Genomic DNA, 288358 nt, shown 5'->3' with positions numbered 1-288358 from the left:
GCATGCTGATCATTCTCATCACAAAGCTCCCTCTTGGAATCATTCTACTAGGTTCCTTGGAAACATTTTGTTTTTTCTTTTTGAGATAGTCTTGCTCTGTCGCCAGGCTGGAGTGCAGTGGCTCAATCTCGGCTCACTGCAACCTCTGCTTTCTGGGTTCACGCGATTCTACTGCCTCAGCCTGCTGAGTAGCTGGAACTACAGGCATGCGCCACCACACCAGCTAATTTTTGTATTTTTAGTAGAGACGGGCTTTACCATGTTGGCCAGGATGGTCTCAATCTCTTGACCTCATGATCCGCCCACCTTGGCCTCCCAAAATGCTGGGATTGTAGGCGTGAGCCACCGTGCTTGGCCTGGTAGCATTTTTAATAGAGAACCAGCTGTTAGGTTGAAGAAACTACTTCCCGGCCGCTTTCTGGCAATGTGTTAGGGACATTTCCAATGAGATGATTCAAATAATGTAGATATTTGAAGAATTTTGGAAACAGGAAAAATGGACATGCTTGCTATTTTGTTTAGTGTCTTGACTGTTAGAAAAATCAATATAACAATTATTATCTTCCTAATATGTTTAAAGTAATATCTATCTTGTATATATACAGTATATGTCTCTGCGTGTGTGTGTGTGTGTGTGTGATGTATGCGAGTGAATATATATATATAGTTTTTTTAGAGGTCAGTCAGCGGTTATATTTAAATGAGATATTTTCCTTATCATGCAGGAGAAAACAACATGGTACCTGTCTTGTTTATTTAATGTTTTGTTCAGTGTGTTTGGAAATAATCAAATTCTTGATTTGAATATTTGATTTCTAATCAGCATTTCTTCATAATTCTCCTAGTTACCTTTTGATCACAGTTGGAGTTGTATATGTCAAGTCATTTCCTCAGTCCAGGAAGGACATTTTGAAAGATTTGGTAGAAATGAGCCCTGGTGTGCAGCATCCCTTGAGGGGTCTGTTTCTTCGAAATTACCTTCTTCAGTGTACCAGAAATATCTTACCTGATGAAGGAGAGCCAACAGAGTAAGTGATTTCTTTCTTGATTTTGTTGCAATATTTCTTTCATTGTAGAATGTATAAAAGTGTGGAAACATGTACAGAAATATAGTAAGTATGAATAATTCTTCCACCCAGTCAGCCATTTAGGTAGCATTTGTATATAGATTTCCTTTGTCATATAGAACTCCTCAGTATATGTGGTATGATCTAAAATGTACTCTTATGCAAAGTTTATCTTTGGATTATTAGGACCTGCTTTTTTATTTCATGTAATTGAGCATTTTTCCACTACATTAAATGTTCTTTGAAAATACAACTTTTTAAAGGGGGTTATATTTGGAAATTGAATTTGTAATGAAGTAGTAAAGTGTGAGCCAGCTGGATTTCATAATTGTTCCTTTAATGTCTATCAGATTTTATAATTTATAGACTGCTAGTTACCTTGGAATATAAGTGATTTGAACTATCTGTTACAAGTTAGCTATTACTCCAAAAAAGAAAAAATAAAAGCTATTCAGAGACACTCCTGTCTCTTGTGTAATCAGTATTCTAGAATCGAAGTCTACTATACTTTTATCCCACAGCAGGGGCAGGTGGGCAGCCAACTGTGGTCTTCAGTGGGGTGAGCTGTTCACATGACAGGTCCCCAGATTAAAGAACTTCATTCCTTTTTTTAAAAGTTTATTCATTTATTTTCTTTCTTTAATTTTTAATCTTTTTTCAGTTTGCCCCAACAGATTTTGGTTTTTTCTTTTTAATATTTTCATTTATTTCTAAGGTGTACAATTCAATTTTTTTTAATATATCTGCATCAATTTCTTTTTTAAACAGTACAGAAAAGATAAAAAAATTTAACAATGTAGAGAAACTGATAAAGTTATTTGCTTTATTACATTTTGACTGTCCATTTTGAGCATTTAATTAGGCAATCAATAAAAATTTTTGAAAGCTACTGAGGTCTCCATCCTAGGAGATGTAGAAAATAAAGCAGGAAATCCATGGTCTCTTCCCTCACAAAGCTTACATTCCAATTAAAAACAAAATATTCAACAGTAAAATGATGTAGTTAGCAGTACACCCTAAGTGTTAATTTTTTAGCCTTTTGTTTTTGTTTTTGGTTTGTAGGGATGGGGTCTCATTATGTTGCCCAGGCCAGTTTTAAACTCCCGGCCTAAAGCGATCTTCCTGCCTTGGCCTCCCAAAGCATTGGGATTACAGACATGAGCCACCATGCCCACCCTTCTAGCCTTTTTGAATTAAGGAAGTTGCCATAAGAGCAAGTCCACTTGGCCCAGGATAGGGAGTTGGGGAAAGTAATTTGCCCTTTAAATTTATACTGTCCTCTCCAGGTACTTTTTTCCCTAGATTCTGTTCCCTTTGAAATTTAACACTAAGCCAATGAAATTGAAAGTGATTTTTTGTAAAGCACTGGTGTACTACAGAGATAAGTAGGCAATGCACAAAGGAGAGGGATAGCAGTAAGTTGGTCCTGTAAATACTGTGTAAAGGCTTTTCTGTTTCTTTGCAGTGAAGAAACAACTGGAGATATCAGTGATTCCATGGATTTTGTACTGCTCAACTTTGCAGAAATGAACAAGCTCTGGGTGCGAATGCAGCATCAGGGACATAGCCGAGATAGAGAAAAAAGAGAATGAGAAAGACAAGAACTGAGAATTTTAGTGGGAACAAATTTGGTGCGCCTCAGTCACCTGGAAGGTGTAAATGTGGAACGTTACAAACAGGTTTATATATTTTTGTTACCTCTTCTTATGTTCTGAGATAAACTGAAATCTGATTTTTAAAATCAGAATATTTTTGTTATATAATATTACATTGAAAAAATCTTAAAATGGCTTTTACTGAAGAAGACTTAAATAAACAGAAAGATACATATGCAATGTTTGTGGATTGGAAGATTTAATATTGTCAAGATAGCATTTTAAAAAAAAAATGATCTATAGCTCCAATGTAATCTCAGTCAAAATCCCAGCAGACTTTTGTAGAAATTAAGAAGCTGATTCTAAAGTTTATATGAAGAAACAAAGAACTTGGAACAGCTGCAACAAATTTGAAAAGGAAGAACAAATTTGAGACCCAAACAACCCGAATTCATGATTTACTCTAAAGCCACAGTGAGATCCTGTGTGGTATTGGTGAAAAGGACAGACACACAAATCAATGGAGGGGAATAAAACAGGGAATGGCAAACTTTACCTGTGAGGGACCAGATAATAAATGTTTTTTGGCTTTGCAAGACATATGCTGTACAACAAGCTTGTCCAACCTGTGGCTCAGGACAGCTTTGAACATGGCCCAACATAAGTTTGTAAACTTTAAAACATGAGATTTTTTGCTTTTTTTTTTTTAAAGCTCAGCAGCTATTATTAGTGTATTTTATGTGTGGCCCAAGACAATTCTTCTTCTAATTATTCTTCAAGCCAAAAGGTTGAACACCCCAGTCTACAACTACTAACACTGCAGATAATGGTGCAAAAGCAGCCACAGACAATATGGAAGTGAATGGGCATAGCTGTGTTCCAGAAAAACTTTATTTGTAAAAACAAGCAGCAGCTCAGTTTACCGATCTCTGACTAGACAATCCATAATAGACCCAGATATTTATGATTAGTTATTTTTGATAAAAGTACAAAGGCAACCTTTTCAGCAAGTGATTCTGGAACAATTGGATGTTTATACGCAAACAAACAAAAAACCTGAACCTTGACCCATTCCTCATACCTTATAGAAAAAACACAAAAATCTATCAGAGACCTAAATACAGAACCTAACACTATTAGAAGAAAACACAGAGGAAATCTTTTTGACCTAGGATTAGACAAAGATTTCTGAGGATATACAAGCACAAGCCATGAAGAAAAAAGCTCACTTTTGAGAGGCCAAGGCAGATGGATCACTTGAGTCCAAGAGTTTGAGACAGGCCTGGGCAACATAGGGAGACCCCATCTCTACAAAAATTACCAAAATTAGCTGTGCGTGGTGGAACGTACCTGTAGTCCCAGCACTCAGGAGGCTTGAGGTGGGAGGATGGCTTGAGACTAGGAGGTGGACGTTGCATTGAGTGGAGATTGTGCCACTGCACTCCAGCCTGGGCAACAGAACAAGACCTTGTCTCAAAAAGAAAAAAGCTTTTAAAGTTTAGAAGTGGTGAAGTCTTGTTGAGAAAAATCTCAAATACGGTTTTCAAGTTAGTAGTTCAAATGTGTTACTAGAGGAATAGCTTAAGATTTCAAAAACAGATTTTAACCCTTATGTGTGTTTTTTTCTCTTTTAGATTGTTTTGACTGGCATATTGGAGCAAGTTGTAAACTGTAGAGATGCTTTGGCTCAAGAATATCTCATGGAGTGTATTATTCAGGTAGGTGGGAACATTTATTTCATTTTTTTAAATGACCTATTTTATCTTTCATTAAATTTAATTGTTTTGAAAAAATTTTGATGGAATAAGAAATAAGCTTTCCTGAATAAAGAATTTTCCTTGTGGGGTGTGGTGACTCACACCTGTAATCTCAGCACTTCGGGAGTTCAAGGTGGGAGGATCTCTTGAAGCCAGGAGTTCAAAACCAGCCTGGGCAACACAGCAAGATGCCATTTCTATAAAAAATTAAAAAATTTTTTTAGTGTTTCCTTTTTTTTCATGTAATCTTGCTTCTTCTAAAAATAATTTAAAAATAGGAATTTTCTGTTTCTAACATATACCTTGGTCTTTGTATCGATGTGGTTGATTTTCCTCCAAAATGTAGGAATGAGTAATCTGAGTTTTCTAGGTCTCTATAGCTTTAGTTTAATTGTAGGTGCACTTCGTTTATTGGAATATTTCTGTCTGAGCTTATGTTTAGTAGAGAGGTTCAAAAGTAATGTGTTTGAATTTAGTTGTGTAAGAATACAGTGTTTTTTTCCCACAAATGTGAACTTTACCATATGTGAGTCTAGAATATTATGTGAAATACTTTTATTTGTATTGATCATTTGATTTTCAGGTTTTCCCTGATGAATTTCACCTCCAGACTTTGAATCCTTTTCTTCGGGCCTGTGCTGAGTTACACCAGAATGTAAACATGAAAAGCATAATCATTGCTTTAATTGATAGGTAAGACCTTCCAACACTAGAGGATAAATGCTCTGACTTGGGAATAATGAATTTTAAACATTTTTTTGAATTATTTGTTTCTGTTACATCTTTATCATACCAATGATCTTAATTTAATTATACTATAAATAATTTAGCTTTGTGAGTATGAGTACTAGGTACTTGCCTAGGTTAGACATGAAAGAGGCTTAACTTAAATATGCAGGAGACATGAAGATAATGAATATCTTTATTCTGTGTGTTTAATTGACATTTAAAGACATTTTACAGACTTATTTTTTTAAATTGTACAAATCCAAAGATCATATTGAGGAACAAAATTTGTTTTTTACCATGATGTAAGTATCTTGCAGTGGGAACTCATTTGATTTAGAGTAGCCGTAAGATACAGATGATTGAAAATGTTTAATCACTCTATCATCACATTTTCTTAAAGAAAAAATTTTAAGTATCACATATGTTTAGTACATCCACTTTTTTATTTTGTTAGATTTTTTTTTTTTTTCTTTTTGAGACAGAGCCTCACTCTTGTCACCCAAGCTAGAGTGCAGTGGCACCATCTCGGCTCACTGCAACCTCTGACTCCTAGGTTCAAGTGATTCTAGTGTCTCAGCCTCCGGAGTAGCTGGGATTACAGACATGCACGACGATGCCCAGCTAATTTTTGTATTTTTAGTAGAGACAGTGTTTTTCCAGGTTGGCTAGGCTGGTCTCAAACTCCTGAGCTCAAATGATCCGCCTGCCTCGGCTTCCCAAAGTGCTGGGATTACAGACATGAGCCACTGCGCTTGGCCAATTGGTGACTTTTGCAGCCATGTTGTGTAGTAGTACATAATATCTGTCTTACACTTGTAAGCATTGTCATGAAACCAGAAACCTAAGAGAAGATTTATTTCTGCAGATACCTTTTGTATGTTTTTTAAAAAACTAAGTTATTAGTTTTAAAGTCTTGAGAATTTAGATAACAAATTTTTCCAAATTATCGGCTCAATCCTGGGCAGCAAAAATTCCATACTTATCAGGCCCACTCTTAAAGGAAGCTACTAACTGGATTTTCCTGAGTTGCCTGTAATGTCACTTACACATCTCTGGCAGTAGTGATGCTTCTGGGCATAGTAAAATGTGGATGTAGTTGTGACTCTGACAAACAGATAATGATAATGAAACATATTATTTTGAGTAATATAAGATGTGGGAAATAAAAGTTAATTTTATGAATTTTAAACTTAGTTGTATTTCAAGCTTTAGTTAAAATGCAGTATCTTAAAATAGTCTATGTACTTCTATTGTTTAAAGGTTATTTATTTAAATCATGGTTGTTGAATACATTTGTCACTTTAATGCCTTTCTGTCCATATGTACTTAATTATGCTTCAAAGAGTTTGAGAGAATTATCTTGTTGAAAATCTACTTACTATGGTATGAAATAAGAATGCTGATGAAAAAGGTTTCATTGGCCAAACTGTTTAGTTAAAAATGAATTGAGGAGGCCGGGTTCAGTGGCTCACATCTGTAATCCCAGCACTTTCGGAGGCCAAGGAGGGAGGCTTGCTTGAGTCCAGGTCAGTACCACCCTGGGCAACATGGTGAAACCCCATCACTACAGAAAACACAAAAATTAGCTGGGTATGGTGGCACATGCTGTTAGCCCCAGCTACTCAGGAGGCTGAGGTGGAAGGAGGATGGCCTGAGCCCAGCAGGTGGAGGTTTCATTGAGTGGAGAGTGTGTGACTGCACTCCAGCCCTGGCGACAGAGCGAGACTCTGTCTCAAAAAAAAAAAAAAAAACCTTTTGGGCTCATATAAAATATAGAAAAGCAATAAAGAATAAGATGTCATCCATGATCTCACTACCCAAACCCTATATCTTTTAAAATAAAGGGTTTTTTGTTTTTGTTTTTTTTTTTTTTTAGATTAGCTTTATTTGCTCACCGTGAAGATGGACCTGGAATCCCAGCGGATATTAAACTGTTTGATATGTTTTCACAGCAGGTGGCTACAGTGATACAGGTTTGTGTAGCATTTCTCCTAAGTTCTGAAAATTTTGAAACTTCTCTGCCTTCCTTTTACAATTGTTTAAAATAAGTTGTGTGGTTTTCTAAACATTCCAGTCTAGACAAGACATGCCTTCAGAGGATGTTGTATCTTTACAAGTCTCTCTCATTAATCTTGCCATGAAATGTTACCCTGATCGTGTGGACTATGTTGATAAAGTTCTAGAAACAACAGTGGAGATATTCAATAAGCTCAACCTTGAACAGTAAGTCAGTTACATTTTTGTAAAAATCCTCATAAAGATATTTTTGTCCTAGATTTCCTTTTCTTTCTCAATTGTTTTTTGAACTGCTGGCATTTGTCTTGTTTTAATCATGCATTAAGATTGTCATCCTTAGCACTATTAGGGGCAGAAAGTAGTGACCAATTACTTGGTTTTTTTTATATTAATGAAAGTGTGGTACCTATGGACCGTAGGCAGTTTTCAGGGACCAGTGTCTCCAGTTTGGATCCCTTTCTGTGTATCAGGGGCATCCAATCTTTTGGCTTCCCTGGGCCACATTGGAAGAAGCATTTCCTTGGGCCACACATAAAATACACTAACACTAACGATAGCTGATGAGCTTAAAAAAGAAAAAATCCCAAAACACTCATAATGTTTTAAGAAAGTTTACGAATTTGTGTTGGGCCGCATTCAAAGCCATCCTGGGCTGCATGCGGCCTGTGGGCTTCTGGTTGGACAAGCTTGCATGTGAATGAGTTTGTTCTTAAACTGGTAAGGAAACTTTGTCAGGCAGTATTTATTTCCATAAGTAGTGTTTTCCTGCGAATGAGCACATGGCGAAAAATGAGGGGCTATGTATATTTAAGGTGCAGAATTAAATTGGTTTAAATATCTTTTCTATTTTGAGCTTTGATTTTGATACCTTAAAGGAAATATCAACAGTACTATTTCCAACTTGAATCCTCCTCAGCTGTTCTGTCCTAGACCTATGGCGTCCTCTAGTGGCCACTATGGGCAGCTCTGATCCTGTTACCTTCCCCAGCAGTTCCCTTCCTGCCCCATTCCCCACTGCTCTCAACTTGGGTCAAGCCAGGCCTGCCTCCCCCCGACATATTCTTCAGAATTTTACCTCATGTAATCTTCCTCCTTTCTGTCTCTCTTCCAGTGGTTTACCTGCATCAAGAAAATTTCTTCTTTTTTTCCTCCCTTTGTGTTACCCTTTTTCTTTTGGTCATTTTTGGTTTTGTGTGTGTGCGAACTGAAAACAAGTCCAGATATGGAATGATAAGTGTGAGAGAAAATTAAATGATGTACCAGGTGTGGTGGCTTGCACCTGTAATCCCAGCTATTCAGGAGGCTGAGTTGGGAGAATCACTAGAGTCCAGGAGTTTGAGAACAGCCTGGGCAACATAGCGAGACCTCGTCTCTAGTAAAAAATAAAATTAAAAATAAAAAAAATTTAAATTAAAAAAATTAAATGATGTATCTATGTCTTTCTCCTCAAGTAAATTTTAAAGTAAAAATAGACAAAATAATTGGAAATAACAACCTCTAAAGAGGTTGTAATAAATGCCCCAATATGCCTCAATATCTACAGAATTATTTTACTAATGACTACCTAAAAGTCAGTCAGCCTGCTTTTCCTTAATCACCAACATCCGATGCAGAAGAAACAGTTTATGTATTTTTCTATTGTGTCGAATTCCTGGTTTTGCATGGAGTTTTTTTCCTACTTATTTTCATCATGAATATATAATACTTGTTGGCTGCCCCCTGGGAACCAAACTACCACTTAAAATACTTCCCTTAGAAATGTCATTGAATTCTAGACAGTCATCTTAACTCTAGCTATACCATCTGTTCATGAGTTGGAAACTGTATCTAGTTTTGTATCAACAGAAAAATAATAGATGAATATATATTTGCGTTTAGATAAGCATTTTTATCCTCTTGAAAGGAGGTTGTTATAGTCTTCTGTGGTGGTGTGATTCAATTGACCCATTTCCTTTAATGTGTAATGAAAAATTTCAAATTCTTATGGAACAAGTGCTATTTGTGTATAGAAAGTTAATTTTATTCATTAGGACTTCTGTTTTTCTTTTTGTAGTATTGCTACCAGTAGTGCAGTTTCAAAGGAACTCACCAGACTTCTGAATATACCAGTTGACACAACAATATTTTAACAGTCTTGAAATTAAAACATTTTCACCCACTCTTTGAATACTTTGACTACGAGTCCAGAAAGGGCATGAGTTGTTATGTGCTTAGGAATGTTCTGGATTATAACACAGAAATTGTCTCTCAAGACCAGGTAAGAGAATACCTACGTGCTATTTTAGGGAAACAGTGTTACACTTTTAGACTTTGGACCTAGATACCTGAGATGGGAGGGGAGGGTAATTCAATACTAAATAAAATTTACAAGTAACTTATTCGTTATATAAATTAAAAATTGAAGATGTATAAAGAATTATAAAACATTTATAATTCCACCAGATAGAGAATAACTACTATTAATTAACATTTTGTGCATATCTTTCCAGACCTTTGTCTGTATATGTGTGTATGACATACATGTGTATCGACTTTCTCACCAAAAAAAGGAATGTCTTGTTGATACTGTATTTTAATTTTATGACTGGAAACACTTTTGACAGTGCCTTTATATGCCAGTGGTTTCACGTCAGTGGGTTTCTTGTGCCTTGCATGTTACAGGTGGATTCCATAATGAATTTGGTATCCACGTTGATTCAAGATCAGCCAGATCAACCTGTAGAAGACCCTGATCCAGAAGATTTTGCTGATGAGCAGAGCCTTGTGGGCCGCTTCATTCATCTGCTGCGCTCTGAGGACCCTGACCAGCAGTTCTTGGTATGAGTTTACCCTTAGTATATCCCCGTATCAGCTCCTAGTGAAATCACATGTTCAAGTGCTTAAAATGGTTTAATTCACTTTCTGGTCTTAGATGGTTTTGAAGGAATTGCAACTGAATTAAAGATTCACTTAAACCTGGGAGGCGGAGGTTGCAGTGAGCCGAGATTGTGCCACTGCACTCCAGCCTGGACAACAGAGCGAGACTCCATCTCAAAAAAAAAAAAAAAAGATTCATGGCATCCATGGGCTTTTACTTTATGTATAAACACATAATTGTTTGTAAACTTCTGGAGCATGTGAGTAACAATTCAGTTGCTCTATTTCTTTTGAAGACTATCTGAGAATTACAAAAAAGTCTGTCTTCTTTTACTTGAGTGCCCATAATTATTGCATGTTCATTTTTTTCTGAACTATGTATTGCTTATAATAAACTTTATAAGAAATACAATTCTTATATTTAATTTTACTTTTCCAAATTCGCAAGTATAAATTATATTTGTCATATTGAAAATGTTTTTGTTTTTTGATGAAAGATTTAAAAATTCATTTTGCCTTTTTCTTAACTTTTTTTTCTGATAAAGAACAATCACATGAGGTTCTCTCTTTATTATTAGTCCACAGGGAATCTTTGTGAAATGGATAAAACATGTTGCCTGAGTAGGGGTATCAGTGACTGATAATAGATAGGTAGTTTATTTTAGTGAAGGGTTAGCATGGTTGACTGCTTAATTTATTGTTTGGGCAAAGTAGTTTAACCATTCTTGGATGCATAAGGCTGTTAGGCTGCTATGATGAAAAAGACATTTGCTTGAGGACGTCCTGACTGTCTCATCTCTTTCTGTTGACTTTCTTCATTGTAGTTGACACTCCTGTACTTCTTCATAATCAGTGTGAAATAAGAGGCTGACTTCTGTTGATAATGTGATGGTCTTTGTCTTGGTTGAGTGACAAACATTCCAGGACTGTGGTATTGTGCTCTGTGAGCTATATGATCTGTACAGAGTGACTGAGTATTTTAACTGATTCCCTTATGTTTCTATGTGAGATTGTGTGTATCTGTGTGTTTTCATTTTCTATTACATACCAAATGTAGTAGTTAGAAACTATGCCTTCCGGCTGGGCATGGTGGCTCGCATCTATAATCCTAGCAATTTGGGAGGCTGAGGTGGATGGATCACCTGAGGTCAGGAGTTCAAGACCAGCATGGCCAACACAGTGAAACCCCATCTCTATTAAAAATACAAAAAATTAGCTGGGCATGGTGGTGGGCACCTGTAATCCCAGCTGCTTGGGAGGCAGGAGATGATTCACTTGAACCCGGGAGGTGGAGATTGCAGTAAGTGGGTATCACGCTGTTGCACTCCAGCCTGGGCAACAAGAGTGAAACTCCGTCTCAAAAAAAAGTATGCCTTCTGCATGTGGCTAATTGGTTATTCCCATGTATGGAGATCTTTAATGATAGGGTCATTAGCTCTGACTGCCCCTAGGGGAAATGCATTCTCTTATTCATCTACCGTATCAGGAATTTCACAAAACCTGAATGCCATTGTGTCACATATACTAAAAATATTTTATAAACTCTGTGTTTTTCTTGTAATTTTTCTGAATTGGCTCTATGTTGTGCCATTTCAGAAAAAAAAACCCAAGAAAAACACAGAATTCATGGAATATTTCACAAGTAGCTCTTTTAAAGTATGTTAGCATTTTCCTTGACTTAAATGGCCTTAATATTTTTTTGAATGAGGAGATATGATGTACCAGTGATATGCATATAGTTGTTCTGTATCATAATAATAGTTAATATTACTGAGCATATACCTTGTGCTAAGTAGTGGTGAGACTTCACATGTGTCACTTGATCTTCCCAACAACCCTAGGAGTTTATAGAAACTTGTGGCTAAGAGAAGGTAAATAATTTGCCCAAGGCCACACATTTAATAAGTATTAGCATCTGCTTTTAAATGTGAGTCTCTTGAGTATCTTCACAGCCTTTTTTTTTTCTCTTTTCTTCTTTTTTTTTTTCTGTGATGGAATCTTGTTCTGTCACCCAGGCTGGAGTGCAGTGGCGTGATCCCAGCTTACTGCAACCTCCATCTCCTGGATTCAAGCAATTCTCCTGCCTCAGCCTCCTCTGTAGCTGAGATTACAGGTGTGCGCCACCACGCCCAGCTAATTTTTGTATTTTTAGTAGAGACAGGGTTTCCCTATGTTGGCCAGGCTGGTCTTGAACTCCCGACCTCAACTGATCTGTCCACCTTCGGCCTCCCAAAGTGCTGGGATTACAGACATGAGTCACCACACCTGGCCAGAGCCTACATTCTTTATCAGTGCAGCATACTTTGCACATGTGTGTATGAAAATATATTTCAATATATCTTTGCTTCTAACTCACTAGCTTGGGCAGGTTATACAACCTCTCTGAAACTCAGTCTTCCCCATTTGTGAAATGGAATTGTATCTGTCTCTGGGTTGTTGTGACAACTTGAGGAGATAAGAAATATGTAAATTGCCTACCATAAGCTATGGTACATTGTATATATTCACAAAATGTTAGCAATGATTATTAGAGCCCACATTTATTTCACAAATGATTAATCATAGTTTGGAAATTTTTTTTTCTTTAATGCTTTTGGGTCAGATTTTGAACACAGCACGAAAACATTTTGGAGCTGGTGGAAATCAGCGGATTCGCTTCACCTGCCACCTTTGGTATTTGCAGCTTACCAGCTGGCTTTTCATATAAAGAGAATTCTAAAGTGGTGAGTTTACTCTAAGAATTTAGGTACTTTTTTCCTTTTTCATCACTCTGAGTGTGTGTGTGTTTGTTTTATATTATAAAAAATTTCAAACATACAAAAATAGACAGTGGTATAATAAAATCCCATTTTCGCCAACTCTCTATTTGTTACTTATCCTGTGTTAAGTGTTCCTGACGGTGATGTTGGTGGATCACATACTAACTGAGGGATCACATAAAAAGCACTTAGAAATGCAAGATTAAAGCAGTGTGAATTTATGCGGAAACTCTTTCCTAAGTTCTAATTCAGGTTAGCTTTAAAACCTAAGGAGAGGGCCTAGCATTGCAGTCATTTCTCTCTAAAGGCATATCATTGAATAATATCATGAGTTGTGGGCAGCTTTTTATGAGCTTTTTTCTTCCTCAAAATGGAACCATGGCTTGAGTCTTCATGGTGTAGTTTTGAAGAAAATACCTCAAGCTCATGTACCTGAAAGTTGGACAGTCAGGTTAATGTTAAGGAACAACCTCAGTAACTTAATTTTGTTTGTTTGTTTGTTTTGCGATAGGGTCTCATTCTGTTGCCCAGGCTGGAGTACAGTGGCTCAGTCTTGGCTCACTGCAACCTCCACCTCCTGGGTTCAAGCGATTCTTGTGTGTCAGCCTCCTAAGTAGCCGGGATTACAGGTGTGCACCACCATGTCCAGCTAATTTTTGTATTTTTAGTAGAGACAGTGTCTTGCCACATTGACCAGCTGGTCTTGAACTTGTGGCCTCAAGTGATCCTCCTGCCTCAGTCTCTCAAAGTGCTAGGATTGTAGGTGTGAACCACTGCACCCGGCCTCAGTACGGACTTGATTTTCTCATAATAGAGAAAAAAGATGTATGCAGTAGACCTACTAGCATGAAACAGCAGCTTTTGGCCAATTTTTATTAGGCCAGCTTATCATTCACTCTTTACCAGCATTTATGGATAGGAATTTGTGAATATAACAATAAAAATTGCAACCAGCCTACATTACAAAGCCATAGTAATTAAAACAGTATGGTAATATGGTACTGGCATAAAAACAGACACATAGACCAATGGAACAGAATAGAGAGTCTAGAAATAAACCCACACATATGCAATAAACTAATCTTTCATAAGTACACCAAGAATACACAAAGGGGAAAAAAATGGTCTCTTCAAGAAATAGTATTGGGAAAGTTGGATATCCACGTGCAGAAAAATGGAATTGGACTCTTATACCATATATAATAATGAACTCAAAATGGATTAAAGACCTGAAACCATAAAGCTCCTAGAAGAAAACATAGGGAAAAACCTCCTTGTCATTGGTCAATGATTTTTTGGATATGAAACCAAAAACCTACACAACCAAAGGAAAAATAAGTTTAAAAATAAGCAAAAAATAAGTTTAAAATAAGCAAAAAGTAAGTTTAAAATAAGTTTAAAGTAAGCAAAAATAAGTTTAAAATAAGCAAAAAATAAGCAAAAATAAGTTTAATAAACTAAAAAGGAAACAAGCAGCAGAGTGAAGGGACAGGCAATGGAATGGGGGAGAATATTTGCAAACTATACATCTGAAAAGTGGCCAATACCTAAAATATATATGGAACGCAACTCAATAGCAAGCAAATGAATAACTGGATTTAAAAATGAGCAAAGGATCTGAATAGACATTTTTCCAAAGAAGACATACAGGTTGCCAACTGGTATATGAACAGATGTTCAACATCATTTATCAGGAAAATGTAAATCAAAAGCACTATGAGATGTCTCCTCACATCTGTCAGAATAACTGTTACCAAAAAAACAGAAAATCAAGTGTTGGCAGGGATGTAGAGAAATGGGAACGCTGTTTATTGTTGGTGGGAATATAAATTAGTATAGCTATTATGGAAAACAGTATGGAGGTTCCTCAGAAAACTGAAACTAGAACTACCATGTGACCCTGCAGTCCCACATCTAGTTATGTATTCAAAGGAAAGGAAATCAGTATCTCAGAGAGATACCTTCACTCCCATGTTTATCGCAGCATTATTCACAATGGCTGAGATATGGAAACAATCTTAGTGTCCATCGATAGATGAGTAAAGAAATTGTGTATATATGTGTGTGTATATACATATATATGTGTGTATATATAAGTATGTACACACATATTCTCTACATAGTAGAATAATACTCAGCTATAGAAATGAAGAAAATCTTGCCATTTATGACAACAAGGGTTAATCTGGAGGACATTATTCTAAGTGAAATAAGCCAAACACAGAAAGGCAAATACTGTATCACTTCATTTATATGTAGAATTGTTTTTTAAGTTGAATTCATCCAGCCTGGGTAACATAGCAAGACCCAATCTCTATTAAAAAATAAAAAGGCCGGGTGTGGTGGCTCACGCCTGTAATCCCAGCACTTTGGGAGGCCGAGGCAGGCGATTCACCTGAGGTCGGGAGTTCGAGAACAGCCTGACCAACATGGAGAATCCCGTCTCTACTGAAAATACAAAATTAGCTGGGCATGGTGGCACATGCCTGTAGTCCCAGCTACTCGGGAGGTTGAGGCAGGAGAATCACTTGAACCCGGGATGCAGAGGTTGCAGTGAGCTGAGATCGTGCCATTGGGCATCAGCCTGGGCAACAAGAGTGAAACCCGTCTAAAAAAAAATTAAAAAATTAGCCAGGTGTGGTGGTACATGCCTGTAGTCCTACCTACTCAAGAGGCTAGGGCAGGGTCGGGTGTGGTGGCTCACACCTGTGATCCTAGCACTTTGGGAGGCCGAGGTGGGCAGATCATCTGAGATCAGGAGTTTGAGACCAGCATGGCCAACACGGTGAAACCCTGTCTCTACTAAAAATACAAAAATTAGCCAGGCGTGAGGGCACATGCCTGTAATCCCAGCTACTCAGGAAGCCAAGGCAGGAGAATCACTTGAACCCGGGAGGCAGAGGTTGCAGTAAGCCGAGATCGGGCCACTGCACTCCAGCTTGGGTGACAAAGTGAGACTCCGTCCCCAAAAAAAGAGGCTAGGGCAGGAGGACAGCTTGAGCCCAGGAGTTGGAGGCTGCAGTGAGTTATGACTGTGCTTTTGCGCTCCGGCCTGGGTAACAAAGGGAGACCCAGTCACTAAAAAATGGTTGAACTTGTGTAAGCAAAGACTAGAACAGTAGTTGCCAAAGAATACAAACTTTCAGTTATAAGATAAAAAAATTCTGGGGATCAAAACGATTTAGGGCAAATAAATAAAAGTAACTAGCCTTTACTTATTTACTAGCATTTCTTCCTGTGTTGTCATGCACTGTGCCAAGGTCTATGACTGCCACTGTCACTTTTTTTTTTTTTTTGAGTCAAGGTCTTTGTCGCCCAGACTGGGATACAGTGGTATGATTACGGCTCACTGCAGCTTCGAACTCTTAGGCTCAAGCGATCCTTCCATTTCAGCCTCCTGAGTAGCTGGGACTACAAGCATGTGCCACCACGCTGGCTAATTCTTTATTTTTTGTAGAGACAGAGTCTCACCATGTTGCCCATGGTGGTCTGAAACTCTTGGACTCAAGCGATCCTCCTGCCTCCTTGGCCTCCCTAAGTGTTGGGATTACAGGCATGAGCCACCATGCCCAGCCTCTCGCCATCTTTTAAAAATGAAGAGAACTGATTGCTTTAACAAGAAGAAATTTGGATAGTCAATCATGATAAAATACTTAACCTCGCTTGTAATTACAACAACTAACCTTTTAAGAAATCAAATTGGCAAAGAGAGATGAAAAATAAGGTTCAGCAATGGTGATGGTGTGATGAAAATTCATTCCCATCTAATGTTGGCAGTGTGAATTACTATAATAGTTCTAGGAAGTTGGCAATATGTAAGTAGGGTGTTAAAATATCCAATAATTTTACTTCCAAGTAGAATTCCAAGAATTTAAACTAAGGGAATAATTAGGGTCTCAATAAAGCTTAGTGTATATAGAACATTCATTGTAATATTAGAGATTATTTCTAAAAGGGAATAGTTAAATAAATTATGCCATAGCCAGTCTCCATAATATTTTCTAGTCATTAAAATGATTTCGAATTAGTATCGGGAAAATTGTTAGGACAACATAAGTGAAAGAAAAATTAGAGCTGGGCGCAGTGGCTCATGCCTGTAATCCTAGCACTTTGGGAGGCTGAGGCAGGCGGATCACCTGAGGTCTGGAGTTTGAGAACAGCCTGACCAATATGGAGAAACCCCGTCTCTACCAAAAATAGAAAATTAGCTGGGTGTGGTGGCGCATGCCTGTAATCCCAGCTATTCGGTAGGCTGAGGCAGGAGAATCACTTGAACCTGGGAGGCGGAGTTTGTGGCGAGCTGAGATCATGCCATTGCACTCCAGCCTGGGCAGCAAGAGGGAAACTTCTTCTCAAAAAAAAAAAAGAAAAATTAGATACAAATTACTTGAAGTGTGAATCAATTTTGTTTTAACTCTCAAGAAAATAAGGGCTAGATGCAGTGGCTCATGCCAGTAATCCTAGCACTTTGGGAGGCTGAGATGGGTGGATCACTTGAGGTCAGCAGTTCAAGACTAGCCTGGCCAATAAGGTGAAACCCCTTCTCTACTAAAAATACACAAATTAGCAGGGCGTGGTGGCACACTTGTAATCCCAGCTACTGAGGAGGCTGAGGCAGAAGAATGGCTTGAACCCAGGAGGCAGAGGTGGCAGTGAGCCGAGATCGCCCCAAAGAGAAAAAAGAAAACCACACACAAAAATGCCAGTTACATTATATTTACATACAAAAAAAGAAACATTTAGCATCCGAATGTTACCAGTGATTATCCCTGGGCGGTAGATTTAGGGATGATGTGTGGATGATTTTGTGTATTTTTCTAATTTTATCCAATTTGGGAATGTAACTTACAAATCAGAAAAAACAATTTTATCAGCCAGGTGTGATGGCTCATGCCTGTAATCCCAACACTTTGGGAGGCTGAGGGGGGAGGTTTGCTCGGGGCCAGTAGTTCAAGATCAGCCTGGGCAACAGAATGAGACCCTGTCTCTCCAAAAATAAAAAATAAAAATTAGCCAGGTGTGGTGATGCGAGCCTGTAGTCCTAGCTATTCAGGAGTCTGAGGTGGGAGCATCACTTGAACCCAGGAGTTCAAGGCTGCAATGAGCAGTGATCACACCACTGCACTCCAGCTGGATAACAGAGCTTATTAAAAAAAAAAAAGGAAAGAAAAAACAGGTTGGGTGCGGTGGCTCACGCCTGTGATCCTAGCACTTTGGGAGGCTGAGGTGGGCGGATCGCTTAGAGGTCAGGAGTTACCAGCCTGGCCAATTGGTGAAACCCCACCCCTACTAAAAATACAAAATTAGCTGGGTGTGGTGGCAGGCACCTGTAATCCCAGCTACTGGGGAGGCTGAGGCAGGAGAATCACTTGAATCCAGGAGACGGAGGTTGCAATGAGCCAAGATTGCACCACTGCACTCCAGCCTGGGCAACAAGAGCAAAACTCCGTCTCAAAAAGAAAAAACAAATAACAAATACATTAACATTGCAAAGGCAATTTAACCTCAAATGATGTTTTGAGAAGACATCCTGCTTGATTTACTTGTTTGCCCTATAACTGAAACAAAGAAGGAAAATGACAGGAAAACTGTGCACTCAACTTACTGCATTCACTATTTTGTTCTATTAAAAGTTTTAAATAAAATGGATATCCTGGTACAAGTTAATTTTGAACTTAAGGTAACTTAAAATGTTTTTTCTTGTTTTAGGATGACAAATGGGAAAAGAAATGCCAGAAGATTTTTTCATTTGCCCACCAGACTATCAGTGCTTTGATCAAAGCAGAGCTGGCAGAATTGCCCTTAAGACTTTTTCTTCAAGGAGCACTAGCTGCTGGGGAAATTGGTTTTGAAAATCATGAAACAGTCACATATGAATTCATGTCCCAGGTGATGATCTGTTCTTTCTGTGTTGTCACGTCAGTTCTGCTGGGTTCAGTTGCTTGTTTGCAGGCATGGTGGTAATGCACATGAATTTGCTCTTCTTTTACTGAATATGTAACTACCACCTTCCCACCATTATGGAACCTGTTAATATTATTGTCGTAATTGACTGGTGTTGATCATTTGCTGATGAAATCTAAGATTTCCAAGTGGGTCATGGTAAAAGTGTTTCATGGAACATGAAATTTGGGAAATGCACTCAATTCCCAAAATTCAGTTTGGGAACCCTGGGTTAAACAAAGTTGAAAGAAGTTTCTTTATTGCAACTTTTTAGCGTTTTTTCCATCTCAGCTGTGTCCCGTGGCTCTCAGGAGAGGGTGCAGCAGTTCTGATATGAAGGCTGCAGAAGTCTCACAGGATGGAGGTTTGGTGACAAGTACTTTGGAAAATGCTCAACTAGAGGATGGTTGGTCCTTGAAAGTCCTTTCTGCTTTGTGTTCACTAGGCATTTTCTCTGTATGAAGATGAAATCAGTGATTCCAAAGCACAGCTAGCTGCCATCACCTTGATCATTGGCACTTTTGAAAGGATGAAGTGCTTCAGTGAAGAGAATCACGAACCTCTGAGGACTCAGTGTGCCCTTGCTGCATCCAAACTTCTAAAGAAACCTGATCAGGGCCGAGCTGTGAGCACCTGTGCACATCTCTTCTGGTCTGGCAGAAACACGGACAAAAATGGGGAGGAGGTAAGGTCATTCCTGACTGCATGATAGCAGACAGGATCGATAACAGGGATCAGTTGTCATGGCCTTGTGTTCTGGAGGTGAAACATTTGGGGTGCTTGGAAATCTGATGAACAAAATTGCTTTGTTTTGTTAAAAAAGAGAGTCTCATCTTGTAGTGAAGCCTCTGCTTTGAGGATATTGTAACATAGCAAGTTCAAACCGCTACCTGTTTTTAAAAAAATACAGCTGTATACTTCAAAACAAGGAGGAGGAGAATGAAAAGAATTTAAATTTGTTGTGTCGCTTTAAAACATGAAAGAGCACGGTAGTGTTGTGTTTCTTTGTATGAAAACGGGATGTTTCATTAATCTCTTCACTGTCCCCCTGCCCTTTTATTTTAGCTTCACGGAGGCAAGAGGGTAATGGAGTGCCTAAAGAAAGCTCTAAAAATAGCAAATCAGTGCATGGACCCCTCTCTACAAGTGCAGCTTTTTATAGAAATTCTGAACAGATATATCTATTTTTATGAAAAGGAAAATGATGCGATAAGTGAATTAGTAAAGTGTTGTTAATAAACTAATATTTTCCCTTCCTACTCTTAGGAGATTTGATATGTACAAAAGTTTATCATTCTGATACTTTAATCACTGTTCATTTTAAAAATATAAAATAATTTACAGATGTCAAATAATAGGCTAATTTGTCATAATGTTCTAGTTTAAGATAATTCGTAGGCTGGGCATGGTGGCTCATGCCTGTAATCCCAGCACTTTGGGAGGCCAAGGCAGGCAGATCACCTGAGGTCAGGAGTTTGAAACCAGCCTGGCCAACATTGTGAAACCCCGTCTCTACTAAAAATACAAAAATTAGCCAGGCGTGGTGGCAGGCGCCTGTAATCCCAGCTACTTGGAAGCCTAAGGCAGGAGAATCGCTTGAACCTGGGAGGTGGAGGCTGCAGTGAGCCAAGACTGTGCCATTGCACTCCTGCCTGGGCAACAAGAGTGAAACTCCGTCTCAAAAATAATAATAATAATAATAATTCCTAAACGCAGTATCCTTTTAGCAATACAGTTTTGGTCAAGATTTGTAAGTTAAATAAAATTTTGGTTTTCTTTTTTTTGACAGAGTCTGGCTCTGTCACCCAGGCTGGAGTGCAGTGGCGCAATCTCAGCTCATTGCAACTTCTGCCTCCCAGGTTCAAGCAATTCTCATGCCTCAGCCTCCTGAATAGCTGGTATTATAGGCACCCGGCACCACGCCCAGCTAATTTTTGTATTTTTAGTAGAGATGGGGTTCTACCATGTTGGCCAGGCTGGTCTCAAAACTCCTGACTTCAAGTGATCTGCCCACCTCAGCCTCCTAAAGTGCTGGGAGTACAGGCATGAGCCACTGCGCCGGGCCAATTTTGCTTGTATGAAAGGGTTGTTTTTTTTTTTTGATAGTCAGTAATTGTTCAAACTAGGAATTGTATCCCCATCTTTCTTTTTTCATAATTACTCAGGGAATTGGTGAGCGTAACAGAAACTCCTCAAAACAGTTTTATTAAATTGCCTTTCATTTTTTGTGCTACATGCTTGATCATGAATTTGTACATATTATTTTGTAGGTAACAATTCAGGTTTTAAACCAGCTTATCCAAAAGATTCGAGAAGACCTCCCGAATCTTGAATCCAGTGAAGAAACAGAGCAGATTAACAAACATTTTCATAACACACTGGAGCATTTGCGCTTGCGGCGGGAATCACCAGAATCTGAGGGGCCAATTTATGAAGGTCTCATCCTTTAAAAAGGAAACGGCTCACCATACTCCTTTCCATGTACACCCAGTGAGGGTTTTATTACGCTAGGTTTCCCTTCCATAGATTGTGCCTTTCAGAAATGCTGAGGTAGGTTTCCCGTTTCTTACCTGTGATGTGTTTTACCCAGCACCTCCGGACACTCACCTTCAGGACCTTAATAAAATTATTCACTTGGTAAGTGTTCAAGTCTTTCTGATCACCCCAAGTAGCATGACTGATCTGCTATTTAAAATTCCTGTGATCTTTAAAAAAAAAAAAAGCAAAACCCACAAAAAAACCCACAAGCACTTATCTTGGCTACTAATGAAACTCTCCTTCTTTTTTTTTTTTTTTTTGCTTCATTGTTGATTGTGTATTTTCTTCATTCCTGGGGAGTACTAACCCAAAAGTGTCTGTCTCTCTTGTTTTCTAGTCCAATTTGAGATTAATTTAGAAGAAAGGAATAGTGTATGTGAAATTCATCTTGGGCTTTTCCCTAAATTGCAAGATAAGGCCATGTGTAAGATTTTCCCTAAAACTAGAATATATTAATGCATGTTTGAGAATTTTAAAGCACCATGGTCAAAACCAGAAGATATATTTTGCATATTTGGACTCAGCCATCCATTAAGAACCTACATTGTCCTCTGGACATATTTATCAATATAATTGGGTTTTAAATAGTATAAAAGAAAATTTGTGATCTATATAATTTATGTATCACCTTCATTGTAAATTTAGCAGGAAATGCATCACAATTATGATTTTTTTTTGCACCAGTGAAACAATAAAGATGCTATTAACAATTTTGGAGCTTTTTCCCCCTTTCATACTATCTTTAATTGATAAAAAGAACTAGTAGAATGGCTATAGAGTTTAATAGTCATTCTCATATATTCACAGAGCTCACTTAACTCTAGTTTTAAGCACTTGTTGAGCAAGGCAGCATCTACTCTTTTTAGTCATTTATACCCCTTTTCTTTCCTCAACTTTACCCTGCTTTTCCCAAGGCATGTTGAATTCACATAAACCCCCCAAAGGCTCACCACCGATACTAGTTACCTACTATGTAATAAACCATCCCAAAACTTAGTGTCTTAAAACAGCAAACATTTATCTCACAGGTCTCTGGATCAGGAATTTGGGAGCAGCTTAGCTGGTGGTTCTGGCGAAGAGTGTGGTATAAGGTTGCAAGCAAGATACTGGTTGGGGCTGCAGTCATCTGATGCTTTGACTGGGGCTGACTTTTCTGCTCACTGACTTGGCTGTTAGGCAGAGGCCTCAGTTCCTCTCCTTGACGGCCCTTCTATAGAGTTCCTCACAGCATGGTGGCTGGCTTTCCCCTGAGTATGAAAGCAAGAAGGAAACCACAGTGCCTTTCAGTGGCCTCCCCGTGGAAGTGACGTGCTCATTTTTGCCTTATTCTGTAAGTGGGGAGTCACTAAGTCTAGCCTATATTCAAGGGTAAGGAGAATTAAGCTCCACCTCTTGAAGGGAGAATTTATAGACATTTTCAAATGACTACATCACTTAACCCCTCACCATCTGCCTTCCCATTGCTAGCACTTGATGACTAGCCCTTGCTGGGCTTTACATGAACAGATGTTTCCCAAAGTTATAAAATTAGTACCACTAAAATGTATCAAATGTTAAGCCATTCTGTGGTATGTCATAGTCCAGCAAACCCTTTCTGTTCTTTGCAGGTGTTAGTTTACCCAGTATAAACCTGATTATGGCTTGACATGTCCATATTATTTATATGTTTTGTGAAATACAACTGGAATAGTAGAAAAGACATGAGTCGAGAATACTTGAATCAAAGAGGTTGGTTTGCAAGTAAAATAATGTCAGTACAGTGTATAAATTATCTCTCATTTTCTGGTTTGAGGTAAACCCAATTTTAAAAATAATAAACCAACAAAAGTAAATAAAAAGTGAAACAAGCACTGCTAGTATCCTTAACTTACAGATTTTTTTTGTTGAACAAAAACTGGGTACCAGATATAGTTAGGCACTGAATCTAAAGGTGAAGAAGATCGTAGTCCCTAGCTTCAAGAACGTTAGTCTGCTGTGAAGACAGACCCGTAGTTACAGAAGATGGTAAGGGTATGCCCCGGAGAGCAGTGAAGAAGAGCTTTGAGGGATTGGAGATGGGGAAGTTCTGCAGAGGGTTGTATGAATTCTCATGGAACGTCAAGTCCAATAGTTGATTTAGTCTTCTGAGGCCAGTGCTTTGGCCTACAGTCCCAGGCTACTCAGATAGAACCATGGGCTGAAGCAAGTTATACTCTTGGCTGTCTGTAGTGAAATAGATACTTAGAAATTGACTTAGCATTTAAAACCTTTTATAGCAATTTGACAGAGTAATTTTATGTCTATTGGATATAATAAACATTTGGCTTTGTGTTTTGTGTGTCTGCTATTCCCTGTTCTCCTTTTTTAGTAATTTTTATTGTATCTTACAAAAAAGTACCTGTCCTTAATTGGGGTGTGGTGGGGAATCCTTCACAGGTGGATGGAAATGCTGAACCAGGGCAGGCTTGGTGCTGAATGGCATTAAATTCCAAGACTAGGGGATAGCTCAGAAGGACACATCTAGGAAGATGCTGTGACTGGTTGAGAGATGCCTGCCGTGTAGACTTTCCTACCCTCCCTTTCCTGTCTCCATCCAGGAAACCAGTGATTCTTAGAGTCCAGATGATCCCTTCTTTGCCTAGAAATTCATGTTTCTGACTCATCCTCAAGGCTGAAATTGGTGGTCATCAGGTTAATGAACTGTGAAAACACCCTGTCCATTAACAGCCCTTGCTGATACACACAGCTCAAAGAGAGAGGCGTTTGAGTTGATCAGGCATCAGAGCACCTAGAAGGAGAATGATGAGCACTTGTAGTGTACAGTTCATGTGCAACTCTCAGAGCCACTGAGAAATGTGACAGACCTCAAGGAATAAATGCACCACCACAGGCACTGAGGGGATTTAAACACATAGTCTAGGTTCCAGAGGGGTCTTCTGTTACATTTGCTCTCTCATTCAGAGACCTCAAGGTAATAAGCTCAAGCAGAAAGGATTTCCCAACAGAATTGTCTTTGACAATGGGAATTCCAGACTGCATATTGTAAATGAAAGGTAGGGAAATCTGTGCAGGAGATCTTCCTGTTTGCTGGGGTTGGTCCTATGGGGATGCTGTGGGCATGGACAACAGACACTGATTCAGGTGCCAGTATCTACACATTTGCTGTACACTTGAATTCCCAAGAGTAGTGACTTGCCTTGGGTTTGATTAAAGACAAATGTTTCCTGGCTTGTGGTCTTGTATTGCTGACTACTCTAGTAGGGCACCCTGCATTGTCCAACAAAATGGTCCATGCTTCCAAAATCTCTGTAGATGGACTGTATATTTTTTTTTTTTGAGACAGAGTCTTGCTCTGTCACCCAAGCAGGAGTGCAGTGGTATGATCTTGGCTCACTGCAACCTCTGCCTCCCTGGTTCAAGCAATTCTCCTGCCTCAGCCTCCCGAGTAGCTGGGATTACAGGCGTGCACCACCATGCTTGGCTAATTTTTGTATTTTTAGTAGAGACGGGGGTTTCACCATGTTGGCCAGGCTGGTCATGAACTTCTGACCTTGTGATCCACCTGGCTCAGCCTCCCAAAGTGCTGGAATTACAGGCATGAGCCATCTTGCCCAGCCAGATTGTATATTGTGCCACTCATTGCTGTGTTCAGCCTTGTGTCAGTAGTGTCTTCAACTAAGTAAAATAGGCTGTGACTTAAATCCATTTTCACTTAGCGAAATAGAAACACAAGGAAACCTTCGGACGCTTCATAACTGTTGGGAAAGGGCTATTATCAATTGTGTTTCAGAGTCAAACTATAAATTACTTCCCAAGGTTAGTTCAACCTATGCCCAGGAATGAACAAGGACAGCTTAAAGGTTAGAAGCAAGATGGAGTCAGTTGGGTCTGATCTCTTTCACTGTCCTAATTTCCTCAGTTACAGTTTTTCTCAAGGTGGTTTCAAATGCTTTGCTGACCTCCCATAAACAAGGATGTGCCAATTGTAACTTCAGTTCTGCAATTCAACTCTAGCTCCCTAAAGTCCATTGAATTGCATACTGATTGATAATGTTCATTACGAGTTTATCTTCCCATGTGCAGAGCAAAGACGAGGAGATCAGCCATTCCTCCACCTACCCAGAGACGTTGCACTGGAAAGGAGCCGTATCTTCTGGTATGGTTTTGCAAATGTAAAATGTAAAATCTATGCACGCTGACAGGAAGGGAGAAAGAAAAAAAATAAAAGATGGAGGGTAACAAAGTAAAATGTAAAATCCGGCTGATATATTTTTAGAAATCAGGTTCTGTCATTGTTTTTTCAAGACTTGTCTTTAACTATATACACAAACGTGATGGAATACTTTCATATACTAGTACCATCAATTAAAAATAAAACCTTAAGCCCCCCAGCTGACTGAATGGACTCCCTTTTGGCCAAGGAGACCCCAGTGAAACCTGAAAAACCAAGTTCTAGGCCATGATGAGAAGGGAGATTGGACTCACCCTATTGTACCGCCTTGCTTTTGGAGTTTAGGCACAACTGACCAGTATTAAGGTTAAAATACAGATCATTGGCCAGGCGTGGTGGCTCATGCCTGTAATCCCAGCACTTTGGGAGGCCGAGGCAAGTGGATCACTTGAGCCAGGAGTTCAAGACCAGGCTGGCCAACATGGTGAAACCCTGTCTCTACTAAAAATACAAAAATTAGACAGGCATGGTGGTGCATGCCTGTAATCCCAGCTACTCATGAGGCTGAGACAGGACAATTGTTTGAACTCGGGAGGCTGAGGCAGGACAATCATTTCAGCTGAGATTGCGCCACTGCACTCCAGCCTGGGTAAATGTGAGACTCCATCTAAAAAAAAAAATCATTACTGACACTTGTTTGAATTTGGGGGGAAAAGAAAGAAAAAAATATAAGACTGACAAAACACTGTGGCAGTAAGATACTAAATTATAAACAAGGCCTAAGTCCATTGCAAGGTAGGGGTTAAGTCACACTTTACAAACCATGAAATCTTCATTTAAATGGGTTTTTTATTAACTCGGGATAATGTGGCTTACTTTCCAACCTGACTCTCATAAGGCATCGCATGACTGACAACAGACCACCTCCCACCTTATCAGAACTTAAGCATTCCTTTCTACTGACTTCAAGTCTTTAGACGAAGCTTAACTCTTTCAACCAACTACCAACTAAAGCATCCCTAAAACCCACCTATGACTTGTAAGCCGCAGCTCTGAAATGTCCCGCCTTTTCAGGCCAAACCAATGTATACCTTCCATGTATTGATGTGATTTTATCTGCAATTCCTGCCTCCCTAAAACATATAAAAAGCAAACTGTGGGCCAGGCATGGTGGCTCATCCCAGCACTTTGGGAGGCCAAGGTGGGTGGATCGCTTGAGTCCAGGAGTTCAAGACCAGCCTGGGCAACATGGTGAAATTGCATCTCTACAAAAATACAAAAGCTAGCCGGGCATGGTGGTGCACACCTACAGTCCCAGCTACTTGAGAGGCTGAGATGGGAGGATCACCTGAGCCTGGGAAGTCGAGGCTGCAGTGAGCCGTGGTCGTGTCACTGCACTCCAGCCTGAGCTACAGAGTGAGACCCTGTCTCAAAACAAAAAACAAGAAAAATTGTAAACTGCCCCAGGCGCACTTTCTCAGGGCCTCTTGAGACTGTGTTTCCCAGGCCATGGTCACTCATATTGGCTCAGAATAAACCTTTAACAAATATTTTACAGTTTTTTTTCCATTAACAGTACAAACAGGCCAGGTGTGGTGGCTCACACCTGTAATCCCAGCACTTTGGGAGGCCGAGGCGGGTGGATCAACTTGAAACCAGGAGTTTGAGACTAGCCTGGTCAACATGGTGAAACCCCATCTCTACTAAAAATACAAAAAATCAGCTGAGTGTGGTGGCACATGCCTGAATCCCAGCTACTCCAGAGGCTGAGGTACAAGAATTGCTTGAGTCTAGGAGGCTGAGGTTGCAGTGAGCTGAGATCTCCCCACTGCATTACAGCCTGGGCAATAGAGCAAGACTCTGTCTCAAAAACAAACAAACAAAAACAAAAACCCCAGAACAGCACAAACAAAAGGGTTGAATATATTTAAACAGCGAGCCTTATCAAGGAATAAAATGGATTGATTAGGATATTGTGTGGAAATTTGGTAAAATAACATAAACTTGAGCTGCAGTGATTTTAAGCCTTCAATAGGATGTCTCCACAGGAGATGGGGTAGTACAAAATGATTTTTCTCAGCCATTTTATCTTCCTACGGATCCCTGGGACCAATGCTTCTTTTTCTTTTTCTTTTTCTTTTTAGGGGTGTGGGAAGGCGGGGGGGTTGCTATATTGCCCAGGCTGGTCTCAAACATCTGGACAGGCCCACATTCCTCACACTTCTGTGACTGCTGCCCCAAATTATAACCAACAACCTAGGTGGAGAGGACACTTTTTGCGATGTCTGTTCAGTCCCCAAGCCAGCCACCCCATTCTCCAGCCACCTAAATCCAATCCATAGAGCATGATCCCTGAAGGTTTCCCATGGCTAGTCTTAGTCCTTTCCTGAGGCCTCCCTCTATTCCTGCCCTACGGTCGCATGACAGCCCCTTCCTCATACCCTATAGATAAATTCTCCTTTTTTACCTAAGGTATGTTGAGTTGGTCTCTGCCACTTGCAAACAAAGGCCTTATTGTTATATAAACAGGGGTCACATTCCCATGAGTTCTTTCTGGAAGTTTTCATAGCTAGAAGCAGTAAATAAACCAACTCCCATCAAGTTGTTCGTGGCTGATGAAACCATGGCATGGCAGAGCTGGAAGTGTCCTCAGATGCAATCTTTTACACATTTCTCATTATACAGAAGAGGAAACAGAGGCCCAGAGAGAGGAAGGACTTACTCAAGACTATGTAGAGAATGAGTAGCATCTATCTCATCTGGGGCACTCTGGATACAGGAAACTGATGTTCCCTCCCTCCTCCAATAACGCTACAATAACCCTTGCTTATATTATATAACAAGAGGCACTCCTCTGGAATAATATACGTATTTTTTACAACAGAATTTGAAAATCATAATGTCTTCATATCAAAAAGATAAATCCCCCAACGTGGAAACTGAAGACTCGTAGTCAGATGGAGAAGCCCACATGTTTTAGAGCTAGTAGTTGCTGAAAAGCTCTTTAATCATTGTTAATGAATTTAAAGTTTTTGTTGTTGTTGTGGTTGTTGTTGTTGAGACGGAGTCTCACTCTGTGGCCCAGGTCGGGGTGCAGTGGTGTGATCTTGGCTAACTGCAACCTCTGCCTCCCGGGTTCAAGCGATTCTCCAGCCTCAGCCTCCTGAGTAGCCGGGACTAGAGGTGCACGCCACTGCATCTGGCTAATTTTTGTATTTTTAGTAGAGACAGGGTTTTACCATATTGGCCAGGTTGATCTCGAACTCCTGACCTCAGGTGATCCACCTGTCTCAGCTTCCCAAAGTGCTGGGATTACAGGCATGAGTCACCAAAAAAAAAAAAAAAAAAAAAAAAGAGAGACAGGATCTCACTCTGTTGCCCAGGCTGGAGTGCAGTGGCACGATCTCAGCTCATCATAACCTCTGCCTCCTGGGCTCAAGTGATCCTCCCTCCTCAGCTTCCCAAGTAGCGGGGACTACAGGCGTGCACCACCATGCCCAGCTAATTTTTGTATTTCTAGTAGAGACGAGGTCTTGCCATGTTGCCCAGGCTCATCTCAAACTCCTGGGCTCAAGCAATCTGCCTGCTTCAGCCTCCCAAAGTGCTTGGATTACAGGCATGAGCCACTGTGCCCAGCTGCAGTTAATGAATATTAATGACATGAATATCATAGACCCAGCTGTAGATTCCTAATTCAATGAGAATATTAGCAGCTACCAGAGACTCCCTAAAAGTCTGGCCAAACTGCATACTCTACTCTCCACTCTCTATTTGTACCATTGAATACTGCACTCCAGCCATGTGGAATATCTTACTACTCCCTGGACAAACTGTTTATTCCTCCTGCTTTTTAGTTTTTGTATTTACTACTGCCACAACCTGGAACCATCTAGTATCCCTTTCTTCACTTGACCAATTTCTGCTCAGCCTTCAAGGCTCAGTTCAAACATTTCCTTTTCTAAGAAAACTTTCCTACATTTTTATTTCCCCAGACAAACTGTGGGCTTCATGTTTGTCTTGTTCACAGCTGTATTTCCAATACCTGGCACAGTCGCTGGTATGTAGTAGATGTTTAATACATATTTGTTGAATGAATGAATAATAGTAAATATGAGAAACAACTAAGATGCAAATCCTTTCCCCAGAAAGTGAAAAATAAGCACACAATAACACACAGTAAAATATAAATTATTTTGAAATTTAGTATGGGATGATATAAAAATAACAAAGTATAAATTATAACATTGTGTTAGCCCTAGAAAAAATACTTTTTGAAAAGGGTTAAAGCTAAGAAGTCAGTCAAGGAAATAAAATGAAACACTAAATAGTAGATTAACCAAAAAAAAAAAAAAAGGTAGGCAAGGAGGGACAGAAGAATAAAAAAAAAGGAATAAATAGAAGACAAATATTAATAGCAAGCCAATAGACTTAAACATAACCATATCAACAATTACATTAAATATAAATGGAGTAAACGTTTCAATTAAAAAACAAAGATTGTCAGACTGAATACAAAAAGAAGATCCAATGATATGCTTCCTATGGCAAGTTTATTTTAAATATAAACACACAAATAAGCTAAAAGTAACAGGGTGAAAAAGGAATACCATGTTAACTGTACAAAGTACATACAGAGATATGTATTTATGATCTTATGATAGGGAATAGTTTCTTAAAGCAATTTTCTTTAAAAAGTCCTGAAGCAAAATCTTGATAAATTCTAGTACACTGAAATTATAGATGTCCATTAATCAGAAGACATAATTTGTAAGAGAAGCAACATACTGGTATAGATGTGACCCATTTAACTGTAAAGAATTAGTATGCAGAATTTATAAAGAATTCTCATTACATTAATAACAGAAGGACAAACACTTAATTAGAGGAGCCAGCAAAAGACAATTGACAGATGATCCAAATAAATACAAAAATATGCTCAATCTCTGAGTATCAGGAAAATATGAGTTAAAACCACAATCACAATAACAGCCATTTCTCATTCTTTAAGTCTAAAAATTGCAAGTCTTGGCATATGTATGGAGCACTGCAGCTCTTAAGCCCCCCTGGTGGGAATACAAATTGTATAACTAATTTGTAAAGCAATTTGGCATTATCTGGTCAAGTTAAAGATTGTCTTACTAACACAGGCAGCAATTATCCTTCTTAATTATATATATGCCCTGGAGAAAGCCTGCCTGATCAAGCAGTCAGATACAGAGTAGCCACTAATTTTGCAGACTGTCTTCCATTCTCCGAATTTCCTCCCTGCCCCTGCTAGCCTCTCTTCTCTCATACTGGTGTCAACACTGAAGTTCAGTCTAGGAAAACACAAGGAAACAATCCACAGAGGATGGAATCTCATGCAAAAAATATTTTTGTGGCCCCTTTACAGGAATATTTATAGTGGCTCTGTTCATAATATCTTAAACATCCATGAATAGGAAAATAGATGAATAAATTGTGTAATACAAGTTTGGCATATTACTATTCAACAGTAAAAATGAATAAACTAAGTCCACATATCAAACTATGTGTACAGCTCGTATGATAAATTGAGAGGGGGGAAAAAGCTGCAGAAAAATACATACACTCTGATACCATTTATATAAAGTTCACAAACTTGCAAAATATACAATATACGAATTCATGTACTTGCAATATATAATAATATATTTTATTTAATAATGACTATATTTGTAGTAAAATTTCATTTCTCCAAGTACTTGAAACTCCTTATATTGGAGAATCGCATTGGAACTAAGAACTGGGCACTACGTAAATTCTTTGTTATTAGGATGTTGTTGCTTCTAGGCCCTCTCAGCTGACAAAGCAAGGAAATATATGTATGCATATTAGCTAGTGCATAAACACATATTGATAAATATTTCTATATGTAACCATCCATATCTATTTTAAGCTAACAGTGAGTTCATACTGACTCTCCAACTTGAATCCATTACCATAATTATCACAATTCTAGCCTCCTCCCCTTGCTTATTTGTAAGCTCCAATTCTAAAACTGAGAAGCCTGGCTCTCACCATCTATCATGTGTTTACTTAACTGTTCAATTAAGTGTACATGTATAGCAGTATCAGAATTGTCAACCCATAGCCCCGTGAGAAATAACTTAATCAACTAGAATCTGATGCTTCCAAGAGTATAGTACCATATGGAGAAGGAAAAAAAAATAGCAGCTTTACAGTGGAGAAGCCTGGCACACATCACCTCAAGGTCAACATCAGCAGTGATAAGTCCTGTTGATAACGTTTACCCTTAATATGATGTGGCAAGAAGGGCACTTTACCTCTGAGGTCCTCTGCCCAAAACCTCATAACGCCGGTCTAATCATGAGAAAAGCATCAGACGAATCCCAGTTGAGGGACAGTCTACAAAATACCTGGCTGGTACTCCTCAAAACAGAGATTTTTGGCTGAGCCTCGGTTTGTGTGTGGTGCCTGTGTCATGAGGCTCTATGCACCAGACTTAGGGAAGAGTCGAGACAAGGCTGGGCATGACTGTGAAAGGCTTCAGATTCAAAACCTTCCTTGGATTCTTTTCCACAAGACTTCCATTTGTTTGTTTACCAGAAAGTCCTTCAGAATTTTCTGTACCCAAGGCACCCTCCACTCAGAAAAGCCTCCTGCTGACCTCTCTGCATTTACTTCAGGAGACAGAGGGAGGCTATCCACTGCAGAGATGCTGGGGCTGAAAAGTTCTTGCATAGGTCCTTGGCTCCCTGCATGAACAGAATCCAGCCCCGGTCTGGATCGGAAGCAAGAAAAGAAGCCTGAACCCAAGTACAGCCTTTGGGCACGGTCTTTCTACCGAATGCCCACCCGCTCTGCAACTGCCGCGCACAGCGGACAGTCAAGCTGTGGTCCATGATCAACCACCTATGACCTCCCCGTGGCCACTGGGCCACTGCCCTGCCCTTGATAACCTGAGCAAAGCAGAGGTAGGAAAGCAGGTTAGCTGATGAAGAAGAAAGAGCTCACGGCAAGTTCTGAAACCCAGCTGAAATTATTTGGGGGAGAACCACAGAATCCAAGACATGGCAAACCAACCTCTCATGGAGAATTTCCCTCTGGCCCACCAGATCGGGCCTCAACATGCTTTGGTGACAGACCCCAGTCACTTCTTCTCAAGACGGCCCGCATGCAGTATTCCTGCAGGAAATGCATACCCTGCATCTAGTCTTGAGAAAATACCACACGAACCCAAAGGAGCTTTCTACAGAACAAGCGGCCTGTGCTCTTCAAAAACATCAATTGCACGAAAGACAAAGAAAGGTGAGGAAACATCCCAGATTAAAGGATACAGAAGAGATGTGACAGCTAAAAGCAACACACAAGGCTAGATTGGATGCTTGACCAGAAGAAAATAAATTTGCTATAAAGAGCATTATTGGCACAAGTCAAATGTTAAACTGTGCACTTGACTCTCAAGTCACCCGCCTGACCCTCTTCCAAGTGTACTTTACTTTCTTTCATTCCTGCTCTAAAACTTTTTAATAAATTTTCACTCCTGCTCTAAAGAAATAAGAATAAGTAAATGAAATGTTTAAAAGAACAGTATTGGAACATTGGAGAAATTTAAATATGGACTATAGATTCTGCAATAATATTTTATCAAAGATAAATTTCCTGATTTTGAAATTAATGCTAAAGTAAATGTGGCAAAAATGTCACTGCAAATCTCAGTGAAGGGTAGTTGGGATCTCTTAGCATTATTTCTGTTACTTTTCTGTAAGTTTGAAATCATTGCAAAATAAAAAGTTAAGCATTTTCTAAAGAAATAGCCCTAAAGGGGATGATTTTTTTTCCTTCTGTGGAACTAAATGCAATTTTTCTGCACACTTCTCTGCTCTCCAGAGCCATGCAGCCTCCGCTGATGTCCTCTTCATGTGCCCTGTGATATTTGAGGACCATTGTCATTTCCTACAACTCACTCCCAGCCACCCAGTGGCTAGTCTTCTCTCATCCAGGCTAATCTTTCCCAGCCCCTTTGAGAGGATGGAACTCATTGTCAGTGGAGAACCCTTACCTATAACTTCTATTTTTGGTTCCTTTTTCTAATGGTAAGGGACCCTGGCAGCAAGATGTCATCAGCTTGTCTTAGGGGCTCCTGAGTCCCAGATGCCGAACACTGGAGGCAAGGCCTCCCTGGCCAGGTTTGAGTAATCAGCGCGCATAGGAAGTCGGTGCTAGAAGGTAATTTCCTTGAGTGCTCCCCAGGGCATGTGAAGTTATGATGATCTGAGGCGGCTTGGAAGCATTGCAGCTGGAATGGCACTTTGCTAAATTTGGCAGCCCTGGGGGGAAAAAAATGAGACTTTTTTTTTAAAATCAGGAAGCCTGCTTTGGCTAACGTCTCTATCCCCGTCTGTCACGCCATCCTCTGCCAGGAGTGAGGAGCTGCCTGGGGTGAGAAATCTGCTAGCTGGCAATCACAGGATGGGGTCTGAGGGGCACACAGCTGATGAGAGCTGGGAGGAGGCAGTGCCAACCGGGCCAGGGTCCCTGCAGCCATCGTGGCTCTGTTCTTGGCATTGTGTTTTCCATGCAGAGCATCTGAGGGTTGGCAGGAGATGCCAAAAAGTCACTGGTGCACCCCTCTGCTAGCAGGCAGGGGGTTCCTAACCTAACCTCAACAGACTGGACAGGCAGAAGCAGGAAGGGCTCTGTTTAGAGCACAGGACACAAAGACTATGTACAACTTGCAGTTCCATTTTATATGGCCTGCATAGTTTAAACATTTTTTTCCAATTTGTGGAAAACATTTAAAAATGAGGAGATACCACATTTAAAAAAATGACTGGCTTCTGGCTTTCGTCAAATATCAAGAGCTCTGTATGCTCACGTGGTGACAATCCACTCACGTTGAGCACAGCAGCCCCTCCTGGGCAGGGCATATATGCTTTAGTTTGCCACAATCCCCACCACTCCTTACTGTCTCTGTGACTCTGAGATTCGGGGTCACGTAACATTTATTATTGCATTGGCACTGCTGTCTTCCTTATAGTGTTTCCTGAGGCCTTTTTCTCTATCCTTGTCTCTGCCCCAAGAGAGAACAAAAAACGTCTAGAAGTCTTCTCAAGAAGAACCATTTTCCACACCTGCCCACTTTGCTCTGTTATGTTTCATTTCTGCCCCTGTCTAGCCCAGAAAATTAACAACTTCATGCTTGAGAACTGGACTCTGGGTCTTCCTTGGTGCTCATGATGGGAGTCCCTCCATCAACCAAAAGCAGGCACACCTTTAGTCATAAAATTTTTCCCAGGTACGAGACTACAGCCCTACTTCTTTCTTAATAAATCCATTCTTAATTTAAAGCCACCAAAGTTATTAATATCTGATGGTCTCCCCCAACTCCCACAGCCCCTTCCTCCAGGGCCTGACTGGCCTCCAGCACAGAGGAGACACTGGGGAGCTCTCCCAGGCCCTGCCTGCACCGCACCTCTCCTGTCTGTCCCCAGGTCCCAGGCACCTGCGGCAGCCAGACCAGAAAGCCCTGTGAGTGATGAGGGACTGGGGTTGGGAGGGAGGAGGAGGCAGAGAGGTGGCAGAGGGAAGTGCATGCAGGGGACAGCACCAAGCTGGGGGTGCAGGAAGGGAAGTGGGAGTGCTTTTGCTCAAGTCCCCTCATCTCCCAGAAGGCCTAAAACAGTGGCCAGTGATGGCGTCTCCAAACAAGGTCATCCATCCAGTTACAGACACATTCCGATACGATCAAAGAAGGATGCAAGAGCTTGGATTCAGGGCAACTCAAATCTACACTCCCAGGAAAATAATATATTTAAAAGTTAAAAAAAAGAAAGAAAGAAAGATGAAAACCTCATATGAGAACTGCAGTAATGCTTCGTGAATTCCAGGTCTTTTTTTCGGCGGGGGGTGGGGAGTATAAATCTCATAATTAAATTGTGAACACTACCCTGTATATGTGTTTGTGCATGTGTGGGAAAAGACTTAATGTAGGCTTTTGTATTTCAGAGATTTTGAAATCATGTCTTGGTATTTCTGCCTTTTCTTTTATGATAGCAGGGGCTCCAAAAGTGGAAGAGGGGCTGCCTTTCTTCTGGGAGCCTCGTCCCTGCTGCCTCCCACTTGGGCAGCCCCATTCAGTGGTGTCACCCCCCCCCCCGGCCCCAACACACACACACACACACACACACACACACACACACACACACACGCACAGCCTGTCCTGGGGATGAGAGACAAAGGCCCTTGGGACTAAATGGTGGCCGCTAATTGCTACAGGGAGAAGCTTTACCTGGGCTGGAAATGAAGCTTTACCTGGGCTGAGGATGAGAGGGAGGGGAGGAGGGTCAGCAGTCATGGGACTCAGAGCCTGGCACCTGCTGCCCAGGACTCCTGGGCCTCCTTCTCCCCAAGGACCTCAGATTCAGCTTCTCTTGTCCCACCCGCCAGAAGTCCTCCTCTCCAGCTGCCCCACTCAACTGCCACTCCCACCACACCTGAGAGGGAATTCTGGCGGGCCAACATTCCCTCTGCCCACATTAAAGGGCTCTCCCCTCTCCCAGGATGGCCTGTGGCCCGGTCTGGCTCTTTGGTGACAGTCAGAGCCCATACATGAAAGCACTGTGCATGGCCAGCCCTTCCCTGGCGGTCACAGCACATCCTTGTAGAAGAGAAGGAGAAAAATCCTCTCTACAACCCTCATTCTACAGACGAGAAGCCCAAGGAACAGAAGCCTGTCAGCGACTGGCGTGGGGCTGAGACCAGCACCCAGGTCCCCTGAGTCCCACTCCAGGCTCCTTCCTGGGAGAATGAATCGAATTTCCTATGCTGTGTTCCTGCAAGGGGGAATCAACTTTGGGATCAGGGGAAGGGAAGAGAGGGGAGGGGAGGGCAGGGGTAGGGGAGGGCAGCGGAGGCGAGGGGAGGGGAGAGGAGGCTAATCTTCAAAACAGAAAATCTCATTCATTCATTCCCCATTAATTTAACGAAAAAGAAAAGGGTAATTTGAGCTCAATTTGTCTTGAAATGAGTGGAAGGTAAGTCTGAGACCTGCGCTAGCAGCTAGCCCTTGCATAGAAAAGTTCCCCGTGTGTCAACCTTGGAACCCTGCACATCCCGAGCGCACGTATGATTCCTGGGGTCCCTTCTGCGCCTGTCCCAGAACAAGCGCCCGGTTTCAGGTGAGCCGAGCCAAAGGGATCCACAGCGCTCAGCGAGCCGGCTGGGAGGGAGCAAACTCTCTAAGTGCAGAAAAAAACAAATCTTGATTCCGCTTTAAGAGTTACTTAAACACCTTAGAGGACCCTCCCAGCCTCACGCACGTGGATTATTATGAGGAACTTGGCCGCTGCCTTCTTCTGTCCTGCACAATGCCGCCCCCTGCTGGCTGCTTTCCGGCCCCGCCGCTTCCTAGCGATGCGAATTCATCGCCTTTGCCCGACCTGAGTTCCCTTCCTACCCAGAAGAAGGTGGAAATGGAGAGGGGCTGTGGGCAGCTGTGTAGGAAAATGGGTCCTCCCAGGAAGGCTCCCCGGCCTGGGGAGTGAGCTACACCGACAGCAGTTTCCTTACACGTGTCCAAAGTGTTCCATTTAATTTCCCTCCATTCTTCCCTTCATGAATGCAAATCACTGCTAATAATATCACTTGACATTTCTGGAGCCCTTTGTGTACGCAAAATTCTTTATCCTCTTTATCACCTGATCTTCGCAACAACCCCGGGGGTCTCATAAACACAGCAAAGACTCGCTTCCACAATCTTCCAAACGGAGTCAAGTGCTATCAAGTTTATGGAGGAAGAATGCTGATCAGTTTTCCTCTATCTCCATGAAAGGCCGGGCGGAGACGGATTTCCACCCAGGCAAACGGTATTGGGCGCTGCGCAAGAAGATTGGTGGGCCTAGCAGGAAACAGAGTGGAGAATGATGGAGAGGGACTGTCCAGTCTGTATCCAAGGAAGTCCTTAGGAAAAGACCAGCCAAGCTCCTGTTGCACGCAGAGCGTGGACTCACCCACAGTCAGGGAACTGAGGCCCAGCCTGGGTGTACACACGGCTCAGGGTGGGGCAAGATAATCCACTGGAATACAAAAAAGAAAAAAAATAGAAATCCTTTTCATATTTTTCCTCTTCCTTTAAAAATTCTATTTTGGCTGAGTGCAGAGGCTCAGGCCTATAATCCCAATACTGGGGGGCCGAGGCAGGCGGATCACTTGAGCCAGGGCATTCAAGACAAGCCTAGGCAGTATGGCGAAACCCCATCTCTACTGAAAATACAAAAATTATCTGGGTGTGGTGGCATGTGTCTGTAGTCCTAGCTACTTGGGAGGCTGAGGTGGGAGTATGAATTGAGCCAGGGAAGTCAAGGCTGCAATGAGCTGTGATCATGCCACTGCATTCAGGCCTGGATGGTGAGCGTGAGACTCTGTCTTAAAAAAAAAAATTGTGTACAATGATATACATGTGTAGGGGAGAAAAAGTGTGATACTTTTCCTCACCAGTCATATGGGTCATGGCTGACACTCTTGTAACAAAAGGCAGACTAACAAAAGGAAAGCACAACAATTTTATTTCATCAAAGTTTAACGTGACATGTGAGACTTCAGAAATGAATACCAAAAGGCTCCGGGAGAACTGTCCATTTTTATGCTTAGACTCAATGAGGAATGGACAGTGGTATAGAAATGTGATTGCACAGAAAGTTCTGATCAACTGTAATGGACCGAGGTGGTGGGATGGGGACCCAGCAGGGCCTGTCTGTTCAGATTCTTCTTGGCCTCTCTGCAGCATTCCTTCTTTCTAGGTATGGGGCACGACCCCTCTGGAATGAGGGTCTTAGGACCTACTACTCTCAGACAAAGTTGGTCAGAGAATTTCTTTACGGCCAGCTCCTGTGCAGAAGGGTGGGGGAAGGTTTGAGTCATAGTTTTAGGTGTTATCGGTGGCTTTGGGGGAAGAATTTCTATGACTCACCTTGGGGAAGGGGAACTCTGGTTTCTATGACTCACCTCATAGGAGAAAGAGGTGCACAAGGGATGCAGGAGGGCAAGAGAAGGTCAGAGAGAACTTGCTTCCGAGGTCATCCAAACTCCATCAGTTCAAAGTACTCAGCCTGCCAAAGTGCCATACTTTGGGGTATTGTTGTCCGAGCCCCAACACATGACCACCCTGCACATTCTTGTAAATAACTATACATGCATAAATCAGGGGTCTGTGTGCACACATACCCGTGGTGGTGCTCCCTGGCAAGGGAAAATTGGTGCTCGATGGGAAGGGAATTTTCCCAGCTCTGAGGCTCTGCGGGGTCTCTGTTCCAAAGTGAGGTTCTGGCCAGGCGCGGTGCCTCACACCTGTAATCCCTACACTTTGGGAGGCTTGGGCGGGCAGATCACCTGAGGCTAGGAGTTCAAGAACAGCCTGGCCAACATGGTTGAAACTCCATCTCTACTAAAAATACAAAAATTAGCTGGGCATGGTGATGCACATCTGTAGTCTCAGCTACTCGGGAGGCTGAGGCAGGAGAATCGCTTGAACCCTGGAGGCAGAAGTTGCAGTGAGCCGAGATTGCGTCATTGCATTCCAGCCTGGGTGACAGAGCAGGACTCCGTCTTAACAACAACAACAAAAGTGAGGTTCTGTCTGAAAAAAAAAAAAGAGAGAGAGAGAGGAGTGGGGAGACAAAGACAGAAAGAGACAGATAAGAGAGACAGAAAGAGCAGAAGGACTTGGCCCAAAGGCCCCAAGAAGTGCTCAGAAATCAGTGTGTGCAGTTACATAGAATCAAGAGCTTACAGTGGCTAAGAGTAGAAACTCTGGAATCAGATCTGTCCTCAAAATCTCTAAATTTCAATGTCGTCAACTACAAAATGAAAACACTATCCTGAAAGCATTATAAATTAACTGAGGATTAAAGTGGATCATGGAAGTGAAGCACTTAAACACAGTGCCTTAAACAAACACTCAATAAATGGTAGCTATTGTTTGTGAATAATAATTTTAAAATTAGCAGGATCTCAGCTGGGCGCGGTGGCTCACGCCTGTAATCCCAGCACTTTGGGAGGCCGAGGCGGGCAGATCACGAGGTCAGGAGATCGAGACCATCCTGGCTAACATGGTGAAATCCCGTCTCTACTAAAAATACAAAAAAATTAGTCAGGGGTGGTGGTGGGTGCCTGTAGTCCCAGCTACTCGGGAGGGTGAGGCAGGAGAATGGCATGAACCCGGGAGGCGGAGCTTGCAGTGAGCCGAGATCGTGCCACTGCACTCCAGGCTGGGTGACAGAGCCAGACTCCATCTAAAAAAAAAAAAAAAAAAAAAAAAAAATTAGCAGGATCTCGCTAGAAGTAAGAATTCTACCTCCTGGGTTGCTATTAGAATCTGTCTAGTAGAAATACACTGGAGTCTCTGCTAAAAGAAGGGGTTTGGGTTTTTCACTTTATTTGCCTAATGAACTAAGGCAAGAGATATAAAAGGACTATCAAACAAAGCTGATGTCAAGTGATTTTGGAAAGTAATTTGGAATTTGCATGGACTTTTAAAACAGTAAGTGGAAGAAATAAATGTAAGTAAAGCAATAATAGCATTCGTGAGCCAGAAATACATGCATGCAGCAGTCAGAGAACAAGCCCTCTAATGAAGAACAAAAACATTTCACAGCCAGAAAATGTGGGTGCTGGTCTCAGCTCCACCACTTACAGCTTAAAGACCTGAGCAAGCCCCTTGGCTCAGACAGCTGAGCCTAGGAATTAAAACCTTCCCCCAACATGAGAAAGAATTCTCAAAGAATCCATTCTCAGAATCAGGAAAACTATGCTAATTGCAAACAAATAAATTTTCCATTTAAATGGTTGGGTCATAACAATCTTGTAATAAACCTATTTCTTTCTTTGCATGGGCTGTTAAGGAGCTTAGAGCAAAAACTCAGCCATCTCTAGTAACTGTACACAATCTTCTGGCATGCACTTATATACAATTATATGTGAGGAAGTGCTCTGTTAAGTCTAAATCATGAACACACCCCAGATCAGTGAAGGATATTGATATGCGAGGGGAGAAGGAGGTGGGGAGCATTTCAGTGAATGCCACCGAGAGGGACTGAGACCCTCATATTAGAACAGAAGTTTCCAAATCGGTACTGTTCTCTCTAGAGTACAATGCTACCCATTAAGTATCTGGGAACCAAGGATTTGGCAAGGAACACGCTTATCAAGTCAGCAAAATGTACTCCTCTTTGCTCTGATGAATCATAGTTTTGCACTAATGCTCCTCAGAGATGCCGCACTGGATGGCAAGCTCTGCATAAGGGGCTGTCAGGCACTGGAAATAGAACTTCCATGAAGGGGCAGCCTGTCTGTCCCCCTACTCTGAGCTGGCCATGCTGGCTGGTTTGGGGGTGAGGCCTTTATCCCCAGCCCTTACTGCTTGCTTCATCCTTCTCGTTTTCTTCCCTCTCCTGTTTTGTTTTATTATTTTATTTGATTTTGGGGATGGAGTTTTTCTCTTGTTGCCCAGGCTGGAGTGCAGTGGCTCGAACTCGGCTCACTGCAACCTCCGCCTCCCAGGTTCAAGCAGTTCTCCTGCCTCAGCTTCCCTAGTAGCTGTGATTACAGGCGCATGCCACCATGCCCTGCTAATTTTTGTATTTTTAGTAGAGATGGGGTTTCACCATGTTGGCCAGGCTGGTCTCGACCTCCTGACCTCAGGTGATCCGCCCACCTTGGCCTCCCAAAGTGCTGGGATTACAGGCATGAGCCACCTCGCCCAGCCCCCTCTCCTGTTTTAGATTCGAGTTCTAAACCAGCCTATTAAAAGCCAGTGGTGTGGTTGTGGGCCACGTATCTCCTCCGCCTGGGACACGAGTTCCCTCTAGAAAATCAAAGAGCTGAGTTAAATGCAGGTTCTTAAATTATTTGTGTGCCATGGACCTCTTTGGCATTCTAGTATATTCTCAGAAAAAGTATTTCTATGCATGAGATAAAGTACATAGGATTGCAAAGATAACCAATTATACAGAATGTGCTTATCATAATATGTATAAAACACAGCTGAATATTGTAAGGTATATGCTTCTATATTGATGCACTAAGTAATGTGATCTAGCAGAAGGTCTAATGACTATTATAATTTCAAAGCATTGATGCATATAAGTGATATTTTGAGACATCTGAAACAATTGAAATGAGATTTGAGAATACTGCTGATTTCTATTGGCAACAAAGTCACAGATATTGCTAATACTATCTATCTGTTGCCCCATCAAAGAAAATACCAAATTTCAGTTCGTAAAAATAAAGATGTTATTTTTTTCCCATCCAAATTCATAGGTGCCCTGAATCTAGCTAAGAGGTCCATGGACCACAGGCTAAGAACAGCTGGACTGACGACTTCTAAAATTGCTTCTGACTCTGAAGCGGTTGGATTCCACAGAATTTTCTAAATGATGCTGGGGGACAGATTAGGGGACATTTAGGATAATGGGGTGAAATTTTACAATCTTAACAGCTGGCACCAGAATGAATCAGAGGGTGGGAACCGTTTTTGTTTAGCAACTGCCTTGATCTGTCTCTTGGGGCAGTCAGAGACACCCTAATGACTTGCTTGGCAGGAAAGGGCACCAGAAGGGAGAACTAACTGCTCTGCATAAAATGTGTCCAAGAACTGGGAGGTGGGGGCAGGGAGAACACAGACAGTAATTAGAGAACCAGAGAGGAAACCAGAGCCGGAGTGGGTTAGAATGGTGAGGGACTCCTTAAGAAAGCAGATGGTTGATATTCAACTGGAAGTTGTTGACTTGCTGTCAACAACTCTTTTGACCCCACACTTCTTTAAAGTGGTCTACACATACAAAGGAAATAAGGAAAAGTGCTGAATTCTCCTGCTAGATGAATGCAGAGGAGCAAAGGAGAGGATGGATGGCCTAGCGGGATGCTCGGGAAGGCAGAGTTAAAAGAGGTCATGCAAATCAAAGTGCCCGGAAGCACAGAAACTTTGGGAAGCACGTTCGCATGAGGGCCTGGACCCTTCCTGTCTAGATCATACGGGACACGTGCTCTCAGCTAACCTCTGTGTTCTCAGAACACGGGCCAGAGACCAGCAGTATCAGCAACATCTGAGCCTTGTTAGAAGGGCAAATTCTTAAGCCCGACCCCAGACCTACTGGATGGAACCACATGAGGTTGGGGTCCAGCAATCTGTTTCTTGCCCTCCAGGCAATTTGGATACTCAAGTTCAAGTTTGAGAACTTCTGCTGTCAGGCGTTATTATTTCCATTATTGCATTCCAGTGTCCCAGTCCGCAGAGAGGTGTATGCAGAATTTCTCCCAGGACTCAGCCTTGGGGGACCTGCTCCCAGCCTGGGGATAAGAACACTGCCCCTCAGCTTGCACTGGAGAGAGCTTTCCAGAGCCAGAAAACGCTCCCAGCCACAGTGAGCTCCCTGCCCCTCCAGGCAGCCACTCCCTCCTGGGACCTTTCCAGTGACCCTCCTGGGACCTTTCCAGTGACCCAAAGGTCCATGCCTTCTAAGCTGGGGCTGCCCTCTGGAGCCACTTTTCTGAAAGAAGCCCTTCCGGACCGGAAAGACTGAAGTCTGAGTCTTCCGCTGTTTCTGCTGGTGCCTTGCACAGCATGGTGCTCTGGCCACCATAGAGGATGGTCTCTGAAGACTGCTCATTTACCAGTTTCTCTTAGGATATTGTCCAGGGCTGCAGACAGAGGGCAGGGCAGGCAGGGCCAGCGTGACTGTGGCCTCCTTTGCTCTGCACATCAGTTGCTGTCACTGTGGACCACACTGTTACAGGAAAGGAGCCCCAGTCCAGACCCCAAGAGAGGGCTCTCAGATCTCGCGCAAGAATGAATTCAGGGCGAATCCACAGAGTAAAGTGAAAGGAAGTTTATTAAGCAAGTAAAGGGGCCAGGCACGGTGGCTCACGCCTGTAATCCCAGCACTTTGGGAGGTCGAAGTGGGAGGATCACGAGGTCAGGAGAGCAAGACCATCCTGGCCAACATGGTGAAACCCCATCTCTACTATAATACAAAAAATTAGCTGGGCGTGGTGGCGGGTGCCTGTAGTCCCAGCTAGTCGGGAGGCTGAGGCAGGGGAATCGCTTAAACCAGGAGGCGCGGAGGTTGCAGTGAGCCAAGATCATGCCACTGCACTCCAGCCTGGTGACAGAGCAAGACTCCGTCTCAAAACAAAAAAACAAGTAAAGAAATAAAAGAATGGCTACTCCATAGAGCAGCCCCGGGGGCGGCTGGTTGTCCACTTTTATGGTTATTTCTTGATGATATGCTAAACAAGGGATGGATTATTCATGCCTCCCCTTTTTAGACCATATAGGATAACTTTCTGACGTTGCCATGGCACTTGTAAACTGTCATGGCGCTGGTGGGAGTGGTGCAGCGAGGACAACCAGAGGTCCCTCTCATCGCATCTTGGTTTTGGTGGGTTTTGGCCAGCTTCTTTACTGCATCCTGTTTTATCAGCAAGGTCTTTATGACCTGTATCTTGTGCCAACCTCCTATCTCATCCTGTGGCTTAGAATGCCTTAACCATCTGGGAATGCAGCCCAGTAGGTTTCAGCCTTAGTTTACCCAGCCCCTACTCAAGAAGGAGTTGATCTGGTTCAAATGCCTCTGACACCATCACCCCAACTCATGCACAGATTAAGGCCTCCAGAACCTCTAAGTACAAAAAATTCCATGACCTCCTCTCCACCAGTATGGAATTGAAAATAAAAATAATAACAAACCATCAAATAAATATAACAAAGCACAACAAAGCCCTGTATTCTCTCATTATAATTATTTTAGTATTATTTTTGAAAGACCAAATACCAATTTTTAAATGTTTATCATAAAACATTTCTGAAACCTGAAAAGGCGAAAAGAATTATTAAAAATCAAAGCCTCATACATTCACCACTCAGCTTGAGGAATAAAATATTACAATATTGGCTGGGTGTGGTGGCTCACACCTATAATCCCAACACTTTGGGAGGCGGAGGCCGGCAGATCACCTGAGGTCAGGAGTTCAAGACCAGCCTGGCCAGCTTGGCAAAACCCCATCTCTACTAAAAATACAAAAATTAGCCAGGTGTGGTGGCAGGCGCCTATAATTCCAGCTACTCAGGAGGCTGAGGTAGGAGAATCGCTGGAACCAGGTGGCAGTGAGCAGAGATTGCGCCACCGCACTCCAGCCTTCGCAACAAGGTGAAACTCCGTTTCCCTCTCTCTCTCTCTCTCTCTCTACATATATATGTGTGTGTGTGTGTGTGTGTGTGTGTGTAAAACCAATGTTGTTTAAAAAAAAATGGTATTTTTCAAAAAATTCTGCTTTATTGCTGCTCGGAGCCAGTGGTTCTCACATTTTGCTGCTGGAGGTGGGGACGGGGGCAGATGGGATGGGGCTGTGCACACTGAGTGGAAATGGGCTCTATTTCCTGTCCTCTGACTCCAGGGGTCAACACTTTTCTGGCGAATTATCTCCGTGGATCCGGCCAGCTCTGAAGCCCAGTGGGGCCTTCACCGCATTTTTGGGACGAGGCTGCCATCTGCTGGCCGCTCAAGGAAAAGACGGCAGCTGCATCGGGCCAGCGTGTAGAGAGCTCCCTCACCCGTGATGTGGGCAGTGCCCCACAGCAGCTCTGGGAATGGGGAAGCAGAGGAAGGAGAGTCACCCTCAATGGGCAGATGAGCAGCTGAACTGTGACGGGATGGTAGCACATGGGGTTCCCAGGGACACTTCAGGGCCCAAAAAAGAAAAAAGCCAGGACTGAGGGGAAGGGAATAACAGAGCAAAGGTTTTTTAAGAAAGATAAACCCCCTAGAAGGAGAAGCAGGTGCCACTAGAGAGTCCCAGATGGGGAACAGAAGGTTCGCGCTCCAGGGCACCGGACTTCTCCTGTTCCGTGCAGGGATCGCATCAGCCCCTGTAGTAGCTCATTCCCGCAGGGATTTGTTTGCTGTTCTCTCTGCCTTGAACATTCTTTCCTGCCCCAGGCCCCTTCCTTGGAGTAAATGTTTGTTCAGTGCTCAGGTCTCAGTAAACTGTGCCCACACTGCCTCCAGGAAGTCCCCGGGGGCTGCCTTTTCCTCTGCACCCTGTTCCTGCCTCTAGCCTCAGGTAAGCCTGTTCTGGATCGGCCTGCTTACTTGTTTACAGTTTTACTGTTTGCTTACCCTCACGAGATTCCAAATTCCCTGAGGGCAGGGACAACATTTCATCCCCAGCACCAGTGCAGGCAAGACAGTGAGAAATATTGGTTTACTAAATTGATTTTTTATGGCATTTTTTTGAAAATCAGACATCATAATCTGGAATAAAAAGGAAAGTACTTTGAAACATATTTCCCCCAACAACAAGGTCTCCCCAGAAGTAAGTTGAAAATGATTGCCTTTTCTATTTATCTATAACCACATGTGGAGGGTCGGGGAGTGAGAACAAGAAAGAGAGAAAACAAATTATTTTATTTTCAGTTGTCATACGTTGTAAGTTATGCTGCTCTTCAGTGAACAATCATAGTAGACAGCTGCTATCTGGGGCCTGGCCAGCATCCATATCCATTCTTCCTTCAGGTAGTAAGAGCATCTCAATTTTACTTCGGTGAAACAACCTCTTCTATTCTCAGTCTATATGATCCAGGGCTGCAAATCCCATCCCCAGACCCAAGTATGGGCATGTGGCTCAGGCCTGGTAAATCACAGTATGCCAACAGCCTAGCACATGATTGATCAGGAACAAGCACATGACCCAAGCTGGCCCAGTGAGATTTCACCCTGGAATCATTGAGGCAAGAAGACCTGGGGGGTGCCGAGTGTGTAGGACGTGAACCTGGAGCTGCAGGCAACCATATTGCCACCATGAGGCAAGAGGAAGTTAGAAAGTGAAGCCAAACAAAGGAAAGCAGAGCTAGGAGAAGAGAAACAGAGACCTCAAAACAGGCATCCTTTCATTCCAGCACCCAACCTCGAACTTTTTCTGTATCTTTCTGTTACAAGCCAACAAACTCTTTTTTTTTCCCAAAGTTAGTTTGAGGGAGTCTGTGTTCCTTGCAACTGAGCAAGTACTAGCTAATGTAAAAAGCAGAATGAAGACGGCTGGGTGCAGTGGTTCATGCCCATAACCTCAGCACTTTGGGAGGCCAAGGCAGGTGGATCACTTGAGATCAGGAGTTCAAGACCAGCCTGGCCAACATGGTGAAACCCCACCTCTACTAAACATACAAAAATTAGCCAGTCATGGTGACACATGCCTGTAATCCTAGCTATTCAGGAGGCTGAGGCAGGAGAATTGCTTGAACCTGGGAGGCAGAGGCTGCAGTGAGCTGAGATTATGCCACTGCACTCCAGCCTGGGCAACAGAGCAAGACCCTGTCTAAAAAAAAAAAGAAAAGAAAAGAAAGGAAGCAGAACAAAGAAAGTGAGTTTTCCTTAGTTTTATATTTTACAAAGTCAGTACAGCATTTGCAACACTTCTAACACAGATCAGAAAACTATAAGCTTTTACCTTATTATAAAATTATTCAGCATATAAGTTAAAAGGAGAACCACATGATCACTGAATCCCATGTCTCAGATGGTTCTGGGGTTCTAAGGTTTTGAGAGCCATCAAGTAGCCTGTTCCAGGGTTTCCATCCAGCAATCCCCACCCCCCGCCTACATTTACCCCTGCTTCCAGGAGAAGTTCTTGTCTCCAAACAAGAAGGTCGCAGACTGTGGGCCTCGAAGCTGCACCTGTGTGAACCTCTGAGCTCAGCCGCCAGCCTCCATGAAGTCTCCACATCTCCTTATCTCAGTGAAGAAGTGGCTGTGGCCACGAGGGCTGCGAACAATGACCCAGGCTTCTTCCGCAGGACCTCCGGCCGATCAAACTCTACCACCTGGAGGGTAGAGAAAGGTGAGGGGAGGATCAGGGCACAGCTGAGCTTGTGTCCTTGGAGGACTCAAAGGCATCTGGGGTAGCAGCCTGAGCCCTCATCCTCCCACCAGCCCAAGGACGCAGCCTTCACCTTCCCATTGCCCATAACCAGGATGCGGTCACAGTTCAGCACAGTGGTGACACGGTGGGCAATGACGAGCACGGTGCAGTCCTGGAAGGCTTCATGGATTGTGCGCTGGATCAGGGTGTCTGTCTCAGTGTCAATGGAGGCTGTGGCTTCATCGATAAGGATGATCTGATGAGTACAAAACAGGGGTGAAGGCGTCTACTTCAGGCCCTGGACACCTGGGTTTACCACTAATTCACTAGGGCCCTTCCTCTCCAGGTCTCCATTTCTTTAGCTGGGAAATGGGAGAATTGTGCTGAGTGCAAAGCCCGCTCTGATTGCTGATTATCCATTACCTTATGAAGAGAACATTAGGTCTCAACCAGGAGCTAACTGCATTTTAGTGGCCAGAGAATTAAGTTCTTGGAAATGAAAATGGCCTAGTGGCAACTTCGTGTTTTATTAACTACTTTCCCATTTACCTAAAGTAGAGCAGTGATCTCCAGAAGGGGCAGGCACACACCCCAGGAGGCACATGAGATGATTTCTCCAGCATATGGATAAACACTCATTTTAGTTTAACATTTTTGTATTTATTTCATTAACGATATGCATGAGGAAACTGTAACTCGCACTGAAAGTGTGATTTCACAGATGGCACTGCTTGGGTTGAGGCTGTTTTTGAAAAGGGAGTATCATTAGTAAATCACAGGGTAGGTGGTACCCAGAGATGACAAAAATCATTAAGTAATGACTCAAATTTGGGAAGTAATACAGAGGAAGCCATTGCAGCACCAAATGGCTATGTAATTGAAATAAGGAAGTGTGAAGTGAAGAAAGTACTATGTGCACATTGCAAATTTGTTGTTCATCTCTCCAAAGAAGAGGGGGAAAGTCCTACCTCCTCTGAAATTTTCCCAGGCTTTGGGCCCCACTGAGCTCTTTTCCCATAGCTCTGACAGTTTGCACCAACAGTTTTTGCATTTATCATTAATTAACCATGATATGTGTGTGTGAGCAGGCATATATGTGTATGGAGGAGGTGTGTACATATTCATGCATAACTATGTGTGTACACGTGTGTCTTGCCTCGCCTACGTAGGAGAAGGTTTGCCCCAGGCTATCTCACATACTCAAACACCTGAAATTATGGACAAAATATCTAGAAAGCTTCTGGAAGCCGTCTTCCACCAAATTTGTAAAAATATGCAATTTTGCAGCCATAAAAAAGAATGAGTTGATGTCCTTTGCAGGGACATGGATGAAGCTGGAAGTCATCATTCTTAGCAAACTAACACAGGAACAGAAAACCAAACACCGCATGTTCTCATTCACAAGTGGGAGTTGAACAATGAGAACACATGGACCCAGGGAGGGGAACATCACACACCAGGGCATGTCAGGTGGTGGGGGGCAAGGAAAGGGAGAGCATTAGGACAAATACCTAATGCATGTGGGTCTTAAAACCTAGATGATGGGTTGATAGGTGCAGCAAACCACCATGGCACATGTGTACCTATGTAACAAACCTGCACATTCTGCACATGTATCCCAGAACTTAAAGTAAATTAAAAAAAAAATATGCAATTTTGCCCTGGATCAGCATCTGTCATCCAATTCCCAATTCTAATAAAGATAAAAGGGATGTCCTGCATCCAAGTTTTTAAAACAGTATATAGTAGGCAATTTAAAAATCAACGAGGGTCTAATGTGTTGTGTTTTTCTGAGAAAAGAGAATCATCATTTGGTCTAGTCGGAGACATTTCAGCTCAGGTGTAAGGAATCCGCTATCAGGCAGCCTAGGCTATGAATCTCATCTCCCATGCCTCACCCACACCACAAATGCATGTGGAATGGCACTCAGTGAAATGAATAAGCCCATCTTGAATTAATTGCTGTAGAAGGTGTAGGGAAGGGATCCAGTTTCAGCTTTCTACATATGGCTAGCCAGTTTACCCAGCACCATTTATTAAATAGGGAATCCTTTCCCCATTTCTTGTTTTTGTCAGGTTTGTCAAAGATCAGATGGTTGTAGGTGTGTGGAAATAATTAAGAAAATGTGGCATATATACACCATGGAATACTATGCAGCCATAAAAAAGGATGAGTTCATATCCTTTGTAGGGACATGGATGAAGCTGGAAACCATCATTCTCAGCAAACTATTGCAAGGACAAAAAAAACCAAACACCGCATGTTCTCACTCATAGGTGGGAACTGAACAATGAGAACACTTGGACACAGGGTGGGGAACATCACACACCGGGGCCTGTGGTGGGGTGGGGGGAGGGGGAAGGGGAAGCATTAGGAAATATACCTAATGTAAATGACGAGTTAACGGGTGCAGCAAACCAACATGGCACATGTATACATATGTAACAAACCTGCACGTTGTGCACATGTACCCTAGTACTTAAAGTATAATAATACAAAAAAAGAAATGAATAAGCCCTTTGGATTCTGCTGTTGTTGTTGTTGTTGTTGAGAAGACGTACAGCACAGAGCCCAGTGTCCCACAGTAGTGAAGGGAGAAGGAGCCGGTGTGGCTTCCCTCATCATGCGTAGTCTGTGGCTCCCCTGGCCACACAGCAGTGGTGGCCTCACCTTGGAGTTGCGAAGCACAGCCCGAGCAATGCAGAGCAGCTGCCTCTCCCCCACAGAGAAGTTTCCACCATTTTCCACCACATCCGTATGCAGCTTTTTGGGGAACTTTGAGATCTGTGATATGGGAAGAAGAGAACATAACCTGCAAGCCACTGTGGGGTGAGACCCAACCTGACCTCGTCGGTCTCCCGCTGTGTTGGCAACACTGCCCTCCTCTCTCTACGCTCCAGCCTCTGTCTTCTTGCTCCTTAACTGCGCCTTGCTCACTCTCATCTCTGGGCCTTTACATACGCTAGCTCCTGTGCCCAGAATGTCCTCTCAAAAGATCTTTCACCGGCTGCCCCTCAGTTCTTGGTCTCAGCTCAGCTATCACCTGGTTAAAGAGACCTTGCCTGGCCACCCAATGGAAAAGAGCTGCTCCTGCCCTGAAGTTTCTATGGGTCTCATGACTACCTATACAGCCCTTACCAGTATCTGAAAGTATCTCCTGCATTTACTTGTTGCCTTTATCTCCCATTGAATGTACCAGGAGGACAAAGACCTCATCTGCCTTGTCTTTGCTGTGCCCCTGAGCCTAGAACAGTGTCTGGCACACGGTTGGTGTCTGAGTGCCATCAGCCTTGACTTAGGAATGCTAAGTCATCTCATCTCCATGAGATGATGCATCCATGACCTGAAGCAGCAGCAGCTGGAACACCACGTGAGGGGAGCCCCAAAGGAGCAGCCCCCCATGGGCGATGCAGACTTAGACCAAGACTTGGGCCTTGGAGCTACTTACGGCCTTGGTCAGGAATGTCCTCTCCAAGGCATCCCAGATCTGCTGGTCAGTGTGACGGTCAAAGGGATCTAGGTTGAATCTGCCATATGAGAGAAAGAGAAGTGTTCAACAACATCACCCGGCCTTTGAACACTCATTTATATGCCCAGTGAATGACCAAGAATGTTTAGAACTGGATTATGGGGTTTAGGGAAATGCATGGAACCACCACGAATGGAGATTTCCTGCACCTCCCAGCACCTGTTCCTTCTGCAGGCAGCAGCCCCAGGTTTTGTTTAGGGGCCACCTCCTCCCCAGTCCCCCAGCCCATGTGTTCCAGGCTGGGCTCCACCATCCACTCCAGATGGAGCAAAGGGCTCAAGGATAAGCCAACCAACATACAGCGATCCCTGGCCATGGTGCTTAGCTCGGGGTGGGAAAGTAACCAATCAGAGTGTATCTCAGGACTTTCCAGGCTACCATGGGAGAAGAGACGTGCGGAGAGATTGCAACCATCCTCCCACAGGAGTGGGACACGTGGAGCCCCCCAGGGCCCTCATGTGGAGTTCAGAATGAAGCAAGGCAATGCTAGGGGAAAACCGGGCCCTGGAACTCAGCCTTGGCCTCCCCATTATCATGCATGAGTCATTAGAGGCCACTTTTCCTTAAGCCATTTGGGTTTTGTTTTATTGTGTGATAGAAAGTACATAATATTTATCATTTTAACCACTTAAAAGTGTATAATTCAGCAGCATTAAATACATTAATAATGTCATGTAACCATTACCACTATTTATATCAAAAATATAATTATATCCATTACCACAAATATATAATTATATCCATTACCACTATTTATATCAAAAATATGATGTAATTTATATCAAAACCTTTTCCATCATCCTGCTGGGCACGGTGCTCCACGTGTAATCCCAGCACTTTGGGAGGCTGAGGTGGGTGGAACACTTGAGGTCAGGAGTTTGAGACCAGCCTGGCCAATATGGTGAAACCCCACTCCACTAAAAATACAAAAATTAGCCAGGCACAGTGATGCAAGCCTGTAGTCCCAGTTACTCAGGAAGCTGAGACAGAAGAATCACTTAAACCCAGGAGGTGGAGGTTGCAGTGAGCTGAGATGGTGTCACTGCACTCTAGCCTGGGTGACAGAGTGAGACTCGGTCTCAGAACAAAACAAAACAAAACAAAACAAAACTTTTTCATTATCCCCAGCAAAAACTCTATACCCATTAAACAGTCTCTTCTTTCCCCTCCCCACCAGCCCTTGGTAACTTCTATTCTACTTTCCATCGATATGGATTTGCCTATTCCAGCTACCTCATATAAGTGGAATCATGTAGTATGTGTCCTTCTGTCTGGCATCTTTCACTTCGTGTCCATCCATATTGTGGCATGTATCGTTTCCCTCCTTTTTAGAGCTGCATAATATTCCATTGTATGTATATACCACATTTTGTTTCTCCATTCATCTGTTTATAGACATATGACTTGTTTCCACCTTTTGGTTACTGTGAGTAGGGCTGCTCTAAACACTCGTGTACACATATGGGTTGAAGTCTCTGCTTTCAACACTTTGGGATATATAACTAGAAGTGAAATTCCTGGATTACATGGTAATTCTATGTTCAACTTTTTTTTTTTTTTTTTGAGACAGGGTCTCACTCTGTCGACGAGGCTGGAGTGCAGTGGTGCAAACACAGCTCACTACAGCGTTGGCCTCTTGGGCTCAAGCAAGCTTCCCACCTCAGTCTCCCGAGTAGCTGGAATTGCAAGCACAGACCACCATGCCCAGCTAACTTTTGTTTACCTTTTTGAGGAACTGCCAAATTGTTTTCCATGGTCTCTGCACATTTTTACATCCCCACTGGCAATGCATGAGAGTTTCAATTTTTTCACATCCTTGTTAATAATACTTGCTATTTACCTTTTATTATTGTTATAGCCATTCTAGTAGGTGTGAAGTGGTAGCTCATTGTGGGGGGGCTGGACTTTCTGTTTCTTGCAGTGAAAAGAATCCTAACATCCAGGTAACTGATATGAGAGAGGGAATCTATCTGGACTTTACACCCAGCAAGCTTTACACTTGCATCTGGAACAGGCAGCACTACAGACACTTCCCTGCTATGCAGCCACGTAGCCCTGAGTGAAACCTGTCCACCTCTGCTTTATCCTTCCCCAGTTGTGCCAGCCACGCATATCTTGTGTGTAGGGCTAATGTGTACTAAAGAAGATGCAGGTCTTATTTGCATGACATTTGATATCTCCAAAGCACTTTCATAGATGGGTTATTTGACATTTTCTCCTCCATGAGATGGGTATACTCCTTTCTTATCAGTTTTAAATGGCTTGTTCAAGGTCACACCACAAGCCAGTATGAGAGCCAGGCTGGCATCAAAGACATTCAGAGAGACGCTTAAGGTAGAGCCTTAAGTTCTAAGGTAGGATTTCAAGTCTACATTTCTTTCTGCAGCAAGAGGTGGGGGAAATATCACAAATTATGGGTTTAGAATGCCTAGGGTTATATCTCATCTTCACCATTTCTTTGTGTGTCCTTAAACAAGTCCCCTTCCTCTCTAAGCTCTGTGCCTTCATCTGTAAAATGGGGATAATGAAAGGGCCTCACAGGGTTGCTGGGAGAGTTAAATTAGACAGTATACTAAGGCATTCAGTTGGCACATATAAATGCTCAATAAATGTTAAGTTCATATTTTTACTACTCTTCATACCAACGCACAGGAGATTTGAACACATTCTACTGTAACATAGAAATCTATCACGAAATGTCTTATAATTCCCCTAACAACCATTTTTTTGGTTTTTTTGGAGGATCGGGGAAGGTTTTGAGACAGAGTTTCCTTCAGTCGCCGAGGCTGGAGTGCAGTAGTGCGATCTCAGCTCACTGCAACCTCCACCTCCCCGGCTCATGCGATTCTCGTGCCTCAGCCTCCCGAGTAGCTGGGATTACAGACATGCACCACCACATCTGGCTAATTTTTGTATTTTTATTAGAGACAGGGTTTTGTCATGTTGGCCAGGCTGGTCTCAAACTCCTGGCCTCAAGTTATCTCCCTGCCTTGGCCTCCCAAAGTGCTGGGATTACAGGCATGAACTACCACGCCCCGCCTCATGACCCAGTCATTTTGAAGCCCTGTGTCTGTGCACATATTGTTCCCTCTCCTTGAAAAGAGTTTCTCTCCTCTTTCTGCCTGGCAAGCTCCTACTCAGCTTTCAAGACCCTGATCAAATGTCCCCTCCTCTGGGAAGCCTTTCTGGATTCACTCAGGCAGTGACTCATCCCAGTCGTAGCTCCCTTAGCATTTTGTACATATCTCTGATCTAGCAATTACCCCTTCATACTGTGATTTATTGGGTCTTACCCCTGTACAAAACCACCTTCCCCACCCACACTGTGAGCTCCTGCTGGAGGAGCAGGGGAAATGTACATTCATTAAACTGGCTCCAGTCCCTAGCACAGTGTCTGGACCAGGCAGAAGCTCAGAAAAGGCAAGTTAAATGAGTGGGAGAATGAATGAAGGGATGAATGAATGAAGCTCTGGGGCTCAGTTTATCCTCCTGGCTCTAAGAATTCTCCTTAAATATCACAAAACATGGGGGACCTAGCCTGCTTTTTAGTGCATCCATTTTCCTCAGTCCCCATGCCTTTATGTTTCCTCCCAGATGAAGTGCATTGTCAGTAGGAGCCTAATCTGGATAAAGCTTTGTCCCTGAGTTGACTTCTGAGGACACAGAAAGTGTAGTGAAGAGGCTGGAAGATCTGGTTCTGTCTGCTTCGCTGACTGGGCTGCCTGGATTTTTCTCACGTCACCCCTGTCCAGAATGTGTACCACTGAAGAAGCACTTCCTAAAAACATCCCCAGGGGCTTTGCCCAGTGCACAGAGAGAATAAGCCACATCTGGACAAGAAAGAATATGGTAGCCTGAGTGCACATGCTTAATGGTGTAGTGAAATCTGACCAATCTCATCAGTGTTTTGTTTCTGTTTTTTGTTTGTTTGCTTGTTTGCTTGTTTTTTAATAGAGTCAGGGTCTTGCTGTGTTGCCCAGGTTGGAGCACAGTGGCTATTCACAGGCACAGTCATAGTGTACTACAGCCCTGAGCTCCTGGGCTCAAGTGATCCTCCTGCCTCAGCCTCCCGAATAGCTGGGACTACAGCTGTGCACCACCATGCCATCCAGTTTCTAAAAAATAAAAACATGTTTCGTTTTTGTGTATAACATGATGGTTTACAAAGTGCTCTTATATATATTGAGGCCTCATTTAACCCTCAACAGTACTTCAGTGAGGTAAGCCAGGTAGGCATGAGTGGCCCAGCAGGCCAAGGAGGCCTGGAAATCGGGGCACTGGTTACCAGCTCACTACAGGCAGCCCGGTGCTGGAATCCTGGTCCTGTGACCCACCTCCTGCAGGCTGCCTGCTGGCCCAGCACTCACCTGACGGTTCCTGAGAGCAGCACTGGATCTTGAGGGATCACTGAGAGCTTGGACCGCAAGTCCTCCAGGCCGATGCTGCAAATGTCCACGCCGTCAATGAGAATCCGGCCTGCCACGGGCTCCACCAGGCGGAAGAGAGCCATGCCCAAGGAGGACTTCCCTGTGGGGCAAGAAACGAGCGGGGCCTCAGTTTCCTGCATCTGCACTAGCGGAAGCACAGGTCACACCTGGCGATCGCACCTGACCCGCTGCCCTCCGTGGCCCATTCTTCATCATTGTGAGCCCTGAAGGGGTAGGAGAGAGCTGGCGTCTCTGCTCCAGGTGGTACCTAATGCCATGAGCAGCTTGTTACAGCCTAGATCAGAGGGCACACGTGGGGCCCCTGGATCAAAGTCAGCCCACAGACATGTTTTGTTTCATACACACAATTTTAGAGTTATTTTTTAATTCCTTGCCAGCATTTTTAAAAATCACAGATATAAAAGTTCAAATTGCATGTTTCTCTTGAAACTTAGTAGAATTGGCAACACTGGACCCATATCCCCCCAGGCAACAGCTGGGCTGGAGCTGAGTGCAGCCACTTGGTTGAGACACAGTGGCATTCTCCAGTCACCGCCCGCCCTCCCCAGTCCCCGTATATCACACCCACCTATGGCACTCAGCTATGTCACCTGCCAGGCTCCAAAGCATTGGAGGTTTCAACCCTGTTCTCAAAGTTAAGCTCTGTGAGGGTAGAAGCTGTGTGTCTTCCTTACCTTTTGGTTCCCAGGCACATAGTAGGTGCTCAGTAAAAACCTACTGAAAGAATATAGGCAGTAGAGTCAGAATCTACCGAGAGCTTCTCTCTGCCAGACCCCGGCCCTCTCAGGGTTTCCACCAATCGGCAGGTGGAAAATAGCAAGAGAAGAACACCCAGAAGAACATATGTGTAAACTCTTCACCCTGCAGTGCGGGAGTGCTGAGGAGACAGAGACCAGGAAGGTGCTCATCATCCATGGGGCTGCCTGGAGGAGGCAGCTCTGGGGTGTCCTGAAGTGGGGGACTGGGGACAAGAACCAAGTCTTACAGTAGTTTTTGAACAATGCAAAGAGGCAGAGGGAGGGGGACTTGGGCCAGATCTCCCAGAAGTGACAGGAGAGGAAGACAGGGAGAGAAACTGAGGAGGAGAAAGGAAACTGGGAGAGGAAAGAGGAGGAGACAGAGGCTGGTGAGAGCAGTCCAGGAAGCGGGTGGGGAGGGAGGAAAAGGGGAGTCTGGATGTGACTGCTATCCTGCTCTTCATCCTGGCAGTGCCCTGCACTGCCCCTCCAAAAGTGCTCCTGCCCGGACCCTACACGCCTCAGCTTAAGCACTGGGCTCAGAACCCAGGTATCCACAGCCCGGTACCACTAGCCCCATTATTCTGCATAACACCGCCCTGTTTATTTCCTCCCTGGCAGCCACGACAGCCTGCAGCTGTCATATTTCCGTCTTTATTTGCTGGTCTATTTAATATCTCTCTCCTCCACTGGAATCCCATGATCACAGGGACCTTGGGTTTTGCTCACCAGTGTTTGTCTAGCACAGGGCCCAGCACAGCGTGAGGACCTAATACATATTTGGGGGATGACTGAGCAAACACATGCCCCCAAATAGGTCTAGTGCCCAAAGGGCAAAGGAGGAGCCGGGGATGCTCCCCCAGGAAGCTCAGCTCACCGGAGCCCGTCCTTCCCACGATGCCCACCACTTCGTGGCTGCGGATGGTCAGGTTGATGCCGTGAAGCACGGTGGGTGTGTTGTCTCTGTATTTCATGTGATAATCCTGAAATATGATTTCCCCATGCTGTGGCCACCCCTGGGGACAACTTGTGCCTTCCATGTGTAAAGGAGCTTCCGAGACACACATCTTGTTTTTGAAGAAAGAAAAAGAAATCAATAGTTATCATCCATCTCGGCCCACCCACTGTGGGCCTGCCAGCCTCCCACTGTAGGGGGTGTGACCCACCCCAGCCTGCCCTGTGCCAAGGTCAAGCCCCCTGCTGTGTAATCAGAGGAACATCCCCCGCGCCCCCATCACCTAAAACACACAAAATTTTCCCCAGAAGATTGAGAAACCTGCATAGCTAATTCCCTTGTTATTAACATAGAGCAATGTTCCTGATTTACTGTGTGACTTTAAAGAAATAGAATCCAAGATAATGACAGTAAAGGCAGCAGAGACTCACCCCTTCGGGGGGTTTCATAGCTCAGAGCCCTTGTGCAGACTGAATCTCTCTCTATCCACATCCTGTGAGACAGGCCTTTTTGGAGGCATTTCCCAGGTGAGGAGATAGAGGATCCAACAACTTAAGATCAACAACTTACTTAAGATAAGTTCCATAACTTACTTAAGATCACACAGTTTCAGGTTGGAACTCAAACCCAGATCTGCCTAACGCCGAGCCCACTCTGCATCAAGTGCAGTTGTGTGTGTTGAGAGCAAAGAACACTGGAGAAGAAGTTGGATCTGACCACCTGGCTCCAAGCCACAACTCCCCATGCTGGTGCTGTGTCACGGCAGCGTCCCTGGGCAGGAAATCAGGGCCCTACAATTCATAAATTCCACTCATGCAAGGGGGCAGGAGACCTGGTTTGCAGAGCGCTCTGCCAGCCCCAGCCTGTGTGATCTTAAGCAAAAATTCTGCCTGGCCCAACCTCGGTTTCCTTGTCTGAAAAATGTGGATAATCATTCAATCAACATAATAAAATTGTTCCCTGATCCCATGAGATAGTCTAAATAAAGAGCTTAGCACCATGCCTGGCCCATAGAAACATCTCAATCACAATAATAAAGAACATGATGGAACCTCACTATGGGTCAGGCAGTATGCTATGTGCTTTACGTGTTATATCATTTCAACTTTGTGATAATCTGGCAAAGCGATGCTATCGTCTTTCTCATTTCAGAGATGGGGAAAAGAGAGTTTGAATAAGTTGTCCAGGTTATTCCAGTTATTCAAATGGTAAAGCTTGGACTTGAACCCAGGAAATCTGGCTACAGAATCTGTGCTCTTAGCCACCATGACATAAATGGAAGCAATAATAGGAACAAAGATTATTGTCATCATTATTATTGCACCGGGCAAACCTCTCATTTCCAAGAGGAGCAGATGATCTCCTCTTCCGCCTAGGAATGCTGTGAGGGATGTGGTCAAAGTGAGCAGACAGGTGTGGAAGAGCTTCAGCGAGAGGGTCAACAAAAGTCTGGGGAAGATGGGGAGGAAAGGCCAGGAGCCTGGTGTTTCCTGGGATGGTCTCAAGGCTCTGAGGCCGGTGGGGCTTGTAGAGGTCACAGAAGTCATGCCCCAACTTGCATAGCTCCCCACACCAGACCCAGACCTGGACCCCACCTTCATGTACTGCAGTATCCTCTCTGCAGCCGTGAAGTGTGCCTCTGTCTCCAAGCCAGTCCGGGCAGTGGCCTGGAAGCTGGATGCCAGCTGGAAGGAAGGAGAAGTGTCGGGGGTCAAGAGGCTGCTGGGGTGTGCTCAGGCTCTTCAACGCTCCTGATAACCACTGATTGCCATTGCCCCTGAGTGACCCCTGAAACTAAGATAATTTTCCTAGCAAGAACGGAGCAGAGGCCCCTGGTGCCCCCTCAGCCCACTTCTGAGTTTAGCTGCAGCTGCGATGGGCAATTCTGGGGGAGAACCTCCCCAGACACTGTTCCACCTCGAGTGCCCTCTGTATGTCTTTCTGCTCAAGACCTTTGCCCACATCACAGCAACCACCTAGCCTGTGCATGAGGACATCCCAGAAACCCAGGAGACTTAAGGTTACTGAGAATGAACTTTGACTGATGGGGAATAAGAGCTAGCAGAGATAAATGCTCCCATCTCCCAGCCTTCGAGGGCATGGTCCTGGAAATACCCCATATGCTTCTCAGGAGATCCCAGGACAGTTGAGCCCTAGTGACATAGAACAGGGACCCCAATGTCACACTCCCGTGATGACTTCCTCCTTCCCCGTCTCACTTTTCTGCTCCCTCAATCCTGGTTCCTGGGAGCACCTCCCAAATAAGCTGCCTGCACCCAAGTTCCTGTCTCAGGTCCTGCCCTCAGGGAAACCCAGGCGAGAGGAGTTAGGGACGCTTGGGAATTGGGGGCACCAAAGATAAGGAAACTGAGGCTCCAAAACAAGAAATTACATCCACAGAAACATCTGGAAGCTGGAGGCAGAGCTGGGGTTGGGGCCCCAGTCTATAACCTCCATTACCCTGGCCCAAGAAACGGGCAAACAGGACGTGCAGGGGGTGCTGGGTAACACATTAATCATACATTCATTCAACAAACGCTGGTGGATGGCTCTGTGCCAGGTGCTGGACCAGGCTCCATGTCCCAAAGTGCAGCAGATGTAGGCCTTCCCACGAGGAGCTCCCAGCTGGATGGAAAGACAGACAAGGCAACAAAGAATAAAGTGCAGAGGGGCGCACTCCACAACAGAGAAGCCCTGGAGTGCCACTGGGATGCACAGGAGGGGCCCTGGATGAGGGCACAGGGAAGGATTCCAGGAAGAGTCAGTCCTAGAGGGACATTTTTAAGGTGAAGTAAGATGCAGTGGACTAAAGATGGGTGGAGAAGTGTGTTCCAAACAGAACAGCCTATGTAAGCTCTGAAAGCAGCAAATTCGCAGAATACATCCAGGCACCCACAAGCCATTTGGCTATGGCTCAAACAAAAGGCTGTAGGAAGGAGGGGAAGCCCTCTGTAAGTCAGAGAAGGTGGGCACCATGATGAAATGGTGCTTAGTCTGGAAAGGAGGCCAGGGGTGGGTTGGAAGACCACTTTTCCTCCCATCCCTCAGTGTATCACACCCTGCAGGCTGCCTTGCCAGCATCATGTTCAGGTGTCTGGTGGTCTTATGCTTCAGGGAAGCTTGGTTAATCCAAACCAACCACATTAATTCTACTCCTCTTGCCAGAGATTGGTTTAGGTGTGGGCTCATGATGCCATTCTGGCCGTTGAAGGATGAGAAGGCATCAGATGGGTGTATTCTTGAAAACTTCTCTTTGCTTTTAAAAAGGAACACATGGAAAAAGTTATCTCCTCTCCAGCCTTTGACTGTTATTGTGGGAGGATGTGTCACTTGGGGCTGCAGCAGCCGTTTTGCGACCATGAATACAGACAGACTTGCAGACAAAGCCAGGCTGTGGATGCCAGCACAGAAAGGTAGAATGATCAAGGGTTCATGCTAGGCCACTAAATGAGCCAACTGAGCATAGGCCTACCCCAGCCTTCTGGCTACATGAGAGAATAAGTTCCCAGATGGTCGAGGCCATTTTGAGTTGGTTCTTTGCCTCGCAGCCAGACGCATCTCTGGCATTTACTGAGAAGCCTCTTGGGGCTGCAAAGCAATATGATGTGTGATTCCTGCCTCCCAACGCTCGAATGCAATTTTCTCAAAAGCGCATGCAGAAGTCAGTGAGGTTCTGGCCTGACTGGAGCAGAGGCAGCACATTGAGGTCAGGACCCCATAGCTGAGGTTTGGTAGACAGGAGACAGAGTTTTGAAGGCTTCTGAACAAGGCAGTGACATGATGAAAACTATAATGAAAGATTACTCTGGTGAGAGTGTGGAAGGTGACTTGGAAAGTACTGAAGGACTGGGAACTGAGAAGTTATTACCAGGATGAAGATAAGATGCTTAAATAGTACAGCAGACCTTGAAAAGAAGAAAAGACCCTCAAGGGCCTTTTGAAGCAGTCAGTCCCCCAGGCAGGGTTTCCCATTAGAGTCTCCTGTGGTGCAACAACCTTCGAGCAACCACCTGCTGTGAACGGTGCACCCTGGGAGAGACGAGCCTCTGCCTCGCTCCCTACAAGGGCTGTGCTTAGGGCAGCACCAGCACTGGGCAACCTTCGCCCTGAGCACTGCCCTCCTGATCTATGTCCTGAAGCAGCAGCAGGAGGGATTTCTGGGCCTTAGTGATTCTGAATCCCCTAAGACACCGGTGTGGCGCCTCTCCCTGAGAGTGCCGGAGGTTTGGGGGTCACTCTGCACTGGTGCATGTGTGTGTATCAGAGAGAGATAGAGAGAGAGAATGTGAGCCTGTGCACACACCCATCTCTTATTGGCTGTGGGAACACAGCCAAGTTACTTAAACGCTCTAAGCCCTAAGTTGTCTATTTGTAAGACAGGAACAATAATAGCTAATATTCATTGAGCATTTATTCCAAGCCAGGCACTACTCTAGGTTTTTACAAACATGAAGTCTCACATTTACACATAATCCTTACAAGTCTATGATTTTGAAACTTTTATCTCCCTTTTACAGATGAGGAATCCCAGAGGTTAACCGATTTACCCAAAGCTACACAGCTAATAATGGGCAGAGCCTCTTTGAACCTGGGTATTCCAAACCACATGTTCTTTTATTTTTTATTTTTTTGAGATGGAGTCTCGCTCTGTCACCCAGGCTGGAGTGCAGTGGTGCGCTCTTGCCTCACTGCAAGTTCCGCCTCCCAAGTTCACGCCATTCTCCTGCCTCAGCCTCCTGAGTAGCTGGGACTATAGGCGCCTGCCACCACGCCAGGCTAACTTTTTTGTATTTTTTTAGTAGAGATGGGATTTCACCATGTTAGCCAGGATAGTCTCGATCTCCTGACCTCGTGATCCACCCACCTTGGCCTCTCAAAGTGCTGGGATTACAGGCGTGAGCCACCGTGCCCTGCCCCAAACCACATGTTCTTAACCACTTTGCTCATCTCATGCAGTGTGGTGAGCACTGAATGCCTGGAAGAGAGCACGGCCAGTGCCTGGCATTGCACCAGCTCAGTGGAAGCTCCCAGTCAGCCCAGCTGTTATTGCACTCCCAGTGCATGTACGTGCCTGCTTCAGGGGGCTCAACGAGGAATGAGATGGAGCCTCTTTGCATGCCCAAAATAACAGCTCAGCATGGAGGACTGATACATGTGCTCATGGACATACATGCACCCAGCACATACATGCACTCCAGCACACATACATACATGCACTCCAGTACATACATGTGCTCCTGCACATACATGCACTCCTACACATACATGCATTCCTGGACATACACGCACACACCTGTGTGTGCAGAGCCTTCTGCAGACACATGGGACATTCAGACAGCTATGCGGTCCTCACCCTCAGACGCCTGGGAGTGTAATAACAGCTGGGCTGACCGGGAGCTTCCACTGAGCTGGTGCAATGCCAGGCACTGGCCATGCTCTCTTCCAGGCATTCAGCGCTCACCACACTGCATGAGATTAGCAAAGTGGTTAAGAATATGTGGTTTGGGGCAGGGCACGGTGGCTCACGCCTGTAATCCCAGCACTTTGAGAGGCCAAGGTGGGCGGATCACGAGGTCTGGAGATCGAGACCATCCTGGCTAACACAGTGAAATCCCATCTCTACTAAAAAAATACAAAAAAATTAGCTGGGCGTGGTGGCGGGCGCCTATAGTCCCAGTTACTCGGGAGGCTGAGGCAGGAGAATGGCGTGAAGCCAGAAGGTGGAGCTTGCAGTGAGCCGAGATCGCGTCACTGCACTCCAGCCTGGGTGGCAGAGCGAGACTCCATCTCAAAAAAAAAAAAAAAAAAAAAAAAAAAGGAACATGTGATTTGGAATATCCAGGTTCAAAGATGCTCTGCCCATTATTAGCTGTGTGGCTTTGGGTAAATTGGTTAACCTCTCTGTGCCTGGGATTCCTCATCTGTAAAAGGGAGATAATAAAAGTTTCAAAATCATAGACTTGTGAGGATTATGTGCAAATGTGAGACGTAATGCTTGTAAAAACCTAGAGTAGTGCCTGGCCTGGAATAAACGCTCAGTGAATATTAGCTATTATTGTTCCTGTCTTACAAACAGAAAACTTAGGGCTTAGAGAGTTTAAGTTACTTGGCCATGTTCCCATAGCCAATAAGAGACAGGTGTGTGCAGAGGCTCACATTCTCTCAGGGGACATACACAAGATCCCAAGCCAATTGGAGAGAAAGCCACATAACCACAGGGGGGACAATTAATGAATAAGCCCTGGGGGAAGAAGCCCTGGACTGGTACAGCCCAGGTTCCCTTAGGCACTGCTAAGCCAGCCTCGGGCCTTGGGGCCTTCATGGATGCCCCTTCTGTGGGACTCTGTGGACAGTGAACCTTGGCCAGTCGCTCTCTCTCCCCATCTCCCAGCCCCCAGTGTGCTGGGCACAGAGGGATTCCGGCCTTGAGGTACACAGCTCACTATATCAGAATCTCCTACAGAATCCGTTTTAAAAATTAGATTCCAGGCTGGACACGGTCGTTCACACCTGTAGTTCCAGCACTTTGGGAGACCGAGGCCAGTGGATCACTTGAAGCCAGGAGCTCCAGACCAGCCTGGCCAACATGGCAAAACCCTGTGTCTAACCAAAAATACAAAAATTAGCCAGGAATGGTGGCATGTGCCTGTAATCTCAGCTACTCAGGAGGCTGAGGCAGGAGAATCAAGTGAACCCAGGAGGTGGAGATTGCAGTGAGACAAGATCGTGCCACTGTGCTCCATCCTGGGTGACAGAGTGAGATCCTGTCTCAAAAAATAAAAAACAAATTAGATTTCAAGACCCCGGCCCAGGACCAGACTCAGAATCTCTACGGCTGTGGCCCTTGACTATGGTCCTCCTGGCAGCCCCACCCAGGCCCAGACTGAGTCAAACCCCCAGGCTAAGGTCCAGAAGTCTGTTTCAAGTCTTAGGCACATTTAAGTTTGAGAAGCCCTTTTCTAGGGGCCAGGCTGCAAAACCCACCTTTTAAACGACCCTTCCAGGTGATTCAGAAAGGTTTGACAGCTCAATCAGGATAGGAGCGGTTAGGTATAAAGACAGCAGCCAGGAAGCCAAGAGGTCGGTGTTCTTGTTCCAGTTCTGCTAACATGCATCTGTTTGGACAACTCCTTCCCTTGTCTGGGCCTCAGTTTCCCCATCTGCACAATATGAACACTGGACTCTGTCATCTGTGGGCTCCCCTTCACTCCCAGTGTCCTGTGATCCTATTAAATACCTTTGAATACAGACTTCCCAGTTCAGAGCTGACCACCAGGAAACAGAGCAAAGTACCAATTTCAGAAGGCCAAGCACATAGCTCCTAAGATCACACGTGGCCAGAACCTAAGGTGTCACTGAATACCTGAGGACCCCCTGAGTCTGCCCAGAAGCCGCAGGCAGAGGATGAGCAAAGCTCAGAGAGGGCCCACACGGAGTCACCCCCTCACCTGCAGCACGACGTTGACAGCCATGGCTTTAAAGGAGTAGGGGGTGGAGGAAATGCCAAAAGCCACGAACAGGGCAACAGCCAAGGTCACAATGTTGGTCATGATCTCCAGCCTCAACGACATCCATCGCGTGGAAGATAGAAACAACAGCAGGTAGTTATTCTGCGCATCAGTCAGCCTCTTAAACCTGAGAAGGAAAGCACAGACTAAGAACCATGTGTTTGTCTGACCTAGGGTCTCCCCGGGTCAGGGTAGATACCGGCTGCTTCCTCCAGCATCCAGTTCCCCACTCCCAGCAGCAGGGCCTGATTTTTCTTTGGGGAGTTCCTCCCTACCCCTTTCTCAGCCATGAATTTGGGTGAAGTTGACCTGACTCCTAACCCAGATTGAGGAGTAGGCTCTGCTGATAAGGCCCATCCTCAGCACGTGCTCCTTGCCTAACCTCTGTGACTCACTCAGGGATGGGTGAGTTACCCTAAATTGGCCACAGAGAGTGAATAAACGCCAGCACGTGTGAGTGAGTGTGGGCATGATTCCTTTCAGTGGGACGATGGGAGATCTGAAACTACCATTCTGCTACTAGGAGGGGAGCCTGGAGCCACCAGAGGGTCTCTGGGAGCTTAAAGGTAAAATAACACCGTGGAAGGCAGAGCAGTAAAACCGAGACACCCGGGGAACATTAGCTGAGTCTCTGGATTAAGCCTCACTTTAGCAAGTCCTCCTCCCCAGCCTTTTGTTATGAAAATTTTTATAAGTACCAGGAGATGGAAAGCTTGATTTAATGAACATCTGTATACCCTCTAATGAAAATTTTTTAAAGTACCAAGAAATTAAAAAGTTGATTCCATGAACATCTGTATACCCTCTACCTAATTTAGCAATTGTTACTATTTTGCCATATTTAAGTCATATTTTTAAGCTAGTTTGCATTAGTTTTTTCTGTCACTTCCAACCAATAGAGACCTACCAATTTCCAATTTTCACATACCACCATCACAGTTTTCCATGTCAATCACAACCTATACTGTTATTTGATTAGTATTCTTATTTTACTTGCTTTGAGAATGTATATTAAAAGAAACTTTAATCACAACCCTATATTATATAAATAATGGGTTTGATATGTTAGTTGCATTTTTTCTAAAGTACATTCAAATAAACCTTTGATTATTGAAATTAAATATTCATTTACACATCAACTAAAACCATCTTACCATCTGAGTGGGCTATCACCCCAGCACAGTGGCCCTTCTGACTCACTCTGTCCATACCCTCTGAACCTTTGCATAAGACATTCCAAATTCTGTCCACCTTACCTTTCTATACTGATTGAGTCACCTCCACCTTGAGGCCTTCCCAGATTAAACACAACAGACCCTGGTCACTCTGTGGCCCCTGTGCTCAAGCCACCTTGCTATCCTTCAAACCTACTTCCCCCATCTCATGGTCTTTGCATTTACTGTCCCCTCTACCTGGAGAGCTCCTACCCACATATTTCCATAGCTCAACCCACACTTCATCTCAGGGTCCTTTTCTCTGAGACCTTCCTCAACAACAGCTCCAATCCCTCCAGTCTCTCTTCATCTGCTTATCTTAGTATATACCATGGGGCAGGGTTCTCAGTGTGGGCTGAACGAATGCACCGCTCCAGGATCCCCTCAGTCCTAGAGTCTGCACAGACCTTGAGTGGTCTATAATGCCACTGAGAGAGCAGGTGCCACAGTTCATCCAATATTCCAGCTCACTGAGCACAGACCGTCTCCCAAATGTGTGCCCAAGTCTTACCCAGGCTTCAAGGCCAGCTCAGATGCCATGCCACCTCCTCCCGAAAGCCTTCTCTGATTCCCCCAGGCCACCTCCTTCCCCTCTGAACTCCCAAGCAGTTTATTTGCCCCTCTCTTATGCCATCTAGCTTCTTCAATCATGTATAATTACAAAAACATGTGCCTGTTTCTCCCTTTTCCACCAGACTATGAACTTCTTGTAGGTGAAGACCGTTCTTGATTATTCTCTACAAACAGATAAGTTCATGTTACACCATTAAACCTCAACAACAATCATAGGACTTGTTTGTTTGTTTCAACATTTAGGAGGCAAATCTATGGCATGAGTAGTGAAGGAAGTTCTATTATTTAGAAAGCTATTGTTCCTCATTATTTTGTTAAGGATAGATATTTGTTTGGAAGTGAAAGAAATAACATAATGCAAGATGTGTTTGCACAGTAATGCACCTTATCATTAAATGTATGTATACATATGTCCATACATATATATACAATATATACAAGGTCTTTAAAGTTTACAAACATTTTTCCTATCACTTACATTTTTCATTCTTATAAATGAAAGAATGGTTCAGCAGGTTCTGGAGGCTCAGAGAAATAAGCCCATCGAACAATGTGCTCTCTGATGCTTTTGAAGATGATGCCATTCCCAGACGCTCCATTCTTTCCCTGCTCCCCACCACCCCTGTGGTTCCATCATTCTCAAATGGCAGCAGAAGGACTCACTGGCTGATGAAGTCTTCAGTTTTTCCATAGACGTGGATGGAGCTCAGGCCTTGCAGAGAATTGAGGATATGAGAGAATAAAGGAGACCGGCTATAGTTCTCCAGTCTCTTGAACACACCAATGGCCTTCTTGAACATCCTGCATGGACAGTGGAGGTAAGGGACCTGGACCGTCCACCTCTGGGACCATCTAGTCTGGGTTGGTCCCAGCCTTGCTCCCCAAGTCACAAGCAAAAAGAACCTACTCACATATAATAAACGAAGCAAATAACCATGATTATGGCTCCCATTAACAGGATATATGGAGACAGCACACTGACAATCAACAGGACGGCGATCACCATTAAGGACAGGAGCAGGAACTGCTCTGAAAGGATGGGCAAGAGCTGGTCCAGCTCTTCCAAGTCTCCTGCGAAGCAGTTCAAGAGCCGGCCTATTGGGATGGTGTCAAAGAAACTCATGGGGCAGTGGAAAACCTGCAGGGACAAAATCAACGCGGACCATGAGAAAAGCTGCAGGCCTTCCCCAAGATTGGATGAAGATGCCTGTTACCGTTGACTCTAAAGAGCCATTGATCCCAGAGGTCTCCAGGGCAGGCAACGTAGAGCATTGGTTTAGAAGCACGGATGGGCTCCACGGCTACCTGACTCCTCCACCTACTGCTGTCTGACCTCGGGTAAGTACTGAGCTCCTCTGAGTCTCAAGGTCCTCGTTAGTCAAATGGGGATGAAAACGATGCTTCATAGAGTTGTAGTGAGGATCACACAACTCCTCAAATATGCTAGACACTGAAGTGTATAATTTAAAAGGGTGAATGTATGGTATATGAATTATATCCTGTAAAGCTATTAGAGAGAGGGAGAATACATTAAAAATGCTCAGAGCAGTGCCTGCCCCTGAGGTAGGAGGTGAGACTTGACTCTGGAGGCGGGGTTTGAACGCCAGACCAAATTGAGGACCAGCTAAAACAGGGGTGGGGTGGAAGCCACTTTCCATAAGACAGGCCCACCAGTGTGTCATGTCAGTTTACCACTGCCATGGCAACACCCAGGAGTTACCACCCCTTTCTGGGTCATCAATGACTTGATGACTTGGAAGTTGCCACCCTTTTCCTAGAAACTTCTGTATAAACTGTCCCTTAATCTACATGTAATTAACAGTAGGTATAAATATGACTGCAAACCTGCCCTGAGCTGCAGCTCTCAGCACACTGCCTACGGGGTAGCCCTGCTCTGCAGGGTCAGTCACAGAGCTGCAACACTGCCAGAACTGCAACACTGACACTTCAGTAAAGCTGTTTTCTTCTACCCTACCACTGGCTTGCCCTTGAATTCTTTCCTGGGCAAAGCCAAGAACCCTTATGGACTAAGCCCCAATCTGGGGTTTGCCTGCCCTGCATCACCCCCAGTAGGGCATTCTACCAATACCAGCTCTTATTATTTTCTACAGATGGGACCATTTTCACTCAGGACTGCCAAAGATTAGGAGCAGCAATCCTACTGGGTTGCACACGATTTGGACCCTTGGATCAAATTTAGCCATAACTGACCCCTTCTTGAAGGTGGCACCTCCAAGTTGATCTCTAACAGCCAGTGGCCATGAGGCCTTCTGGAGATCAAAGGACATTTCAAACCACAAGGTAGGCTCTAACAAAAGCATTTAGTTTGGTGTCCTTGTTTTGCAGATGAGGAAACTGAAGATTGCAGAAGAGGAAGTGGCTCTGTAACTTACTCATTACGCAAGTGGTTAATGGCAAAACCATGATCCAATTAGGCCTTCTGAGGCTTCCCCAAGCCTGGCACAGTCACTCTTCACAGAAGGCAATTTCTTAAAGGTTCATGGCACTGACCAAATGACCACCTACATTTCCCCATGTACTTCTCAAGCTATAATGCAAGAAGTAGAAATGAATAGAAGCCAATGGCATCTATTAAAGCCAAACTCACAGAAAGAGGAGGGAAGGACATTCTGACTGTTACTAAGTGTAATTATTTGAGCCATGAAGTGTTCTCTGTAGCTGCTCTCATCGCAAATGCATGGATACTGCTGACCAAGTGTAGTTCTCATGTATGTTTGCTTTCTAGCTGGTGGGGTAGTGAGGGTTGGAGGGGGCAGATTTAAAGCCTCCTTGCTTTTTCTGCCTCTAAAATGCCTTCAATTTTATTTCCAGAATGTTTTGTTAAATACTTGAGCTAAAGCAGTCAGAATTGTCATGATCACTCAGAGGAATCAAAGGGCAAAAGGGTCACCCCTTCAAGGACTCTGAGCACGCCTTGCAGGTGAGGGGCATGGCGGGGTTGTGGAGGAGACAGGAGCGGACATCAGCTCCACTGTGGGTGAGGAAGATGCATCTGTGGAAGCCCAGCACTACTTTGGATTAGGGACCAATGGTGGCGACAAAGGGAAAAGGGTTTCAGTTTCTGATTGTCTTCTAAGTATCAAAATGATCTGGGGTTGTTCTTGTTTGTTCATTTTTGCTTCATTTTTTTCTGTTGTGCTTGCAGTTGAGCGAAATTTTTCAGATTTGTCCTTTACTTGTGATTCTTTAAAACTACAAAGACAAATTTAAAGTTTAAAAAGCCACGAAAAGGACGGGAAAAAGGAAAATATTTTAAATACGAAACACGTTTTCATGGAAAGAAACTTGAACATTTCTCAAAATTAAAATACAAAATGTCATTTAGAGGCATGGGCACTGGATATTTCTAGAATCTTGGAATGTGCTGTCAAAAGAAACTCAGATAACACCTTGAGGGCCAAGGGCCACCCCCAGAAGCTGGGTGGGAAAGTGTCAGGCCTCAGGTAGAATTTCCCCCTCCTGCTTTCTGGTTCTGCCAAGCTTTACCTGAGAGGTGGGGAAAAGCTTTGTCTCACCCTGCCAAAGTTGAAACACTTGATGGCAATGCAATTTGCGTTCAGTCTACAAGGAACGATGGGCCGCTCCTCACCTCCCGCATCTCCAAGTCAAAACCCCCACTCCCACCTCTGAGATTAGCCTTCCAGAACTCCATTCACCTCCCAGAAGTGCTCTGCTTTTGTTCACCTTCAGTCTCCTGGTCTTGAGCTGGCTAAATCTGATTCCTCCTTCAAGGAGTGAAGTCCCCAAGAAGGCTTTCTGGACTCTCCCCACTTTCTTCCCCTGCCCTCAAGCTAAGACAAGGTGCCTCTTATGTTCTCATGGCCCTGTGTTTCCCATCCCGTGATGAACTTTACATATCTATGACAATGGCCTGTTTTCTTGTCCATCTCCCCCATTAGACTATACAACCATGATGGCCCAAACCCTACCTGCACTGTGCATTCTCTAATGTAAGCCCCATGCCCACTGCAGAACCTGGCACATAGTAACACTTAGTGAGAGAGAGGAATGACATTTCCAAGAAGCAGTGTGATACCATAGGCAATTCAGTTTTTTTTTTTTTTTAAATGAGATAGGGTCTCACTGTCTCCCAGGCTGGAGTGCAGTGGCATAATCTCAGCTCACTGCCACCTCCACCTCCCTGGCTCAAGTGATCCTCCTTGCTCAGTCCCCCAAGTAGCAGGGACTACAGGCACAAGCCCCCATGTCCGGCTAATTTTTATATCTTTGGTAGAGACAAGATTTTGCCATGTTGCCCAGGCTGGTCTTGAACTCCTGAGCTCAAGCAATCCACTCACCTCAGGCCTCCCAAAATGCTGGGATTCCAGGTGTGAGCTACCGCGCCCAGCTGGCAATTCAGTATTCTAACCAAACACATATTCCAACTTTAACATATGTGAGATTTCAGTTTCCTCATATGTAAAATGAGGATAATATCCACTTCAAAGAGAACTCAGGGCAATCATAAGCAACTCTGTATACGACCATGCTCAGCCAGTGGAGGCCAGCGTCGCTGTGGCCCTCCATCAGGGGACACGGAGCTCTTAGAACCAGACTCCCAGCAGGAAAGCTCCGCTGCAGCTTCGTCACTCCCTTCTCACCAAGTGGCCTGGTTCACCCAGCTGCAACTACATTTTAGAAAAGGCAAAGCTATGAAGAGAGTAAAAAAGATCAGTGGTTGCCGGGAGTTTGAGAGTAGGGAGGGAGAGATGAATAGGTGGGACACAGGGTTTTGTTTATGGCAGGGGAACTATTCTGTACCATGGATGCATGTCATTATACATTTTTCAAAACCCATAGAATGCACAGCACAAAGAAAGGTGAACTATGGACATTCGTTAATAATAATAATAAAATAAAAATAATAAATAAATAATAAATAAAATAAAAAAAATAATAATAATTAATAATGTATCAATATTGACTCATCAATTGTAACAAATGTCCCACGTTAATGCAAGATGTTAAGAATAAGAGAAATGGGCCAGGTGCAGTGACTCACAACTGTAATCCCAGAACTTTAGGAGGCTGAGATGGGCAGATGGCTTGAGCCCGGGAGTTCAAGACCAGCCTGCGCAACGTGGCAAGACCTGTCTCTACAAAAATACAAAAATTAGCCAGGCCTGGTGGTGTGCGCCTGTGGTCCCAGCTACTCGGAGGTTAAGGTAGGGAGGACTGCTTCAGCCCAGGAGGTCGAACCTGCAGTAAGCTGTGATCACACCACTGCACTCCAGCCTAGGTGATAGGCAGGATAGGCAGGTATATAAGAACTCTCTGTACTTTCATCTCAATTTTTCTGTAAACCAAAAGTGCTCAAAAAATAAAGTTGGCTTGGTTCCAAGTCTTTGCTATCGTGAATAGTGCCACAATAAACATACGTGTGCATACATGTGCATGTATCTTTATAGCAGCATGATTTATAATCCTGAAGCTGGAAAGCATCATTCTCAGCAAATTATTGCAAGGACAAAAAACCAAACACCGCATGTTCTCACTCATAGGTGGGAATTGAACAATGAGAACACAAGGACACAGGAAGGGGAACAGCACACACCGGGGCCTGTTGTGGGGTGGGGGGAGGGAGGAGGGATAGCATTAGGAGATATACCTAATGTTAAATAACGAGTTACTGGGTGCAGCACACCAACATGGCCCATGTATACCTATGTAACTAACCTGCATGTGCACATGTACCCTAAAACTTAAAGTATAATAAAAAAATAATAATAAAATAAAGTTGGCTGGGCATGGTGGCTCACACCTGTGATTCTGGCTACTTAAGAGGCCAATGTGGGAGGATTGCATTAGCCCAGGATTTTGAGACCAGCCTGGGCAACAGAGCAAGACCCCATCTTTATACATAAATAAATAATTAAAGTCTACTAATTTAAAAAAAAATAGGCCAGGTGTGCTGGCTCATGCCTGTAATCCCAGCACTTTGTGGGGCCGAGGTGGATGGATCACTGGAACCCAGGAGTTTGAGACCACCTTGGGCAACGTGGTGAAACCCAGTCTCTACAAAAACTACAAAAATTAGTCAGATCTGGTAGCATGTGCCTGTACTCCCAGCCACTTGGGAGGCTGAGGCAGGAGGATCACTTCAGCCTGGAAGGCGGAGGTTGCCGTGAGTGGAGATTGTGCCACTGCACTCCAGCCTGGGCTACAGAGCTCTAAAAAATAAAAAAATAAAAATGAAGCTGGGCAAGTTCAGAGATCAGCCTTCGGCCCCGCCCAGCACCCAGGCCCATACCTTGTTGAAGAGCTTGTTGTGCAGGGCCGTGGATGCCTTCCTCGTGACCTTGGTGAAAATCCCTGAGGAGCAGACCCCCACACAGATGAGGAGCAGGGCGTTGAGCCCGTACACCAGCTGGTAGAAGGACAGTTGAGGATTGTCTGCCATGTTGCCCAGGTCTGCTGTGGTTCCATTGCTCTCTCGGCTGCTATTGGTCTTCAAGAAAGAACAGGAAGTCAGACTGCAGGTGTCCAGGGGGAAATTCAGTGGCAGGGAAAGCCTTCTCCCTGGGGACACATGAGACTCCGGGGCTGGTAGAAGGTGAAGCTGTTTGCCCAAACCTCCCTGCTCAGTGCTTAGTTACTCTCTTTTGCTCTTCATTCCCACTGCCCTGCCCTGCATCAGGCCCTCAGAGTCTGCCCCCTGGACACTGCAGCAGCTGGGCCCTTGTGCACGCTCTGCCGCGATGCAGCGAGAAGCTTGGGAACGTGATTTCCCAGAACTTCTGCCAGCATGGTTTCAGGTTAGATTCTGCCAAGGAGAGGCACCCACAGGGAAACAGAAAGGTGGAAGAGGAGAAGTCAGCATGCTCAGTGGCAACTGTGGGCAGGAGTGTGGGGTGTGGGGTTTTTCCAGAGGCTGGAAGGCATCCTGGGAATCACCCACTTCAGTTCAGCTGAGATCCTTGATGGCCAATTCCCCTCCAATGGTTGACTGAGCCTCTAATTCCCTATATTAAATCCTTGGAAGTTCTAAATACTTAGAGTGGCTTCTGCGCTCCTGACCCAAACCTCCTGGTACACGATCCAGAAATTAACCACGTGGAGCACTGTGGGAAAAGCATGGCTTCGATTCAAAGCACCAAGTTCAAGTCCCGGCCCTGTCCTGTCCTAGGGCAGGTTCTTCATCCTCTCTAGGCACAGGGTCCCCTTGGGAAAATAGAGACAGTGGAACCTTCCTCTGAATGTGGGTGGGGAGATTAGTGAAATAACTTGACACAGTGTGGCCCGTGGTGGCTCCCAGCTCACAAGACCAGAAGTATATTTTAAATAAACCACAGTATGGAGGCCAGCCTGGAGCTAAAGGAGACAGTTACTGCAGTGGAATGCAAAGATTCTTGGGGCACTGTCTGGGGATATAAATCTCTTGGTTTTCCAGTAAGACTGCACAGGCGACCACCCATTCTACAAAGGCCTGTGCCGGGGGAACCCCAGAGTCCTGGCTCCCCACAGTTCTCTCTGGAACACCAGCTCTGGGCTTGTCATGTGGGTCCCAAGCCATGCTCTGGCTCTTCTGGTCTCAAGGAGCAAGAAGTCACCCCACCTCACTCAAGCCCATAGAAACACAGCCCACCCACCTCACGGCACTCACCCCTGAGCCCTGCTCCAACCAGTAGCTCAGCCACCAGAAGCTGAAGATCGTGAAGAAGACAATCAGCACCATGAAGAAGAAAACTATGCAAGAGACCATGTAACCTGGGAGGGAGACAGTGGTGATGTGCAAGTGCCACAAACAGGTGCGAGGCAACGGCTGACTCAGCTGCTCGGCCATCTCTGTCTTTGAGTGCTTGGAAACCCTTGAGCCCCACCCACTGTGGACGCCTTGGAGGAATGGGAAGAGCTGGGTTCCAATGCCAGAGAGACCTGGGTTCAAATCCTGGCTCCACCACTTCCAAACCGTGTGACCTTGGATAAGGTACCAAATGTCAGCAACATGCCACTTCTTTACCTATGAAACAGTGATAACCTCACCAGCTTCAGAGCCATGCCGAAGATGACATGAGATAACGTGCGTCAAGCACTCAGCCCAGTGCCTGGCACAGGGCAGTGTTCTAGAGAAGTTAGTTCACCTTATGCAGGTCCTGCAGGTTCAGTTTTATAAATAATAATAACAGTTACCTTTTATGTGGTATGTACTATTATGTGCTATATGCCAGGAATAGTACTAAATGTGTGCATTATTTCTGAATTAGAAATTCCTATCCCCATTTTCAATAGTGCTATTGTGTGAATGTATGTGTCTCTCCAAAATTCATATGTTGAAACCAAATTCCCAAGGTGATGGTATTAGAAAGTGAGGCCTCTAGGAGGTGACGGCCATGAGGATGGAGCCCTCATGAGTGGCATTAATGCCCTTAAAAAAGAGGCTTCAGAGAGCTGCCTTCCTGGTTTTTTGTCCCTTTCACCATGTGAGGATACAACATTTATCCCCTCCAGGGATGGAGGATGCAGCGTTCAAGGCACCATCCTGGAAGTAGATACTGGGCCCTCACCAGACAACAAACTTGCCAGCACCTTGATCTTGGACTTCCAAGCCTCCAGAACAGTGAGAAATAAATTTCTGTTCTTTATAACCTACCCAGTCTAATATATGTTGTTACAGCAGCACAAATAGGCTAATAAAATGAGGAAACTGAATCTGAGAGGGGAACTCCCTTGCCCAAACTCACAGAGTTGGTGAGTGGCAGAGCTGGGATTTGAAGCAGTTAAGGGAAGGAAAAGGGAGGTTACACTCCTTGGGGCACTGCCTCCTGCTCTAGCACTCCTCTCATCTATTCATGCTCGCATGTCCCGTGCCCACAGTCTTTTCCCAAATTCTATCCTTCCTTCAAGGGCTATCTCTTCTTTGATGAGATTGGAGATTCCCTGGCCGCAGAGATCTCTCTTACCAACTGATGGAAGCAATGTCTTAATTCTCCAGCTAGATTCCAGGGTTGGTTCTTAGGTGACTTTATACCCCCTCCCCTCTACAGCTTGGCACAGGGCCTGGAACATAGTAGGCACTTTGTAAATACAGATCAATGTATGCTGCTAGATCCATTCATGCATTTCACAAGCATTTGCTGTTTCTTTCTCTGTCTGGGCAGGCCCTGGGTTACTCCTTGCAGGATACCCATAGTGGACGGGGTGGGGACGGCGTTCTGTGTACACAGCCTACCCCTTCCTCCCCCAGGCATGCAGACAGGAGACATCTTACACAAGGGTCAGCTTCCAAAGTAAACGATGAGTAAAAAGTTTCATGGAGTAAAAATTACTCTCAAAAATCTCTTAAATTACTTGATAAGTACAGCACCATATACTGAGTTTTGTGTTTACAACATTGTACAGTAAATATACATGATGATATATACCATTTAATAAGGCAGTAGCTTTGAACTTCTAATTGCCCTCTGCCTGCCTTAAGAAATAAAAATTAAGAAATTTTAAATCACACCAAAATAAAAGTCCCACCACTGTGACCTTTTGCGATGTGGCCACTATTTTCTCTCCGATTCTATTTCATGTCTTTCAGTGCTGCTCATGATAAACTCAGCCGATTGTAAAACCCGCTAAGGGAGCAGAGCCCAGAGTTTGAAAAACACTGAAATAATGAGGCAGGAGCACTTTGGGTGGCTGAGATGGGAGGATTGCTTGAGGCCAGGACCCAAGACCAGCCTGGTCAACACAGCAAGACCCCATGTCTATTCTATGTTTTTTAAATTTTTTTAATTAAAAAATAGAAAAACACTGAAATAATGAATATACATGAAAATATAACTTCCAACCTTGGCTTTGGTGGTAGAGTTGCTATAACTGAGTAGAGTTTGGTTTTGCAAGTTAGGCCAATAAATACTATGGCTCCTCTGGACCTCTCTACTTCACATGACCTCACATGTTCCAATCTGACCCAGTTTCAGGGATAGGGCTGCTCCAAGAGAGAGCCCTGGGCTGGCGTGGGGACCGTACCTCCAGCTGCCTGGATGTAGTGGTGGTAGATCCTCCACCTCAAGGAGCCTTCTTCCATCTCCTCCTCCTGTGTGAGCTGATGCTCTGGCACTGGGTCAGGGTAGAAGAAGAGAAAAATGGTATGCCTGCCAATCACATGATCTGCTTCCTTCTGTCTCTGGCTTCGATCCTGTGCCAGCTTTTCACTTTCCAGCTTCAGTGCCCCACCTACGTCTAAGGTTTTTCATGGAAGACTCTACTGAAAGAAACCTTTGTCCTGGGCTCCAGAGCCTGGAAAGGGATCCATCCTTAGCCATTTAATAAACTATGGAGGGACTAGGGGGTCTCACGTGTGTGATGGGCTGAGAGAAATGCAGGAAAGAAAACCATCTGCGACCAGAAAACCTAGGTTTCAGAACTGTCACTATGACACTGTGCAACATCAGGCAAATCACTTAACCCTTCTGTTTCCTTGTCCAAGAAAATGGAAAGTCGAGAGGTTTGCTAAGATGCCCTGCAGCCATACACTTCTGAGATAATGCTTCACAAAACAGCCCTGACACCAGCTCAGGTGAACTCTTGGCCTTGAGCTTGGCCTGAAGACCAGTACCTGGAGATGCCCATAGATGCTTCTGATGATAATCATAACAACAACCATCACGACAGTGACTGTCTGCTGCTGCTGCCTGCTATTCTCCCTTCTAATAAAGACACCCCAGTATTTCCTGGGGAAGGGTGCTCTTTTTCTGGAATTTTAATCCTGAGGGAAATTACACCAGGATGGAAATTTTTGGAGTAGGTTTTCTTCAAAAAGACTCAGTCGGTGGCCGGGCGCGGTGGCTCATGCCTATAATCCCAGCACTTTGGGAGGCCGAGGTGGGTGGATCACTTGAGGTCAGGAGTTTGAGACCATCCTAGGCAACATGGTGAAACCCGGTCTCTACTAAAAATACAAAAATTAGCCGGTGTGGTGGTGTGTGCTTGTAGTCCTAGCTACTTGGGAGGCTGAGGTACGAGAATCACTTGAACCTGGGAGGCAGAGGTTGAAGTGAGCCAAGATCGAGCCACTGTATTCCTGCCTGGGCAACAGAGCAAGACTCTGTCTAAAAAAAAAGACTCAGCTGGAGACAGGAGCCTACAATATGACGGCACTGTTTAGGGGGCTTCCCTATATATGACCTCATCTAATCTCCACTACAACCCTGTGGAGTTAAGTACCATCATCTCCACCTTTGCCGAGAATTCAGAGAGGTTAAGTTAGATGGCTAAGGTCACACAGCTTTGTAAGCAGCAGAGCTGGGATTCAAATCCAGAACTGTCTTACTTGAAAAATGGAAGTTGCTCCCTTCTACTCTGCCCCAGACAAGAGCAAAGCCATGAGCTTCCAGACATCTGGGGCTAAACCCAATTCATTTCTGATCCCTAATACCTTTGCTCTCAATATTTACTCTCTTGCAATGTGTAATGAATGAATGTCTAGATGCCTGGCCAAGTCTTAAATCTGTGCCACTCAGAGCCAAAGCTACCCCCTATCTTTCCTCTGCTGTACAACCTTAGCTGTGCCCCCCACAACACTCACTTCCTGGATTCTTCAGGCCTCCTGCCCATCAGTCTACACCCCATGGCGCTCAACTACTTGGATCTGGAACCTGTGTATGTAAATGCTTAGGGTCTCAAGACACTGAGGGACATGGCCCAGTCTGGGGTCGAGGAGGAAACACTGGGACCTCTGGAGGACCCAGGCAGGCATGCAGACATTCTTGTCCTGTCTCCCACACCATTACCAGCATTTCCGTTGAGAGACTCTTCCAGGGAGGTGGCCAGAGCCTGACTTTCTACCTTTGGCTTCTCTGCTATCTTTGCTGTGTCCTGCAACATGTCCTGGGGAGAGAGCACAGGCCCTGAGTACACGTGCGTCCACTGTGGGCAGTGAGGGCGGTGGGGCAGGACTCACCGATGTGGCTTCTTTGTGCATCTTCTGGATAAGTTGGGCATATTTCCCCTTTTTCTGCATTAACTCACTGTGAGTTCCATTTTCACAGATTTTCCCATTTTCCAACAAAATGATCTGGTCACAAAATTCTAAGTACTGGACAGTCAGAAGAAAGAAAGGCTTCAGTAAGCACATGGAAAGATGTTTGATTTTACTATTCACCAGGAAAATGTAAATTTAAACCATGATAAAATATTATTTCATACCAACAGATGAGCAAACATTTAAAAGTTGGACAACTCCAAGTGTTGGTGATGATCTGAGGTAAAAGGAACTCTCCTTAACTATCAGGAGGATTGTAGATTAGCACAACTACTTTGGAGAACAATTTGACCTATTCAGTAACATGGAAGATTTTTGAAGAATTATGAACCAACAATTCCTAAAACCCTACCTGAAAAAACTCTCAAACGTGTACAAAGGTACACGTAGAAGGATGTACACTGAAGTATTTTTTTTTGTAAAAGTGAAAAATAAGAAACAACTGTTCATCTTGGAGAAATAAATTCTGGTACATTCAGATATTGGAATGCTATACCAAGCAGGATTAAATAAAGTTATAAGGCTGGGTGCAGTGGCTCATGCCTGTAATTCCAGCACTTTGGGAGGCCAAGGTGGACAGATCACAAGGTCAGGAGTTCAAGACCAGCCTGGCCAATACGGTGAAACCCCATCTCTACTACATATACAAAAATCAGCCAGGTGTGGTGGCTTGTGCCTGTAGTCCCAGCTACTCGGGAGGCTGAGGCAGAATTGCTTGAACCTGGGAAGTGGAGGCTGCAGTGAGCTGAGATTGTACCATTGCACTCCAGCCTGGGCAACAGAGTCAGACTCTGCCTCAAAAAAAAAAAAAAAAAAAAAATATATATATATATATATATATATATGTATATAAAGTTACAAGTATCAACATGGAAGATCTCAAAAAACATAATGTTGAGGGAAAAAAGGAAATTACCAAAGGGAACAGAAAGTAAAAAATAAATTCTATAAAGTTTAAAAATATGCAAAAGGAATTTCTTCACGTCTAGAGATTCATGCATATGCTGTAGAAGTATGAAGACATGCATGGAAACAATAAACAACAAAGTCAGGAGAGCAGAAAGGGAGAACTGGAACAGAATTGGAGAGTGGAATCAGTGTTTTATTGTTTAATCTGGGTGGTAGATACATTGGTTTTTATTAATTATTTTCTAAACCTTGTTTACGTCTTAAATATTTTATACCAAAAAAATAGTAAAGCAAAAATAAGGAGTGAGAGAAAAAGAAACAGAAGAAGAAGGAGGAGAGAAAATAATAAGGCACTGTGGCCAATGCCATCTATGAAAATATTCAAGGGAAAATGACCCAGGAGAAGCAGCACCAGAAGCAGTCATTGCACTGCGGTCATCATCGGTAAGAAAACACGCTGAGATGGCTCTCAATCTAAGAATGGGAGACTTGGGGAATTCTTTTCTGAGAGATTGGTTTCTTTTTCTTTTCTTTTCTTTTTTATTGATTGATTGATTTTTTTTTTTTTTTGAGACAGGGTCTTGTTCTGTTGCCCGGGCTGGAGTGCAGTGGCACTCACAGCTCACTGCAGCCTTGACCTCCGGGGCTCCATCCTCCCGCCTTCGCCTTCCCAGTAGCTGGGACCACAGATGCACCACAACGCCTGGCTAATTTTTAAAATTTTTGTAGAGATGGGAGGTCTCTCTACGTTGCCCAGGCTGGTCTTGAACTCCTGGTCTCAAGCAGTCCTCCTGCCTTGGCCTCCCAAAGTGCTGGGATTATAGGCATGAGCCACCATGCCCAGCCTGTTTTCATTTTTTATAACTTGAAAAGCAGGGGTCCATTCAAAAAATTTTGAAGAAAAGGAGACCATAAAATTTGTTCTCAATTTTTACCAGCACAAAAATCTTCTACCAGTCTGTTTGCTTTGTGTGGAAAGCAGAGGAAATCCAAGTTTTTTACAGCCCTCCCCAAATATGGAGGAGTCTAACCTGAGATGAGGACGGCTGCTGGGAGGCTGTTACTGAATCACACTCTGAAATGGCAAAGGCTTGAGGATCTACGTTATCCATCAATCACAGTCAGAGCCCTGGAGGGGTGCTAACCTGCAGCTGGTGGGTCACCAGGACGACCGTCTTCCCCCTGAGTGTCTTCTTAATGCACTCCTCAAAAATGTGCTTTCCCACGTGGGCATCCACAGCAGACAGGGGGTCGTCCAGCAGGTAGATCTGACGGTCAGAATAGACGGCACGGGCCAGGCTGATCCTCTGTTTCTGCCCCCCAGAGAGGTTGAGGCCCCGCTCCCCAATCTGCAGACAGGCAGTAAAAGGCACCATGTCTAGACAGCGAGCACAGCCAGGTGCGCTCAAATGGGTAGACAGATGTAGCAGACAGAACCCCCTCAGTACAGACCAAGATATGCACACACTCCAGGATATCTGATAATTTGGCATTCTGGACTTAAAAATACATATATATCTCACTCATACGTGGGAGCTTAAAAGCTGATCTCGTGGAGGTAGATAGTAGAATGATGGACACCAGAGGCTGGAAAGGATTTTTGGGGGTAGGGAAGGGAGGTGAGAATGAAGAGAGGTTGGCTGATGGATACAAACATCAATAGATAGAAGGAATAAGTTCTAATGTTTGATAGCAGAATAGGGTGACTATAGCTAACAACAATGTGTTGTATATTTCAGCAGAGCTAGTAGACAGGAGTTGAAAAGTTCTCAGCACAATAGAAATGATAAATACTCAAGGTGCTGGGTACCCTAAATGCCCTGACCTGATCATTACATATTCTACAGATATAACAAAACAGCACAGGTACCCAAAAAGCATGTACAAATACTATGCATCAATAAAAATATTTTTCAAAACGTGGTTAGTAGGGGATGAATAAATTTCTTCTCAATTAATTAAAAATCTTATAACTCTCCATGTATCCCCTGAATCTAAATTTAAAGATATATGACTTTTAAAAAATTGTAACTCTTACTTAGATACAATTTTTCTAAACCTATCAACTTCTAGGAGGCAAACATTAAACTATTAAAAATTCAGATAATAAAATAAGTCACTCATTCCCAAGTAAGAGCACTGTCTCACATATTATTCTGGTTTTATTTATTTGGTTTTTTGAGATAGGGTCTCCTCTGCTGCCCAGGCTGGAGTGCAGTGGCGCCAGCAATCATGGCTTACTGCGACCTCCGTCTCTCAGTCTCAAGCGATCCTCCCATCTCAGCCTCCTGAGTAGCTGGGACTACAGGCGGTGCCACCACACTTAGCTAATGTTTTTAAACCTTTTTTTTTTTTTTTTTTTTTTGTAGAGATGAGGTCTCACTATATTGCCTAGGCTGGTCTCAAACTCCTGGGCTCAAGCAATTTCTCCTATCTTGGCCTCCCAAGGTGCTGGGGTTACACTGGACCTAGCCTTATTCAGGTTTTTAATCTCCATTGACAGCACCTGTCAACTTGTGGGACCGTTGGCCTGGGTTAGAGGTGTCGTCAAAGACTATTTGCACTGTGTACACCCACTCAACAGACCAGAGCTGCAATGGCTGCAAGGAGCTTTACTGATGCTGGAAGGACCATCTCATACGGCACCTGCTGTGATAGGAGTTGAGGGTGGAAACCCAAGTTACTGAGCATGTTTTGCAGATTAGCACTCCAGGCAGCTGCCAGCTGGCCCATCCCTCCTTCGGGCTCTGAGGAAGTGGGAGCTGGAGTGTAAGTCCTAGTTCCTGTTCTATCCTGACTGCTTGAAGTCTCTGTAGAGAAGAATCAGAGTTGAAATGGTGGCAGAGAAACCTCCTGTCCCTGCCGTGCTTCCAGGCTACCACTGTGTGACCTTGGACAACCTGCTTGATCTGGCCAAAGCACAGTTTCCCCATTCATGCATTTACTTATTCATCAAACACTATTCAATGCCTACTGTGCTCTTACAATAATAGTTAACACTTACTCTAGGCCAGGCACTAGTCAAAACACTTTGTATTAACTCATTTAAACCTCAAAGCAATCCGATCAGGTCAGTACTCTTATTTATGCCATTTTACAGATGAGACCTTGTTCTTCCTATTGAAGAAACAACCTTGAATAAGATCATTGAGCTCTCTGCCATCAAGGATTTATAGTCCCAGCTTTAAAAGAAGAAGAATAGGCTGAGCGCAGTAGCTTATGCCTGTAATCCCAGCACTTTGGGAGGCCGAGCTAGGTGGATCACATGAGGCCAGGAGTTTGAGACTAGCTTGGCTAACATGAAAAAACCCTGTCTCCACTAAAAATGCAAAAATTAGCCGGACCTGGAGGTGCATGCCTGTAATCCCAGCTACTCAGGAGGCTGAGGTATAAGAATCTCTTGAATCTGGGAGGTGGAGGTTGCAGTGAGTTGAGATCGCACCACTGTACTCCAGCCTGGGTGACAGACAGAGAACAAGACTCCCCTTCAAAAAAAAAAAAAAAAAAAAAAAGGAGAATAAGAAGAAGAAGAAGAAGAATTAAGAGACTACCCTCCTGAGGTTATTGAGATTATCGTGACTCTCACCTAAGACACTACATTCAAGTCACTAGAATAGCACCTTGCATGTAGTAAGTGTTCAACAGACTGAGCTATTACTAGACCATTAAAATCAAGAAGGCAATGCCACTTTTTTCTCGGGTGAGGGTCGTATGTGTATTAAGGTGGCTGCAGATGTAAAAGATTGTGAATTATCAGGGAAATGTTACAGTCAGAAATTGCCCCTGCGGGTCATGGCTGATGTTGCACTGGCCGGAGTGGGGCAAGGGCGATGGGGGGTTTCTCATCTTCACGGGGTCTCTGCTCTTGCTTCAGAAGAAGGAGCTTGAGGTCAGCTCTCCACCTCTGTGGGGTAAGGTACCCACTTTCCTTTCCAGGTGCCTCTATAAGCTGAGCCCCAACCTCCCTCAGTGAGGGAAGCTTTGCTCCTCCTACAGCAGCTGCAGGAAAAACTCCAGCTGCTTTGGGAGGAAGAGCTGGGATCCCTCCCTTCCCTGCCTGGGGAGGCAGCATGAACATAGGAGCACGAACATTACACAGAGAAGGCAGGCTCGCCTCCCTCTCACCTCTGTCATGTCTCCAAAGGGCAGAAGTTCCAGGTCCCGATTCAGGGAGCAGCAGTGGAGCACCTGGAGGTATCTGTGAAGGACAGGGAGCCATAAGGCACAGGGGACCAGCCCTCCCACCCATCACCCTTCCCAGTGTCGAAAGGAATGGTCTTGATTTTCATGCTAAGAAATTTAGACTTGATGGTGTTTAATGGTATAACACTGAAGGCTTTTTTCATTTCCTTCCCTCTTTCATTTCTTTTAAATTAATACACAGTCTTACTAAATATTTGACCAGAACAAAAAGATGCAATGAAAAGCAGTTCTCTTTCCCATCTTTGACCTTCATTTGCTTTTCTCAAAAGCAGCCATTATTGGCCAGGCATTGTGGCTCACGCCTGTAATCCCAGCACTTTGGGAGGCCGAGGAGGGTGGATCACCTGAGATCAGGAGTTCGAGACCAGCTTGGCCAACATGACAAAACCCCGTCTCTACTAAAAATACAAAAATTAACTGGGCGTGGTGGTGCGTGCCTGTAGTCCCAGCTACTCGAGAGACTGAGGCAAGAGAATCGCTTGAATCAGGGAGGCGGAAAGGTTGCAGTAAGCCAAGATCACGCCATTGTGCTCTAGCCTGGGAGACAAAGTGAGACTCCGTCTCAAAAAAGCAGCCACTATTACAGTGTCTTACGTATTTATTCAGAAATAATCTATTCATATATGGATGTATACTGCATGGTACTGCATGTATAGGTTATTATTGTTTTAATGGCACTGTAATATTCCATTATACGGTTGCACCATAAATTATTTAACCAGTGCCCTAATGATGGACACTGGAATTGTTTCTACTCTTTTGCTCCTGTGAGCAATGCAGTGTGAACATCCTTGTATATGGGTCTTTGCCTCCATGGGTGAAAATATCTACACATTAAATACCTAACAGTGGATTTGCTGAGTCACAGGGTTGGTGCATTTTTATTTTAACAGATATTTCAAAACTTCTGTATGAGTTCTATCAGTCTCATAGAAGACCATAAAGAAGAGCAATGACAAGATTCTCATCTTGGGACTTAGGATGATTCTCAGCTGGGACTTAGGATGATTGCCCTGGAGACAATCTTATGCGGGGTAGAACAGAGCAGGAGATTAGAGACAGGGACCCAAGGGCAGGGGCAGTGGGAACTGTTCAAACAAGAGATCACAGGCTGAAAGAACTAGAAGCAGAGATGGAGAAGACAGAAATACAAGAGATATGTAGGAGACAGGCTTATTCACGATCAGTGACCAATTAGATGTGGAAGAAATCAGAGGAGGAGACATCTGGCTTTCCGGGGTGCAAGGTTTGGGTGATGCCATTAAACTGAGTTGCACAATTTGGGAAAAGAAGCCAGGGGTATGGGGCTGGGCAGGCAGGGTGCTCATGAGTTGGTATTGGACATGATTGTGAGGTGTCCACAGGACAACTAGACAGAGACAGCCAGTTCCTGCACCTCCATATCTATGTTGTTCCCGGGGGCAGATTGCAAAACCAAGCAAACAGTCACAGGTCAGAGTCCACCATAGTTGGAAGCGTAGCTGTAGCATTCAGAGCAGTTTTCCTGGACCCTTCACTGAACAGGCTTCACTCATGACATCCAATCTCATGTCTTGGGCAGGTTAACCCGAGAATTCTAGGGCAGGGAGAGGCCATAGAGGGAAAGGAGGGATATGGACAAGACTTGGGAGATCCACGGGGCCATAGATTCAAACTGGTTTCCTCTATGTCACAGAACCTCATCGCTCCCATTTGTTTTCCTTTTCACAGAACCTCATTGCTCCCATTTGTTTTCCTTTTCACTTAGGGGCCAAGATTTAACGAATACAAATGAAGTTCTAATGTAGCAATATTGGAGGGAGAGAGTGTATTGACTATTTTGAGCCAATATAGCATAATAGTTGAGCATGAAGTTTCTGAAAGCAACTGGGTTCAAATCCTGGATCTATCACATCCCACCACCTGGGTGATCTCGGGCAAATTATTTAACCTCTTGGGGCCTCAGCTGATTCATCTGGAAAATTGATATGGTGGTATTTCTTTCACAGTGAGGGGTGAATATGGTAATGCGTGTAAGTGGAGCACACAAGTGTTAGCAGTTGTCAGGTTTGAAGCTGGACGTGCCCCCAGACCAGCCACATGCCCTGTGCTCTCCCCTTCCCCTCCCAGGAGCTTACCGGGCCTTGTCGTATGGGCCTCCCATGAGGATGTTCTCCCTGATGTTCCCGCTGACGATCCACGCCTGCTGGGGGACATAGGCCAGGCTTCCCTGCACCCCCACCGAGCCCTCAAGCAAGTGCATCTGCGGCAGAATGAGTCCAGCCTCAGGACCAAGTGGGCCAAGGGACAGAGCCTGCCTGGCTTAGCAGGCACAGTGCCCAGGGCCCCACTGCCCTCCAGGACCTTGGGGGCTCTCCTAGGTAAAAGGGACTTTTAATGTGGCCTTCCAGGCCCACCAGCGAGTTCCAGGGACCGGCCATGAGAACACGTGGAAGCAGCTGGAGATAAGCCCAGCCAGGTCCTGCTTGGACTGAATCCAAGGCCTGCACTAAAGACACCTATACGTTTTTTCCTCTTTTTTTTTTTTTTGAGACGGATTCTCGCTCTGTCGCCCAGGCTGGAGTGCAGTGGCACGATCTTGGCTCACTGCAAGCTCCACCTCCCGGGTTCACACCATTCTCCTGCCTCAGCCTCCTGAGTAACTGGGACTACCGGCGCCCGCCACCATGCCCGGCTAATTTTTTGTATTTTTAGTACAGACAGGGTTTCACCGTGTTAGCCAGGATGGTCTCGATCTCCTGACCTCGTGATCTGCCTGCCTCGGGCTCCCAAAGTGCTGGGATTACAGGCGTGAATGTTTTTTCCTCTTATTTGTCCCAGCCCCATTCCCTGGCAGCCAGTGCCTCCATGGTCTTTACCGTGCACACCAAAAGTTCCAGGCTATCTCTGAGCATGCCTGGGTATTATGGAATTATTATTGTTAGGTAGGATAATGTTATCATGGTTAGGTAGAAAAACGTTCTTACTTTTGGACATCATGATGAAGTATTTAGAATGGAAAGTGTTATAACCTGTGTAATTTAAAGTATTCTACAAAATGTATGTCTATATAGTAAGGTAAATATGCAAAAACTATCAACTGTGGCATCTAGATGGTGGGTATATGGATCCCTGCTGTAGTGTTCTTCCTGCTTTTCTGCATAAGTTCAAAACAACACATTAAAAACAAATAGAGATAGACACTCATCCCCAGCACCCTGCCATGGGACCTCATCATTCTTAATCCTTTCTCTTTTATACCCTAAAATGTTTACTTCTAGTTTGGAGCCAGGCTTTAATGAATAAGAACAAAACTTTAAAATGGCATCTCTGTCTTCCTTTATTAGAAGGAAAGTGACAGGCTCATTTACATAGGAAACTGACAAGCCACTGGGCATGTAGGGAGGTGGTCTTGCCTGGAAGCTGCCAGGCAATGCTGCTGTGATGTAGAACAGAGCTCTGACCTCAGATGGACCTGGGACTCAGCCCTGGCTTACCCCTCACCTGCTGCATGACCTTGGATGAGTCACCTCTCGGAACCTCACGTACTCATCTGTAAATGGGTCATCGTGAGTATGCTTTGTCATGGGAGGTTACCAGAGTTAAAGGGGAAAATGGAAAGCTCTTTGCACAGGACTTCGCATGTAAGTACTGAAGCTAGTTTTACAATTTTTTTTAACAGAGTCTTTCTTCTTTGCAGTTGCAAAGAAACTGGGGAAAGGCCATCCCACATGCAGCACGTGGCTGATGTGTTAAGAGAGAGCTGGCTTTGGTAACATAACCGCATTCCAAGGAGGGGATGAGTTTGACAATGTTCATTTGGGAGAAGGAGCAGAGGGAAAAGCCGAAGAAAGGAAGGAAAACTTCTCCCAGTGTTGGGGGAACAAGGGACAATGGGCAGAAGAAGGGGGAAGAGATGGCAGCGCAGGAGGGGGTGAGGTTGGGGCTCCACGGGGAAGGGCTGGTGTAAGACGCTTGAGGGAATGTGACCAAAAATGCATAGCAGGCATCATGGGTGCTTTTAGTGTTCGTTATAAGGTGTGCAGTGTGACGCCAAAGGATCTGGGGAGTGGGTTTGGGGTTTTTTTTGAAACTGGAGAAATGGCCGGGCATGGTGGCTCACGTCTATAGTCCCAGCACTTTGGAAAGCCGAGGCAGGTGGATCACTTGAGGCCAGGAGTTCGAGACCAGCCTGGTCAACATGGTGAAACCACGTCTCTACCAAAAAATACAAAAATTAGCTGGGCATGGTGGCGCATGCCTGTAGTCCCAGCTACTCAGGAGGCTGAGGCATGAGAATCACTTGAACCCTGGAGGCAGAGGTTGCAGTGAGCCGAGATGACACCATTGCACTCCCGACTGGATGTGTCAAAAACAAGAAGAAAGGAGGGGAGGGAGGGGAGGGGAGGGGAGGCGAAGGGAGGGGAAGGGAGGGGAAGGGAGGGGAAGGGAGGGGAAGGGAGGGGAGGGGAGGGGAGGGGAGAGGAGGGGAGGGAAGGGGAGGGAAGGGAAGGGAAGGGAAGGGAGAAAGAAAAGAAAGAAAAAAGAAACTGGAGAAAGGGTGTGTGAGCCACATGTCCACATGACAGCAGACCTCAAACTCGTCCACAGGGGATGGAATGGGGGGTTCAAATCTCAAGGGCAAGGGCACCCAGCAGGCATATGTACCCCACTGCCGGAGTACGAGTATGACTGCCCCATCCCATCAAGCAGGCCTCCTCTCCCCAGGCTGCCTTCCTTCTTTCTCCCTGTTTCTCCCCCCACATTTCTCTTCCGATGCCATCCTAAAAGGCACATACATTCCACTCCTCAATGTTATGAGTTTGGCTTTATAAAATGATTTTTATGCTTTTTTTTTTATAGGGACCATTGCAACAGGCTATTGCAGTGTGGAAGAGAGATTGGACTCAACTCCCTGTGAAATAATTTGTATGATCATATTAACTTTGAGTTAATATCCTGTATCCTCACAGAGCACAGGTGAGGACAGGTCTCCAGGTGACATAAGAGGCAGCTTGCACCAGGAGTGCTGCCACAAGGTGAAGAGAGAGGGCCACCTTGATCACGCACCTTCCGCACAGTGCAAGCACAACCATTTTCGATTTATAAAAATCCCACTTGCTCAGACCCCTGTGAGGAAGAAAGCAGTGGGGGGCCCTGCCTGGGGCACTGGAGCTTGGGAGGGCCTGGACTGCCTGGAGACAGGCACGCATGTGGCCACAGATCACTTACCTCCTCCAGGATGGCTGACAACAGGCTGCTCTTACCACTCCCCGTGTTGCCGCAGACCCCTAACATCATCCCCTGCAAGCCAAGGAGGACACACAAGTGTTGGGACAGCACAGCCCTGGCATACCCACCTGCCCATGGCGGCTCAACCGTTTAGAACCCGAAACAACACACAGAAAACAAAATAACCACACAGAGCCCAAGACTCCTCAGACAAGCAAAGCTCAAGAGGAGCTTTGTGTGCAGTCCCTGGAGGCAGGCGGGGTGACCCGAGAGAAGGAGATCACAAGGGAAAGGCAGAGGGGAACTCAGGGGTCGCAAGAACCCTGAATTCCAGATTGGTGTCTATTCTATGCAGCAATCCTGGGAAAGCCACTTAGCCTCTCTGGGCCTCAGTTTCTCCATTTGTTAAATGGGAATAAGGAAGCCAGCCTCACAGAATTTCCTGCATGCATGCATGCATTCATTTATTGAAACATTCATTCATCCATCAAATAGTGATCTGAGTTTCCTCTATGGACCCAGTAATGAAGAAAAGACCTCACATTGAGCTCAAAATATAAGCTGAGGGGATGGGAAGACAGACAGACAACATAAATAAATAAATATCAGATGAAGATAAGTGATATGAGTAAAACGAAGTCGGCTCTTATGACAGACAGAGTGTTGGGGGTTGAGGCAATTTTAGATGGGTCAGCCAGGGAAGGCTTCTACAGAGCAGGCGTCATTGCTGCCCAAGAGCTGTGAGAACACTGGTGGGAAAGAGTTCAGAGGTACAAGTACAGATTTGGAGGAACCCGGGCTCTAAAGGCAGTGAAAAGTCACTGAAGGGTTTAAGGAGAGTGACTTGAATTGGTTTATGTTTTAGAAAGATCCCTCTGTCATAGTATAAGGCAGCAGTCCCCAACCTTTTTGGCACCAGGGACCAGTTTCATGGAAGACAATTTTTCCACCAACTGAGTGATGGCAGGGGATTGGTTTCAGGATGAAACTGTTCCACCTCAGATCATCAGGCAAGATTCTCATAAGGAGCGTGCAACCTGGATCCTTCACATGCACACTTCACAATAAGGTTTGCGCTCCTATGAGAATCTAATGCTGCCGCTGATCTGACAAAAGGCAGAGCTCAGGCGGTGATGCTCACTGGCCTGCTGCTCACCTCCTGCTGTGCGGCCTGGTTTCTAACAGGCTGTGGACCAGTGCGGGTCTACCGCCCAGGTGTCGGAGACCCCTGATATAATGGATTTTGGAGGCTCACAGAGACAGAGGGTGGGAGTGGGGTGAGAGATACAAACTACCTATAGGGTACAATGCACTCTATCAGGTCACAGGTGCACTAAAATCTCGACTTCACTATACAACTCCTCCGTCTAACCAAAACCCACTTGTACCCCAAAAGCTATTGAAAGAAAAAAAATATATATTAATTATTTAAAAAAGGAAAATCCATCTGTCTGCTGCATGGTAGACGGCTCATAAGAAGGCGAAAGTGGGAGCAGAGAGGTGGATGAGGAGGTTCTGGGAGCGGCGTGACAGTGGCAGGGATAGGGCAGTGGAGGGGCTATGGTGAGGGTGGCAGGTTTGGAGCAGATGTGGAAGTCAAGCTGACGGGCCTTGCTGGTGGATTGGATTCGAGGGAGGGAAGGAAAGGAATCAAGTGTGACTTCCAGGTTCTCAACCACTGGAAAGATGATGGTGCCATCTCCCAGGAGAAGGAAGATTTGGGGAACTCATCAAAGGGGGTGAATATCAAAACCTTATTTAATTTTAAATGCTTGATGGACATTTAAGAGAGATATTAAATAGGCAGTTGAGTCTGGGGTCAAGAAGAGACTTCAAGGCTAGAGATAATAGCACAGAGATAGAATTTAAAACCGCAGGGCTAGAGATGATCACCAAGGAAGAAAGTATAAACAGATAAGAGACAGTAGATATTAGATATTAACACCTATTACTACTAGGTATGATCTATTTTTAGATATTTATCATTATATATAGATCAATATCTATATCTATTCTATATCAATTATTATAAGATATCAATATCTACATTAATAGATAACAGAGAAGAACAGAGGAAGGGCGAAGAGGAGACAGCAGGAAGCTAATCTTTGTAAACATTAGGCAGAGAAAGAGCCAGATAAGGTGAGTTCACAGAATAACCAAATTCAAACACAGGATAGTGCTTGGCACATACGAGGAATGTAATAAATGTTAGCTGGGTCTCCTTTCCCTTCTCCTTTCTGTGTCCTTGGTCCTTCCAAGGACAAGCACACAGTACTCTCATATTATTTTGGGTCTTACCTAAGCCAAAAAAATTTTAAATGATAGATTAATTCACATTAAAAAATGAACGATATCCTGTGTTTGCCCTCCATGAAAAATTCGAATTTTAAAGGGAGAGATCTTGGAGAGGGCAGTTTTTAGCCAAGGAAATGGTGGGGCACCTGGCCAAGCTCCTAGCCTCAGGTCCTGAGAGCCTGGCAGCTGGCCTGCCTGCATGGCCTGAACAAGGCTACCTTGGACACCACCAGGTTGATCTTGTGCAACTCTGGGCCCAGGCTGTTCCCTTCTTCTTCTGGCCCGAGGGCATCTCTAGGCCTGGTCATCCCCTCAGAAGCGTGTCCGTTCCTCTCCAGCTCCAATGCCCCATTGACGATCCCGGGACAGGTCTGTCGCCACGACAAGGTGGCCTCCTCCAAGACCAGAGCTTTGCTGGGGTCTTGTAATGTCTGAACATAGAAAACAGGGCTCTCCTGGAGGAAAAACTTCTGTAAAGACAAAAAGAAATAGAGGGAGGAGGAATACAGTTCTTTAGTTCAGCAGGAATGTGTTCCCCGTTTTACAAGCCTGCCAGTTGGTATGGTTTTGTGAATTTCTAATAAGCAGTAAAAGTTTGCAGAAGTACCACCAGTTAGGAAAGGCCAGTTTCTGTGGGTGAAAATTCTAGGTCAGTGTTTTCCAAATTTCAGACCACCGGGCCACTCTTCCATATTTGCAAACACTGCACTATCAACTGCAACTCTGCGCTCAGGAGGTTGACTAAGGCCTAACCTACATTAGCCTCGTCCCAAGTGATGATAGCCATTGACTCATAGGATTGATGTTTTTCTAATTAAATTCTATTTATATTAGGCTGGACATAATGGCTCATGTCTGTAATCCTAGCACTTTGGGAGGCCAAGTGAGGGGATTGCTTAAGCTCGGGAGTTTAAGACCAGCTTGGGGAACATAGCGAGACTTCCATCTCTTTAAAAAAAAAAAAAATCTACTTGTAGCTATTGAAAATAAAAAGCTCTGTCTGTGTCCCACACTGGGGAAAGGTCATTTGGGGTCATACATTTCAAAAGGTGACCATTAGCAGGTCAATTCTCTCTGCATCTCCAGCTCCCTGTCTATAAAGCACAAGGGTTGAACTACATAAATTCTAGCAATTAAAAGAATGGGAGGGGAGTATGATCCTATGGAAGTCAGGTTACATTCACATATCCCTACCTAGAGATATGCTTAAGAGATCTAGAAGGATGCTTCCTAACATTTTGGACTCTCTTACCCACCCTTCTGAGCTCAGATTGTGGCTTCCTCATCTCTGCCCCCTCCACAGGTGAAAACAGGCACAGAGGGGGAGAATGAATGGGCGAACCCAGTGTCCCATGGGAAGGAAGGCAGCAGCAGGAGCCTTCTTATAGCTGCTGAGAAGTCAGGGAAGTGCGCTGGACTGGTGATAAGCAAAGCACTCTTTGTGTTACTCAGAGCAGCCAAGTTCATTCCAGCCTCAGGGCTTTCACACTTGCTGTTTCCTCAGCCTGGTCATCATCACTCAAAGTCACCTTCGCAGGGGCCTTCCCTAAACAGGCTCTTCCTAGGAACCCCCAACCCTCCCCAACGTACTCCCTAGAACAGGCATGTCCAATCCCTTGGCTTCCCTGGGGCACATTGGAAGAAGAATTGTCTTGGGCCACACAGAAAATACACTAACACCAATGATAGCTAATGAGCTAAAAAAAAAAAAAAAAGCAAAAATAAAAATCACCTAATGTTTTAAGAAAGTTTACAAATTTGTGTTGGGCCACATTCAATGCCATCCTGGGCCACATGTGACCTGTGACCCAGGTTGGACAAGCTTGCTCTAGGACATCACATTGTTTTATTGGCATCATGGCTCTTCATGTGATCTGATCTAATCCTCTTTGATCATTAATTTACTTGTTAATTGTCTGTTTCCAATACCAAATCAGAACTCCCTGACAGCAGGGACCCCTGTTCAATGCAGTATTCTCAGTGCCTGGCTTGTGGTAGGAGCTCAATAAATATTTTTTGCATTAATGAATGAATGAGTGAATGAGTGATAATAGGTCGTGGACTGCATGTATGTAAAAGTGGAGTGACTACAAAATGACTTTTAAAGATTGGTTTAGATTAGAGTTTTCAAACTAGATGCCAGCTATGTAAATAAGGGAAGTGGACCATTTCTAAGATGATAAATGGTAAGTAAAATGCAGCTCCAGGCCTGGAGGTGCAATAGGGTATGGTAGAGACTGCAGCAAACTGCAGCTAAATGCCTCCATCTAAACAGGGCAGCTATCGCCTCAACTCCAGCGGCCTGTGGCCATGGTAGAATGTGGTCCAGGGTCACTAGATCTTCTTATCATTCAAGAGAATTCAAAAATCTGGGTTTTCGCATAAAATGTCCAAGTTTTTCAATACAAGCAACATCTATGGTGTTTTCCTAAAACAAAACTATCTATTGGGGTAACTCTATGCAAAACTGGATAAAGTCTGCAGAGCATCTGTCTGAGACCTGGTTTGGACACACTATCCTAAGATCTCCTTGGGGACTGAGACCTGACCCGATTCATCTGTCTTCCCAGGCTCCACACCAGCCTTGGCACAGGAGGTCACCAAGTTAGCTAATCCCTTTCTCGACCTAGGCCTTGGCCAGGGGACGTGTTCAGGAGGAACATCACAGGGGCTGAAGGCAGAGGAGTGTCCAAGCAGGGGGCCTACAGACAGTCCCCTGACGACCTACCTTGAACCTCATCACTGCAGACTTGGAATTCGTGAGGCCTTTGACTGCAGTAGGCACAAAGAACACTGACAGCCGAAGGAGATTCAAGGAGGCCAGCATGCTGAAGGCCTGGATAAGAAGGGGAGGAGGCGGTGAGGGTCGTGGCCCTTCCTGCTTCCTCCATTCCCTGGCACCTGCATCCCTGAGCCACATCCTCAGCATCCAACAAGCAGTTGCTTCATCCAACAGAGGCTAAGCTAGTGTTTGGGGGAGACTGGAAAAAGCTGGGGAAAGAGCACTCGTCTTGGAGTCTTAGAGTCAAAGGCCTAGTCCCTGTTGTAGCTTAGCCACTGACATCTCTGGCTTTGGGCAGGTTGCTCCTACCACAGCCCAGTTTCCGCATTGGCATAGTGAGAAACATCATAAAGTGCATACAGGAATAAAGTTGGGAAAAAACAAGAAAATTCATGTGAGTGAGCATTGCTTCCTTTCAATGTAGCTTGGTGCTATTCTTGCTGTCAAGGTCCTATTTCTTCTTCTTTGCCTTAGATGTTTGTTTTCTTTCTAACATTCGACATCTCCTTACCCTTTATGCCTAACCCATGCTGCACTGTGACTATAGCAAAACACCTTAGGCTCTCAGGACCCCAGAAGGTGCCCTCCTGGAGGTGCCGAAAGAACCTTCCAATCCATGCCCATCTCTCCTCCTTTCTTCTCCTGGCTTCATCCAAAAATGAACTCCAATGGAGCAGGAATGCCTTCGTCTAGACCTGCCTTGTGTCATCTCAGTGTGAGCCTCAAGTACCTCTGAAAGTATTCCTTCTATAGCGCCCCCAACACCCTCAGACTTCTCGGGGGTGTTTTCCTGGTGCGTGCCTGAGCCAAGCAGAGGGGCCAGCCATCTGGGGCACACACAACCCCTTGGCTGCAGACTCTCAAATGCTTCCCTTCTTGCTCTGGGTGCTGCCTCCTGGCCTCCCCAGTTGGATTACCACCCCTCCAAGAGCAGCACCCTGTCTTATTCTGCTCAAAGAGCTGGGATTCCTAACACTGAAAGGCAGCTGCCACTTCTCAGGGCCAGGTTCCGACCACAAAGGGAAGGACCGAAGAAGCTATACCTTTGTATTTAAAGTGCACTTCCAGGGCCCTTATTTAGGGATTAGAGGAACTCCACAACCTCAAGGTGTAATTTAAATTGCCAGAATTTTAACTACAAGTACCACCTCCCCCACACCCCCCGATGGTTCTGCTGTCCAGCCCGCCCACAGGGCTATCCAAGATGTCACTTTTTCAGATTGGTTGAGATGGAAGACAGCACTGTACTTTTGTCTGGAAAATCAAAATCAACATATAATATTCATTTACAAAGCCTTCAGACCTTTGAGGGGCATGGCTAAAAAAGGACACATGAGAAAACTCCTAGTCATGATGGGGAGAAAACAAAGCCCCCCAAACCCTTACCATTGACGCTGTGAGTTTCAGCTTTAAGGATGTGTGGATGAGAACCCAGACCACTGTGGCCACTGTGGGGATGATGAACAAGGCTGTAGTTGTCAGGCTCTGGACAAGCCCACACTTCTCCAATAGTTTCCTTTCCTTCCTTCTTAGGTCTGGAAAATAAAAAAGAAATACACCAAAGATAACCACAAGAACATTCTCCAAAGAGCACAGCACCATCCCCAAAGCATTAAAAAAAAAAAATCCCCAGGAGGTGAGAGGGGCTTGGCTCACCATGCCATCACCGGGTTTGGAGCAGAGAGTCAGACTTTCCATACCTTCAATGATTTTTGCAAATGGTTTCTCCCATGTGTACATTTTAATCAGCTTAATGCAAGTGAGAACTTCACTGGTCACACGGATGCGCTGGTCGCTGACCTCAGATGTGTGATGCTGAGCCTTCACAGCCATTCTTGTAATGAATACCTGGAGTCAGGATACAGCAAGTTTGGCGTTGATCTGCAAGGGCTTCCTTTGACAAGGGCAGGAGAGTTCAGCCTGGCATAAGTAGGGCAACTGGGTGTATTTCCAAAGAGAGGTTTTCCAATCGAAGCTCTCCAGGCCACCATGCCTTAGAGCATCCCAGGGACCTTTCTTTCCTGAGTCCCAAGCCAGGCTATGGCTACTTAGACAGAAACTAAACCGAAATGGTTCCTCTGACTTCTGGAACCCTAAACCCTCTAATAATTAAAATCACCTTTCGATCAGAGTGACTGCACTCAGGAAAACACTCGATTTCAATAATTCGGAGCACACATAATCCAAGAATCATTTGTTTTCTCAATTTTATTTCACCTGAATCTTTGGCAACAAATATGCTTCCCTTTCCCCATTATACTGTGCTCAGACAAATGTTAAATGCTGGCTGTGTTATTACATCAGCACATTCTGGGTAGAAGAGACGGAACAAAAATCTCGCAGAGAGATTGTCTGCAAAGGAAAGTTGTCGAAGCAGATAATCTCCCATAGAAAGCTACGAGGTAGACTTTGCACATCACATTCACCTCTTATTTACTTATTAACCAAATGCTGTGGCTGGAGAATAGTTTGAAGTAGGGAGTGGAGCTGAATCTTAACCACAATGGATTGAAAGTTCAACAAGAATCAACGTTCTCACTCAGAGCTATCCCAGATTCCAGAGCCCTGGGACTTCTGGGGCCCAGCATCATGGGTGACAAAGAAAGACATTACCTCCAGCGGGAAAACCAGGAGATAGCATAAAATGGCAATAAATGCAGTGTATCCAACAATGAAGTAGGAAGAAATGGTGCAGATGACCAGCGATGTGCAGGTGATCAGTACTAGGGGTCCATAGCACACCCCTTCAAACAGGTAGCTTATGTCACCGGTGAAGAAGCTGATGGCCTGCAAGATAGCAAGTCGACGGGCACAGGTGTCACCTTCCTGGGTACCCAGAAGGGGTGGCAGGTGGCCTCCCCATGCCCTTTCCTAGCAGGAAGGCTTGAAAGGCAGAGACAGACACCCCAGGTTCACATCTTTCTTCTGTCTAGCTGTGTGACTCTCAACAAGTTACTTTACCCCTCTGAGCCTCAGCTTCTCCATCTGTAAAGCTGGAATAATTATACTTACTTTATATGGGTTTTGTGAGATTTCAATGACATAGAAAGTGTCTGCACACATAGAATGTGCTCAATAAAAGGGATATTTTACTACGATTACTACTACTACTATTACTACTGCTACTGAAACCATGCCCCAAAGAGTTAAAGAAACCAGTAACTAACAGAAATTCTTGAGTTTGTAGGATAGCAGTTACAGAAAGAAACAACTTGCTGAAAGTCCCTCTGCTTGTAAGATAACAGAACTGGCTAAAATCGGTGGAACCAGTATGGCTAACTAGAGTCTGTGCAGAACCAGCTTGCTAACGTCACAGCCTAAATTTCCACCACATATTTCATTACTAATTCCCCATGAATTTGCAAATGGGACCCATGAAGACACATGAAGAGATCATTGCGTATATACAAGGGCTTTTCAGACCTCCCCTCTCATTCCACCAATCACCTACTAATCTCAGAATCAACCCCTTAAATCTTTCCTAATAAAATCACTGTCTTAAAGCAAGCACAAGGAGACAGATCTGGGCTGGACTCCTGTCTCCTTGTGAGCCAATTTGCAATAAAAAGCTTTTCTTTTCTCAAAAACCCAGTGTCAAAGTATTGGCTTCTAGCACATTAGGCAGTGAGCCCCTTTTGCTTGGTAACACCACTAATATCTATATTCCAGAGAATTGCTTCTATTCTTCACTCGATTCTATTCATTCTACTACTAATAATAATATTAATTAAATTTTCTCCTTTTTTTCTTTTTTGTTACAGATTATTCTGCCTACTTCCCTCCTCCCACATATACTGCCTGGCTCAACGCTATATAAAAAGTAACATTTGGCCGGGCACAGGGAGGCCAAGGTGGGTGGATCACTTGGGCCCAGGAGTTTGACACCAGCCTGAACAACATGGTGAAACACCGTCTCTACAAAAAGTAGGAAAATTAGCCGGGCATGGTGGCACATGCCTGTAGTCCCAGCTTCCCAGGAGGCTGAGGCGGAAGGATTACTTGAGCCCCGGAGATCAAGGCTGCAATGAGCTGTAATCATGCCACTGCACTCCAGCCTGAGCAGGAGAATGAGACCCAGTCTCAAAACAAAAACAAAAACACAAAAACTTACATTCCAAATCAGGAAATCTTTAAAGAACAATTCACTAATGTTTTCTAGAATTGCCAGTCGGAATCCCTTACAAAGTGATTTGCTTTTAACTTTCACCTAAACTCCTTCCAGTTTCCAGGACGTGCCCTGGTGGGAGCCTTTAAAACATTTAAAAGTACATTAGGGAGCATAAATTGGTATAGCCACTCTGAAGGGCAATTTTAAAGTATCTTTTAAAATTAAAAATTGCACAAAACTCTATGATCTGGCAATTTCATTTTTCGGTTGCAAAACATTCACACGTGTTAGATGAAGCACATACAAGGATGTTCATTACAGCACTGCTTACACCAGCCAAATGCTGGAAACATCTTACAAGTTGGTGGAAAAAGATTTAAAAAAAGTCCATCCCAGGCTGTGCAAAGTGGCTTATGTCTATGATCCCAACACTCTGGGAGGCCGAGGCAGGAAGATTGTTTGAGGCCAGGAGTTCAAGACCAGCCTGGGCAACATAGCAAGATCCCATCTCTAAAAAAAATTAAAAAGTAGCCAAGCATGGTGGTGTGTGCCTGTAGTCCTAGCTACTCAGGAGGCTGAGAGAGGATGATTGCTGGAGCCCAGGAGGTCCAGACTGCAGTGAGCTATGATGGCACCACTGCACTCCAGCCTGGGTGATAGAGTGAGAACCTGTCTCAGACAACAACAAAGTCACCCCAGAAGTAATAGGTAATCTTGGGCCCTAGAGCTAAACTGTCAGAGCTCATGCCCCAGACTTGTCATTTACTAGCTGTGCAACCATAGATAAGTTACTCCACGTCTCTGTGCCTCTGTCACCTCATCAGTGAGATGGAAATAATAATACAACCTGCTTTCTCATATTGATTTGAGAACGGTGCTAGATAATGCATACATAGCACTTTATTCAGGCATGTCAAAAGTACTATAATTATGATTCAGCATCACTGAAAAAAATAATGATATGGTTTGGCTGGGTTCCCACCCAAATCTCATGTTGAATTGTAGCTCCCACAATTACCATATGTTGTGGGAGGGACTATTCTCATGACAGTGACTAAGTCTCACAAGATCTGATGGTTTTATACAGGGGAATTTCCCTACACAAGCTCTCTCAGTCTCCCTTGTCTGCCACCATGTAAGATGTGCCTTTCACCTTCCGCCATGATTGTGAGGCCTCCCCAGACACGTGGAACTGAGTCCACTAAGCCTCTTTTCCTTTATAAATTACCCAGTCTTGGGTATGTTTTTATCAGCAGCATGAAAATGGACTAATACAAATAAGGACGATCTATGTGTGCTAACTGGAAAGCTCTGGAAAGCTCAGTCACAATAAGCAGGAGGGAAAGCTACAAAGCAACACAAAGATGTAGTATCATCGATGTAAAAAATCCCCCAAAAGCTATGTTCTACATTTTCTATTGGCAGAACCAAGAGGAGGACACTATGTAAAACATAGTACCACTTACATAAAAATACACAAACACAAAACCCAGTGCTTTTTATGGGTAACTTGCATGTGTACCTAAATGGACTGTTTCGGTTTTGGGTTTTGTTTTTTTTTTTTTGAAACTGGGTCTCACTATGTTGTCCAGGCTGGGGTGCAGTGGTACAATCTCGGCTCACTGCAACCTATGCCTTCTGGGCTCAAGCCATCTTCCTTCCTCAGCCTCCCAAGTAGCTGGGACCACAGGCTCACACCACCACGCCCAGCTAACTTTTTGCATTTTTGGTAGAGATGGGGTTTCTCTCTGTTGCCGAAGCTGGTCACGAACTACTGAACTCAAGCAATTCATCCAACTTGGCCTCCCAAAGTGCTGGGATTACAGGTGTGAGCCAGCGCGTCCAGTCAAATGTGCTTTAAAAGGTCTGAAGGACAAAAACCAAGTTGCTAATGGTGCTAATCTCCGGGCATAGGGGAAGAAACTAGGCCTAAGGCAACTTCTATACTATTTTATTTTGTTTCCAAGGAGAATGTATTCAGATCTTTTTTAAAAATTAATTTTAGTGCAAGAGAAAGGACAAAGAAATGTTTTTAAGTAAAAAAAATTTTTTTAATTAATTTAAAAATAAAATGTAGGCTGGGAGCTGTGGCTCATGCCTGTAATCCCAGCACTTTGGGAGGCCAAAGTAGGCAGGTCACCTAAGGTTAGGAGTTTGAGACCAGCCTGGCCAACATGGTGAAACCCCGTCTCTACTAAAAATACAAAAATTAGCCAGGCGTGGTGGCACACACCTGTAGTCCCAGCTATTCGGGAGGCTGAGGCAGGAGAATCACTTGAACTCAGAAGGCAGAGGTTGCAGTGAGCCAAGATTGCACTATTGCATTCCAGCCTCGGCAACAATAGGGAAACTCCAGCTCAAATAAATTAATTAATTGAATTAAATTAAAATGTATATAAGCAACTGCCTAGAAATCCTTACTTCAGAAATTACTTCCATCTCCACTCTCAAATAGACCATTTTGTTTTATGCTTCTATGAAGATGTTTGAGGAAACTGGATTTTGCATACAGCAGGTGCTCAGAATATACAGAAAGGAACCAAGCTAGGCCTTAGCACAGGGCTCCTTAGTGAGGCAGGTGACTGCAAGGGTTGAAGACCTGGACTCTGCAGCCAGGCACCATGTCCAAATTCAGGCCTCAGCACTTAGCAATCACACGACCTTGTACAAGTTACCCACCCTTTCCTTGCCTCAGTTTCCTCCTTCGTGACAATGGGGACAATAACAGAACCTGCCACACAGAGGGATGTTAGAGAACTGACCAAGTGAATGTAAGTAATGACTTGGAGCAATGTATGGCTAAGAGTAAGTTAGGGGTTGTTACGATGCCTTTCCTGAGATAAACAGGGAGATCTTTTAGCTGTCGGTCAAGTGCAGGAGGACAGTGGAGCTCAAGGCCTAATGGAAACTAACACTAATTGTACAGCTTACACTTGTCAATCACTACCCCCTGTCTACATGCTTTACATGTACAAACTCACTGAATCCTATGAGACAACAATCCTTTGAGGTTGGTTCTATTATTATTCCACAGCTTCAGAGAGGCTGAACAAGTTACCTAAGGCCACAGAACCAATAAAAAAATGGTGAACAATAATAACCATAATGATTCCAATAAATACCTAATGTTTGTTAGTGCTTGCATTTATGGAACGCCTCTACTTGATGGCAATGAATAATTCAGCAGATGTTTTTGGAATATCTGTTCTGTGTAATTCAGGTATTGGGCCTTTTGAGAGACAGAGTTGTGAATCTGAAATGGTTTGTGTCTTTGAAGGGGGCTCATATTAGTAGGGCAGCCAGATTTGTGCAAAAAGAACTGCAAATGCTTAGCAGGGAATGCCAGTAGAGGGCTGGGTTTGGAGATCCCGTCACGGAGGAGAGGAAAACTAAACTGGGTCTTGAAGGATGAGTGGGATTTTTAAAGGGCTGGGAGTGGGAGTGACATGAGCAAAGTCACCAGGAGGGGGATGTGTCCAGTGTATTTGATGACTGGAGGTTAGCCCAGCCTAGGTGACAGGAGGAAGTCAAGCTAGGGCTAGAGGAGAGGACACGGGAAGAGATGAGGCTGGAAAGGGGCTAATGCCAGATCACAAAGGGGTTTGGCTTAAAGGAAAGGAGCCAAAGCAGTGTTGCCTTTTCCAAAAATTAAAGTATCTGTTTCAATATCAAAGTAACCCACAACCCTCGAGGCAATTGGTAAACCACAGAAAAATAGAGATATCAAAATGAAATAGATGAAATCCCAGTATCTCCCATAACTATAGGTCATAAGTTGGAGTTTCTTCCTCCATTTCTGTCAATGCTTGTTCATGTTATGGTGAAAAAAAAAAAAAAGCAAGAGTAAGAATGGACAGTAACAATAACTAGGCAGGTGAAAGGATTCCTTTTTTGCAGATAAGGAAATTAAAACTCTGAGATGTTACCAAAAATTGCTTTTCCCTGTAAGATTTCCCTAAGCCATCAAGTCTTCCCATACCCTCACCCTCAGGTTGGCTTAGGGGATGCTCTTTCCAACATGCTTCTACTTGGGATTTGTGTCTTTTTGTTCAGGGGCCTATCCCCAGGGTCTAGAACATAATCTGGCTCAGAACAGGCCTCAGTAACTATTTGGGGTGTGTGTGTGTGTGTGTGTGTGTGTGTGTGTGTGTGTTTGAGACAGGGTCTCACTCTGTCACCTAGGCTGGAGTACAGTGGAGTGATAATAGCTCACTGCAGCCTTGAACTCTTGGGCTCAAGCGATCCTCCTGCATTAGCCTCTCAAGTAGATGGGACTACAGGTACACACCACCATGCCTGGCTAATTTTTGTCTTTTTTTTTTTTTTTTTTTTTTTGAGACAGGCTGTCACTCTGTTTCCCAGGCTGGATTGCAGTGGCGTGATCATGGCTCACTGCAGCCTCAACCTCCCTGGGCTCAGATGATCCTCCCACCTCAGCCTCCTGAGTAACTGGGTCTACAGGCATGCACCACCAAGCCCAGCTAATTTTTTTTGTTTTTGCAGGGTTGGAAGTAGAGATAGGGTCTTGCCATGTTGCCCAGGCTAGTCTCAAACTCCTGGATTCAAGCAATCCTCCTGCCTTGGCCTTCCACAACTGGGATTACAAGACATGAGCCACCACAGATGGCTGATTCTTGTTTTTGTTTTGTTTTGTTTTTTGGTAGAGATGGAGTCTTTCCATGTTGCCCAGGCTAGTCTTAACTCCTGACTTAAACAATCCTCCTGCCTGGGCCTCCCAAAGTTCCTACTTGTTGAATGAATGGAAAAATCCTCTCTAGTCTCTGAATGTAAGTGGCATTTCCTGCATTATTGTTGACCTGCTTTCATGACACAGAGGCAATTGTTGATGGTTATCCACACTCAACCTAGGAATTATTTTCCTTCTCTTTCTCCTTCCTCTTCTAACCCCCTTTTCTCCCTCTCTTGGCCCCCAGGGCAGTCATGTCTGCAGGAAGGGTAGGGAAGCATGGCCCGGAAGAGGCAGTCCCAGCTGCTTACCTCTCCTGAGGTGATGTGTATTACAGACTTAAATCGGATGAGCTTCTCAAAGGCAAAGGAGGAAACAGCTGCTCGGAACCTGATGGCTGTGCGCTGGTTGATGATCCAACTGGAGGAGAGACTCAGAGACTTCACACATTCGGAAAGAAAAAGGGCAAAGCAGAGTCCCACTCCATGGACAACATTCCCCGACTGCTCTTCTGAATATTCCAGGATCTTTGGTATAATCAAGATCTACAAGGAAATGGGAGTTTGGATCATTCAGACCACCCTGCCAAACACGTTTGATGTTTTGTTGCTGGAAGAAAGGTTGGGAGGTCTGATTCATGCTGGGGGTTTGTTGAAGGATCAAAACTGACTCAAGTACAATCCTGCCCTCAAGAAGGTTAAGGTCCAGTTGGAGGAGACTCAGGAGCTCAACTGACCCAGTTCTGCAACCTTAGGTGGCTGTCCTCATCCTGACAGGAGACAGGGGACACACACAAAACAGTGATTTAGGAGTTAACAAAGTGGCTTTACAAAGGTGTGGACAGAATATAGGAAATCCAACAAGGCCTGGTGGAGCACTGTGGAGCTGGTGATAGCAGGGAACAGTGGCCTCCTTAGACCTAAGGGGCAAGAGCAGAAAGAGGTTCTGTGACCCAAAAGGGGTGAGGCATGCAGACAGGGTCTGGACAGGAGGTCTGGTCACCAGCCTCCAAGGACAAGGAGGGAGGCCACTTGGGGAATATGTATCCTGACCTCATCTTCTCCCTCCTTCCAGTCTCCTATTAGAATCTCCCACCAGTCAACCCCAACCAGAAGCCAGAGGGCAGTGGGGGCCCATTAATGTGATCCACATTAGGGACACAGGGCAGGATGGAAAATGATGGAGAGTGGATCTAGAGGACCCAGCACCTAACTGTCACCCGACTCAGTTATCTCCGTTCTGTCATCGACTGCTGTTTCTTCCTGACCTACATTCACCTCCCCTTAGCTAGTACCAGTGCCTCAGTTTTCTTCTGGGAAGACTCCCACCTCCCACGTTGGTGCAGTCTAGGCTGGACCGTAAATCAAAGTACCCCACTTCTTCTGGACAACCAGTGATCATGTGACCCCAGCTGGCCAATCAGACTCTTTCCCTCATATGAGACTCTTGGGCTGAGCAACTGGAGAATGATGGGAAATAGAGCCCATTCATCTCAACCATGTTACCTGGAGAAGACCATTATTTCCTGCTACCTACATTCCCAGAGTTGCTCAGCCATTTCTCAGAGGAGCTAACATGTGCTGAGCCAGGCCATGTTCTAAATGCTTTATATACTTATCTAATTTAATGTTACCCTATGAGGCAGCTCTCCATTTTACATGCAAGGGTTTCCATAAGGCCTACACCTGAGGGTGCCATGGGATTCCATGAGGAAACCAAGGTGCAGAGAGCGTGACTATACTGCTCGAAGTCACCCAGCAGCTAAGTGGCAGGGAAATGGTTTGAACCCAAGCAGTGGCTACAGGGCCACTCCTTGGTGGTTAGCTACTCCTAACCACCATGCTCTACTGTCCTCAAAAGGTCTTCACTTTCTAGACAGCAACTGAAAGACAAATGCATCTCTAACTCCTGGCATGGACTTGAACATGCCCGCAGTTCCATTTCTAAACCTCTGAAGCCTAGAGTCCCCCAAACCTCACCAAGTCTGCCACTTACTGGCCCAAGTACACTGGCAATGCAGAAGCAGATGCCCACAAGTGCATTGAAAATCAACCTTGTTCTCTGGAACCTCAGCATCACCAGAAGCACTGAAGCTTTTTCAATCCCTCATCTTGAGACTTCTTCTTCCCAAAGGCGGTGAAGCCTTGAAAAGAGGATAATGGAACTGGTGGAATCTCTTTGCATGTGACATCCAAACATCCTAGTTCTTGCTAGCCAGGAGCTTTGTTGCAGAAATTTTCAAACATAACAGAATAGAACAATGTAGTAATCCTCTGAGTACTCATCCCCCTTTCCAGAATTAAAAATGTTTGACATTTTTGTTTCATGTCTCTTCCCTTTGACTTTTGTTTCCTGGAGGATTTGAAGCAAATCTCAGTCATCATATCATTTTATCTGTAAATGCTTCAGTATCTATCTCTTTCAGATAAAGTCCTTTAAAAAACCATAGCACAGGGCCAGGTGCAGTGGCTCATGCCTGTAATCCCAGTACTTTGGGAGGCCAAGGCAGGTGGATCACTTGAAGTCAGGAGTTCGAGACCAGTCTGGTCAACATGGTGAAACACCCGTCTCTGCTAAAAATACAAAAATTAGTTGACACGGTGGCATGCGCCTGTAATCCCGGGTACTCGGGAGGCTGAGGCAGGAGAATTGTTTGAACCCAGGAGGCAGAAGTTGCAGTAAGCTAAGATCATGCCACTGCACGCCAGCCTGGGTGACAGAGTGAGACTCCATCTCAAAAAATACAAAAAACAAAGCAAAAAAAATATAGTAACAATAAAATAACACTACAGTCGGGCGCCTGTAGTCCCAGCTACTCGGGAGGCTGAGGCAGGAGAATGGCTTGAACCTGGGAGGTGAGTTGAACCAGTGAGCCGAGATGGTGTCATTGCACTCCAGCCTGGGCGACAGAGAGAGACTCTGTCTCAAAAAAATAAAATAGCACCACAGTAACAATAATTACTTAATGGCATTTAATGCCCAGTCTGTATTGAAATTTCTCTAATTATTTAAACATGTCTTTATAAAGTTAGTTTCTCTGAATCAAGATCCAAACAAGGTCACACATTGCATCTAAAGGAGAAATCTGATAGAACTCTTGAGTTGCATTTTAATCTGTAAGCGTTTCCCCTTGTCTGCATTTCTATGCCATTTATTTGTTGGAGAAACTGATTTTTATTTATCCTGTAGGATCTCTCACACTCTGAACTGGACTGATTGCATCTCCATGGTGTTGTCTAACATAATCGTTGATCCCCTGTGCTTCCTAATTAACTGGTCATTAGACCTAAGGCTTAATGGAATCCAGAATTCCAGCCGTTTGGCAAAAAAATGTAAGAGGTGATGTAGTGTACTTCCTGTCGCCTCACATCAGAAACCGCATGATGTCTGGTGTCCTACTTTTAGGAATGTTGGGGGGGCGGTCAGTGGGTTAGGGTGTGTCAGCCTGACTCCTTCATTATCAAGATCTCCAACACTGATGACCATTGCCTAGCGCCACCTCCCACTAGTGCAGGAAAAATGATGAGTTTTCTAATTCTTCCATTCCTTCTGTATTCCGTAGTTTGCGTATATAGTGAGACCGCATCTTTAAACAAAAAACAAAAATGGAGTGATTGCAAAAGTGTGTGGACAGACATTATGAGTAATGAAATTAAAAAGAGAATCAGTGAACTGGAAGAGAATGGAAGAAAATCAGGAGATCTTGTACTCACAATGGTTAGAGGAGAACAAGCAAACTCACATTGACTTAGCTGGTTACCTATTAAGCAACAAGTGTGTTTCCAGGTACATTATTATTATTATTATTATTATTATTATTATTATTTGAAATGGAGTCTCACTCTGTCACCCAGGCTGGAGTGCAGTGGTGCAATCTTGGCTCACTGCAACCTCCACCTTCCGGGTTCAAGCGATTCTCTGTGTACTTTAAAAAATGAATTTATCACCTCTTTTGTTTCTTGCAACAGTCCTATGAAGGACCATGAAATAAATTTATGATCCACTGTTTTTTTTTTTTTTGAGATGGAGTCTCACTCTGTTGCCCAGGCTGGAGTGCAGTGGTGTGATCTCGGCTCACTGTAAGCTCTGCCTCCTGGGTTCACGCCATTCTCCTGCCTCAGCCTCCTGAGCAGCTGGGACTACAGGCGCCTGCCACCATGCCTGGCTAATTTTTTTGTATTTTTAGTAGAGATGGGGTTTCACTGTGTTAGCCAGGATGGTCTCGATCTCCTGACCTCGTGATCTGCCCGCCTCGGCCTCCCAAAGTGCTGGAATTACAGGCGTGAGCCACTGCGCCCGGCCAATCCACTATTTTATACATAAAGACACAAGGCCCAGAAAGGGAAACTTGTCTGATATCACAGTAAGAGGTGAGATTCTGACCAATATCTGGCATTATCCAAAAAGTATTTCCTGGAACCATTTCTTTTTTTCATACCAAATAAGTCTGAGAAGGAATGGGTCAAAGTTTACCCAGTTTCTCTACTCCATGTGAAAACATGTGCCTTCAATATGTTAAGTTGCTTTGTAAATCTCCAACACCTGGCTATAATACAACATTTCACAAACTCCTCTGACTACTGAATACTCTTTATGGGGAGGCTCTTATGAGTCTATAATTTCCAGAACACATTTGGAAACTCATTTTCCACCTGGTATCTCTCATGAAGCAGCTAGAGGTAGGAACATGAATACAGGATCTTTAAAATCACATATTCATATTCTCCCACCTTTTGTCCTCATATTACCGTGTGTGGTCGGTGGTACAAGAAATTTAATCACACAACTAGTTAGCGGTGGCTTGAGCACTGGGAGACTGGGCCACTTACCCAAAGCAATATTCAGTGCCACTGTTGAATGTCTGATCCAGAAGAGAAAATCAAAAGGGTCTAGAAGTGGTCATTTCTAACTTTCTTGGGACAGGTGTAGTGGCTCATGCCTGTAATCCCAGAACTTTGGGAGGCCAAGGCAGGTGGAGTCCTCACCTGAGGTCAGGAGTTCAAGACCAGCCTGGCCAAAATAGTGAAACCCCATCTCTACTAAAAATACAAAAATTAGCCGGACGTGGTGGCAAGTGCCTGTAATCCCAGCTACTTGGGAGGCTGAGGCAGGAGAATCACTTGAACCCAGGAGGCGGAGGTTGCAGTGAGCCGAGATTGCACCACTGCACTCCAGCCTGGGTGACAGAGAAAGACTCCATCTCAAAAAAATATATATAGTGATAAAAATAAAATAAAAAAATGAAAAATAACTTTCTTGGGTTCACAAGCCTTTTGGTAAGTCTGATAAGAGATGTGAATTCTTGCTCCAGAGAAAGATCTCCAGCCCGTATGTACAAAATATCCATACCATTTTAGGAGATTCATGAACCCCAGGTTAAAAACCCTCACCTAGTATGAGGCCTCTTCCTACAGGAAGAGCCAAGTCATCTGGGATGGACCCTCCCTACCACCCTTAGGCATCTCTGGTCATTATCCCACCAAGAGATTGTCCTTTAACCTATCCACTGGTTTGCCCAGCGCAGCTTCACCTTTGGACATTTTTGTCTGAGGCATCATGGACTGACAGTGGAGGGATGGTGTTCTCATCTAAGCGATTCCGTAAACTTTGGATCATGAGCGGGGTGAGCCATGACGTGGTGAGGTAGGAGAACAGACCAGCATTGTCCAGGGGCTGGGGGGCAGGAAACCTAGTAGAGGGGCCACAAGGATAAGAATGAATTCAGGATCAAGATTTTGCAAGGATGAATGACAACCATATTAAAACACAACGAGGTTACCCAGATCTACACACAAACATGTTTTCATGACTCTTATTTGTAAGTTGAAAACCATAAACAACAAAAGTACCCATTAACTGAGGAATTATTTAAACAAAAAGAGAGAAATTATGATCTACCCATACTATAAAATGCAAATGCAATGTAGATGTTTGGGTTTTTTTTCTTTCAATAAGGTTTGTTTCTATGTAAAGCACAGGAAGAGTTCCAAGCAAAAGCCAAAAAAAGGTCACTTGCAGATTAAAAACTCAGTATTGGCTGGGCGCAGTGGCTGACGCCTGTAATCCCAGCACTTAGGGAGGCTGAGGAGGGTGGATCACCTGAGGTCAGGAGTTCAAGACCAGCCAGGCCAACATCGTGAAACCCTGTCTCTACTAAAAATACAAAAATTAGCTTTGTGTGGTGGTGTGCACGCCTGTAATCCCAGCTACTTGGGAAGCTGAGGCGTGAGAATTGCTTGAACCCAGGAGGCACAGGTTGCAGTGAGCCGAGATCACGCCACTGCCACTCCAGCCTGGGAGACAGAGCACAGCTCCGTCTCAAAAGAAAAAAAAAACTCAGTATTTTTTTTTCACTTATATAAAAAAGGAAGAAAGGAGGGAAAGCACACAAAACAGTATGTACATTTATATCACATTGCTGATAGTGGTTGACACTGAAAAAGGAGTTGGAGTTGGCAAAGAAATAGGAAGAGAGGTCCACATGGCTTTAATTCTTCTGTGAAACTTTTACAAACAATAAAATTGAATACATACATAATTAAAGATGATAAGGTATTATCTTTAAGAATGATTTACAAATACCAAAAATGATTAAATTAGGGTATTGGGATTATGTGTCATTTTTCCACTTTTTTTTTCAAAATTACCTTTAAGGTTATGTGTTTCAATGGAAAGAAAATGCAATTCGAAAAGAGACTTGAGGAGAAAGACGGGAAGATGAAAATGCCGAACTTATAAGATTTCTTTTGGGGGGTAGGGGAGAGGGACTATGACATCTTTTCTCCACCCTTTCACATCCTCACAGCATTCTCAACAAGGCTGGCCACATGCCGTTGCCAGGGATATTGGAGCAAGGAACAGGTGAGGGGAGGGCAAGAGATTGTACCATTTGTGATCACAAAAGACAGGGCAAGACCTATGAGCCAGTGCTAATATCTTAAAGCCCCAACAGAAACAATATATTCATCTAAGATGAGGTTACCCAGGTGAACAAAAGTACCAAGGTTCTTTGTTCTTGGTGGAGATAACATAATTCAATATGGTAACAATGCAACTAGTATTAAAAATGGGAAAACAAATACAGTTTGTTGATAGATTAAAATCTTAGAAAACATGTTGGAGAGAAGGGGAAATCGTAAACACAAAATGAACTTTTGGTGATTAAACGCTGAAGAGTCAGACTAAGAGCGTTAAGGTCTTGTCAATAAATGACAAATGGATGAGTGTGTGCATGCTTACGGGAGCGTGATTCTGTAGCGGCCCCTGAAAGCAAGGCTGTATTAAGTTAGAAAGCAACTTGTTCCTAAATTATAAAGTATTCCTATGTTGCTTTAGTATTTATTACAATAAAAAGGGTTTGTAATATGTTCTTTATGCATAAAATACCCAGCTAGAACCATTACTGCTAGGAAAAGAAAAAAACAACTCATATTAAATGGCTGTTTCTGCTATGGATGATATATTAAATTGAAAAGTTTGTTTTAAATTATTTTTACAGGGAAGACTGTTTTCAGCTGTTTTTATATTGTACATAGTCTTTATGTAATCTACTGGCATACGTTTTGTTGAGTGTTTAATGACTGGATATGTTCCACCAACTTTTGAAATAAAAACCAGTGTTTTATACTTGTACATAGTTTTAAAGTCTATTAAAATTGGCCAGGTGAGGCAGCTCATATTTGTAATCCCAGAACTTTCAGAGGCTGAGGCAGGCAGATCACTTGAGGTCAGGGGTTCAAGACCAGCCTGGCCAACATGGTGAAAACCGTCTCTACTAAAAATATAAAAAGTAGCGGGGCATGGTGGCGGGCACCTGTAATCTCAGCTACCTGGGAGGCTGAGGCAGAGAATCACTTGAACCTGGGAGGCGGGGGTTGTAGTGAGCCCAGATCACGTCACTACACTCCAGCCTGGGCAAGAGAGTGAGACTCCATCTCAAAAAAAAATAAAATAAACAAACAAACCAAATTTTCTGATGACTTTTTTCTGTTAAAAAAAGAAAGCAATTTGGGGGTGATTACATTAAACTATGATTGATTCGGGGGTATACATTGAATTTCTTCCATTCTTAAATGTAAGGCTGATAGCCTAGGGCCTTCCTGTGGCTCTTAGTTACTCCCATAACCAAGGCTGGTAACCTTAATGTGGCCTTTGAGAACCTGTCTGATCCACCTGCCTCTGCAGCCTCACCTCATGCCACACCCACATCACACAAGACTCTCCAACGACACTGGCCTCCTTCTTTCTCAGCTCCTGGCACATCATGCTGTGTTCCTTGCCCCTCCAGGCAAGGCTGTCCCACAGGCTGTTCCTCAATCATTCTTCTCCTACTCTTGCTTAGGAAATTCTTGTTCTCCCTCTAGGTGTCACTCAGCTTAAGCCACTCAGAACCTACCAAGTTGTCATGGTTCTCCTGTCCCTCAACACTCACATACTTCTTCACAGCACCTTCCTCAAACAGCTTGTAATCATGTCATGCACAAGTTTATTTGCTTATTGTCTTTCTCTCCCATGTGAGGTCCATGATGGCAAAGATGACGTCTGTTTGCTCACTGTTCTTCCCCTGTGATGTAGCACAGTGCCTGGCACATGTAGGTGCTCAATGATCCTTTCTGAATGAATAAATAATGAATGAATGGCTATGACGATGTGCCTCCCTGGTGTGCCCTAGGCTGCTCTGAAGGGATTTGGCTGTGTAGGGATGTAGTTATGCAACCTTCGAGAGAGGTCTAGTTGGGAGGGTTGGGGATCATTGCCCTGGTGGATACAGCTCTCTCCCACCACCCCCGTCAGGACTCACCTTGGCTTGGGGCGGAAGGGAATCATGGTTCTCAAGGCAGCATCGTACTTCCCCCACGGTGGGACAGCTGTCCTCCCCGGAGCCACAGGATTTCTCCTTTGCTGACTCCAGGGGCCATCTTGGAGAGTGTAGGTTTTCTTGGAAAAGAAAAACAAAAGAGCATCAGTTTCAAATCTCGTAAATTCTGTCCTGGGGGAATGTTGGACCAGATGCCCATGGAGAGATAGATTTTTCCATATCCTGCTTCCTAAAGAAAGGCTTCCATACCGGGAATAAGCAGGGGACCGAGAGCCAGGGCAACTAGATTCCAGCACTCACTCTGCCCCACATTTGCTGAGTGAGTCTGGCCCAGTCACTCTACCTCTTTGGATTTTTATCTGATAGTAAACAATTTAGACAGGAATAAAGGGTGCCATAGTTAGTTACCTGCAGAATGAGGGACCAAGTCACTCTTTGAGGGTAAATCTACTAAAAAGAAACCAACAAGTAAAAAAGCAAATCCTAAAATATTGTATGTTTCCCTTTTGACAACTAAAATAAAAGGACAGATAATTTTTAGGACCTCATGTAGAATAAATAATATATTCTATATAAAATAATACTATTTTAAAAGCACAGCAAGGATTGACAGAAAGAGATTCAGAATAGTGGTTACATCAGGTAGGAAGGGTTGGGGAATGAAATGGGGGAAGACCAATTGCTGTGTGTGATTGTCAAGGTCCAAGCTGATGTATTGGTGATGGGTTTGCAGATGCTTATTATTATTATTATTATTAATATGAGTAAATGCATAGATGAATAGGTAATAGGTGACAGAGAGATAGATACAATCTAATCTCTATACAATCTTATGCATAGAGATATGCATAAACCATGAAGGTGTGCCATGATGACGGGTTATAATTGATCTCATTGTGGAAGCCTGAGGTCTATTTGAAAAAAATCAAGAGTAGCTGGGTGGGGTGGCTCATGCTTGTAATCCCAGTGCTTTGGGAGGCCAAGACAGGAGGATTGAGGCCAGGAGTTCATGACAAGCCTGGGCAACATAGGGAGACCCCCATTTCTGTGAAAAATTTAAAAATTAGCTGGGCGTAGTGGTATGTACCTATAGTCCCAGCTACTCAGGAGGCTGAGGTGGGAGGATTATTTGAACCCAGGAGGCGTCAGTGAGCTATGATTGTGCCACTGTACTCTAGCCTGGGTGACAAAGCAAGACCCTGAGTCAAAAAAAAAAAAAAAAAAAAAAGAGAGAGAGGGCGAAAAGAGAAAAGAAAAAAAATTCAAGGATAAATAAGTATGGGAAGAAATTGTTTGACGTAATTTATGACCCTGGAGAATATTCTGCCACCTCAGTTTCCTGGTGTGCTGATGCTAAGAGATCTACTTACATAACTAAGTCCTGAAACCATTTCATCGCCTATGTCGATGCCAAGATTCACGAGGCCACCAGAAGAGTTGGGCACCCAGTATGTCCTCTTCCTAGTCATTTTCAGTTCCTGCCAATTCTTCGTTTCCCAGAATCAGAGAATATGAAAAGACAGCAGGAGTTAGAAGCAGCTTAGATCCCGTCTTGAGCAGCCAGGAGAGGCGGCACTACCCTACAGGGAGCATTTTGCGGCCATGCAGAGGTTTGGGTGCCTGCTCTTTCCTCTCCTTAGCATGTGCTTGATCCCTCTTTTTAAACATCTTCTCAGGCCTCAGGCCCAAATCACTTAGCGAAACCTTCTCTAACCACCACCACCCTCCCCAACCCACCCCTAACACCGCACCCTTGATCCTGGGCAATCTCCTTTGATCTATCAAAGCCCTGCTCGTAAAATCAGTCTTCTTGCTTTATCCCAGTCTGTAACTGTGTATTTGTTTGAATCATTATTTGTTCAGACTTCATTTATGCACTACACAGAGAGCCTCATGAACACAGGGACATGTCTGCTTTCCTTGCTGTTGAATTTCCGGGGCCTGGAACATGCTGGGAGGACAGCAGGTGCTCGATAAATGAAGAATGAACTGACACATACGTGAATGAAAGAAACATCATTTTTCCCTGCTTTCACTCTTGGTTTTCACAGACCCCAGAAGGAATCTGGGCACAAGTTAGGAGACTTAAATAATCAGGGTTCTTTAAAAAAAAAAAAAATACGCCTTTCATATTTGTTTTTCTGAGTATGTGACTCACTCCCTGCTTGACTCAGAACATTCATGTGCCTGGGACAGAAGAGAAGGTAGTAATTAGGAATATTCTGAAGAGATGGAAAGAGAAAGTGTGTAGCAGAGCCAGGGCCATGAGGGTGCAGCCTGTGCCCCCCAGGGCCCCACACTCAGAAGGGCCCCAGGCTTAGTTGAATGCTTTTCTGTTGCCATCCTGAAATTCTTAATAAATTTGAACAAGAAGACCCACATTTTCATTTTCATTTTCATTTTGCACTGTGACCCACAAATTATGTAGTTGGTCCTGGTGTTCAGATATAGCTTTTACCATTCAAATACTGAGGCTGGGTATGATGGCATGCACCTGTAATTCTAGCACTTTGGGAGGCCGAGGCAGGAGGACTGCTTGAGCTCAGGAGTTTGAGACCAGCCTGGGCAACATGGCGAAATCCTGTCTCTACCAAAAATATAAAAAATTAGCTAGACGTGGTGGTGCACGCTTGTGGTCTCAGCTACTTGAGAGGCAGAAGTATAACTTGATCCTGGAAGGTGGAAGTTGCAATGAACTGAGATTGTGCCACTCTACTCCAGCCTGGGCAACAGAGCAAGACCCCATCTCAAAAAACAGAACAAAACAAACATTCAAATATTGGATTGTACTTCAAGCAAATAGACTGCAAGCTAACCCACTACTTTGTGAGAAGTTACTCTAGATTTCTTTGTCCCACTCCTTCCCATCCCACTTTCTTTTACCAAATCACAACCAGATCTGGTAGAGTCAGTTGCTGGAATTTTCCTACAGACCATATAAGATAGGCTTCCCAGCCAGGGCACCAGGCCATAGGCTTACTTGCCATGTAGTGGTAGAATGTGGACACTTCAGGGATGATAGAAAAGAGAAAAGAGAGAGAAGGAGGTGTATTAGATAAGAGAGAGTGATACACGCTCTTTACAATTCTGGGAGGAAGACTGGCTGCCATGAACCAGCCTAGAAAATAGCTGCATTAAAGTAAAACTGGCATGATTCCCTAGAATGAGGCCCTGTGGATGGGGCCACGGTATATTGCTGTATGATTTATTCACACACAAAGATCCCCAGTAAAGGGAATAGAGCAAGGGATGGAGGCAGCAAATTTCAGAGTGCAAGTCTCATATCCTTGCACAGGGCTGCCTCAGTGCTGTGCTGATAAATGTTTGTGTCTGTAACAAACCTATGGTTGCAATTGGTGATTAAGTATAGTGCCAATGCTACTTGACATTTTGCTCTATGTTAACAAGTAAGAGGAAAGTGCAATACCAGAAATGTATGTTGGTTGAATCTTCACTCATTTGTCAATGACCTGAGTAACTTTGCTGAATAGTTTCCAAATGCTGAAAGAATATTCTCTTATTTTATTTTACTACTCACAATGTAATGGCTACAGACACCACACACTTGTACATTTAATCCGCATTATTAACATTTCCTACATTTCTTTCTTAAGACTAGACAGTCAACAAAATGATAAATCCAGCCCTGATATGTAGCCTTTGCCTATTTCTGTGGTGTAAACACACCCATCATGGCCGATTTCGTGATGTGATACCAACATAACTCCACCGAATGCAGAGCTGGGAAGAGATGCGCAGCACGGCATCATCATATAGTGTTTCCACCATAGAGATATAATAGATGTAAGTAACCTTAGAAGTATAAATAACAGCAAAAGGTAGCAAAATAAGTAGGAAATGATACATTTTTAGTATTATCATTGTTTTTGATATAATTTATTTAACTGTAAGTTTATATAATTTGATTTTTAATAATGTTTGTGTTTAGCAACTACGCTCTCAAAGTTCATGAAAATTTGACCGCTGATTCTCATGAGGCAGTATGAACAGGTGCCAGCCAACCACTGTGGCATCCATCTTGCGAGAGTGCTGCCTTTTCCTAAATCCTCGTCTTGCCGGGCACATCATTTTCCAATTCACTTCTAAGTGCTCTATGGGCTGTGGCTCGCTGTGCCTGGTGGCTAGCTTTCTTGGCTTCCCTGTGGTATAGATGGGAACAAGAAGTTGCTAAAAGTCTGGGTGAAGGGCTTTCCACAAGTGGCATAGTGGACAACCCAGGCTGCAAACAGCTGAGAGTCATGGAGAGATCTTGGAGGGGGTTATGGTGCCAACGAAGTGGGACAGGGGAGGCCTAGCAACTCAGAGGACACCCCCAGGTGAGTGAGCCAAAAAAGCATTACTTGAAGGCCTACCCAAGATCTAGCTGGCTTGCAAAGACAGCAGGACAGGCAGTGAGCAAGTAGATAAAAGACCTCCCCTGGGAGAGCCCAGGAGCAGAGGTAACTGTGCCCAAGTCCCTGATTCTTTCTCTGCCAGGTGACAACTCCTAGACAGAGCCTTTAGTGAGAATTATTTGATAAAATTACTTAAATTATTGGCTCAAACAAGATCTTAAAATGGTAAGCCAAAACATTTATTTTTCCCTCATTAACCAGCAAGTGGGGGATCATGAGGAAGACCAGATTTATAAAGACCAAGTAAAGAAATTAGATTTTCTCTCACCTCTCAGCTACAGTATGATTTGCCAACCTGGTTTATTCAAATACACCTGCAAAGAGAGGTAACGAAGGTTTCACAACTAGAGATGCAAAGATATGCAATGAGGGTTACTCATCACATTCTGAAATTGCCATTGCTTTCCTTGTTGGCTTATTTGTTTTCTGCATACCTCATTAGAATGTAAGCTCTTTGAAACCAGGGACCTTGTCTGTCTTGTTCACAGATGTGTCTTTGGATCTAGAAGAGTGCCCAGCACATAGTGTGACTCTTTCCTATTCAAGATTCATCCAGGAAACTAACAACATGGAAAATGAAACCCAACGAAAATTAAGAAAATGCAAACATGTAATAGCTATGTTTGCAGAACATCAGTCACTCGTCCCAAGCAAATGAGCTCAAGCTCAGCCACACATTAGCTTGGGCCTCCTTCCAGTTCCATGGGGCCCATCTCCACTTCCTGGACTGACCAGGGGAATTCCCTCCAGAACTTTCCTTGGCAGTCCCAGAAAAGTTCCCTGGACTCCCAATTCTCTTTCTGGAAGAAAATGGAGCTGGAGTTTATTCACTCTAATTAGTGTAAGACCATCATTGTAGTCAGGATGGAAACCAGGACATGACTGGGAATAAAATAGAGAGGAAACAGCAGATGCTTCCAGCCCTGTGTTTTCCCAATCCCCAGAGGCAAAGGTCAGGTGACAAATTTGGTTTGGACATGGGTTGTTTGCATATGGTGAAACAGACTGTGAACAGGAGGGGAGCCACTGGAGCAGGGTAACCTGTATCATGGGCTTTCTGGAGGAGCTGATTTATTTCCATGTTCTTACGCAGCAGGGTCTAGTGTCCAAGACCAGAAGGTACATCAATGGCTAAGGAAGTGTCCAGGGCAAGGAGCCAGAAGCACCTGCCAGCTGCGCCCTAAAGAAGTTTAAGTGATTAGATTTTACTCCTCCTGTACCTCACCCTGTGCTATTTAACTTTCTCTGCTCTTAGGTTTATTTCCTTCTGTTAGTTCCAATAGCTTCAGGAGGGCATCTTGTTGCCTGAAGAATCCCCACATCTCAGTACCTGGCCTTCTCCTCAATTTCAGAAGCTAGGATGATCCTCTCACCTTGATCTTTGCATTAGTCCTAATATCTGACAAGAATATTCTCCTCCCACCTCCTTGCAGAGCTGGTTCATTCTTGACATTCAGGACTCTACTCAAATGCCACCTCCTCAGAGTAACCTTCCCAGATCCCCTCTCTCCATACCACCTTCTGCATATTTTCCTAATCTACTTCCTTTACTCATCACATTCTGAAATTGCCATTTCTTTCCTCGTTGGCTTATTTGTTTTCTGCATACTTCATTAGAATATAAGCTCTTTGAAACCAGGGACCTTGTCTGTCTTGTTCACAGATGTGTCCTTGGATCTAGAAGAGTGCCCAGCACATAGTATATGCATAACAAATATTCAGCGGATAAATGAATGAAGTACATGCAGAGTCTGTCCAAAAAGGAGCTAGGAAAGCCACACAGTCACAAAAGTCTTCACATTTAAATTCTTGGTGTTCTCCAAAGTAGGCTGACACATCCCATCACAGAGATATAGTGACAGGGTTGAAAGAGGGTTTTCATCAAGCAGGCAGGTTAAACTTGGGCCTATTCCCATACCACACCACATCTTCTACAGAGCAGCATTAATTTGTGTTTTAAAAACTAAATCCAGCCATTATTATGTGAACAGAACATTTATATAGTATTGTTTATTGTGGTTGTTGGGGCACACGTATGTATTAGGCCATTGATGCCTAGTGTTCCATTATGGGAATGCTAAGCATGTGAAAGTTATTTATATCCTACTGCTCAAGGTCATCACCGAGGTCTGATTGCAAAAATCCAAAAAAATTGCAAACTCCGGCATAAGTGAGTTAAAATTATTAAACATTAGTGTTTTAAAAATATACCATAAAATTTTTAAGCTGGTTTTAGAAGTTCTTTGTTAAAACTCTGGAAGCCTGAATGAATGCAGCCCCTTCCCTCTTACCCTTGGAGAGACCCTTGATGAAAAAGTAAGCGCTTGCGAATCTGGGCCACATATGTTTTATCTCTGTATCACCCTCAGAGTCTGTCACAGGGTAGGGTACATTGTATATATCCAGAGAAGTGACTGAGACCCTCATTATAGCCAGGATCTTCAGCTACTGGCTCAACCTCTCTCCAGGCTCTGGTGGCTTAGGCCCCAACCTAGGATAATCCTTCTCAACTGTTTTTCCTTAAATCTTCATGTCCAATCCATCAGCATATTCTCTTGAAGCTACAACCAAACATAGCTTGACAGCAACTGCTCCTAGTCTAAGTCATCACTTCTTGCCTGGACAACTGCAACCACCTCCTGACTGGCCTCCCTGCTTTTGATCTTAAATCCTTACATTCCATTCTCCACATTGCAGTCAAAATGAACTTTTGAAAATATAAGCTAGATAATGTTATTCCTCAACTTGATCTCTCCCATGGCTTCCATCAGGTTTAGAGTAAGACCCAAACTCCTTACCAGAGCCTACATAGCCCTCTATAATCTGACTCTGCCCACCTTATTGCAACTGGAATCACTAGGTCCCAAGCTCAGACATTCCAGGAACAGGTTCCTCAAACACCCTAAATTCATTCTAGCCACAGGGTCTTTGCAAGTGCTGCTTTTTCTGCCTAGAACAGTGCCCTTGGCCCCCACCCCCCAATCTTTGCACTGATCTATGCTTTCTCATACTGCAGGGCTCAGTTCAAATGTTGTCTTTTCAGAGGCCTTCCCTGACCATCTAAAAGGCTTATTACTACCCAGAAATATTTTCCTTATTTCTTTCCTTGCTTATTGTTTGTTTTTCCCACTAGAATGTCAGCTTCATGAAAGCAGAAATCTTGTCTGTCTTATTCCCTGATGTATTCCCCATTACCTAGAAAAGTGTCCAGCACATCATAGGTGTTCAAAAAATATTTTTAGTGAATGGTTATTGAAATGAATATTAAGCAATGTGAAAATGACGTTCAGTGAATGAATCAAAGAAGGTGGGATCCTGTCAGACAAAGAGCTTTAGGCAGGAGCTTCCAAGTTTCTATATTTGTGTCTCTCCCACAGCACCTAGTCACCTGATTTCTCTTTCCCTTATCTGTTGCACACATGTAAACACACAGTTCTGTCTGCACTACCTCATACTCAGATGTCTATGGGTCTGTTCCCCTGGCTGAGAGTGCTTGAGAGTAGGACCTTGTTTTAGGACCTGTCTACCCCTCTGCAATTAGCTCAGGGCCTGGCACTGAGAAGTCCCTCAACAAATAACTCTTGATATGAATGGACTTTCAATTCCTTCCGGAATTCTGAAAGCACTGCTGGACTTCATATTGGAGAAAATATTCCACCTGCAACCTAAGGTCAAACCCAAGTCAAATCTCAACATGCAGAAATGGTCAAATCCAAAACAATTCAAGAAAAAAAATATTATTGGATTAGAATCCATAAAAACTAGCCGGGCGCGGTGGCTCACGCCTGTAATCCCAGCACTTTGGGAGGCCAAGACAGGCGGATCACAAGGTCAGGAGATCGAGACCATTCTGGCTAACATGGTGAAACCCCGTCTCTACTAAAAATACAAAAAATTAGCCGGGCATGGTGGCGGGAGCCTGTAGTCCCAGCTACTCGGGAGGCTGAGGCAGAAGAATGGCATGAACCTGGGAGGTGGAGCTTGCAGTGAGCCGAGATCGCACCACTGCACTCCAGCCTGGGCAACAGAGGAGACTCAGTCTAAAAAAAAAAAAAAATCCATAAAACCTAAATATCTATGAGACCATACTAACATTAAAAAGTAATTGAGTAAGTAAATAAATGGGGGAGATGGAACAGCTCTTTCTTACAGTAGAATTCCAAATAATAAATGTAAAATTACACCTACCACCACCTGATCTTCAACAAACTTGACAAAAACAAGCAATGGGGAAAGGATTCCCAATTTAATAAATGGTGCTGGGAGAACTGGCTAGCCATATGCAGAAACTTGAAACTGGACCCCTTCCTTACACCTTACACAAAAAATTAACTCAAGATCGATTAAATGTAAAACCCAAAACTATAAAAACTCTAGAAGGGCCGGGCGAGGTGGCTCATGCCTGTAATCCCAGGACTTTGAGAGGCCGAGGCGGGCGGATCACGAGGTCAGGAGATCAAGACCATCCTGGCTAACACGGTGAAACCCCGTCTCTACCAAAAATACAAAAAATTAGCCGGGCGTGGTGGCAGGTGCCTGTAGTCCCAGCTACTCGGGGGGGCTGAGGCAGGAGAATGGCATGAACCCAGGAGGCGGAGCTTTCAGTGAGCTGAGATCACGCCACTGCACTCTAGCCTAGGCAACAAAGCGAGACTCTGTCACAAAAAAAAAAAAAAAAAAAAAAACCCTCTAGAGGAAAATCTAGGTAATACCATACAGGATATAGGCACCAGCAAGATTTCATGATGAAAACAACAAAAGCAATTGCAACAAAAACAAAAATTAACAAATGGGATCTAATTAAACCAAAGAGCTTCTGCACAGCAAAAGAAACTGCCGGCAGAGTGAACAGACAACCTACAGAATGGAAGAAAAATTTTGCAATCTGATAAAGGTCTAATATCCAGAGTCTAGGAGGAACTTAAACAAATTTACAAACAAATTTAAAAACAAACAATCCCATTAAACAATGGGCAAAGGACATGAACAGACACTTCTCAAAAGAAGATATTCATGTGGCCAGCAAACATGAAAAAAAGCTCAACATCACTGAACATTAGAGAAATGCAAATCAAAACCACAGTGAGATACCATCTCACACCAGTCAGAATGGCAATTATTAAAAAGTCAAGAAACAATAGATGCTGGCGAGGTTGCAGAGAAAAAGGAATACTTTTACACTGTTGGTGAGAGTGTAAATTAGTTGGACCATTGTGGAAGACGGTATGGCAATTCCTCAAAGATCTAGAGGCAGAAATACCATTTGGCCCAGCAATCCCATTACTGGGTATATACCCAGAGGAATATAAATCACTTTATTTTAAAGATACATGCACACGTATGTTGACTGCAGCACTATTCACAATAGCAAAGACATGGAATCAACCTAAATGCCCATCAACAATAGACTGGATAAAGAAAATATGGTACATACACACCATGGAATACTATGCAGCCATGAAAAGGAATGAGATTATGTCCTTTGCAGGGACATGGATGGAGCTGGAAGCTGTTACCCTCAGCAAACTAACACAGGATCAGAAACCCAAACACTGCATGTTCTCACTTATAAGTGGAAGCTGAAGGATGAGAACACATGGTCACATGGTGGGGGAACAACACAATGGGGCCTGATGGGGGCAGGGGCAGGGGGAGACAGAGCATCAGGAAGAATAGCTAATGGATGCTGGGCTTAATACCTAGGTTATGGGTTGATCTGTGCAGCAAACCACCATGGCACATGTTTACCTATGTAACAAACCTGCACATCTGCACATGTACCCCAGAACCGCAAAAGTAATTGCGGTTTCTTGCCATTACTTTTGCACCAACCTAATAAAAGTTGAAGGAAAAATAAATAAATAAATAGATGTGAAATTATCTCCTTACACAATACTTACTAATTACAAAGAGAAAAATAGTAACTTACAGTGAAAAAATCTGGCAGATACCACCTTCACCAAGTAGTCAAGATTCAAATCATCATTAATAAGACATTTCACCACCATATATCACATAGCCACAACATCATTTTTTTTTTTATTTTTTTGAGACAGAGTTTCGCTCTTGTTGCCCAAGCCAGAGTGCAATGGCCTGATCTCGCCTCACTGCAATCTCTGCCTCCTGGGTTCAAGCAATTCTCCTGCCTCAGCCTCCCAAGTAGCTGGGATTACAGGCACGCACCACCACGCCTGGCTAATTTTCTGTATTTTTAGTAGAAACAGGATTTCACTATGTTAGCCAGTCTGGTCTCGAACTCCTGACTCAGATGATCCACCCATCTTGGCCTCCCAAAGTGCTGGGATTACAGGTGTGAGCCACTGCATCAGGCCCACAACATCTCTTTCATGGTATTTGGCCCCAAAATGCATATCATTGATCTAATCATGAGAAACAGTAGATAAACTCCAAATGAATGAACTTCTACAAAATAACTGACTGATATCCTTCAAAAGTATCAAGGTTTTCCCACTGCTCAACGAAATAAAAGAGGACACAAACAAATGGAAGAATATTCCATGCTCATGGATAGGAAGAATCAATATAGCGAAAATGGCTATACTGCCCAAGGTAATTTATAGATTCAATGCCATCCCCATCAATCTGTCAATGACTTTCTTCACAGAATTGGAAAAAACTACTTTAAAGCTCATATGGAACCATAAAAGAGCCCACATTGCTGAGACAATCCTAAGCCAAAAGAACAAAGCTGGAGGCATCATGTTACCTGACTTCAAACTATACTATAAGGCTACAGTAACCCAAACAGCATGGTACTGGTACCAAAACAGAGATATAGACCAATGGAACAGAAAAGAGCCCTCAGAAATAATGCCGCATATCTACATCTGATCTTTGACAAACCTGACAAAAACAAGAAATGGGGAAAGGATTCCCTATTTAATAAATGGTGCTGGGAAAACTGGCTAGCCATATGTAGAAAGCTGAAACTGGATCCCTTCCTTACACCTTATACAAAAATTAATTCAGGATGGATTAAAGACTTAAATGTTAGACCTAAAACCATAAAATCTCTAGGAGAAAACCTAGGCAATACCATTCAGGACATAAGCATGGGCAAGGACTTCATGACTAAAACACCAAAGCAATGGCAACAAAAGCCAAAATTGACAAATGGGATCTAATTAAACTAAACAGCTTCTGCCCAGCAAAAGAAACTACCATCAGAGTGAACAGGCAACCTACAGAATGGGAGAAAATTTTTACAATCTACCCATCTGACAAAGGGCTAATATCCAGAATCTACAATGAACTTAAACAAATTTACAAGAAAAAATCAAACAACCCCATCTAAAAGTGGGCAAAGGATATGAACAGACACTTTTCAAAAGAAGACATTTATGCAGCCAACAGACACATGAAAAACTGCTCATCATCACTGGCCATCAGAGAAATGCAAATCAAAACCACAATGAGATACCATCTCACACCAGTTAGAATGGCCATCATTAAAAAGTCAGGAAACAACAGGTGCTGGAGAGGATGTGGAGAAATAGGAACACTTTTACACTGTTGGTGGGACCGTAAACCAGTTCAACCATTGTGGAAGACAGTGTGGCAATTCCTCAAGGATCTAGAACTAGAAATACCATTTGACCCAGCCATCCCATTGCTTGGTATATACCCAAAGGATTATAAATCATGCTGCTATAAAGACACATGCACATGTATGTTTATTGTGGCACTATTCACAATACCAAAGACTTGGAACAAACGCAAATGTCCATCAATGATAGACTGGATTAAGAAAATGTGGCACATATACACCATGGAATACTATGCAGCCATAAAAAAAGGATGAGTTCATGTCCTTTGTAGGGACATGGATGATGCTGGAAACCATCATTCTGAGCAAACTATTGCAAAGACTGAAAACCAAACACTGCATGTTCTCACTCATAGGTGGGAACTGAACAATGAGAACACTTGGACACAGGGTGGGGAACATCACACTGGGGGGCCTGTCGTGGGGTGAGGGGAGGGGGGAAGGGGGAGGGATAGCATTAGTAGATATACCTAATGTAAATGACGAGTTAATGGGTGCAGCAAACCAACATGGCAGATGTATACATATGTAACAAACCTGCACATTGTGCACATGAACCCTAGAACTTAAACTATAATAAAAAAATTAAATTAAAAACAGAAAAAAAATAAAAGTATCAAGGTTTTAAAAGAAGAAAAAATTGGCCGGGCGCGGTGGCTCACGCCTGTAATCCCAGCACTTTGGGAGGCCGAGGTGGGCGGATCACGAGGTCAGGAGATCGAGACCATCCCGGCTAACATGGTGAAACCCCGTCTCTACTAAAAATACAAAAAATTAGCCGGGCATGGTGGCGGGAGCCTGTAGTCCCAGCTACTCGGGAGGCTGAGGCAGGAGAATGGCATGAACCCGGGAGGCGGAGCTCCCAGTGAGCTGAGATCTCACCACTGCACTCCAGCCTGGGCGACGGAGAGAGACTCCGTCTCAAAAAAAAAATAAAAAAAAATAAAAAAAAATTGAGGACTTGCCACAGATTAGAGAACACCTAGGAGATTTCATAACAAAACACCTAGGAGATTTCATAACAGGATCCTGGATATTGGATCCTGGACCAGATCCAACGAAGGACATTAGTGGGAAAACTGGCAAAATTTGGGTAAGGTCTATAGGTTAAACGATAGTAATGTTAATTTCCTGGTTTTGATAATTGAATTATGATTATGTAAGATGATAACAGACGAAACTGGGTGAAAGGTATATAGGAACTCTTTGCTGTAGTTTTGTACATCTAAAATCAATTCGGGCCGGGCACGTTGGCTCACGCCTGTAATCCCAGCACTTTGGGAGGCCGAGGTGGACGGATCGCTTGAGGTCAGGAGTTATGAGACCAGCCTGGCCAACATGGTGAAATCCCCTCCCTACTAAAAATACAACAATTAGCTGGGTGTGGTGGCGGGCATCTGTAATCCCAGCTATTCGGGAGGCTGAGGCAGGAGAATCGCTTGAACTCGGGAGGCGGAGGCTGCAAGGCGCGGATATCGCGCCACTGTACTCCAGCCTCCGCGACAGAGCGAGAATCTGTCTCAAAATAAATAAATAAATAAATAAATACATAAATAAATACATAAATAAATAAATAATTAGTTCGAATCAAAGGTTAAAAACACTTCAAGTATATGTAAAAAAATTGAAAAAAGTTAAAAACACTTCAAGTATATACAATTCAAATAAGATCATCCTTTCAAATATACTCTGTAAGTGAGGCGAAAGTCGCCGCACGCTTGAGTGCACCTCTTTTCGCATAGGTACGACGCTTAATTCTTACCGGAAGGCTCTGCTAGAGAGCAGCGCGAAGCGATGGCTTTTGGGCCCAGGGACGGACCGTAGCGCGTAGCCGGAAGCGGGGGCGCGGAGGCGGGTCTGAGGTTTGGTGGGTGGGGGGCAGGCCGTGGGCAGCAGTCTGGCTCCTTTTGACAGCCGCCAGTGCGAACGGCTGCCAGCATGTCATCAGTGAGCCCCATCCAGATCCCCAGCCGCCTCCCGCTGCTGCTCACCCACGAGGGCGTCCTGCTGCCCGGCTCCACCATGCGCACCAGCGTGGACTCGGCCCGCAACCTGCAGCTGGTGCGGAGCCGCCTTCTGAAGGGCACGTCGCTGCAAAGCACCATCCTGGGCGTCATCCCCAACACGCCTGACCCCGCCAGCGACGCGCAGGACCTGCCGCCGCTGCACAGGTAGGCCTGGCTGCCCCCGCAGCGGCAGCGGGCGGCGCGGCCTCCTCCGGGGACCCGGGCCCAGGCCACGGCCTGCCTTGAGCACGAGGCTCGGTTCGGGGCGGCCTTCGCGGCTCGGTTTCGCCTCTCCGGTGCTATCACGTGCAAAATGGGGATGACAGATACCTGCCCCATGACCATGAATGAGATCGTTCATGAAGTAGTGCCTGACATCTGGTGAAACTACACAGTTCCCTACCGTTCTGGATAATTTAATTTGAATCCTCTTTCTCCCCCGCAATTCCTCGCCCTCGGTCTTCAGCTCCCGAGGCCAGTGCTTTTAACTTTTCGGGCCCTTTCTTTCTCCCCGGTGATCTCTGCCTTCACTTTCCTTCGTTTTCCACCTTTCTCCCCACTGCCCTTTCCTCCTATCCGCCTCCCTTTTTCTGTCACCCGTCATTTTTGTCCGCTGAGGCATTCTCTGCTCCGCGAGTTTTAACTTTTCCTGTTTCATTCCTAAACTGCACTATTTGTGGGTGCCTTTCTTCTATACTCCCTGCCACCCTTTTCTTTCTCCCCCTAATCTTTCTTTTTCCCTTTGTAAAGGGCCTTTCCTGCTTACATTTTCGCTGGTCCCTCTTTCTGGAACTTTCCTAGCTTCTCACCTCTGCAGCTTCACTCATAACATTTCTTAGGCCCCAGGCTTACTACTGTATTGCCCAATACCGTCGCCCTATTGGTGTGACTTTGGGTGAGAGCCTTAACCTCTATTTCTTTTAGTCTATAGTTTGGAAACTGACAGTATCCATCTCTTAGGCATGTTATGAAGAATAAATTGAATAATGTGTATATTCTGCTTTGCACCATGCATGATGGATGACTGTGCTGTCCAGTACTGTGTAGTGCATGTGGCTCGTCAAATTGAGATGATAGAGTTGCCAGTTGTCCTGGTTTGCTGGGATTGTCTGTTTTAGCATTGAAAGTCCTATGTTTTAGCCTCTCCATCCCAGGGAAACCAGGAGATTGGTCACCCTAAATGTGCTGTAAGTGTACAATACACACCAGATTTTGAAAAAAACTTTTTGATTAATACATTTTATATAGATTAAATGTTGGAACGGTAATATTTTGAGTACTTGGGGTTAATAAAATATTAAGATTCCTGCTGTTTTTACTTTATAATGTGGCCACTAAAATTTTATATGTGGCCCACATTATATTTTTATTGGACAATGCTGGTATATAGTGTGCTCTCAACAAGTATCTTCAAACTCAGCTCCCAAGCACCCGCCTCCTATTCCTAACTCTACTGGAGGTGTTGTGTTTTCAGTTTAGAGCTTCTCCTTTTCTGGCAGTTATCCCTCATTTTTAAATTAGGGGTTCCTGACTCTGAATGGATTTCCAGAGGGTTGGACATGCCTTATTTTTCCTCAAAATCTTGTGATTATGTACATTATTTTTGGGAGAATCCTTTGCTTTCTTCAGATTCTCAAAGGAGATGGGTACCTCCCCCCCACCCCCGTTAAAAGAAAACAAAACAAAGGAACAAAGACCAACAAACCTTCCACAACAGCCCAGTATTCATTTATACTGTAAAAGCCTTGATTTTCTCAAGCATGGAAAATATTTTGGCTCCCATCTGACCTGCCTTTGGTTACTGCCTGAGTGGAATTGGTCACATTCCAAGTTTCAGTACTCTTTGATAAATTGTATTGGATTCTAGTTTCCCAACATATGACCCTGCTCCTTCTGCTTACTTTTCCCAAATTTTTTTGCCTTCTGTGCCCAGGCACTTAGTTCCCTGTCTAGGCAAGAGTGGTCATGATTAGACTTTTCATTTTCTTTCTACTGTGCCTATGTATTGATTAGTCATGGGCACATTGTGAACTTGAAAAGTCGATTTAGTCACATTTTAAGTTTCACTATTTGTTGGTATTATTCTGGCAAGATTTTGGAGGGTTTTTATTATTTATTCATTTATTTTTTGAGACAGAGTCTCATTCTGTCTCCTCGGCTGAAGTGTAGTGGCGTGATCGCAGCCCACCGCAACCTTGAGCTCCTGGGCTCAAGTGATCGTCCTGCCTCAGCTTCCGGAGTGGCTGGGACTACAGGCGTGCACCACTACACCCAGCTAATTTTTAAATTTTTTGTAGAAATGGGGTCTCACTGTGTTGCCTAGGCTGGTCTCGAACTCCTGGACTCAAGCTATCCCCTGCTTTGGCCTCTGGAGTAGCTGGGACTATAGGCAAGCGCCACCATACCCTTCAGGTTTTTAATTTATTTTATGAAAATTCCTCCAAAACAACAATCCTCAATTCTCCTGCTTGAAAGTAATCACTAATAATCAGATACCGTGTGATCTGATCCTTGATGTTCATATTATTGCCTTTAACTGAGTAGCAATGTTAAAATTTAATCATTTAAATTAGAAAACATACATTGAAAAGTCTTCACAGAAGTCCAGCATTATAAGAACTCATCAGACCATCTAGTTATCCTAGAAGTATTGTTTGCTACTTAAAAAGCTGTGTGGAAAGATTGTACCATATTCCTTGGTAATAGTTTCCAATGTCTTTTTTTTTTCTCTAATAGGGCCTTTAAAACACTCTACTTAAAAAAAAAAAAAAAAAAAAAAAAAAAAAGCTTTAACAATACCAATACTGAGTTATCCATAGTATTAGCCTGTTTCCATGCCCAAGTCTGTCCTTCCCCAGTTACCTGCTTTTCTGAATGGTAGCCCAGAGGTGAGACGAGGGGCTCTGTTCCTGTCTCATGTTTCCTTTACATTATCCAGGTGACACTGGCACAGCCTTCAAGGAGCAGCAGAAGTAATTTGCTCCCAGCGTTCTTTGCCACACACAGTGGCAGGGTTAAATGATTTAAAATTTAATCATTTAAATTAGAAAATGTACATTGAAAAGTCTTCATAGAATTCCAGCATTAAAAGAACTCATCAGACCATCTAGTTATCCTAGAAGTATTGTTTGCTACTTAAAAAGCCTATGTGGAAAGATTGTACCATATTCCTTGGTAATAGTTTCCAATGTCTTTTTTTCTCTAATATGGCTTTTAAAACACTCTACTTAAAAAAAAAAAAAAGCTTTAATAATACTAATACTGAGTTATCCATAGCATTAGTCTGTTTCCATGTGTACATCTGTCCTTCCCCAGTTACCTGCTTTTCTGTATGGTAGTGCAGAGGTGAGACGAGGGGCTCTGTTCCTGTCTCTTGTTTCCTTTACACCATCCAGGTGACACTGGCTGCAGCCTTCAAGGAGCAGCAGAAGTAATTTGCTCCCAGCGTTCTTTGCCACACAGAGTGGCAGGTTTAGATGTTGACTTACCTCTGCCACTTCCTTGGTGGTTTTGAGTAGTACAGTCCCTTTCTGCACATTAGTGTGCAGGCATGTTGCCTGCAGGAGCCTTTTTAAAGGAGGAGCTTTGGACTTGTCCTGCAGTATAGAACTTGGCTGCCATGCTGACCCAGGGCACCCTGCGTTTTTCTGCTTAGTAGAACTGCATTTTTAGTGCTTCCTGAGTGACCCATTGTTTTCTTAGTGAAAAGAGGTCATAATTTAGCACTACCTGTACAATATCCTTTCAAGCATTTCAAGATGGTCATCCAGCTTTCTTCCAAATTTACACTTTTCAGGGTACATGGCTTCATTTCCTCATAGTGCCGACTTCTCAGTCCTCCTCACCAGGCTGGTGTCAAACTTGTGGGCTCAAGTGATCCTCCTGCCTCAGTCTCCCAAAGTGTTAGGATTACAGGTGTGAGCCACCATGCCTGGCCTATGTTTATAATTCTTGTAGGTAGAAGTGGTACCTATTGTCCATTGTGATGAGAAAAAAGTAAAGTTTGTCTTAAAATATAAGTAAGGAACTCAATTTATGAAATTTAAATTTATCCTTTAAATTTTAAATTTAAATTTATTTCTATTAAATTTTCTTGTAACCATGTATAACTAAGTTATTCTACTTTTATTTTGTTGAGACAGGGTCTCACTCTGTCACCCATGCTGGTGCAGTGGTGCCATCTCAGCTCACTGCAACCTCTGCCTCCCAGGTTCAAGTGATCCTCCCACCTCAGCCTCCTGAGTGTTTGGGACTACAGGCACGTGCCACAATGCCTAGCTTTTCTTTTTCTGGTGGAAACGGGGTTTTGCCATGTTGCTCAAACTGGTTTTGAACTCCTGAGCCCAAGCGATCCACTTGCCTCGGCCTCCCAAAGTGCTGGGATTATAGGCGTGAGCCACCATGCCATGTTCTACCTTTTTGAATCTCATTTACTCACTTGTAATAAGGAAATAATACTACCTTCTTCATGGGGTGAAAGGAGGTATAAAATGAAGTATACATATGAAAGCCTTTTGAAACTGCAAAGCATTCTAAACCTATATCCAAATGGGTAGTTTTAAATGTAGATTTTCACAAAAGGGGATTAAAGAGAGGAGTGGGGAGGCCCCATATTATTCCAACACGGGCTGAACTGAACTAACATCATTGCAGGAAGGTCTTGGAAGATTAAAGATTCCAAGAAAAATTAAGGGCTTTGAGTAAAAAAATTTTTTTAAAGTGGCTGGGCCTGGTGGCACGTGCCTGTACTCCCACCTACTCATGATGCTGAGGTGGAGGATTACTTGAGCCCAGGTGATTGAAGCTGCAGTGAGCTATAATTGTACCACTGCACTCCAGCCTGGGTGACAGAGCAAGATTCTGTCTATAGGGAAAAAAAAAAAAAAAAAAGAGGAAGTGCTGGGCATATAGGCTGGAATTAGATATTTACATAATATCCTCATCTTGGAAAACTGCTTTTTCCAGTAGTGCTGCTTTTAGATTTTCCCACTACTGCAGTTGATGGTTCTTAAATATGTTTGGAACTCTTATATTATTTAGGTCAGTTTCCAAATTACACAAATTATAACCATTGTAGTCAGACCTCATTTGAATTAAAACAATATTTTACAAACTCTGAGGGTAGATTTGAGTTAGGATTTGGATTAAAACATTATCTTACAAACTCTGAGGATAGATTCGAGTTAGGGGTTCAAAACTTCTTTGAACAATATCATAATTAGGATGTAGATTTATAGAGCTACTAGCTAAAGGGAAGGGCACCAGTCATTGGGATGTATAAGTTTGGATCTATTGCAAAATTAAAATGCTGCCTTTTGAGCATACTTAATAATGCACATACAATAGAAGAGCCAGAATTTTTAGAAAAATGACTGACTTGATATACAACCTTTTGTATATCATAGAAGGAAAATATTAGTTGAGTATTTTGTTTATTTACCTGTTTGTATATATAAAACCTGGGGCCCAATATTCAATAGATTCTTTTTCACTATGCTTTTCACCCACAGTGTCTCACCAGGTACTCTGTTTCTGGCCATCTATAATTTTCTTTAAAAGGGATATATTCTAGGCTGGGCGCGGTGGCTCATGCCTATAATCGTAGCACTTTGGGAGACCGAGATGGGAGGATTGCTTGAGGCCAGTAGTTGGAGATCAGCCTGGTCAACATAATGAGATCCCATCTCTTTAAAAAAAAAAAAAAAAAAAAAAGATTTTTTTAAAAGGGATAATTTCTAGTCAACTATAAGTGATTTTAAGTAAAAAGCAATTAAGACATGTATACATCTATACCTTCAGCTTAATCTCTTCAGTTTGGAACATCTTCCTTTCACAGCAAAAATATTGTATTTGCTTTATAAGAAAACCCCTTTTGGCCAGGTGTGGTGGCTCACGCCTGTAATCCTAGCACTTTGGAAGGCTGAGGTGGGTGGATCACCTGAGGTCAGGAGTTCAAGACCAGCCTGGCCAACATGGTGAAACCCCATCTCTACTAAAAATACAAAAATTAGCTGGGCGTGGTGGTATATGCCTGTAATCCCAGCTGCTTGGGAGGCTGAGGCATGAGAATCCCTTGAACCCAGGAGGCAGAGTGCAGTAAGCCAAGATCACGCCATTGTACTTCAGCCTGGGCGACAGGGCGAGACTCCCTCTAAAAAACAAACAAACAAACCACAGTGGCTCACACCTGTAATCCCAGCACATTGGGAGTCCGGGGTGGGCGAATCATTAGGTGAAGAGATCGAGAGCATCCTGGCCAACATGGTGAAACCTCATCTCTACAAAAAATACAAAAAATTAGCTGGGCGTGGTGGTGTGCGCCTGTCGTCCCAGCTACTTGGGAGGCTGAGGCAGGAGAATCACTTGAACCCAGGAGACGGAGACGGAGGTTGCAGTGAGCCGAGATTACGCTGCTGTGCTCCAGCCTGGTGACAAAGTGAGACTCCGTCTCAAAAAAAAAAAAACCTCTTTAGCATCACCTTTTAGCCCAATGACATAGCCCAAATAATTAAATTTGTCTCCTGATCGGAGGTTTGGATTTGTCTCATCTCTCTTTCTGGTTCCTCCTTGGTTTCTACTTTGTAAACCCTTTAGGCTGGGGATCCAGTTTCTTGTCTGTGGATGTTTTATATACAAACAGGACTGTGAGCTCTTTCAGCATTGTACAAACATTGATGAATATCATCTGCAATTAATTATGGTTTCAGTTATTCTCTAATCAGTTTAGATGTGGCTCACTTTCTCAGGCAATCTGAGTGGGCTTTCAGAAGTGGGAAATATGATCTACTATTGATTGAAGAAAAGCAACCACAACACAAATAAGTCAAAATAATAGCTAATTGCTAAATAATTTCAAGTTTTTTATGTATGTGATTTTTTTCCCTCACCAATTTATCTTCTCAGTTGTTTGGCTTAAGTTATTATTTAAATCAGTTTTTATTGTAAACATGATGACTGAAAGGTAAGAAAGGATAGACGTAGTTCAGAATAAGCTGAGTGGCAGAAAGAAGCCAAAGGCTATATGTAATCTACGGAATGAGATTAATAATCAAGAACTCACTGTGTGTAGAAGTAAGCAAGTTCACTCACATATTCACATACTATATTATATGATTTATTATCTTTGAGATGGGCAGGTGTGGTCTTCTATTACCGCTTTCCTAGGGTGTTGAGAGTTCTAGTCCTTCTATTTTCTTTTCTGGAATTACCACTTTTCCTATGGCTGAATGGAGAAAATATTATTTATTTGGGGATCTGGAATTGTCTTCTCAATGTTGATTTTTGTATTTTATATAACTGACTTAGTTTGGATGAGGCTTCCTTTCTGTGAATTAAATTTATATGTGACTTGATCAGAGTTGTATTTGCTGATGAGGAGCTGAGACTTGAAGCCTTTTCACCTATTGTTAGGTAAAGTGATTACCACTTAGAACTAGGTTGAGACCTTTTGAGATGTGGGTCTTTCTTTAGCTCTCCTCAGTCTATGGCAGTGTGTGGACTCTAATATTTAGCCCTCACACTTAGAAATTCAGTGTTAAGGGCATATATATAAGTTCCCAGTTTGTGATGGCCGTTTGTGATAAGGTTGGTATGTGGAAGTTTCATAGACTGATTATGTAAGAAAACTGACTTGATGTTAGTAGCACAACTGGTGTTGGAACAGATATTTCTTAGATTGGTTTATGCTATTTATATTTAAATGTATTTAAATTGATAATATTTATCCTGGTATAAGATTGCCTTATTCTTAGTTGGCAACGTTAATTTAAGATATGCAATTCTCAGCTGCTTTTCTCTTACATTTTTATGCTTGAATAATCCAAGTGTTTACAAATTCCTACCTAATTTTTTAAAAGAGGTGCGGATTATAGTGAGATGGTCTGCTTTGCCGTATAGCTGAGGGTAGTGGCGGAAGAGGCCACATACTGGATGCTAAGTTAAATAGAGAAACAATTTATTTACACTTCAGATGTATTTTGCTTAATGAATGTATCAGAAAAGCCAACACTTTCTGAAGTGAGTTTCTGTTCTACCATATTGAATGTTTATAATGCCGATGTTTTGTGTGTTTTTCAGGATTGGCACAGCTGCACTGGCCGTTCAGGTTGTGGGCAGTAACTGGCCCAAGCCCCACTACACTCTGTTGATTACAGGCCTGTGCCGTTTCCAGATTGTACAGGTCTTAAAAGAGAAGCCATATCCCATTGCTGAAGTGGAGCAGTTGGACCGACTTGAGGAGTTTCCCAACACCTGTAAAATGAGGGAGGAGCTAGGAGAACTATCAGAGCAGTTTTACAAATATGCAGTACAAGTAAGTTGCTTTTATTTTTTGTTAAAACCCATTTTTCTTTGGTTCCTTTGCTTTCCTAAGATAGAGTGAATCTGTTGGATGGTGAAGTTTTAGGACAGTTTACATTTAAATGAGTTAGTAACATAATATATTAATTCCGATTTACTCTTGTCTGGGGTTGTACCTAAATCATTCCAGGACATATTGGCCTACCCTTTCTTAAGTTTTCCATATGTTATTTCTACAGCTTTCTTTCTAACTTCTACTGTCTCTAAACTAGATAATTATTAAACCTAAATATTTAAAGCTAAAAAATGAAATACTGCACAGAAGCTATTTGTCACCAAAATATCTAGGAACCATTTATATGACTTATAATATATTACTTCAAAAGTCAAGATCACATTGTCTAGCAGTAACTATGGTAGATCAAGCCTGTGGTGGGCTGATTTCAAGTATGGTTAAAACCTTGATTAACTAGAATGCTGGGAAGGTTTAATGCTGCATTGAATATTTGACTCTTTAATTCTAGTTTTTTTTTGTTAACTCTAGATATAACAGAAAGCACCTATTCCCACCCCATTTTGTTTCAAACCTTAATGAAACATATTATAAAATTATAAAGTATAGTCTTCTACTTTTCTGTTAGTATAATCCAGTGACTATAACTAGATCTATGAGGATCAAATAATGTTTAAAAGTCTCAATTATAAATACTACTGATCATTGAAATATGTGTAGGGCAAGTGTTCATAGCCTGTGGTACTTGTATCTGATGTGGCATTTGAAGAGCCATACTTACAGTGTAATGAACAATAATAGAAAAATAGAAAATTTGAGGGCCAGGTGCAGTGGTGCACACCTGTAATTGCAGCACTTTGGGAGGCTGAGGTGGGTGGATTGCTTGAGCCCAGGAGTTCGAGATCAGCCTGGGCAGCATGGTGAGAGCCCGTCTCTACAAAATGTACAAAAATTAGCCGAGTGTGATGGTGCGTGCCTGTAGTCCCAGCTACTGGGGAGGCTGAGGTGGGAGGATTACTTGAACCTAGTAGGTGGAAGTTGCAGTGAGCCAAGATTGCATCACTGAACTCCAGCCTGGGCAACAGAGCGAGACCCTGACTCAAAAAAAAAAAAAAAAAAGAAAAATAGAAAATTTGAATCTGTAATTTCTATGTGGGCTGAAAGAAAGGACTTTGAGGAAAGAAATTTCAGTTTGAAAACTGGAATAAGTGAATATACTGCTTAGGAATAAAGGAGATTGAGAGAAATAGAATTTCTTTTTCTTTTCGGCAGTGATGTTCCCTGGGTCTTTGTGCTTCTATTGGACATAGATAGCTTCATAGCCTCTTTTGCTTTGCTTTTACTTCTTTGCACTTTGAATCTAGAGAAACTTTTTAAGCTTGTAAAGATTTTGCAGTGACATTAAAAGAATTTTTAGAGATAAATAGATCACCACACATCTTACTATCATCATGCATCAAATTTAATTTTTGTTCATCTTCTGGGCTCAGTTCATATTCAATTATATGTTTTGTTTTTGTATCCATGTCTAATGTTCATATTAAGTACTTTTGTTAATTTCATTGAGTTAATATATACTAATTTTATAATTTCCCTTTTTCGACATTACGGTTATTTCCAATTCTCTTTCATCCCCTAATGCATCTACTTCTACAGCCCTCTTCAATGGACTTCTTCAATAGCGTGCTGTCTCCTAGTTCTTCTGTCTTGAAACTTTTCTCTTCACTGAGCCTTTCTAAAAGAAGTTTGGGGCATCCCTTTCCCTTGAGTAAAAGACTTTAATGGCTATAGGATGGACACCAAATTTCTTAGTATAACATTAAGACCGTTTGCAACTTGTCTTGGGCCTGTCTGTCTTGCCTCAACTCTAGTTATCACCTCATTGACACCCTAGTTCTAGCTCTACTGAATGTAAAACAGCTTCACATTGAGTTATTTTATGTCTCTATGATTCTGCCTTCAGTTTTGCTGGGAGTGCTCTTCCATCTCTGATTTTTTTTTTTTTTTTTTTAAATGGAATCTTGCCCTGTTGCTCAGGCTGGAGTGCAGTGGTGCAATTTCGGCTCACTGCAGCCTCCGCCTCCCGGGTTCAAGCAATTCTCCTGCTTCAGCCTCCCGAGTAGCTGGCATTACAGGCACGCACCACCACACCCGGCTAATTTTTTGTGCCTTTAGTAGAGATGAGTTTTCACCATGTTGGCCAGGCTGGTCTCAAACTCCTGACCTCATGATCCAACTGCCACCATGCCCGGCCTCCATCTCTGAATTTTAAAATTGAAGCTATGCTTTCCCAGCAGCTGTAGGCTGTTAGTGTTCCTCTCTCTGTGCCTTCACAGTCTGTCGTACATGTCATTTAACATAATGCTTATCACATTGTATTGAAATGTATCTTATAGGTATTTTTTCTCTACCAAACTTGAATTCATTTTTCTCCTTTAGCCATCCTGTACTGAGCAGTCTATTGGGTCTGGCAAATAGTTTGTACTCAGTAAATGTTTGGAATATGCGTTTTAACTGTTTTATTTTGGTAGGGTGAATTCCTAGTAGCAAGGGTATTCAAATTTTATTATCTACTTCTTCCACCTGAACAGCTTCATCGTAATTATACTTTAATTCCCTTCATTCTAGGCAGGTAATGGATAGGTTCCAAAATTACAGTGTTGTTGGAGAGGTTTGATTATTACTAGCACATGAAATCTGATTTGAATTGACTAAATGAGGGTTTAGTACATCATTATGAATTAGTGTGAACTAAGTTTTGCAGTGTTAACTTCTCTGAAATCTCAGTCGCATAACATGAGTGTCTTTCTGGCTCATGCTTCATGCCTGAGACTAGTGGGGGTTGTGTCTGCCTATTAAAGTCACTTGGACCCAGGTGGATTGGAGATTCATCTTAAGACATGCTTCCCTTATCTCTGAGGCAGGAAAAGGAAATGGGGTGCATCTGTCATTGGCTTGTAATGCTTCTGCCCAGAAGGAGCTGTCACTTCCACTGTGTTTCATGGATCAATTTAAGACTCATAGACACACCTATTAATATATTTGAAGGAAGTTAGAAAGAGCAGTGCCCAGAAGAAAAGGGGAGTTTGTCAGTAGCCCTAATGACTATCACAGTTACTGAAAGTGTGTCTTGGGCGTAATCTATCTTAACTCCCAGATATACGCTGACAGTTGTTTTTCTAAAAGTCATTCACAGTCAGTGCTCAGATTCTAGTTAGTCCAAATTGATATGGTTTGGCTGTGTCCACACACAAATATCACCTTGAGTTGTAATAATTCCCATGTGTCGGGGCGGTGCCAGGTGTAGATAATTGAATTACGGGGGCGGTTCCCCCAAACTGTTCTCTTGGTGGTGAGTAAGTCTCACAAGATCAGATGGTTATATAAATGATAGTTCCCCTGCACACGCTGTCTTGCCTGCCACCATGTAAGACAGACCTTTGCTTCTCCTTTGCCTTCCTCCATGATTGTGAGGCCTCCCCAGCCATGTGGAACTGTGAGTCCATTAAACCTCTGTCTTTTATAAATTACCCAGTCTCTGGTATGTCTTTATTAGCAGTGTGAGAACAGACTAATACACAAATGTTATACTAAATATTAATATTTCAGCTTCTGATTGGCCATAATAGCATCAACTATGCTAAATTTCTAATAATACACATATTTCTAATAATAGGCATCTAATAGGCGTTATACTGTGATTATGTAAGAGAATATTCTTGTTCTTAAGAACAAGGGTCCTTAATCTGTGACAGGATTGGAGATTTAAAGAATAAGGATCTCGATTCTGCAGCTTATCCTCAAGTGTTCATTAATTATGTGTGAGTGGGGAGAGAGAGAAAGCAAACATGGCAAAATGCCACTTTTCAGTTGGTGAATTCAGTTGGTGAATCTGGAAGAAGGATATACAGGAGTTATTGTATGATTCTTGCAACTTTTTTGTACATTTGAATTGTTTTCAATAGAAAGTTAAAAATAATCATGGCACAAGTTTACAAAACCCTTGTAAACATTAGTATTAACTACTTTTAAGCCATTATTGCTTTTCATTCTGATTGACGTTTTGAAAGTACTTTTCTTTTCTTCTGAGGCCTGTAAAATACGTGGACTATATTAATCAGTGATCTTTCAGAAACAAAGACTGAGGCCCAAACATTAAACCTAGATGGAAATCTGATTTTTAAAAATTCACAAATAATGCCAGATTTCATTTAAAAGACTTTTTTTCCCCCTTCTAGTTGGTTGAAATGTTGGATATGTCTGTCCCTGCAGTTGCTAAATTGAGACGTCTTTTAGATAGTCTTCCAAGGGAAGCTTTACCAGACATCTTGACATCAATTATCCGAACAAGCAACAAAGAGAAACTCCAGGTACAGTGTTCCCTTCTTGAACGCCAGGTTGCTTTGTCACTTTTTATTGAGATCTAGATAGTGAGTAGTTAAGTTTTGACCTTCAAGAGAAAGATATTGGAGACCCAAAGTAGTTGAAATGCTTTTACATTTAAACTGACTTTCAAATGTGATTGTTTTATATTTTTGTTTACACAAGCAGCTCTTTTATTTGCATAATCAGTAATAGTAGTCAATTTACAGAAAAAGTTAAAGCAAAGAATCATAAAAAGGTAAATATTTGACTGGGTGCTCACACCTGTAGTCCCAGCCCTTTGGGAGGCCGAGATGGGTGGATCGCTTGAGATCAGGAGTTCGAGACCAGCCTGGCCAACATGGTAAAACCCCATCTCTACTAAAAATACAAAATTAGCTGGGCATGGTGGTGCACGCCTGTAATCCCAGCTACTCGGGAGGCTGAGGCAGGAGAATCGCTTGAACCCAGGAGGCGGAGGCTGCAGTGAGCCAAGATTTCACCACTCCAGCCTGGGCAACAGAGACTCTGTCTCAAAAAAAAAAAAAAAAAAAAAAAAGGTAAATATTTAATTTAACTTAAATATGTAGACATTCTTTGATTCAGTATTTTTAAACGTGGAGCCATGGCCCTTCCTTTATGTGTGGACCTGCTTTCTTAGAATCTTCATGATGTTTCTTATATAAATCACACCTATGGTGCATTACTTATAATTTTAAATTTATATTTATTTAAAGTGAAGTGAATTTTAAAGACACTTGAAAAGTAATCCAGGTGTAGAATCCTACATTTACATGACTTAATTCCTAAACTGTAATACTTTAAGTTTTCTTGCACACTTATTTTTAAGGTATTTTTAAAGCAGTCTTTTTTACTGAATCATCCTAGAATATTTGTTTGTTTTCAGTGAAACAGCTCTTTCATATGTTATCAGTTTATTTAGTACTTAAATCCAACCATTATAATAACAAATACAACTAACACAAACAGGTTGGTTATAATTAAACCAGTAGAAGAGTTACAGGACTGCCAGAGAGCCCCCTGGCTGTGGGCGGCAGCAGTGTGTTTTACTGCGGGAACGGAGAGCGGCCCGTGCCCCGACAAATGACTAGTGAGAGTTGGTTGAGTGCTTCTGTTCTCTTGTGTATGTAAACATTTAATATTTTGAACCTATAATTTGTTTAGATCTAATATGAAAACACATTCTGGGCTTCAAGAGAATAATTCCCAGATAGAGTTGACGTCAACTGTGTGTCTGGTTTTTTTATCTTAAAAACACACAGCTTTGGCCGGACGCAGTGGCTCACGCCTGTAATCCCAACACTTTGGGAGGCTGAGGCGGGTGGATCACGAGGTCAGGAGATCGAGACCATCCTGGCTAACACAGTGAAACCCCGTCTCTACTAAAAATACAAAAAATTAGCCAGGCATGGTGTCGGGCGCCTGTAGTCCCAGCTACTCGGGAGGCTGAGGCAGGAGAATGACGTGAACCTGGGAGGCGGAGCTTGCAGTGAGCCAAGATCTCGCCACTGCACTCCAGCCTGGGGACAGAGCAAGATTCCGTCTCAAAAAAAAAAAAAAAAAAAAACACACAGCTTCATTTTAAAGTGAAAAACCAAGATCCTGTTTTTTCTTTCTTTTTTAAGGATTCTGATATTCATCTCAAACAACCTTGCTGATTAATATAGTTCATTTGGTTGTCTGAGCCATAGTGTAGCTGTGAATACTGTCAAGAATTTTTTTTTTAACTTGGCAATTTAAACCATGGCTCTGACTGCCTGTTTTTGGATTGTGTGTTTCTGAGAGAGATCCTATTAATTGACTCACATTTCCTTAGATTTTAGATGCTGTGAGCCTAGAGGAGCGGTTCAAGATGACTATACCACTGCTTGTCAGACAAATTGAAGGCCTGAAATTGCTTCAAAAAACCAGAAAACCCAAGCAAGATGATGATAAGAGGGTAAATATTTATTTTAACCCATTTCAGGTTTGAAAAAAAAAATAAGGAGAATAAAGAGAGGAACAAAGAAGAAAAGTTTATTGTCTCCTACCACTCGCATTACTGATAAAATTTAGGTGTTTCCCTCTCATCCTTTTCTTTGCCTGGATTTTTTTTTTAAAGCATGTAAGCATTTTTCTCACTTTGTTTTGGTTATTATCCAAAAGGATAATTTACTGAGCCATTTCCCCTTTTGTGTTGTTTCCAATGTTTTGTGCATTGTAAACACTAACAAATAACTATGATGGGTGTCTTTTGAGTATAACATTTTTTTACTGCATGTAGTATTAAGAAACTAATACAAAACTCTTTCTTAAAAGGACTGTATGTTGTGTCAAAATTTGGCTGTTTTCAACTTATAATAAGTTTCCATTTTTATTTAGTCCAACTCTTGATCTTTTTTTGTTTTCTAAGCTTAAGTCCTCTAACTTCTAGTGGCTTGATAAATATTCACTTTCCTTTCAGTTTAACTTTAGTTGATTTTTTAAAAAGTATTCAATTCTTTAACCCATACATTATTTTGAAGACAGCAGTTGTATTTTTCCCTCAAATAGCTTTTTATTTGACTCAACACCACTAATTAAATAATCCTTCCCATCCCCATTATCATCCGTTACATTTATATGTACGATGGGATCTGTTTGAAATCTATCTTGATCTGCTGATTTTACTATTTTTATGTCTGGACAGAGTTTATGTTAGGAAGATATATTTGATGTGGACAGGATATGAAAATGGCAGTTCTCTGAAGGTGTTGAGATGCAGCACTCTGACTTAAGTGAAGCATTGAGAATTATATTAGCAATTTGATGTTCATCAGCACAGAAGTCTTGTCATCAAAGAGAATGCATTGTAGAGAAGGCAGAACAGAAGGGAAGAACTCCTCCCTGGTGGGACTAGAGAAGGGGCAATAAAGTAGGCTGAGGAGAGAGATAGGAACAGTGATCATCATGCTGGCGATTAGTACTCCAGGACACCATGCTGTTTAAAACATGCAGAAAGCTAGATTATTTCTGGCTTGAGATCAGGTCAGGGACTCAATTACTCATTATGTGTAGAAAGACAAATCCACTGGGAGTTGCAGAAAACTGCAGCTTACTCTTAATAAAGTTTGCCATCACTTAAAATGAAAGTTTTTCAAAAGTGCTCCAGAAAATGATCAAGCAAGAGACAGTTATTTAAAAAGTAGGAATTAGGATAATATTTGGAGTTAGCCTAAAACTCTCTCCTTTTTTGTTCCCCTAAGGGTTGAAAAGCACTGTTTTAGCAGTCAGGAAGGAAAAATGCATTAAAAAGTGCTTTTGTCTTAACAATGAAATCACTGATATGCTTATAGAAATCTCACTTTTAAAAAATATATAATATGTTCAGTTTTTTATTTATAATATTTTATCTGCTGATGACTTATATAAGAATAAAAGCATATTTTAGTACTTATGTTTTTATAAAATTAAATTTTTATTTACTGCTTTATGTTTTAAACATTTTTATATTTGAATGTATTAAATAGATAAATTTTCCAGGTTAAAAAATAAGTTCTGGGCTGAATGCAGTGGCTCATGCCTGTAATCCCAGCGCTTTGGGGGAGGCCAAGGAAGGAGAATCGCTTGAGGCCAGGAGTTCAAGACCAGGCTGGGCAACATAGTGAGACCTCATCTTTACAAAAAAAATTTAAAAAATTAGCCAGCATGCTGGTGTGTGTCTGTAGTCCCAGCTACTTAGGAAGCTGAGGTGGAAGGATTACTTGAGCCAGGGAGGTTGAGGCTGCAGTAAGCAGTGTTCATGCCATTGCACTTCAGCATGGATGACAAAGCTTGACTCTGTCTCAAAAAATAAAATGTTCTGGGGGCTTTTAAATTAAATGCTAGTATATAATTTTGCTCTAGTAATGGTTGTTTATTCATGAATTTCAAGGAGCACGTAAGGTGGTTTTAACATATGATACAGAGATCATAGAGAACACAAAGGCCATTTGACTTTGCACAGAATATGTTTTTTAGATTTGAAAGAACAATTTTGGCGGGATGGGAACAGATGCCAAAGGCTCACTGAAGTAATTGATGAGGTAGGGGATCTGGTGGTTATAGCCACTTGTTAGAGAAGCAGAACCTCATAAGAAAGGAAGTAAATAGTGCGGTAGTTAACTAGAAGAAACTAGAGGTAAGAAAAAAATACTTTGAAAGCAGGAAAGCTTTGAAGGCAAAATAGAGCCAGTGGTGGAAAGGTTGAAGATGCTAGGAAGAAATTTTGTAATGTAGGAGATAAAATGGAATTTTTTTCAGTCACCAAATGGTACGAAGTAATGTATTTCAAGAAAATAGTGGCTGCAATAGTAGCTCAAAGAAAGATAATTTCTAGATGGTTTAATTATTTCTAGTATCCAGTTCCTTGAAATTTGTTTTCTTATGCAAGTATTATTGTAAGCATATACCAAAGAATCATGTCTACCTTATGCTGGTCTACGTCTGCAATTCTGCTGCTTCTCTGTATACAACTGCCTTTTGATTATCATTCTGAACTTCACTTCCTAAAGATATAGACTGTAGTCATAAAAATGTTTATTCAGCACTAGTCATAATCTTTTGTGTACCTGAGTACTTCATTTCCAATTTATTTTGACATACGGTTTTACTCTTCTGCTTTCTACGTTAGGTTATAGCAATACGCCCTATTAGGAGAATTACACATATCTCAGGTACTTTAGAAGATGAAGATGAAGATGAAGATAATGATGACATTGTCATGCTAGAGAAAAAAATACGAACATCTAGTATGCCAGAGCAGGCCCATAAAGTCTGTGTCAAAGAGATAAAGAGGTAAATTATAAAAGGCATTTGTTCATTATTGTTTTCATTCTTAGCACTCCTGATTAACACCACTTTCACTACTCTTTTCTCAATTACTGAGGATACATAATACAAGTCTTCCACCTGCAGTGTGCTGTCAAGCAATATAACTCTTGCAGGTGCCTTTTTGTTGTCTGAAAGAACAGACCATGCTTCTTTGTTTATATGTAATGTTTGTTCAGTTAGCATCATATTCTTCACATGTGACTTTTCTTCTCTAGATTATAAACTCTCAAGGGCAAGGACTGTCCATTTCTCTTTGTACAAGACAAAGTACGGGGAAACCTTGATAACAGAATAGGATATATGGGTTGATTACATTTTCTGGATATCCCCAGCATTAAACTGAAAGCCATTTTTCCTTTGCATACTTTTAACTTTGTAACTCTTATTACATTTTCTTTTATTAGTGAATTGTAATGAGCCTGCTTGAATGCTTAGTGACTTAATATTTGACTTTCTGAGGCTCACAGTTAAGAACATTAGTAATTGTAGTTGATGGGTATTTTATATTGCCTCTGACAGTAGTTACTATGTGTAGAACGTTTATTATGTGCAGAACACTTTGCTAAGCACTGCATATATTGTGGAAGTAGCATTTGTTATTAAATATATATTAGCTTGCTTTTATGAGCAGACCTCACTCATCTCTGATACAAAAAAAATAAAATTATTGTATTATGCATAGTTAGGCACTTACATCTTACTGTGATAAGTAAACCAATGGATATGTGTCACTTGACTATCCCTGTGAGCTTAAAAGGGACACACACTAGTGAGGCCATATTTCCAGGCTAGAATTAGACATAATGTTTTCTCCTGCAGTTTGCAGGTATCTGCCTTATTTTGTTTTGTAAGTACCTTAAGTACTTAGAAAATATGAGAATATATTGTAGAGAAAGCAGAGCAGAAGGGAAGAACCCCTCCCTGGTGGGACTCCAGAAGGGGCAGTAAAGTAGGCTGGGGAGAGAGATAGGAGTGGTGATCATTACATTACAAAACAAAATAAATGTTTTATTATCTGGATACTTTAAAACTTTTTCAGATTTGTTTAAACATGCATGATACATCTAACCAAGAAAGAGAGTTGTGTTTGATTTTTCTGTTATGGAATTTTTCTGTGTTCGTGAACATGTTTGCTGTGTATTCTTTCTCCACAGACTCAAAAAAATGCCTCAGTCAATGCCAGAATATGCTCTGACTAGAAATTATTTGGAACTTATGGTAGAACTTCCTTGGAACAAAAGTACAACTGGTAAGCCAAAAAATAACACCTTTTTTGCAGTCTAATTGTCACTCAGAAAGCTCATGCAATTTTTCATTTCAAATTTACTCCACTGACTGTCGTACTGTTAAATTATTTTTGTTTTCAGTTTTTTTGAAACCATTTTATTGAAGTGTGATTGGCATACAAAAAGCTGTATATATTTAATGAATACATCTCAGTGAGTTTCAGAATAAGTATACACCCATGAAACCATCACAATCTTCATAGCCATAAACATATCCATCACCTCCAAAGTTTCCTCCTACCTCTTTTGTGATTATTGTCATCATTATTGTTGGCTTTTTTCTTTTGGTGCTGGTGGTAAGAACATTGAGCGTAAGGTCTAATGTTAAATTAACAATATTGTTAGCGATAGGCACTTTTCTTTATAGTAGATCTCTAGAACTTATTTATCTTGCATAAGTGAAACTTTGTTCCCTTTAATCATCACCTCCCATTTCCTTCTCCTCTCATCCCCTGGCAACTACTAGTCTACTCTCCATTTCTGAGTTTGACTATTTTAGATTCCACATGCATTAAATAGGTGAAATCATACAGTACTTGTCTTTCTGTGTCTGGCTCATTTCACTTAGCATGATGCCCTCTAGGTCCATCTATGTTGTCACAGATGGCAAGATTTCCTTCCTTTTTAAGGTGCATAATATTCCATTGTATGTCTATACCACGTTTTCTTTATTCACTTATGTGTCAGTAGACATTTCAGTTATTTCCGTATCTTGGCTATTTTAAGTAATACTGCAGTGAATACGGGAGTGCGGATATCCCTGATTTCAGTTCCTTTGGCTATTTACCCAGAGGTGGGATTGCTGGATCATATGGAAGTTGTATTTTAACTTTTTAGTAACTTCCATACTATTTTCATAATGACTGTACCAATTTACATTCCTATCAACAGTGTACAAGGGTGCCCTTTTCTCCATATCCTCACCTTCACTGGTTATGGTTTTTTGTTTGTTTGTTTTTTTAAATAATGGCCATCCTAACAGGCATAAAGTGCTTTCTCATTGTGGTTTTGATTTGCATTTCCCTGATGATTAGTCATGATAAGCACCTATTTGATTTTTTGCTGTTAAGTTTCATGAGTTCCTTATATGTTTTGGATATTAACCCCTTATCAGAAATATGGTTTGCACATATTTTCTCACATTACATAGGTTGCCTTCTCATTTTGCTGAACTTTTAAAATTCTGTACAGAAGCTTTTTAGTTTGATATAATTTCACTTGTTCATTTTAGCTTTTGTTGCCTTGACTTTGGTGTCATATGCAAAAATACCATGCCCAGAACAATGTCAAGGAGCTTTTAAAATATATTTTCTTCTAGAAGTTTTTCAGTTTCAGGCCTTACATTTAAGTCTTTAATCCATTTTGAATTAATGTTTGTACGTGGTGTAATATAAGGGTTCAAGTGCATTCTTCTGCATGTGGGTGTCTGGTTTTCCCAGCAACATTTTTTTGAAGAGACTGCCCTTTCCCTATTGTATATTCTTGGTGCCCTTGTTGAAAATTGGTTGACCTTCTAGGTAACCTTATAGGATTTATTTCTGGGCTCTGTATTCTATTCCATTGGTCCGTGTGTCTGTTTTTGTGCCAGAATCATACTCTCTGATTACTATAGCTTCATAATATAACTTGAAGTCAGAAAGTCTGGTGCCTCCATGTTTGTTCTTGCTCAAGATTGGTTTGGCTAGTCAGGGTCTTTTGTAATTTCTTATTAATTTTAGGATTTTAAAATCTATTTTTGTGAAAAATGTCATTGGAATTTTAATAGGGATTACATTGAACTTGTAGATTGCTTTGAGTGGTATAGACATTTTAACAACATTCTTCTAGTCTACAAACATGTAATATCTTTCAATTTATTTGTGTCTAACTTCTTTCATCAGTGTTTTATAATTTTTAGTGTACAGACCTTTTACCTCCTTGGTTAAGTTTGTACTTACGTATTTCATTCTTTCTGAAACTATTGTAAATGAGATTGTTTCCTTAATTTCTATTTATTTATTTATTTATTTATTTTGACATGGAGTTTCACTCTTGTCACCCAGGCTGGAGTGCAGTGGCATGATCTTGGCTCACTGCAACCTCTGCCTCCCAAGTTCAAGCGATTCTCCTGCCTCAGCCTCACAAGTAGCTTTAATTACAGGCACCTGCCATGACACCCGGCTAATTTTTTGTATTTTTAGCAGAGACGGGATTTTACCATGTTGGGCAGGCTAGTCTCGAACTCCTGACCTCAAGTGATCCACCCGCCTCGGCCTCCCAAAGTGCTGGGATTACAAACGTGAGCCACTGTGCCTGGCCCTTAATTTCTCTTTGGAGAAAGGTTTTTTTTTTTTTTTTTGAGCTTTATTGAAGTGTAATTGACATACAGTAAACTTCACAAATGTAATATGTACATTTTGATGAGTTTTGACTTACGTATATATCTGTAATACCATCACCATAATTAAGATAATGAGCATAACCATCATCTCCAGAAGTTTCTTCATGCTCTTAGATAATCCCTTTCTTCTTCCCCACCCCTTTCCTTCTAATCCCCAAGCAACCACTAAAGATTAATCTGTATTTTCCAAAATTTCATATAAATGGAATCATACAGTTGTGAGCCCTTTTTTTTATTTTTTTATTTTTATTTTTTTATTATTATACTTTAGGTTTTAGGGTACATGTGCACAATGTGCAGGTTTGTTACATATACATATGTATCCATGTGGCATGTTGTTTTGCTGCACCCATTAACTCGTCATTTAGCATTACGTATATCTCCTAATGCTGTCCCTCCCCCCTCCCCCAACCCCACAACAGTCCCCGGAGTGTGATGTTCCCCTTCCTGTGTCCATGAGTTCTCATTGTTCAGTTCCCACTTATGAGTGAGAACATGCGGTGTTTGTTTTTTTGTCCTCCGATAGTTTACTGAGAATGATGGTTTCCAGCTTCATGCATGTCCCTACAAAGGACATGAACTCATCATTTTTTATGGCTGCATAGTATTCCATGGTGTATATGTGCCACATTTTCTTAATCCAGTTTATTGCTGTTGGACATTTGGGTTGGTTCCAACTTTTTGCTATTGTGAATAGTGCCGCAATAAACATACATGTGCATGTGTCTTTATAGCAGCATGATTTATAGTCCTTTGGGTATATACCCAGTAATGGGATGGCTGGGTTAAATGGTATTTCTAGTTCTAGATCCCTGAGGAATCGCCACACTGACTTCCACAATGGTTGAACTAGTTTACAGTCCCATCAACAGTGTAAAAGTGTTCCTATTTCTCCACATCCTCTCCTTTTTTCTGGCTTCTTTAATTCAGCATGATTATTTTGAGGTTCATCCGTGTTGCTGTATATAACAGAAATTTGTTTCTTTTTATTGCTGGAGTTGTATTCTGTTGTATGGATATACGTTTATCAGTTCACCTGTTGATAGACATTTGGATTGTTTTCAGTTTTTTGGCTATTAAAAATAAAGCTGGCTGGGCACAGTGGCTCATGCCTATAATCCTAGCACTTTGAGAGACCAAGGTGGACAGATCATTTGAGCCCAGGAGTTTGAGACCAGCATGGGTAACATAGGAAGACCCCGACTCTATTTAAAAAAAAAAAAAATAATAATAATAAATAAGATATTTAATAAAATAAAATATCAAAAAATAAAGCTACTGTGAACCTAGTAAATTTATTTAATGTTTGCATGTCATGACAAAATACTGTGTTTTAGTTGAAAGGAAACGTTTCTTGGTACTCTGAGATGCCGTGTGTGTCAGCACTAGAGATGTATAGCAGCCATGTATCCATCATGAAAATAATTCCATTGTTTATCATTGCACATAGCACAGAGAACTGAAGATGAATAAATTATGGTATAAAAGGAGTCATGTTAAGCTCCTAAACCATTACTACATAGGATTATGTCTAGATAATTGTGAGTGTGGTTATAAAACCGTGAAAATGCCATTCATGTATATATTTTTGAGACGGAGTCTCGCTCTGTCTCCCAGTCTGGAGTGCAGTGGCGTGATCTTGACTCACTGCAGCCTCCTCCCGCTGGGTTCAAGCAATTCTCCTGCCTCAGCCTCCCAAGTAACTGGGACTACAGGTGCTTGCAACCATACCTGGCTCATTTTTGTGTGTTTAGTAGAGACAGGGTTTCACCACGTTGGCCAGGCTGGTCTCAAACTCCTGGCCTCAAGTGATCTGCCTGCCTTGTCCTCCAAAAGTGCTGGGATTATAGACCTGAGCCACTGTGTCCAGCCTAAATATCTTTGTTTGTTTGTTTTTTGAGATGGTGTCTTGCCCTGTCACCTAGGCTGGAGTGCAGTGGTGTGATCTTGGCTCACTGCAACCTCTGCCTCCTGGGTTCAAGTGATTCTCCTGCTCTAGTCTACTGAGTAGCAGGGATTACAGGTGCCTGCTGCCATGCCCAGCTAATTTTTGTATTTTTAGTAGAGATGGGGTTTCACCATGTTGGCCAGGCTGGTCTTGAACTTCTGACCTCAAGTGATCCTCCTATCTCGGCCTCCCAAAGTGCTGGGATTACAGGTGTGAGCCACCGAGCTCGGCCCCCCATTCATAATTTCTGAAAGAGAAGTTTACCTACCAAGTAGAGATCTCAGATAGTAACCGAAAGCAGAAAGGAAAGCAGAGAGGAAAGAGTTGTAGGAAATATGTTCACAGATTTTCCCATCTTAGAGGAGTCAGTAGATACCATTTCAATCTTCCAATTATAGATAGGGAAATTTATATTGAAATTTGAAATTTTTTTGCATATAACCACATGTTATTCAAAACAGGAAGTATGCTTTCTTGAATAATTAGAAAAATATATCCTGTATAGAAAAGATAGAAAATAATTTATACAACATGGAAATCACCTTTACTTGAAAGATTGAAAGAACTTTTAAAATTGTCTTTACTTGGCATATTTCTTGCAAGAAATTTCTTCACAGTGTTTTCAGTCTTTTCTAAATTATCTTGACTTTTATTCTTACCTTACTGAATGTGTTAATCATGAATGGATAATGCATTATAACAAGTACCTTTTTAGGTACAAGATGATATTTTGATGGAAACTTACTCTTCTTGGACATGATGATATTGATGACCTAACATTGAACCATCTTTGCATAACTAAAATAAATCCCACTGGGACTTAGTAGATTATTCTTTATAGATTTGATTTACTAGCATTTTAATATTTACAGCTATATAAAAAGGGATTTGTCTGCGGTTTTCTTTTATGTTTACTGTGGTAGGTTTTAGTGTCAGGGCTAGCATTATGAAACAATTGAGAAACTTTCTATCTTTCACTTCTTCACGTATTCATTGGTTGGGTTCTGGAGCCAGGAAAGGGGGAAGAAATTTTAGTTCTTCTTCTCCTACGTCACGTCACTCACCTAGGACTCTGACTAAAATCAATAGTACTATAATTAAATTACGTAGTTTACTGCTTAACTAGGTTTTTTGGGGGACTAGCTTGGGAACCAAATTACCATCTCAGGCCATTTTTTTCCTTTATGAAATATCCTTAGCAAATTCTAAATAATTAATTAAAAGAGTATGTATTAATTAATTAAGAGATTTGTGTGTATTTCTCTCTCCCATCTTCTTCTTTCACTGCCAGCATGATCATGTGGCTGTGTATTATCCCCTGGCAGCCACCCAGCTAGTGAATTCATTTTGGCTTCTGTTACTTGGTGTTTAATCTGAGTATTTTAAGTGCTAAAACATATTAGTAAACCTGTTGAAAGCTTGGCTCTAGAAACAAAGCCTAACTCATACACTTCTGGTGAGACTTTGATACAACTTTCTGTGTGGCAATTAGGCAATTCTTTACATCATCTTTTTTTTTTTTTTTGACCCAGCACTTCTGTTCATAGAAGATAAGCTGAAAGAAATCATTGCAGATACATGGGAAGATTTAGTTACAGTGATGCACAGTTGAAGCATCTTTTATAAATGTAAAGATGTGTAAACAACTTGAATGCTCAGCAGTAGGGAATTAGTTAAATGAATATAGATAATTAAGTAATGGAATATTAAGTAACCATAAGATGTTACTGATAAATATATGTGTGACAGTGAAAGCTGTCATATATTAAATGAAAAAAAATTTTACAAAACTTAAAGGCCCCATAAAATCCCATTTTGAAAAACAGGTTTGTAAATGCACGCACACAGCCTGGAATTATACATACTGAAGTAAAGGTAGTTGTGTTCTCTTGGGGGCATGAGATTATGGGTAACTGTTTTCTTCTTTTCTATTAGCGTTATCAGGTTTTCTGGAACGAACATATATTACTACTGAAATAAGGAAAAAAATCACCCTTTTTAAAAAGGAACAAATGCCAGCACACATAGAATATGTAGAAATTAAGAAGTAATGCATAACTAGAAAATCATTCCAAATAAAATGATATGCACATTGAGTTTTTAATTGTGTAGTGCCTATCTCTGGAGACACTAAGTCTTAAGCAGAAAAACCAAACCAAATGCAGATCTCCTAGAATCCTCATTTAGAAGGATCCAAGTCTGTTCTTATCACATCTATTTTCAAAAAAAATATTTTGCTCCCGTCATGCTTAAAAGGAGTTCTTTAACTTAAAAATTTTACGTGTTCTAATTATTTCTGTTGGGTTATTTGACAGACCGCCTGGACATTAGGGCAGCTCGGATTCTTCTGGATAATGACCATTATGCCATGGAAAAATTGAAGAAAAGAGTGCTGGAATACTTGGCTGTCAGACAGCTCAAAAATAACCTGAAGGGCCCAATCCTATGCTTTGTTGGCCCTCCTGGAGTTGGTAAAACAAGTGTGGGAAGATCAGTGGCCAAGACTCTAGGTCGAGAGTTCCATAGGATTGCACTTGGAGGAGTATGTGATCAGTCTGACATTCGAGGACACAGGTAGAACACTTCTCTTAGTTTAATCTCTGATTCCTCTTTCTTTTTAATTGACTAGAGCTCCCTAAAAGCTTAGGCATAGCATACATCTATTTTCCTTAAAGGGCTATTTGTGGTCCCTTGAATGGAAAGGGCATTTACAAGAATTATCAGCTAGCCTAGAGCCTCTAAGCATAATGATAAACCCAAACTAACCTTGATTTGTATGGCAGTGGATACCTACTCTGTGCCTCAACTTTCCTGGAATCTCATTTAAATGTAATTACAAGTTATTTATGATTGGATATTATTATGTCTTTACACTCTTTTCAACCCAGTAGCATTCCATAAATAATGACCCCTAACTCTTAGAGTTAAAAAAAGTAACTGCAATAGGGAGGGCCAATAGGAGGAGGTAAGAAGTCTTTGATAACAAACTCATTCTGATTGTAGTCTAAACTTCCTTTTATGAAGGTTGGTTTGTATTATGAATATGAGTAATAAGGATAAATGTTAGCATAATTATTAAGAATTATTAAGGCTTATTCTTGCATTTTGGACTCACTTTCTATAAAAAACAATAAACTGTAAGAACTGTCTCTGTAGGCTGGGCGCAGTGGCTCATGCCTGTAATCCTAATGCTTTGGGAGGCTGAGGTGGGTAGATTGACCCCAACAGTTTGAGATCAGCCGGGGCAACACAGGGAAACACTTTTGTCTCTACAAAATTTATATTTAAATTTTTAATTTTCAGATTTTAATTTTTGTCTCCACAAAAATTAAAAAATTAGGCAGGCCCAGTGGCATGCGCCTGTGGTCCTTAGCTACTCAGGAGGCTGAGGTGGGAGAATCATTTAGGCCTGGGAAGGTCCAGGCTGCAGTAAGCCATGATTGTCCCACTGCACGCCAGCCTGGAGACAGAGACATTATCTCAAACAAACAAACAACAACAAAACTGTTTCTGATTAATCTGACATTATTAGAATCAGATTTTCATCTTGCATTCATTGTTCTCGTTGATCTCTTTGTTGATCTGATGGAAAATGCCTTGGGAAAGCATGAATTTACATTTCATGGTTTAAGGGATTCATAGCAATTGTTAAGTTGTGAGAAAACATACCTGTAGTGTATGTGTTAAAGAACATGTTTAAATGTAGGAACCATGAACTGCTTATAAAAGAGTATGATGCTTTTTTAATATCTTGTTTTCTATTTACCTTATTCAAAGGGATCCCTATCCAGACAGGGATGGGAAATGGTTTCAGAAACTTTTTTGTAAGAAATGGTTATTTTTATTCTCTTTTATTTGCTCACTTAAAATTCTTATGCATTTAAAAAGAATCATTACTGGCCTTGTGTGGTAGCTCATGCCTGTAATCCCAGCACTTTGGGAGGCCGAGGCAGGCAGATTGCTTGAGCTCAGGAGTTCAAGACCAGCCTGGCCAACATGGTGAGACCCCATCTTTAAAATATAATAATAATAAATTTTTAAAAAGACTCATCACAAGATTTTAGTAAATAAACAATGGGGGGTGCAGATCAGAGTAGAGAATTGATTTGGGTGATTTCTTCTGGCAATTTCAAAAGATATTTTTGTTGCCTAGACTTCTTATTCTCGCATGTACCACTAGAGGCTGTAGTTTGCTTTCGTAAAGGAATTGGCATTTCTCTTGGACCAAACTTAAAGAAGCTGCGTCTACGGCCTTAATCTTCTAATTTTAGCTACAGAGTAAGTATTCGATGGCATTTAGAGAGTGAGTTTGTGGAATTAATGCTATGTGAAATTGACATCATAAGCACATGACATGTAGGTAATTTTTCTTTTCACATTGGTATTGATTATTTGATAAGGCTTGGAAAGCACTTATTCAATGCCTGACACACAGTGAACATTCCCTAAAAATTAGCTTTAACCATTATTTAAATTCTATTAATAAATTCTCAGGAGGACAAATTTAGATTTATAAGCTTCAGTATGAGTTTTTATAAATTTCAATCTGATTTTTTAAATTGCCGTCTAAAATATTTATCCTATTCTCAGCATTATTACTTAATTTATATGGCAGAATTATGGGAAAATGCATTTTTCTGTTGCCTATTAATGGACAGTGTATAGTGTCATGGTTCTCACCACTTATGAACATCGTTGGATTAAAATAAATCTCTATTTTAAATCCTTACTGACATAAAATTTGTTCTTTTTTTCAAGTGAATATGCTTTTGTGTGTGTGACTGTATTAAGAAAATTGAGTCTGAAGAAAATAAGAATTGACTTTATGAGTCTTTTGTAAAAGGAGGTCATGTTACAATCACCATTGCCTAAAATATTTGTAAATATAACCTTTTTAGAAACATATATATGGAGGCTGTGATTGTTGCCATGTAAAAAGTATAAGGATTTGTTTTGTGAATCATTCTATTCAGCCTGATTTTAGATACACCTTGCTGGTGTTACTTAGCCATCAGTGTACCAGATGTTTGATTAACTACTATAGCAACCTGCCCTTGTGCTGTTGCGGATGTATGACCCATCTACCCCATGAATTATTAAAGCCTGGTGAAAAATTTTATTTCAAACCCTGTTTGGAAGCACATGGAGAGTAGTGGGGTTCAGTTGTTGAGGAAAGGCTGAGGGCAGAGCATGCACTTAGGTCAGTTATGAATTAAAGGTGAATAGGAGGAGGAGAGAAAGAACAGCCGACAATTCCAGCACAACCATGGGTGTGCCTGGGGGAACATGTGGTTCCATGTGACAGTTGAGGCATTTGGGAGACAACCCAGGTCTTGGCATTTGAGTACCAGTCACGTGCTCACAGTTAGAGTTCATGAAAAGTTTTGTTTTTCCTCAGCCTCTGAGTAGGCACCACTGTTCCACAGTCTTAGAATAGACAAGGAAAAAGAAAGCTGCTTTGTTATTGCCCTTGCTTATCCTCTCGATTTTGCCACTCACTCTCCCTGTTTTCCCATGGGTGGAACACTTTCCTTTTGCTAAAAGTACCTGCGCATGAGAAGGAGGATGCCGATAAGTTGGGGATTGATTTTAAAAACAAGCAAAGATATGTTTTTTATGGTTAAATAATGAGGTGGGAGATGGGGAAGCAAAAGAAAGCCTTGCCTTAATATTTAATCTTAAACTTGGAAAATAATAGTGATCTGACTAAACATTGCCTCATTTTTGTCTGTATTGTTTTGAGTAGCTTAAAGGAAGAATAATGTTTATGCTACGTATTAACTCATTCAGTTTTTCAGTCTTTTCGACATTTCTCATTTGGGTTTATCTCCATTGTGATTTTTCTGTCTACTTTGTAAGCCACAAAATACCCATTCCCTTCTATCAGTTTTAACAACTTAAATTTTTATATTTAAATATTACATTTAAATAATTTGAATCAATTCACACAAATTAAATATAAAGTAACTTCTTTTAAGACGAATTTTTATGAAATAATGTTTGCATAATTGCTTTTCATTTGTTCTTTGGTAAAAAGAAATATTATTGTTATGATATATCTTAAATCACTGTGGATATTAACTCCTAGAAATACTTTACCAGCTGTTTATTTAGATAATAAAATTATATTATTGCAAGAAATCCTTGTCTCAACTTGCAAACAAGATGAGAAGAAAAATGAACTTGTGATTTCCACATTGATACATTTTCATATGCAACCTAAAATGGTAAAGTTATAAATAAAGTATTTCATTATTAGTTTCTACAAGGGAAAAATAACTGAAGCAGCAAGCTTCTAATATATTTTTTTAGCATAGTATACCAGATATATATTATGGTTTGCCCACTGTCCTTTCCACTTGTATTTGCACGTAGCTCTTCTTTGCCTGTGTAAAACTTAGGTTTATTTTAAGGCCTCAACCCAAGGCTTCCTCCATTAATGTAAGTGCAGTCAGTTATGATTTTACTCTTCTCTAAACTGACCACCTATTGTGCTCCTTTATAGAATACAGGCCTCTGGCATTTCTACCATACAACTGGGGAGATGAAACATAAATACCTTTATAAAAAGTACAAGCTTTCTCAGGCAGGGGATTTATCGTCTATCTCCTTTATGTACCCCATGATGCTTATTTAACATGGTGCTAAATGTGGTGAATGCTCTCTAGGTGTTTTGTGAACTCATGTAAGATTAAAACATAATATTTTGGAAGTTATGCAACCCTTTAGATGAGTACACCCATAGAAATTAGTCTATAAAAAGATTTAGGAATGACTACCAGAAGAATAATTGCATTTGTTTAGACATGCTACTATGCATTAAAATCCCAGTTTCTTAAAGACTGTTTTTCTTTTTGAGATCATTAGCATCTTTTTTAAACTGATTACTTTTTCCAGTTTGAGATACACACAGACACCCACACACCCACCCACACCCCACACCCACACATCCACACACCCTTGGTAGAAAATGTGAAAAATAAAAAAAAGAAATCCCCATGTTTTTCTACCATACAAAGATAATCACTGTTAACATTTGTTTTGTTCTGCCAGACTTATCATTGGATTTTAAGTAACAATTGTAATCCTGTCATTTTCACTTAACATTGTAACACTTAAACTCTTTTATATTCCAAATTCTTTGTAAATTTTATTTTAACGGTTTGCATTATAGCCTGCGGGAGCCGAGCCCTTTAATTGAATAGGTAGGAAGAGTGGATGGTGAAATGCCTATATTTTTCTTTCTTGTCTGCTATAAAAGACATTTGCAAAAGTTGAGGCAGAAATTGAAATGGGACTCAAATTCAGGTGTACTGAATTCTGCTCTTGTGCTTTTTCCAGGAAACCAGAAGTAAACTTTAAGTAGCTGTTGCTGATAACGATGAGCATCATTGGAAAGCTCACCGTGTGCCAGGGATCATGCTGTGTGCTTTGCCTGTGTTCTCTCATGATCCTTATATTAATATAACCCACCAGGTTGACATTATTATCCCCATCTTATAGGTGAGGAAACTGAGGCTTAGGTCAAGTAATTTGCTCAAAATAGTATTCAGAGGCCTGTACTGTGTTACCTTTAGAGTGCTGATGGAAAGATGCTTTGAGTGCTGGCATGGTGGATCTGGTGGGGAACAATCTTACAGCTCTATATCTAGCCTCTACTCTGTGGTAAGACCTCGTCTCTGTCATAAAAGTGCTCACTGGCTCTTTAGAGGAGGTTATTATACCCATGAATAAAAACTAGGTCGTAAGTAACCATCAGATGAGTTACGGGGCCAGTAAGTGCTGTAGACATTGCATTATTAGAGCGATCACCTTGTAAGAGGTAGTCAGAAAAAGTTTCTTAGAATTGTTGGGGTTTACGCAAGCAGGAAGAGGAGTATTAAGGGCAGGAAGGCACCATATTTTTAAGAAAGGTAAAAATTTTTAAGGGACTTAATAGGATCTTGATTGTGGATGAAGCAAGAAAGTAATGGCAGCAAGTTGGGAAGATGAATGGGAGTTGGATTGTGAAAAGCCTTGAACTCCAGACAAAGGAATTTGAACCTTATTCTGTAGGCCCTGGGAAGCAATGCAAAGTGTAAGAGGAATTGCTTATATGCAGTGTGAGTAGAATCTAGGATTCCACTTTTTTAAGAAAGGGTGCCTACCTAGAATATTATTTTCTCTCTGTAACTTTAGGTGTAGAATTGTCAGTACCTGTTTTTGAAGTTTACTCATCAAAAAAGGAAAGGCAAATAAATAACTGCAACAAAAAATGACCCATTAGAGGCTTTGAGATTCTTTTAAAAAATTCCCTTCCCTACCACTCTTAAAAATCAGAGTAATGGCAAATCTGTAAGTTCTCTAGAAAAATAATTGGAAAGAATTTATTGCTGGGTGCGGTGGCTCACGCCTGTAATCCCAGCACTATGGGAGGCCGAGGCGGGCGGATCACGAGGTCAGGATATCGAGACTGTCCTGGCTAACACAGTGAAACCCCGTCTCTACTAAAAATACAAAAAATTAGCCGGGTGAGGTGGCGGGCGCCTGTAGTCCCAGCTACGTGGGAGGCTGAGGCAGGAGAATGGCCTGAACCCCGGGGGGCGGAGCCTGCAGTGAGCCGAGATCGCGCCACTGCACTCCAGCCTGGGTGAAAGAGTGAGACTCCTTCTCAAAAAAACAAAAAGAAAAAAAGAATTTATTAATTCTGAGTCTTGTCTTTCCTGTATCTGATTCTGAAATCTTGAATGTGCTAATTCCTTATATTAACAGGACAATGTTTATTGCCTTTGCTTCCCTCTGCCTTGGTCACCTTTCTCGGATGAAAGGCATTCCCATGATGTTTTTAAGGCTTGCTTGTCTTTTCAAAGGTCACTCTGTTTATTCTGTCCTACTTTATACCAGTCATGTGGCAGAAATCAGGCCTGCTCTGTGAATCGGCTTTGTGCAGATCATGAGGTAACTGCGGCTGTTCCACTTATCATTGATCATTTTCTTCTCGGCAGTCAGGCTTTTATGCCTTTTCAGAGACAGCATTTGCTTTGCACAACGTAGACAGCAAGGTTATAATTAAAATTAGTAAATTGCTGCTTTAAGTTTTGCTGGCTTTGTAAAAAAGACACCTTTTTTGGTTTGATAAACATATGTGTTTTTATTTCATGCCATACTCTACATCTGTCATAATTATGTGGGTGATTCTTGTCCGAATACGATAAAGCAGGCTCTCACATTTTAACGTTCAACAAAATACCTGGCTGGCTGAACGTGGTTATTGCCAATTAGTGCATATGGGATGAATACAGTTTTGTTCAAAAGGACAGAATAATGGAATTCTGATATAAATACTGTTGACCCCAGATCCTCATACTATAATTAATAGATTATTTCCTTTGAAAATAAAAGAGATTGGAGTTTTTCTTTTCTGTTGTTGTTTTTGGTCTGCATTCTGAGTGGCCATTTGAACTGATTTTAATTTCCTTCATGAAGATGATGATGTTTTAGCTGGCCCTGGGGCATCATTTCAGTGTGTATAAAGGTGGTTGCGTTGGGTAGGGGGATGCTCAGAAAAATCATGGAAAGCATGGGAATTCATAGGGTACTTTGGACATTTTGGAATCTTGAAGAGTAAGAACCATAACTGGTGACTTAAGTGTCATGTTTCTTCATTTCAACAAGTGGCAAAATGTGATACAGTTCTTCCAATATCATGGGCAACTTGTAGCCAGAATTAAGTAGAAGATAAGATTAGAATTGAATATAATAACTTTTGATTTATCATAGTACCTTTTAAATACATAGTACCTCTTTGCTATATTATAGTGATAGCTAAATGATCTTTTCACATTCCTAAGTTTTGATTTCTGAATGGCGTCGCTCCTGCCTCCTGACATCTCACACTGTGAATGTGCCACTTGCTTTCTCTAGGCGCACCTATGTTGGCAGCATGCCTGGTCGCATCATCAACGGCTTGAAGACTGTGGGAGTGAACAACCCAGTGTTCCTATTAGATGAGGTTGACAAACTGGGAAAAAGTCTACAGGGTGATCCAGCAGCAGCTCTGCTTGAGGTAAGATTTGGAAAATTCCCTGTCTGTTTTCATACTGGAAGAGTATGGAGGAGGGTTGATAATCATATTCAAGTGATATACACAGTGGTGTAGCTTTAGTTATGGGAAAAACAGTTTGATACTGGCTGAGGTCTGAGCAATTTGGCACTTAAAATGTTTTTGAGATTTCTTTCACTAAGTCCCCTCTTTTTTAATTTTCCTTTTCTATTTTAATCAAATAGTTCAACAAAATTTTGTGCACACTTATTATCTAGAGACCAACAATTCTGCACAGTTATGGCAAAAAAACAGCAAGCAAGTCTCCTCCCTGGGGTCCCCCATGCCCTCTTCTGCACTTTGACCTCTTTAGCTTTTAGTTGATTAATCCTGTTTTCAAAATAGCATGGCTATCTTGCACTTCCTGATTTTTCTTTTTTTTTTAGTTTTTGTCATTTTCTATAGACCACCCCCAATAGGAGGTGAAGATTTTACCTTTTTTCTTCCCTTGTCCCCACTGTATCATTTTTATACTCTAGATCTCGCAATAAGAATTTTTTTCTTGTTTTTGTTACATCCATATTAGTATTTACATTATTATGATTATGTAAATGCTTTTCACAGCAGGAGCCACATGGTAAACTATGATCACTTTTCCTGTTCCTATTTTTTTTTCTCTACTTTTTAAGAATATTTTCAGAGTTAGCTGTCTTGTTTCTTTTGTTTACTTTTTCACCAATCGTCTAATTCTCTCAAGACATTCAGACACTTTAGGTGTTCTATCCATCTTATCTTCTTAAGCGTCCATTCTGAACTGGTTGTTTTTGACATCGGGTTTTATGGCTGCCTTCCTAGGTTCTCCCTTCACCTTTCACCATGTTGGATTTCCTGTCTCCTGTATTCCATTTCTTGCTCTTTGTTGGTCCATTCCCTCATTTTTGTGGTGTTAACTCCCTGATAGTTTCCTGAGAAAGCTTGCATGAGTGGTAAATGTTTTAGACTTTGCATATTTGAAAATGTCTTTATGTTTCTCTCATACTTGATTAGTAATTCGAGTATAGAATTCTGGTTGGAAATAATTTTTCTACAGAATTGTACTTTGCCTCCATTTTACTTCACTTTCCCATTTCCAGTGCTGCTGTTCATAAAACTGATTCCATTCAGTTCCTATCCTTTCAGACCTGCTTTACCCTGAAAACTTTCAGGTTCTTCCCTTTATCCTGGGATTCTGAAATTTCATAATAATCTGCCTTGGCATGGGTTTGTTTTCATGCATTTTTGCTCATTCTTTCTTTGAATTCTTCCTATTCTTTGGTTCTAAAATTTTTTCTTAAATTCTTTTATTGATGACTTTTCCTCTTTATTTTTTGGAACTCCCATGACTTGGATATTACATTTCTGACATATCTTTTCTCTCCTATTAGTCTCCACTTTTATGTTTTGCTCTACTTTCTGTGCAGACTTTTTCAGATTTATCTTTTAAAAACCCTCTGAATTTATTATTTCAAAAACTTTCTCTGCATGTTCTTTTATAGTATCCTGTTCTTGTTACGTAGTTGTAATATGTCTTATCTCCATGAGAAAGATACTTATAGATGTTTTTTAAAATTTTACTTCTCTGACCACTTGGTATATTAAAAAGAAAAAGAAAAAAATTACTTCTCTTTAAGCTGCTTTTATCTGTTTATTATATATTTCTTTTAGTCTCTGTCTTTTATATTAGAGTCTTTCATTAGATATCTGGACATTTTTGTTTGTGTGTTTATATTTAATAGTAAGGAACAAAAAGGCTGATTGGAGGCGATGAGCATAGGAGTGGGGCTTATCAACAGTGAGTTCCACAATAGAGTCACCTGGCTGGGCTGTTTGGTTGAGGAATCTTCTACTCAATAGCTTTAAGTCTTCCTTCTTAGGATGGTCAGATTCCTCAGAGAAGACTCTTGCTGTCTCTTGCCTTGAGAATGAAGGCATCATTCTGGGAACCAAGCAGGGGAAGAATGATTGGGGTTGGAGGTATCACTGCATTCAGCATCCGTATATATGCATTCACCTGAGCTCTTGTTTTCAGCATAGTATATGTTCTTCTCAGCTGTGCCCAGGGTCCCCTGTGCAGAGAACCGCTGTTTTATGTTCTTAAGAAAATAAACTTCCAGTGTTTTGCTGGGCTGGGGGAGGGGATCTAGGATCTGACTGCTTCCTAAATTTGTTTCAGCCAGTCCTCCTTATTTTAGCACATCAGCCCCTCCTCCCTTTTACCCTTGCTTAAAATATTATTAATGCAAATTGATTTGTAAAATTGAGGAAAACTTACTTTGTGAAAGTTTTTATTTTTTTCTTGTTTATTTCTGTGCTTTGAGCTCCCTCGTGCTTCCTGTTTTTTTTCTGTTTTGTGATCTTAGAACAGGATGGCCTGGAACATGTGTCTTATTAAACAGGAGACCATACATTCTGGTTTGCCTGGCACATTCCCAGTTTATGCCTAATATTAATTGCTCTCTTTTTTAGTCTCGGAAGTGGGTTTTGTTTGGACAATAAAAAAGTACAGTTACCTTACTTAAAAGCCCTGGTATTTGGAGGTAAGGGTTTGATTTGGCTCAGTTGTGCTATTTTTTATTGTAAGATTATTACCTTCTGGCTCCATAACTGGTTTACTCTGGTTCATTTTACTATGAAGAGTAAAATAGTGAACATTATTTAAGATTTTAGTAGTTTCTTATATAATATCTTTAGACTTTCAGTTTAATTTATATTGGGACATGTTTTCAGGTTATCTGACAGATTCTCCCATTAGACACTTATAGTTATCCTGTTGAAAAGAATTTTAGAGTACTCCCCTGACACTTAAATTTTTTCAACAACTGTTTTGAAGCAAGTTCACCAAAGACAGCTTTACAAGTAGTAGTAGATGATTAATTCCCCTGTTTATTTGTTCAGTTGATACACAATATGTTTTAGGTCTTCACCTATGTATACTTCGTAATGATTCAATAATATTTGTTAAATTGATCTTTGATAACAAGCAGCTAGCATAATGATATTTTCTTGTCTGATGTAGACCTTGATACTCACTTTTTTGGCAGTCGATTTATTAGCATTCAAAAAAAAGGTATGAAAACCTCAAATGATATCTGAGAGTAAATGCCCCCAGGCCCACATACTAATCACTGTAGTTTAGTTATGAGTAGCATCGGTTCCTTACAGACTATAAATGCTATAAAATGAAGCAAGACATACATATGGAGGAACTGACTATCTTGGTACCTGACAGCCTCTTCCTCCCTGCTTGCCCAAGTCCTGGGTAAAAACCTCAGACCTCACAGATTGTTGAAACAGTTAAATAACAATACATTTTAAAGCACTCTATAAGTGGTAAAGTACTCTACAGATGTTAATTTAATATCCACTGATATTTCTTCTGTGTCCATTTTGAAAGCCACCTGCTGTTTCCATTGCCAGTAGGTTCACTTAAATTTAAAAAAAGAACAAATTCAGTTACACAACACTTTATATTTACAGTGAATAGTCCTGAGAGTTTGGAGACCCAAGTATAGTTTTATTATCTTTCTACATAGAAAACCTACTTTTAAAAAATGATATCTAGAGGCCGGGCGCGGTGGCTCACACCTGTAATCCCAGCACTTTGGGAGGCCGAGGCGGGTGGATCACGAGGTCAGGAGATCGAGACCATCCTGGCTAACACGGTGAAACCCCGTCTCTACTACAAATACAAAAAATTAGCCAGGCGAGGTGGCGGGCGCCTGTAGTCCCAGCTACGCCGGAGGCTGAGGCAGGAGAATGGCATGAACCCTGGGGGGCGGAGCCTGCAGTGAGCCGAGATCGCGCCACTGCACTCCAGCCTGGGTGAAAGAGCGAGACTCCATCTCAAAAAAAAAAAAAAAAAAAGAAAAGATATCTAGATACTATTTGTAAATGTATAAGATTATTTTATGTTTAAGCTAATTTATATTATTAAGGTAATATAGGCCAGATGTGAAGAATGTAATAGTAGATGTAAATATACACTAGAGTGCTTACTCTGAATAAAGAATAAACTTTTTCTGCTGTATATTCTTCTTTTTATTTATGAAGGATATGCCTGTTTCCTTGATCTACCATGTGATTGTTGCTTATGTAAAACAATGTATTTCAAGTTATTACTTAATATTGTCCAAAAAAGGAGAATTCAAAATTTAGATGCTCTCTTTTGAAAATTTATTGGAAGACTATAAAAATAGGTCCAACTACTTAATTAATAAATGGTGGTAGGCAGTAGAATTTGGGCAAGTCTATAACTGAGTAGCAATAAAATATTAGATATAACGAAAGTAAGGGCTTGTATGTAATTAATAGACTTGAAAGAAAATTACGGAATTATTTTCTTACCAGATATATGTTATATTTATAACTGGCACATGTCCAGACTTTATTGTTAAATATGAATGCATATCTCAAATACATTTTTGTGTGAATGGGAAAATAAGATGCATGGATACAATAATTAATTGTCTTTATAGGCAATAATATTTACAGTTCAAAAAACATATATTCCCCAAAATAGAAAAGTCACTAGTCTAGATATAGTAAACTTGCTTTAAAAGTGAAGTTCTTACTTAATTAGAATTAGATCCAGTTAGTAATTAGATCAATAGTATATTTACTACTTAGATACAGTAGACATGATCTTTTGATTTGAGCTATACAATTATTGTCAAAGAATGTCAGAAGAGAGGGACTTCGACATCATCTAATCCAGCTTCATCCTCTTAAGGATAAAAAGCTTAAGGCCTGGCCGGGCGTGGTGGCTCACGCCTGTAATCCCAGCATTTTGGGAGGCTGAGGCGGGTGGATCACGAGGTCAGGAGATCGAGACCATCCTGGCTAACGGTGAAACCCCATCTCTACTAAAAATACAAAAAATTAGCTGGGTGTGGTGGCGGGTGCCTGTAGTCCCAGCCACTTGGGAGGCTGAGGCAGGAGAATGGCGTGAACCTGGGAGGCGGAGCTTGCAGTAAGCGGAAATCGTGCCACTGCACTCCAGCCTGGGTGACTGAGCGGGACTCTGTCTCAAAAAAAAGAAAAGCTTAAGGCCTAAGATATTATTTTAATTTTTTATTTCACTGCATGCTGTATTAATGATACAATTTCCAAAAATCGAATGGAGTAAAAAAATGCCTTAAATAAGGCATACCTTGTTTTATTGTGTTGTGCTTCATTGTACTTCACAGACTGTGTTTTTTTAACAAATTAAATGTTTATGGCAGGCCAGGCGCAGTGGCTGACGCCTGTAATCCTAGCACTTTGGGAGGCCGAGGCAGGTAGATTGCCTGAGCTCAGGAGTTCAAGACCAGCCTGGCTAACATGGCGAAACCTTGTCTCTACTAAAAACACAAAAAAATTAGCTGGGCATGGTGGTGCATGCCTGTAATCCCAGCCACTCAGGAGGCTGAGGCATGAGAATCGCTTGAACCTGGGAGGCAGAGGTTGCGGTGAGCCGAGATCACACCATTACACTCCAGCCTGGGTGACAGAGCAAGACTCTGTCTCAAAAAAAAAAAAAAAAAAGTGTTTATGGCAACCTTGTGTCAAGCAAGTCCATTGGCACCATTTTTCCAACAGCTTACTTCATGTCTGTATGTCACATTTTGGTAGTTATTGCAATATTTTTAACTTTTTCATTATTATATCTATTATGATGATCTGTTATCAGTGATCTTTGGTATTGCTATTGTAATTGTTTTGGAGCACCACGAACTGCACCCATGTAAGACAGCAAACTTAATAAATGTTGAGTATGTACTAACTGCTCAACTGGCCAGGCATTCCCCCTTCTCTCTCCCTCTCCTCTGGCTCCTATTCCCTGAGACACAGCAATATTGAAATTAGGCCAAGTAATAACCCTGCAGTGGCTTCTAAGTGTTGAAGTGAAAGGAAGAGTCATACATCTCTCATTGTAAATCGAAAGCTAAAAATAATTAAGCTTAGTGAGGAAGGCATGTTGAAAGCTAGGCCTCTTGTGCCAGATAGCCAAGTTGTGAGTTCAGAGGAAAAATTCTCAAAGGAAATTAGAAATGCTATTCCAGTGAACACACCAATGATAAGAAAGTGAAACGGCCTTATTGCTGATATGAAGAAAGTTTTAGTGTCTGGATAAAAGATCAAGCCAACTACAACATTCCCTTAAGCCAAAGCCTAGTCCAGAGCAAGGCCCTAAGGCTCTTCAGTTCTGTGAAAGCTGAGAGAGGTGAGAAAGCTGCAGAAGAAAAATTTGAAGCTAACAGAAGTTGGTTCATGAGATTTAAGGAAAGAAGCCATTTTTACAACATAAAGTGCAAAGGCAAGCAGCAAGTACTGATGTATTGTAGAAGCTGCATCATGTTATCTATCCAGAACATCTAGCTAACATCATTGATAAAGGTGGCTACACTAAAAAACAGATTTTTTACGTAGATGAAACAGCCTTATTTTGTATTGGAAAAAGTGTTATCTAGGACTTTCATGGCTAGAGAAGTCAGTACCTGGCTTCAAAGCTTCAAAGGGCAGGCTAACTCTCTTGTTAGGGACTAATGCAGCTGGTGACTTTAAGATGAAGCCAGTGCTCATGGACCATTCTGAAAACCCTAAGGCCCTTAAGAATGATGCAAAATCTACTCTGCCTTTGTTCTATAAATGGAACAACAAAGCCTAAGTGACAATGCATCTGTTTATAGCATGGTTTTACTGAATACTTTAAGCCCACTGTTGAAACTTACTGTTCAAAAAAAAAGATTCTTTTGAAAATATTACTGCTCATTGTCAATGCTTCTGGTCACCCAAGAGCTGCGATGGAGATGTACAAGGAGATTAATACTGTTTTCATGCCTCATAAAACAATATCCATTCTGCAGCCCATGGATCAAGGAGTTATTTTAACTTTCAAGTCTTATTATTTAAGAAACACATTTTTTAAGGCTGTTGCTCCCATAGATTATGATTTGTCCCATGCATCAGGGCGAAGTACATTGAAAACCCCTAGAAAGGATTCACCATTCTAGATGCCATTAAGAACATTCATGATTCATGGGAGGAGGTCAAAATATCAACATGAACAGGAGTTCAGCAAGAGTTGATTCCAGCCCTCATGGATGACTTTGAGGGGATCAGACTTCAGTGGAGGAAGTTACCACAGATGTGGTAGAAATAGCAAGAGAACTAGAATTAGAACTCAAAGATGTGACTGAAATACTGCAATCTCATGATAAAACTTGAACAGATGAGGCGTTGCTTCTTACAGATGAGCAAAGAAAGTGGGTTTCTTGAAATGGAATCTAGTCCTGGTGAGGATGCTATGAACATTGTTGAATGACAACCTTGATGTTGTGAACCTTGTTGAAATTCTAAACGATTTAGAATATTACGTAAACATAGTTGATAAAGGCAGCAACAGGGTTTGAAAGGATTGACTTCAATTTTGAAAGAAATTCTACTGTGGGCAAAATGCTATCAAACAGCAATGCAGGCTATAAGGAATTCTTTAATGAAGAGTCAATAGATGAAGCAAATTTTACCGTTGCCTTATTTTAAGAAATCGCCACAGCCACCCTAACTTTCAGCAGCCACCACCTGATCAGTCATCAACCATCAATACTGAGACAAGACACTCCACCAGCAAAATGGCAACAACTAACACTGAAGACTCAGGTGATTAGCATTTTATAGCAATAAAGTATTTGTTAATTAAGGCATGTATATTGTTTTTTAGACATAATGCTATTGCTCACTTAATAGACTATAGTATATCGTGTAAACATAACTCTTATATGCACTGGGAAACAAAAAAAAATACACGTGACTCACTCTGTTGCAAAATTTGCTTTATTGCAGTGGTCTGGAATTGAACCCACAGTGTCTCTGAGGTATGCCTGTATTGATTAGGGGTTGCAAATTTTAGTGAATAGGCAAATTTGCAAATATGGGATAATAAGGATCAACTGTAATTACTGCTTTATGCCATTATCTTTTAAATCAGATAAGAAAAAGTTACGTCAACAATATATTTACGCTGTCTTTTATGTTTGCAACGTAATCACTTCTGCCAGTGCTCTCTATTTCTTTGTGTGGATACTGTCTAGTGTCCATTAACTTCAGTCTTTCGTATTTCTTGTCTCATCTTCTGGTGACATATTCTCAGTTTTTGTTTTTCTGGGAATGTCTTAATTTCTCCTTCATTTTTGAAGTAATTTTGTTGGTATAGAATTTGGGTTGACAATTGTTTGCTTTCAGCCCTTTCATATGTCCTCTCACCACTTTCTGGTCTCTGTGGTTTCTGCTGTGAAGCCAGCTGTTAAGCTTGTGGCGGATCTCTTATGCCTAATGAGGGCAGCATTTTTCTCTCATAGTTTTCAGAATTCTCTCTTTGTCTTTCATTTCTGACAGATTGACTGTGTTTATGTGTGATCTTCTGAGTTTACTTAGTTCTTTTTGAGCTTCTTGGATGTGTAGGTAAATGTTTTTCATCAAATTTGAGAAGTATGTGGCCAGTATTTCTTCAAATATTCTCTATGCCCCTTTCTTTTTCCTCTCCTGAAACTTGTATTATGGTGTGTTGGTAATCTTTGCGGAGTCCCGTAGGTCTCTAAAGTGCTGTTCACTTTTTTTAAAGCCTTTTTTCTTTCTATTCTTCAGACAGGATCATCTCAGTTGACCTGTCTTCAAGTTATTGATTCTTTCTTCTGCCAGCTGAAATTGTCGTTCAGCCCCTCTAGTGAATTTTTCATTCAAATTACTGTAGTTTTCAACTCTAAAATTTCTGTTTTAAAATTTTTATTATTTATCTTTGTTTATATTCTCTATTTGTCAAGACATCATTCTCATACTTTCCTGTAATTCTTTAGACATGATTTCCTTTAGTTTTTTAAATGTTAGTAAATATATATAACAGAAAAAATGCCATTTTTACCACTTTTATGTGTACAGTTCAGTAATGTTAAGCACATTCGCATTGTTGTGCAGCCAATCTCCAGAACTTTTTCATCTTGTTAAAGTGAAGGTGTATACTCATTACACAGCAATTCCCTGTTTCATTCTGCCTCCCTCAGTCCCTGGCAGCTAGCATTCTCTTTTCTGTTTCTATGAGTGACTACTCTATATACCTCATATAAGTGCATCATACAGTACCTACCTTTTTATAATTGACTGACTTCACTTAGTTTCCTCAAAGTTCATCCATGTTGTGGCATTAGTTTTTAAAGCATATTTGTAATAGCTGATTTGTAATCTTTTTTTTTTTTTGAGATGGAGTCTCGCTGTGTTGCCCAGGCTGGAGTGCAGTGGTGGGATCTTGGCTCACTACAAGCTCTGCCTCCCAGGTTCACACCATTCTCCTGCCTCAGCCTCCCAAGTAGCTGGGACTACGGGTGCCTGCCACCAGGTCTGGCTAATTTTTTGTATTTTTAGTAGAGACGGGGTTTTACCATGTTAGCCAGAATGGTCTCAATCTCCTGACCTTGTGATCTGCCCGCCTCAGCCTCCCAAAGTGCTGGGATTACAGTCGTGAGCCACCGTGCCCGGCTGCTGATTTGTGATCTTTATCAAATAAATCCAACATGGTCTTCCTTAGGGATGGTTTCCACTGACTTCTCTTTTTCTTTTTTGAGACAGGGTCTCGCTCTGTCACCCAGATTGGAGTGCAGTGGCGCACTTATGGCTCATGGCAGCCTCGACCTTACCCAGGCTCAAGTGACCCACCCACTTCAGCCTCCTGAGTAGCTGGGACTACAGGCACACACCAGCGTGCCTGGCTAATTTTTTGTAGAGACAGGGTTTCGCCGTGTTGCCCAGACCGGTCTCGAACTCCTGAGCTCAAGCAATTTGCTCACCTTGGTCTCCCAGATTACTGGGATTACAGGCATGAGCCACGGAACCCAGCTGACTTCTCTCTTTTTTTTTTTTTTAGTATGTAGGGCCATACTTTTGTATTTCTTTGTGTGTGTCATAATTTTTTTTTGAAACTGAATATTTAATGTTATATTAAATATAGTCAGATATATAATTGAATAATATAACCTTAAGGGTTTTTTGTTTGTGCTGTTGTTGCTGTTTGTTTAGTGACTTTCTGGTTTCATTCTGTAAAGTCTGTTTTATTCATTAATGTGTGACCACTGAAGTTGCTCAGTTTGTTAAGTGGTCAGCTAGTGACCGAACAGAGATTTCCTTAAGGACCTAGACAGTAGCTCTCCCACTCCTTGCCCAAGGGGCTCTTACGTGTGTATTGAAGTGGGCCTTTCACACTTTGGCAGATGGTTTACAACTCTGCCTTAGCCTTCACTTCCTGCTTTTGCAGAGCCTCAGTGTCTGCCAAAGATGAGCTTCTGGGGCCTTCTCAGGTCTTTCCTGGACATACTTAGAGCCTGCACATTCACATGAAATTTTGGATTCTCAGGCGTATGTCAAGGCTTTTCAAAGCCCCCATGAATATCTCATTTCCCAGTTTTTCCATTTAAGTTTTTTGGTCAGCCTCTTGTTAGTCCCAACTAGTTTCATTGCTTCAGGCAGCTGCAGTGCTAAACAGTTGCCACTGGTTGTTTTTGGCAAATGTCCTAAGGATAAAACTGTTCTCACAGAGTGTTCTCTGAGTTAAATCAAATAAGGATATGGAGCTCTTCTAAGGAACTGCCAGAGTCAAACAGGGACAGTTCTCTGGGGATGGGGCTTTTGAAGGATTGTAATCCTTTTCTACCCCCAACAGGATTGCTAGGCTACTGGTTTTCACAGCCACTGGGGTTATGAGGCTGTTGGTTTTGCTACTATGAACTTGAGAGAAAGAGATGAGTGTAAAGTAAGTTAAAATATCACAAAGCTCGTTCTGTTTACTGAGATTCAGCTGTTTTTCTTGAATAAGCACTCCTCAAATTGTTGCAAGTTAATATGTAGCATTCTGAAAAAGTTGATTTTGACAATTTTTGCTAGTGCTCTCTCATTGCTTTTCTGGAGGAGCAGATTTTCAGAGTTTCTTACTCTACCATTCTATAATAGAAGTGCTTCCTCCCCCATTTCATTTTGATTCTGTGCTTGAATGATTTCACTGCATGCTTCTGATACTCGTATTTTGGTTTATCACTTGTTCAGGTGAAATATATTTTCAGGTTACTTCGTTCGAAGATTTGTGTGTGAGTTGTATTTTGAATCCCTTTTATATCTGAGAAGGCTTCTTTGTTGTCTGCACCAGTAGTAATATATATGTAAATAAAATAAGAATGTATTAATCTTCTTTTTTTTTTTTTTTTTTTGAGACGGAGTCTCGCCCTGTCACCCAGGCTGGAGTGCAATGATGCAATCTTGGCTCACTGCAACCTCTGCCTCCCAGGTTCAAGCGATTCTCCTGCCCCAGTCTCCCGAGTAGCTGAGATTACAGGCGTGTGCCACCACGCCTGGATAATTTTTTGTATCTTTAGTAGAGATGGGCTTTCACCATGTTGGCCAGGCTGGTCTCGAACTCCTGACCTCGTGATTCATCCACCTCGGCCTCCCAAAGTGCTGGTATTACAGGCGTGAGCCACCGCGCCTGGTCAGAATGTATTAGAATGTATTTCTTAAGACTGCCATAACAAAATACCACAGACTGGGTAGCTTTGAAGACCAAAGAGAAATTTATTTCCTCATGGTTTTGGACGCTAGAAGTCCAAGATCAAGGTGTCTATAGGTTTGGTTTCTCCTAAGGCCTCTCTCCTTGGCTTATAGACAACCGACTTGTGGCTGTGTCCTTGGGAGACCTTCTGTGTGCATGCATCCCTGGGGTCTCCTCCTTCCTCTTACAAGGGTACCAGTTATATTAGACTAGGGGCCCACTCTTACCTTCATTTAACCTTAATTACCTTCTTAAACACCCTGTCTCCAAATGCAGTCTTCACCCTGACTGCCTTTGAGGCAGAGCGGAGGGGGTTAGGGATTCTGTCAATTTTGAGGGGGCACAATTCAGTCCATAACAAAGGATATATATAATAGATACATAATATATATGTACCAGTGTGCTCATATCATGTACTTTATGTAAAACGGAATCAGTTTTAAAAGGTAATTATATTTTAAATGAAAGCACTGTGTTCTAATTAGATAATTGTTTTTACTTCATAATATGTCTATCCCAGCTTATTATATAAATAAAAGTGTCAACTCTGTTATTTTCTTGTGGTTCATACCTTTGCCTATACCCTTTTTAATGATATTTTGCAGGAATCTTTTTAAAACACTCCACCCATTTGTAATATTAGGCTCTGTGAACCCAGAAAATTTGAGACAGGTCTCAGTTAATTTAGGAAGTTTATTTGGCCAAGGTTGAGGATGCGTGCCCATGACACAGCCTCAGGGGGTCCTGACGACACGTGCCCAAGGTGGTCAGAGCACGGCTTGATTTTATACATTTTAGGGAAACATGAGACGTCAATCAGCATATGTAAGGTAAGGTGAACATTGGTTTGGTCTGGAAAGGCAAGACAGCTCTCTGGAGAGAGGGCTTCCAGGTCACAGGTAGATAAGAGACAAACCCTTGTGTTCTTTTGAGTTTCTGATTGGCCTTTCCAAAGGAGGCAATCAGGTTTACCTCAGTGAGCAGAGGGGTGACTTTGAATAGAATGGGAGGCAGGTTTGCCCTAAGCAGTTCCCAGCTTGACTTTTCCCTCTAGTCTAGTGATTTTGGGGGCCAAATATATTTTCTTTTCACAGCACACATGGACAGCAATGTGCTGTAATTATAGTTAAGGCAGATAAGTGAGGGCACCACAGGCAGCCTTCGACATTATGGAACTTCTTCCAAGTGAAGACATCAATTCCATTTTGGATATTAAATATTTACAAGCTATTTTTTTTCTGGTATTTATAAATAAAAAAGATAAATACAAATACTAATATTTTCTACTGGCACTTTTGTGGTGGGTCATTTTCCACTTTTGTGACCACTGGTCTAAATAGATAAACAAATGTCTTCACAAATGGGTGGTAGGTTCAAAGGTGTTCATTTTGTTATTATGCATCATATCTTATATATATTACATATATTTGATGTATTCAAGATTGTAAAATATTTTAAACTAGTGATAATTTTGCTTGAAAATTCTATAGGTGTTATTCTAATGACATTCTCATTTTTATTGCACAGGAGGAGGAATCTAAATCTTTTCAAACTATAGTGTCAGGGTCTTCTAGAATATTTTTGTTTCTTTATTCCCTATTTTAATTTACTGAGACCTCTTCTTTATTAACCAGTTATGAATTGTGTCTCTTAATTTTTCCCGTATTTATCCCCTACATGTCTCTAAAGCCCTTTTTCTTCTGTGTCCTGACACTTTTCTCAAGTTTGTCTTTATCACAGATTTAATTTCCATAGTTGAGGATATAGAGGAAAAGTAAGCTCAGTTTATCCTACTGTACTCTCACAACACAGAACACCTCTGACCAAATGCATGGGTTTTTTTCTCCATACGCCAAGCAAGCAGTTCTTCAGCAGCCGACCACAGCTGGGTGTCCTCTAATTCAATTCTGACAATGTGTATAAGATCCTACGGGTTGAGCACTCAGTCCCACAAGACTGCCTCCCCCTTCAGATGTCAGTCATGAATTGGCTTCCAGAACGTGTGACCAACCAGTTATAAATTGGAGTTCCCACAAGCCCCTCCTCAGGTTTGCTTAATTTGCTAGAGTGGCTCACAGAACTCAGGGAAACACTTTACTTGCATTTACTGGTTTATTAAAAGAATATTTTAAAGAATACAAACAAACAGCACAGGAGCTTCCATCCCAGTGGAGTCAGGGTCCACCAGCCTTCTTGCACCTGGGTGTGCTCATATTTACCTTCCTGGAGGCCTCCTGACCTCAGTACTTTTGGGTTTTTAATGGAGGCCTTGTCACATAGGCCTGATTGATTAAATCATTGGCCATTGGTGATCAACTCAACTCTTAGCCCTTCTCCCCTCCCCAAAGACTGGGGTGGGGAACTGACAAGTCCTCAGCCCTGTAATCATGCCTTGGTCTTTCCTGTGACCAGCCCCCATCCTGAAGCTGTGGAGGGACTGCCAGCCACCAGTCAATCACTAACATACAAAATGATACTTATCACTTTGGTGATTCCAAGGATTTTAGGAGTTGCATGTCAGGAAACAAAGAGATGAAGGCCAAATATATATTTTACAGTATCATAATATTATTAATTGTGTGTGGCTTTCAGAGCTGATTTTAGTTATGTTATTTTATCTTTATTTTCTGTTGTGGAAAATTTCAACCATAGCAAAAGCAGAGAAGATAGTATAATGAATTCTGTGGACTCATCACCCACCTTTAATATCTTGTTTCATTTATTGCTTCCCATTCTCCCCTACCCAACCTCTGATTATTTTGAAGCAGATTCCAGACATCATCATCTTTTCATAAATGTTTCAGTATCTATCGACAAAAAATATACACTTTTAAAAAGCATAATCATACTATATCACACCTAAAGATGACAGTTACCTAGTCATGTGTAATGAACTCTATGTAATCTATTCCTGGATTGCCTACAGACATCTGTAGTTCTTCTCGTCAGAAATTATTATTGAAGAACAATTCTCAGTGTACATTCCTCCCACGGTTCATCCCATTGTGACTTCACATTCCCAGGAATAATGTGTCACATCACAGCTATTTCCATTCCCAGTCATACTTTTTTGGTAGGAATTATAGTCCTAGGATTGACACAGAAAATCTTTTAGTTGGGGAGAATAAAGGAGAAACAGCTCTAATTATTTTTGAAAGTGGCCCTGGATGTGGGCAGTAGAATCCCTGCTCTGAAGTTAGGGTAAGAAAATGAGGTTTGATAGCTACAAAGCTCTTAATTGTAATTTTCGTCCTTCCATGGACTCACCAGTTTGCCTTGGAGCTTCATCTGAGTAGTGATTACCAGAAATTATTTTCTGCCAGAATACTGATGAGTATTTCTGATGCTGTTTAAATTCTATATGTCTTTTCATGCTTTTGAAAACCAGAAAGTATCTGAGACAGGTGTCAACCAGTTTAGAAGTTTATTTTGGCAATGTTCTCCAGAGATGATTTTGAGGGCTTCAGTATTTAAAGGGGAATGGGCAGATATTGGGGAAAGAGGAAGAAATGTTAAAAGGTATGAGTAGACAAGAGACAAACGGTTGCATTCTTTTGAGTCTTTTATCAGCCATTCACCTGTGAGAGGGGAGCAGAGGAATAGTCACTTACGCATTCGTCTAGCCTAGTGAATCTGCATTTCTACGTAAGATAAAATAAACATAGCGCACAGGAAGCCATCAGATATGCATTTGTCTCAGGTGAGCAGAGGGATGACTTTGAGTTCTGTCCTTTGTCCTGTATGTGTAAAGAATAAGCTATCAATTTACATGGTTGGGGTGAAATTCAACAGAAGTGTTACAGGGTAAAAATCTTGGGGCCCACAAGGAATTTCTAAGTGGGGGGATTGTGAGGGAGGTATGTAGCTTTTTTTGTCTTTGTAGCTATCTTATTTGGGAACAAAATGGGAGGCAGGTTTGTGTGATGCAGTTCCCAGCTTGTCTCTTCCCTTTTGCTTAGTGATTTGGGGGTCCTGAGATTTACTTTCCTTTCACACTCTTCCTGAGTAAAAGAGGAAGTCAGGCAAATTGGGCACAAATTTAGCTTAAGTCTGCCTCCTTACATATGAATACTTTAAATTTGGCCTAAAGGTTTCCCCTTACAAAGTAAACTTCAGCCTAACTAGATGTGTAAACACACTATTCTTACACCAATCACAGATTTTCAGCAAGTCACAGGAAATCAGCTGTTAACAAACTGTTTAAATAAAGCAAACACCAAGCTGTAAGCAATCCCGCTGTTTCTGTACACTCTTTGTTTTCTGCATGTCACTTTCCTTTTTCTGTCCATAAATATTATCAAACCGTATGCCAGAGTTTCTCTGAACCTGTTCTGGTTCTGGGAGCTGCCCAATTTGAGACTCGTTCTTTGCTCAATTAAACTGTTAAATTTAATTTATCTAGAGTTTTTCTTTTAACAGGCATCACTAATTTTTTCTCCTTATAATCTAGGTATTCTATCACACTGTTTTTAAAACCTCCTTCATAATTCAGAAACATTGCTTTATTAATTTTCCTACTTTTTAAAAACTCTAGTGTCTTAAAATTTTAAGAGAAAAAAATTACTTGTTCAGGTCTGACAGCCTTTTCTAAAACATATCCAGCATATATGAATTACATATGATTAGAGCCATTAAAGAATAGATTTTTTTCTGGCCAGGCGCGGTGGCTCATGCCTGTAATCCCAGCACTTTGGGAGGCCGAGATAGGCAGATCACGAGGTCAGGAGATTGAGACCATTCTGGCTAACACGGTGAAACCCCGTCTGTACTAAAAATACAAAAAAGTAGCCGGGCACGGTGGCGGCCGCCTATAGTCCCAGCTACTTGGGAAGCTGAGGCAGGAGAATGGTGTGAGCCCGGGAGGCGGAGCTTGCAGTGAGCCAAGATCGCACCACTGCACTCCAGCCTGGGCGAAAGATCAAGACTCCATCTCAAAAAAAAAAAAAGAATAGATTTTTTTCCTTAGCTAGTTAAAAAATTAATCATGACGCTTATTAAAGGTGGTAAGGATTACTTTATTCAAGGTGGGAGACTAGGTATAAGAAACACTGCAATGGGGTTTTGCAGTGACGGGAGAGTGAATGGGGAATCAGTAGAGGGAAAGATTCTAAGAGGAAACATTGGGGTTACGAGGGATTCTCACTAGAAGGACACAACAGAACTCTTGCTGAAGGGATGCCAGGGTGAAAAGATACTGGGTTAGAAGTGAGAACAGATACGTATGGGTATGGGTCATTTTTGCTAACCTGACTTAGCAGGATTCTTGCTCAAATTGGATTTACGAAGACAGAGGGAAGGCCGACATTGGCCTAGTTGAGCAGAGGACTCACAGGAGCCTGACTCAAGTTTGCATCAAAAGAAGAGCGTTTTTGTCACTAGATAATAGTTTTAACTATCTTCCATACGTAAACATTTTCCATACCTAAACAGTTTGTTTGTTCATTTGTTTGTTTGTTTGTTCGAGATGGAGTTTGGCTCTGTCGCCCAAGCTGGAGTACAGTGGCGTGATCTCAGCCCACGGCAACTTCCGCCTCCAAAGTTCAAGCAATTCTCATGCCTCAGCCTCCCGAGTAGCTGGAGCTACAGGCATGTGCTACCATACCAGGCTAATTTTTGTATTTTTTTTAGTAGAGACAGAGTTTCACCATGTTGGCTAGGCTGGTCTCAAACGCCTGACCTCAACTGATCTGCCCGCCTTGGCCTCCCAAAGTGCTGGGATTACAGGCGTGAGCCACCGTGCCCAGCCTGTAAACGGTTTTTAGATAATTAGTAGATAGTAAGACCACTCTTAACCAATTCAATACTGAACATAATTAGTTTTCCTTGATTACTTGAAAGTACTTGTTTTTTAATGATATTAAACATTATTAAGTCTTGTGAAAATGTGAAATTAGAGCTTTCTGGGAATTCTAGATAAAGAGAGTTTCCAGTAATAATTAATGTTTAGCAAAATTCAAAATTATGTATGAGGCCTAGAATTAAGACTAGCTTGGGGCTGGGCATGGTAGCTCACGTCTGTAATCCCTGCACTTTGGGAGGTCAAGGCAGGTGGATCGCTTGAGGCCAGGAGTTTGAGACCAATCTGGCCAACATGGTGAAACCCCATCTCTACTAAAAATGCAAAAATTAGCCAGGTGTGGTGGTATGCACCTGTAATCCCAGCTACTCAGGAGGCAAAGATTGCAGTGAGCTGAGACCGTGCCACTGCCCCTCAACCTTGGTGACAAAATGAGACTGTGTCTCAAAAAAAACAAAACAAAACAAAAAACTAACTTTGGATAGTTTTGAAAATAAGTAAAACTTCAGAAAGAATCAGAAGGTAGGAAAAACTGCTTATATAGTTAAATTGTGGTTGGTGAGTATATTAGTCATTTTATTGCCTTTTTGAATATGTATGGCAACCCTATTTATAGTAATTGGGCATAAGTGAGAGTGTTAATGTGTTTAAGGTTTGGAACATGTAGAAGCTGTTGGTGCCTTATTAAAGTTCTGCACCAGCCCCTTAGCAACAAGTGCCTGTGACTTGAAGCTCTTTAATGTACAGTTGCACATTTTAAGAATCCAGGTTGACTGATAAATTATCTGATGTATCTAATTCAAATATTTTTAAGCGCTATTGCTGGGTGCAGTGGCTCATGCTTGTAATCCCAGTACTTTGGGAGGCCGAGGCAGGCGGATCACTTGAGGTCAAGAATTCGAGACCAGCCTGGCTAACATGGTGAAACCCCATCTCTACTAAAAATACAAAAGTTAGCCAGGCATGGTGGCACACACCTGTAGTCCCAGCTACTCAGGAGGCTGAGGCAGGAGAATCGCTGGAACCCGGGAGGCAGAGGTTGCAGTGAGCTGAGATTGTGTTACTGCACTCCACCCTGGACAACAGAGTAAGACTCTGTCTCAAAAAAAAGAGTTATTGATGTTTTGCTTATTATAAGCAGCAATGTTTTGCAGTAAGCCATTTTTAAATAGTGAATTTTTGCTGTATCAGAATATAGTAGCATAGTGATTTTTACTCTTATTTAACTCATAGCAAAGGTTACTTATTTGGAATTCTCCTTTCAGTTAAATAATTTATACCAGACTTTCTGAAAATGTTTGAGTAGGATTATATGGGTTCTTATTTACCAGTTATTTGAGAATTTCAAAATACTTTACACATTTGCTTTATATTCCCATAGCAGTTTAGATAGGGTGTGTTACCAAGATGGAAACTGGTTCTGCAGGACTGGTAACTTATGATGACCAAACAATGGGTCATTAATAAATAGATTTTTGAACAAAGCTTGAAAGTGTAATTTCTGCTGCTTTGTGCTATTACATTTTCAGAAATTTTGACACTGAATGTATTTTATTTTTTAAAAAGTATGTAGAATGTAGAGAATGCAAATAATAATGCTCAGATGTTAGTTTTATCTGTTTCTTAAACTATTCTGAGCAGAAATACCAACCTTGCCAGTACATCATGTGTGTTTTCACTTGTATACAGCCTTCTGTTGGCACTACTAAAGTTTTTAAAAATGTTTTTTGTTCTCCCCTAGGTGTTGGATCCTGAGCAAAACCATAACTTCACAGATCATTATCTAAATGTGGCCTTTGACCTTTCTCAAGTTCTGTTTATAGCTACCGCCAACACCACTGCTACCATTCCAGCTGCCTTGTTGGACAGAATGGAGATCATTCAGGTTCCAGGTACCTGACTCTTAAATGAAATCATTATGATACATCTTGCCTTTCTGACCATAACTTTAAAATTAGTTATGCTGTGGAGTTTTGACTAAAAGAAGTTCATTTGGGCCGGGCGCGGTGGCTCACGCTTGTAATCCCAGCACTTTGGGAGGCCGAGGCGGGCAGATCACGAGATCAGGAGATCGAGACCACGGTGAAACCCCATCTCTACTAAAAATACAAAAAATTAGCCGGGCATGGTGGCGGGCGCCTGTAGTCCCAGCTACTCAGAGAGGCTGAGGCAGGAGAATGGCGTGAACCCAGGAGGTGGAGCTTGCAGTGAGCCGAGATCGCGCCACTGCACTCCAGCCTGGGCGACAGAGCGAGACTCCGTCTCAAAAAAAAAAAAAAAAAAAAAAAAAAAGAAGTTCATTTGCCAACATACAATCTTCAGAAGTTCTGAGGAATGTATATAAATCAGTTTCTATGTAGCTTCAAAGTCTGGAAGAGCAAAACAGCAAACGTTGACAACAACAATTTCAGATTTAATTTAGCATGAAAGAATGATAATTTTATGACAAATAAGACATTCTTCTTTAATATAATTTCTGAAATTGCAGGCCGTGTGTGGTGGCTCACGCCTGTAATCCCAGCACTTCGGGAGGCTGAGGCGGGTGGATCACTTGAGGTCAGGAATTCGAGACCAGCCTGGCCAACGTGGTGAAACACCGTCTCAATAAAAATACAAAAATTAGCCTGGCATGGTGGCGGGCACCTGTAGTCCCAACTACTCGGGAGGCTGAGGCAGGAGAATCCCTTGAACCTGGGAGGGGGAGGTTGCAGTGAGCCTCACGCCACTGCACTCCAGCCTGGGTGACAGAGTGAAACTCCATCTCAAAAAAAAAGAAAAAAAGAGTAACTGAACTTTCTCATAAAATCTGGCCTCACCTTTATATTAAAATGCATGCGGCTTTTAAATTCCTCTTGAATCTATCAAATAGTTAAATTTTTTAAATGTCTTCTCCGTCACTGGAGCATGCAAAATGTATTCCTTCAGTTACTAACACTAGATAAATTATAGCATTTTCACCTTATTTTAATTGCTCAGAATTTTTTTTCCCTGGAAGAGATCAAATATCACTGAGTTTTTTTTTTTTTAATGTAGACTAGAATCTAAATGTCTTTATTTATTTAATTATTTAGAGACAGAGTCTAGCTTGTTGCCCAGGCTGGAGTGCAGTGGCATGATCTCGGCTCACTGCAACCTCCGCCTCCAAAGTTCAATTGAGTCTTGTGTGTCAGCCTCCCAAGTAGCTGGGATTACAGGCACTCGTGACCACGCCCAGGTAATTTTTGTATTTTTGGTAGAGACAGGATTTCGCCATGTTGGCCAGTCTGGCCTCGAACTCCTGGCCTCAAGTGATCTGCCTGCCTTGGCCTCCAAAAGTATAGGGATTACAGACGTGAGCCACCATGTCCAGCCTAAATGTCTTTTATTTATTTTTTCTTTTTTTGAGATGGAGTCTCACTCTGTCACCCAGGCTGGAATGCAGTGGCACAATCTTGGCTCACTGCAACCTCTGCCTCCTGGTTCAAGTGATTCTCATGCCTTAGCCCCCTGAGTAGCTGGGACTACAGGTGTGCACCATCACACCTGGCTAATTTTTGCATTTTTAGTAGGGACAGGGTTTTGCCATATTGGCCAGGCTGGTCTTGAACTCCTGACCTTAGGTGATTCACCCGCCTCAGCCTCCCGAAGTGCTGGGATTACAGGTGTGAACCGCCACACTCGGCCCTAAATGTCTTTAGACTCTAAATGTAATCTAAATGTATTTTTCATATTAATCTGAAATACATTTTTACTACTAAGTGAATTATAATTGGATTTCTGTTTTTTTTTTTTTTTTTTTGAGATGGAGTCTCACTCTGTCACCAGGCTGGAGTGCAGTGGCACGATCTCAGCTCACTGCAACCTCTACGTCCCAGGTTCAAACAATTCTCTTGCCTCAGCCTCCCAAGTAGCTGGGACTACAGGCGTGCACCACCACGCCCAGCTAATTTTTGTATTTTTAGTAGAGACAGAGTTTCACCAGTTGGCCAGGATGGTCTCGATGTCTTGACCTCGTGATCCACCCACCTTGGTCTCCCAATATAATTGGATTTCTTAATTATCTGTGAGCATTGCAGGTTCCTGTATTTAGTTTTAAAATATGGTAGACTAAAAAGTTAATTGTTGCGTATTTAAAGTCTAAAGTAAATAAGTAATGAATGTCCTGGAAACTCCAAGTTATGCAAGAAAATCCATTAGATACACTAAAGTAAAGTGAAAGAATCAGGACAGCTGCTGCAGAGGGGAGCATATGATGCCACCTTCTTCCTTTGGCAGATTTAGCTGTCCAATCTTCTAGCTTTCCTGGTGTTTACTAACCTCTTTTCATTCAAAAGGTGCCTTATCAATTCATATTTTTAATTTTTGCTTGTTAAATGGAAAGGGACATTAGTTGGAATTTTGTCTTACAGGATTTAGAGACAAAGGAAAATCTATATTTATTCAGGCTATTAAATAAGAACATAAAGTCTTCTAAATATACTGTATATATATAAAATACATATATACATATATAAATACATATGCACACATATATAAATACATATACACACATATATAAATACATATACACACACACATATATATATATATACCATCATATGGAGGAAAAAACCTTTTATAGGGACATCTTAGGTTTTCTTTTGCTGCTACAATTTATTTTATAGTCGTAGTTCTGGAAACAGTATCTTTAGAGCCCTTCCCTTGGAACCCACTGCTTATTTAATTGAGGGGAGTGTGTGGTGTGTGTCTGTTTCAAGTATAGATCAAATTAGGCTAAAAAGATGCATTTATTCTTCTATTTGAAATTTCAGAGGATTTGAAGATAAAGAGATAATTGTCTCTAAGATTTGAGGTGTTTTCCTCTTTGGGAGATATATCATTTAATCAGAAGACTTTCAAGCACTTTGCTTAGTAAATGCTTGTTTTGTTTGTGAAAACGTTGGAAATTTTAACAATTATTGATTTAGATCAAATTTCTTTTTCTTTTTTTTTTTGGAGGCAGTCTCTGTTGCCCAGGCTGGAGTGCAGTGGCGCAATCTCAGCTCATTGCAACCTCCACCTCCTCAGCTGAAGCAATTCTCGTGCCTCAGCCTCCAGAGTAACCAGGACCACAGACATGCGCAACCATGCTCAGCTGATTTTTTGTATTTTTAGTAGAGACAGGGTTTTGCCATGTTGCCCAGGCTGGTCTCAAACTCCTAAACTCAGGTGATCCGCCCGCCTCAGCTTCCCAAAGTGCTAGGATTACAGGTGTGAGCCAACGTGCCTGGCCAGAATAAATTTCTTTATTGTAATTATAGTCTCATTTGAAATAATACTTAAATTTGTTCTAAATCTAAGATCCATTTAATCTACATTTGATTCATTAAAAAAGCATGGCACTAGCTGCGAGCAGTGACTCATGCCTGTAATCTCAGCACTTTGGGAGGCTGAGACTGGTGGATCACTTGAGGCCAGGAGTTTCAGACCAGCCTGGCCAACATGGCAAAGCCCTGTCTCTACTGAAAATACAAAAATCAGCCAGGCATGTTTGTGCATGCCTGTAATCCCAGCTACTCGGGAGGGTGAGGCAGGAGAATCGCTTGAACCTGAGAGGTGGAGGTTGTAGTGAGCCTGGGTGACAGAGCGAGACTCTCAAAAAAAAAAAAAAAAAGCATGGCATTATGGGAGCCATGTAAATAATTACGAAACAAGATCTCTTCTTTTCCAGGGTATACACAGGAGGAGAAGATAGAGATTGCCCATAGGCACTTGATCCCCAAGCAGCTGGAACAACATGGGCTGACTCCTCAGCAGATTCAGATACCCCAGGTCACCACTCTTGATATCATCACCAGGTTAGTTAGCCATCCTGAGGCTTCACTAACTCCAGGCAAGTTTTGAGTATTTACTGAGTTACCAAACTTAGGACATAGAGTATCAATATTTGAGTTTTTCATCTTTTGAGATAAGCCACAGTCTCCTGAAAAGGAGATTATTTTATTGGCATCCCATAGCATCCATTTCTCTTTCTTCAACAACTTCCAGCAAGTGTTATCATAACTATTGATTTACACCGTTCTCTATGCTAGGCAGAAGTTTACAGAGAAACTATGTGGAATATTGTTATAGCTAAAGCTGAAATTTATGCTTTGCCACAATAGCAATATAAGGGGTTAATTTGATCATTTAAAAACCAAATACATGGCAAATATAGGAGACACTTTTTATGCCCAGGATCTTGAAAGTTGTTGAATTCTCTTAAGAGATGATATGCTACTTTCAGATAATCTGATTTAAGTTACTCAGTTTTCTTTTCTTCTCTTTGGCTGAGAGATTTTTAAAATCCTTAGAATTTTGATCTTCAGAATTAACACTGGAACAATAGAGAAGGTGCCTTCCCAAGTTTACTACCAAATGCTTAAGCCTGTAGCAAGCAGTGTGTAAATTACCTGAATAGAGTATTGCTTAGTCTAATTTACAGATTCCCTGTTTGAATGGAAAATATACTCTGTTGAGAATTTATATCCACCACAGCCTCTTACAGTTTTCCTAGCTCAGTATTACAGATCCATTGCATCATCCAGCAAGTCATGTCAGGCTGCCAAGCTCTCCTCATGCGGCCCTTTTCTAGTAACTACTGTTTTTAAGAGATGTGAAGTATCTCTCTATTTTGAACTTTGACTTAGAGTTTGGCCAGACTGTCTTTTGATCTGTACCTTCTTATGGATCTGTTTTAGATTTATATACAAAACAGTAAGACTGAGTCTTACCTGGGGGTTCCTTTTCTTAATTTGTCTTGTGATTTATGGTGTGGATAATGCCAGGAGAAATAAATTAAGTGACTTGTATGTCTGAGTCTTCCAACAATATCATTATTCCAGATAACACCCATGATGCCTTTGGGTAACTTTCAATAAGTCATTTAATGTTTTTGATAGCTTCCCCATCTGTAAAATATGAGGGATAGAGAAAAATCCAGAGTTTATCTGAATAATAATGATTCTGAAGAGTGATCATTATTTATATTTCCCAATTGTTACCTCGAGAACTATTTCTTTTTTATGTATGCTTGTTAATTCAAAATATCGGCTGGGCGTGGTGGCTAACATTTGTAATCCCAGCACGTTGGGAGGCCGAGGCGGGCGGATCACGAGGTCAGGAGATCGAGACCACGGTGAAACCCCGTCTCTACTAAAAATACAAAAAAAATTAGCTGGGCGTGGTGGTGGGCGCCTGTAGTCCCAGCTACTCGGAGAGGCTGAGGCAGGAGAATGGTGTGAACCCAGGAGGCGGAGCTTGCAGTGAGCCGAGATCACGCCACTGCACTCCAGCCTGGGTGACAGAGCAAGACTCTGTCTCAAAAAAAAAAAAAAAAAAAAAAAAAAGTTCTTAAAAGCTATGGACATGAGGAAATATCTGAGCAGTTTTGTTAGTTTTGATATTGTTTTTAAAAACAGCACAAGTATGCACTATTCCAGGCACGTTTTTGGATATTTAGTGAGTTACCAAACTTAGGACATAGAGTATCAATATATGAATTTTTCTTTTTTTTTTTTTTTTTTTGAGACGGAGTCTCGCTCTGTCGCCCAGGCTGGAGTGCAGTGGCGCGATCTCGGCTCACTGCAAGCTCCGCCTCCTGGGTTCACGCCATTCTCCTGCCTCAGCGTCTCCGAGTAGCTGGGACTACAGGCGCCCGCCACCACGCCCAGCTAATTTTTTGTATTTTTAGTACAGACGGGGTTTCACCGTGGTCTTGATCTCCTGACCTCGTGATCCGCCGGCCTCGGCCTCCCAAAGTGCTGGGATTACAAGCGTGAGCCACCGCGCCCGGCCTGAATTTTTCATCTTTTGAGATATGTCACAGTCATAGACCCTAATGTTCTAGTCTTTCTTATCTCCAAGTATAACTCACCTACTTGAATACTTCCAGTCCCAGTATGCTTCATGCTAGCTAATAACTACCTCTTCATGGGTAATTCTAATTGTAACAAAGATAATTCTTTTTATTTTTTTTAAAAAAGAGGTTCTCATACTGTTACTCAGGCTGGAGTGCAGTGGCGTGATCTTGGCTCACTGCAGCCTCCGCCTCCCAGGCTCAAGCCATCTTCCCATCTCAGCCCCCAAGTAGCTGGGACCACAGGCATATGCCGGGAGTGATGGTGTGCACCTGTAATCCCAGCTACTCGGGAGGCTGAGGCAGGGGAATTGCTTGAACCAGGGAGGTGGAGGTTGCGGTGAGTTGAGATCGTGCCACTGCACTCCAGCCTGGACAACAGAGTGAGACTCCGTCTCAAAAAAAAAAAAAAAAAAAATAGAGATGGGGGTCTCACCATCTTGGCCAGGCTGGCCTGGAACTCCTGAGTTCAAGTGATAATTGTTACAAAGATATTCTTTCTATTCACTTTTCTATAATTTTCTTCTTCTGCCTTATAGGAGCACCTGGAATCTAAGTGTAATTCCTCCTTGTACAGCCCTTCTGACATTAAAATAAAATACTATCAGGTCTGCACACTTAGTGTTCTCTTCTTCAAGCTAACCATTCCTCTCCTCTGTAGCGTTCCTCTTGATGTAGTTTCAAGACTTCTCACCCTCCTGATTAGTCTTCTTCTGAAAGAATCCTGTGTATCAATGTGTCTTTTAAAATTAAACACCCAGAATTGAACACAGTGTTTCAGATAAGAGTCTAAATAGTTCATGGTATAGGAAGCCCATGCTTTTCTTATTCTGACTATATTATTTTATGACTGTATCTCTAGATTCTTAGCTTTTTAAAGATTATTCTCTTCCCTTTTTCAGTGAATTTTGCTAAGCTTGGCATATCCCATTTTGTATTTATAAAGCTGAATTTTTTAAAGCCCAAATGTAGAAGTTGTTAAGATGCCTCCCTGTTTTCTCCCTTACTGAAATTATATGTAGTTGCATAATATAGACTTTATATCCTTCTATACCTTTGACTGAAATGAGTATTAGAGTGTTTAGCTAAGAGCTTTTTATCTGTCTTTTCTCAGAACTTTTAAAATCTGCTTTCCTAAAGTCTACAGTGTATGTCTGACTTAATCAAATGTATGGCTTAGTCAAATCCAATTCTTCAGATAAAACTGCATTCTCCACCTGATCCTGTCCATTCGGGTCCATACAAAGCTGAGTGGCCAAAAGTGGTTTCACTATATAATGGTCTGTGGAATGACTTAACGGAGTTTGATTCTAATGTACATGTGTTTAAAGCAGCTCTGCTTAACCACACATAGCGTCTTTTTCACAAAGTCCACAGAGTCACAGTGCTGTCTTCACTTAGCATACCTTCTTCCTTTAGAAGTCTTCACAGTGAAAATACACTGAAGAAAGGTGGTTAGCAAAGTGCCTAGTGAAAACCAGATTTCTGTCTCAGATTTGTTTTTATTTTAGTTCCACAAAGAGCACAATTTCTCTTATTCTTTCAGCAATATTTCAAATACAATAAATTTATCTAGAATTTTCCTAAATTGACAAATTTTGTTTAAGAAAACTCTTCAACAAATTACCGAGGAGTAAATGGTTGTTTATATGCTGCCAAGTTTACTTTGGCAATGTAAATTGAATTAGAACTAGGGTTCATTTTTAAGTGTAGGGTTATAATTCAAGATAATCTGTATAAAGGAAATTGTTGTAGCTGAAAATACATCAAAGTATTGAAGAAATAACAATAATGAGGAGTTTTAAGTGTGGAAAAGTTAGTACTCAAGAAAGGGTAATGAACTTTTAAATGTACACTGTTTATTAAAAATGTTAATCACATTACTTCTCTCTATTTTTTTAAGTGGTATATAGTCAAAAATAAAATATTTTTCTTTCATGACAGGTATACCAGAGAGGCAGGGGTTCGTTCTCTGGATAGAAAACTTGGGGCCATTTGCCGAGCTGTGGCCGTGAAGGTGGCAGAAGGACAGCATAAGGAAGCCAAGTTGGACCGTTCTGATGTGACTGAGAGAGAAGGTTGGTGACCTTGTTCTGGCATTCTCAGGCCTGGTGGCTAGGAGTGAGTGACAGAAGAAGGTTGGGTATGGAGGGGAAGGTGTTGGGTAGTCCTTGGAGCAGTGGCACACATGACTCCACTGTTAAATGCATCCAGTAAGTAATACCTTAATGTTTCAACATATTTCATCAAGAGGATTGTCTTTTACAAATAGCACAGTTTTAACTGGAATAATAATATGAATGCTTTGAGGATATAGGAACTGTGTTAGGATTCACTAGAGGGACAAAACTAATAGGAGGGATGTGTATATGAAGAAGAGTTTAAGGAGTATTGACCCACACAATCACGTGGTGAAGTCCCACAATAGGCCATCTGCAGGCTGAGGAGCAAGGAAGCCAGTCCGAGTTCTAAAACCTCAAAAGTAGGGAAGCCGACAGTACAGCCTTCAGTCTGTGGCTGAAGCCCCAAGAGCCCCCGGCAAACCACTGGCATACGTTCAAGAGTCCAAAAGTTGAAGAACTTCGAGTCTGATATTCGAGGGCAAGAAGCATCCAGCACGGGAGAAAGCTGAAGGCCAGAAGATTCAGCAAGTCTGATCCTTCCAGCTTCTTTTCTCTGCTTTATTCTAGCCATGCTGGAAGCTGATTAAATGGTGCCCACTCAGATTGAGGGTGGGTCTGCCTCTCCTAGTCCACTGACTCAAATGTTAATCTCCTTTGACAGTATCCTCACAGACACACTGGAACAATACTTCGCATCCTTCAATCCAAACAAGTTGAAACTCACTATTAACCATCACCGTAACTTTCTCCAGATGTATAATGATGGTGTACGTTATGTATGGGTTCTGGTGTTATTTCTTTCTGATCCAGACAGTTAAGTCTTTAAATAATTTACAACATAAAAAGTTTTTACAACATTAGAAAATCCATGCTGTTCAAGTACTGCAAGGGCAGACCTTTGTACTCTGGAATAACTCCATGTGTAATAATTTTTCACACATTTTCTTTTATAGATAAACAATTAAATGTAATCTAAATTATTCTTTAAAAAATTATTGTGAAGGTGTTCTATTACTGGAATTAATCAAATGTGGACGTTCCTTTGGTATCTACTTAAAATGTTTTAACTGGCCAGGCACAGTGGCTCACGCCTTTGATCCCAGCACTTTGGAAGGTTGAGGCAGGCAGATCACTTGAGGTCAGGAGTTTGAGACCAGCCTAGCCAACATGGTGAAACTCCGTCTCGATTAAAAATATAAAAATTAGCCAGGCCTGGTGGCAGGCGCCTGTAGTCCCCACTACTCTGGAGGTTGAGGCAAGAGAATCGCTTGAGCCCAAAAGTCAGAGGTTGCAGTGAGCAAAGATCATGCCACTGCACTCCATCTGGGCAACGGAGCAAGACTCCATCTCAAAAAAATAAGTAAATAAAATAAAATGTTTTAATTTCTTGCCCCAAAACTGTAAGGGGTCTCAGTTCATCATATCATGCTGTTATGCAGTTTGCCAAAACTTGCTTTAACAAACATGAGTTGTAGAGAATTGACAATTTCTTTCATAGTAAAGAGATTTATTAGATTTTTCTATCATTTCCATAGCTCTTTCCAGAAAGGAGTTGGATGACTGTGATTAAAGAACCATAATTTATAGTGGGCCCAGTTGAACAGACACAGCCAAATGTCTTTCTTGTTTTTCCATCAGTTGCTGAACACAGTGCATTTTACAGCAGTAGCATCAGAGTCAGCTTTCACTGAATCCTCTTGTGGCCAGTACAGTGCTTCACCCCTGCCTCCCCGTGCCTGGAACCTCACTGGTTCATTTTCTCCAGAGAGCGAAACTCCTGTCTTCTGTTGGATTGGAGGGAGGCAGTGCCTTCATTATGTGGAGTAGGAGTAGGAGTAGAGGTAGTGAGTTCTAATTGTTTTTTATCCAGACTTTAAAACTTATGCTTTATTTTTATTTTATTTTACTTTTTGAGATGGAGTCTCGCTCTGTCGTCCAGGCTGGAGTGCGGTGGCACAATCTTGGCTCACTGCAACCTCTGTTTCCCAGGTTCAAGTGATTCTCCTGCCTCAGCCTCCCTGGTAGCTGGTACTATAGACGGGTGCCACCACACCTGGCTAATTTTTGTATTTTTAGTAGAGACAGGGTTTCACCATGTTGGCCAGGCTGGTCTTCAACTGCTAACCTCAGGTGATCTGCCCACCTCAGCCTCCCAAAGTGCTGGGATTACAGGTGTGAGCCACTGCGCCTGGCTTTATTTTTATTTTTTATTTTTACTCTGCCTTGGGAGAATGTAGAAAACTTTTGCCTTTTGTCCCACTCTTCACCCATGCTTTCAGGGCTGCCTTGAATTCTTTAGCTTTTGTAGACTTTTAGGACCCACATTAACTTGTTGTTCTCTACCTCTAGCCCCACAAACATTGAGGTTTGTGCTTTCTCTAGCCTAAGTGTTGGTTACTTCTTGTCCATGTACTTTTTGTTTTCCAAAATTTTGTCAGCATCTCTTGTCAGCTGTTGTCCTCTTTCTCATTATTTTTGTTCTTGTGGCTTTATATGTTTTTTATTTCTTAATTGTCATTTTAATACAATTCGGACAGGAAGTAAAAACGCATGCTCAGACTACCATTTATAGAAATTTGAATTTAAAAAAAATGTCCTAGGTGAGGGAGTACCTATCAAGGGTGGAAATCACTTGTGTAAATGACAGTGACAGTGGAGAACTGAGGTCTATAAAAGTTAAGATCTAGATCTAGATGCTCCTGAATTTCCCCTTTTCATTCTTAACAACACTTCCTTTGTGCTGTGATCTCAAGCAACTGAGCCTATGTCTTTTTGTTCTTGTCTGATATAACAGAAGGTAGAGGATGAAATAAATGAGTTTATTAGGTAACACATTTTGAAAATTGTGTTTAAGATTTAGATGATGTATTTTAGAACTTCTAATAAATATATTCAGAGGAATTCAGTGTCAAGGGAAACTTTCGTATAGTTATACATTGCTTAATGTTTATACATACATCCATTAGCATACTTCTAATAATATCTTTAATTATACTAGCTATTTTAAAATAACCCACAAATACTCAAGGAATTGTTCAGTTTGTGAACTGTGTGAGAACTACAGTTTTTCATGGTTACATTTATTTGTGTGGTTTTTAAAAAGGCGATCACAGGACATCTCCTACATGATAATATAGTTAAGCAGATTTGCTTAGTTAAGATATTACCAAGAGCATCCAGATGAATAATTAGAATAAATACTTGTCTCTTGGAGACGATTTTGGGTGTAGTCTTTACTAGAGGTATAGGTATGGACTCCAAGTTGGCCCTAATATTATGAGATACCCTTGAGTAAACAACAGCCATTCTCTAGACCTTAGGAGAATGATTATTAGGTGTCCTGAACTGGTGTTTATGACCTCAACCAAACCAAAAGAATAATTTCTACAAAAGAGTCTATGTTAGGTTTTCATAGCACCAAGTTCAAATGGAGCTTAGTAATGAAAAGTTTCTCATTAAGAAATGAGTTAATTAAAATTAAGAGTATAAAACAAGACAGTTGTTTTAGAAACTTCAAGTAATACAGTGTGGGAGTTATTTTTAATGTTAAAAATAAGGCTTTCCTAATTCAAGCACGAGACACAGGAAAAAAATAATAAGGCTGAACTTGGAGTTACTGTCAGGAAGAAAAGTAATTTTAGGCCACAAGCTTCAAAACAGGCAGAAACCTCCAGTGTATCAAACAAACTTCCTGGAATAGGCCCAGAAGCGCTGATCTGTGAACAGTTGTCTTTGTATTTGTGGGGTCTTAACTGGCAGTTAAAGAGGCTAAATAATAGCAGGGAGTTTAAAAAGCAGGTGAGATTTAGAGTTGATCAATCTGTGTTAGCGGAGGAACATTATGGTTTCAGTCACTTACCTATAAAGTATGAGAATTGTTTCTTTAAAAGAATGCTGCCTCTGTTTTTCTGCATGTTGTTAGTATTTTCTGAATTGCACTTTTCCTTTCTAGGGTATTTGTTGGGTTGAGAGATTAGTTGGATTACATGACTACAGTTTTATTCTGCTTTTTTGCCTGCCTTTTGCCAAGAAAGACACAAATGTCCCATGTATTTAATTTTGCACACTTGGGTGTTTCTAAACAGGGTAAATGTTCATTTGTTTAAGTACCCATGTATCATATATATTCAATTTATATCTAGCAAGATTTTTCCTAATAAATTATCCTAAGCAAAGAAGGATTTATATTATAATTAGTCCTTATAAAGTTTCTGATAATACACTGCATTCTCATTTACTTTATTTTTGAAGAACATAGTATTTGAGGAAGTTACATTAAACAGAAAGAACCTGGGTAGATACTAGTTTCTGATTATTTTCATAGAAGTCACCTGAAAAATTGGTTAGAAAAAAAAGACAAAATTAATACACATTTAACAGTTATTCATGAAATATGTAAATGTTGTGTTACTCCATTTTGCTGTGCTACAAAGAAATACTTGAGGCTGGGTAATTTATAAAGAAAAGAGATTGGTTTGGGTCAGAGTTCTGCAGGCTCTATAACAGGCACAGTGCTAGCTTATAAGGTGAGGCCTTAGATAGCTTATAATCATGATGGAGGACAGTGGGAGAGCAGGCATGTCACATGGTGAGAGAGGGAGCAAGGAAAGAGCCAGGGACCTTTTAACAACCAGCTGTCATGTGAACTCATTACCATGGAGAAGGCACCAAGCCATTTATCAGGGATCTGCCCCTGTGACCCAAACATCTCCCAGTAGGTCCGCCCACCAACACTGGGAAACAAAGCTGTAGTAACCAAAACAGCATGGTACTGGTATAAAAATAGACAGATCAATGGAACAGAATGCAGAAACTAGAAATAAAGCCACAAATCTACAGCCGACTGATCTTTGGCAGAGTAGACAAAAACGTACACTGGGAAAGGACAACCTATTCAGTAAATGGTGTTGAGAAAATTGGATAGCCATCTGCAGAAAGAATGAAACTGAACCACTCTCTGTCTCTTATTTTATATAAAAATCAACTCAAGGCTAGGCGCAGTGGCTCACACCTGTAATCCCAGCACTTTGGGAGGCTGAGGTGGGTGGATCACTTGAGGTCAGGAGTCTGAGACCAGCCTGGCCAAAATGGTGAAACCCCGTCTCTACTAAAAATACAAAAATTAGCCAGGCGTGGTGGCACATGCTTATAGTCCCAGCTACTTGGGAGGCTGAGACAGGAGAATCGCTTGAACCCAGGAGGCGGATGGTGCAGTGAGCCGAGATCGCGCCATTGCACTCCAGCCTGGACATCACAGCAAGACTCTGTCACAAAAAAAAAAAAAAAAAAAAAAAAGTCAACTCAAGATAGATTAAAGACTTAAATGTAAAATCCAAAACTAAAACATACTAGAAGAAAATCTAGAAAAAATTCTTCTAGACATTGCCCTAGACAAAGAATTCATGACTAAGACCTCAGAAGCAAAAGCAACAAAACCAAAAGTAGACAGATAAGACTTAATTAAACTAAAAAGCTTTTTGTACAGCAAAAGAAACAATCAACAGAGTAAACAGACAACTTACAGAATAAGCAAAAATATTTGCAAAATACGTATGCAAAAGACCAATACCCAGAATCTACAAGGAACTCAAGCAACTCAACAACAACAATAAAAAAAACCCAAATTACCCCATTAAAAAGTAGGCAAAGGAGATGAAAGACATTTTTCAAAAGAAGACATACAAGTGGCCAAGAAGCATTTGAAAAAATGCTCAATATCACTAATCATCAGAGAAATGAAAAATCTATGAGATACCATCTTATACCAGTCAAAACGGCTATTTTTAGAAAGTCAAAAAATAACAGATGTTGGTGAGGATGTGGAGAAAAGGGAGTGCTTATATAGTGCTGGGAGAAATGTAAATTAGTACCACCTCTATGGAAAACATATGGAGAGTTCTCTAAGAACAAAAAATAGAACCGTCATTTGATCCAGCAATCCCACTACTGGGTATATACCCAGAGGAAAAGAACTCATTATGTCAAAAAGATACCTGCACACATATGTTTGTTTTATCTGGTATAAAAAGTCTGTTTTATCTGGTATAAAAAGAATGGAATCATGCCTTTGGCAGCAATATGGATGAAACTGAAGGCTGTGACAACTCAGAAATTCAAATACTGAATATTCTCATTTATAAGTGGAAGCCAAATAATGTGAACATATGAACATAGAGTGTGGAATAATAGACACAAGCATGAGCTATCATGCCCAGCCTTAAAAAATTTAATTTCCCTCTTAATTTTGTTGTTGACCCAAAGGTTGTCCAGGAGCATGTTGTTTAATTTACATGTGTTTGTATATTTTTGAGAGTTTCTCTTCAGATTGATTTTTAGTTTTATTCCATTGTGTGGAGATACTTGATATGATTTTGATTTTTTTTTTAAATTTATTGAGACTTGTTTTGTGGCCTGATGTTTGGTCTGTCTTGGAGAATGTCCCATGTCTCATGTGCTAATGAGAGAAATGTATCTTTTGTGGTTGTTGCGTAGAATGTTCTGTAAATGTCTGTTAGGTCCATTTGGTTTTAAGTTCAGTGTTTCTTTGTTGACTTTTTGTCTGTCTCAGTGATCTATTAGTGCTCTCAGTGAGGTGTTGAAGTCCCATATTATTATTGTATTGCTATCTGTCTCTTAGGTCTAGTAGTATTTGTTTTATTAATCTGGTACTCCAGTTTTGGGAGTATATACTTAGGATTATTACATCTTCTTGTTGAATTGATCCCTATGTCATTATATACTGGCCTTTTTTTTAAAAAAAAATATTGTTCGGAGGGAGTTGCATGAGCGAGATTGCCATGCATCAGCTGGGGATAGAGAACTCCGTTCAAAAAAAAAAAAAAAAAAAAATATTGTTGATTTAAAGTCTGTTTTATCTAATATAAGTATAGTTACTCCTGCTTGCTTTTGGTTTCCTTTTGCATGGAACATTTTTCCACCCCTTTACCTTCAGTCTGTGTGTCTTTAACAGTAAGGCAAATTTCTTGTAAGCAGCATGTAGTTGTTGTTTTTTAATCCATTGCACCAATTTATATCTTTGAAGTGGTTCATTCAAGGTTAATACTGATGCATGAGGTTTTTTTCCAGTCATAATGTTAATTGCTATCTAGTTGCTTTGTAGATTCTTTTTTTTTTCTTTTAAGCAAGAGACTTGAGTCTTGCACTGTCACCCAGGCTGGAGTGCAATGGCGCGATCTTGGCTCACTACAACCTCTACCTCCCGAGTTCAAGCGATTCCCGTGCTTCAGCCTCCCAAGTAGCTGGAATTACAGGTGCATGCCACCATGCCTGGCTAATTTTTGTATTTTTAGTACAGACGGGATTTTGTCACATTGGCCAGGCTGGTCTCGAACTCCTGACCTCAGGTGATCCTCCCGCCTTGGCCTCCCAAAGTGCTGGGATTACAGGCGTGAGCCACCGCAACCAGCCAGCTTTGTAGATTCTTTGTTTTTTGTTCCCGCTTTGTGGTCTTCTGGAGTTCTGTCATGTTGCCCTTTTATTTCTTTCTTTTCCTTATTTGTATAATTGTTTCATAAAACTTGTGAGTTTCATGTGTTTTATGATAGAGTATCAACCTTTTGTTCCCATGTTTAGAACTTCTTTAAGCATTTCTCATAGGACCAATCTAGTGGTGATGAATTCTCTCATTTGCTTGTCTGGGAAACACTTTATTTCTCCTTCATTTGTGAAGCTTACACTAGCAGGATACAAAATTCGAGTTTGACCATTTGCTTTAAGCACTTTGAAAATGGAATCCCCATCTCTTCTGGCTTCTAAAGTTTCTGCTGAGAAGTCCACTGCTGGTTTGATGAAGTTTCCTGTATAAGTGACTAGACACTTTTATTGTATTCAGGGATTTTTTCCTTCACATTGACCTTAGACAGCCTGATGACTAGATGCCATGGTGAGATCCTTCTCGCAATGTATTTGGCTGGAGTTTGTTGAGCCTCTTGTATCTGGATGTCTAGATCCTTTGCTAAACTAGGGAAGGTTTTCTCAATTATTTTCTCAAATATGTTTTCTGAAGTTTTTGCTTTTTCTTCTCTCCTAGGAATACCTATGATTCATAGGTTCCAATGTCTTATGTAATCCCTTACTTTTCAGAGGCTCTACTCATTTTTTAAAATTCTTTTTTCTTTTTTTTTTTCTTGTTGTCTGACTGGATTAATTGAAAAAAACAATCTTAAAGTTCTGAGGTTCTTTCTTCTGCTTGGTCTAGTTTGTTGTTGAAGCTTTCAAATGTATTTTATAATTCCTTCAATGAATTTTTTATTTCCAGAAGTTCTGTTTGGTTTTCTTTTTAAAATACCTATCTCTTTGGTAAATTTCTCATTCATATCCTGAATTGATTTTCTGACTTCTTTGTATTAGTTTTCAGATTTCTCTTGTATCTTGTTGAGCTACTTTTTTTCTTTTAATTTAATTTTATTTTGAAACAGGGTCTCGCTCTGTTGCCTTGTCTGGAGTGCAGTGATGCAGTCATAGCTCATTGTAAGCCCAAGCAGTCCTCTGCCTCACTGTCCTAAGTAGCTACAAATTCAGGCACATACCACCACACCTAGCTTATTTTTTTATTTTTTGTAGAGATGGAGGGTCTTACTATGTTGCCCAGGGTAGTCTTGAACTCCTGGCCTTAAGTGATCCTCCTTCCCCTTGCCTTGACTTCCTAAACTATTGGGATTGCAGGCATGAGTCACTGTGCCCTGCACCTGATAGCTTCTTCTTCTTTTTTTTTTTTTTTTTTCCTGAGACAGAGTTTTACCCTGTCACCCAGGCTAGAGTGCAGTGGCACGATCTCAGCTCACTGCAACCTCCACCTCCTGGGTTCAAGTGATTCTTGTGCCTCAGCCTCCTGAGTAGCTGGGATTACAAGTGTGTGTTACCATGCCTGGCTAATTTTTGTATTTTTTTTAGTAGAGATGGGATTTCACCATGTTGGCCAGGCGGGTCTTGAACTCCTGGCCTCAAGTGATCTGCCCACCTTGGCTTCCTAAAGTGCTAGGATTACAGGTGTGAGCCACTGTATCCAGCCCCTGATAGCTTCTTTAAATCAGTGTTTTGAATTCTTTATCTGGCATTTTGAAGATTTGTTTTTTAGTTAGGATCCATTGCTAGAGAATTACTGTGTTTCTCTGGGGGTGTCATAGCACCTTTTTTCCCATATTTCCAGTATTACTGTGCTGATTCACTTGCATCTGGGATAACAGTTACTTCTTATTATTTTTTAGTTTACTTTTGTTGGGGCAGGACTTTTTTTCCCTTGAGGATGTATCTATGATGTATGTTGAGTAGGGTCATTTGGCTTTGCTTCAGGGTGCATTCAGTGACATAGACACTGTATGATAGGCTTAGTTATAAATTAGTCTTAGTATGGTGGCTTTCTCAAATGCCAGTGATAGTAGTAATGTACTGTTTGGGTGATTGGGCTCAAGGCCTCCTGCCTAGCTGGGATGGATGATGGTGGCAGCAGAGGTCGTGCAAAGCTTGCTTTCTTCCAAGGCACTATGCAGTTGTATCAATAGATGTTATGGGTGGTGCAGGTTGACTTCCCAGCTAGGAGGTGGTGCTTGCAGATGAGCGTCAGCTGCAATAGTGGCAGTAGGGTGATTAACCTTTGTAATTCAAGAATTATTCAGGTATCTCAGGTACCGAGCTGGGCCGTGAAACTCTCAGGGGTCCTGGTCTTGTGCTGTGCTTCCAGGGTAGATTGTGGGGTAAAGCCAGGCAGGCTGGACCAGCCAAGCTCATGTTTGAGCCCCCTGAATGGGTACTTTGGGCCTGGGATAAAATTTCCAGTGGCTGCCTCATACATTGTTTGAAGAATTACTTTATGTTAGATAATCTTGGTATCTGGTAGTGTAAGTCTTCCAGCTTTGTTCTTCAGAATTGGGTTGGCTATTGTAGGTCCTTCAAATATCCATGTAAATTTTAAAGTCAGTGTGTCATTTTCTACCAACAAGTAAGTAAATAAATCAAAACTCCTAGAGCATTTTTATTATGATTCCATTGAATCTGTAAATCTAGTTGGGGAGAATTGACAATTTGTATTATCAAGTCTTCTAATTCATGACTAGCTTCATTTATTTAAGTCTTCCTACATAAGTTTTTTTCCTTCAGCTTTTAAGTTCCAGGGTACATGTGCAGGATATACAAGTTTATTATGTAGGTAAACATGTGCCATGGTGGTTTGCTACACAGATAATCCGACACCCAGGTATTAAGCCCAGCATCCATTAGCTATTCTTCCTGATGCTCTCCCTCCGCTCACTCCCACCCACAACAGGCCCCAGTGTGTATTGTTCCCCGCCATGTGTCCGTGTGTTGTCATCGTTCAGCTCCCACTTATAAGTGAGAACATGCAGTGTTTGGTTTTCTGATCCTGCATTAGTTTGCTGAGGATAATGGCTTCTAGTTTCATCCATGTCCCTGCAGAGGACATGTTCTCGTTCCTTTTTATGGCTGCATAGTATTTCATGGTGTACATGTACCACATTTTCTTTATGCAGTCTGTCACTGATGCGCATTTGGGTTGATTCCATGTCTTTGCTATTGTGAATAGTGCTGCAGTGAATATATATAAATCATTCTGTTCCTTTGGCTATATACCCAGTAATGGGATTGCTGGATCAAATGGTATTTCTGCTTCTAGATCTTTGAGGAATCACCATACTGTCTTCCACAATGGTTGAACTAATTAAACTCCCACCAACAGTGTAAAAGCATTCCTTATTCTTCACAACCTCGCTAGCATCTGTTGTTTCTTGACTTTTTAATAATTGTCATTCTGACTGGCGTGAGATGGTATCTCATTGTGGTTTTGATTTGCATTTCTCTAACGATCAGTGATGTTGAGCTCTTTGTCCTATGTTTGTTGGCAACATAATGTCTTCTTTTGAGAAGTGTCTTTTCATGTCCCTTGCCCACTTTTTAATGGGGTTTTTTTTTTTTTTCTTGTAAATTTGTGTTCCTGGTAGACTCTAGATACTAGACTTTTGTCAGGTGGATAGATTGCAAAATTCTTTTCCCATTCTGTAGGTTGTCTGTTCACTCTGATGATAGTTTCTTTTGCTGTGCAGAAGCTCTTTAGTTTAATTAGATCCCATTTGTCAATTTTTGCTTTTGTTGCTATTGCTTTTGTCGTTTTCTTCATGAAATCTTTGCCTGTGCCTATGTCCTGAATGGTATTGCCTAGATTTTTTTCTAAGGTTTTTATAGTTTGGGTTTTACATTTAAGTCTTTAATTCATCTTGAGTTATTAAATAATTTTTGTATAAGGTGTAAGGAAGGGGTCCAGTTTCTGTTTTCTGCATATGGCTAGCCAGTTTTCCCAGCACCATTTATTAAATAGAGAATCCTTTCCTCATTGGTTACTAGTACAAAAACAGACACATAGACCAACAGAATAGAATGGAGAACTCAGAAATAAGACCACACATCTACAACCATCTGATCTTCTTAAATAAGTTTTTTTAAGAGTTTTGATCATTTTCAGTGGCACACTTTTACATAATTTTTCTTTAGATATGTTCCTAGGTATTTGATCTTTATGTGTATATTATTGTAAATAACGTTCTTAAAATTTTGTTTTCTAATTTTTTGTTGCTAGTGTATGACAATGCAATATTGGCCTCCTGTTCAACAAACTTGCCACATTCACTTATTAATTATAATTGTTTGTGGAATCTTTTGGATTTTCTGCATCTACCATCCTGTAATCACAAATGCAGATGTCAGTTTTTACTTCTTCCTTTCCAGTCGTTATACCTTTTATTTCATTTCTTCCCTAATATGTTGTCTAGGACCTCCTGGGAAATGCTGAATAGAAATAATGATAATAGACAAAGTAAGCAGGATAAAAGCCTATGAAGAAATTACCAACTGACATAGGCTTTGCTTTGTGGCTTTAGGTCACCCCTCATCACCTAATATTATAAAAGTACAATTCGGTAGGATTCTCAGAAACTGTCCAGTTTGACCCTGATTTAATTCTCAACATTCCCAAGTAAACATTATGCCTTGCCTGTTTGACTTTATTAACAGACATGTCAGACAATCATGTGGTGAAGTGCGATTTTACTTGTTTATTGAACCTGAGATTTGCTGACAGTGTTAGTTCGTTCTGTGTTGCTGTAACACAATACCACAGACTGGGTAATTTCAAATGAGCAGAAATGTATTGGTTCACAATTCTGGAGGCTGAAGAGTCCAATGTCAAAGTGCCAGCTTCTGACAGGAACCTTCTTGCTGCATCTTCACATGGCAGAAGGGCAAAGAAAGAGAAGGGGGCCTGAACTCACTCTTTTATAATGATATCAGTCTCACCCATAAGGGCAGAATCTTCAGGAACCTAAGAGCAGCTTGTTACTTCATGGCCTACTGACCTCTTAAAAGTCTCACTACTTAATATTGTTACAATGGCAGTTAAATTTCAACATGAATTTTGAAGGGAACAAACATTTAAACCATAGCACCGACTTTCTTGAATTTGTATACTCTTTTATTGGTTTTAGAAAGATTTTGGCCATTATCTTTTCAAATATTCTTCCCATTTTTTTATTCTTCCATCTGGGATTCTGAGAAGAGAGCTCTTCACTGTCTCTTATCCTCCCTTCTATTTTTTTGTTGTTGTTAATTTTTCTCTCTCATTCAGTTTAGATATTTTCTGTTGCCCTGTATTCCAGTTTGCTATTGCTTTCTTCTGTTTTTCTGTGGTCTGCTATTAAGCCTATGAAGTTCTTAATTTCCATATTATAATTTTTTTTTTTTTTTTTTTTTACTTTTAGAATGGCCACTGGATTTTTTTTTTTCTTTCTTTAAGACAGAGTCTCACTCTGTTGCCCAGGCTAAAGTGCAGTGGCACGATTTTGGCTCACTGCAACCTTTGCCTCCTGGATTCAAGCGATTCTCATGCCTCAGCCTCCTGAGTAGCTGGGATTACAGGCGTGTACCACCATACCCAGCTAATTTTGTATTTTTAGTAGAGATGGGGTTTCACCGTGTTGGCCAGGCTGGTCTTGAACTCCTTACCTCAGGTAATCTGCCCTCCTCTGCTTGCCAAAGTGCAAGTGCTGGGATTACAGGCATGAGCCACCGTGCCCAGCCCATTGGATTCTTTTTTTTTTTTTTTTTGAGATGGAGTCTCGCCCTGTTGTCCAGGCTGGCATGCAGTGGCGCAACCTTGGCTCACTGCAACCTTCATCTCCCAGGTTCAAGTGATTCTCTTGCTTCAGCCTCCCGAGTGGCTGGGATTACAGGCACCCGCCACCACGCCCAACCAATTTTTGTATTTTTAGTAGAGACGGGATTTCACCATGTTGGCCAGGCTGGTCTCGAACTCCTGACCTCAAGTGATCTGCCCGCCTTGGCCTCCCAAAGTGCTGGGATTACAGGCATGGGCCACCACACCTGGCTAGGATTATATATATATATATGGACTCCAATAGTTCTCCATAGAAATTTTCTACCTTTTTATCTATTTAATCCCTCCTTTTCTCTATTTTCTTGGACATACTAGTCATTATTTTGAAAATCTCTACCTTAACACTCCATTATCTGATTCAGTTATGTTTGGTGTTTGTTTTGTTTCTATTACCTTTTTTTTCCCCCTTGATTTCTAGTTTTTTGTTTTGTTTTTTAGCATTTCTTGTATTTTTTTACTGGATGCCAGACATTGGATGAAAAATACAAGGGCTGTAACTATTATCTTCTGAAAAGAGTTATATTTTCTTCTGATTGGTAGCTACAGTACCAACATGTCACTCTGTCCTGTCATGGCTGAGTTTTAGGCTTTGTCAGGACTGGTCGATTTCAGTTTGGGTCTTATTACTGGGATACAGTCTTTATTTTTATTATGTGGTACTCCCAGGTTGTGGTTCTTATTCCTTCGTGGGTGACCCTTACTTCTAGGGCATGATCTTTCTGAGTTCTCACTTGAAAACCCAATCAGGTCTTTAGCATCCCGGCTTCTCCTTTCTCCTGGGTTTCTAAAAGACTCACCCTGAATATATTCAACTTAGGAGTTAGTCAACAGCTTGAGGGGGATTGAAGTGCAGACTTTTGAGATCCTTCTTTTTGGTTTCTTCCTTTATTGGGATTTTGCCAATGAAGTCCCGGTTGCTTTGACAACCTCTAATTTTCAGAATTACTTTTGACTAAATATTTTATGATTCTAAACATAGCATCTACTCTGTCAATTCTGAATTATGGTGATACTCAATTCCACCTCAAATCCCAAAGAAAAGAGGGGGGGAAAAAGAAACAAAACTAAGAAGAAACACTGCTTTTGTTTTGTAGCTTTAGGCTTCTACCTATATAATTGACTATTATAAAATCTCATTTGAGTAGGATCTTTAGTAGCCACCTACTTTGACTCTGATTTGATTTATAAATCCCTTCACAACATTCCTCAATAAACACTATGCTTTGCCTGTTTGACTTGGTTAACAGACATGTCTTTATAAACTTGGCTATCCATTTTCCAGTCTGTAGGAAAAGAGAAGCTATAAGTTGGAGAAAAGGCTAGTGGTTGGGTGGTGAGTCATAAGCAATAAGATTTGATGTCAGTGGTGACAGGCCTATTCTCTTATGGTAGATTCCTTGAGCCCTCTGCTGACCACAAAGCTCTGGCTGGCTAGACCACAAATCTGTCTCCCTCAATGACAATTTTTGTAGCTCAATATGGATCCTATTTTGTATGAGTTGCATTTGGAGATTTATTATCTGCTTTATTTGCCTTAGATGGGACAGTGAAATCAACCTAATGTAGTGGAAGGAGGTAGGTATTACATCCTTAATTCCTTGATATACATCCTTTTATTATGTGGTACTCCCGGGATGTGGTTTTTCAGATTTGGAGAAGAATAGTTTAAAAAAAAAAAAAAAAAAAAAAGCTGCAAGGATCAAAAGCACTTGATTTTCTTGCAGGGACAGCTTCCTGTTTTGGTTGAGGAAGGAGCTGCACTTAAAATAACTAGCATAAAGCATGCGTAGGGCTTGCTTTCCAGACAACCTCAATTTAAAATGCATCAAAAGCCAGGTGTGGTGGCTCACATCTGTAATCCCAGCACTTTGGGAGGCTGAAGTGGGCAGATCACTTGAGGTCTAGAGTTTGAGACCAGCCTGGCCAACATGGTGAAACCCCATCTCTTCTAAAAATACAAAAATTAGCTGGGCGTGGTGGCGCACACCTGTAGTCCCAGCTACTTGGGAGGCTGAGATGGGAAGATCATTTGAACCTGGGAGGTGGAGATTGCAGTGAGCCGAGATCACACCACTGCACTCTTAGCCTGGGCAACAGATTAAGACTCTGCCTTAAAAAAAGAAAGAAAATAAACAAAATGCATCAAAATAAAATATTTGAATTTTACAGCACTAGTTCTTTTCATTCATTGACTTTCATTCTCCCACTTTACCACACCTTTAACTATTGGCAAGAATGTGGTGAGTGGGAGAAAGGTATCCTGCCACATAAGTAAGTATATACCTAGAGCCAAGGGGTCAGGGTGTCACAGAGGAGAGCCACATGCTGACGGGCTTGTGTTTGTTCCCACTCACTGACTGTGCAAGCGCCTCTTCCCTTAGCCTTTCTCAGGATGCAGTTCTCCAGGAAGAATCAGCCTTCTGTTGGGCTGCTTTCGGAGCTCTTTGTTGTGGCTTCCTGCCATTGACTTTGCAAGCCCTAAGCATGCTTTATGCTAGTTATTTTAAGTGCAGCTCCTTCCTCAACCAAAACAGGAAGCTGTCTCTTGTGCAAGAGAATCAAGTGCTTTTGATCCTTTCAGCTTTTTTTTTTTTTTTTTTGACTATTCTTCTCCAAATCTGAAGCATATCCATTCTGTTGTCTACAGCCATGAGTGCATTTATGTCAACAGAAAATGCTAAATTTAATGTTTTTAGAAAGTAACCTCTGTGGCTGGACATGGTGGCTAATGCCTGTAATCCTGGCACTTTCGGAGGCCAAGGCAGGTGGATCACTTGAGGCCAGGAGTTCGAGGCCAGCCTGGCCAACACAGTGAAACCCCGTCTCTACTAAAAATAGAGTGGTGGGCGCCTCTGCTAAAAATAGCATGGTGGTGGGTGCTCTACTAAAAATAGAGTGGTGGGCGCCTCTACTAAAAATAGCATGGTGGTGGGCGCCTGTAATCTCAGCTACTTGGGAGGGTGAGGCAGGAGAATCGCTTGAGCCCAAGAGGCGGAGGTCGCAGTGAGCCAAAATCAAGCCACTGCACTCTAGCCTGGATGACAGAGCAAGACTCTCAAAAAAAATAAAAAGTAACCTCTGTGCTTTGTGTAACTTTTTGCTAAATTCCTGTCTTTGTCTTCTTGGAACAGTCTTCTACTTGTTACAGGATCTTCCTATCTTTTGGATTTTATATTAGTTTTAATATAAAACTAATACAGTTTTATATTATATAGCCCACTGACCTGGCTGTTAGCTGACCTCAGTTCCTTGCTGACTTGGTCAGAGCCTTCAGTTTCTTACCTCTAGTAAGAGGTAATGTGTCTCTCCCTAGGCCGAGGCTGTGGCAGCTGGCTTCTCCCAGAGGGAATGATGTGTGAGAGAAGCAGGGAGAGTAAGAATCAGACAAAACTGCAGTCTTTTATACCCATCACTATTGCCGTATTCTCTTGGTCACACAGCCCAACCCTGGTATGATATGGGAGGCTCTGACTCCATGGGAATGGGATATCTGGGCGCCATCTTGAAGGCTAGCTGACACAGATTATTTTTTGTGCGTGTGCCTATAAGAATTTTTTGGCCGGGCACGGTGGCTCACGCCTGTAATCCCACCACTTTGGGAGGGCGAGGCGGGTGGGTCACGAGGTCAGGAGTTCAAGACCAGCCTGGCCAAGATGGTGAAACCCCATCTCTACTGAAATACAGAGGCACGGTGAAATAGCCAGGCACGGTGGCAGGTGCCTGTAATCCCAACTACTTGGGAGGCTGAGGCAGGAGAATCGCTTGAACTTGTGGGGGCAGAGGTTGCAGTGAGCCGAGATCACGCCACTGCACTCTAGCCTGGGCAGCAGAGTAAGACTCTGTCTCAAAAAAAAAAAAAAAAAAATTTTTTTTCTAAGCCAGCATTGAAGTTTATGCTGTAGAATATCCATCAAACTTGAGCTGATTTCTTATTAAAGACCCAGGTTGCACAGATAGGGGTCAGAAGTTTGGATTCGGTTTTGCATTTTCAGTATTTAAAGTCTTGTTTCATCTTGTTCATTCTTGTCTTTCCTTTGATTGTATTAGTAGCTCAGGACAAATAAGAATTTATAATTTTCCAAGGAACTAAGGTTGCTGTTGAGGAATATGGGTTTCAGAGACAAGAGTTTAGTCCTCAAGGCACTGGCTCATTGGTACTAAGCTTCAGGGGTTTGTAGTGTTGTTAGAGCTAATTGGATTTTACAAATAAGCCAAGATTATTAAAAAAAAAATAGATCTAGAGAGTAACACTTTCTGTGCTAAATCCGTTGCATTTGATAGGGATACTAGGCAGTATGCTATGTCCAAACTTCTAAAATTAGGTGGTGGTCTAACGTTGAGGTGAAAATATGTTGGTATATAATGCCAATATCGTGAAGATATACTAAATATTATTTTCTGAGTCTGACATTTACACTGATATACTGATTTATCCCTCATCAATATTGGCCTGGTTTAAGAGAGACTTGTTTGCCTGTACAGACCGGGAGGAAGCTTCAATGAAGGCAAAAATCTAACTGTAATAGGAGCCAAACATTTGTTATTTGAATTCCATTTGGGGACAGGAAAATAACATATTATCAAATAATTATAAAGTCATCATTCTGTTAAATGAATCATATAGGAAAATGCAGTGACCTTAAAACAGAGTCTGGCTCTGTCACCCGGACTGGAGTGGAGTGGCCTGATTTCAACTTGCTGCAACCTCCACCTCACGGGCTTAAGCTGTCCTCCCACCTCAGTCCCTAGAGTAGCTGAGACCACAGGTTTTGCCATGTTGCCCAGGCTGTTCTCAAACTCCTGAGCTCAAGCAATCCACCTGTCTCAGCCTCCTGAAGTGCTGGGATTACAGGCGTGAGCCACCGCGCCTGGCCTGCAGTGACCTTTGGTTGTCATTGTTATACATTATCAAAACAAGTCCAAGTTACAAGAGTATTAAAAGCAATACTTACGGTTTTTAAAAAAATATTACAAATGGTCTCTGCATTTTAACTGCTCATCTAAGTGATTGTCTAGGAATATTTTCTGAATCTCTAATACAGGAAATGAGATTTATTAATACATAAAACCCACTGAAAACAGGGGTGCAAACTCTCTTGTCTGGTACTAAATATGGATTCCTATGTTTTGGGCCCTTGTTTATACCAATTTATTCCATCAGTGAGTCAGCTAGCATTTACTGAATACAGTCATATGCGTTGCTTAATGATGGGGATATGTTCTGAGAAATGCATCCCTGGGAAATTTTGTCATTGTGGAAACATCATAGAGTGTACTTACACAAACCTAGATGGTATAGCTTTCTACACACCTAGGCTATATGGTGTAGCTTGTTAATCCTAGGCTATAAACTTCTACAGCATGTGACTATACTGAATACTGTAGACAATTACAACAGAGTGGTAAGTGTTTGTGTATCTAAACAACAAATAAACAATAAAGAAAAAATAAAACAACAAATAAAAGCTGGTACTTCTGTATAAGGCACTTACCATGAATGGAGTTGCAGGACTGGAAGTAGCTCTGGATGAGTCAGCGAGTGAGTGGTGAGTGAATGTGAAGCCTAGGACATTACTGTATATATACTACTATAGACTTATTAACACTGTACACTTAGCCTATATTTTTTAATTTTTTTCTTTTTTTTACTTCTTTTTCTGTTTTTGAGACAGGCTGTGTTGCTCAGGCTGGTCTTGAACTCCTGGGCTCAAGTGATCCTTCTACCTCATCCTTCTAAGTAGCTGGGATTACAGGTGTGTGCCACCACACCCAGCTTCTCAAAACTTTTCAAATCTTTTATAATAACACTCAGCTTAAAACACAAATACACTGTATAGCTATACAAAAATATATTTTTAACCCATTTATGCCTAGTGCTCCATTATTGGAACACTAAGCTTGTGGGAGTTATTTATATCCTACTGCTCAAGGTCATTGCCAAAGTCTGATTTTTCACAAAAAAATTCACAACTTCTGGCATAAATGGGTTAATATCCTTACTGTATATAAGCTTTTTTAAAAATTGTTTTACTTTTTAAACTTCTTTGTTAAAAGCGAAGACACAGACATATTAGCCCAGTCCTGAACTAGGTCAGGATCTTCAGTTTCACTGTCTTCCACCTCCACATCTTGGCCCACTGGAAGGTCTTCAGAGGCAGTAACATGCATGGATAACAGTGCTGCCTTCTACCTACTGAAGGACCTGCCTGAGGCTGTTTTACAGTTAACTTCTTTTTTACAGAAGGGAATACACTCTAAAATAGTGATAAAAAGCATAGTATAGTCCAGGCATGATAGTGTGTGCCTGTAGTCCCAGGTACTCGGGAGGCTGAGGCAGGAAGATTGCTTGAACCCATGAGTTCAAGACCAGTCTGGACAACATAGCGAGACTCCACTTCTAAAAATATATATAAGAATAAAAATTTTTTAAATGAGGCATACTAAATACATAAACCAATAACATAGTCACTCACGATCACTATGAAGTATTATGTACTGTTTGTAATTGTACGTGCTGTGCATTTATACAGCTGGCAGCACAGTAGGTTTGTGTACACCAGCATCACCACAAAGATTTGGGTAATGCATTCCATTGCCCTAAGGGGGCTACAACATCACTAGGCAATAGGAATCTTTGAGCTCCGTTGTTGTCTTCTGGGACTTCTGTCATATATGTGGTCTGCCTTTGATCAAAATGTTGTTATGCAGTGCGTGACTATACCTACTATATGCCAAGTTCTAAATTGGATTCTGGGAAGCTGATTAAAGAGACAATGATGTGTAGTCTATTGGAAGAGGTAGATAGAGAAACAATTTTTTAAGTGAAATAAATACTGATTTTTAACCTCTGTGGAGGCACTGAATTGATCATTGAAAGCTCTATTTTACTTATTAAAGATATGGTAGCTTATAAAAATTACTTATAGTAAATGGACATGAAAAGGTCATTTGCTTACATCTCTAAATTCATTTTGATGGAAAAATAGTGGAAAAAATCTTTGCAGATACCCTTTTGTTAGTTTGTTTTTTTCATAATAGATAATTGCCACTAAAATTGAAAAATGGCCAGGTCCATTGGCTCAGGCCTATAATCCCAGCACTTTGGGAGGCCAAGGCGGGTGGATTACTTAAGCTCAGGAGTTCAAGATTAACCTGGCCAACATGGCAAAACCTCATCTCTACTAAAAATACAAAAAATTAGCCAGGTGTGGTGGTACACACGCCTGTTGTCGCAGCTACTTGGGTGACTGAGGCATGAGAATCACATGAGCCCGGGAGGCAGAGGTTGCAGTGAGCTGAGATTGTGCCACTGCACTCCAGCCTGGGCAACAGATGAGACTCTGTCTCCAAAAAAAAAAAAACAACTAAAATTGAAAACTACCTCACAGACATAACTCCCATCTGTATCTCAGTGGTTATTATGTAGAAATGTTCAGTAGGTAAACTTGAAAGAAAATGTATTTGGTAATCATAAGGTTGTGTTGCCACCCGCAAAATAATGAAGAAAATACCAACAGAAAGAAAAAGGATTTATTGCTGGCCTGAAGGTTCTTCTGGGCATTTGATCGACAGATTTCTCCATTATAGCTAGTTCCTTTAAAAAAATAAAAAACACTGAAAATATGCAGACCCAAATGCCTTGGCAGCTCTGGTCAGTAACTTGAATCTCAGTTGCACTTAGCACAATTCCTCTGGCTCGGAAGATGTTGTTTTGGAAAGATGAACCTGAAATGACAGCATGAATTATACAGTTGGAAATACTCAGGTTTTTCTGATTTTTTCAGAAGATACTTTGTTTTCCCATTTCTGCCTTACCATGGGAAGGTCCTTAGATGCATTATATCTTTGTCAGTTTAGCCTTGTGACACGTATTTCTGCTATTTTGTTCAATAAGAAAGCCACTCGAAATCTCAGCATTTCATGTCACTTTTAAAGTAGGCTCGGTTCAAACAGAACAACTTGATTGTTTGTATAACCACAACCATATGTGTCTTTCTCTCCATGCTTAAACAAGGTCTGAAATCATGTGTGTCAAAGAGTTGAGATGTAAACATCTCCTCCTCACACATAACCTCTCTGCCATCTTGTTATTTATATCCCCAGTAACACACTTCTTGTCCCCTGACACAAGTACAACCGTCTCCACGTTCTGTTTTGCTCCTGCTCCACAACTCAGGAAGCCAGTGTGATGGAGTTCAGCTTGCAAGAAAAAATTTTAATCATTCAGAAATAATTGTTACATAATTACTTTTCACTGATTAAAAATATTTGTTTACTTGACAAAATTAGCATTAAAAACAGTAATTCTTTGGCAAATTAATAAGTATTTTGGTGATTTGTCATTTTTCACAGATGTTGATAAAATTTAAGAATTACATAGCCGAAATTTGGTCTAATTCAACAAACCACAATTGACTATTTTGATAAGGCCCTATGACGAATGGTATGGGAGAGTGGAGTTTATCCAATCTGACTTTCATTTTATTGATAAGAAAACTGGGGCCCCATTTGTTCTTTTTTTAATTGCTACGTAATACACATATTTATGGGGTATAGTGTGATGTTTCAGTACATGTATACATTGTGTAAAAATCAAATCAGGCTGTTTAGCATATCTGTCACCTCATATATTTATCATTTCTTTGTGGTAAGTATATTTAAAATTCTCTATTCTAGCTGTTTTGAAATATACAATACTGTTAACCATAGTCACTGTGCAATAGAACAGTGGTCCCCAAACTTTTTGGCACCAGGGACCAATTTCATGGGAGACAATTTTTCCACGGACCTGTGGGGGGGTGGTTTCAGGATAAAACTCTTCCACCTCGGATCATCAGCATTAGATTCTCATAAGGAGCACCCACCCTATATCCCTCACATGCACAGTTCATAATTCACAATAGAGTTTGAGCTCCTGTGAGAATCTAATGCCGCCGCTGATCTGACAGGAGGCAGTGCTCAGGCCGTAATGCTCACCCACCCGCTGCTCACCTCCTCCTAACAGGCCATGGACTGGCACTGACCAGTCCACAGCCTAGGGTTTGGGGACCCCTGCAGTAGAACACCAGAACTTATTCCTCCTATTTATCTGCAATTTTGTACCCATTGACCAATCTCTCCCCATCCCCACTATCTCTCCCCTTGCCAGCCTCTTGTAACCACTATTCTACTCTCTGTTTCTGTAAGATCAACTTCTTTAGATTCCACATATAAATGAGATCATGCAGTATTTGTCTTTTGGTGCCTGGCTAATTTCACTTAATGTCCTCCAGGTTCAACCATGTTGCCACATGTGACAGGATTTTATTCTTTTTGTGGCTGAATAATATTCCATTGTTTATATATGTCACATTTTCTTTATCCATTCATCCATTGATGGATGCTTACGTTGATTCCATATATTGGCTATTGTGAATAGTAGTGCTGCTACAAACATGGAAGTGCAGATACCCCTTTGAAGTATTCATTTCCTTTGGATAAATGCCCATTTGTGGGATTGCTGGATCATATGATAGTTCTACTTTTAGATTTTGAGAAACCTCCATACTGTTTTCCATAATGGCTGTACTAATTTACATTCCAGCCACCAGTGTGTAAGAGTTCTCCTTTCTCCACATCCACACCAACTACAGGTGGCTTTTCTAAACTGGACTTTAGGTTGAGACAAAAAGTGTCTTTGACAGTCAGTAGTCCTAATACTATCTGTGAACGCTGTGGACTTAGGCAGTTTGTTTAAGCTTGTTTAAGCTTGTTTAAACTGGGTCTCTCTTTCCGTAGATATAAAATGGAGGGTTAGACTGGATCTTTAAGCTTCTGCCCAGCGTTTAATGTTCTGTTTATTGTGGTTCTAGCCTGTGCTTCGTGAATTCCTGATTCTTCCTGAATTCTGCTAAGCATCAGAATGCAGTCTATACATTCTCAACAGTTTCCCAAAGACATGAAATTAGTATAACAGAAACAGTAGTAGTCCTTTCTTGGAAAATTATCCCCATTTCTGGACCCTATTTTATTGCTGGCTGCAATTAACAGGCTCTTGTACGTCCCATCCTTCCCTCCTCCATCCCTAACCCACAGGCATTAAAAACCTGCTGTTTGTGAAAATGAACACTTCTTTGATAATCTAGAAGAAGGGGTTCCTGTTACCAGAAAATTTAGCTCTTGAACTCGTGGGACCGGGCTTGAAAGCATAGTACTATTATGCTTCAGATTAAGCAGGGTATAGAGAATAAGGAGTGATCACTAAAATTCTGTCTTGAATAAAGATGATGATAGATATCCCAGGGCCCTCTGTGGTTAGTCTCCATTTCTACCGCATTCTGAGGAATTGTGGGTGTTGCGCTTTTTATGTTTCTGGCCTCCCTGCTACTTGCCATTGGTTGGATCACTGGCCAAGAGCTACCGAGAGCTACCATTTTGCTTCAAGATTTTTTCAAACAGCAAGGAACTTTTTTATTTTTTAACAGAGAGCTACTGAAGTTTCCTGAGTTATTACAACCCCCTTATCCTTCCTCCTTAATTCCCCTTTCAATAATTCCCTTTCTTCCCTCTTCCCACAGCAGTTCTTTGGCTATTGGGCCTGTTTTCATTGAAATCATCTTCCTGTGGCAGAGGGAAAATGAGTAGAGAAGAACAGTTGACTGTGTCCAAGTGATAGCTGCTGAGGAAAAGCCTGGTCCTTCCCCAGAGGAGTCTGTCCCTATAGGACTTCCCTCCATAATAGCTGTGCTTCCATCAGCTCTAGAGGATGGCTTAGCCCCCTTCGGGGGTACAACGCATTTCACTCTCACTTGGCTCACAGCCATCACCACAGTCCATGCTGTGAGTGCGTTGATGGTTCTGCCGCCGTGCTGTGTGCATCTCTGCTGCTTTAATGCTGGGAAACTCCATGGTTATGCCCCAACTATCTTGGCGATGTTCCGAATCAGACATAGATAATACCTATTAAAGGTATTAATAGGCCGATAATACCTAGTAAAGAAGAGCTGGGAGATAACCTCTGAGTAGATTAAATCAACTAAAAAACACTAGCCCCCTCCCATTTTCAGACCGATTTTATTTCTTTTAAGTGGGAAAATAGTTGAAGTGGGATGAAGTAGAGCTAGCTTATTCTACTCTTTTTATATTTCTATGTCCTTTCTTTTCAACCTCTGTTTAACAGCACTTTATTACTTGGTTTTTTTGTTTTGTTTTTTTGAGATGGAATCTCACGTTGTCGCCCAGGTTGGAGTGCAGTGGCATGATCTCGGCTCACTGCAACCTCCACTTCCCGGGTTCAAGCAATTCTCATGTGTCAGCCTCTCAAGTAGCTGGGATTACAGGCACCTGCCACCAGGTCCGGCTAATTTTTGTGCTTTCATTAGAGATGGGGTTTCACCATGTTGGCCAGGCTGGTCTCGAACTCCTCACCTCAGGTGATCTGCCCACCTCAGCCTCCCAAGGTGCTGGGATTATAGGCGTGAACCACCACGCCCAGCCTCACTTTATTACTTTTAAGAATATGCTTCAAAATAGTTTGTAAAGAAGATTTTAATAGGGAGCATTTATATGAAATATAATAGTGACATATAGTATAGCATAGAGCAGAGTCTTGAGTCTTTGTATCTTTTTCTTTTTTTCTTTTGCATATTTAATTTATGTGATTCCCAACAGTTGTGTGATTGTGGTCAGAGCCCTGTCTGTGGGATGCTGGGTAGAATGAGATTGTAGAGAGCGCTTTGTTTTCTTGTAATTGAAGTGTTTGGGGTGAGAATATGTGAGTCATAGAAATCTGTATAGTAAATATTACTCTAAAAAGGGAGCCATCAGGATCTGGGAGAATTTGCTAAAGGAAAACTAAGAAAGGAAAAAAGGCCAGGTACAGTGGCTCACTCCTGTAATCCTAACACTTTGAGAGGCCAAGGCAGGAGGACCTGAGGCCAGGAGTTCAAGACCAACCTGGCCAACATAGTGAAACACCGTCTCTACTAAAAATACAAAAATTGGGCCGGGTGCGGTGGCTCACACCTGTAATCCCAGCACTTTGAGAGGCCATGGCAGGTGGATCACAATATCAGGAGTTTGAGACTAGCCTGACCAACATGGTGAAATGATGAAACCCCGTCTCTACTAAAAATACAAAAATTAGCCAGGCGTGGTGGTGTGCACCTGTAATCTCAGCTTCTCAGGAGGCTGAGGCAGGAGAATCACTTGAACCCAGGAGGCGGAGGTTGCAGTGAGCTGAGATTGCACCATTGCACTCCAGCCTGGGTGACACAGGGGGACTCCGTCTCAAAAAAAAAAAAATTGGCCAGGTGTGGTGGTACACACCTGTAATCCCAGCTACTTAGGAGGCTGAGGCATGAGAATCACATGAACACAGACGGCAGAGGTTGCAGTGAGCTGAGATCGTACCACTATGCTCCAGCCTCTGTCTCAAAAAAAAAATGGGGGGTCGATGGGGGGAGCGGGAGCCAGTATATAATTGAGTATCTCTCATGTATACATATTAAGGCTTTTGACCATTACTAAATTCTCCCAGCAGCTCTCTGAGAATACTGTAATTCTGGTTTTGCTGATTAGAAAACCAGACACAAAGAGGTAAAGTCACCTTGTTCTAGGCCACATAGGTGGGAATTCTGAGTCAGGACTGGAGACAATGATTTATTTTTAATATCTCCTGTAATGTTAATCTCATAACTCAGGGCATAACTCTTTTACCATTTTGGAATATATCATTTCATTCATATGATAAAGACAGTCACTGTAGCTTCCCCCTCACCTGCAGCTTCACTTTGTGCAGTTTTAGTTACCTGTGGTCAACCATCGTCCAAAAATATTAACTGGAAAATTCTAGAAATAATCCACTCGTAAGTTTTAAATTGTGCACTATTCTGGGCAGTGTGATGAAATGTCAAGCCGTCCTGCTCTGTGTGACCCTGGACAGGAAGCCTCCCTTTGTCCAGCATATCCACGCTGTATGACTTCCGCCCCTTTAGCCACTCAGCAGCCATCTCACTTACTAGATCAACTGTCTTGGTATCAGGGTGTTTGTGTTCAAGTAACCCTTCCTTTACTTAATAATGGACCCAAAGCCAAGAGCAGTGATGCTGGCATTCTGGGTTTATTTTATTAGTAGTGTTGTAAATCTCTTACTTTGCTTAATTTATAAATTAAACATGATCATAAGTACATATCTATAGGGAAAAAATGGTATATGTAGGGTTCTGAACTATCCTGCATTTCAGGTATCCACTATGGTTCTGGAAATGTATCCCCTGTGGAGAAGGGGTTACTACTGTGTATGTCAAAATCACCCTGTGTGAAATGTTATATCCTACCCTTTCCTCAGTTTAATGTTGTTTTGAAAGAATTTTCTCACATTACTTGAAAACGCTTAGGAAACCATTTTTAGTGACTGTAGTATTTTACCAGTTAGATATGCCATGGTTTACTTAACCATGTTCCTAATTGTTGGGTGCTTATATTGGATCTAAGTTTTGCTGTTATTTGTAGTGCTGCGATGGGTGACTGTGCACAAACCCTTGCCTGTACTTTTGTGTATTTCCCTAAGGATAGATTGCTGCAAAAAAGAACCACTGAGTGTGAGACTGTAAATATTTGGAAGGCTTTCAGTCTATTTCCATATTGCTTTCCTGAAAGATTGAACCAGTTTATACTTCTGTAAGCAACAGTGTTTGAGAAGATCTCTTTACTTTTTTTAACATTGACCTTTGTCATTTCTTAAACTTTACTAGTTATTTTGGTAACCAGCTTGTTTTTATAATTTGAATTTCTTTGCTTCTCAGTGAAATAATAGTTTCTTTTATAGGAGTATTAACCATTTGTTAAGAACCACTATTTTAGTCCAAAAGAAAGGTATATAAGAAGAAAACTGCACAATTCCAGTGGGAAGGACTTGGGGTCAGGGTCCCTGATATGTTAGAAGGTTGAACTTTTTGTTGTTGGTTTTTCCCCTTCTTAAAAAGTCCACATTGCTTGAATGTTGCAATCTTGGTCAAGGCCAGCAATTAATCCTAGGGACGATGCCACTGTCTTCTCCTGGTGCTGGTCCTTTCTGACAGGAGGGAACATGGTACTAGGGCTGAGTGCTTGAATGCTTGCACATAGGACCCAGAAGGTGCACATATAACCGGGGGTTCATTCCTTGAGTGATATCTTTGTGAGATGACATTTTGTTGTTGTTTGTTTGTTTTATAATGAGGAATCAAAGTGGGTATTCTAGGAAGATCCAGTGTTTCCCTACTTTCACTTTGCATTACACACAATCCAGGGAGTGACTCAGAATCCAGTGCTGTCCTGCCTCTCCCAGTTGGCTGACACCATTTTCTTGACTGGAGCCTTAGTTTTCTAGACATATATTCTAATGATGGAACATTTTGAAATGCAGATTATTTTTGAGTTTACTGAATTTTTTAATAACACAGCTGCTGTCCCTAAATTGCCATCTTTTATATTATAAGGTTTAGTTGCATTAGAAATAGCTCTCCCAACCCCACTCCCCCAGTGCTCAGAACGCTGAACCCCGTACTACACTTGGAAAAAGATTGGATGTCCTAAAGCATTGGTTGTGTAATTGTGGGTTGGCTTTCACCCACTGAGCTTTACTTCCTCCTGTGATAGTGAAATACAAGCTGGCAACAGTAATTAGATCTCAGAAAAGCTTGTCACAAAGCACCACAGACTAGAGAAACTTGTAAGCTCTTTTTGCACTGGCTGAAGTTTTTGAGTACCACTACCTTCCATCTGTAGAGTGTAGTAACCTTAGACAGGTAGTGCTTTTCTTCTGTGCATTAATTTTAATTAAGCAATGACACCTACTTTCTTTTCCACTCAGATCTGCAGGTAGCTAAACTTATCAGGTGAGTGCTTTCCCACCTTTGATCATTGATACTGCTTGGAATGTACTGGAAAAAGAGCAGCAAGCAGAAAACCTCCCATTTCCACAAGCTGCTGACTAACCCAGAATTGCTAGATTTTGTGAAGCAAATGAATGCTATAAAGGAAGTCAGAAAGATCAGGGAAGATGTCCCTAGGACATGGTCAGGCCAAACCTTGAAAGATCAAGTGATGTTACAGAGGTACAATTATGAGAATATATGTAACTCAAGACTTACATATGTGATAAGTAGTGCATTGCTCTTTGCCATCTACAAAGGATTTTCTTTTTTTTTGAGATGAAGTCTCGCTCTGTCGCCCAGGCTGGAGTGCAGTGGCGCGATCTCCGCTCACTGCAAGCTCTGCCTCCTGGGTTCACGCCATTCTCCTGCCTCAGCCTCCCGAGTAGCTGGGACTACAGGCGCCCACCACCATGCCCAGCTAATTTTTTTGTATTTTTAGTAGAGACGGGGGTTTCACTGTGTTAGCCAGGATGGTCTCGATCTCCTGACCTCGTGATCCGCCCTCCTCGGCCTCCCAAAGTGCTGGGATTACAGGCATGAGCCACTGTGCCTTGCCAGGATTTTGTTTTTAATTCTCACAGCAATTCTGCAGAGAGAGATAGTGGGAGGTTTAATGCTTTGTTCAACATAATTTACTGTTAAATAGCCATCCATTGGCAGAAAATCTGAACTGCTGTGTTTTCCTTCTTGTGTCATTCATGATTTCAGTCCTGAAGAGGAGCCCACTAGAGCCCAGCAGGAGAGGAGAGTGGGAGAATCCCTCACCCAGAAGTTCACAGTGGTATCATTTAGTGACACTCAGGATGTCTTCAGTTACTGTTAGAATTTAAAGTTAGGTTCATCCCTGTGAGGTCCAAGAAAATACAAAAATAAAATAAGGGTCTACCAGTATTAAACATACTCAGTAATTACTTTTGAAAGGAAAGGAGTTAGTGGAAAAAAATGGAAGAACCATAGCAAAACCAAAATAAATATATGTAGATATATTGCCGGACGTGGTGGCTCACACCTGTAATCCCAACACTATGGGAAGCCGAGGCAGCCAGATCACTTGAAGTCAGGAGTTCAAGACCAGCCTGGCCAACATGGTGAAACCCCGTCTCTACTAAAAATACAAACATTAGGCCGGGCACAGTGGCTCACACCTGTAATCCCAGCAGTTTGGGAGGCTGAGGTGGGCGGATCACCTGAGGTCAGGAGTTCAAGACCAGCCTGGCCAACATGGTGAAACCCTATCTCTACTAAAAATGCAAAATTTAGCCAGGCATGGTGGCACATGCCTGTAGTCCCAACTACAGGGAGGTTGAGCCAGGAGAATCACTTGAACTCAGGAGGCAGAGGTTGCAGTGAGCCATGATTGTGGCACTACACGCCTGCCTGGGTGACACAGCGAGACTCCGTCTCAAAAAAAAAAAAAAAAATTTTATATATATATATATATATATATATACACACACACACACACACACACACACACACAAAACATTAGCCGGGCATGGTGTTGTGCGCCAGTAATCCCAGCTACTTGGGAGGTTGAGGCAGGAGAATTGCTTGAACCCAGGAGGCGGAGGTTGCAGTGAGCCGAGACTGTACCACTGCACTGCAGCCTGGGTGACAGAGTGAGACTCCATCTCAAAAAATATAGACAGACAGATAATGTTAGATAACTGCATAATTATTATATGTGTGTATTACTATATAAAGCAATCACTTTCAGAAGGAATAGTGTGTTAAAAAAGGTAATGAAAGATTTTAAAACAAAACACTTCATGAGACAAGAAGTTAGAACAATTATGGCAAACTAAAAGAAAAAGCTAGGAATGGGATCGAATACAGCCAAGTATTTCCTGCAGTTTTAAAACCTCTACTCCCCATTTTGGGTTTCTGGCCACAGATTATGTAATATTTTTCATTACTTGAACTGGAATTACAAAGATGGATACAGAAGGTGGTCTGATAAGTCGATTGGGTCCTGCTCCTTGTATGTCTAGGTCCAAACCAAAATGAGTCAATATTTGGACAAGATATCAGCCATCCAGAGCTTATAGGCAGGTAAAGGAGATGGCCCATTATTACAGGGATTTCAAACCAGGCTTTGTATTCTCTTACCCTGGCACTGCCAATTATATTTATTTATTGGAAAATGATAACCTTAGAGTTAAGCTATATGCTTATAAAAGAGGCACTGCTTATATGGGTTCTATCATGTCCAGGTTTACATTGCCCATTAGAAAACAGGACACCTGGCTGGGTGCAGCAACTCATGCCTGTAATCCCAGCACTTTGGGAGGCCAAGCAGGGGAGGATCGCTTGAGCCCAGGAGGTCAAGGCAGCAGTGAGCTATGTTCATACCACTGCACTAGACACCGTCTCAAAAAAAAAAAAAAAAAAAAAGTGTTGGGGGGAGAGAGAGAGAGAAGAGGAGGGGAGGGGAGGGGAGGGGATACCTGATCAGACTCCTCTGAAGAGGGAATTGAAAAGTTTGTCACAAGCCCTGAGTTATGCTGATCTAACAGAGAATTGTTAGATCAGAGAATGCAAAGTAACCTACTGCACTTAGCCCTTCAGTCTTTGTCCTAGCTATAGGCCATTAAGTTGAATAGTGCCGGGAATTGTTCTTGACTTAAGAATATAATGGTCAAAAAGGACAGGCAAAGTTGTTTCCCTTCTGGAACTTACACTTTAATGGGGGAGATAGACAATAAGCAAGTAAAAGTAATTGAACAAGGCAATTGCAAATACCACCCTCGGTGAGCTCTTGAAACACAAATTATTTCACCTGCATTCCACAGATAGACAGGTGAATGTTTGCCTTGATAAATGCATAAAAATGACTGAACTTTTGAGGTCCACTGGGCTTTTGTTTGATATTTACTGCCAGTGAATTTTCCAGCCTGCAAATCTCTTAGAACTTCTAAATACATTTTTTTTTCTTTTAGGTTGCAGAGAACACATCTTAGAAGATGAAAAACCTGAATCTATCAGTGAGACTACTGACTTGGCTCTACCACCTGAAATGCCGATTTTGATTGATTTCCATGCTCTGAAAGACATCCTTGGACCCCCGATGTATGAAATGGAGGTGATTCATTCTTTTTTTTTCTTTTTGCTCCAGTCAATGAAAGGAACACTTTATTGAGACCCCAGGGCCGTAGGGCCTGGGCAGGAGGCTGCCCTTTGGGGAAGGAAGAGCCTTATTCGACCTTCTTTTTGGGACGCAGGTTGGTGGTGTGGCCGCACTTCTTGCAGCAGTTGACAGCATGGGGGCGCAGGCGAGCACAGCTCTTGTGGCAGATCATCTTGTTGCAGTTGTATTTCTGGGCAAGGCGGCAGAGGGAAGGCTCCGTAATGCCACCTCGCAGGCGCAGCATCAGGCGCAGGGTGGACTCTTTCTGGATGTTGTAGTCTAAGAGTGTGTGGCCATCCTTCAGCTGTTTGCCCTCAAATATCAGACACTGCTGGTCAGGTAGGATGCCCTACTTGTCTTGAATTTTGGCTTTGACATTCTCAGTGGCATCACTGGGCTCGACCTCAAGGGTGATGGTCTTGCCTGTGAGGGTCTTCACAAAGATCCACATCTCAGCGTCTGCAGCTTGGCCAGTCTCGCTCCATTCTCATTTTTTTGTTGGTACTCACTGGTTTACTCAGGTGGTTGCTTAACAGAGAAGTAAAATTGGGTGTTTCCAGAGGCTGAATTTTGCCTTAAGATGGAAACTTTATTTCTATATGGTATTGTGTTTTAGTGCTTATTGTGTGATAATATGACTTGCCAGGAGCCAGAAATCCCAGCCATATCCTCTTTTAGAACCCCAGTCTCATTTTATTCTCTACCATTCAGTTCCATTTTAAGAACAATGCCTCTGACTCTTCTTCTTAGAAAAGTTACATATTCTTATGTGTACTTTAAGGAGGGATTTCTTTGTGCTATCAAGGGCTTGGGGGAAGAGGCGGGGAATCAACCTGATACAGGTCTGAAAACAAGAGCATAGCTTAGCTTCAGACTGTGCTAGTGCCACCCAGATGACGTCTTTCAGGAACCTATTGTTCCATTGTTAATAGTTCCTTTAGGGTTAAACCCACAAACCCACATGCAGGTCTAGCCCTATTTTCATCTTTCCTAACTATACCTCACAACAGAAGGCCTGGGTGTCAAGACTGAGTTGAAGCAGCTGATGGAAATAGATGTTAGACTATAACTGCTAAGGGCATTGTGAAATAATTTATAGGTGCTTAGAGGAGCTTTCATAGGTTGGTTACTATAAACATGTATTATACTACTGAATTTAGCTTTATCATCACCTCCTTATCAGTTTAAGGAAAAAATATTTTCAGAAAATAAATCTGATAAACTGTGTAAAAGATAATCTCTCCATCTAACATTTGAAATCATTCCCAGTAGATATGGTTTTCCTCAAGTTCTTACAACTGAGCAGATGAGAAATAGCCCCCAAGCCTGTCTTGTTTATCCATTTAAACTCTAAACTGGTCATTAAAGCTAATGAGCCTCTCTACAGAGCTCTCAGTTACAAGAATAGAACTTGTTTACTCTTGACAGTAAATCTGGACTTGAACAATAGAATCAGAAGCATTGTTTTGATTATTTGAATTCTTAAGATATCATGGATTTGAATTTTGAAGTGTTGAAAGAACTTGAGCAAAACATTGTTGATTGAGAAAGTGAACAAAACCTGCTTTCTCCTTCTGGGAGGATCCAGTGACTTTGTGAGTAAAGACGCAAACAGGTTTTGACTCCTGCATGGCCGATGGCCTTTTTCTCTAGGCTTTCCAGAAAAGTACATTCCAACAGTTCTTTGAGGATTTAAACTAGAGCAGCAAATAAAGACAAAAGATTAATGCATGTCTCTGTTGCATATACCCCTCTCTCCCAGCCATTCCTGCTGATGTTAAGTTTGGAAGCATTGTTGACATTCCTGGAGCATTAGCAAAGAAAGAGCCAAGAGAACAGAAATGAGAAATTTTATAAACACTGCTTACCAGTTATCGTTGTTAGCATCGGAGAACCTTATTTTCGTTGTAGCATGTGAGCTTTACATAGTAACACTTTTACCAACATGAGTCTGCAGAAAGACTCCAGTAGGTATTTTGTCTTTTATAGATAGCATCTTAGAATGGAAGATGTGTGTCACGTGCGTCCGTGTGAAGAGACCACCAAACAGGCTTTGTGTGAGCAACAAGGCTGTTTATTTCACCTGGGTGCAGGTGGGCTGAGTCCGAAAAGAGTCAGTGAAGGAAGATAGGGGTAGGGCCATTTCATAGGATTTGGGTGGGTAGTGGAAAATTACAGTCAAAGGGGGTTGTTCTCTTGCTGGCAGGGGCGGGGGTCACAAGGTGCTCAGTTGGGGAGCTTCTGAGCCAGGAGAAGGAATTTCACTAGGTTAATTGCTCAGTTAAGGTGGGACAGAAACAAATCACAATGGTGGAATGTCATCAGTTAAAGCAGGAACCAACCATTTTCACTTCTTTTGTGATTCTTCACTTGCTTCAGGCCATCTGGATGTATACATGCAGGTCACAGGGGCTTAGCTTGGGCTCAGAGGCCTGACATGGTGTTTGAGTGTTGGGAACATTGTGTTCATTTTTTTCATACTTGAAAGTGAGAACTCACCCTGTAGCTGGGGGTCTGTCTCTACCTATAGTGGTCTGATGACCACCAGCCCCAAATTACTTAACCACACAGTCTACCTCTGCTTTTGCATCTATAAAATTAAGATTTATGGAACATTTCTTTCTTGTCCATGAGGGCTGTCACTGTGCTAGGAGTGTAATTCCATTTTACATACAAGGGAAAAAGTTTAACGAGATTAAATGAATTGTACAAATTCACATAAGTGGCAGTTGTTAGAGTTAGGATTCAGACTCAGATCAGCTTATTCCAAGTCCATTATTCTTTCTACCCTTCTACAGTACCCTGTCAGGCCAAGATAATTCCTGCCCTTGGCTGCTAGAAGAGAGTGGCAGTGATGTATTAGAGTTTTTTTAAAAGGCATCTGCTCTACATCAGATTCTCATTCATATTCTTACCAACTCTAGTGCTCTGTTTTGGAATGGGAGAGGCTGGGCTCAACTTGTTGACCACTCCCATTTTTGTATCTCTTGGCTATCAGGCACTGTGTAAGGCCCTCCACAAGTGATCATTTAATCCTCAGTCATGGTTGTCTTTCCAGTAACAGTTGAGGAAACAGGCTTAGAGTATTTAAATAACTTGAGAGAAGACACAACTTATGCCAGAAATGAGATTTGGTTCTAGACCTGACCAACTCCAGACCTAGTGCTCTGTTTATTACTCTAGAAAAACATCACAGGCAACCTGAGCAGGGCCTCTGTTCGTTGCAGAGAGCTCACAGGTGGACCTGAGCAGGGCCTGTGTTCGTTGCACTTCACAAGTGGCCAGTCTTATTTCTCTACTTCTTTGTGCTTTCCTAGGCAAAGAATCTGAAGAGAGAGGTTATACTAGGAATATTGGAATACATGTTGAGGTGTTCCCAAGATGTTATAAGATACCTTTCGTTTGTTTGTTTTTACTTTTTGAGGTGAGGTCTCACTCTGTCACCTAGGCTGGAGTGCAGTGGCATGATCATAGCTCACTGCAACCTCCACCTCCTGGGCTCAAGCTATTCTCCCACTTCAGCCTCCTGAGTAGCTGGGACCACAGGCGTGTGCTACCATACCCAGCTAATTTTTTCTGTATTTTTTTGTAGAGATGGGGTTTCACAGGGTTGTCCCAGACTGGTCTCAAACTCCTGAGCTCAAGCCATCCACCTGCCTCAGCCTCCCGAAGTGCTGGAATTACAGGCATGAGCCACCAAATCCAGCCGATACCTTTTTTTTGTCTAAAGGACTGTATTCTCCCTTAGGGTAAATTACAGTCTAGGGTCTGTGGTTTCTTCTAGAAAGAATTTGATTCATTTAATAAATACCTATTAAGGACCTAACATGTGCTTCTGGCAACACAGTAGTAAACAAGCAAGGCATGATGTCTGCCTTCATGGATCCCACTTTAATGCAGGAAAAAAATAGACAAGTAAACAAATAATCACAAATTGAAGTTGATGCTATCGAGAAAACAAACAGGGTGATACTGAGGTAGACAGTAACTACTCTAGCTATCTCTGAGGTCTGTTTTAGAGGTAGAAGTAGACATGCTGATGGGAAACATTTGCGGAATGAAGGTAACAGTTATCAAAAGGTTTCTGGCCAGAGTGACAGGGCATGTGTGTAGTAGTGCCATTTACTGAGATGGGGAAGACTGGAGGAGGGAGATGGGGAAAGAGTGTTGCAAAGAAAACGGAGAGCTCTTTTGAACACATTACAGTTGAAATATCCAGGCTGGGCGCGGTGTCTCATGCCTGTAATCCCAGCACTTTGGGAGGCTGAGGCAGGTGGATTGCTTGAGTCTGGGAGTTCAAGACCAGCCTGGGCGACACGGCAAAATCCCTTCTCTACAAAAAATACAAAAATTAGCTGGGTGTGGTGGCTCACGCCTGTAGTCACAACTACTTGGGAGGCTGAGGTGGGAGGATCACTTGAGCCTGGGAGACGGAGGTTGCAATGAGCTGAGATCACACCACTGCACTCCAGCCTGGGTGACAGAACAAGACCCTGTCTCAAAAAAATAAAAGTTAGAAATATCTGCGAGGCATAGAAGTAGAGACATTTGGACATGCAGATCTATTGCTTAGAGGAAATACCCAAGATGGAGATTTTAGAGTTGTTAGAAAATAGAGGCTATTTAGAGCTCCAGATATTGAGGCTTTCACATCACCTAAGAAAAAAGGATACATTTTTAAAAAGCAGGTAGTCTAGAAGCAAGCCCTGAAGAACAGCATTATTTAGGGATCATATAGAGAGAAGAGGAGCCAACAAAGAAGTCAGGAAAAACAGAAAGGGACTGGGAAGGAACAAGCCTTCAGGGAAGAGGAAAACCAGGATATTGTGGTGCCATAGAGACAGAAGAGGAGAGTATTTCAAGAAAGAGGGGACATCAAAATGTGTTTACTGTTTGAGAGATCAAAGAAGATCAAGGTCAGAACAAATGTGTATTGGACTTGATGGCATGAAGGTTGTTGGTGACCTTGAAAGAGATTTTACAAGGAAGTAGTTGTGGGGATGGTAGAAATTGGCGTATGTTGAAGAGAGAATGGGAGGCGAGCAAGTAGAATTAGTGTGTAGGCAGCTCTTTAGAAGTTTGGCTGTAAACAATTGCAGAGAAATGAGGCAGCTAGAAGAGAATATGGATGTCAAAGGGAGAACGTTTTCAAAATAGTAGCTGCTGCTAAGAGTAATCCAGTAGAGAGCACAGGACTGATGTTGCAGGACAGAGCAGTGGTACGATAGAAACAAAGTCTCCAAGAAAGTGAGAGGGGGTGGGACCCAAAGCACCAGTGAGGAAATGGCTTTTGATGGGAGAAGGGATACCTTTTGCAGGGTATTATGTAGAAAGGGACAAGAATATTGAGTTATTTATAAGGAAAAGATTATAATGATGGGGCTAACGTGTGTGAGCTGCACAAGAGAGAAGTGAAGCTAGGGCAGAGCTGCTGTATGATGGGAACGTGCTGGAGTTCATGGCTTGAGTACAGGCGAGCTAGAAGGATAAGAAACGATGGTCAGGGGTTTCAGAGGTAGTATGGTTTCTGTTGGTGATAAGTACCTGGAAGAGGGTGGCTGAGTTCAGGAGGCATTTAAAGAACTGAGAAGCCAGGTTCTGGGTGAGCATCATGTGTTCACTGAAGGCACCCAGGGTGATAGGGGCTGGGGCAGAAAGGAAGGAGCAGAGTTTAGAATCTTCCTGAATGTCAGAGACAGTGAAGAGAGAGTCAGGATGGTAAAGCCAGCTGCCATAAGCAGGGGCTCAGAAGGGTAGAAGAATAAGGCTGAAAGTTGCAAGGCGGCCTCTTACTGACTAAATTATAAACTCAGTCTCCATGAGCTTGATGTCTTCCTCTGATAAATGGTGATAAGCATGTGCACGTTATCACAGAGTTCGAATTTGGTGAGTCAGTGTACCCACTGCATTGCCCAGTAATACTAAAAAAGAATAAACAAATACTGATTTCCGCAACTACCATACTCCCTAAAAACAGAGACCTATCCCCAATCACCAAAAAATCCCCATTGTTTTTCTAATCCAAATTTTGTACATATTTAATAACCTTATACCACCACTTACTATTTTTTTTACTTTCATTGAAGATGAATCTACAAAAATATATTAACGTCAAAAAATGTTACTGACCTAGCAAACTGGCAGTTGGGAAGTAAGGTAAGAAGGCACACTTATTAATTAATAATATCTCTTTAGTATTCCCTAAACAGATTGAAAAATGGTGGATTAGTTCATTCTTGCGTTCCTATAAAGAAATACCTGAAACGAGGCACAGTGGCTCACGCCTGTAAATCCCAGCACGTTGGGAGGCCAAGGTGGGCGGATCGCTTGAGTTCGAGACCAACCTGGGCAGCAAAGTGAGACCCGGTCTCTACAAAAAATACAAAATATTACCCGGGAGGCTGAGGAGGGATCCACCTGAGCCCAGAAGGTTGAGGCTGCAGTGAGCTGTGATCACACCATTGCACTCTAGCCCAGGTGACAGAGTGAAAACTCTGTCTCCAAAAAAAAAAAAAAAAAAAAAAGAACTACCTGAGATTGGGTAATTTATAAAGAAAAGTAGCTCACGGTTCTGAAGGTTCTACAGGAAGCATAGCTCCAGCATTAGGCCAGGTGCATTGGCTCACACCTGTAATCCCAGCATTTTGGGAGACCAAGGGCAGGCGGATCATGAGGTCAGGATTTCGAGACCAGTCTGGCCAATATGGTGAAACCCCATCTCTACTAAAAATACAAAATTAGCCTGGTGTGGTGGCGCACACCTGTAGTCTCAGCTACTCAGGAGGCCGAGGCAGAAGAATCGCTTGAACCCAGGAGGCGGAGGTTGCAATGAGCTGAGATCGTGCCACTGCACTCCAGCTTGGGACACAGAGCAAGACTCCATCTCAAAAATAAATAAATAAATAGCTCCAGCATCAGCTTCTGGGGAGGGCTCAGGAAACTTAGTCTTGGCAGAAAGTGAAGGGGGAGCAGGCATATCATGTGGCCAGAGCAGGAGCAAGAGTGCAGGAGGGGAGGTGGCCACACACTTTTAAACAACCACCTCCCACAAGAACTCACTCACTATTGCAAGGACAGTACCAAGGAGATGGGGCTAAACCATTCATGAGAAATTTGCCTCCATGATCCAGTCACCTCCCACCAGGCCCCACCTCCAACACTGAGGATTATAGTTCAACATGAGATTTGGTGGAGACACAGATCCAAACCATATCAAATGGGTTCTAGGAACTTAGCCTCGATTTCAAATTTAGGAACAGTATCATAGGTCACCTTTTCAAAATACATAAAGTTTCCTACAGAAACAAGATCAATTAAGTGTATGTTTTAAAAATAAAATAAAAATAAAGGTTACTACAAAAAAAGTGGGGAGGAGCAGGAGTGGGTGCAGGTGTCCCCAGGAAGCCTAGGCATAGCTCACACTGCAGGTGCTATCACGGCGAGACTCAGAACTGCCCCGAATCCGAGTAGGTGGGCCTGGGTACTTCCTCAGTCCCTGGCTGTGCCCTTTCACTCTGTCACTGGGAGACAGAATCCTGAGTTTTCTGCTTCAGGGAGCCTGCATGGAAAGAGTAGGTCACTGCCGGAAATCAGGCTGGCTTTAGGAAAAGGAATGGACATTAGGCACCTCCAGAGGGACAAAGGACAATATACCTGGTTGGGGACAGGATTCTGTCATTTGATTATTCCTGACTCATGTTTTCAGGTAGTCCCCCACCTCATATAAAAGCCTCAGTGTTGGCTTCTGACCATGGTATATGAAAAGCCCTTGTCTAAAGGTTACTGCCCTGAGAAAATAATAAAGGAAGAAGAGGATAGACATGAAGACACTTTAAAGCCTCTTGAATAGAATGCATCCAGAAGCGAATTCCAGGAGATTCTGTCATCATGCTTGCCTTTCAAGCAAACAAAATTAGCTGCTAGAACTGAGAAAGAGTGTAAACACCAACTAAATGCCTCAAAGAATCACGGTAGTAAATTACTTCTCCGTGTTGCTCCATATAAACCTGCTGTGCCACCTGTTGAAGGCAGCACTGATGCATGTTCAGTCTGGTCCAAGGTCCCAACAGGAATCCGTTGTGCCAAGAAAGGCCCTACTGGAAGGATTGGAGAGCAGCTGGTTCTCAGCAATGCAAGCATCAGGCCAGGCTGGGGCTGCTTAATGCTGCTTAAGAGATGACAGTGGTGGACCCCAACACCTCTCCAAGGGATGTGGAATCTGCTCTTCCCATTTCTGAATGCTACCGAAACAAATCTACAGCTAGAAGAATCAAATATTCATGAATTCAAGACTTGGGATCTCAGTACTAAGACTTTAAAGTTGCCAGATGGATCGCTTCTGTGGTGATAGCCCTGGCAGGAGCATTCAAAGTGCTCTATGAGCTACAAGAGAAACCATTTGATGGTGTGAACACCACTACAGAGCAACCTGCACACCACAGCAATTTGACAGCTCAGGTTCTGTGTCTCACGTGGCGCCATGCTTGTCCTTGGAAAGAAGGCCTACAAAATTCTTCATATCTCCATTCCTTGACATCTGCTGGCAAACTCCCACTCATATTTTAAGACTCAGCCTCTCCTGTGACACCTGTACCTTCTCTCCAGACAGGGAGGGACCCTTGCCTCTTCAGAGCTCCCCACACTGGAGTATAACTGCTCCTGTGTCTGATGCCCTTAGTCTCTCAGTGCCAGGAGGAATTCATGCTTATGTCCCCATGGCCTGTAACAGAGCCTGCATCAGGATGCTTGGTAAAGGACTGTTGAATGAATGTCAAATATGGGTCCCTCTGATGGGTATGTACGCGTTGGTCTAGGATTGGAAGGGTCATAAAGAGTTGTGCATACTTACAATTTCAATCAAATATCACTATTTTTAGTTAAGAGGGAAGAGTAGTGTGAAATTGGCAATAATCAGATACTCCAAATGTTCTTTAAAAACTAATAGCATTGATGTATTAAGAATGCAATCGGCCGGGCACAGCAGCTCACACCTGTAATCCCAGCACTTTGGGAGGCCGACGCAGGTGGAACATGAGGTTAGGAGTTCCAGACCAGCCTGGCCAAGATTGTGAAACCCCCATCTCTACTAAAAATACAAAAATTAGCTGGGCATGGTGGCATGCACCTGTAATCACAGCTACTTGGGAGGCTGAGGCAGGAGAATTGCTTGAACCCGGGAGGTGGAGGTTGCAGTGAGCCGAGATCATGCCATTGCACTCCAGCCTGGATGACAAGAGCGAAACTCCATCTAAAAAAAAAAAAATGCAATCATACATTAGAAGACACATTCTGTTTTTAGATTTTTACTTAAATATTTTAAATACTTAATCTGCATATTTACCTTATTGATAGAATTATTTCAGAAGAAATTGATCATTTCATGGAATAAGATTTATTAGACACATAAGGAAAGTGAATCATAACAATTGTACAGGTGGGAAATTGAACAACAAAAATGACCCTGAGATACCCACATTCTACTTTGGCATATAGTGGGAAAAACATTCTAGACTTCAAGTCTAGGCCTGTCTTGGCTAATGTAACCGATGACTTCACAAACCAGTTATGGGACTAGAAGCTGAAAGGAAAGTACTGGTGGATAAACATCATATTGAAATTATGTTGAGTCACTTATTTGCTATAAAACACAAATTGTTTTGTGTAAAGGGGTTAAGACGGCTGGAAAACTGTCTCCATTCAAGAGCAAGAAAGCAGCATGTGTCTTACCCTGTACCTTCATTTTTACTTGTACTTCATCATTTCTGAGGGAGAAATACATGGAAACCAGATGCTTGATTGTTATAGTTTCAGAACACGTCCTTAAAGAGTATGACTCCAAGTCTAAGAATTGTAGGTCCTTTGCTTTTTAGATAACTACTGTTAGCTTTGATCACAGAGATTCCAGGTTTGATAATAACTTCAGTTCTCCCCACTGTGTATGTAGATGTTAAGTTACACAGATTTGGCATTATTCCCATTTTCAGGTTAATATCAGAACACTTGTTATCAAGTCAGGATAGTAATTGTGAGCCTAGATGCTCTAGGTTTGGCCATACATAGTTATCTACACCAGCCACTGTTCCAATTAACAATTCACCAGTTGCTTCTACCCAAAGTACCAAGACTCTCCAGCAAATGGGGAATATTGGAAACTGGCTTGGCTTCTTGAAGCAACATGGTAATCAATAAGAATCTTGGCCGGGCATGGTGGCTCATGCCTGCAGTCCTAGCACTTTAGGAGGCCAAGATGGGAAGATTGCTCAAGCCCAGGAGTTCAAGACCAGCCTGGGTGACATCGTGAAACCCCATCTCTACAAAAAAATACAAAAATTAGCTAGGTATGGTCATGGGTGCCTGTAGTCCCAGCTGCTGGGGAGCTGAGGTGGGAGATCACCTGAGCCCATGAGGCAGTTGCAGTGAGCCAAGATTGCACCACTGCACTCCAGCCTGGGTGACAGAGTGAGACTCTGTCTCAAAACAAACAACAATCTGGCTGGGCGCGGTCGCTAATGTCTGTAATCCCAACACTTTGGGAGGCCAAGGAGGCAGATCACTTGAGGTCAGGAGTTCGAGACCAGCTTGGCCAACATGGTGAAACCCATCTCTATTAAAAATACAAAAATTAGCCGGGCATGGTGGCACACGCCTGTAATCCCAGCTACTTGGGAGGCTGAGGCAAGAGAATTGCTTGAACCAGGAGGCAGAAGTTGCAGTGAGCTGAGATCATGCCTCTGCACTCCAGCCTGAGCTACAGAGCAAGACTCTGTCTCAAAAAAACAGAAAACAACAAGAATCTTACTACTGCTTCTTCGGGGATACTTTTGGTATTATTTTGACAAATGAATTTTGAGGATTCAGATATAAGAAAGGGATTATTCTTGGTAGAGCTAACAAAACTGTACCAAATGACTTTTTGTGTTAAACACAATTCATTCACCCAACCCTAGAAAGGAGCCTGAATGAAGTCTAATTTGGGTGACAGATTGCCACCCAAATTAGATGTATGTCGTTCAGGTATAGAGAATAGATTTTATATTAGAAAAAAAAAAACCTTGTGAACAGTTTTATAAATAACTGTTTCATGATTTTCCTTAAGTAGTACTGATCTCTTACATATAGATCTTTTGTGTCTTTCTCCTCAAGTTAGTATAGAACAGGGCAAGTGGCAAAGCTCGAGGAAAGTGTGACCTGAGGTAGATGCTGTCAGCCCAGTGATGATGGAGTTCGGCCTCTCAAATCTCTAACCTGTCAAATGAAGTTAATTAGGATTAATTTTTTTTTAATGTATGTTTACTACTGAAAATAAGTGCTCGGCCAGGCGCAGAGGCTCACGCCTGTAATCCCAGCACTTTGGGAGGCCGAGGCTGGCGGATCACCTGAAGTCAGGAGTTTGAGACCAGCCTGGCCAACATGGCGAAACACCATCTCTATTAAAAATACAAAAATTAGCTGGGTGTGGTGACACATGCCTGTAATCCCAGCTACTCGGAGCCTGAGGCAGGAGAACCACTTGAACCCAGGAGGCGGAGGTTGCATTGAGCCAAGATTGTGCCATTGCACTCCAGCCCAGGCGACAGAGCGAGACTCATGTCTAAAAAAAAAAAAAAAGAGGAAAAGAAGTGCCCAATAGCTTCAATGGATGCCACATAATTTTGGAGTAATTTTTACAATCAGGAATTTCATTGTCCAAGCCCCTTAGAAAAAGAAGCAACCCAGCCCCATACTCGGAAAGTCAAGCTGTATACTGCTGTTCCTTAGTGAGAAGGTCAACTCTCAGTAGAAAAATGTCCTGTTTGGATTAGTGCTTAGTTGACCTATTGTGTTCAGTTCCTCTAACATGAGTAACTTCTATTGGATAGGAAATTTTGAAGCTCAAAGGGTATATATAATAAGAGTTAACATTACTGATTTTCCACTGTTACTTTTTAGTGTTTTCATAACTTGGATGTGTTAACCTATGGCCCATCAACTATGCTCCTAGTCTCAGGTGACAACATGTTCAATTTAAGATGGCAGGCAGTACAGTGGACCTCTCATCCCATGGGAAAGAACCCAGGATGTTTATTATGTAGTATTGTATAGTCTCTGCAGCAGTAATAGAGAAAGTTAAAGGTAAGCGATGGAGAAGTAAAATCTAGAGTTTCTAATATAACGCTTCTCACTTTTCTTTTCCAAAAAAGAAAAAATGAGGGTCTCACCATGTTGCCCACGCTGGTCTCTATTGAACTCCTGGGCTCAAGCGATCTTCTCACCTCAGCCTCCCAAAGTGCTAGGATTACAGGCATGAGCCACTGTGCATGGCCAAGCCCACTCTTCTTAAAGGTCTGCAAATAAGAGGGTTTCTACTTTTTGAAACAAATTCATGATTACCTAAAATGAAGCTAGGTTATGAAGTATATATAAATATGCAGCCCAATAGGCCGGGTGCAGTGGCTCACACCTGTAATCTCAGCACTTTGGGAGGCTGAGGCCGGCAGATCACTTGAGGTCAGGAGTTTGAGACCAGTCTGGCCAACATGGTGAGACCACATCTCTACAAAAAATACAAAAATTAGCTGTGTGTGGTGGCCTGTATGCACCCATAGTACCAGCTACTTGGGAGGCAGAGGCAGGAGAATCACTTGAAGCCAGGAGGCAGAGTTTTCAGTGTGCTGAAATTGTGTCACTGCACTTCAGCCTGGGCAATGGAATGAGACTGTCTCAAAACATATATATATTTGCAGCCCAATAAAGATACTTAGATAAAACTATTGGGTTTATTCCTTTAAAACTAGGGCATGTGTAACTAGATCTGGCTTATAAAAAGCAAAGTTATTTACATATATTTTAAGGTAAAATTGCTTCTGATAAATGTCAAAGAGGAAGTTTAGGTCTTTCTTCTGGCAGAAAGCCAGAGAGTAAGTGCTGAATGTGATGCAGAATCATGTTAGGTAACAAGGACTTTGAGGTAAGTGGCTGAAGTCTTCTGTGGAGTCAGCCGACTCTTGCAGGATTGTGTGGTATCAGTCACCTTCAGCATTTGCCAACCCAACTCTGATCATTCTTCTTCTTTCAAGGTATCTCAGCGTTTGAGTCAGCCAGGAGTAGCAATAGGTTTGGCTTGGACTCCCTTAGGTGGAGAAATCATGTTCGTGGAGGCGAGTCGAATGGATGGCGAGGGCCAGTTAACTCTGACCGGCCAGCTCGGGGACGTGATGAAGGAGTCCGCCCACCTCGCTATCAGCTGGCTCCGCAGCAACGCAAAGAAGTACCAGCTGACCAATGGTAGGATCCTGCACCCGGCCAGGCAGGCATGACCCAGGAGGCAGCAGCATTCCATGGCGGAGACTGGCATGAGCTCGAGACTGCCAGTTACACATCTAGCGAAGTACACACCGTTTTGAACCCCTGTGGAAATCCTAGTTCCCATTTCAGGACTATTTGACCAGTGCCTGAACTAGAAAGTAATTCAAAAGGTTTATTTTTTTTAATCCGACTTAGAGTAGAATGGAACTGTTCTTCCACACCCTCACTCAAATTGTACTGTCCACCAATATTTTGAAGAATTCATTTACCCAAAACATTCATTTTTGTTTGTGACTTTTTTTTTAGGAGAAAAAACAGGTTTAATTTTTCTACATTAAAGTCCTTTTTTCCTTTTCAAAGCTTTTGGAAGTTTTGATCTTCTTGACAACACAGACATCCATCTGCACTTCCCAGCTGGAGCTGTCACAAAAGATGGACCATCTGCTGGAGTTACCATAGTAACCTGTCTCGCCTCACTTTTTAGTGGGCGGCTGGTACGTTCAGATGTAGCCATGACTGGAGAAATTACACTGAGAGGTCTTGTTCTTCCAGTAAGTATGAAAAAAAAAATTTATATGGTTATTTTTTATTTAATTTTTTAAAATTAATATTATTTTTAAATAGGGGTTTGCCTTCTATGAAAACCTTGGTTTTAAGTATATATTAAATTTTTGTGCCTGTAACTAATTCATATTTTAAAATTTTGATCAAATAAAAGAAAAACTGACAATTTTTCACATTTCCTTCTTTTTTTTTTTGAAATAGACAGGTCTCACTCTTGCCCAGGCTGGAGTGCAGTGGTGTGACTGTAGCTCACTATAGCTTCCAAGTCCTGGGCTCAAGTGATCCTCCTGTCTGTCTCCCGAATAGCTGGGACTATAGGAGCACGCCACCATGCTCAGCTAATTTATTTTATTTTGCGTAGAGACAGGTCTTTCTGTGTTGTCCAGGCTTGTCTCGAACTCCAGGTCTCATGCAGTCCTCTCATCTCCACCTCCCAAAGTGCTGGGATTACAGGCGTGAGCTACCGCATTCAGCCCACGTTTTCCATTCTAAGATTTGCTAAGGGAAAAAAATATTAGTGTGGTCATCAGAAATATTGGCAGTTACATGAAAATTTGAGGCCTTGTTCTACTTGACAAATTGTTAAAGATATAGCACATGTGCAAAATGGGATAGTAGCTGTTTTTAAGCTTTAAGCCCATTTCTGAAATCTGAAGTTTTTTTGAGACCTCCTGTCCCCCTGCAGAAAACTTTGCTAGTATAGAATGGAAACTCTAATAAAGATTAACCATATCTAATGACTACATTTTGAAAAAGTTCTATACATGTGGGGTCTTGAGGCTCCAGATCCTAAACTGCTTATAAAAACAGTGTGATAAAATGTACAGAACTTGAGAGTATTTAAAGTTATTAGTTGCCAGTATTAGTCTACAACAGACTAGACTACAATTTAGTCCACAACAAGATTTTGGCGGGTTCACAGCAAGATGAGGAAAAAAAAAGAAATAGTCTTTTTTCTTTTTTCTATTGAGATGGAGTCTGGTTCTCTTACCCAGGCTGGAGTACAGTGGCACAATCTTGGCTCACTGCAACCTCTGCCTCCCAAGTTGAGGTGATTCTCCTGCCTCAGTCTCTCAACTAGCTGGGATTACAAGCATGCGCCACCACGCCCGGATAATTTTTTCTATTTTTAGAACCTCCATAGAACAAATGGGTTTTCTACTTGGTCCCCTCTCAGAGCAAATCGTAGCCCGAGTAAAGGCTTCCGCAGCCTCAGGAAAGGAGAGCCACAGCGGCCTGGAGTACACCTTCAGCTCCAGACTATTACAAGAGGCAGGATGGAAAGCAGCAGCACTTGAAGGAAAGGCCTGCGAAGGCTGGAGAAAACCTCCTTTGAGAACAGAGGACAAGACGGGGCTTTGAGATTTGAAAGTGGTCAAAGAATTATTCAGGAAAAAACTATAGTGAAAAACAATTTGTTCTAACAATTGTTAGAACTCCAACATCTAAAAGGAGTTCTAACAAACAGGAAAATGGAATGAAACAAATTATCCAAGAAATAATTGAACATTTCCTAGAAGTTAAGGCATCTTCAGATCGAAAGGACCATTACTAACCAGGAAAAACTTTTCATCCTCTTGACTTTTCAGATTACTGAGGACAAAGTGGCCTCAGCACTGACACTGGATGTGCAGTACCTTCAAAACTATGAGGGAAAATGGGCCAGGCATGGCAGCTGACGTCTGTAATCCCAGCACTTTGGGAGGATAAACAGGAGGATAGCTCAAGTCCAGGAGTTCAAGACCAGCCTGGGAAATATATCTCTACAAAAAATTATTTTAAAAATAGTAATAATAGTGGTGGCTCACGCCTGTAACTCCAACTCTTTGAGAGGCCAAGGTGGGCGTTATCACTTGAGGTCAGGAGTTTGAGACCAGCCTGGCCAACATGGTGAAACCCTGTCTCTACTAAAAATACAAAAAATTACCCGGATGTGGTGGCGCATGCCTATAATCCCAGCTACTCGGGAGGCTGAGGCAGGACAATCGCTTGAACCTGGGAGGCAGAAGTTGCAGTGAGCCAAGATTGTGCCACTGCACTCTAGCTTGGGTGACAGAGTAAGACTGTCTCAAAAAAAAAAAAAAGTAATGAAAGCTGTGAGGGAAAATGTTTTAAATCTAGTCTTGTATACATGGCCTTAATATCAATCAAGTGTGAAAGTAAAATATTTTCAAACATGCAAGGAATCAGTTCATCTTACACTCTTTTGAAGAAGGTACTTTGAAGGAGTACTTCAGCAGCATGAACAAAACCTTGAAAGAAGATGCCAGTGGGGCGGGAAGGCCTGGAGCAGCCAGCCAGTCTTAATTGGAGCAGATGTTTAGAGGGCTCCCAGAGGGCTGTCTCCAGGGCTTGCATGTGCTGGGTGCTGTGACTGAGAGCAGTATTTGTGAGCGATTGCTGCGTAACACATTACCCCAAAGCAAGAATACTCCATACTCTTCAAGTTCCCGTGGGCCAGGAATTCAGGAGAGGCTGAGCTGGGTTCTTGTGGCCCAGGGTCTCTGGCCTTACAGTCTAGGTTCCAGCCAGGCCGCAGTCACGTGAAGGCTGACAGGCTGGAGAAGGTGCTTCCATGGTGGTTGACTCATGTGACTGGCAAATTGGTCCTGTTTGGTGGAAGGAGGCCCCAGTTCCTCACCTGATGGACCTGCCCATAGGCTGCTTGAGTGACCTCAGACATGATGACTGGCCACCTCCAGGGCAGGTGATCAAGAGAGATTCAGGCAGCAGCTCTCATTTTGTATGACTCAGCCGTGGAGATCATACAGCATCACTCCCACCACACTCTGTTTCTTACCGAGTCACAAAGCCTGGCCCACATTCAAGCAGGGGGACCATTGTAGACATGTTTGAAAGCCACCATAGGAGCCTAGTTTGGGGATACATTTTCTTCATTAACCAGCATGGAGGTCCTGGCTTTAAACCTGTAGAGAGGGAAGTAACCCCAGCACACAGCTAAGCTCTGCAGGAGCGGCGCTCATGGTCAGAATCATGTGCTGCTTTTTCAGCTCAACCTAAAGACAAGACAGTTGTGATTACACCTGAATGCCAGTTTACTTTGACAGCATTTATAAAAACAGTCATTGACAGAAGAGGAACTCATACCTATCAACAATTTAGAATCCCCCTCATCAGAGTCTTTAATATAACACCAATTGAAACATTTAAAAAAGGTTACTACTAATCCTTTTTCCTGGCTTTCCTAGCTCATACTATAACAAAACGGATGATTTGGATGTTTTAAAATAGTAGTGGTTAAATTCAGTGAAAGAAAGCTGGGTCAGGATTTCTTTCAGCTTGAGGGTGATCACTAACCCTAAAAACTTTTTTCTCTCCTTACAGGTGGGTGGAATTAAAGACAAAGTGCTGGCGGCACACAGAGCGGGACTGAAGCAAGTCATTATTCCTCGGAGAAATGAAAAAGACCTTGAGGGAATCCCAGGCAACGTACGACAGGATTTAAGTTTTGTCACAGCAAGCTGCCTGGATGAGGTTCTTAATGCAGCTTTTGATGGTGGCTTTACTGTCAAGACCAGACCTGGTCTGTTAAATAGCAAACTGTAGGTCCAAATCTCAACTTTTTAGAATTTTAAGTTATGAAGTGCTCAAAGGTACTGACACAGTTGCTTTTATTCACACCATTAGGGGTATGCAAGATGTCCCTGTTTTATAAACATAATCACAACAGTAATAAACCTCAAGTAGTGGCTAGGTTTAGTATAGAAATATAAGATGTTGATTTAGTAAGCTGATACAAATCGAATTCTTGTCTTGTTTTTAGTGAGATCCTTACTGTCCCTGGAAAGATACAGCATAGTGGTTCTCAGCACAGTCTCCGGAACAGAAGCATCTGTAGTACCTGGTAACTTGTTAGAAATGACATTCTCAGGCTCCACAGCAGGCTGCCTGAATCAAATCCTGGGAGGTAGGGACAGAAATCTATGTTTTAAGAAGCCTTCCAGGTAATTCTGCTGCGCAGTCAAGTTCAGGAACAACTGGTATAGACCATTACTTAGTGGATTTACCTGTAGAGTTTATTGGATACTGAAACCAATGAATCACTTAGAACTGGGCAAAGATGAAAGTATAGCCAACTGTTCTTGGCTATATATATATATATTCAAGTGGGCCGGGCGTGATGGCTCACACCTGTAATTCCAGCACTTTGGGAGGTCGAGGCAGGCAGATCACTGAGCCCAAGAGTTCAAGACAATCCTGGCCAATGGTGAAACTGTCTCTACAAAAAATATACAGGCGTGGTAGCATGTGCCTGTAATCCCAGCTACTCAGGAAGCTGAGGCACAAGAATTGCCTGAACCCAGAAGGTGGAGGTTGCAGTGAGCTGGGATCGTGCCATTGCACTCCAGCCTGGCTGACAGAGCGAGACTCTGTCTCTAAAAAAGAAAAGACTCAAGTGGACCCTACAATGAAGCCTACACATCCCAATAGAAGCCCCTTTTTATGCGAGGGAAGCAGCCCTCAGAACATGATAGCTTGTATCCAGCAGAGTGGCACATGCTGGCACACCTCACAGATGCACCCTGGCCCTGGATGCCTGCAACCTCAGAAGAGTGCAGCTCCCAGAGGGAGGCAGCCATCCATCTGGGATGGTCCTAAGTGTGGAATCCTAACTCCTGATTCCGTCTCCTATTTCTTGCTTGGCTATGCCAGTTCCCAAATCTGGTAGATGTCCATGTCCATGTGCTCCTGCTGGGACTCAATCCAGGCTGTGTATGACTATGAAGTCAGGCTCATCTGCTTACTGGCTGTGTGAACTTTTTGTATCTTGGTTTTCTTCATCCAGGAAATCCAAGTAATACTACCTAATTGTTACTGTGGAGATTAAGTTCAAATGCAATGTGAAATAATATTAAGCAATTTCTAGTTATTATTCTAGCCAGTAATGGACTTCAGAATCTTTTATTACACAACTTAAGAATATGTATGTAAAGACATTTTGGAATTTCCTGGATGAGAAGGAAGTCTGGGCTGGGCATGGTGGCTCACGCCTGTAACCCGAGCACTTTAGGAAATCGAGGCGAGTGGATCACTTAAGCTCAGGAGTTCAAGACCAGCCTGGGCAACATGGCAAAACCCCATTTCTACAAAAAATACAAAAATTAGCTGGGCATGGTGGCACCCGCCTGTAGTCCAGCTACTTGAGGCTGAGGTGGGAGGATCAGGGAGGTTGGGGCTGCAGTGAGCCAAGATCACGCCACTGCACTCCAGCACCCTGGGCAACAGAGTGAGACCGTGTCTTAAAAAAAAAAAAAAAAAAAAAAAAAAGATTCGGCCAAAATACCATGATAAAATAGCAGACCTGCTGATAAAAGTTTACCTGAATGCATTCTGAGAGGAAAAGTCCAGACCTAGGACTAGTTATGGCAGTTGGAGAGAAAGAACATCAGGATGTTTGAAAATATGCCACTATCTTAACTACTGTAATTTTATCATTTCCGATGTCATCTAACGGGGGACTAGAACAAACTGTGAATTCACTTTCAGCAACCAGAGGGAGCTAATCCACACCCACATCGCTCTGCCCTGTTCCACCCAGCAGGGGCAACAAAGGACGTTTTTAATGTAACTTGAGGTTCTCAGTATTCTTCCTTTAGTCCTGACACAGGCAGCCTGGCACTTTGTAGCAGCAGGAGGGCACTTGCTTTAAGCATGTCTTTTGAAAGGTGTCCATTGAGACATTCTCCCCTTGCTGTGTATGACATGGAACAGTATGACCATTGCGCTAGCTTTTTTTGTTTTGTTAGGTTGGTTGGTTGAAATCTAAGCTCTTCCTTTTTCACCTGGTTTTTTTTTTGGGGGGGTGGGGTGGGTGGGGAAGAGCCAAAATATAAAATTTACTGTTTTAACCATTTTTAAGCATATAATTCGGGGGTATCAGTTACTGGGTCTAAGCATGTCCACTATACATGCTTTTTTTTTTTTTTTTTTTTTGAGATGGAGTCTTGCTCTGTTACCCAGGCTGTACTGCAGTGGCATGATCTCGGCTCACTGCAACCTCTGCCTCCCCAGTTCAAGCAGTTCTCGTGCCTCAGCCTCCCAAGTAGCTGGGACTACAGGTGTGTGCCACCACACCCAGCTAATTTTTGTATTTTTTAGTAGAGACAGGGTTTCACCATGTTGGCCAGGCTGGTCTCAAACTCCCAACCTCAAGTGATCCGCCCACCTTGGCCTCCCAAAGTACTGGGATTACAGGCGTAAGCCACCGCACCGGGCTTACATGCATTTTTTATCACCACAAACTGAAACTCTGTACCCACTGAAAAAGAGCTCCAAATTCCACCCTCACCCCAGACCCTGGTAACCACTATTTCACTTTCTCTCTGAATTTCCCTTCATGAGTGGGATCAAACAAGAGTTGTCTTTTTGTGTCTAGCATTCTTACTTAGCAAGCCATCAACTGCTCGAACAGTCACTGGGGCAACTACTTTTCACCCAGTGTCCTCCAGAAAAGAAAGATCTAGAGGGTCAGGCCACTCTTTTTCTTCAAAATAATGAGGGGGTGCAGAAGGGGTGGGATGAACCTCTTCCTTCTTTGCCACTTTAGCTCAAAGGACCTCCATCTTTTTATTATTTGCAACAGTTAGCTTTGTTTCACATCTCTGCCTTGCAGAACCATGACCTATCAATCAAAGTGTTTTGTCAAACAAAAACTAATACTTTCCCTGGGAAAAAGCCATGTGGTAGCATGTACCAGAACTTTTTATGGCCAAATAATACGTCACTATATCCATAGACCGCATTTGGTTTATCCACTCATCTGCTGATTGTTTCCCCCTCTTGGCTATTATGAATAATGCTATGAACATGGGTGTACACATCTCTCTTGAAGTCCCTTCTTAGGTCCTTTAGGGATACATATCCAGGAGCAGAAATGCTAGATCACATATGCTAAGGTCTGAATGTCCCCCCACCAAATTCATATGTTGAAGCAACCACCAACATGATATTAAGAGGTGAGGCTTTAGGAGGTGATTGTCATGAGAGCTCCATCCTCATTAATGGATTTAGTGCCTTTATAAAGGGGCTCAAGGGAACCAATTACCTCCTTTTTGCCCTTCGATTCCCTTCCACCGTATGAGGACACAGCAACAGGCCCCATCCTAGAAGCTGAGACTGGGCCCTCAATAGATACCAGTCTGCCAGCACGCTGATCGTGGGCTTCTCAGTCTTCAGAACTATGAGAAATAATAAATTTGTACTTTTAAATTACCCAGTCTCAGGTATTCTGTTACGGTAAAACAAATGACTAAGACAACAGGATAATTCTGTTTAACTTTTTGAGAACTGCCAAACTTTTCCACCGCAGCTGCACCATTTGACATTCCCTCCAGCAATGCACAAATGTTCTAGTTTCTCCACATCCTTGCCAACACTCATTTTCTGGGTTTTTTATAATAGCCCTCCAAATGGGTGTGATGTAGTTTGATTCTATGTCCCTAATGACTAGTGATGTTGTTTTCTAGCATTGATTTTTAAGATGTTACCCAAAGACCCCTTGTATCAAAATAAGCTGGATTTTTTTATTGAAAATTATTAACTCTAGGAATTTTAGTTCACTAGACCTAGGGATATGTGTATTTTACCAGTATTCCACGTTTTATGCATGGGTTTTTAAAACTTCTCAAGTATTGAAACTAAAAGCTTTAGGTGCTTTGCTTATCAAATTCTACACTGTCCACTGGAGGCATCCATGTTTTTACTTGGCTCTGCCCCTTTAGTGGTCCTTCTGAACCTTACCTCAAACCATGCGTCAGGGGCAGAGATCCTTACTTGCTTGGTGGTTACAAATGCAAATACAGTGAAGAATGTCATTTTTGTGATTGTTCCTGAAATAGTTCACGAGTTGAGAAATCCATGACCGTAAAGTAATATGATAGTGATGTCTACTACTGTGAGCTTCCAGTACTAGGTGATTGGTCTGCATTTACAGTGACCAAAATCAACTATGTGGCCAGGTAATTCACTGCTGAGGGCTTTGGATTTTCCTTTATGAACTACTGAAATGAGGTCAACTTGACTATTACTAAGGGACATTTTGCTGCAAAGAATGTTAGTTTTGCCAATTCCCTTTCCAAATCTAATCTAAAATTTATTTTAACCAGGATTTTAAATGTAAACATCAAGTAGTTTTGGTTGTTTCAATGAAGTAACATGTTTAAGCTCACATTATTTGAAATACTTCAGTTCCTATCCCCATGTTAGTCATTATCCAATTTGATGATTTATGGTCCAACACTAATGCTCATTTTTTGTTTTTTTTTTTGTTTTACTAACACTTGGTGGATACCACAATGAAAACTGCACTTAAAAAAAAAAAGCTGAAAGAGGAAGGAAATATCAAAAAGGTCTGAATAGACAACAGGCAAATCTGGTGAGTGGTCATTGAGATGTTTTAAAAGTTACAACAAAAGGACTTCTAAAAACAATCTTAGGAAAAGCTTTATTTGCCATGAAAATTCATTTCTTTGGAACACAGTATAGTTTGTACTTAATGAACGAAAGAATATTCAATGTGTTTAATATTTTGGGACCTAATAAAAATCTTTTGTATTAAGTAGTTAAGTTCAACTCTAACACTGTCAGCACATTTCTAGGCAATACAAACTCTTGAGGCTAAATCCTCATCCTGATATGACAGCACAAGCCTGTCAAAATGTGACCCCAAAACCAGGTGTCTTTTTTTTTTTTTTTTTTTTTTTTTTTTTTTTTTTTCTTTCACCCTTCCCCCCCCCCCCCCCCCCCCCCCCCCCCCCTCCCCCCCCCCCCCCCAATTGACCCCCCCCCCCCCCCCCCCCCCCCAAACCAGCGTGCCCTTCACTCCTTTTTTATCTTCCTTTATTATATCTGTAAACCTGTTACGCTTTTCAGTATTTAGAAAGGCCTAAGAAAATTACATCTATGAAGAAATAAAGTATATTTTTTCGTCAAATTTTAGAGCTATATAAGGATAGCGAAAATACTTGGTTCAGCAAGACACTGGGGTATCATGCCAGGCATAATAAGCACTTTATAGCACATCTAGCCTTCCTCATTCCCTTACGCAGTGGACATCATACCCTTTTGTGGAGGAGGGACCAGGCAGAGACGGTATTTAAATAAAAACTAGTAGATAACAGGGTCAGAAGTCAACCCAGGCAGTTAGAATCTACAACCCACAGTGTTTGCCACCAAATCTTAGTAGATGCTTGATAAGGAATTTTGTTTGGATGGTGCCATTTTTAGATAAATGTACATTTCTTTTGGTAAATTCAGGTTAGGATCATAAGCAGTAAACTACCAAATACTCACTCCTTTGTGTTTTGAACATGCACACTGGATGAGTGGGGAGGGGAATGACAAAGCTTCAAACTCCGGGTCTCTGTAACACTATCTGTACCTTTCATGTTTAACCTACACAAATACCACAGTCCTGCGTGGTAGTTCACACACACTATTCACCCTGTCGAGTTCCAACATTACTTTTATGTCCATTCTAATGCAGCAGTCACAGACTGACCCCCCAGGTATGTTGAATTTGATTATTTTCTTAATTTGGATTACTTACCAATTCTTCCAATCAGGAGTGTGAATGAAATAGAATTCTACCATTAGTAGAATCACTGCAGATGTTTCTGAATATGAAGAGCTTTTGGGGGTTGGAGGTGGCACACTATTATTTTGGTGAGCTAAGCTATCTACAGCCACTTACATAAGTTTGAAGTTTGCAGAAATGTGGGTCTTAAAATCATACATATTACAATAAAAATTACTCACAAAGGAAAAACTGTTCCCAAACAATTAACACACCAAACTGGCCCATGATTAAATAGGACAATTTCAAGTTTAAGGGTATAAAAGCAATAGAACAAAGTTAATAAGTATCTCCCATACCTACCCCATGTACAGCCTCCTGAAAGACACCAAAAGAAAGAAATGGAGGAAGTCTTCATCCTAACAAGCAATTTCAGGGCAAGAGTTATGCCTCATAAATTAAATGTGTAATGGACCAAGAAATATAGCTATAGATCTTACCTCTATAGGCTAAGAATATGAAGACCCAAATGCAAATAGTTAATACTAAAATGTCAAGCTTATCAACCGTTAAACACAAAATGTACTACCTTAATTTGCTTAAATTAGCAAAACATGAGGTGAAAATGAAAATGGGAAACTTCACACTGCTACTGGTGTCCTCTGGAACCTTTCCAGAAAGCAATGATGAAGTATGTAAAAAATAATCCCAAGAATATAAACAGAAAACATACAGATATGTTCATGGTTTACTTATATCCAGCAAGAACCTAGCTAAAATTACAGTGAATCGTCAAACTAACAAAAATTATTTTTCCAAGATTATTGAAGTGGTGAAACACTCAGATGATCATGTTGTGTGATGAAAGGGCTACACAGTAATACATAAAAGGATTCCCAGTATCTTTGAAAATAAACATGTGGCTGGAGCCAGCGGCTCATGCCTGTAATCCCAGCACTTTAGGAGGCCAAGGCAGGAGGATCACTTGAGCCCAAGGGGTTTGAGACCAGCCTGGGCAACATAGCGAGACCCCATCTCCACAAAAAAATTTAATTAGCCAAGCATGATGCTATACACCTGTACTCTCAGCTACGCAGGAGGATGAGGTGGGAGGATCAATTCAGCCCAGGAGTTTGAGGCTGCAGTGAGCCGACTGCACCATTATACTCTAGCCTGGGTGACAGAGGATGAGCACATGTACATAACACATAAAAAAACTGGAAAAATAAAAATGTCACCTCTGAGTGGACAGTAAGGTTACAGATCTCAATTGTATGTGCAGTTTTATAATTCCCAAAGTCTAAGTGAACTTTATAATCAAAACACTTAATACTAAAACTACAAAATGATACACCTCCACGAATATACCCAATATGTTTTGTTTTTTGAGCCAAGAGTCTCAGTCCGTCACCCAGGCTGGAGTACAGTGATACGATCTTGGCTCACTGCAACCTCCCCTTCTTGGGTTCAAGGGATTCTTCTGCCTCAGCCTCCCTAATAGGGTGTGCCATCATGCCTGGCTTTTTTGTACTTTTAGTAGAGACAGAGTTTCACCATGTTGGCCAGGCTGGTCTCGAACTCCTGACCTTAAGTGATCCGCCCATCTTGGCCTCTCAAAGTGCTGGGATTACAGGTATGAGCCACAGCGTCCAGCCACGTTTATTTTGAAAGATATTGAGAGCCCTTTTACATATTGTTATGTAACCCTTTCACCATACAACATTAAATATGGAATAAAAGTCGCTTTTTCCAAGCACACATGCTAATGAACAGACCTGAATATAAATCTGTGGTTGAACTGTTATTCTCTTTCACCATAAAAATGGCTACGCAAGGACGGGCGCGGTGGCTCACACCTATAATCCCAGGACTTGGGGGGCAGGCGGATCACAAGGTCAGGAGATCGAGAACATCTTGGCCAACATGGTGAAATCCTCTCTACTAAAAATACAAAAATTGGCTGGGTGTGGTGGCACGTGCCTGTAGTCCCAGCTACTCTGGAGGCTGAGGAAGGAGAATCGCTTAAACCTGGGAGGCCGAGGTTGCTGTGAGCCGAGATCACGCCACTGCACTCCAGCCTGGGCGACAAGAGTGAAACTCCGTCTCAAAAAAAAAAAAAAAGTTCCGCAAGCACATTATAACCAGTTCAAAAGATAATATTTATGTAAGGAAGAGACTACACAATCATCTTTTCTGAAAATGGGTAACAGAAATAAACTCATCCAAAATTATCCAGAATCAGTGGTGGGATAAGGGTGAACTCCAAATTTTCATTGACTTTCTAGGCTTAACAGTCCCATAAAAACCACACAAAATTCTCTTTCACCATTCAGAAGGCAATTTCAGAATCTTGCCATGTGCCTCAAAGTAATTAGCAACAGTTAACTACATGGTACTAAAGGCATAATGGTAGCTAACATTCGCTGGATGCTGATATGAACAAAGCACTGTTTCAGGTAACATACCTGCACCCCATTTAAATGTTTTAAGTATCTACCATAATTTAACCCCACTTTACACATTAGGAAACTGGGGCCCAAGGTCACACAGCTGGTTAGTGGGGTAGAGCCGAGACTGGCACTTAGGTGCCTAGAAGTCTGGCTGCAGAACCAAGGCTCTCAGCCAGTAGGCTATGAAATAGTAAATTTATTATATCATTGTGCTTTTTTAAAGAGGTGAAAAGTGGTCAGCATTTTAGTCATTCTCCTGACAGTTTTAAGAATCAAAATGTGGGCAAGAGGGGCAGGGCATGGGAAAGACTAATCCAGAGGCCATATACCCAGTTATTTGCTGTGACTTAGAGTATAACTCTACCACACTTAAAAATGACAACACACAGCTTTCTGCTATATAATTAAAGTATGGAATGAAACAGGAAAATAACTTTGGATTTTATCAAACTTAGAGCTAAAGCAGACGCAGTAAGATTTTTTTAATTTGCCAGGTATTCTTTTAATGAGAATTATAAAAGACCAAAAACATTTTTTTGCAAACTGCCTTTTTAAACAAATGATTTGCTTTTAATTACAAATACTGTGCATGACGATGCCTTCTTCTGCAAAACCAATAAATACAAGAACAAATTTTAAAACATGTGATTTGTCCAAGTTATTTGAAAAAGGAAACAAAAGCCTGATTTGCAGTATTTATAAAAATCAATTTATTCTCTAACCTTTCAAAGATTAAGCTCAAAGGTGTGACTCATCTGTAGAAGACAGAAAGAGCGAGAGCATCTTACAGATGCTTTAAATAGCTTTTGATCATTTTTCCGATATCACCTTTACTTTCTGGAACTCATGGCTTCACGAAATAGCTGATTTTAAAATATTTCTAATGAACTGATTAATGGGGGAAAAGAAAATATTGAAGACATTATAAATTTTTTACCATAAACAAATACGCATATCAAAAGACACTAACTTTAAAATGGTACAAAAAAAAGGAAAAACCTGAATTACAGAAAAGAAAGTCAAATTTATTTAATGAAAAACTAAAATTAATAAAAATTAGCAAATACACACACAAAAAAAGCACACAGCAGCACTATGTATTGACTCACAAAGGGGAAAAGCAGTGGCCCATGACCACTCAAGATGGCTTGTCAGTTAAAGGAAAGAAACCCAAACACGCACACACCCACGCACGCACACAGTCCCACGCAAAAACAAAAAAAAACTATTTTTCAACAATACAATCAATCTACAACAAACACAAAACTCAGAATTATTTTACAATGCTTCCTTTCTTAATACAAAAGATGCCCATCTTGGGTGTATATACATATATTTTTTCAGTGGTTTACTGTTGACTTATTTTTTAAATATATTAGTGTTACTACATGCAACTGTTTCCTGTATTTAACAGCCTTTCTTTTTATTTACCTTCATGTGTCTAGCTTCCACCCACCGAAAGAGTTTTAGGTTGGCAGGCTGATGGGTGCCTTATTTTCTGTGAAATTGAAATTTTAAACACTGGCCAGAAAATGTTTGATTGCCATTTCAACACATGGAAATAGTTACATTGATGCCTAAATTGCCATTTTCTGCAAAAAGCTGTGCAATGCTGGTGTCAAAGACTAGACAGTCGCTATTCATAATGGCTGTTGCAATTCCTTCATGAATAGATCGAGGAGTCGCTTCCCAAGTCAATCGTCGCCTATGACCATTTAGCTCAAGTCGGTAAGCAAAATTTTCAGCTTGCTTGCGTGTTCCTATCAGCTGTACGATTGCGAAGAACTGCTGGTGACCATCGTATTTTTCCTGTTTCTCTAAGACTAACATGAAGTGAAAGCCAAAACAGGACTGCATCATCACCCAGTCAACAGCACCAGGAAGATTAATGTCTGTAGCAAGGAAAACTATATCCTCTCCCTGTAGGGTTGTAATGGACTTATGCTGATGCATCAGATGGGGCATTACAGCATCCAGAGAGCCTTGCCATTTACAGGAAGCACCAGGGCACGGACAGGAATAAGGCCTAAACTCACAGAGCTCTTCGTGGTCTGCTTTTTCTGTGTGTGGCAGAGTTATTTCACATCCAGAAGAGGCATATTTACAGGGGAAAAGTACTGAATTAGCCACTTTCTCCATAGCCAAGTTGCGAATGGATCCCAAAGGGCCCCGGCAAGTTGGACAACATGTGAGCTTTGGGCGACAGTTGCTACAAACAAGATGGCCACTCTGACACTGAAGAATGGGTGGTAACACATAGTCAAAGCAGACTGGACACTCAAAAAGACTCGCCAAGTCATTGTTGGATGCAGTTGTGCCAGTCAGGGCAGGCACCCTCTGGGATGGTGGACACTTCGAGGTACCGGTAGGTAATGCTGTAGCAGTCTGACGGCTCATTTCTGAAATAAATACATAAGGAGGCAGGAGAAAAATAATTACAACCATGACTTATTTCATAAATAATGTTTACATGCCGTAAGTCCTTTTAAAGTTTCATACAAAATTTACTGAGCAAAAGAGAAAGAAAAATAGGATTAAAAAAGCAAGATATTAAAAAAAAATTACACTGAATGTGCACTTTATTAGGATCTGTATACTGGATAAGCTCTCTTTTCAAAATGTTCCAGAAAACATTTGGAACTCCCTTAATCGTCTTTGGATAGACTACATGGAATAATAAATGCTAAAATAGAAGATGGACCATAAACAACTAGAGAAACTATACAAGGAACGGAAGTTTAATCGAATCCGTTTTGCTAGGACTCTCCCTGAGGCTCCCTTACTCTATTTCTTTCTAATTTGGGATCAGCTGTTGATAGGTACAGGGAGTTACAGGTGAACTCCTGTATAAAATCGGCACTCTGTATCCGCACAGTCTGCATCCGAGGACTTCACCAGCCATGGATTGAAAATATTCAGAAAAATTTACAAATAATACAAAATTTTAAAAATACAGTCTATAACAACTATTTACATATTGTTTACATTGTATTAAGTAATCCAGAGATCATTTAAATTATACAGGAGAATATGCATATACAAAATATGACATCTTTTTCTATCAGGGACTTCAGCATCCTCAGGTTTTGGTATGGGGAAGGGGGTCCTAGAACTAATCCGAGGATACCGCGGGATGAATGTAGTTCCAATGCCAAAAAATCAGAGTATCACCTTCCATTAACTCTTCTTAATGGTAAGCAATTATCTCCTCTAGAGGTGTATTTTGGGAATGAGGGGAGGGGTCACAAGGGGAAAGGTCTGCTGCCATTCTATTATCCATCTCTATCTAATTAAGTCTTCCCCCCAAATTATCACCAGCCAGGTATTAATCTTATTTCCTGCTGATCAGTGCCCACCTCAAGAGTGAGGGGATGTACTCACTAGTAAAGGTAGCGAAAATATAAAAATAAATAAAAACACAACAAAGGTGAAGGGAGGCATGGGAGAAATGGAGGGCCATCTCAAAACTTTTTAGTCTGGTAGAGAAAGTATATCTTTCTGTTCTACTTTCAATCCACAATATGTATCAGACATAATGAACAAAGGCCAGTCAGGAAAAGACAATGAAAAAGGAAAGAAGATGATAGCACAGCAGAGATACATGCCATACTGGGGGTGGGGGATGGAGTCAACAGGTGAAGAACCCCTTGCAGCCTAGGGTTCTCCAGCGTTGCTGAAACATTCATCAGCAGAGTAATGAACATTATTTAACAGGTAAATATCATCTGGAAGAAATAATCGACAATGTAACTAGTCAGGCTGAGTCAAAGATAAAACAAGCAACTTTTCCCAGGACTGGGATATGGCAGGCCACTATTTGTCTTGGGGGTGAAAAAAAAGATCAGTCGATGTCCTAAGACTGCACTCCTAGTAACTCTACTAAGCCATAATCTTTTTTTTTTTTTTTTGAGATGGAGTTTTGCTCGTTGCCCAGGCTGGAGTGCAATGGCGCGATCTCGGCTCACTGCAACCTCTGCCTCCCAGGTTCAAGCAATTCTCCTGCCTCAGCCTCCCAAGTAGCTGGGATTACAGGGGCCCGCCACCATGCCCGATTAATTTTTGTATTTTTAGTAGAGACGGGGTTTCACCATGGCTGGCCTCAAACTCCTCACCTCAAGATCCGCCCGTGTCGGCCTCCCAAAGTGCTGGGATTACAGGCATGAGCCACTGCGCCCGGCCACTAAGCCAAATTACAAAACTAAAGCCTCAAAATTAATGTTTTATGTCAATTATAGTCATTATTCTGTTGCAAGGAACTTTTAAGGAGCAATGTTGGTTACCAATGTGAATCTAGAGATTCCCCAAGTGGTTACCAACTGATAGCTTAAATGAGGGCTGAGGGTGCAGGAAAAAATAAAGATTAATTCCATGTCACTAAAGGGATATTTTAAAGTTCAAGAGGCAACAAAAGTGACAGAATTCCATCGTAATGTGTCTCATCATATGGACCCAGAACATGAAATCAACTCTCATCTGAAGCCCAGTGTGACCCAGGTATTCTGTCCCCTGACAAAGGACTATAAAGGAGCTCTCCTGTAATCCAGTTTCCCTCTGAGTGGATTCTTTGTATATATGACATCCATTTCATGTCACTTGTAAACAGTGGGCTCAGCATTGCCAAAACACCCTGGCTGTATGCTGTATGCCTACTGCATGGTCCAGTTTACTTCAGTAAGCAGCGTAACAATTACAAAGTGGTTCCTTGGGCAAAAAACAGTCTAGTCAACCAATGCCTTTCAAATTACTAAATCAAACCAAAGAATCACATCCAAGGGCAATAAACTCAGTTTATATTTAACACAACATAGCTACAGACCAAGCAAAACACTGTTGTTCACAATTTCTTGACCTAGCAAGTTATACATTTATCAACAACAGTTCGGGCTCACATTACAATATATCTTTGCCATTTTCCAAACACTATAGAAAGCACATTTTAACTCCTATTCAAAGTGTGAAAAAGAAGCGAAATGTGAACGATATTTCTTGTGAATGGAGGTATTACAGGACAGCAACTGCTAAAGCCTCTCAAAGCTCCAAGGGTGGAACCCAGCTCCATCTTAAAACAGAAAAGGAATCCCAACCACACAGGCGCCCTGCAGTAGGAACCAAGGACAGCCCTGCAGAAGTCATGACGTAACCTGAAGTTTGATTTAAACAGAAAAAAGCACAGCAGCCCAAATGAAACACGACTGAGAACCTCGGAAACCGGCTCGATTCTGCTGCAGCCATTCCCTAAGCCAGGCAGGTTCCACTGACTAATAGCGTTCAAGTTTCACAGCCTCAGCAACCCATCCTCTTAATGTCAATACCTTTTCTCTTCCTTGTCCTGACCGCTGGTAAACATGTGAACAAGACTCCCCTCCAGGAGTACAGAGAAGGTGGAGTAGCCCTTCCCGTCATGAGAAGTCAGGCCACGCATTGCGTTTCCCCCAAGAAGTAAAGGAACAGGCCCCTCCTGGGCTCTTTCTGCTCCTAAGCACAGAAGACTCAAATTCGCGTCTGAGGTCAGGATCCAAATACCATTTACTTCTCAGAAGCACCAGTTACAGAGGTGGAGAAAGGAAGCCTTTCCATCCCCAGGAGGCAACCACACCTCCCTGTGAGCTCAAATTCGGCTGCATCTCCAAAAATGGGAGCCACAGCTGCGCTGTCCTCCCATGTACCCTAAGCTTTCGTCTGTCTCCTAAGTTTGTCTTCTCCAGATTCACTGGGTAGGCTCCTGCCCAGCTCCGGAGGCCGCGGATGCAGGGGGCGACGCGCTGGCTGAGAAGGAAGTGCGCTCCCTAAGCCAGCTCAGGGGCTACTGCAGGAGCCTGCCTGCCGGGAGAGCCATTTGGAGCCTCGGCCGGGGCTGGGCCTGCGTTGGGAACGCCCACTCCAACCCGGGGCGCCAGGGCCAGTTCAGGGCGCGCGGCGCGCAGGGCGGTGCCCGTCTTGCTCGCGCAAGGGTGGGGCCGTGCCCGCAAGCCCCGCCCCCCAGCCAAAAGCGGGGGGCGGGGGGAGCCCCTGCCACCCCGCCGTTGACCCCATCCCACCCCAGCGACATCGAGCCTTCCTCAGCATTTCCACCAGTTTAAAATCCGGTGGAACCATGCTGTTTTCGGTAGGTCAGAACAGTCTAATATCGGCAGTTTCTTATGGCTTCGATCTAAGAGCTACAGCGTATCTGGGAAATGCGTGGCCACACTGGCACTACGCTCCAGGTTTATCGTGCGAACTCTAAATTTTTAGAGTGAAAACATTCTCCCTAATTCATTCAACAGCTATTTACCGGGCATCAACTACCATATTTCCTCAATTCTAGCTCACTTCATTTCTACTCCTATCGGCACTATATTTTAAACTCTCCTTACCCGCTGTGAAAAGACTTCGCAGGAAAAGTAGTAAGCACACTTCTGCCACATTAAACTCCTACTTAAACCTCCTAAGAGATTATACTCTCTTCCCACTCTGGGAAAGCCATCTTAAATGGCCTCATTAAACGCAGAGTAGCTTGTTTTGTTTTTAAACAAGCATTACCCTTGCCCCAATAAAGTCCTGGGCCTCAGATTTGCATTGCATCAGCTAGTGCGTGCAGAGGTTTAACCTGTCATTACATCATGCTTAGGGCAGCCTCCAAATGCAGCAGGAGTTGGCAGTGAGGAGTGAACCCAATGCAAGGAATTGCAGATTACCCACTTTCAGCAAGAAATTTTAACTCTAACCACTTCCTCACTCTATTAACAGTGTGTTCAATCACCTCAACCTCGTTTTACAATACAAGCTACACAAAACAGCATTAGGAAAAGAAATATAATTGAAAATAGACACAGCCCCACAACTATTTTTTTTTTTTTTTCAGACAGAGTCTCCCTCTGTTGCCCAGGTCTGAGTGCAGTGGCACAATCTCCACTCACTGCAGCCTCGGTCTTCTGGGCTCGAGCAATCCTCCCACCTCAATCTCCCCAGTAGCTAAGACCACAGGCTGACACCACCACTGTCGCTAATTTTCTTTGTATTTTTTGTAGAGACAGGGAATCCCCATGTTGCCCAGGCTGGTCTCGAACTCCTGGGCTGAAGCAATCAGCCTGCCTTGGCCTCCCAAAGTGCTGAGCCACTGCGCCCAGTCTGCATTTTTATTTTCTAATATTTTTTCATTCGACAGGTCTTAAATTTCCCTAGAGAAGAAAATTTCATATATTTTAGAGAAACTCTTCCAAACAGAACTATGAGAGAACCAAAATGTATACAACAAAAAGATGACTGATTATTTCTCAAGCAAAAGATATTTCACTGTTTACCAAACTCCAAAAGATCTGTACAGAGCCTTACAGTACACTCTGAAAACCACTGAAATATGGACTGGACCCTCTACTTAATTAAGTCAGAAAAGTGGAAGCATTCTAGAGTCATCTACACTTGGATTCAGACCCCGGCTCCACCAGTTGTTGAGCTGTAAAACTAGACTGTTTCCAGCCTCAACTGGCTTTTGTCTAGATTGAAATGGGTAATTTATGTGTATCATGGATGGTACATATTCCAGAATATTTAAGTTTTCAGCTGAGACCTGATTTAATTGCCAAGTCATCAATAAATCAGAGACCTAGAATTTGTAGATTCCAAGAAACACACTCCAAAAGATGCCTTAACCTTGCAAAAGTGATCAAACATGTCTGCCAAGAATCAACCACCACTTAATTTTTAGCACAATAAACCTTGATTCTCAACTAGGTAGAATATTTACACTAGTTTTACAAAGAGCTGAAAAGTTCACAGAAGTACCTTAAGACAAGCCCACAGAATCCAAAACTGGCAAAAATCCAAAACTTAGCAAGAATGCACTATTACCAACACTTTCTAAAGCCTACGTCCCAAGCCCAGTTTAGTATATAGTTTAAGTAGATGTCAATCTAAATAAAAACATTTTAGAATCAGCCTTTAATGTTGTCTTAGTAATTTCAGAGCATTCAGCCACTGCTTTACCACCTTAGCATACTTAACAGTAGAAAGATAAACTTTTATTCTCAATTCCACGTGGCAATCTTTGTTTCCTTTTATAAATTACTTATAGAAGTTTAAAATGGAGAAATGTAGTCAGATATGGAAAAAAATCATAATATATTGTAAATGAAGTTACAAATAGAACACAGACGGGAGGGACGGGGTGACAAATCAAGAGGGCTACAACATCAGACCAATGAATCGGTTACCTATATGAGGATACTGGTGATTTTTAGCTGTATTTTCTCCAAAGGGGACAATAAACTGCTTTATAAAGATTGGTCTGATTAACAAATGTGAAAACAGTCAAAATGAGCAAAAAGTAAAACATGTTTATTCTTTAGTAAAAAACAACAACAAAAAAGAGCTGGGCGTGGTGGCTCACGCCTGTAATCCCAGCACTTTGGGAGGCCAAGGCAGGTGGATCACCTGAGGTCAGGAGTTCAAGACCATCCTGGCCAACATGGTGATACTTTGTCTCTACAAAGTAAATACAAAAATTAGCTGGGCATGGTGGCGTGTGCCTGTAATCCCAGCTACTTGGGAGGCTGAGGCAGAAGAATCACTTGAACCCAGGAGGCGGAGGCTGCAGTGAGCCAAGATCGTGCCACTGCACTCCAGCCTGGGCAACAGAGCAACTCCGTCTCAAAAAAAAAAAAAAAAAGGGCAGGATGCGATTATGACTACCCCACCTCTAGTAACACAAAAATTATTCTTAGAAACAATAAAATATAAAATAAAATTATAGGTATCAGATTACAAATTTACTCTTTCCATTAGAAATCTTCATTAAATAAAACTCCTCCATTCAAAACACTTAAGGCTTTTCTTGTTCCCAGAATGCCTTTAGGTTAAAAGGGTATTTTCCACACTCATTTGACATTGTGGCAGGTATTATGTAGAAAATGTTTTACGTTAAAATGTTAATTAAACATTGCTTCTATTTTAAGACTTACTTGCTTCTTACACAATGACAAAATTAAGGCAAGTCTCTTAAAAATTCAACAAGTTAAAATGCCAAAAGTTAAAAAATCAAACAGTTATGAGGACAATAAATTAAACAATCTATAGTTTAAAGAACTGTAGCAAAGCAATAAAATGATTTCTTAAAAATTGTATATTTTTCCTAAAACCTCCATTTTTCCTGAAGGTAATTCCGAAAACTTTACAGCTACAGAAGAAGTTACACTAATAGGTCTAGAAAGCTTGATTACTGGAGACGAGGAAAACCCAGGAAAGCTGCTGTCAACAGAAGACAAAGAGGAAAGGCAAATCCTGACTTAAATGTGTTCAAAGCAAAATACAACACTTGCTAAATCACTTTATTTTGAGGCTTCCACCCAAGCTAAAGATTAGCATATACATGGGGTTTGGTGGCTCATACCTGTAATCCCAGCACTTTGGGAGGCTGAGGTGGGAGGATCACTTGAGCCCAAGAGTTTCAGACAAGCCTAAGGCAATAAACTGAGACCTCATCTCCACAAAAAAATACAAAAAAATTAGCTGGGTGTCGTGGCATCTGCTGTAGAGCCAGCTACTTGGGAGGCTGACGTGGGAAGCTCATCTGAGCCTGGGACTCTAAGTAAAGGCTGCAATGAGCTATGTCTGTGCAACAGAGTGAGACCCTGTCTAGGAAAGAATAAATAAAGTGTAAGATCCCCCCAAAACAATGCAAGCCCTTCAACATGCCAATAGTAAAACTTTCCCTTTCCCACTAGGCACAACAAAGATTGTACTAAGCTCCTAACTTTGTCAAAGCAATTAATCAAATCTAACTACACCTGAATCCTTAATTTTGTGGTGTGATCACAATACTTCAAAGAAAGTTTCTGAAAGGATTACGTAAGTGACTAACTCTCCATCTTAGTCTAAGTCTGAAGCTCTTGCATAAATCCCACAGCTTAGAATCCTGGTCACAACCCTCTTCCCTAAGAACTAAGTAAGCTATGCCCACTGTCTTCTGCTATTCAGTGATGTAAGTGAAAAGCCTAATGCCATTTTGATTCTCAACCCTTTGCAGATAACCTTCTGATATACTAAAGCATTTTCCAAAATATATAGGTATCCTCAATCTCCAGCAAGTGAACAGAGACTGATGGAAAGAATGGGCACTCCCTTCCCTTTCCCTTAAGTAGGAAGAGCCACATAAATTCTTATTACATTACTCTTGTAACTCCTTAACCCCTCTATATAAATTTTCATGTCTTTCCTTGGACCTTGGTTGTTGGTTTTGCTCTTGCTGCTAGTCTCAATGGGTTCCAGAGTCAGCAAGCTAAATACTGTTCTTCATTAATGAAGAACTGCCCCAAACACGTATTAAGCACCTACTAAGTGCCAGGTAAACTCAATGGTTTACATATGTTCTCATTTAACCTTTCCAATGACCAAAGTTAGACATTTATCCCCACCTTACTTAAGAAAACAGACTTTGGCTGGGCGCAGTGGCTCGTGCCTGTAATCCCAGCACTTTGGGAGGCTGAGGAGAGCGGATCATGAGGTCAGGATATGAGACCACAGTGAAACCCCGTCTCTACTAAAAATACAAAAAATTAGCCAGGCGCGGTGGCGGGTGCCTGTAGTCCCAGCTACTCGGAAGACTGAGGCAGGAGAATGGTGTGAACCCAGGAGGTGGAGCTCAAAGTGAGCCCAGATCACACCACTGCTCTCCAGCCTGGGAGACAGAGCGAGACTCCATCTCAAAAACAAAACAAAACAAAACAAAACAAAAACAGATTTCAAGGACAGGCATGGTGGCTCACATCTGTAATCCCAACAACTTTGGGAGGCCAAGGCTGGCAGGATCGCTTGAGGTCAGGAGTTTGAGATCAGCCTGGCCAACGTGGTGAAAAGTTGTCTCTACTAAAAATACAAAAATTAGCCGGGTGTGGTGGCAGGTGCCTGTAATCCCAGCTACTGTGGAGGCTGAGGCATAAGAATCACTTGAACCCGGGAGGGGGAGGTTGCAGTGAGCCAAGATCGTGCCACTGCACTCCAGTCTGGGCAACAAGAGTGAAACTCCATCTCAAAAAAAAAAAAAAAAGTTAGAGCAAGCTGGCACATGCCTGCAGTCTCAGCTACTCAAGAGGCTGTAGAGGGAGGATCATGTGAGCCCAAGAGTTCAAGGCTGTACTGCACCATGACTGTGTCTGTGAATGGCTACTGCATTCCAGCCTGGGCAATACAGTACCTTGAAATAAATATGAGCACAGCCAGATGTTTTGTTGTCTCTAATCTCATCTTCTTTTGAATAACCCTAAAAAACAGTATGTATGTTCTCCTTACTTACCCTGGTATGGAATATTTAATTTGGCATTCAAAACATCTTTTCCATATTTACAAAAACGTGTCAAGAAAATAAACTTCCTAAAGTCTTTAAATTATACCTTTACTTTCCATCAAAGTGATAGAATCACATATTCTAAGTCTGCCATTAAATCATTAGACATGAAATCAAAGCAAAGTAAGTATCATGGAGAGGAAAGAGCAGAGAAGAGCAACAGAACCAGGCAGAGGGCCAAACAGGCTTTTTCAACTTTTTATTTCATACCACACATTACTAAAATTTTTAAATAATCTTAAAACTTTTTAGCAACACACTTGAAATTAAAATTATTGAAACGTCAGTCTTGATTACAAACTAATGTGCAATATAACCAAGTCTCAGTGTCTAGATAAAAGCATTCAAATACTATTTACCTAGTTATCTGAATACAGCCATTTACTACCTTATGTTTTATATTCTCTCAGGATACAAAATTCTCAAACATTCCAGTGCACACTTGCTCTTTTACTCCATCTTGGCATTTAAGGTGTGCTTTTTGAAACCTTACTTATAAAATTCACGGTACCTAGTTCTACACTCTGCCATACAATACATTCAACTTCACATTACATCTGACAAATCTGGTAGGTAAGTATGTATACACACACACACACAAATTTTTACAGCAGATCAAAATTAGCAGTAATCTATAGTTTGTGATACTAAACTAAGCATAAAAGAAGAGCATATTTCTAGGAAGACTAAAGAAATTAAAGAAACAGGGTAAAAAGTCACATTAGTGAGTCCGATACATGTTGATTGATGGCTCTTTACTAGTAAAATAGAAAAAAAGTAATAGAATTTATAGGAAAGAAATGCCATCTTTTAAAAAATCATGGAGCCTTATTAAAATTCAATTATATTCTGCTGAAATAGTTACAATCTGTGTTGACATAAGCAGTACCACCTGAAACTCTAGCCAAACCATTTTAGTTATTTCAACTAAGGATGTAACAGAAGAATTAACAACCTATACTAATTTCCCTCAAACTAAGATTCTATTCACAAGGAGTTCACATTTCTCTAAAAATTTAATATTTTACTTTCATGTTTTTAATAGTCTAAAAAACAGTATCAGCACATTCTGAATCATCTGAATACACCTGTTAGCCATGTAATTAAATGCCTCTATTCATATTTATGGCCACATTGGCTGTAAGTTGGTCCTATTTTCTCTAATTACACAAGCTAAAGAGAAAAGCTGAGGTAGATCTAATACATAAATAATTCATTTGTGTGAAGCAAAGCCTAAATGCCATCATGGTTTCCACTAAAGCACTTAAATGTCAGTGAAAAAATCAAGATTTCATATGACCACATGATACAGGGCAATTAAGGTATGCTTAACTCAAAAAGAACCTGCCCGGTAACAGTCAATTTCGTAACCATAAGTCAACCCCATCAGTGCAGTTTTAAGACTAAAATTCAGCCGACAGTATCCAATATTTTAGTGAACCAGTAATTTCCATTTCAATGGTTCTGTGGTTTTGTTTGTATTTAAATTGCAAGTTTTGAACTGTCAGCAACACCTGACAGAGTTGATGGATCACTGGGCTCCTGCCTAATAAATTCTGTTCACCGACTTCACATACTCTTGGTTTTCCTATCTCACCAGTCAATCCTCAGCTTCCTTTTATTCCTGCTCTTCTCCCCAAATTATTGAAATTGCAGCTGCCTATAAATTACTGTAATCTTCCAAACCAGTCTCTCTGTTTCCATCCTTGTCTCCCACCCTTACACCCTAAGATGTTCTTTTCTTATGTACACTGTTACTTTGGTGATGTCATTCAGTCTACTAGTTTTAAATTCCATCAACATGCTAAGGATTTCAAAATTTTTATCTCCAGCCCAGATTTTAAAAATAAACACAACACTCCAGATTTGTCTGAAACCCCAGATTTGTAAATCCAATTGCCCCTTCAGGGGGATGGCCAAAGAGAAACTCCTTATCACCTCCCAAAGTCTCTCCACTCAGAGTCTTCCTTGTTTCAATTGATAGACTCCATCCTTCCAGTTACCCAGGTCAAAAGCCTTCGAGTCAGCCTTGATTCTTCTCTTTCACAACATCTAAAACAGTCAGGAAATCTTATTTACCTCCCTTCAAAATATATTCAGAATCCAACCATTCCTCCCTACCTCTACCACTAACATCTAGTCCAAGCCACCAGTATCTCTCATCTGGATTACTGCAATATCTTCCCAACCAGTCTCATTGTTTCCAGCTATGTCTCCCACCCTCACCACCTAATATGTTCTGAGCACAGCAATTAATTAATCCAGCTCCGTTTTATATCAGATGATGTAAATCTCTGCTCTACACCCTCCACTGGCTACCCATGTTAGAGTAAAAGCTGAAATCCTAAAATTAGCCCATAAAGGGCCATTATGTATAAGGATATAATATGGTGCTGTGTTCCCATTACTCTCTGACTTCATCTCCTACTTTGTTCCCCTTTACTCACTGCACTGACTTCCTTGTTCAATGGCAATGCTAGGTTGCTCCTTTGGGCCTGTGCCTTAAAATATTTTTCTCCTGAATATCCATGTGGCTAACTCCCTAACTTTCAAATCTTTACTTGTTACATTCAATGACACTCACTCAGACCCCCTATTTAAAAGAGCAAGCGGCACCCTGCCCACTGCCCCTGTGTACTCCTAAATCTTTGCCCATCTCACGCCTCCTACTCTTTTCCCAGTAAAGAATGTATTATCTTCTAACAGACTACATAATTCACTTATTATTTTTTATTTGTTGTTATAGGCGCCCCCTGTCCTCAATTGGAAGGTAGGATTTTTGTCTGGCTCAATTATGTATCCCAAAAACTTAATACAGTGCCTGGCACATAGTACAGGCTCCAATAAATATTTTTTGGGTGAATAAATAAATCAGAAAACAAGAACTTTTGACTTTCGGGCAGCAACATCCAAAGTCAGAAAGCAACAGAACAATGCTTTTAAAATTCTCAAAGAAAATTATGCCCTAGAATTCTATACCCAACTATCCTGAAAGTGTTGAGGGCAGAATGATGACGCAAAGTCTCAAAATACTACCTCCCCTAGATATGTTCTTAGGAAGCTCCTGGAAGATAAGCTTTTCAAATACAAGGGAAGTAACCAAGAAAAAGAACGGGGTTACAATAAACAGAAGACTGCATCTAGGAGAAAGGTAAAGAAACTATTGAAGATAATGACAACTTTATGCTAGAAGAGGGCAACTGAAGGCATCCAAACAACCGGATGGAACATTTAGACAAGCGGCAAGGAATGTGAGGTAGCATTAGCAGTAAGTACAGAAGAAAACAAAGCCAAAATAGGAAGGAAGAAAAAAGGTATTACCTACAAAAAATAAAAACTAAAAAATGCAGAGAAATAAGTAATCAGTTTATTACATGGCTCAAACTGTGAATAACTTTGATAGTCAGGATAATGCAAATAAAAAACTGCAGTGTTACTAACTAAATTAGGAATGTAGGAATGAGAGGGTATGTACATGTGATGGGGGCAAGAAGAGTTGAAGTCACAAACGGAAATCAACAAAGAAAGCCAAAAACTGAAATCTAGAAACAAGAGGCGTGTTATTTAAAGACAAAGATAAATGCAAAAATAATCAGCCAAAAGAGGTCAAAGTGGTAGCTGAGGCAAGATAATCACTTGAACCCGGGCACGGAGGTTGCAGTGAGCCAAGACGGTGCCACTGAACTCCAGCTAGGGTGACACAGTGGGACTATAAAAAGTCTATCCTCTAATGTTGGCAAAGGAGTGGGTGTGTATGGATGCCTGTTTGTAATAGTAAACTGAAAACAGCCTTATCCTAAGAAAGCGGTTAAATATGGTCCATACAACAGAATACTGTGCTGCCTTTTTTAAATAAAATGGACTCATACATCAGACTTACTAACGTGTAAGAATCAACTGTTTAAACGGGGTAAGGGGGGAGAGGCCAGGAGCAGTGGCTCATGCCTGTAATCCCAGCAACTTTGGGAGGCTGAGACAGGTGGATCACTTGAGGTCAGGAGTTGGAGACCAGCGTGGCCAACGTGGTGAAACTGTTTCTACTAAAAATACAAAAATTATCCAGGCATGGTGGCGGGCACCTGTAATCCCAGCTACTAGGGAAGCTGAGGCAGGAGAATTGCTTGAACGCAGGAGGTGGAGGGTACAGTGAGATGAGATCAGGCCCCTGCACTCTAGCCCAGGCAACACAGCGAGACACCACCTCAAAAAAAAAAAAAAAAAAATGGGGGGGAGAAAAAAAGCCATAGAATATATAGATTACAATTTCATTTAGGTTAAAAGAAAAAAATAGGTAAGTATAATAGATATGCACATTGCTGTATCTATTTTCATGTATGTATGCATGTATGTAGTATGTAATGAAACAGAAAAGAAACTGGAAGGACATCCAAACTGCAGAATGTAGTTTAATGGTTTAAGATGCAGGACTAGACAAAAGGAGAGCAAGTCTGGAATCAGAAACCAGAGAGAGATGGGACCACTGAACTACAGGGACACAAAACATCAAGAACTGCAAGAAACAGAGACTGTAAGCACAAATTCCATCGTTTGAAATTACAGTACACAGTTCAAACGTATATAGTTCTTGGAGATGATAATCATGAGAAATACTACAAGAATTTAAGTCAGATCAAAGAAACGAACTTTAAAATATCTTTGGCTGAGTAAAACAAAAAAATGTGAAGCACACACAGACTACACCAAAATGTCCACGATGGTTACTTTTTAGTAATCAGATTATAAATAATAGTTTGGGGGTGAGGGGGGATTTCTATATCTCTCCAATGTTTGATAAAATTATTGGCAATAAAAAATATTACACTTAAAAATTTTAGTGCACATTTTATCACGTCTCCACATTTTCTGTTAATGAATTGCTAGTAACTTCTACAAAATATCAAATACAGAATTCAAGAGCCGATCTTCTCCTTGCTTTCACTTTTTTTCTTAAAATTCCTCAAATAGATGGGATACTTACAGGAAACTTAAAACCAGCCTATTTACAAAAAGCTACATATTTTGTAGACATTTTATTTTATACTATAAAAAAATCTTATTTTTTTTTTTTCTTGAGACAGAGTCTCGCCCTGTCGCCCAGGCTGGAGTGCGGTGGTGCAATCTCAGCTCACTGCAACCTCCACTTCCCAGGTTCAAGCAATTCTCCCGTCTCAGCCTCCTGAGTAGCTGGGATTACAGGCGCCCGGCACTACACCCGGCTGAAAATATCTTAAACATTTTAAAAGCTAACAAAATTTATGATAGCCCCCCTCCCCTCACAAACTCAAAAGAATAGAGTCTGCAAAAATTAACTAACGTCTGTACAGACAAGACATCCGAAGTTGTCCTAATAAAGCTATATCAGGGCCCTCGACAAGTTTTTAAAAGTAAAGCCACCTTACCCAACAAGCCTGAGCTCTGGCCAAATTCAAAAGGGCAAAATTTAATGTGAAATACAAAGGAAGGAAACCAGGAAGAAGTTTTTAACAGGGAGAGGATTACTTCATTTTGTCAAACAAATTATTGAACTAATCTTTCCAAGGCAGTGTCTTTGCAGAGAAGCTAGTATACACTTATATTTACTGTATCAACCATCACTAGACCAAGGTGGTCGATGTGACACTAATAAATAACTATACCAAGTACAGTGAAATATTTTCTACAAAATTCAAGACTGGCATTGAACTCCTTAAGAAAATATTTCTCACTGGCAAGATCTGTTTTATAAATATAATTAGTTCTCCAAAGGTTTTTCTCTTTCTAGTTTATTCCACGTGCCCAGACTCCCTGTTCAAAACAAAAACGAATAAGCAAACAAAAAAAAGTAAGTTCAAACATGACTGGGCAACCACAAACCTAATGGAAGGTTTCTGCCAGCTTTATTCTGGTCATACCTTGTCTGTAACATTAAACCTAAAGTTCTGGAAGACTTTTTTTTTTTTTTTTTTTTTTTTGAGACAGTCTTGCTCTGTTGCCCAGGCTGGGTGCAGTGGCACCCTCTCGGCTCACTGCAACCTATGCCTCCCGGGTTAAGTGATTCTCCTGCCTCAGCCTCCGAGTAGCTGGAATAACAGGGGGACGACACCACGCCCAGCTATTTTTTTTTATTTTTAGTAGAGACAAGGACAGGGCTTCACCATGTTGGCCAGGCTAGTCTTGAACTCCTGACCTCAAGTGATCCACCAGCCTCGGCCTCCCCAAAGTGCTGGGATTACAGGCATGAGCCGCCATGCTGAGCCTCCTGAAGATTTAAGGAAAAAAAAATTGTTCTAGAAATACTGGTCAGAAAGTATTTGAGATGGTCAGGGAAAAGAATAAGACTTAAAAAACAAAAGAAGGGCCAGGCGTGGTGGCTCACGCCTGTAATCCCAACAATTTGGGAGGCCGAGGCAGGAGGACTGCTAAAGCCTTTGAGTTTGAGACCAGCCTGGACAACATAGTGAGACCTCTTCTCTAATAAAAATAAAAATAATAATAAAATAAAATAAGAAGTACTGGGACACATAGCTATTCAGCTGGTAACTTTGTCATGGATAAGCAAGTAATACTCCTTAATCACACAAAAAAACATAATGTTGAGTGAAAGAAGCCAAAGAGAAATGAAAGAGTACAGGTTGGGCGCAGTGGCTCATGCCTGTAATCCTACCACTTTGGGAGGCCAAGGCAGGTGGATCACCTGAGGTCGGGAGTTCGAGACCAGCCTGACCAACATGGAGAAACCTCATCTCTACTAAAAACAAAAAAAATTAGCCGAGTGTGGTGGTGCATGCCTGTAATCCCAGCTACTCAGGAGGCTGAGGCAGGAGAATCGCTTGAACCCGGGAGGTGGAGGTTGCCGTGAGCCAAGATTGTGCGCCATTGCACTCCAGCCTGGGCAACAAGAGTGAAACTTTGTCTCAAAACAAGAACAACAACAACAACAAAAGAATGAGAGTACAAACTGTACTGTTCCATTCATAATAGGCACAAAATTAGGCAAAATGAATCTATGGTGTAAAAAGTCAACAGGTGGTTTCCTGTGGAGGGGGCGGCTCCTTGTTTCTTCGATCTGGGAGGTGGTTACAATAGTGTTCCCTTTGTGAAAATGTCAAGCTGTACACATGATTTGAGCACTTTTTCTATATGTATTTAGGCTAAATGTCAACAAAATAGTTTACATTTAGAAAATAAAAGTCCTAATATTGCTCTAGGTATTCTCCTAGAATCTCCTTGAACAACAGCCAGATGCTAATATCAGCTAACACTTCACAGCATCTCTCCTCTCTTTTCCTCTGCACAGTTCTTCAACCTGTCTCTCTCTACTACCCATTTGCTCCAGCAACACTCCTCAGGTCCTAGAGCAGTCCAAATTCATCCCTACTTCATGGGGCCTTTATCTGGCTGCACCTTCCATCTAAGATGTACTCCTTCCCCCTTCAAAGGGCTAGCTCCTTATCCTTGGACACCAGGTCTCCCTTCCACCCCACTGGTCTCTTCAGCACTTTGACTCCTTTACAGTACACTTCACAATTTGTAATTCTGTTTCTTTCTTTCCTCACTAGAAGGTAAGTGGTAATATTTAGAGAAGTAACTTACTCAACAACTAATCTTTTTACAATAAACACTTGCTGTGTTAGGCAATGTGCTTTTAGATGCGAAGTAGGCAGTGTCCCTGCTCTCATGGAACTTAAAGTCACAAACACAACTAGTAAGTGATACAGCCAAGACACACATCCAGATCTGACTCTTAAGGGCTTGTCCTCTTAGCCACTTAATTATACTGACACTCTAGCATTAGGACATGGGGGCTGGGGGGCGGCGGGGGGGAGGCAGGGAACAGCAATATACTTAATAACTGTTCATGTACTAATAGAACTAAGGCTTAGAGAGGTTCAGTAATCTACCCAAAGTAGCAAAAATAGACATTTCAGAGGCTAAATACAATCATGACCAAAAGCACAGAGATGCTAAAGCAGTGTTCAAGGAACAAAAGAACCCAGTTGGCCTAGGTAGGACAAAGGGGAAACACAGGCAATAAGGCTAGAGAAGTCTGTAAGAAATACTGTGCCTTGGTAAAAACAAAACAAAACGAAAAGGCTAGAAGAGTATAATAAGGACAGTGTGGAGTCAGTCACTCAATAACTTTTTACTGAGCACCACCTATGTTCCAGAAAGAGTCCTAAACTCTTGAGACACAAGGATGACCAAGTCGTCATAGAGATTACAGTCTATTTGGGGAGGCATACAACTAAAGAAAAATTATAATTCAGGAGGATATGTTACAGTGGGGCCGAGCAGAGTGCTATGGGAACACAGAGATGACATCCAATTCAATATGCGGAGTTCACAAAGACCTTCTCAGCTAGTGATGTCCAGGCTGAGATAATAGAGCTTAATAGGATGAGAAGGGCTTGCAAGTCAAGTCCAAAATGGCAGGGGAGTAACAAGAGAGGCCAGCTCAGGAGAGGCTATGTACTTACAAACCATATCAAGAACTTAGGACTTTACACTGAAAGCCTTTTAAGTCAGGTTCACCTATTAGAAAGCTCACTTAAACTGCAGTAGGAAAACTGACTGTAAGGCTGGAGACCAAAAGGAGACCTCTTAAAGGTAGAAGGAATGAATGTAAATGTGAAGAAGAGAGGCAATGCCACCTTTGAGATAGAGAACAGAAAAAATATCTGCAAAAGGCGTATCTGAAAAAGAATTGTTACCCAAAATATGCAAACCTGGCCGAACACGGTGGCTCACGCCTGTAATCCCAGCACTTTGGGAGGCTGAGGCAGGCAGATCACTTGAGGCCAGGAGTTCACCAGGCTGGCCAACACGGTGAAACCCCGTCTCTACTAAAAATACAAAAATTAGTGGGGCATAGTGGCTCGTTCGTCTAATCTCAGCTACTCAGGAGCTACTCAGGAGGCTGAGCGTGAGAACAACTGCTTGAGCCTGGGAGGCGGAGGCTGCAGTTAGCTGAGATGGCGCCATTGCACTCCAGTCTGGACAAGAGTAAGACTCTGTCTCCAAAAAAACAAAAACAAAAACAAAAAACTCACCAATAACAACCCAACCTAAAAAAGAGTCAAAAAGACCTTAACTAACTCCCCACCAAAGAGATATACAGATAACAACTAGCATATGAAATGATGCTCCACATCACATGTCATCACGGAAATGCAAATTTAAAACAGTAAGATACCACTACAGGGCAGGCGCAGTGGCTCACGCCTGTAATCCCACCACTTTTGGAGGCCAAGGTGGGCGAATCACTTGAGGTTAGGAGTTTGAGACTGACCTGGCCAGCATGGCAAAACCCCGTCTCTACTAAAAATAAAAAAAAAAATTAGCCAGGCGTGGTGGTGTACGCCTCTAATCCCAGCTACTCGGGAGGCTGAGGCAGGAGAAATCACTTGAACCTGGGATGTGGAGGTTGCAATGAGCCGAGATCACGCCATTGCACTCCAGCCTGGGCGACAGAGTGAGACTCCATCTCAAAAAAAAAAAAAAAAAAAAAAAAAAAAAAAAAAAAAAAAAAAGAATGGCTAAAATCCAGAACAGTGGTACCTCCAAATCCGGCCGAGGATACTGAGCAACAGGAACCCTCATTCATTGCTTGTAGGAATGCAAAATGGTACAGCCAATCTGGAAGACAGTTTGGCAATTTCTTACAAAACTAAAGATACTCTTCACTTTAGGAGGCTAAGAGGCAGATCATTTGAGGTCAGGAGATCGAGACCAACCTGGCTGACATGTTGAAACCCTGCCTCTACTAAAAATCCAAAAATTAGCTGGGCATGATGGCAGGCGCCTGTAATCCCAGCTACTCAGGAGGCTGAGGCACGAGAATCACTTGAACCCAGGAGGTGGAAGTTGCAGTGAGCTGAGATTGTGCCACTGTACTCCATCCCGGGAGACGGAGTGAGACTCCGTCTCAAAAAAACAGCAGCAAAACAACTAAACATACTCTTATTATCTGATCCAGCAATCACATTCCTTGGCATTTACCCAAAGGAGTTACAAACTCATGGCCACACACAAAAACCTGCAAATGGATGTTTATAGCAGCTTTATTCAGAATTGCCAAGACTTGGAAGCCAACCAAGACATCCTTCAGTAGGTGAATGGATAAACCAACTGTGGTACATCTAGACAACAGAATATTATGCAGCCCTAAAGAAATGAGTTACCAAGCCATAAAGACATGGAGGAAACCTAAATGCATATTACTAAGTGAAAGAAGCCAATGTGAAAAGGCTACATATTTTAAGAGCCCAGCTACACATACGACATTCTGGAAAAGGCAAAACTATGGAGACAATAAAAGAAAGAAGATAAGTGGTTGGGGGTGTGAGGATAAATAGGTGGAGGACAGAGGATTTCTAGGGTGGTGAAAGCATTCATGTATGTCATTATGTATTTGTCTAAACCCATAAAATGTACGCCACTATAATCTTTGGGTAATAATGGTGTGTCAATGTAGGTTCCTCAATTGTAACAAATCTACCACTTGGGCGGGGAATGTTGATAATGGAGGAGGTTACACGTGTCAGGGCAGGGGCTACATGCGAAATCTCTTGTCTCTTCTACTCAATTTGCTATGAACCTAATGCTGCTCTAAAAAATAAAGTCAATTAAAAAAATCTGCATAAGGGGATATATGGGTCTACATCTCAGCAGGCAAAAAGATTGGAGGCCAGGCACAGTAGCTCACACTTGTAATCCCAGCACTTTGGGAGGACGAGGTGGGCAGATTACTTAAGCCCAGGAGTTTGTGACCAGCCTAGGCAAGATGGCAAGACCTGACCTGGTCTCTAAAAAATAATTTTTTAAAAAATTAGCCCAGTGTGGTGGCACATGCTCCTAGTCCCAGCCACTTACGGGGCTAAGGTGGGGGAATCCTTTGAGCCCAGGAGTTGGAGGCCACAATAAGCTATGACATCACCACTGCACTCCAGCCTGGGCAACAGAGCAAGACTCTATCTCAAAAATAAAAAAATTAAAAAAAAACATCTGAATGTCATTAGAATATGCACAGTAGTAGGTGAGTAAACAAATACCTACTGAGCACTAGGTACTGAGGATATATATTAAAAACACAATTCTTGCCCTTATGCAGCAGATATTCTAGTAACTATAGCCATGGGAACTAAATCATTTAAAGTGCATTAGAAATACCGCTATTTTGAAGAATACTATTAAGGATATTTATTGTAAAACGGAAAACTTCCCTTTTTTTTGGGGGGGGGGGATGGAAGGTTCTGGGGATTTCACACAGATTTTGTTGAAAGAGAGGGCTGTACAAAAAAAATCTAGATTTTAACATTTCACAAGGTGAATATGGAAATTCCACAAAATTCTGTAATAAATCTCTTTAAACAAAGAACCTCCAATCTTTAAAAATTTTGTAAATCAACTGCTTAAAAACACAATTTAAGCAGTTACCTAAAACTTCGCAAATTACTAAACTTTGTTACCCTAGTTATGTAAGATCTGTTTTCAAAACACCATACTCACTGAAAATCCTATTTGTTATGCTATGTCATTACTGACATAGCTAGATAATTCCTTCATAACTCCAATTTAACCTAATTATGCTTTTTAATTACAGATATTAAAAAAGAATATTTCTCTATAGTAATTTTCTAAGAACCTCCCGAAGCTTAGAGGGAATAGATTAATATTTAACAGATGTAAAATGCGTTAAAGTTGTTTCTGAATTTGTACTTTGTGGAATACTTACCCTGAAAAGTTATCAGTTTCACATCTATTATACGTATTTCAGTTTAAAATATTAAATGTTAGTAAATTATGTTGGAAAGATGCCAGTAACGAAAAAAAACTGTTCAGCATAAACTTTGGGGAACAAATTCTGGATATAATTGCAACTAGCCATCCAAGGTTACAGAAATCTGTATCTTTATTTAAATTTTCAGAATGAAACACTACACAACCAATTTATGTAATCTACTTTTGAGTCTCAAGATCTACCAGTCTAAAGTCCTCCTAACAGCTAATTAAAATCCTCTCCACCATAATTTGAGCCAACAACTCCCAGATAAAATTACCAGACCATTACATTTGCCACCACACTACGTTCTGCTCTTCAGTAACTTCTAAAAGTGATGGTAACACCATAGATACCACCATAGATACACACTCAAGTATTCACTGTCCCACTTTTCCAAGTTGGTTAACTCAAGTCCTTGAAAGTGAACTGATCAATAAATCTAAACTAGCTAAAAGGAGACCTCATTTTAATCAATTTGATTTTTTTAATCACAAAGATATCGCCATTCAAATCCCCGGCCATAGCAATTTCCAAAATGCCACCATCTCAGAAAGTCTGTTAATTTATCATACAAATCTCCTTGTCCTTTTTAACAAAATGCATTGAAAGAAAAAACCCAGCACTAAAGATCTGTGACCTGATTTCACAAATTCTGGCCTATGCACTTTCGTCATACCAACACATCATGCCAAGAAAACCTCGTAAGTTTAGCTATTAAACAACAGTCTTAACAGTAAGCATTTGTTGAGAACTTAGTATGGGCCTGCCACTGCTTTCAGTCCACCTATTGTCATCTCATCAATTCTCAACAGGGCTTGGGGTAGATACTGTCGTTACACCCATTTTGCAGATAAGGAAAGCGAAGCACAGAGAAGTTAAGTATCTGCCCAAGGTCACAAACCGGTGGAACAGGATTTGACCCAAAGCAGACAGTCGGACTTCACAGCCCGTGCTCTCAACATCCAACTGCTGAAGAGTTAACAATTTACCCTTGACAGCCGCTATAAGCAAAGGTAAATGCTCAACTGCTAGGAAGGGACAGTCAGAACACTGTCCTATATCCAGTATCCATGGTCTCTGTTTGTTCATGGCCTCTATGACTTTGGCAAAAGAGCTACACACAATCTGATTTTCCGAACACCCAAGCTGGACTTTTCTGAATGTCCGAGCAAACAAATTATGTATCTTTCCAAGAACCGGCAGACAGTGAAAAAGAATCTACGCATTGGTGCAGCCCAGGTTATTCACTTCCTTAAGTTGGGAGAGTTAAGAAAAGACCCCAAACTACCCGGCAAATGAACCCTAGGAAATGCCAGGTTTATAATAAGCTAGAGCTTCCCCAGCACGCCGTTCACGCGCTCTCTTCTCTAACGACATAAACAAGGGAGGAGGCTGCATTCCTCCCACTGCACAATGAAGCCTCCGGCCAAAGCAGCAGGAAGAGCGCAGCTCCCTCCGGGACGGCTCCAGCCGGGGGTCCGGGGGCAGAGAGCGGAGGCCGAGGCCCGCCGAGCGGCGCGGTGCGGCCAGGGCCTCCGGGCGCCGCGGGGTGGGGAGGGAGGGCAGGGCCCCGGCAGCTGCCCGCACTCAGCTGACCTCCGCCATGTTGGCCGCACACCCCGGGACCCTCCACAACAAAGGCCGGCACGAGGGCGCGGGGCGCGCCGGGCGCCACCCCCGGCCGGGCCCGCCTCCCGGGCGCGCGGGGGCCGGGCCGCCGCCGTGGCCCTTCCCCCGCCCTCGGCCCGGCCGCGCGGGGCCGACCCCCGCCGCCACCCCGCCGGGCCCGGGGCTCCGGGGGCGGGGGCGAGCCGGCTCGCGAAGGCTGAGGGCAGGGGAGGGGCGGGGGGCGGCGCTCGACCGGGCGGCCCGGCTCCGGCCGAGACAAAGGCGCCGCCGCGCCGACGACTGCCCGCGCCCCGGCCGGGCCGCCCTTCCCGCCCTCCGCCATTACCGGGCCTGGGCGCCCGCCTGTCGGAGAGCCCCTCGCCGTCGGCTCCTCCCTCAGGCTGGGCCCCACTTACCTGTGGGCGGAGAGCGCGCCTCGGACCCTGGTCCTGGCACCAACGCGCTCCGTCGCCAACCCCCGCCACCGCGGGCAGCGCCACCGCCTCTTCCCGGCGCCGAGACCGACGGGACACCCTGGGCCGCCGCCGCCTCTCGAGAGCGCGCCCCGCAACGGCCGCCCCGGCTCCCCCCTGGCCGCCGCCGCCGCCGTTTCGCGCGTCCTCGAGCCCGCCGCGCGCCCCCGCTAAATACCACACACTGCGGCGGCGGCCATGAGGAGGCGCGGCCCCGCGCGCTGGGAGCCTGGGGGGGCGGGGCTTTCGCGGGCGCGCAGGCGCACAGGCGTTGGCGCGGCCGGCGGCGGCCTCCGCGGGCGTAGCTGTGCGGGTCTCCAAGGGCTGCCGTAGGTGCGGGGGCTACTCGGCTACCGTTGCTGCGCCCGTGCACCGCGCGCTCAACAGATCCTGGCACGTGGCGCTCTGGCCCGGGAGAAGCCAGCGCTTGCCCGCCGGGTCAGGGCGACTCCTCCCGCGGCACTTTGTTCCGGGGCCGCGTGACCCCCCGGCTCCGGCCGGAGGGGTCGCCCAGCGGGACGCGAGCCCCAGGCTGGCCGCCGCCGCGGCCTTGTGCACTCCCCCTTGTTTTGTCTGCTGATTTAGTCCAGCGCCTCCACGGATCCTTCCCAACTCCACTCAGTCCCAAAGAAAAAGCGGCTGCCCTGCCCGCCGACCGGGACCCCACCCCTAAGGAGAGTCCCAGCCTCTCCCGAGGTTGAGCTGCTTCACAGCAACAGCGGGACGAGCTTCAAAAGCTTGTTTCAGCTGAAAAGTGGGTAATGGGGAAGCACGCCTTTTCCTGTGTCCATGCTCATCTAGAAAGTCCCTAATTAGGGACTCTGCATTCCACTTCTTGAAATAATAAATAAAAGGAAAACATCACTTGGAACTCTTTGTTGGGTGCTATGAGCAGAAGCAAGCATCTGAGACATTTACAAGCCCTGACTGGAATTCCATGTAAGATCTATTAAAATGGTATTCTGGTCGGACGCGGTTTCTCACGCCTGTAATCTCAGCACTTAGGGAGGCCGAGGCCGATGGATTACCCGAGGTCAGGAGTTCGAGACCGGCCTGGCCAACATGGTGAAACCCTATCTCTACTAAAAATACAAAAATTAGCCGGGCGTGGTGGTGCACGCCTGCAGTCCCAGCTACTCGGGAGGCTGAGACAGGAGAATCGCTTGAACCCGGGAGGCCGAGGTTGCAGTGAGCTAAGATCGTGCCACTGCACTCCAGCCTGTCGACAGAGCGAGACTCCGTCTCAAAAAAAAAAAATAAATAAATAAAATATTCTGTGTGAAAACCAAAAAACAGTTACTCTTTATATGGGATTTTAGAAACCAGGGACTCGTCTCCTCATCACCTCCAAGCTCCCCACCATCAGCAAATCTCTTTCGGTAGGAAGTTTTTAAGCAAGTGATCCACCGAGAACATAAGTCTCAGCAGAAAAAAATTATCTTAGGTACTAACACAAGCTATTAATTTCCGGCTTCCCTCAGCAAATTTGTAGTCTGCAACTCTGTTGATACTTCTGATCTCTTCGCCTAATAATGCTTTGCTTATTGTGGCTGCTCTTTTCCTCTGGGACCATTAGCAGATCCAAACAATGTTTCTTGAAGTTGGGAAAGTAAAGAAACGCTCTTAGCCGCAAGAGTTATATATTACTAATATGCTGGTCCCCAAAGCCCAAAAGTCAGTTAAAGAACTTGGGTGAGTTATATAGGTCCATATGGTTTTTGATCGCGCCATCATTCATTTTTGCAACAACCAATATTTTCAGAGGGAACCTAAGACGTTCCGTATATACTGTACCGGTCATGGAGCTTACCAAAATGAAGGAGACATTTATATATTCGTTCATTTATTCAGGCAGACAAAATGCTAGGTTCTAGAAATACGGAGCTGCTAGCTCTGAACTCAAAACATATACAGTACAACCCAGTGGTGGACTCAAACAATCTCATAAGTAAATGTACCACTACAGTGTGAAAAAAAATTGCAAAAGAAAAAAAGGTGTCTGGTACTAAGAAGGTGTATAATAGGACAGGTATATAATAGAATAAGTGACTAAGGACGTGAAGGATTAGGGATTAGAAGGAATGAACTGGTTCAGGCCAGGCATGGTAGTTCATGCCCATAATCCCAACACTTTGGGAGGCCAATGAGTCGCTGGACACCAAGAGTTTGAGAACAACCTGGGCAATATAGCAAGACCCAATTTCTGCAAAAAATAAAAATATTAGGGAGCTGGACATGGTGGCTCAAGCCTGTAATCCCAGCACTTTGGGAGGCCAAGGTGGGCAAATCACCTGATGTCAGGAGTTCGAGACCAGCCTGACCAACATGGTGAATCCTCATTTCTACTAAAAATACAAAAAATTAGCTGGGTGTGGTGGCAGGCGCCTATAATCCCAGCTATTTGGAAGGCTGAGGCAGGAGAATCGCTTGAACCTCGCAGCTACTTGGGAGGCTGAGGGAGGAGAATCACTTGAACCCAGGAGCCAGCGGTTGCAGTGAGCTGAGATCGAACCTTTGCACTCCAGCCTGGGCAACAAGAGCAAAACTCCATCTCAAAAAAACAAAAATTTATATATATATATATATATATATATATATATGTATATATGCCAGGCACGGTGGTATACACCTGTAGTCCCAGCACTCAGGAGGCTAAAGTGGGAGGGTCACTTGAACCTAGGAGTTGGAGGCTGCCATGAACTGTGATTACATCACGGTACTCCAACCTGGGCGACAGAGCCAGATTCTATCTCTAAAAAAGAAAGAAAGGAAAATAACTTTCCTTTTGAGGGGGTAGTAGAAAGTAGAGTACCTGAATAAGGCAAAAAGCATTTCAGAAGAAAACTTTGTGTGGTAAGAAGCCTACTCAATTCTATGAACAAAAAAATCACCCTCTTGCAGTTTTTTCTTGGGGAGACGGGTTTGGGAAGGGATTGAGAGGGCTAAGGCACTGGGATGTGGTGTAGACATCCCAGTGGGGTGCAGAGTGCTGGGCTTTTCTATAGATAAACTGTCAAGGAAGTAGAGTCACTTCCCTAAGGGCCAAGTTACGGAATGGAGCATCTATATCTGGCTGGTGAAGCCAAGAAAGGATTTGTTGAAGCAATAAAGTTTGAACTGGGTCCTGGCTAAGGAGTGGGAGTTTTCCAGATGAAGATGGAAAGGTTTTCCAAGCAGAAGGGATAGTCACTAAAGAGAATGGTGTGTCCAAGACTGAATGGACATGGGAGTGGGGAAAGACTGGCCACAGCTGGAAGCAGGATCCCGCAACTCAGGAAGGAGGTCACAGGTCACTGCCCTTTGGGGGCTGGCTATGTGCTCCATGCAGACAGGTTTTGTGGAGTCATATGGAGCACAGAGTGCCTAATGTAAATAAATGCCTTGAGAAAAAACAAGAACAGTCATTTTTATTTTTATCTTAGAGATAGGATTTTGCTCTGTTGCCCAAGCTGGAGTGCCGTGACACAATCAAAGCTCACTACAAGGCTGGGAGCAATGGCTCACACCTGCAATCCCAGCACTTTGGGAGGCCAAGATGGGCGGATTACTTGAGGTCAGGAGTTCAGGACCAGCCTGGCCAACATGGCCAAACCCCGTGTCTTCTAAAAATACAAAAATTACCCGGGCATGGTGGTGCATGCCTATAATCCCAGCTACTCGGGTGGCTGAGGCACGAGAATCGCTTGAACCTAGGAGGCAGAGGTTGCAGTGAGCCGATACTGTGCCACTGCACTCCAGCCTGGGTGACAGAGCAGACTGTCTCAAAAAAAATTCTTTTTTAAAAAAGCTTACTGCAGCCTTGAACTCCTGGACTAAAGTGATTCTCCCACCTCAGCCTTCCAAGTAGCTGGGACTGCAGGCATGTGCCATGACACCAGGATAACTTTCAACTTTTTGTAGAGATGGAGGGTCTTGCTATATTGCCCAGGCTGGTCTCAAACTCCTGGCTTCAAGTGATCCTCCTGCCTCAGCCTCCCAAAGTCAAAGTGATGGGATTATAGGCGTGAGCCAACGTGCCTGGTCCCCAGGGTTCATTTTAGAGCTGGCATTTTGAGCTCTTGTCAATTTCAATTAAGGCATAACTAGACTTTACAAGATGGAATTGTGTGACATACTTTTAAGCAACAAGATAGACTCTGATCTGAACAAACTGCCAGGCAAAATTTAGAAATTTGGGCAGGTGTGGTGGTGCATGCCTGTTGTCCTAGCTACCCTGGAGGCTGTGGCAAGAGGATCACTTGAGCCCAGGAGTTTGAGGCCGCAGTAAGCTATGATCACGCCACTACATTCCAGCCTAGGCAACAGAATGAGACCTTGTCTCTTAAATAAATAGGCTGAGTGTGGTGGCTCATGCCTGTAATCCCAGCACTTTGGGAGGCCAAGGCAGGCAGATCACTGGAGGCCAGGAGTTCGAGACCAGCCTGACCATCATGGGGAAACCCCATCTCTACTAAAAATACAAAAATTAGCTGGGCTTGGTGGTGCACACTTGTAATCCTTCGGAGACTACTTGGGAGACTGAGGCAAGAGAATCACCTGAACGCAGGAGGCAGAGGTTGCAGAGAGCCAAGATCAAGCCACTGCACTGCAGCCTGGGCAACAGAGCGAGACTCTGTCTCAAAATAAATAAATAAATAGGCATGAAGCAAACACGTGACACATACAAAAGTGTAGATAAACTTAACATTTAGTGGCATCTCCTCTTACCAGTTAGGTTCTAAACTTTACCCAAAGAATGAAAAAATAGGCCAGGTGTGGTGGCTCACGCCTGTAATCCCAGCACTTTGGGAGGCCAAGGTGGGAAGATCACCTGAGGTCAGGAGTTCAAGACTAGCCTGACCAACATAGTGAAACGCTGTCTCTTCTAAAAATACAAAAATTAGCCGGGCATGCTGGCGGGCACCTGTAATCCCAGCTACTCCGAAAGCTGAGGCAGGAGAATCACTTGAACTCAGGAGGCGGGGGTTGCAGTGAGCCGAGATGGTGCCATTGCACTCCAGTCTGGGCGACAAGAGTGAAACTCCATCTCAAAAAAAGAAAAAAAAAATCACCTTTGAAAATATCAATGGCCGGGCGGTGGCTCACGCTGTAATCCAGCACTTTGGAGGCCGAGGGGTGGATCACGAGTCAGGAGATCGAGACACGGTGAAACCCGTCTCTACTGAAATACAAAAATTAGCCGGGTGTGGTGGGGGCGCTGTAGTCCAGCACTCGGAGAGCTGAGCAGGAGAATGGCGTGAACCGGAGCGGAGCTTGCAGTGAGCGAGATCGCGCCACTGCACTCCAGCCTGGTGAGAGAGACTCCGTCTCAAAAAAAAAAAAAAAAAAGAAAATATTTTCAATTGCACATAAATTACAGTATACATAATTTTGTTTATAAAATCCCATACTGGGCTGGGTACGGTGGCTCACACCTGTAATCCCAGCACTGTGGGAGGCCAAGAGGGTGGATCACCTGAGGTCAGGAGTTCGAGAGTAGCCTGGCCAACATGGTGAAACCCTGTCTCTACTAAAAATACAAAAATTAGCTGAGCGTGGTGGCACGCGCCTGTAATCCCAGCTATCTCGGAGGCTGAGGCAGGAGAATCGCTTGAACCCGGGAGGCAGAGGTTGCGGTGAGGCAGAGATCAGGCCATTGCACTCCAGCCTGGGCAACAGAGCAAGACTCTGTCTCAAAAAAATAAAAATAAAAATAGAAAAATCCCATACTGGGCACGTATGTACAAATTCCCAGTGTATGATAAAGTTTATATGTGCAAAACACTAGTTTACAGTATTCCTAATTACATGATTTAAACTGCAGTTTTACTTTCACATTTTTAGGGAGAAGTTATAGCTCCTCAATACACGGGAAGGTCAATAGAGTTCGGTTCACTTCAGTTTAGAGGTAAATTTTCCATTTTTACAGACTATGTGCTGGGCATAACCATGTGGCCTTGACCTGGTTGTGAGGGGCAGAGGATTTCTGTCCTTGCCGAGGAGCAGCTCTGGGGTGAGATGTGTTTCTTGCCCCCAGAACCCCTGGGCCTCTCTGCAAGCAGTGAAATGGATACGGACTAAGAGAGAACTTGCCAATGTGGCGATTAAAGTTCTAAACACCGGGCTTTGCCAAAGTCAGATTTTGTCCTCCTTATCCCCCATCCCTTCCTCTACCCAACAGCATTTGTCCATCTGAAAATAACAGTCTGTCTCCGGCCCACTGCTGACAGTCGAGGACTTACCTTATAAACTAGTGGATTCTCTTAAACTGCAGGGGTGCCCAGGACACAGTGTCCCCTGAGGATGCCGCACGCCAGTCTTGAAGTGCTGGATCGTTGATGTCAGGCACCCAGAAGCAATTTCTGCCTCTGGAATTCTCAAACTTGCTTTTCTTGGCTTAGTTTGTGCCTGCTCTCCTAGCTCTAGAAGAGTCCAAATTACTTCTTACTTTCCTCACTTCCCTTTTATACAAAACAAATCTAATCAGGTTAATTCCATCTCTCAGAATTCCTACCTAGATTTGGGCGGGTATCAATCTGATTTGGTTAATTCTGGGTGGTAGCTATGGGTGGGACATGAACATCACCATTATAAATTTAATTTACTCCCCCTTTCAAAAAAATGTACCTTCCATTTGAAAGAAAATAGCTCCACTGTGGGGGTAACTAAGCACCTTTTCTGAACAGGGAGGTGACTCTGCTTGCTTGACAGTTTATCTATAGAAAAGCATTTTGTAAACTGTAAAGCCTATCCAAATAATCCTCCAATTGATGGGATTTCAGGAACGGTGACAAATATTTTCAGGCCACATCTGGATAGGGAGCCTTCCTGGTCCCCTCAAATCACATCAAATGGTAATTCCATCTATTGCAATGGAACATAACGCTCTGGTCCTGCGACTGGCCTGTAGTTAAGGTACCAGTGATGTAAATTACTTTCCTCGTATGAATAAAACAGGCACTGGCCAGGCACAGTGGCTCACACCTGTAATCCCAGCACTTTGGGAGGCCAAGGCAAGAGGATCGCTTGAGGCCCAGAAGTTCCAGACCAACCTAAGAACATAGCAAGACCCCATCCCTATAAAAAGTTTAAAAATTAATCTGGCATGGTGGTGTGCACCTGTAATCTCAGCTAATCAGGAGGCCAAAATGAGAGGACTGCTTGAACCTGGGAATTTGAGGCCATAGTGAACCGTGATTGTGCCCCTGCACTCTCATCTGGGTGACAGAGGGACACTCCATCTCTAAAAACATAAAAATAAATGAATAAATAAAACAGGCACTGATGAGAGTATCTTTATTTGGGGGTTTTGGTATAAATTTATATTAAATTGATATTTATTTATTTTGCAATCTTGGCTCACTGCAACCTCCACCTCCTGGGTTCAAGCGATTCTTGTGCCTCAGCCTCTCAGATAATGCTGTCAAAGTTGGCTAAACTAGTTAAGACTGTACAGATGATTTCCAAGTGTCTTGATGTCAATACAGTTATTTTACAATAGACCGATTCACAAGACCAAACCCATCTATTGAATCACTCGTGGGCTGTGTTTGTTTCCAGGCAATCATAGATGTCTCTTGCCCAGGAAACTATAGCTATCTCCTCTTACATTAAACCACTGATACCCATTTGTCATTCAGCTTAGGCGGATAGGTCTGGAAACACATTAGCATTCCCTTCCAAGCCTGGCTCTGCTGGTAGCCAAATACAGAATCTTTTTCAGCCCGGAAACTGGAAGGCGGTTCCTCCCTCCCAAATAGACTCCTATAAGCTTCGCAAAGGAAAGCAGGTCCCCAACTTGTCAGACATGCCTAAAGCAGAGCAGAAGCAATGTTTTCTTTATCAGACACACCTGTTGCCAGTCACTGTCTGAGGTTGATGAATGTGTTAAACAGTATCCCAAACAAATTTTCCTGGACATGGTGGAAAAGTTAGAGATACAACATGAGCATCCAAGAATGAAACTGGAAGTAGCTGAAGGAAGTTCCCAAAAGCCCAAGTGGTTGGGAAATGCATTCGCCCATAACTGTAGTTTTCCTTCAATATAATCAAGTTTCTTTAGGAAAAAGGTTACGTGCTAGGCATCACATTTTTCAAGAAGTTAGAGCCGGGCACGGTGGCTCACGCTTGTAATCCCAGCATTTTAGGAGGCCAATGCCTGCAGATCACCTGAGGTAAGGAGTTCGAGACCAGCCTGGCCAACATGGTGAAACTCTGTCTCTACTAAAACTACAAAAATTACCCAGGTGTGGTGGTGGGTGCTTGTAATCTCAGCTACTTGGGAGGCTGAGGCAGGACAATTACTTGAACCCAGGAGGTGGAGGTTGCAGTGAGCAGAGATCACACCACTGCACTCCAGCCTGGGCAACAGAGCAAGACCCTTGTCTCAAAAAAAAAAATTAGAAAATCATTGAGGTTTTTATGTAGCTGGTAGAAGTAGGTGATACTGACAATTACTTTATAGTAATTGTTGTTCTTGAGTTCATGGAATGCAGTGATGACTGTCCAGTGCATTAGGTACAACCCCTGCCTCATGCCCAACCCACAGATGCTCATTTCCATGGATCTAAATCTTTTCTTTACACTTGTCAGAATTTAGCCTTTTTCTTTTTTTTTTTTTTTTCCCCAAGACGGAGTCTTACTTTGTCACCCAGGTTGGAGTGCATTGGTGAGATCTTGGTCACTGCAACCTCTGCCTCCCAGGCTCAAGCAATTCTCCCACCTCAGCCCCCTGAGTAGCTGGAAACACAGGTGCGTGCCACTGTGCCCAGCTAATTTTTTTGTATTTTTGGTGGAGACATGGTTTCACCATGTTGCCCAGGCTGGTCTCAAACTCCTGAGCTCAAGCCATCTGCCCATCTCGGCCTCCCCAAGTGCTGGGATTATAGGCGTGAACTACCGTGCCCGGCCTTAGCCTTTTTAAAAAGTTTAAGTATTTGTTGAACTCCTATGACATGGCAATAAGTAGAATAAACCCCTGGAGGGCAGGTTGGGTGCATGTCTGTATTTCCATCTATGCCTAGCACAGTGGCTGATACATAAAGCGCCCTCAACATTTTTGTTGAGCAAATGAAGAAATATTAAACAAGGACCATGCCCTCAACTATCACCGTCTATGGAATCTGTTTCCAGTTTCTCTTTTACATCCTTTCATTCATTGTTAGTAGATATTTGACTTTCTTTCCAAATTATCTTGGAGAAACTAGCATTTAGAAACATTTAGCATTCAAGAAATGGTTAACACACGCACAAGTTTATGGGTTACTTAAATTTTTTTTTTTTTTTTTGAGACAGAGTCTCGCTCTGTCACGCAGGCTGGAGTTCAGTGGCGCAATCTTGGCTCACTGCAAGCTCCGCCTCCCGGGTTCACACCATTCTCCTGCCTCAGTCTTCTGAGTAGCTGGGACTACAGGCGCCCGCCACCATGCCCGGCTAATTTTTTGTATTTTTAGTAGAGATGGAGTTTCACTGTGTTAGCCAGGATGGTCTCGATCTCCTGACCTCGTGATCTGCCCACCTCTGCCTCCCAAAGTGTTGGGATTACAGGCGTGAGCCACCACGCCCGGCGGGTTACTTAATTTAATACTAACAAATATATGAAGTGAGCATTGGTATGCCATTTTACAGATGAGGAAATGGAAACTCAGAAAGGATAAAGAACTCTCCCATGGCACGTACTAATAAGTGGAGGTGTGGAAGTTAACATCCAGGTCCGTCTGGCCCCAGAGCCTTTGCTCCTTGCTCATTCATCGTGTCTTACAGCTAGGGAGAAACATGATCTGTGATTCATATTCATCCAGGAGGGCTTACACATGAATCTGCAGGGCCCTCAAGTCCTTTTTGATAATTTGCCAATTCAGGGTTTTCATTTTAATGAATTTTAGAAGGATGAATTAAAGTGTATTTTACATTATCTAAGCAACTACCTACAACTCACTATGTTAATGAAAAAATTGCCAGGTGCAGTGGCTCATGCTTGTAATCCCAGCACTTTGGGAGGCTGAGGCAGGTGGATCACCTGAGGTGAGGAGTTCGAGACCAGCCTGGCCAACATGGTGAAACCCCATCTCTACTAAAAATACAAAAATTAGCCAGGTGTGGTGGTGGCAGGCATCTGTAATCCCAGCTACTTGGGAGGCTGAGGCAGGAGAATCGCTTGAATCCAGGGGGCGGAGGTTGCAGTGACCCGAGATTGTGCCACTTTACTCCAGCCTGGGCGAAAGAGCGAAACTCCATCTCAAAACACACACACACACACACACACACACACACACACACACACACGTTATAACACTTAGGGTACAGTGGTGACCACTAGAAGCATTAAAGCTGCAATGGTTAAAGGGGTTATTTCTGGCAAAAAGTACTAGGAAAGTGGAACTAGGTGGAGTTGGGGCAGAGAAAAGGGAGACTTTTTTTTTTTGAGACAGGGTCTTGCCCCATCACCCAGGCTGGAGTGTGATGGTGTGATCAGAGCTCACTGCTGCATCAACCTCCTGGGCTCAAGCGATCCTCCTGCCTCAGGTTTCAAAATAGCCACCACACCCAGGTAATTTTTGCATTTTTTGCAGAGACGGGGTTTCACCATATTGCCCAGGCTGGTCTCGAACTCCTAGGCTCAAGCAATCCACCCACCTAGGCCTCCCTAAATGCTGGGATTACAGGCGTGAGCCACCGCAGCCAGTCTAAAGTCTATGTGATATTTGAATAAGAAAGCAGGCTCAAGGCTGGGCAAGGTGGCTCACGCCTGTAATCCCAGGACTTTGGGAGGCCTAGGTGGGTGGATCACTTGAGGTCAGGAGAAACCCTGTCTCTACTAAAAATACAACAATAACAAAAAAAGATTAGCTGGGCGTGGTGGCACACTTCTGTAGTCCCAGCTACTTGGAAGGCTGAGGCAGGAGAATCGCTTGAACCTGGGAGGTGGAGAGGTTGCTGACCTGAGACTGCACCACTGCACTCCAGACTGGTTGACAAAGCAAGACATTGTCTTAAAAAGAAAAAAAACAAAATGCCTGGCTGGGCATGGTGGCTCATGCCTGTAATCCCAGGACTTTGGGAGATGGAGGCAGGTGGATCACCTGAGGTCGAGAGTTTCAGACCAGCCAGACCAACATGGAGAAACCCTGTCTCTACTAAAACTACAAAATTAGCCAGGCATGGTGATACATGCCTGTAATCCCAGCTACTCGGAAGGCTGAGACAGGAGAATTGCTTGAACCTGGGAGGTGGAGGTTTCAGTGAGCCAAGATCGCGCCACTGCACTCCAGCCTGGGCAACAAGAGGAAGACTCCATTTCAAAAAAAAAAAAAAAACCAACAAAACAAAACAAAACAAAAAGTCTACAACCTGTGAATAAATTACTTTATGTGGCAAAAAGGACTTAGCGTATGTGATTGAGTTAAGGATTTTGAGATGAAGACATTATCCTGGACTATCCCATGGGCCAAGAGATAGAAGATGTGATAACAAGAGGTCTGAGCCAGGCTCAGTGGCTCACATCTGTAATCCCTTTGGAGGCCAAGGCAGAAGAAGCACTTGAGCCCAGGAGTGTGAGACCAGCCTGGGCAACATAGCAAGACTCTATCTCAACAAACAGCAACAACAAAAGCAGAGGTCAGAGAGACCCAGAAAGGGGCCATTGGCCGGGCGCAGTGGCTCACGCTTGTAATCCCAGCACTTTGGGAGGCCGAGGCGGGCGGATCATGAGGTCAGGAGATCGAGACCACGGTGAAACCCCGTCTCTACTAAAAATACAAAAAAATTAGCCGGGCGTGGTGGCGGGCGCCTGTAGTCCCAGCTACTCGGAGAGGCTGAGGCAGGAGAATAGCGTGAACCCGGGAGGCGGAGCTTGCAATGAGCCGAGATTGCGCCACTGCACTCCACCCTGGGCGACAGAGCGAGACTCTGTCTCAAAAAAAAAAAAAAAAAAAAAAAAAAAAAAAAAAAAAAAGAAAGGGGCCATGAGCCATGGAATGCAGGAGGCCTCTAGAAAACTGAAAAGGCAAGGAAACAGATTCTTTCCCTGAAGTATCCACATGGGGTTAGCCCGGCCGACACATTGATGTTAGCCCCATAAGACTAATTTTAGACTTCTGACCTCTGGAACTGTAATATAATACATCTATGTTGTGTTAACCCACTAAGTTTGCAGTAATTTGTTACAGCAGCAATAGGAAACTAGTACAGACACAAAACAAAGTGTAAATCCTCAGTCAATGTAGAGTGAAAGAGAGGAGGGGCAGCTGTGGACAGCACTCTTCCAAATATCACCGAATACCTACAAACAAAGCCAAAATATCCCTGGGTAAATCAACAAAGTGGAGGCAGAAATCTGTCTGGATTGTTTGGTAAATTGTACTAAGACAGAAGAGGCCATGGAAACTCACTGAACTTGGTATTTACATGTATACAATCTCAGTCTTTTTATCCCTTGATCTTATTGAAATAAAACAAATACCTGTCTGCTAGTTTTAGTGAAACTGTCCCTACACAGTTAAGCAACTGATTCTTAAGAACTGTCTCCACTGATTGTGGTAATCAATAAGAAACAATTTCTCCCAGTTCATTCGTTTCTCTTTTTTTTTTTTTTTTTTTTGAGATGGAGTCTCACTCTGTTGCCCAGGCTGGAGTGCAGTGGCCCGATCTTGGCTCACTGCAACCTTGGCCTCCCAGGTTCTAGTGATTCTCCTGCCTCAGCTTCCTGAGTAGCTGGGACTACAGGCACCCATCGCCACACCCAGCTAATTTTTGTATTTTTAGTAGAGACAGGGTTTCGCCATGGTGGCCAGGCCAGTCTCCAACTCCTGACCTCAGGGTGATCCACCTGCCTTGGCCTCCCAAAGTGTTGGGATTACAGGCATGAGCCACTGCCCCCAGCCTTTCTTGTTTTTTATTTAGAGACAAAGTCTCACTGTTGCTCAGTCTGGACTCAAACTCAGTGGCTCAAGTGATACTCCTGCCTCAGCCTCCCTAAATGCTGGGATTATAGGCATGAGCCACCACACCCAGCCTCCAGTTCATTTCTTAATCAAGAGACATGCTGATTAATTCAACTGACTTTCCAGCATATATACTGTATATCTGTATTCATAGACACATTTCTCTTTTCTTCCTCTTAATAAAAATGTAGCTCTCAAAGATATCCTGAAAATAGTGCTCAGGCTTACAACATTACAGCTTTAATGAGCCAAGAACTCTATTTTTTCCCTATTACACAGAACAATAATTCTCAACAGCTTAAATTTTCAAAGCACTTCACAGGCATTTAATTAATCCTCTCCATTGCCAGAGAGAAGGAAACTGATATTCATAGCATCTCATCCTGACATCCTTTAATTTGGCAAGACTTCTGCTGGCTTTGAAAAACAGCGTCTGAACCACTGAGGTTATTTGGGCCACCGTTGCTTAATCGGGCCTTCTTACCCAACGAAACCTGGTCATCAAAGCAGTTTAAATTGCCATCTCATCAGCGCTTTACACGGGGCAGGGGGAGCTGCTTCGAGCCTGGAAGAGAAATGACAGTGATTCCCTCAGAGAAATGACAAAGCTCGTCTGTGCGGAGCCTGTGAGATGAAGCTTGTGATTAAGGCTTATTGCCAATTGCATCAGAGCCTGATTCACTCGGTGTAACTGGGGCACGATGTGTATCGCAAGGCCCTTCTCAGAACCCTGCTCTCCTGAGGCCCAGAGAGAATCGGCAGTTGAATTTCACTGTGTTCTTTGCTGAGCCTCTCCTGTGTGTGGGAAGCTCTAGGAAGCCCTACTTTTCTCTCTTTTCAGACCTGCTTCCTGCGGAAGGCCTAACTAAGACAGACTAGTCATGCCACCTCAATCACCAAACAGGATTCTCCTCCAGCTGTGCCCCAGAGGCACAGCCTTTCCCTTCACTGCCTCCCAACATCCCCATCCAGACCTACTCTATTTGTTTTTTATTTGATGGGGGGGTGGGGGGCAATACTTCATTCCGTTAACTAGAACGAGTAACGCACCAGACCCATTCCATTTACTGCAATTTCAACTAGCCAATCTCTTCCCACTTCATTATGTCAGTTACACAGTGGCCAGAGTGACGTCATACCCTGTGTTCAGTTCCAAGAAACAACCTCGAGAGATGCTTCCTGAGTGCTTGCTATATGCCAGGCACTGAGGGATCCTGAGTGAAGGCCCCACACCTCAAGAAGCTTGGTTTTAAGTAAGATAAATAGCAAAAAAATAACTAGAATATAAATACAATGATGGAGGCACCAACAAGCTATTAATGAGAGAACAGGGCACAAGGAGAAGGGAGAGAGAAGGGAAAATACCATTTATGAGGGGTAGGGAAGAATCATTGAATTTTTTTTTTTTTTTTTTTTTTTGAGACAAGCTCTTGCTCTGTCCCCCAGGCTGGAGTGCAATGGCATAATCTTGGCCCACTGCAACCTCTGCCTTCCGGGTTCAAGTGCTTCTCGTGCTTCAGCTTCCCAAGTAGCTGGGATTACAGGCATGTGCCGTGACTCCTGGCCAATTTTTGTATTTTTTATAGAGATGGGGGTTTCGCTATGTTGGCCAGGCTGGTCTCGAACTCCTGACCTCAAGTGATCTGCCTGCATCGGTCTCCCAAAGTGCTGGGATTACAGGCACGAGCCACCGTGCCTGGCCTTAGAATTTTTAAGAGGTGGCATTTGATATGGCCCTTCGAGGATATGCTTTTGTTTCTTTTTATTATTTTTCAAATTAAAAATTTTTTTTTTGAGACAGGGTCTCGCTCTGACATCTAGGCTGGAGTGCAGTGGCACTGTCTCAGCCCATTGTAACCTCTGCCTCCCGGGCTCAAGAGATTCTCTCACCTCAGCCTCCGAGTAGCTGAGATTACAGGCGTGGGCCACCACGCATGGCTAATTTTTCTGTTTTTGGTGGAGACAGGGTTTTGCCATGTTACCCAGGCTGGTCTAGAACTCCTGACCTCAAGCGATCCTCTTGCCTCAGGCTCCCAAAGTGCTAGATTACAGGAATGAGCCACTGTGCCCAGCCAGGATATGCTTTCATTGAGCACAACGGGAGGGTGTATTCTAGACAGATCTGTGTTTGGGGAAATGGAAGCCCGCTTTGACTGGGGCCTGGAGGAGACACAGCTGGACAGCTAGGTTGAAAGAGACTGTAGGGTTTTATGCACAGTAAACATTTATGACTGCATTGCCCAACTTGGTTATTGTTGAGCCACTGTTAGGCTATTCTGTTGGCCCACAAATCATTTGTACTCTCCTTTACTTTATAATATTCTTAACTACTGTGATGTTTAAATTAAAAGAACACTCTATAGAGCCCGGCCTTATATGTTTAAATGGTTGGAAAAAATCAAAAGAAGAATATTTCATGACACATGAAAATTATGGAGCTCGGCACCGTGGCTCATGCCTGTAATCCCAGCACTTTGGGAGGCTGAGGCGGGTGGATCACCTAAGGTCAGGAGTTCAAAACCAGCCTGGCCAACATGGTGAAACCCCGTCTCTACTAAAAATACAAAAATTAGCTGGGCATGGTGGTGAGTGCCTGTAGTCCTAGCTACTTCAGAGGCTGAGGCAGGAGAATCGCTTAAACCTGGGAGGCAGATGTTGCAGTGAGTAGAGATTGGGCTATTGCATTCCAGACTGGGTGACAGAGTGACATTCCATCTCAAAAAAAAAAAAAATAAATACAAAAGTAAAAGATTATCTGGCTGTGGTGGCGTGCTACTCGGGAGTCTGAGGCAGGAGGATTGCATGAGCCCAGGAGGTCCAGGCTGCAGTAAGCCATGATTGTGCCACTGCACTCCAGCCTGGGCAACAGAGTGAGATACTATCTTAAAAGAAAAAGAAGAGGAAAGGGAAGGGGAAGCGGAAGGGGACAGAGAAGAGACAAAAAAATAAAAGAAAGAAAGGAGAGAGAACAAAAGAAAATTATATGAAATTCAAAGTTTGGCATCCATTAATTTTTTTTAACTCCCATTCCCTGAATTATCTAGTAACATTAATAAAGTTTTATTGAGACACAGCCATACCCCTTCAGTTACATTTTGTCTATGGCGGCTAACAGCAGAGTTGAAAAGTTACATCATAGTATGGCCTGCCTTAGTTGAAATCTTTATTATCTGCCCTTTACAGAAAAAGTTTGCCAACCTCTGATATAGAGTAAATATATTAGCATATGCATTTGGATGTCATGTCATCTTTCATAAATGAGAAGTAATGGCCGGGCGTGGTGGCTCAAGCCTGTAATCCCATCATTTTGGGAGGCCAAGGTGAGTGGATCACCTGAAATCAGAAGTGCAAGACCAGCCTGGCCAACATGGAGAAACCCTGTCTCTACTGAAAATACAAAAATTAGCTGGGTATGGTGGTGGGTGTCTGTAATCCCGGCTACTCGGGAGGCTGAGGCAGGAGGATCGCTTGAACCTGGGAGGTGTAGGTTGCAGTGAGCCAAGATCACGTCACTGCACTCCAGCCTGGGCGACAGATCAAGACTCTGTCTCAAAAAATAAATAAAATATAACAGGAAAAAACAGTTTCAAAATACAAGTAACACCAGAGATGCAGACTCAAGTAACATCTTGGGAAAGCACTGATTGCTTGAGTACCTTAGTGGCAGGCACTTTTTGCTAAGCACCTTTATATGAGCTAATAATGATAGCAGCTACAATATAGTCATGGCTTAATGTGAACAAGGATAAGTATTTTGTATGCATTATCCAATTCCATCCTCAAGACACTTGATCGGAGAATTCTCCCTGACAGGGGTTCACAGAGTTGGCACAACTTGCCCAGAGTCACACAAGACAGGAGGATCACTTGAGGCCCGGAGTTTGAAACCAACCTGGGTGCATCCAGGATTTTGTCTCAGGTCTTGGGATTTCAAGTCTCTTGAAGGTTAATTATTAAACTACCGTAATCTCACATACTGTGAGATCTGGAGTGCCAAGATGGAAAAGTTCATTCCTCTGTTCCCAGGAAGAGCCACTGAAAGTTTTTGAACAGGAAGGGTAACATACTCAGAGGCCCGGCTGTACTGGATTAATCAGTTATGCAAAGCAGGAAGAACTGGACTGAGAACTCTGAAAGGCTCTTTTTTTTTTTTGAGACAGCGTCTCGCTCCATCACCCAGGCTGGAGTACAGTGGTGTGATTATGGCTCACTGCAGCCTCAACCTCTTGGGATCAAGTGATCCTCCCACCTCAGCCTCCTAAGCAGCTGAGACTACAGACATGTGCCACCATGTCCAGCTAATTTTAAAAATTTTTTGTAGATCCAGGGAGGGTCTCACTCTATTTTCCGGGCTGGTCTCAAACTCCTGAGCTCAAGTGATCCTCGTGCTTCAGCCTCCTAAAGTGCTGGAATTATAAGCATGAGCCACCTTACCCAGCCCCTAGGACACACTTGGATTAGTGAAGCTGTGGTGGTAGTAAAATCCAGAGGGCTTGTTGGTGGAATGGTTGTTTGAGGTGAGGAAGAGGGAAGGGTCAGAGCGCCCATGGTTGTGAATCTCAGAAATGGTAGGAAATGGTGGGTGGATTGGGGAGGGGGTTAAGTTTAGACACGGAATGCTGAGTGGTCTCTGGGATATCTTGATGGAGAAGTGCAGTAGACAAGATAAAATTTGGAAATGGAATTTGAGAAGATACTATGCTTTGGGGTATCATGTTCCTACAGGGGGTGGTTAAAATCACAGGAGCCAATGAGATTTTCAAGGACAAGGCTGTGTAGTGAAAGGAAAGGGAAGGGCAGGGTTGGGTGCAGTGGTTCACTCCTGTAATCCCAGCACTTTGGGAGGCTGAGATGGGAGGATTGCTTGAGGCCAGAAATTCGAGACCAGCCTCAGCAACGTAGCAAGACCCCATCTCTATAAAAAAAATATGAAAGTTAGCTCAGTGTGATGGCTCACGCCTGTAGTCCCAGACACTTGGGAGGCTGAGGTGAGAGGATCACTTGAGCCTGAGAGGTCAAGGCTGCCATGAGCTGAGATCATGCCACTGCACTCCAGCCTGGACAACAGAGCGAGATCCTGTCTCTAAAAAAAGAGAGAAAAATATATTTTATTCTCCTTCATATACCCTCACAAACACCTGGGATATCTGGCTTGAATTTAAAACCCACAGACTGGCCAGGTGAGGTGGCTCACACCTGTGATCCCAACTCTTTGGGAGGCCAAGGCAGGAGGATCACGTGAGCCCAGGAGTTCTAGACCAACCTGGGCAACATAGTGAGACCCCATCTCTATTTTTAAAAATAAATTGTAAATTAAATTTGTAAAAAATAAAATCCACAGCCTTCCCAGAATTCCACCTGGCAGCCCAGAGAGGGTCAGAGGCTGACCCTGAGCCCTGCTCCTGAGCTACTTTTCTTCCCAGCCCTCCTCTACCTTGCCGTGTCTCATATATCAAAGGGACTCGCATGTGCCCATGTGGACACTGAAGCCCAGTGTCCCAGCTCGAGCCTCACCTGTTCCCACACAGACACCCATTGATGTGCTTCCCCTCAGGCCTGGGGGTGCTCATCTGAGGCCTGTTCACCCTCTGGAGGACAGAACGAGAGAGGAGGTACATGTGGGCCATGAGTGCAGGGCCAGGGCCATTGAGCAGCTCACTGATGTTAGAAGGGGCCTCCATGGGGGCACCTCTCCTTGGGTCCTTAGACTCCTCACTCCTTAGGGGCCCCACCAGGGCGGGCCTAGAGCCAGTCTAGGGTGGAGTATTAGTTTCCCATTGCTGCCCAAACAAATGACCACAAATTTTTATTTATTTAGAGATGGGGTCTCACTCTGCCACCCAGGCTGGAGTGCAGTGGCGTGATCTCAGCTCACTGCAGCCTCGACCTCCTAGACTCAAATGATCCTCCCACCTCAGCCTCCCAAGTGTTTGGGACTATAAATGTGAGCCACCACACCCAGCTAAGTTTTGTATTTTTGTTTTGAGATGGAGTTTCACTCTTGTTGCCCAGGCTGCAGTTCAATGGCGTGAGCTGCAGTTCAATGGCGTGATCTCAGCTCACTGCAACCTCTGCCTCCTGAGTTCAGGTGATTCTCCTGCCTCAGCCTCCCAAGTAGCTGGGATTATAGGCTCATGCCACCACACCTGGCTAATTTTTTTTTTTTTTTTGAGACGGAGTTTCTCTCTTGTTGCCTAGGCTGGAGTTCAATGGCATGATCTCGGCTCACTGCAACCTCTGCCTCCTGGGTTTAAACAATTCTCCTGCCTCAGCCTCCTGAATAGCTGGGATTACAGGCATGCGCCACCATGCCCAGCTAATTTTTTATTTTTAGTAGAGATGGGGTTTCTCTATGTTGGTCAGGCTAGTCTCAAACTCCTGATCTCAGGTGATCTGCCCACCTTGACCTCCCAAAGTGCTGGGATTACAGGCATGAGCCACCACATCTGGCCCTAATTTTTGTATTTGTTTGGAGAGATGGGTTCCTGCTGTGTTGCCCAGGCTGGTCTTGAGCTCCTGGCCTCAGGCTATTCTCCCACCTCAGCCTCCCAAAGTGCTGGGATTACAGACTTGAGCTGCCACACCCGGCCCAAATGACCACAGATTTAGTGGCTTTAAACAACACAAATGTATTGTCTTACAGCTGTGTAGGTCAGAAGTCTGGTGTGGGTCTCATGGGACTAAGATCAAGGTGTTAGCAGACCATGCTCCTTTCTGGAGGTTCTCGGGGAGAATCTGTTTCTGTGCTCATTCAAGTTTTTGGCAGAATTCAGTTTTTTGCAGTTGTAGGACTGAGGCCCAGTTTGCCTGCTGGCTGTCCATGGAGGGCCTGTTCTCAGCTCCTAGAGGCCACTGCACTTGGTTGGCGGAGCCTGCCTGTCTCCATCTTCAAAGCCAACCATGGAGGGTGATTCCCCCTCACACGTCTTGGCTTTTTTTGAGACAGAGTCCCACTCTGTCACCCAGGCTAGAGCACAGTGGCGCAATCTCTGCTCACTGCCTTCCACAGGTGGCAATCCTGAGGAACAGCCTCTCCGAGAAGATGATTGATAGCTGAACATTGCAAAGGAGCAAACCATGAGCCGTGCCGCCCAATATGGGTGCCACTAGCCCCCGTGACTATTTAAATAAATTAGACTTGGCCTGGCAAGGTGTCTCATGCCTTTAATCCCAGCACTTTGGGAGACCGAGGCAGGCAGATCACCTGAGGTCGGGAATTCGAGACCAGCCTGATCAACATGGAGAAGCCCCATCTCTACTAAAAATACAAAATTAGCCAGGCGTGGTGGCGCATGCCTGTAATCCCAGGCAGGAGAATCGCTTGAACCTGGGAGGCAGAGGTTGCAGTGAGCCGAGATCTCGCCATTGCACTCCAGCCTGGGCAACAAGAATGAAACTCCATTTCAAAAATAAGTAA

The 288358-nt window shown here is 42.4% G+C and overlaps 3 protein-coding genes and 2 pseudogenes across 8 annotated transcripts; 2 read left to right on the top strand and 3 right to left on the bottom strand.

Moving 5' to 3' along the window:
- The first annotated feature begins 912 nt into the window (after positions 1-912).
- Positions 913-23586, top strand: LOC100594025 (annotated as a pseudogene). Its single transcript, XR_004026544.1, has 13 exons — positions 913-1028; positions 2533-2746; positions 4297-4380; positions 5003-5112; positions 7025-7121; positions 7223-7371; positions 9218-9421; positions 9826-9981; positions 12623-12743; positions 18489-18668; positions 19168-19407; positions 19788-19931; positions 20993-23586. The product of XR_004026544.1 is annotated as a vacuolar protein sorting-associated protein 35-like (transcript).
- Positions 23587-47102: 23516 nt separating this feature from the next.
- ABCC11 (ATP binding cassette subfamily C member 11) lies at positions 47103-112749 on the bottom strand. The gene is given in 29 exon segments (XM_030797482.1): positions 47103-47269; positions 47399-47563; positions 49979-50092; positions 50757-50835; positions 55205-55364; positions 56900-57089; positions 58573-58662; positions 64426-64612; positions 66936-67073; positions 67184-67410; positions 72544-72741; positions 73897-74000; positions 76251-76340; positions 78014-78110; positions 78184-78318; positions 80319-80522; positions 83299-83371; positions 85494-85618; positions 88588-88659; positions 91104-91355; positions 93614-93721; positions 95054-95202; positions 95368-95515; positions 96281-96454; positions 102774-103007; positions 104458-104605; positions 107993-108151; positions 111263-111399; positions 112651-112749. Coding segments are annotated over 29 exon segments (4149 nt in total). The 3' UTR covers positions 47103-47176.
- A 12366-nt stretch (positions 112750-125115) lies between these two features.
- Positions 125116-245828, top strand: LONP2 (lon peptidase 2, peroxisomal). 3 transcript variants are annotated; one of them, XM_030797441.1, is made up of 17 exons: positions 125130-125433; positions 133345-133579; positions 137818-137949; positions 139779-139901; positions 142593-142756; positions 143947-144041; positions 150722-150980; positions 158310-158451; positions 177568-177718; positions 181516-181642; positions 185626-185759; positions 216839-216981; positions 230082-230289; positions 230671-230861; positions 234220-234437; positions 239224-239269; positions 244305-245828. In XM_030797441.1, exons 1-17 carry the CDS (start codon positions 125201-125203, stop codon positions 244422-244424), a joined length of 2721 nt encoding a protein of 906 aa, XP_030653301.1. In that variant the 5' UTR covers positions 125130-125200; the 3' UTR covers positions 244425-245828. The 3 variants fall into 3 exon arrangements, with proteins under 3 accessions (XP_030653289.1, XP_030653301.1, XP_030653297.1); XM_030797429.1 differs by lacking the exons at positions 239224-239269; positions 244305-245828 and having other exon boundaries at positions 125116-125433; positions 234220-236623; XM_030797437.1 differs by lacking the exons at positions 137818-137949; positions 239224-239269; positions 244305-245828 and having other exon boundaries at positions 234220-236623.
- Positions 217000-219379, bottom strand: LOC115830995 (annotated as a pseudogene).
- On the bottom strand, positions 243337-268209 carry SIAH1 (siah E3 ubiquitin protein ligase 1). Of its 3 annotated transcripts, none has more exons than XM_030797452.1 (2): positions 267965-268209; positions 243337-245258 (listed from the first exon to the last, which is right to left on the bottom strand). In XM_030797452.1, exon 2 carries the CDS (start codon positions 245254-245256, stop codon positions 244408-244410), a length of 849 nt encoding a protein of 282 aa, XP_030653312.1. In that variant the 5' UTR covers positions 245257-245258; positions 267965-268209; the 3' UTR covers positions 243337-244407. The 3 variants fall into 3 exon arrangements, with proteins under 3 accessions (XP_030653312.1, XP_030653319.1, XP_003263073.1); XM_030797459.1 differs by lacking the exon at positions 267965-268209 and adding an exon at positions 262870-262886; XM_003263025.4 differs by lacking the exon at positions 267965-268209 and adding an exon at positions 248172-248492.
- Positions 268210-288358: the final 20149 nt, after the last annotated feature.

This window comes from Nomascus leucogenys, chromosome 2 (genome assembly GCF_006542625.1).
Source record: "Nomascus leucogenys isolate Asia chromosome 2, Asia_NLE_v1, whole genome shotgun sequence".
In the NCBI taxonomy this organism is placed as follows: domain Eukaryota; kingdom Metazoa; phylum Chordata; class Mammalia; order Primates; family Hylobatidae; genus Nomascus; species Nomascus leucogenys.
The sequence above is the reverse complement of the archived record's forward strand: the minus strand, read 5'-3'. Positions and strand labels throughout refer to the sequence as shown.

Excerpts from the sequence above, each read along its gene's own strand:
- SIAH1 (XM_003263025.4), bottom strand. The coding sequence starts at position 248,262 with ATGACGGGAAGGGCTACTCCACCTTCTCTGTACTCCTGGAGGGGAGTC. Across the intron at positions 245,259-248,171 it reads CAGGACAAGGAAGAGAAAAG|AAATGAGCCGTCAGACTGCT; the intron begins GTATTGACATTA and ends TATTTATTTCAG.
- LONP2 (XM_030797441.1), top strand. The coding sequence starts at position 125,201 with ATGTCATCAGTGAGCCCCATCCAGATCCCCAGCCGCCTCCCGCTGCTG. Across the intron at positions 142,757-143,946 it reads TGTGTCAAAGAGATAAAGAG|ACTCAAAAAAATGCCTCAGT; the intron begins GTAAATTATAAA and ends CTTTCTCCACAG. Across the intron at positions 230,862-234,219 it reads TGAGAGGTCTTGTTCTTCCA|GTGGGTGGAATTAAAGACAA; the intron begins GTAAGTATGAAA and ends CTCTCCTTACAG.